The sequence below is a fragment of the Diospyros lotus genome, chromosome 4 (assembly GCF_014633365.1).
Source record: "Diospyros lotus cultivar Yz01 chromosome 4, ASM1463336v1, whole genome shotgun sequence".
Taxonomy (NCBI): domain Eukaryota; kingdom Viridiplantae; phylum Streptophyta; class Magnoliopsida; order Ericales; family Ebenaceae; genus Diospyros; species Diospyros lotus.
In genome coordinates, this window is record NC_068341.1 from 36,549,909 (window position 1) to 36,838,266 (window position 288,358).

At 38.6% G+C, this 288,358-nt stretch overlaps 9 protein-coding genes, 1 non-coding gene and 1 pseudogene across 11 annotated transcripts; 4 read left to right on the plus strand and 7 right to left on the minus strand.

The window, feature by feature from the left end:
* Nucleotides 1–2,177: 2,177 nt before the first annotated feature.
* On the minus strand, nt 2,178–76,644 carry LOC127799915 (probable E3 ubiquitin ligase complex SCF subunit sconB). The gene is made up of 8 exons (XM_052334201.1): nt 76,330–76,644; nt 59,580–59,766; nt 11,771–11,868; nt 5,686–5,791; nt 5,182–5,399; nt 4,937–4,979; nt 3,603–3,856; nt 2,178–3,493 (listed from the first exon to the last, which is right to left on the minus strand). The coding sequence occupies exons 1-8, from the start codon at nt 76,497–76,499 to the stop codon at nt 3,076–3,078; spliced, it is 1,494 nt and encodes a 497-aa protein (XP_052190161.1). The 5' UTR covers nt 76,500–76,644; the 3' UTR covers nt 2,178–3,075.
* Nucleotides 76,645–94,031: 17,387 nt separating this feature from the next.
* Nucleotides 94,032–187,557, plus strand: LOC127799962 (mediator of RNA polymerase II transcription subunit 13). 2 transcript variants are annotated; one of them, XM_052334276.1, is made up of 24 exons: nt 94,032–94,207; nt 94,542–95,200; nt 99,741–99,880; nt 110,866–110,939; nt 111,068–111,207; nt 111,290–111,376; nt 111,666–111,753; nt 128,022–128,105; nt 134,715–134,792; nt 134,896–134,975; nt 138,693–138,771; nt 138,891–139,208; nt 145,953–146,012; nt 146,140–146,401; nt 164,893–165,156; nt 166,404–167,750; nt 168,425–168,689; nt 168,766–168,898; nt 171,479–171,566; nt 171,732–171,810; nt 172,583–172,878; nt 183,614–184,724; nt 185,143–185,514; nt 186,539–187,557. In XM_052334276.1, exons 3-24 carry the CDS (start codon nt 99,857–99,859, stop codon nt 187,138–187,140), a joined length of 5,931 nt encoding a protein of 1,976 aa, XP_052190236.1. In that variant the 5' UTR covers nt 94,032–94,207; nt 94,542–95,200; nt 99,741–99,856; the 3' UTR covers nt 187,141–187,557. The 2 variants fall into 2 exon arrangements, with proteins under 2 accessions (XP_052190236.1, XP_052190235.1); XM_052334275.1 differs by lacking the exon at nt 94,542–95,200.
* A 2,066-nt stretch (nt 187,558–189,623) lies between these two features.
* On the minus strand, nt 189,624–195,391 carry LOC127799816 (AP2-like ethylene-responsive transcription factor At1g79700). The gene is made up of 9 exons (XM_052334035.1): nt 195,289–195,391; nt 192,258–192,370; nt 191,316–191,616; nt 191,174–191,182; nt 190,977–191,065; nt 190,825–190,898; nt 190,682–190,732; nt 190,514–190,590; nt 189,624–190,144 (listed from the first exon to the last, which is right to left on the minus strand). The coding sequence occupies exons 1-9, from the start codon at nt 195,389–195,391 to the stop codon at nt 189,624–189,626; spliced, it is 1,338 nt and encodes a 445-aa protein (XP_052189995.1).
* Nucleotides 195,392–196,866: 1,475 nt separating this feature from the next.
* LOC127799818 (AP2-like ethylene-responsive transcription factor At1g79700) lies at nt 196,867–198,724 on the minus strand. The gene is made up of 7 exons (XM_052334036.1): nt 198,397–198,724; nt 198,233–198,241; nt 198,042–198,130; nt 197,869–197,942; nt 197,723–197,773; nt 197,549–197,625; nt 196,867–197,453 (listed from the first exon to the last, which is right to left on the minus strand). Exons 1-7 carry the CDS (start codon nt 198,722–198,724, stop codon nt 196,867–196,869), a joined length of 1,215 nt encoding a protein of 404 aa, XP_052189996.1.
* Nucleotides 198,725–217,062: 18,338 nt separating this feature from the next.
* LOC127799819 (ethylene-responsive transcription factor WRI1-like) lies at nt 217,063–218,829 on the minus strand. The gene is made up of 6 exons (XM_052334037.1): nt 218,517–218,829; nt 218,376–218,384; nt 218,201–218,289; nt 218,039–218,112; nt 217,815–217,942; nt 217,063–217,661 (listed from the first exon to the last, which is right to left on the minus strand). The coding sequence occupies exons 1-6, from the start codon at nt 218,827–218,829 to the stop codon at nt 217,063–217,065; spliced, it is 1,212 nt and encodes a 403-aa protein (XP_052189997.1).
* Nucleotides 218,830–222,215: 3,386 nt separating this feature from the next.
* Nucleotides 222,216–232,046, plus strand: LOC127799820 (zinc finger BED domain-containing protein RICESLEEPER 2-like). The gene is made up of 3 exons (XM_052334038.1): nt 222,216–222,748; nt 222,858–223,779; nt 232,014–232,046. The coding sequence occupies exons 1-3, from the start codon at nt 222,318–222,320 to the stop codon at nt 232,044–232,046; spliced, it is 1,386 nt and encodes a 461-aa protein (XP_052189998.1). The 5' UTR covers nt 222,216–222,317.
* Nucleotides 232,047–237,903: 5,857 nt separating this feature from the next.
* LOC127800599 (FACT complex subunit SSRP1) lies at nt 237,904–244,896 on the plus strand. The gene is made up of 16 exons (XM_052335309.1): nt 237,904–238,070; nt 239,076–239,261; nt 240,250–240,355; nt 240,931–241,067; nt 241,193–241,276; nt 241,366–241,460; nt 241,562–241,670; nt 241,871–241,957; nt 242,045–242,137; nt 242,373–242,570; nt 242,682–242,827; nt 242,900–243,047; nt 243,280–243,378; nt 243,472–243,654; nt 244,365–244,443; nt 244,533–244,896. Exons 1-16 carry the CDS (start codon nt 238,017–238,019, stop codon nt 244,658–244,660), a joined length of 1,932 nt encoding a protein of 643 aa, XP_052191269.1. The 5' UTR covers nt 237,904–238,016; the 3' UTR covers nt 244,661–244,896.
* A 5,529-nt stretch (nt 244,897–250,425) lies between these two features.
* LOC127800601 (mitochondrial outer membrane protein porin of 34 kDa) lies at nt 250,426–254,287 on the plus strand. The gene is made up of 6 exons (XM_052335311.1): nt 250,426–250,628; nt 250,755–250,822; nt 251,549–251,659; nt 252,868–252,954; nt 253,162–253,370; nt 253,703–254,287. The coding sequence occupies exons 1-6, from the start codon at nt 250,580–250,582 to the stop codon at nt 254,007–254,009; spliced, it is 831 nt and encodes a 276-aa protein (XP_052191271.1). The 5' UTR covers nt 250,426–250,579; the 3' UTR covers nt 254,010–254,287.
* A 395-nt stretch (nt 254,288–254,682) lies between these two features.
* Nucleotides 254,683–258,301, minus strand: LOC127800600 (hypersensitive-induced response protein 1-like; annotated as a pseudogene).
* A 5,184-nt stretch (nt 258,302–263,485) lies between these two features.
* Nucleotides 263,486–263,558, minus strand: TRNAA-AGC (transfer RNA alanine (anticodon AGC)). The gene has a single exon. It is a non-coding gene; the product is annotated as a tRNA-Ala (tRNA).
* Nucleotides 263,559–274,008: 10,450 nt separating this feature from the next.
* LOC127800602 (plasma membrane ATPase 1-like) lies at nt 274,009–283,946 on the minus strand. Its single transcript, XM_052335312.1, has 22 exons — nt 283,735–283,946; nt 283,567–283,645; nt 283,320–283,439; nt 283,119–283,217; nt 282,458–282,595; nt 282,131–282,265; nt 281,850–282,029; nt 280,448–280,654; nt 280,241–280,360; nt 280,035–280,154; nt 279,731–279,853; nt 279,538–279,642; nt 279,279–279,423; nt 278,796–278,960; nt 278,446–278,684; nt 277,744–277,776; nt 277,507–277,588; nt 277,179–277,339; nt 275,730–275,915; nt 275,427–275,609; nt 275,161–275,342; nt 274,009–274,305 (listed from the first exon to the last, which is right to left on the minus strand). Exons 2-22 carry the CDS (start codon nt 283,618–283,620, stop codon nt 274,209–274,211), a joined length of 2,874 nt encoding a protein of 957 aa, XP_052191272.1. The 5' UTR covers nt 283,621–283,645; nt 283,735–283,946; the 3' UTR covers nt 274,009–274,208.
* Between the last annotated feature and the right edge of the window lie 4,412 nt (nt 283,947–288,358).

A 288,358-nucleotide genomic window follows, 5' to 3' on the forward strand; every position in this document is an offset into this window, starting at 1 on the left:
GAAGAATAAGTTTAATTTGCTGCTTATAGCATGTTTAACATATCTATGTTTATGTGCGAACCTTTGTAATTTTGGAAATGTTTAAGATGTTCAGTTATCATTTGCGAGAGATGATGTAATACATTTTGTAGACGTCTTGAACAATTTTATGATAAATAAAGTATTATGGTTGTGAACCATATCAGGTTCGATCTAGCTTCCGCACTTGAAATTTTAATGCCTGTCTTAGCTATTCGATTATTGGGTTTGTTAAGTTGAGAAGGTGTAAATTTGGATTTTTGGGATATTGTGTGATGTATGACAGCTATTGTGATATGAAAAGTGTTTATATTCCCAAAATCCTAAGTTATAACACACTCAAGAAATTTGGGGTGTTACACCTTGGAACTCTAAAACCTAGAATTCTTCTGGGAACTCGCCATGGAGGTTATGCGCTGCCAATGTTTTAAGGAAATAAAGTTGTGTCTCTGTTAACTTTATCAGAGTGAAGGTAAACGCTTGATCTTGGGTTTATCAAAGTGGTCAGGTTATAATTACACAATGTGAGAAAGTCCATCAAATAGAACCAGAAACATGTGAGATCCAAAAGAATAGTCTCCCAAAGAATACAAAGTGATTACTCTTTCTTTCAAGAGACCTAAAAGAAAGAATACAAAGCAATTGTTGTATCCAAGAAAATGGGCTCAATCCCAAAAAAAGAAGTCTGAAGGGTCACCAAGAGATTTTCCTAAGAAGGCACACCCTAGGAGATCCTTCAATTGATTTCCTGGGTGATTTTGGGTGACCCTCTGAGGGCCTTTTCGAGTGGCCCTAAGTGATCCTCTAAGTTCTTCTTTTGGCTAAACCCGAGAAATTCTCATGGAAATCCCTTGAAAACCCTGAGTGACCCTTCTCGAAAGCCTCTCTCAATACCATTGGGAGACCTTTCTAGGGGCCCTTCTCAAGTCACTCGATACCAAAAGCCTTTTTTGATACCATCGAGAGACTTTCAAGAGCCTTCTTCAAACCCAAAAGTCATGGTCTTCGAGGGATCATCCAAATTATGAATTTAAGAGAATGTGTCAAACCCGACATCTAATATCTTTGCCTAAAAATCTAGAATAGATAATCCGAAAAGATGTGAGTATTCTTCTACTTGTCAATTTCACCCTCTATAATATAAGAAGAAAACTCTCTTATTGAGGTAGGATTATAACTCTACTAAACTACACATTTACTATTCAATTATAGGACTCCCTAATTGTTTTATATCTTATGGGACTCCCAAGACTAAAAGTTTAAAATGAATACTCTTCCTCAATTACAAAATTATTATTGCATCAAGACAACACCACCCTCAAAAGATCATAAATTTATATAATATTTTAAATGCTTTATTATTTTTTAATTATTTGTGTTTGATTTACTGATAATTTTATCATAAGCATTAAGAACTTTATACATTTCCATATAGAATGATCACTGATTTATATTGTAATTAAAATTTCCCTGCTACATTTTTTAATTGTTGATGCCAAATAAAAATGGTTATTTTATTTTAATTTTTTACCTAGTAAATTAGATTTTTATTTTCACATAACTTTATTGTTTCTTAAATCTAAGTTTATAATTTTGCTCATTTTTATAATTAAAAAGTAATATTTATTCATGGAAACAAAAAACCTTAAAAGCATTTTTATTTGTATATTGATTTTATTTTAAGAGTATTTCTTAAGTAATTAACCAACCTCGTATCACAACATATAGGAAAGCACTTTTTAGATTATTTGATCAGATGCTTAAGCATAAGCCATCTTTCTTTGGAAGTTATTTTTATGAAATCATTTTTTATATAAGTGATTATGATGAAAAAAAGTTTAAACAATGTTGAATGCTAATACAAATGGATAAAAAGGATTAATGCAAAATCAAAATCAAACCCTATTTCCAGTTAGCAATGTCGAATTAAATGCAAGGGCAGAATTATTCTGTTATGTGATTTAAATTTTTAGTCTTCTATTAGTTTAGATTTTTTTTATTTGTCATATCATATGACCAATACGTGTTGCTATTTTATTTTATTTAGAGGGTTCATATTTTCTCTTAATTTAAATCGAAGCGAAAGATGTCTAAAGTCAAAACCCTAATACATATATATATATATATACATTATGTTGAAAGTTTTCTTTAGATGTGCATTTATTTTATAACAAAGGGACTATTTTATTATATACTCGGTCCTATACTTTGAATTACACTCAAGCACATAAATAATCAAAATACCCTCACAAAAATTACAAATTTATTTCCTTTACCCTTTGTTGCCTTCTCTCTTTCCCCTTCTTCTCACGGTTGCCCGCTGCAATCGTCGGTTGTCGCCTTCCTCTTGTTGCCTCATTTCATGCCGATCGTCGTGAATCCTCCCTCTCTGCAACGATCGACGCAAGGTGAGGGAAGGCGACAGTCAATGAGAAGAAGGCAACAACCAGCGATTACAGCAAGCGACCGTGGAAAGAAAATGAGAGAGGAGACACCCAAGGGCAGGAGAAACAAATTTGCAATTTTTGTGAGGTCATTTTGGTCATTTGAACACCTGTATGTAACCCAAGGTGTGACCCTCATTCTACAAAAGCATTTTCCATAACAAAAACCCTAACTCCTTGTTCTTCGCTATTGAAGCCTTTATTGGCTGTCAGATTGCATGTTTCTCTGAACATACTGCGTCACAGAATATCAGTCCAATTGTTTGTAACAAAACTAATTTCTCCAATAGCATCTGACATTAGGGGAGCTGCATGCTGAGTAGTGATTAGCAAAATTGCACTTTCTCCCTTTGCTTCTCATTTTCTGTCACTGGGAAATCAGCAAGAAACTGGCTTGAAGCTTTTCATTTCCACCGCCCCCAAAATCTTTGATGAACCCCACCTTATAATTCTTACTTTACTGTTGGAATCCTTTCAAGCCGTATGACCACCACCACTTACAAGACATGCCTATACTGGTTCCGGATTGATCCATAGGCTGGAATCAATGACACAAAATTTCAAAACAGCAACTTCCACACTGAAAAGAGCATAGTTATTACGCCAGAAAAATCTAAGGTCCATCATACTCGTTGCTATCGCTGTCGCTGTAAGGTTGTGGATCCCAAAACTTTGAGGCAGCCTCGGTGCAGCTGGAGGAAACGTGATGAGTAGCATTAGTGAAGTCCCTGTAGCGAATACCACCCAATTCTTCACCATGACTAGCAGTGACAATTCGACGGCCATTCACAGCCATCGCAGAGCAACCGGTGCCAGAGCCCAAAACATCCGGAAAGGAGCAGCTTAAAGAGTTTGTTTGCACGCCAGTGTTGGTCTCCCAAACATGAACATAAGGATCGTCTGGTCCTCCTGTAACTATTTTATATGGATCCATGTGCACATGCATCACTGCACCTGTATGCCCCTCTAACTCTGCTATCGATTCTGCCTTGGATGTCCCACAGCTTCTCCTTATATCCCAAAGCATTGCTCTGCAGGATTAACTCAGGATTTATTTCTCAATTCTCACATTTAGAATACCTCATTTATCACGGAACTTTCTACTAATATAACGGGAGATTAAAACATTTCAACTATTACCTGTCAATTCCACCTGTGCAGATTAGGGATTTTGAGGGCATAATCTCAAATGAGTGCAATTCTGATTGGCTGATGGCTGCCGTAATAACTTTCTGCATTGTCCTCAAATCAATGGCCTCAACAGAGGAACGGGAAGCTACATAAACTAATGATTCATGGCATTTCATAGCCACAGGCTGACCAGGTACTGATGTGACTCCCACACAGCAAGAAGAACGAACAGCGGATGATGCTGTTGTATCCCAAACTCTCACCTACATGATTTCAGAATGGTTAGAGAAAGAACCAATCAAAATACTGAGTGTGCACCTAAACAATTTTTTTTTACGAAAAGGGCACATCATGATGTGGCTATCAATCGCTCCAGGCAAGCATTTAGATTGGAAAGCCATGCTTCAATTTGTCATTTGAGAATTCAGACGCCAATGCAATGCACAATGTTTTCTAAGGTGCAACTGTGTGAGGTGTCACACTACTGCTGGTACTCCCGTCCATTTCAATGATTAGAGATACTAGCCACCCCTCAGTTAATCAGCTGTTATATCATGGAATTAATAAGCTCCATATTATGCATCTTCTGATGTTGGTTGTTCATTTGTTGAAGAAGCAACTGTTATTGTGATAGACTGTTAATACAACTCCTGTTAAACCCCTCTTCAAAATAAACAACAAAAACCAAGTTGTCAATATATGTTTCATTTTTCTCTTTTGTACATGAGTTATTGTCTGCTCTATTGCTGCACCCCTGTGCACTGCCAAATTACCATATTTTGCAGGACTCCAGCATCTACTTCCACTAAAAAGAGACCAGTTTGAGTACATGGATTTCCATTAGTATCTACTGCACGCATTACAACTGATATCATCAAGTTTCTATTTGAAAGCTAAGTAGACTGCAGATAAACAAAGGTTAGAAAAAAACTTGTATTTCTGGGCATGAATTGGTTGCTCTACTCATTTAATATTGGATCCCAGAATTTCAGACACGCCAGGTGGTTTCATTCTTGGATTGAATACTAAGGTAGCATTGGTGGAATTCAAGCAGATTTAAAAAAAACTACTTTGTTTCAAAAAGGGCTGCTAAGAAAACTACTTTTTTTAAATTTCTTAGTTTATCCTTATAAAATTTGATCTTGAGTGCATCTTGTTCCCTCAATATCTTATAATTACAAAATGGTCTCCCAGAACATCTTGGAATAACAAGTATCAAGTGTTCTATTACAACTGACAAATTCATGCTCTCTTGCACCTGAAGGGTGCAATAGAAAAATCTGAACATATGTTTAAGAATTAAATATTGATTGATACATATATAAAACTGAGGATAAATATACCTTAGAATTTTTCGATATGCTCACTAAAAGAGAAGTTTTGTGCCTGCAAGAGGAAATAAAGAGAAGGTGCATTAGAATGATAACAAGTGAACTCCTCCTTTGCAGAAAACTTAGATAATTAATTAATTTTTGAAGAGAGGAAACTAGAAAGAGATAACAATAATCAAGTGTGATTAACTGTCACCCCTTCTTCACCACCTTTAAAAAATAAGAGCTGCTTAAGATATCAAGCAACATATACATACCCGGCAACTGACATGAGCACTACAGGTTTTTCATGCCCAAATAGTGTAGCCTTTAAAGCTTGTTGGCCACGCTTTCCACTAGAGCTGAGGGACCACAGGCGAACAGTACCATCAACACCTCCACTAGCAAATATTTTTCCACTACCATCATCCAGCAACTTATCTGACAGGATGGAAACCGGGCCATTATGACCTCTGAAACATCTTTGGCAACTTCCCTACAACAGAAAATGGCCTCAAATGAAAAATAATGACCAGAAAGTTAGTGGCATATCCTATTTTCTTGGCAAATATGGAATAGCATGAACTACAAAAACCAACAAATATAATGCTACCACCACAGGTATAAATCGGTTTCTGCAGGAATGTATTACTTAATATATATGCTCCAACTGGTTTAAGTAATGTATTGCATGTGCAGACACTTCTAGATTCAAACAATCAGACACCTAAGAGAAAAGTTTGCTGTCACAATTCAAATTGATATTGTTCTTCTGACAATACCTTCCACCACAGACGGATAGAGTGATCATAGCTTGAGGTTACCAAAACATTTTCGTTTCTCTGTGTCTTGCTTCTAAATAAAGATGTTTCATCAATGGGAAACAATCTGCACATGGAATCAACATGGTCAATGATCAATTGATCACGAATCAGTGCACTAAACTGGAAACAAGCAAAATCAAATAGAATGAAAAAGGTTCAGCATTTTTTCACCAAATTTTCAGAAAATGGTTTCAGGTTGGCAAAGAAAAGGTAAAGGATGCCCTTAGTGCACAAGGCTCCCTCACTTTGCAAGAGTTAGGAGAGAGTCATATTTGCATGCAGCATTCCCCTTACTTTTGCAATGTTAAGTAGGTACTAAACGAATTTATGGTATAAATATAAATGACAGCTTCTTAAGCTTTGACTTTGCCAAAGGTTCAGACACCTCATGTTACCCCCCCCGAGAAAAGAAAAAAAAAAAAAAAAAAGGCAAAGTAAAGGTATGCCAATGAACTTTTTTATCCTCTTTCCAGTATTAGACTATCAGGTTATCATTTCCCTTGCAATGAATGCCTACTTCATCCCAACAGAGACATGCAATATGAAGTTCATGTACGTGAAAAAGAATGATTGTTCGTAGCTTACATGGGGTAATAGACCAGACCAGAGTGTTATGAAGAGAAGTGTGGAATAACTATATCTGCTATGTAGAAATAGAAAAAAGAGATTTTTCAAGAGACACTTGCGAGGGGAGAATGAACCACAAAAAAAGGAAAACCAGCTAAAGAACTCATATCGTATGAGTCACAGTAAAGCAAAATGCATGCAATGCAAGAACAGAAGTTTAAAATTTAAATGCCAACATTAAAAATAATCTGCTACAATATTACATACTCCCAAAAATAAACTACTAGCTGTTAGAAGATGGGGCTGATTCATATTGCTTCATATCCACGGGAGTCCATGGGAGATTTATTTAATTACTTTGCTTTCCTTATTTAAGTGATTTGATTGTATATCGTGTCTTGTATCTTTTTTGTATATTTCTTTCTATATTTGGTTGTTGTAGCCTTCCTTTGATTTCTTTCTAGATTTGGTATTTCCTAGATTTGGTAGTTTCCTAAATCTGCATAAAGCAGGTTGTGCCTATGCTGTATAAATTTACAGCTTGTGCTACATCTTAATTACAAGTCGAGTTTTTCCTTTTCTTGACATGGTATCAGAGCCCCAGGATTAGTCCTAAGCCTGTCGAGATTGTAAAGCCGAGAGGCTCTCTTGATCCAATTCCCTCTTGACCCATAGAATGGCAGCCAAAACTGAAAAATCAATAAGCACGACTGATGTTACAGAAAGTTCTAGTCAAGGCACTGGGAGAGAACTTCCGATTGTCCAAGCAACCTATAGGTTGAATGGCAAGAACTACCTCAAGTGGTCCCAACTTATCAAAACTTTCTTGAAAGGCAAGGGAAAATTGAGTCATTTGGAGGGATCTGGACCGTAAGAGAATGATCCTATGTATAGTGCATGGGATGAAGAAGATTCATTAGTCATGTCTTGGCTATAGAACTCCATGAATCCAGAGATTAGTGATACCATTATGTTCTTAACAACGACAAGGGAGATATGGGAGGCGGTGAAGATTACCTATTCAAAGGTATGTGATGCTGCTTAGATTTATGAACTTAGGACCAAGGTAGTAGCAACCAAGCAAGGGAATCAGTCTATCACCGAATATTCCAACTTGTTGCAGACCTTGTGGCAAGAATTGGATCACTATCAGTGCATCCAAATGAAATACAGTGAAGACGCAGTAGTCTAGAAGAGATTTGTAGAGAATGAGCGAATATATGACTTCTTGGTTGGACTAAATTTAGAATATGATGCTGTTAGAATTTAGATTCTTGGTAAGCCTGATCTACCCTCCTTAAATGAAGTAATTTCTATTGTACGTGCAGAGGAAGGCCGAAGAGGAGTTATGTTGGAGCATGGTCACTTGGAGAATTCGGCTCTATTGACTCTAAAAGGAGCTGGACGTGAAAGAGGGACTAAAGAAGATAAAAGATTCATGGATACAAGTTGGACCACAAACAAAGATAGTTTCTAGTGCACTTTCTGTAAGAAGCCGAGGCATACAGTTGATAAATGTTGGAGGCTTCGTGGGAAGCCAACAAAAGGAGGACAGCAACTTAAGGCTAAGGTACAGGCCTACACTACCAATGGTCAACAGCCATTTCATATGACCAACTACAGAGACCAAGAGCATACAGAAGGCAAAGGAATAGGATTGATGGGGCTCAAACAAGAGGAGATTGAGAAGTTAAGGAACCTATTAGGGTCTCTTGAAAAAGAGCAAGGTGTTAGTGCTTCAAATCTTGTCTTCACAAGTATTACTTTCAATTCTTGTTGCTTAAATGCTTCAAGTTTAGGTTTTAAATCACACTGGGTACTTGATTCCGGTGCAACCGACCCCATGACCCATTCTTCACACAAATTTCTAAACTACAAACCATGCCCCAGTACTAAAAAGATTGTGTTGGCTGATGGATCTCTAACTACTGTTGCTGGAATAGGGGATATCCTCGTTAACAATTATCTAATTCTAAAAGATGTTCTCCATGTCCCAAAACTCTACACCAATCTCATCTCTATTAAAAAACTGACCCAAGACACTAATTGTCATGCCATCTTCTATCCAAATCTTTGTGAATTTCAGGAAAAGGACACGAGAAAGAAGATTGGGCATGCTAAGGTGAAAGAGGGGTTGTACTACCTTGAAGAGTCTAGTGGGCTGAGTGATAGAAAACATTTTCTCCTATATCTTTTTTAGCTAAATCCAATAAGGATGTTTTATGGCTTCATCATTTTCGCCTAAGACATCCATCTTTTGTAGTTATTCAGTCTATGTATCCCTCTTTGTTCAAGGGATTAGATAATAGTGATTTTCACTGTGATGTTTGTCAATTTGCTAAGCATAAAAGAGTTTCATTTCCTCTTAATAATACTCGCTGTGCTCTTCCTTTCAACTTAATTCACAATAACATTTGGGGTCCTTCTCGTATTCCTAGTATTTCGGGTGCTTGATGGTTTGTGTTGTTTGTGGATGATTGTACCTGAGTTGTGTGGTTGTATCTTCTAAAGAACAAATCAAAAATATGCACCATTTTTTCCTAATTTCTATACCATGATTAAGAATCAATTTGGTATTGAAATTAAAAGAATGAGAACTGACAATGCCAAAGATTTTTTCAACCAAACTCTATCTCTTTTCTTTCAAGAGAATGGTATAATTCATGAGTCTTCTTGTGTTTATACCCCTCAGCAAAATGGAGTAGCTGAGAAGAAGAATGGTCATTTGTTGGCAGTTGCAAGATCCTTGTTATTCCACAATAATGTGCCTAAATGCTATTGGGGAGAAACTATCTTGACAGCTACTTATCTCACCAATAGGCTTCCTTCTAGGAATCTTGACCTTCAAAGTCCTCTTCAGCTTCTTACTAAGGCATTCCCAGAATTTATTCCAATAAATCTTTGCCCAAGAGTGTTTGGTTGTTTGGTTTTTGTTTATAATCATTCTCCTCATAGAGGGAAATTGGATCCTAGAGCCCTTAAGTATGTCTTTGTTGGATATTCCTCCTCTCAAAAAAGTTATAAGTGTTTCCATCCTCAATCTAAGAAGTTGTTTGTTTCAACTGATGTAAGCTTTGTGGAGGACCAACCATATTTTGATATGGCTGATATTAAGGGGGAGACCAATTCATTGGATGAACAGTCAAGGAAATTCTATTTATCAAATTTTTCAGTTTCTCCTTCTCCTTCAAATCACCCTCAAGATTTCTTAAATCCAGTTCCAAGAGAGAATGTTCACTCTTCTTCTCACCCACTGCAAGTTTACACAAGGAGAAAAGGTCTCGATTTTATCTCTAAGCATGTTGAATTATCTAATCCTTGTGTAGATCAGTGCAACCCTCAACCTAATTCACCCAAGAGTCCTAATTTACTTCAACCTGCAATTTCTACTGTTATACCAAAACCTATTCCAAGCAACACTCAGCCATCTACCCCACTTTTGGATGACCTGGAGATCCCAAAGGAAAGAAAACTGTTGGGATTTGGTCCAGCTACCTAAAGGAAAGAAAACTGTTGGGTGTAGATGGGTATTTACACTGAAATATAAATCAGATGGCTCTCTTGAAAGGTACAAAACTAGATTAGTGGCCAAGGGTTATACACAAACATATGGTGTGGACTACATTGAGACGTTTGCTCCCGTCGCAAAAATGAATATTGTCAGAATTTTGTTATCTTTAGCAACTATGTTAGACTGGCCGTTGTATCAATTTGATATTAAAAATGCCTTTTTTACATGGGGATTTAGAAGAAGAAATTTATATGGAAGTTCCTCCTGGGTTCGGATTGACTTATCATGGAGAAAATGTTGTACGCCGGTTGAAGAAAGCTCTATATGGGCTGAAACAGTCTCTCAGGGCTTGGTTTGGGAGGTTTACAATGGTGATGCTTGGTTTCGGCTATAAACAAAATCAAGGAGATCATACTCTTTTTATTCATCATTCTAAAACGGGTAAACTCACTGCTCTATTAGTATATGTTGATGATATCATTGTGACAGGAGATGATAAAGACAGTATTGATGCCTTGAAAAGATGCTTGATTCACGAGTTTGAAATAAAAGAGCTGGGCAATCTAAAATATTTTTTGGGTATTGAGGTGGCTCAATCTAAGGAGGGTATCTTTATTTTACAACAAAAATATGTGTTGGATCTTTTACAGAAAACTGGTATATTGGGCTATAGAGTAATTGATACTCCAATTGAACAAAATTATCGTATTGGTGCTGACCTCGAAGAAGGGGTTGTTGATCAAGCATCCTACCAATGATTAGTGGGGAGGCTCATATATCTTTCTCATATAAGGCCAGACATTGCCTATGCCGTGGGCGTGGCTAGTCAATTTATGCATGACCCCAAAGAAAGTCATCTTAAGGCTGTACATCGTATTCTTCATTATCTTAAAGGCAGTCCAGGTAAAGGCATTTTATTTAAAAAAGGTGGTCACATGTCTGGAAGCATACACTGATGCAGATTATGCTTGATCCCTTATTGATAGACGATCAACCTCAGGTTATTGTAAGTTTCTTGGTGATAATCTTATCACATGGAGAAGTAAGAAATAAAATGTGGTGGCTAGATCTAGTGCGGAGACAGAATTTAGATCTATGGCCCTAGGGATTTGTGAATTGTTGGGGCTCAAAATAATCTTGGCAAATTTACAGATCCGTTGGACAGCTCCTGTACGGTTATATTGTGACAACAAATCTGCTATCAATATTTCCCATAACCCTGCCCAACATGATAGACTAAACATATTGAAGTTGATCGACACTTTATTAAAGCGCAACTTGAAGGTGGCTTGATTTGTACTCCATTTGTTCCTACCGGCGAACAACTTACTGATCTATTTACTAAAGGGGTTTCGGGTAGCATATTTCACAAGCTTCTATGCAAGATGGGAATGTATGACATCCACTCTCCATCTTGAGGGGGAGTGTTAGAAGATGGGGTTGATTCATATTCCTTATGAGGCTGATTCATATGGCTTCATATCCATGGGAGTCCATGGGAGATTTATTTAATTACTTTGCTTTCCTTATTTAAGTGATTTGATTGTATATTGTGTCTTGTATCTTTTTTGTATATTTCTTTCTATATTCGGTTGTTGTAGCCTTCCTTTGATTTCTTTCTAGATTTGGTATTTCCTAGATTTGGTAGTTTCCTAAATCCGCATAAGGCAGGCTATGCCTATACTGTATAAATTTATAGCTTGTACTGCATCTTAATTACAAGTCGAGTTTTTCCTTCTTTTCTTACACTAACCAACAAAAATAATCTGCTACAATGCTCCCTCACAATATTACAAACTCCCTACAAGAGTTTGACACAGAAGTTTAAAATTTAAATGCAAACATTAACAAATGAAGACAGAAATTAGAAGATATATAGAGATGCTGATAACATCCTATCTGAATATTGATATAGTGAATGTAAATGTCTATCATGGAACAAGAGAATTAGCACCAACTACTTACCGCATACAAGTAATTCTTGCATTATGATCACTAAGTGTTACAAGGGAATCTCTTCCATTTAGAAAGCTGTCAATCCTCAACATGTGTACTAGTGAACCCTGTTCAGCAGTTACCAGCAAAACAGACATAGTGAATGTTAACGATGCTAGCAAAAAGACCATATCATTTGAAAGGGAACCAAAAGACCCTTACTTTTTAGCTTAATTTTAAAGAGTATACATTGATACTGATGCTTAGAAACAGCAACAGTTGCCATAATTTGCTTTACAGTCGTCCATAGCAAGTGAAAACAAAGGAAAACTAAGGGCAAACAAGATGCAATAGAAGCAACCAATAAAATTTTCAAGTGTCACCATACCTAGTATCCCTAAATTATATTTGCTAAACAGCAAGCAGGTAACCTAAGGACAACCATAAGGCAAGTCAACGGAGTTACCATGTCTATCCAAAAAGATGATTAGTAAACCAATCAGTTAAACATATTAAGTTAAGCATTTGTCCTGCATGTGGTTCTCAATTAGTAAAAAATGACAATCTTCACAAGGGACAAAAGGAAAAAAAAAATGATTATAAGCCAAAATCCTATCTAGAAATCGAGCTTTTGTTCAACCAAAATATACCATATAAAAAAAGAGGCATAACCTAAGCCTTTCTTTTGCTCTACTCCCTTAACAACAACCTTCCAGCTCCTCCCTGCCACTTCCTTTACTAACTATGTAGTAAATCCTGCATTGTGCTGGAATTCAGCCAAGAAACCCAGGATTCCTTGTTGGATTTCATTTAGTTACTTGAGTGCATAGGAGCATTGGCTTGGTCTTCAACTTGCTTGTATTTGTGGTACCCCTATGATGCTATGATCTGATGAATTATCTTACTTTTATCAAGAAAAAAAAAAAAGATTTCCTCTTCATGTTAAAATCCCGATTGCTATAGTTTATCTCAAGTTATGTAGTAATATACCTCATGATGATTATTTAATAATGGATATCACAAACATGCACATAAGCTAACATGTAATTTAGGGAATTGAGCAAGTTGAATCATGAATAGTCACCTTCTTTAAATTCCTTAGCCCTATGATGCAAATCAATAATAATTTTACGATTAGCATTACTTATTGCAATTACACATCTGACCTCAGGCATGTAAACTAGGGATGTGCTTGGAAAAAATTTCAGTAGGCTCAAAAATTTGGATCTCAGGAGTTAAAGACAAGATTTTTTGCAGGCTTGGAAATTTGGGTTTTAGGTGGAAAGGTTACCAGATCAAAGGAGTGAGTGGGGAATAGCCATGAACAATCTGAAGAGAACTTTTATTAGGAAGCGGATCGATAGAGTTTTTACAAACAAATTCGGTAGCTGGCAAGATCAAATCCTAATTACTAGATTGCTTTCTCACAAGACACCTAAGCAAATATCCAAAACTAAGGTTAACAACCTCTCAAAAGAATAGCTTAGCAACATCTGAAGTATTAGGTGTTTTATTGCAACGATGGAAACCCATAAGTGGCATGCCCAAAATATCTTTGGACCTTGGAATAATTTCATTGATGGCCTTGCTATCGGCCCACATTTTCTTAGATTCATTTGTCTTAAGGGTTAATTAAGGTAGGTACAAAAGGAAGAACACAAGAACAACTAAAACTAAACTCAAATCAATTCTCAAATTCAATATCCATAATCAAAGTCTGCTTAATAATACATCTCCATCAATTAGTATCAAAGTCGAAGGTCCTGAATTGTTCAAGGATTTTACAAAATGTTAGAAAATTATCAACCAGCACCAACATCCGTTCACTGCCATCATCGTCCATTCCAACACAACCCTCATCATGAGCATCATCCATCAACAACAACAATCTTCTTCTTCATCAAATGGAAAGACCGTCCAAATCCAGATGCTACATGAATTCTTGAGGATGAGTTTTTGTCAAGCCCTTCAATTAAGGGCTGGGCAATTAACAGAATTCTGAATGAAAGATAGACTTCTAGGGAGAGGAAGAATGTGTTGCCACTTATGGAAGAGGAATCTGAAGTTGTTGTGAAGGCCCAACTGTCTTCTTCAACAATGAAACATGGAATACAGGATGTACCTTCACTACAGTAGGTAGCTGCAACCAATAGGCTACCTCTCCCACTCTAGCAAGTATAGTATAAGGCCCGAAATACTTTGGGCTGAGCTTGGACACTAGGGTATGTTACGACCCAAAGATGGGCCAAGGGTGTGATTGTAATTAGTATGCTGGGGTAAAGCTGTCATTAGGCAAATACATGTAATAAAATACTGTAGTACTTTGCAGTTGTAGCTCTAAGCCACTTGTACTTGGGCAGTTATAACTGAGGCAGCCTATAAAAGGCAATAGGTGCCAAGGATGGGAATTATGCATGAATTGGACATAATTCTTTCCTTCTCTAATTATGTTCCCTCCAATCACTCAATTTCTCCCTCCAATTCTATTTCTCTTTCTCTCTCTCTCTCTCTCTCTCTCTCTCAATTCAAATTCCTACGGCTACTTAATTACTGAATCGTGCAAGCCTCAGATTCAAGGCCTAACATTCTAGTATCAGAGCCAGACGTCCTCGGGTATCAGAGCCAAAGACCATTCAATCGGGATCAATGGCGGAAGGCACACGCATGAAGCAGCTACGGACACGCTTAGAGGCGTTGGAGTTCGAGATGAACCAAACTCATGAAGCAATTGCGCAGGGACGAGAAGATAAAGCCGCTACCAAAGAAGTGATGCAGCGAGAGTTGGAGAAACAAAGGGAGACAATCGACCAATACGGGTTGAGGATCCACGGCATATTCAATATGCTCTCTGCTCTCCCACAATTCAGGCTTCCACCTGAGTGTCCACCACGGTCAACGACTGATCCCAGCCAATCTGCCCATGGGATACTTCCCCGACCAGGCGAATTGGGAGAGTCGAGTGAGTCGTCGAAGGCGGACGCGGGAGTACCGGTAAGGGGCTTAAATTCTCACTTTAGTAACCATACGCCTATGCCTCGTTTAGAGATTCCCCTGTTTGACAGATCAAAGCCTAGGTGGTGGATCCATAGATGCGAGAGATTCTTTCAATTATATAATGTGCCTGAGGTCCAAAGAGTAACCATGGCAGCGGCGTATCTCAATGATATTGCCAACTCCTAGTATCAAGGATGGGCCAAAGCAAGAGAAGTGGAGGTGGGATGGAACGATTTTGTGGAAGAGTTGCGCGTGAGATTTGGGGAGAAGAATATGTTAGATGTAATCGAGGAATTCGAGATGTTGAAACAGACAGGATCGGTGGTTGAATACTTAGATAAGTTTGAAGAGTTGAGAGCCTTATTGTGGGATGCACAACCACACCTCACAGAATAGTACTTCGTATCCAACTTCGTGAGTGGCTTGAAGGGAGAATTACGATCCATGGTTAAGATGATGATGCCTACCACCGTTAGACAGGCGGCGGAGAAGGCCAAATTACAAGAACTAACGTTAAAAGCCATTTTTGGCAAAGGCAAGGCGTGGCCTAGGAGTAGCATGAATCTCCCACAACCTATGGGGATGAATGTGAGGGGAATGAATGCTAGATTGACATTGGGACCTCCTAGAACAAATCATAACGGGGCAAGAGGGACTACAATGGAGCAAAGACGATAGTTGGGACTCTGTTACAAATGTGGTGATAAATATGGCCCCAATCACCAGTGCAAACGGCAGCTATTGAAGATGGAAGGCAAAGAAGAAGGGGAGGATGATGATGAAGGGGAAGATAACGAAGGAGTAGTAGAAATGGAGGAGGAAGCAAAAGTAGAAGATGAAGGAGGAGAGATATTCTTCCATGCTCTATAAGGGGAGCCCACGGGGAAAATCATTAAAGTAAGGGGACAAGTAGGGGAAAAGGAGGTTGATGATCCTTATAGACAGCAGCAGCACATATAGTTTCATAAATGAGGCCATCACTACTGACCTGAGGTGTGAATTGAGGGCCACTACCTCATTGTTTGTTACTATAGCCAATGGTAACCGAAAGTACAACCATTACAGGATTGCTAACTTCAGATGGCTCGTGCATGGGAAAGAGTTTGCAATGGATTTGAGGGTCCTAGAATTGGGAGGGTGTGATATGGTAATGGGGGTAGATTGGATGAGGCCAGTTAGTTCTCTGACATTTGACTTCAACAAACTAGAAGTCACAGTGGAGGTGGACGATGAAAAACTAACCTCGGTGAGGAGTTTGGAAACAGGGGAATGCAAACTCATCTCGAGAAAATGAATACAAAAATTATGGAAGAAGAGGAAAGTTCAAATCTCCCAATTATTCTCTATTCAAGCCAAGGAAATAGCCGAAGAAAAGGGCGAGGTCGAGAATGACCAGGGGAAGCTAACATTTGCAAATGCACTGCCCCAAGATGTAACTACACTAGACTCCCTCCAAATGCTCTTGACTGAATTTAAGGATCTATTTGCTGAACATACCTCACTTCCCCCTAACTGAAACCTAGACCATTTCATTCCCCTTAAACCCAACTCTGAGCCTATCAATGTCAGACCCTACCGTTATTCACCTGTGCAAAAATCGGAAATTGAAAAACAGGTGAAACAAATGCTCTCAGCCTCCCTAATTCAGCCCAACCAGGGCCCATTTGCCTCCCCAATCCTATTAGTCAAGAAAAAGGATGGGACTTGATGGTTTTGTGTAAATTACCGCCAGTTAAATGACCTCGCCATTAAGAACAAATTCCCTATACCGATCATTGAAGACCTGATGGATGAGCTACATGGCGCAACAATCTTCTCTAAACTAGACCTAAGATCGGGATACCACCAAATATACATGCACGCCAATGATATCCCGAAAATAGCCTTTTGAACCCACCAAGGCCTTTATGAATTTGTGGTAATGCTCTTCGGGCTTACTAATGCCCCTGCAACTTTTCAAGCCCTAATGAACCAACTATTTGCACTATACCTCAGGAAATTCATATTGGTGTTCTTTGATGACATCCTCATATATAGCCTTGACCTGAAGCTACATCTAAACCACTTAAGGACAGTCTTTCAGATCCTTAAATTCAATCAATTGTATGTTAAATTGTCTAAGTGTCTGTTTGCCAAGAAAGAAGTGGAATACCTAGGACACTTGATTTTGGGAGAAGGTGTTAGTACAGACCCGAAAGAGATATCTGCAATGACAGATTGGCCAAGGCCTTCCACGATGAGGGAATTAAGAGGCTTCCTAGGACTAACAGGGTATTACTAGAGGTTTGTCCATCATTATGGGGTAATTAGTAAACCCCTTATAGAGTTGCTTAAGAAGAATAAATTCCAGTGGAGCCCAAAGGCAGAAGCAGCATTCACAACACTAAAAAAGGCCATGACACAAGCACCGGTCCTAACCCTGTCAGACTTCTCAAAAACTTTCGTAGTAGAAACTGATGCTAGTGATTTGGGGGTGGGTGCCATGCTCATGCAAGAGGGAAGACCGTTGGCCTACATCAGTCAAGCCTTAGCCCAAAAGCATATGGGACTAAGTGTCTATGATAAGGAGTTATTAGCAGCTTTGGTGGCAGTAGATAAGTGGAAGCATTACTTAGAGGGTAACCGCTTCATAATAAAGACTAATCATGAGAGCCTTAAATACTTGTTATAGCAAAGGCTACACGCCCAGTTGCAGAAGAAAGGGGTATCCAACCTGCTTGGGTTGGGATTACACCATACACTACCGATATGGGAAGGAGAATAAGGTGGTTGATGCACTCTCGTGAAGGGAAGGTGGAGTTTGTTGTAATGCCATCACCACTGTGATAACGAATTAGGTGAAGGAGATCACGAATAGTTATCAACACACCGAATGGCTCAAGGAGTTATAGGAGCAACTAGTCGTGGAACCAATGGGGAGTAGGGGATACACACTGTCAAACGGGTTGATCAAATACAGGGGCCGAATAGTAGTGGGAAAGGATCAAGGGTTAAGAAGTAGAATACTACAATCCCTCCATGATTCGCCCCTGGGAGGCCATTCGGGGATTCAAGCTACTTATTACAAAGTAAGTCAACTTTTCTTTTAGCCAGGGCTAAAGAAGGAAGTGGTGGAGTTTGTATTATCCTGCCCTACCTGCCAGAGATGCAAGCATGAACATGTGGCCTTACCAAGCTTATTACAACCACTGATAATTCCAGAACAAGCTTGGGAAGGGATATCTATGGATTTCGTTGAAGAGTTACCTAAGTCGGAGGGCAAGGATGTAATAATGGTGATTGTGGACAGATTGACCAAATTTGCTCACTTTGTGAGCCTCAGTCACCCATTCACAGCCCAAGAGGTAGCGAGACAATTCTTAGATACGGTGGCAAAGATGCACGAGGTTCCAAAGACAATAGTGTATAACCGAGATAAGATTTTTACTAGCCACTTTTGGCAAGAGTTGTTTAAAGGATTGGGAGTAAAGTTACACATGTCCATAGCCTACCATCTAGAAACTGATGGACAAACGGAGAGAATTAATCAATGCTTAGAGTCTTATCTAAGGTGTATGTGTTTTGCCAAGCCGAGGAGTTGGAATCGATGGTTGTCTATGGCACAATGGTGGTACAATTCTAACTATCACAATACCCTAAAAATGTCTCCTTTTGAAGCATTATTTGGGTACAAGGCTCCCACCCCACCTACCCTGATGAATGCTCCCAGCACTGTATCTGCAGTGGAGGACTATCTACAGCAACGGGACAAGATGACACAGCTCTTGAAAAAGGAACTTATAATAGCTCAGAAGAGAATGAAGCAAGTAGTGGATAAGGGAAGAAGTGTCCGAGAATTTAGTGTGGGGGATAGGGTCTACTTAAATGTTAAGAGATTTCTCTAACATTCCTTCTCAACGACCTCGATATCTAAACTGAGCCCTAAGTATTTTGGGACCTATATAGTTCTGGCCAAAATAGGCAAGGTAGCTTACCGGCTACAATTACCTAAAGGAAACACTAATCATTCGGTGTTCCATGTATCGCTGCTTAAAAAGGCAGTAAAACCGGTAGCCACCACCAGCCCAAACCTCCCTATGATGGATGAGGATCAAGAAATGACTACGGAGCCCCAAGCAATAGTGGATAAGAGGATTACTTACAACGATACACTGCCCTTAACAGAGGTACTTGTCCAATGGAGCCACCTACATCTGGACAACACTACTTGGGAGTACCTTCCAGAATTGCTGAAACAGTACCCCAAAATAGCTCATCTCCTATCCTTTCTTAGGGACAAGAAAGACTTCAACCGGGGGGGGGGGAATTTGTTACGACCCAAAGACGGGCCAAGGGTGTGATTGTAATTAGTATGCTGGGTAAAGTTGTCATTAGGCAAATACATGTAATAAAATACTGTAGTACTTTGCGATTGTAGCTCTAAGATGCTTGTACTTAGGCGGTTATAATTGAGGTAGCCTATAAAAGGCAATAGGCACCGAGGATGGGAACTATGAATGAATTGGACATAATTCTTTCCCTTTCTAATTATGTTCCCTCCAATCTCTCTCAATTTCTCCCTCCAATTCTATTTCTCTCTCTCTCTCTCTCTCTCTCTCTCTCTCAATTCAAATTCCTACAGCTACTTAATTGCCGAATCGTGCAAGCCTCAAATCCGAGGCCTAACAGGGTATTTGAGAAAGTAGGCAGAAGGAAGCGTTTCACTGTCAAGAACACCCTATCACCCACAGCAAGGGTCCTGTCATTCCTTTTCTTATTGGCAGCCTACACCATCTGATTACGGGCCGTAGCTAACTCCCTTTTTAAATCTGTTAGGACCTCCAGCCTTTGCTGGAAATAGTGCTCCACTTCAGCCATGGTAGCTGAGGAACCAGAAACATCTGGTAGCAAGGGTCGACAGTAGCCAAAAAGGGCCTCAAAAGGAGTCCGCTTGATAGCACTATGGTAGGCTCAAATTGTACCACCATTGTGCTAGGGATAGTCACTTGTGCCAGCTCCTAGGCCTAGTAAAACACATGCACCGTAGGTATGCTCCAAGGCATTGATTCACCCTTTCCGTTTGGCTATCGGTTTCACGATGATAAGCGGTAGACATGTGCAACCCAACACCTAAACTTCTAAACAACTCCTGCCAAAAGGAACTCGTAAAAATTTTATCCCTATCTAACACAATAGTCTTAGGGATTCCATGAATCTTTCCTACTAAATCCAAAAACCACCGTGCTACCTCTAAAGTTGAGAAAGGATGGGTGAGGATGAGAAAGTGGGCAAATTTAGTTAATCTATCCACAACCACTAGGATTACATCTTTGTCCTCTAATTTTGGTAAACCCTCTATGAAATCCATAGAGATGCCTTCCCCTGCTTAATCTGATATGGGCAATGGTTGTAGCAACCCAGGGAAAGCAACCTGTTCATGTTTATAGCATTGACATATCTCACATTCCCAGTGTTCAAAAACGCGCTAAGCGCTAGTCGGGTGCCAGGCTGGGGCCTAGCGCCTAGGCGGGGCCTCGGCAGCGACTAAGAAAAATGATTTTTTTTTTTTTTATTTAAAAACCTTTTGATGTAATTTGATATTATTTTCAGGTAAATCAAAGTTGAAAAGACAAGTGAAATAATGGAATTAAGACTCAGAAAATAAGCTATTATATTAGTTATAAGTTCAAGAAGGTAGAAGTAGCAATAATACAACATAAACCATATCCAAAGAATCTAAGTCTAACTATCTAATTGATCTTCTTTCTCTCCATATTCTTCCAATACACGATCTTCATCGGACTCAAAATCAAATTCATTGATTTCTTGCTCATCTTCTTCTTCTGATTGAAAATCATCTTCACGAAGCTCTCTCATCCTAGAACTTCTTCGAACTTGAAGCATCTCGTTTGCGGTTTATCAAAGGTTCACGAGTTGCTGGCAGCAACAAGCAAGCTTGCTGTGCTGCTTGCTGCAGCAACGCAAGCTTGCTGCTTCAACAAGCAGCTTTGCGTTGCTGCTTGCTGCTACAACAAGCAGCAACTCAAGCTTGCGTTGGCGGAGGAAGATGGATAGTTCATAGTTGGATACATACCGCAGCAACACGTGATCGGCGACGAGAGAACAAACAACAGGTGAGGTCGGCAGCAACGAGAGAGCAGGACCAAGAGAAGAGATCAATGGCGGCGGCGAACGACCAAGAGGAGATTGAAGGCGAGAGAGAGAGAAAGGAGCCGCGATGAACACAACCAGAGAGAGAAAGGGAAAAGGGAAATAGAGAAAGGGAGGGGGAAATAAGGTCAGCCCAAGACGCGCACGACCTAGGTGGCCCAGGTCGTGCGCGACCCAGGCGGTTAGGTGCCGCCTGGTCCGCCTAGGCGGCGGCGCAACCCGATTAGTCAGCCATGGCGCATAGGGTTGCTGAGTAGCCCTAAATCGCTGCGGCCGGTTGCCGCTCAGCGCCTAGGCGGCCGCCTAGGCCGAATTTTCGAACACTGCACATTCCAATACATACTTCACCACCTCCCTCTTCAAACCAAGCCAGTAAAAAAGGTGTCTCACTCTGTGATAAGTTGCCCTCACCCCCAAATGCCCGCCTAAGGGTGAACCATGTAGTGCTTGATGAGTCTTCAACTGCTCATCATTCCCCACAACAATACTCCCTTTAAACCAGATCACTCCACTAGAAAGTGTATAGCCCTGGTGATCATTAGGGTGGATAGCCAACTGAGCCAATAACCTTTACAGCCACTCCGTATGAGCATAACTTCCGACAATATCCTTGACCCAACCTAGTGTTACTATCGTGATAGCCTAACAAGCCCCCTTTTCCTCCCTTCGAGATAGGGCATCCTCCACCAAATTCTCCTTTCCCTTCCTGTATTGGATTGTATAATCCAATCCCAAGAGCTTAGAAACCCCTGTCCACTGCAAATGAGTATGCAGTTGTTGTTAAAGCAAGAACTGCAAGCTTTCACGGTCTGTCTTAATTACAAAAGGATTGCTCTCTAGATAATGTCGCCACTTATCCACTGCCTCCAACACAGCAATCAACTCCTTATCATATACACTCAACCCTAAATGCTTAGGAGCCAAACCTTAGCTAATGTAAGCCAACGGCCTCCCCTCTTGCCTCAACACAGCCCCCACTCCACTATCACAAGCATCAATCTCTACAACGAAGGGCTTAGAAAAATCGGGCAGTGCCAAAACTAGAGCTTGGGTCATGGCCTTCTTAAGGGCCCCAAAAGTTGCCTCCACTTTGGAATTCCAATGGAAGTTATCCTTCCTAAGAAGCTCAATCAAAGGCCTACTTATCACTCCATAATGCTAAATAAATTTTCTATAGTACCCCGTTAATCCCAAAAATCCCCTCAATTCCTTAACTATTGCAAGTCTAGGCCAACTCACCATAGCTTCGATTTTCTTTAGGTTGATACTTACTCCCTTCCCTGAAGTAATATGGCCTTAGTAGTCCACTTCCCCCTTGGCAAAAGTACACTTAGACAACTTGACATGCAGTTGATTAAACCTAAGGACTTCAAACACTGTTCTAAGGTGGTATAAATAATGCTCAAGGTCTAGGTTGTACACAAGGATATCGTCAAAGAAAACAAGTATGAATTCCCACAAAATAGGGACTGAAAATTTGGTTCATTAAAGCCTTAAAAGTGGCTAGGGCATTAGTGAGTCCAAATGGCATAACAGTGAACTCATATAGGCCTTGATATGTTCGAAATGTTGTTTTTGGTATGTCAGAAGGTTTCATTCTTATTTGGTGATATCAAACTGGTGATATCAAACTCTAAGGTCCAGCTTAGAAAAAATAGTAGCACCAGATAGTTCATTAAGGAAGTCCTCAATAATAGGTATAGGAAATTTGTTTTTAATGGTGATAGAATTAAGATGTCTATAGTCCACACAAAATCACCAAGTGCCATCCTTTTTTTTTTACAAGGAGCCCTGGTAAGGCATAGGGGCTTTGTGTAAGTTGTATGATGGAATTGGCTAACATTTCCTTGACTTGGTTTTCAATTTCAGTTTTCTGTATAGGTGCATAGCAATAAGACCGGATGTTCACAGGTTCAATGTCAGGTTTAAGGTGTATCGAATGGTCAAAGGGTCTTTGAGGTGGTCATGATTTGGGTTCCAAAAATAAGTCCTTAAATTCAATAGGTGCAAGTTATCACAAGTGCTTACCTCAATTAGGAGTTGGATTATTGCTGGCCTGCTTCCATTTTTTAGTCCTCCCTCTCCACTCCGCCTTCCAATCCCTTTTTGTTATATCCTCGCAATGCAGTGTATTGTTATGAGCGTAATTTTCCGCTTTATTGTATTTCTCAATAAATTACTTCCGTATACCATTTATTATTGGCTTTTATTAACTAACAATTGACATGTTTTACATCTTAAATACATACTTCTCAATATTATTCAGAAAATTTTTTATAGACCTCATTATTTCAATATAGTCATATAATAGTATTTGGACTAAAGGAATTTTGGTCCACGATTCCACATAGTGCATCATGATCTGCCGATGCGTATCTTATTGATCAAGGATTAAACCGCAATTTTGGCCTCTCAAGAGAAGTCTCAAGGCTCAATTTCTTTAAATGGTTCTTCTATATGGTAACAGAGAAAAGTTTTTACGTGGAGCCTATGATAGGATTATCAACCTAATCTCACCACGATGCGTGATGACAAATAAAGTTTAGTGCGCAAATACAGAACAATTTGCCAGCCTACCAAGCACGATCAGTCAATCCCTTCTATCAAAAAATGCATAAACAAATATTCTGGCAGATACGGATCGATTTCCCTACCCCACCACTTGGCGCAATTATTCCCGTGAATGGTGTTCCTATGCATGCTTATATGGCAATAAGCCAATACGGCAAAAAATAATTACGCCACTAATATGGAGGCTAAGTCACGCCAGCACTCAAATGATACTATTTATACCCTTCCCCCTTAATTGGTGACTCAAAGCTAGTTCGAAGAAGCGCCTATGAAAACACAAGCCATTATCTAAGAAGATGGGGCTGACCAGCTCTCTCAGGCATATTGGCCCGATACTCCCCTAGCTAAAGCAGGCGTGCTGCTTATCCCCAACCCCATTGGAGCACTGGTGGGCTACTCTGTCAATTTCTTCACCGAGTCAGCCTCCATGAAGAAGATTGAGATATGGGAGCGGTCAGCCAACTTTTCGGTGGCCAGTCTTGCCAGCGTCGACATGGCAGTAACCGTCCGCGTCTATGAGACTCTTGCGCTTAAATTATCTTATATCTACTAAGAATACCGCAGTAAGACGAACCTGATTGGTGAGAAGCATCTCACCCTGGGAAAGTCAATCCTTTGACTCATTTAGATATTGTCTTCCGGTGCCATCTCTCCACCTGCGACAGTTTATGTATTTTAGTTATCTATGTATTTGAATCGTGCCGCGCTATCAGCGTTTAAATAAATTGTTCCATAGCTAATAAATATTGTTCTTATGTATTTTACATCTTTGCGACCGCAAGCCAGCAACATAAATCTCTTAAATACAGAAAGCAAAAAATAGTACACCTAAGCTAGCAAGCCCATCTATTAACACAATAATTGCCAAGTACAAACGCACTGACCATTTGGCACTCATTTTTTTATAAAGTCGTTCAGCCTTTGGGAGGCAATTGACCTAAACTACATCGGGTGCACTGAACAGGCACTTCCAGCAGATACGATTTCATATTTGAAGTAATTTGCATCCAGATCGTATGCTTGGCGCTACCAGGCAAAGACATCAAAAGCCAAAGGACTGTCGTCAACTACGAGAACTAATAACTCACCAACTTTCTTGAAATAATTGCTAGGTAACAACGCGACGAAGTAATTGTTCCAGGCCGGCTCCAAATATCTTATTGCAGAACCGCCATCACCAAGGGAATTGAGTTTGGTGCATACCTCGGCACCCGTCACGCTTGTCAAATAGGGTGGTAATGAAGTTACCCTTGCAGCAAAATTGTTGTTGTTACAAACAAGGCAACGTTTCTGCACACACCATTCAGCCGTAGATCTATCCATATACATGTACGTCAGCCTATTTCCTGACGCTATATGTTCAGCATCGGGTGCCGTTTGGTCACAGGATGCTGACCATGAAGCAAGGTCATCACAATAATCAAGCAAGTCCGCCTTAAGTTCGGCCTCCAACTCGTCCAGTCCCTGGGTTGTCGGGAGAGAGAGACTTGGGAATTGGGCATTCAACTCTTCCTCCATAGCGCTACTTCGACAAGCCTTTAACCTATAGAGCGTGATGTCAAGAGATCATGCTTCTCCGATTTAAGCATCTATCTTACAATCAGATGCTGGGGCTATCAGTTTCGTCGCAAATGGGCGCCACCATATTCGCTGGGAATATGGTACTAGAAGGTCTTGGTGGAATCAGCCTCGCCAGCCGCTAATAGCGTTAATTGAAAGCACACGTGGACAGAGAATATGCACGATGCCAATATTTATTTTAATGCGATGTGAAATTGAGACTGAGATATATTCGAACTAGTTACAGCGGTACGAATATTATTTTAATATGAATTCACCCTCTACCGTTTGTTTTGCTTTTATTTAGACGAATATTGCACTTTCGATTGAAAGGATCCAATGCCATTTGGATTTGAACGATCTGGGCCCACGAAGCCTCAATTCTGTCCTCACGTTCTAACGCTCTAGGTTCCTTTAATATCAGTTTTACCTTTTTTTCAATGGAGCAACAGGTTCTTACTTTATCTTTGACAAAGTGCACTGATACACTAAACGGGACTTGCTATAAAAGACACATTTGTAAAGCCGCTAGATCGCATTCACCAAAATGGCTGATCAACTGGGTGCGAGACGCTGGTCTGAAAAGGACTTGGACTTGAATGGGATATTCATCACGTCTGAATTCATCGCGGAGTCCCCTGGAGGGTTTCACGCACTTTTAGCCCCTAGCCGGGTAGAAAATTGAGAGTTGCACGTCCAGGTCAATCCACTCCAAAATAGGTTCAGGGAAAGCGTGAACGTTCAAAACTTCAGAATTAAGGACTATGCCGATCTCCTTGCCAAATTAAGGCTGCTGGAAAAAGCTAAAACTCTGGAGAAATCGGCCAGCCTAGACTCGGCAACGACCGGGCAAATCTATCAAAGTGTTGCTACGAATTTCCTCCTTCACCAGGAAAGGGGAACAGTTTAGATTCTGTCCTCACACGAGATTTGCTCCGGTGGAGGTCAGCAAGTCACTCAACTTAGCTCAAATATCCTACGTGCTCTCTCATGCTTCTGTCATGTTTAATATATTATAATATTCATCTTCTATAACGTCGATATGCAATGCAGTAATGTAATTATCGAGCGTTTAGCTCGCTACGTCTTGAATGCTAACAGTTATCTCAATCGTTTTTTTGTTTATTGAATTTAACCTACGACACATCTAAAATATAACCTCTACTCACTAAATTATTTTTCATGCGGCAGCTAAAAATTTACCAAAAACCAATAGGCAACATCTTCTCAAAATTTCGGCGCAGGTCTAGATCCAAGCCTGGTAGCCCTGTCAAACATTTATGTGAATCGCCTCTGAGGATCGACATCGGCCTTCGAAATCGCTGTTTAAATTTCAACTATCATGATTACTACTCTGTGTGATGGCTTTGGCCGAATCTAGCTTCCGGTAGGCTTAAAAAAATTCGGTCCATCGGCTCATTGATTCCGTGCATTGGTCGGTTTCAGGTGCTAACGTAAAACTTAAAGCGATCACGTATAGTTAGAAATTAAAAACTGTTGTTTTTCTTATAGAAATCAGAGCGCTCAAGCAGGTTGACTTCCATTTATTACACATAATTTGGCATACACTTTACTTTACGTTGACATCAACCCTTCTCATTTACACGCGATCAATTCCGTTTTAAATTAAGTGCGATATTTATTTCATGCATAAAGGGTACACTCTGGCTTTCGCAGCCATAATTAACATAGTACGCCCTAATAGGCTAACCAACATACTTAGGACGATAGACAACAAGGATCACTGTCAACGGTACTGGACTGATTAGGAAGCTCGAAACTGAAACGATCGCGCGGGGCGATAAGATAAAGGGGCTTGGCAACACGTGGGGACGCAGAGCCATCCGTTATCCGAATAACGCTTTTCCAATTGCCAGAATGTCATAAGGGAGAGGCCCGCTGATCTTTCTGCCGAACAGCTTGCAAAGCCCTTCATCGCCACTGCATGACAGGATCGGGAAACTCTCGTAGCATAAGTCTTCATTGGGAAACATCGCGATGAAGTACTCGATATCTGACTGTTGCTGGTACTCTCCGCCCGAACAAGAATTATGAATCTCCATCACGGCTTTCAACGCGACATGCGTTTGATACGGCGGGATCGTGCAGGCCAGCAGTTCTTTCGCATCCATCCCTTCTTCAAGCAAAAGCTGATGGCGGTTCTTGCAGGCTTTCGCCATCTCCTCTGATGTATAGATAAAGGCCAGAGGAAACTGGAAACCACTCGGCTTTAATTCTAGTTCCAAGCCATCGAGATGGGGGCCTTGCGAGAATTTCCCCCCTTCTCCTTTAACTCCCGAGGAAATCTTGCACCTTGAGAGAACATCCTCTCTGGCAACCGATATATAGTACTTTAACATCTCTGGGGCCAAAGGCTCATACGCCACAGCGACATCCTTCAACACGCTTTTCAATCGCTTAGGGTCCTTAATCCAATGCAGATCATTGGTATCAACCCGACGAAGACTACTGGATGAGAGGGCCATAATTCGAATAGTCACATTAGGTGAACCCGTTTGTTAAAGGCCATTTGCATGCATGGAGAAGAGGTGGTTAACTTATACTGAGTGAGTCTAACAGGACAACAACGTATTATATCTGGCACGTGCGACGTTTGATTATTGGCGTCATTATTGGCACAGAACTATTGCATAAGAGATAATTCACAGGTTTCGAGGCTTATCACAGAGAATGCGCACGATTGCCGGATAGATGTCCAAGCATGCCCGATGGCAGACACCTCGGCACTTGCACCTCCAGATCACCTCACTTCAGGCCAGCAGGACACTGTGCAGCCGAATTTATGCTCACACAAAAGCGTGCCTGATTTGATTGTTTATGCGTCTTTTGATGAGTACTCTTCTTAGTGTTGAATGCTGTTGCCGGTGGCCCTGATCTCAAAAAAACCGCTCTCCGCTCTCGATGTTAGTGAGGCTCGATAGACCGTCATCACAGTGCTGATGAAACAGACCGAAAATTTTATGCATGATATTGACTATTTGCGCGTTAGCAAAACATTTTTGACCGGTGTCGCAAACCGAAAGCATACGAGTTGACTTTGGCAAGCTATTATTGCGGAGAGTAAGACAACTATTGTCGTTTGCCTTATGAGTTCACAATTGCGGTTGTGGCCTTAGATAGGCTTCACGCAGCTTATCTCCTTTGCTATAATTAATGGAGTTTCAGTCACAAGAGCGCGCTTTTATAAAAAAAAATAGGAGTGCTGAAATACAGCATTTTGGTTTTTGCATTCTTATCAAAGAACATATCATTGATGGTCGTATTCGAAGGTGATTTTACGAAAAGAGCCACGCTGATCCCATTCCAAATAAATTATGAAAGTAATAGTAAACGCATCGCACAACAGAAATTTATTATTCAAACACACGCAGTCGAAGCGAGAAAAATGAAACATTCACTCAGTACTTTAAAATAAGACACTCTCATAAGAGAAAAGCAACAACTAAGGCATGGCATGCCCAACCATAGATTGACCACCCTCCCCAGTGCTGGGTGCAGCAAGTCCACATCCTATCCAGTCCTACAGAAGTAGGTTACACAGCCGTAGCCCCTCGTGAAAATAGGGCATATCCATGGGCTACAATATCATAGTGAAAACTGAAAGAGGTAATATCCTTTGGCTGGTATTCACGCTCATACACGTCGAACTTCAACAAGCCACCACTATGGGTTGACACAGTTAATTTGCCTGACTCTTGAAAGCGATTGCTCGGTACAATCGCAGCAAAGAAGGAACACCAGACGAGGTCGTTGTAGTTGATTAAAAGACCGTCGCCGAGAGCTCAGAGTTGCCTGCAAACCTCATAGTCGGTAACTTCTGTGAGATATGGCGGTAGGGAAGTTGCTCTTATGCCACCAGATCGATTTTTGGAGACAAGACACTTTTGCGCGAGACAACCAAACAAGGTGTGGGCATCCATATACACATAAACCAATCCACCTTTGCGATGGACACACTCCTCGCCTATATCCATCTCATCGGCGATCTCCGGAAGAGAACAGAGATATCTCTCCAAAGCCACGCCAAGTTCGGCATCCAACCTCGCGTGCTCCGTTATTTTCTCGAGGTTGCACGTTTCAAATAGAGTGTGCATAGTTCAGCTTCCATAGTTTGCGACAAGAAACTCTTTGTATGTAAGGACTTACTTCAAAGGGAAAATAGCCCCCTATTTAAGAAGGATTTCCCCTGTATCTATGCGTCATGTGGGAAAAAGATAGTAATATTCGTACAGACAGCTTGAAGATCGACACTCGTGGATATTACGCTCGCAATAATCGAAACTTATGCCAAAGGTGTGAGCCATCAGTGTTCCCACTTGCTTCACGAGCCAGCGAGGCATACTACTTAAGGCATCCGACGTCTCTTCAATAGAATTATTCTATTGTTTATTAGTTTCGTTCACGGTCTATATCCACAAATCGGTGATTTAATTCATGCATGGGTATAGATTACTAAAATATATATTTTAGAAATGCTATCCATGATAGATAGCACAATGTTAATTGAGAAGTAACAAACTAGCTTTGTGGTACCATTATTTTTATATTGCAGCACTGTACCTAGCTTTAGTGATGCTGCCTTAGAAAAGCTATGCATTTCAATCGCTTAAATAAATGTCAGTACGAACTATTCTACTTGTCAGCACTTAAGAAATGCATTTCCCCACATGGTGGGTGGCAAATGACCTTACTTCGAATATAGTATTCAGTTCATTGCATCTCTAAAAGGCATGCAAAAATTATATGCCTTCTCTGTAGGATCCCTTCAACATCATTTCCGTCCTTTTGTGATAATTGAAATATCACTGCACTTTCATAAAGATTATTCGTCACAGTAACAATGGAACGCTAATTATGAATATTGGCAAATAATTCAGATAAAATAAAATAAGTAACGAAAATCAAAGCATAGCATTTTTATATCGCACAACATAATATCCAACTCACATATGCAGCACACGTGAAAAATAGAGAATTATATTACATTAATTCGCAAAATGCGAAAAAAAATACTCATTTCTCATAGTCCAAATAACACTTAGGATCTGAAAATTGTCTCCTGTACTCCATTCGCAATTTTTTAAAATAGGTCGAGGGTTTTTTGCGGAATGGCCTTTTATATTTCGAATTTGATAAGCGAGGTTGGCCGCCGTCGTAGAATAGCGCCCTTCCAACCATTATAATTTCATAGGGAATATATTCTCCGCCTGGCCACCTCCATAATTGATAGGCTGTCTTCTTCCCATTTTTGTCAGTCGCTAGGTGATCGCTAACCCTGCAAAATTTGTTGCCGATAAAGATTGCCACAAAATAGCTTATTGCAGATCTTGTTTCATATTCCCCAGGCAAGGCACAGCAATGGACTCTTCTAACCTCTTCAAACTTCTAACCTCTTCAAATGAGAGTTTATAGTTGTCCGAACGGATGTTGGTGGCAAGGACCGCATTTTCGTTAGCTATAGCAATGCAACAGCGGCAAAACATTGTCCTCACTTGTCTCCTAGAACCGTAGATGAACGCGACGACATTATCCTGAGGCATAGCGGTCACGAGCTCCTTAACTACCTCCAATTTCTCAAGACGTAGTGGATGCAGACATGGCCAACAACAGAACTGGATCGCCCTTAGCCACTCGATTAGAGGACAATTTGAATCATCTTTTATTTGTTGGCCTCTTCTCCGTTGATACGGCATCAATTCGTTTTCGATGAAGCGCAGATACGATTCGCGAGCGTCCTGGTGCAATTTTCTAAACGCAACTACGCTTTTGACCTTCCAAGCATCAACGGCGTGGACCACTGGCCTTTCTAGGTAAAGATGTATCCCCATATTTTCTGCCAGAGCTAGAATGAACGAATTATCACCCTCAATGAAATTAAATCACGAGATAGTCAAACCCTCACAAATTTCTATAGTCCAATGGTAAGTCGCATCATGACCTGCCCACAATTGTTGACCCGTGATTAGAAGGTCAAAAAACATCGATGGGATCGATGCAGAGCCCAACTTGCATGCCAGCTGGCCCTGTCAAAAATGACGTGTGCATTGAAAAAAGAAGCCAATAGACGAATGTAAGCGCTTCACCCGTACCCTATAGAATTGGGCTTGATGTTTTTCGGAAGTTCCACGGCATGAGTTCTTCGATGCGGCTCTTCGAGTGACTGTTGATAATGGCGGTGAGTGTTTCGTCGAGGTAGGCGACGGGATCAACGTCATTGAGCTTGCAGGTGGCAACGATGGAGGCCAGAAGAGCCCAGTTTTCCGCACCGACTTCATGACCTGCGAACAATGCGTTTTTTCTCAACTGGGTTGGTATCCAACTCAAGACGCCCATCTTCAAGGAACCTAGTCAGCCCGTCCCAGTGGCTGAGTGTGTAGCGAATATTCACGGCAAGCTGGGAGCCTGAAGAGATCATCGACAACTGCTTTTCGAACCAGGGCTTGAGCGCCTCAATGATCGAGGCTGAGTATTGCTGACATGTGGTAAGTCTGATCTCTGGAGGCGATCCCCGCACCGTTGCCTCGATATCATAAAGGGCTGCAATCTATTGAACGGCCGTTTCAGCAATCGGCGATTTGTTGTTGCGCATCTGTTTGACGAAGCGACGACGTAGATGGCTCCAGCAATGCACGAGTGTCCATGGCCCCTCCGGTCGTTGAATATGCGTGAGCCGATCGTAACCGTCGTATCCGTCGCACTAGCATCGGTGGGGACCGCGAGTTCACTAATGCATGCAGTAGCTCACAGTTCGATGGCCAACATGCATAAGGAATTTGACCATCCTTTTATGTTTTACTATTGGTTTCTTCCTAAATTTTTCCAGCTTAATCCAGGTTTTTAGTGCTCCTTGTCACGATGATATCGATTTTTTGATGAGATTGCGACTGCTGCCAAACCATCTATGTCCTGCTCCCGACCAAATACTATTCCTGAATTTCACGGCTGTACATGCCTTGCTTTGCAGTTCTTAAAATGGCATGGCATTTCCATTCTTCAGCAAACTTTGCCGACCTACGCAATACTATGACTACACGATTGCTACATCGTCCACGTTTCGAACCACATGACCTTAGGCATTCCCTAGGTCAAATGAAGTTGTTCGGAGAGCTTCGAGCTGCTTTCGATAACTACCATCAATCCTTTGTCAAAACGCTGATGCAATTCCAGAAGGAGTGGGCTGAAGGAGTGTTTAAGCTAGATGGAAATAAACACCCTATCAAAGAACTCCAAATTATTACTGAATTTCTTAACTGCAAGATATGTTATCTGATAGAAACCCCGATAGAAATCCAAACAACAATCAAATATCAATAACTATCAATACTTTCCAGCAAGAAAAACAAGAATAAAACAGGGCATTTGAGAGGCCCTAACTCTCCCAATTCTCTATCAAAATTCAGCTGCCCTCTCCCTCTTCTTCTCAGCTCTTTATACTACTCCTCTGCCCCTCTCTAACCAAATTCCCTTGCATATGCAGATTATTCCCTCAGCCTATGAATTACAAAACTACCCCCCCATGCGCACATGCTGGTTGTAACAACCTGCATGTGCTAATTCCCTATTCTCCCCTTAATGCTTGCTGGTCTTTGGTAGGTCCGGTACACCAGTGGCCTATCATTACTCCCCTCCCGCACTTTCACCTTGTCCTCAAGGTGAAAAGTAGGAAATTGTTGCTGAATCGTAGGGCTCCCAGGTGGTCCAGGACCCACTTGGGCTTGGAGTATGTGAATCTTGTCTTCAATTCGCTGGGCGGTCTCCATGATTTGCAATAGACCTGATGGCCGTAACACCCTAACTTCTGTCCTGATTTTTGGCTTCAACCGATTAACAAATGTGCCCTCCAGTATGGCCACTGAAACTTCTCCCACCTAGGCCGCCACTTCCCGATCAACCTTAAGGAACTGCTTGGCAAGCTTATTCAGATCCGAATACTCTTGAGTATCACCTCAGCTCATCACAAGAAATGGGTGGTCGCAGCATTGGCGAAGACGCAACAGTAGTTCCAGAATAGAAGCATAATTATGGAGAACTCGTCCTTGCTCAACAAATTGGTCAAATTTCACCTTGGATCTTTTAAAGAAGGCCTTGTAGAAATCTTTTTCAGCCTCTGTGAGTTCACAATAAATCACCTTAATGTCTGCTGGCGAAAGAACTATAATTAGCCTTCCATCTCGGTCTATGCTAAACTTCGTTCTTCTTAACATAATTGGCCTTAAAATTGACTGCACCAACTTAAGTCCTCTCTCATCACCCTCCTCAAAAGGCCTTTGGACAAGTTTATTCCACCATGCCCACTTCCCCCATGGTTCCACTCTCAAAAAACGAAGGGGACCGTAAATGTCCTCCAGATTGTTCTCATCAAATGTGGTAGGAGATGGCTGGACCCCTGATGGCGCCCCAATCATCGGTACGATGCCCTCCTTGGACGTTACTAGATCCATCGTCCTTAACATCAAATTCCTGATCTTTTTCCTCGGCTGCTTCAATGCCTTGGCCGCTTCCAATCTCGTCTTGAACTGGACGAAGTTGTAGCCCTTGGTCTTGCCCATGACCTGATCGAAGATGACGTTGCAATCCTCAGTCTCGACGCATGACTCGAAGGCAGAGACTAAGGTTTCTCGCGCCGTGTCCCATGCGAGGCCGTAGACGACGAACTTGCGACGAGATATGTCGTGATCCGCGGCATCGCGGAGGCGAGTGAAGAGGAAAGTGTCAGGCACGGCGGCGCCAACAAGGAAGTTAATCCGCTGGTACCTGGTGTAGGGCTCAAGAAGTTTCTGGATCTTCTCGGGCTTGGTCTCACCGGAGGAGGAATCATTGTCGGCGTCCGAATCGGACTGAATTGGCATCACGATGTCTTTGGTTGGGACTGGAGCTTGGTATTTCTGAAGCTTCTTCTTCTTCCTACGTTTCTTCTTGACGCTTTTGCTGTCACCTTGTGGTGGTCTAGTCACCGGCTTTTTCTTCTTCGCCTTCCCCTTCTTCGCCATTGCTTGAGCAGAGATGCGATGGTGGCGCCCTATGGCTTCGTCTTTCAGGTTTGCTTTCTTACCCACACGAATCTCTCTTCGTCTCCTTCACTCCCACTAGGCCCATGGAAGTGCAACACCCTCAACACATAGTGTTGCTGTGTCCCTCTTCTCGTCAGCCAACATCGCAACTCTCAACTCACCCATCGCCTTAGCGAAGGCCGGAGGCCAGTGTGATGAGGCGGGGTGGACCTGACCTTTGTTTGGGCCGAGTCCAAAAATGCTTCCACGAATCACCAGATTCATCTCCTCAATTGGTTGGGCTGGGTCCATCATCTGCTCCAGCCCAATTAGCCTCGACACCCTCATCTCGGCTCGGATGACCGGCTCCATTCCGTTGATAAAGTGGCCCTCCAGCAACGCCTTTGGCATGCCTGTGAGCGGTGAGGTCAGAATCTTGAAGCCAAGGCGGTAGTCCTTGACGGACTGCCACTGTCAAAGTGCAAGGACCCTTTCTTCCACCGTGCCTTCCTGCACGGTCCTAAACCTATCCCTCAACATCGCCTTGAGCTCCGTCCAGCTCCTCACCCGTCGTCGTCTTTGCTCCCACTGGAACCACAACAGAGCCACTCCTTCAAAGCATGAGACCGCCGACTCCAACTTCTCCGCATCGGACAACTGGTTCACCAGGAAGTAGCGCTCAGCCCTAAAGACCCAGCCATCTGGATCATCTCCCTCTAAGATGGGTATTTCCAGGCGTCTCCCACGGTACTGCTGCCTTCCGACACCATCGACCCAGCCGCCCCCTTCGCCACTTCTCCCTCCAGCTACCGGCGTTCCCTCCCTTGACACGGGCGAGCCCGCAAGTTGGTCTTCCTCATCAAGCTCCCCCTTTCTCTCTCTCTCTTGCTCCTCCCGTCTCTCCTCGTTCTTCCTCTTGCTCTTGCTTGCCCGCTCCTGTTCTTCCCATCTCGCTCGCATCCTCGCGAACAGCTCTAGCAGGTTCGCTAGGTGTCTCTCCATCTTTTGAAACGCACTCCTCATGGTATCATCTCCCAGTGGAATGCCTTCCACCCTCATCTCCAAATCACCAACTGGATCAGTCAAGTTCACCATTAGGATCGAAACGCTCTGATACCAAAATGATAGGAACCCCGATAGAAATCCAAACAACAATCAAATATCAATAACTATCAATACTTTCCAGCAAGAAAAACAAGAATAAAACAGGGCATTCGAGAGGCCCTAACTCTCCCAATTCTCTATCAAAATTCAGCTGCCCTCTCCCTCTTCTTCTCAGCTCTTTATACTGCTCCTTTGCCCCTCTCTAACCGAATTTCCTAGCACATGCAGATTATTCCCTCAGCCTATGGATTACAAAACTACCCCCCCATGCGCACATGCTGGTTGTAACAACCTGCATGTGCTAATTCCCTATTCTCCCCTTCATGCTTGCTGGTCTTTGGTAGGTCCGGTACACCGATGGCCTATCATTATCATTATCCTATATATGCCCAATTGGATGTAGCTCGTGAGGAGGACGAACATGTATTCGTCTATCTTTCCCGTGAGAAGATGCAAAAAGTGTTGCTCAACCGCTACGTTACATTCGGAACGAAGGTGGTACTCGCGACAACTATTTAGCCATACCGTAGTGAGCTGTCACTCCAAGAGATGAGCCGATTACACAACCTTGCTTGGCCACGTAGCCAAACAAAAGAATCTGATATGGAATGCTTCATCGCGATCTTCGCAAGTACCCTGTTCTCTTCTTGGTGCGTGCAAAAGGCAACCAACCACTATCGCGAGGAGGTACTATGTCCCTTCCTTATCTGATGGGGAACTACGGACCGCGCCTATGATGTCGTGGCTTTCGGGTTCACACGGTTCACTGACAATGCCATCGCGATACCTCTGGGTTTGGTTTCTCATCTGCCCCTACGCAGCAAGCCCAACCAGCCACCTAACGCGACTCAATCGGCGTACCCCCAGTTTCGGAAATCGAGGCCGGAGGGCCAGTGTTCGGATGAGTTAGCCGGGGAAAGGGGGCCGGAGGACTCTCGTGCGACCGTGCTTGTTTAGCCTTGATCTTCCCAGCTTTTGACCGCCTTATGAACTTATAAAAGGAGATCGCTGCTTTGCCGAGAGTAAGAGACATTTCGGAGACATTCATTCCTCCTAGCTCCATCCTTGAGAGAAAAGTTATGCACATCAGGCAATTGCGAAGGAAATAGATACCAGAATATAAACAGTATAATTAAAGTGAGAACAGAGACTTACCGTGATGAAACTTTAATGCATGATCTGGATAGAGGTTCAGATCGTTTGCGACAAGTATTTAAATTACTGCTGGCCTTTCGCATTTCACAATCATGAACAATGCGAAAAGACCCCAGAATTGCCGTTGATTTGGGGATCTCCTTTCTAGCTGCCCAGATGCTAACATGAGCTACTTGCAATTATTTCAGGACGCGAATTCAAATCTTGAACACGATGACGATGGTGACATATTACTGTGTCATCATATGCACGCCTGATGACCCTTAGATTTCATGCACAACTAATATATACAGATGCTCAAATGAAAGTGATTGGTGGCCGATAGCGAAGCGCCACATTGCTCGAGGTAAGTGGGTGGCACGCTCTTTGACGCACGCAATGACGTCACATCCATAAACGGAAATCATCTTGATTTGCGTGCTAGCAAACGCTCTTCACATGATGGACATTTGGCCATCACTGTACAAAATACATGTGCAATGAACATGCGATTGCCACCATTCAAATGAATGGTTTAGCGAAACTTAAAACGGGACAAATTATACCAAGCGATGAGGCCCGTCTAGATGGCCCCTGAGCATTAGAGGAGGCGTATAATTTCGCAGAAGCTGGAAATAAAATAAGGAAAACACTCTATATACATCGCGTTCCAGCGCAATTATGTTTACTAATATTTTCGTGAGATAATCAATGGCCCGAATAATCTGAAAAATTCCTCTTATAATATTATTCAAAAGCAGAAATGTAAACGATATGCTTGTTATTACATCGATGGCTATCACAAAACCTAGAAGACTGATGCGCAAAAAGATGATAGAACAGGGGTGCAGTAACTGCTATTAATAATTGTATTTACTCATTAGGCAATCCAAAGGATTGAAGGATGGGAGCGTCCCACCGGTGCTGCGTACAACAGTGCAAGCTGCGTTAATCCCAGCCTATACAGCCCCCTCACCCCAGGCTCCGGCGAAGGAGTAGTCGCTCTTTGCCAAATAAATCCCCTTGTCCTTCTCTATGCAATTTGCATCCAAAAACTGATAGAGGAGGCGCTTGGTATATTCATCGTGGCCAGGATCATTCAGCTTGGAAGGAACGTCGGCGAAGCTGTCTGTAGGAGAATTGTGAAACATGTATCGACCATAGTCACCGTCAATCGGGACTAGGTGCATAGCAAACTCGGGAAGGATCGCAGCAAGTTCCTCAACAAGATCCAGGCATCGCTGCTTCTTGTCACAAGGCTAGATCAGCTGGTAGGAATAATCCTTTAAAGCGTAATAAAATAAAATAATGCCCACTCCCTGAGGCGATTCGATATCTAGGCAGTATAACTCTCAAACAAGCCCGTCACTTCAGATCGCGACTGGAAAATCAGTGTTGATCCAAAATTTATGCTTCGTGACCATTAGAAGCCCTGAAGTGAGACCGGCATGCGAGTTTCTGATGGCGTGTGAGATATCGTAACTGAAAAAGGTCTCATCGTCGGCCAAACCGGGCAAAATCCACGTGGTTTCGATATTGCCACTAATTATTACTCGGTCAAAAACATGAGATCGGTCGCCCTTTAAGCACACCCTGAGTTTTCCCTCCTTGCCTATGCAGCACATGGGATCGAAACACAATCGTGTTTGTGACCGGCTATTTTGAAATATCTCAGTTCGTAATCGTGCCTCTAAAAGCCGGACACCGCCGATGATGAGATGTTGATCCTCCTCGTGGCCATCAATTACCCACCGCAAGATCTCTGTAAAACCGGTGTGATAACAAGAGGAAACTTGCCCGAAACCAAATCTTAGTATCCCGAAAGCTTCAAAATCATCAGGTCTTCGCCACGCCTTGCCACCCGGAGGATCAACACCAGTAAAGATCTCCACTAATGCGGTATAGAATGTGAAATGACCAAAGTCTCCGAGCCAAGCCTGCCATGCTTCGCGGGCCTCATCAAAACGCCGCTCTTTCAACATGGAAGTGATTTCCATTGGAGGGGTAAGTTTCCTGCCATCCCGTGAACATCCTTCGCGCAGTAGCACCTTCCAGCCGACGTACGCACATTGAAATATAGGTGGTAGAGCTTGGTCGGCGCGCCACGTATAGCGTTTCCGGCGGTAATACAGAACAGCGTGATCCTTGCCTATGACGGGAAAACGTGCATCGGTCGCAATCCTGAGCTTGTTCAAATAGTGAGCCAGACATTTTTGGTTGGCAAGGAAAGGCATAACACCAAATGAGGCAACGAGGCAGTAGTTGTCACCATAAGGTATGGACAACGACGCATTATCATTGATCTTATCAAACGGGTCAAAAAAGGTAATATCTTCAATGCCAGCCCGTAGTAACTCTGTTGCAGCAACCAAGCCAGATAGCCCACCTCCGATAATGGCTACTTTAGGCGGCATTACGCATTTCGGATAACACCCTATACCGTCATGCGCTTCATTCTCTTGAAGAAAAATTTCATAGTCATACAATAGATCAACGCAACATGGTGAAGCTGCAAGGATCGTCTCTGAATTCTCATCATAGAAGAGCGCATGTCCAAGAGCCACGATGTCGTAACGGTTGCAAGATAAGTTGGAATCGCCAGTCTGATGAAAGAAGCGGCAAGTTCTCCTAGTGCCATCTCGCGCCTACACCTCATCAAGAGATTCCTCAACGAACCAGTCGCTGAGTTGGATGGCTATGAAGTATGCGACATCTTTTTTGCTCCTGTATCTACCTGGCCAGGCGCGATCATGTGCGCGAACCATTTCTTGCAACGAGATGTCATTGATGTAGGGCGGAATCATGCAGGCCAAAGCAATACCACCTCCTGAAGGCGTAATACGTTGCTTATTGAAGAATTAGTCCAAAAGTTTGCCCGACACATAAATGAAAACCGGACCGCTCTTGACAGCAAGCACTTCCAATTTGCGCTGCAGAGGATCGTGAAGACATGCAAAAGATGCGAACACCCGCGTTACATTTTGATGTCCTCAGTGAATCCGTGACGAAGGATCACCCCTGCCCAAGCTTTCTGTTCGTTTAACAGGACCTCACAGAATCGAGCATATCGAGCAAACGCAGAGAATACTGCGCGGCACAATTAGCCTAGGTTGTGGATAGTAATGCGAGAGGCAAGGAATTTGGGCCGCGAGTATCCCAGCATTATCACTACGAATTTTGGCTAAGCAAAAAGATAAATTAGATTATCCGGAAGAATTACTCAGTAGGAAATGTCAGAGATTAAATATTGTTGGCACCGAATCCAGCCATATGGCGCGCGGTTAAAGGAGCAAACATTATTGACTTTGTTATATGTTTGTCGTGCTTTAATGGGCCAAAAAACCCTGGAGAGGTCCCACTTCCCATGCAAAAGTCGAAAAAAAGCAAGGGATGGGAGACAGTTGGACACTGGAATTAATGTCTACACTGTTAGTTGATGGTCCAACAATATATATTGTAATTATGGGCTCTAAGCCCAATCCAATCGAAGAGACCTGTAAGATCTCCCGCTACAGCTATCATTTGGGCCTTTCTCCATAGTTTGGGTCTCATTAATAAAAGTGTGTTTTTCAACTAAGGCCTCTTGGCCCGCCTTATAAACTCCATTGAACGGGTTTGTCTTTCCTGAAACCGAAAATAATTAAGCATCAATATTGCAATGGCATTGACGTATTCCATTAATAAATATTGATTTTACTTGAAAATTATTGTGACATATCGAATGACATTTTCAGAGATTCATCATACAAACGATGTTAAACTAGGCTCAAGACTCATTGATTAGAGCCAAAAGATGAGAGTAGCTGCTATGCAGATGACGGAGAAGAATGTGTGCACATTGGTCGTAGCGAGTTGCGATGCGCTGCCAGTCTTTCAGCTTGGCGAAGAGGTTTTCGACCATGTGACGCTGGCGGTAGAGCGCCTTATCGTATGGATACGGGACTTTCCGGCTTCGACTTGACAGAATACAGGGTTCGATGCCCTTTTCCCCCAATGCCTCCCGAAATGGCGTGTTATCATAGCCGCGATCTGTAATGAGGGCCTTGGCTAACGGCAGGGCATCGAGAATAAGGCTTGCGCCCCTGTGATCGCTCATTTGGCCTTCGCTGAGCAGCATGATGATCGGTCGGCCCTGGCCATCACAGACGGTGTGTAGCTTGGAGTTCAGTCCACCTTTGGTTCGCCCGATACGACGGGGAACATCCTTTTTTTAAGTAGGCTTGCCGCCGTTCGATGAGCGTTCAAATGCGTGGCGTCGATCATGATGCGGTCTGGTTTTGGACCCTCTCCGGCCAAAGCCGCGAAGATGCGATCGAAGACGCTGAGACGGCTCCATCGAATGAAGCGGTTATAGAGCATCTTATGCGGCCCGTAATCTTTCAGGGCATCGTTCCATTGCAGGCCATGCTTGATGACGTACACGATACCGCTGATCACCCGCCAGTCGTCGACGCGTGGGACCCCGTGGACCAAAGGGAAATGAGGCTTGAGCCGCGCCATCTGGCGCTGGCTCAGCAGAAACAAATCACTCATCAGGGCCTCCTGTCGGAAACCATGAATCACAACTCAATGCAAATTAATAGGTCCTGAGCCTAGCGACCCATAGCAAGGCCTGTCTTATGAAATCTTGGTCAATAATGATTTCTTACTTCGTACCCAAATGCCACTTGAGACCACTGGTCGCTTATGCGGCTTACTCCTTGCACCTTGCATATAATTACCGGCAAGTAAGTCACATGCGGTCACGTGGCCTATCTGGCGGATGTGAAAAGTCTCATTGACCAAATCCTTGTTTGGAGTGGAGGCAAGAGTTTCCGATAAAGATCGGCACCACGATCGTTATTGCCCCCCTCTGGTAATACGATCAACAAAAGGGAGATCGGAAACTACGCACCTCAGTTGAGCTGAATAAAAGTTTTAATGAATATAATCGAGTGCATTACGACATTCTGTAGATAGTTTTTCACAGAAAAAATATAACTAAGAATATTATACATCCACATACGAACAAATATTCCACAATTAAAGAAACAACATAAATACTTCGAACTACCATAAAACATATCTCCCATAACATTCATGAATTAAGCTTGAGTTTTCCATCACCGAAGCCAAAGATATAACCAATTTGCGCCTTTGCGCTGTGATCCTTTACACCATCCTCGAGGAATTTAACGTAACGTTCGAGCATTTGGGCACCGGCACTGAGGATCAAAACACCGATTTCATTAAACTCTTCAGCGGGATGCGGCTCCCGGAAACAAATATATTGGCTGCAGAAACTGGCCCGCGTTGAATCGCAAGGAGCAACCATCATCGGCGCATCGAAAAGTCCGAGAACATACTCCTTGACGACCTAAGGCTCCACGAGTTCGAATTGATTAGTATTCGTGAGGGAGAAAGCGATCAGTGGAAGGCCCTTCTCTTTGGCGCTATAGGCGCAGGTTGCATGGTCACAAAAGAGGACAAAAACATCACTCAACGGAAGGGAACAGAGATCGGAGCGTTTGAAAAACGTGGCGAGTGCAGCAGCGGAAAGATTAGGGCAAGAAGAGAGGCCGGTGTGAAGGCCAAAACTAGTGCCACAGCCCACGCTATAAGCCTATTCCCCAAGGCGGTGAAGTACTTCCATCGCGCGATGCACCTGGACATCGACTTCTAAGCAGAGAACCTGGTCGCATTGATAAATGATTGTGCCAGTTTGTTAGCGGCAATGCCGAAAACCGTGTTTCCAAGCAGTTCGTTATCGCACTCGACAGGACCAAGATGGGTGAAATCGGTGACAACAAGTTTGTTGTTGTCTTAGATGGAGGCGAAGAGAAGCTCGAATTTGGAGGTTGGTGAGCGCGGACTTGGCCTCTCAATCCCGTGCTTCTTCCAATGGTCTTTCAATTCCCGTGCGGTCATTGTCCCATTGCCTTTCATGAAATTATAATTCTCGATCATACGGCTGCCAGACGTGGTCCTTGCTCCCACAAACTGAAGGGTGAAATGGACAGAAACGGGAGTGTCTCTGGAACTCATCCTTGGCTGGACAAAAACATAAACAGTGGCACCTTCTTTGACGTCTTTGGCGACTTCGTTCTCGATCCTTTTGCGGATAACGTGGCTAATCCCCTCAAAAGTGGCTATCATTGCATTGACAATGTCCGGATGGCAGATGACGCACTGGTAGCCAATCCCGAGATATCAAAGAGGAGTTTCGGCGACGACGACAGCAATATGTTAGTTGAAACCGGGCATGTGCTCGATGATCTCACCCAAGCCAACGACACTTTTGGGGTCCATTCCGACAACGACATTGCAGACACCACCAAGGCCATTGCTAGTGGCGATTTTGATCACTTCGACTGGATCAGATATGTCACTAAGGCAAGCAAGCTCGGTCTTCTAGTCGCCCTTTGGGAAGGTAGCTTCTGCAGCGCATGTGGCGTCACATGCAGGCATGATAGCCACGAGGCAAGCAACAAAAACGAACAAAGAAATTAAATGAGAGGGGTTGTGATCAATGAGGTCAACGAGGGAAAAAAGTTGTCCCCATTTATAGGCGCGCCAGAGCAGGGACCATGTGTCAGCATGCCAACGCTATAACAACCTCGCTCAGATCATATCGTTCCTTGCAAATGACATATTTCTTGCGACCAAAAGGCAGCACCACCCAGAACGCCACCTGCGTTGCTGGTTTTGAACGTCACTACGGTCCGTCGTTCCCTTGAACGCTTTCCCCATCATGTCGCTTTGCAACCTTATTCCCAACATCATGGGGCGGATCGGATGCACAGCCGCCGATTCCTCCCTGCGGGCTTTGGTCGCCTTCGACAGCGACGGCACCACCTTCAAGCAAGATCGTAGTTGTCAATCTTGGGAGATTAACCTTGCCAATAACATTATTAGCAACCTGACTACGATTGCTCGAAAGGGGCACTACCAATTGCTCACATCCGCATGCCAATGCAAAGAAATCGCTAACTCTCCTTTTAGGGCCATTCCAAATATCGGTTTCCAAGGCAATGACGAAACGGTGACAATCTTCAAAGGTCAACGCTTTGCCTCCGTTCCCTTACCCAATTGGTCGGCCATCCACGTGGTTGTGGAGAACAAACTCGGTGGTATCCCAGGGATCCAGAGCATCCCCATGGAACATTTCTACGGCTGTCAAATGTGGATGTCTCACGAACGTTACAATGAAGCGGGAGACCTACTCTCCTCCCTTATTTCGCTCATCGATGACCAGTCCCTCCGCAATTTCAAGGTGGTCGCCACGCTGGAGGGCCACTGCTTTATGTCGACAGAGACACCTGGCAAACGCAAGGGCTATTTCGCCTTCGTCGAATGTCTCTCTCATAAGATCGGCCTTCACATCGCGTGCGGAAACGGCAGAAACGATAGGGATATGCTGACTGCTGTCGACAACCTGGAAAACAGCATTGTTTTCTGGGTCGGTACCGCGAAGACGAAGCCCCCTGGATCGAACGTCTTCGTCATACCGGATGAGGATGCTCTCTCTGCAATTCTCAATGAACTCGGCAAGCTTCTTCTCGACCGCAGCAAGTGATTGCACCGGCCTACCGTTTTCTATCTAATGCATGAGCAACGATGATGGATAGTTGTGGGATTGAAAATCTGTTTTCCTTTGGTGTTTTGTGACGTTTCTCGTTGCCTTTTGTATTGGACGATAGTCCATTGATATCTTGAATAAACTAATTCACCTGCAATAGGTCTACTACACTGATGATTACACCTACGTAAATATTATTTCTAATATTTAATTGACAACGACATAATATAATTGAGTTATGAAATAGCGAATACATCAAAGTCAGCGCTGATTTGTTACGAGCTATCAGGCATGCGTCAATATATTCTTTTACATTTTGTTCTTATTCTATTGCGATAATAAAGTGGAAATTCTTTTATGCTTCACTTTAGATTTAGACCTCCCTGCTTTATTCCACACTTTAAGCGACCATCGGCTGATGGTTGGGTCTATGCCTTGGGGTTGTGTTCAACCATTATGTTCCTTCTCCAAACACTGATGCTATTCTAAATAAGGTGGACCCTAGCCCACATGCACTGGTGCTCGCCCAATTATACCCTTTTAGGGTGGTGATCCTTCCCCTGTTGTGAGATGGTTCAACAACGCAATCTCGCCTTATCAAGTAGGCCTTAGCGCGGTGCCTAACCGTTTGGTGATTCGTCTGTTAGGATGGATAATGATAAGGTCTCATGTAGCCGCAAGGTCCTTTGTCAGCGCCAAGCGATCCCAGTCAAGGGCAAGTTTTGGCCTAACTGGGAAATCCAATGGGATCTCCCAGACGATGTCACGCTGGAGCAAGTCCTGACGCAACACTCAGTACCAAACCTGCTTGATCGCCTGAAAGAAGATCTGCCACCTCAAGTCTTTGAACACCGAGGAATGTACAACTGGGGAAAAGGCTTGTAGGAATGCACGGAAACCTCATTGTTGACTGCTCTCAGAGAAGTGGGGAAACGAAATCTCTCGGAACTTAATGTCACGCAAACTAACAACAATATGCCCGCCGTTTTTCACGAATTCAACCCGTGGCGCGTCACCATGCTGTCGGACACCCTTCTTCGTGATCTACATTCAAGCCAGATCAAGAATGCGGCCGTGATCATTCGAGACGTTGAACTAGGTAAACACAGCCAAACATACACCGTCACGAAAGACGTTGTCCCATTCGTAGAACCCCTTCTCGACAAGGTTTTCGAGGTCAATCCAAACACGACCATTTTTTTGGATGATCGCGAATTCGAAGCTCATATTATCACTGCCTGGCTCAGCCATCGGCCGAAGTATCACCAACGCGTTATCCTTCTCTTCTACTCATTCCGGTATTCCGGCGGCTAAGCTTTTGTCGATGCCGTCGAGCAGGAAAACCACGTGCCAAATTGGCAGGACACGGTGGCTGTGACACCGGTTCTGTTCCCCGAAGAGTTGCCCAAGTTGGCTTCACAAATCGGTCTTGGCGACCTCAACGAGGACCACCTGTACCAAGGAAGAAGATCATGGATAGATTCTATGCTCACATAGCGAATGAGAATTGTTGCAGTTGAAATCATGATGGCCCGGGTAACGCCTTCCCAAATGAAAGGTTCGGAAGATTTCACCGTAATTCAGGCCTTCAACGCCAATCATGCCGTTGTTCGCCTCGCGCATTATGTAAAGAAGGACCCAGAGGTACGAGAGAAGCATCCTTACCTTAAGCTATCGACTGGAACGAGAGCCTATGTCTTCTCGTCCGAAATGGCGGATGGCAAAAGGGCCCATTTCGGCATCGACTTTGTGTCGAGCAGGGAAAGACCGTGGGAAACAGACCAACGGAAATATATTCGGCACGATTACGCAACACCGAGGAATGCAGCAGAGATCGCAGACTGGGTGATCTCAAATCGATTAGAGGATGACATGGCCATGTGGCAGTGGCGACCGTGCGGAGTCGAGCGCAAAGTCAATTTCCACTGCTCGCACCTCGACGCCAGCAAACGCTATGGAGAAACCAATAAGTCACCGCTTGAAGTCCAGTGTACTAAGAATATAAATGGTATTTTGTTGTTTTACTTTTAACTGTGCTTCGATGCACCATGTAGCGGACGCCAATAAAATACCTGGCCCAGCAATTAGGCTACATTTGCCGCAATTCTGTCATTTACTTCGATCAGCTGTTTTAAATTCTTTTCTGGGAGAACAAAATTAATTGAGAGCGTGAGTTTCAATCTTGACCAAAGATAAAAAAATCAATTATTTACATTTTAGTTCGGTTTCGTATCCGTCCTAAGAGGGATTTACATTCACTGCCGATAACGTGCTGGGACCTTTGAATGTGGAAGCCCGGCTACTAATTTTGATAACGAGCTCATTTGGTCAATGACTGTGCGTCTCGCGCACTTCTCAGCATAAAATTAAGAAGATAAATATATCCTGACTTTTATCTAATAAAATCGGCGGAAACCACGACACGACGCACAATAGAATTTATATATAATATATAACACTATAGGATTTAATTAAAATCACCTCCTATAAACGTCAGATCACAACAAGATACCAAAACAAACCTTTTATCGTCAATCAAAGTACCACTAGCGATAACGAGAGCAAGGCTTTGGCAGTAGGGGTTTACATCGCAATATATCCTGTTGTGAGTATGCCACATGTGTTTCCATTTTTAAAATATAGATGATGCGCCTTACATGTGAAGTGATATATTGTTCAACCATATCGAGACGTTAAGATGGAATTATACGTAGATGATATATAATCGTCCCCACGATGGTAGCTTTAATATTGTAGTGTGATGGCAGTATGTAACAAATTTTGTGAAATATTATAAAAGAATCAATAGTTATTATTTTATATGTAAATTATTTATCTTGACCCTATGCCAATCGTGGTTTGCATTGGCGATATAAATATTGACTAATTCTAATTTATGCGTCGTACATAGTGCATGTGTATTTCTGCAGTGCCAAAAAACATTATGTGCAGAATGCTTTCGTATACTAGGGAAAGACATAATCAATGAAATTATATTCCAAAGACGCAAAGATATATGTAATGAGCATATTCAAAATGTTGAAATAATAGCTGACAGTAAATCATAAGTAGGCGCATTTTACAGGACCTACATAATTATGCCAGGCCCATTTGTTACACAATTGTCTAAAGGTGATATGTCACCTCGGACTTTGGGCGTTGAATATGATGCTCACTTGCCTCCACAGTTTATTGTATTCAATTTTTGCACATGAGTCGGGCCTTGGCAAATTTTCCTATTTTGATCTCAAAATGTGCGGCAGAAGATTAATAAAGTCAACAATTGCTGGCTGTATTCAATAATGGATAGACTAAAAATATTCCTTTCAGAGATATTTAATTCAAAGCGTTTCTTTGCAAAGCTGCGCTGAGGCATCAGGTGGGGCATCCACTTGAATAATGGCGCATAAATTAACGTGAAAAGGCATCTGATATGCACATGGGTACTGTGGGAGATCAGTATAAATTGTTATTTTCAGTCTAAAATATATACAGTATGTGATACTGGTGTAGCTCAATTATATGAGCATCCATACGAAATAAAGATTACGAAACCTAGGTTCCGCCACAAGCCCCTTCGCCACTAGGTTCCGCCACAAGCCTTTTCGACACTAGGTTCCGCCACAAGCTTCTTTGCCACTGAGTTCCGCCACAAGCTTATTTGCCACTTGGTTCCGCCACAAGCCCTTGACACAAGCTTCTATCTCGCCGCAAGGTCTTGCCACAAGCCTGTGTCTCGCCGCAAGATCCTGCCACAAGCCTTTGTCTTGCCGCAAGGTCTTGCCACAAGTCTTTTATCTGGCCGTTAGGATATTACTCTGTTGATACTCAAAAAATGGGTTAGAAGGCTCACGGGAATCCTCGCCCGCGAGAACCCTCCGAAGCCTAAGTCAGTAACAAATCCGCGTAATGGTTCTGCAAAACAGTAAAAATGTGATCAAAATTGTACCGAAATTGGAGAGCCCCTTCCAATGTCCTGTAGTTGGGTATTTATAGGGCACGCTTCTCAAGGGTTCCGAGGGTCAACACGTGTCCTTTGCTGAATGGGCCATGCCCGAGGCGCGGCCAGGCCTCGCGGCACACTGCCGCAAGGTTGTGGCTGTAAGGCCGCATGGTCGCAAGGGAGTTGGGCTGCAAGGCTACGGCTACAAGGCCACAAGGGAGCTGGGCCGCAAGGTTGCGATTGCAAGGCCGCATGGCTGCGGCTGCGGCCACGAGAGAACTTGGCCACAAGGCCAGCAGGGCTTCTTGGCCGCAAGGAAGCTGGGCCGCAAGGCTGCAGCTGTAAGGCCGCATGACTGTGGCTGCTTGGTTGCAAGGCTGCAGCCACGAGAGAACGTGGCCGCAAGGCCAGCAGGGCTTGCGGTGCATTGCCACAAGCTCATGGCCACAAGGCCTTGGCCTTTAACTTTTTCCATTAAAAATGTTCAATAATTTTGATGGCACAACAATTGCCCCCCACTCTTCTTTTTTGCCTTTACGGCGAAGTGGAAGAGTAGGAAAATATCCTAAACCACCGCCAACCTCTCAAGACGGGAAGGTCCTTGCTGCTTAGCCGAGCAAATAAGTGGATCACAGGGCTGATCTTTTTGACGAAGGAATTGTGTGAACTGCGTTATCGGGCCGTTAAGCAGGACAACAGGTCCAATCATATTGATGATGAGATTGTGTGAACCGCGTTGCCGGGCTGTTAGGCGGGACAACGGGCCAATCGTATTAATGATGAGATTGTGCGAACCGTGTTGCCGAGTCGTTAGGCAGGACAACGGGCCAATCGTTTAGATGATGTGATTGTGCGAACCGCGTTGCGGCAACGGGCCAATTGTATTGATGATAAGATTGTGCAAACCGCATTACCGGGCCGTTATGCAGGAAAACGGGCCAATCGTATTGACGATGAGATTGCGCGAACCTCGTTGTCAGGCCATTAGGCAGGACAACAGGCCAATCGTTTAGATGATAAGATTTTTCCCGAGCCCTGGAAAATATATCAGAGAATGCACATAAAGTAGTGAGGTATTGCATTTAAGAGTATAAGCATCTCCTTTTTTGACATGGCCCGGTTATATATGTTTAAGTTCATAATGTCGTAGGTGGTTTACATTACTGTGTAAATTTAAGGCGTGTTCACTCAAAATGAAAGAAACATTACAATTTTTAAAGTCTGCCTATCAATCCTATGCGGTTGGTTCGGCAATGGCGGAAGTCTCTTCGCTCTTCTTTCTCTTTATGGACGACACGTAGCAGGCGCATGCCTGCTGCTGGTCTCCTCGAACCTGCCCTATGCCCGATGGGGTAAGAAACTTCATTAGCAGATAGCAGGAGGAGATTACGGCCCTAACGTCATTGAGTAGGGGGCAACCCAGGATCACATTGTATGCCGACGAGATGGTCTTGACCACCATGAAGTTAGCCTACCGTGTCACGTTCTGAGGTCCAGAGCCCATTGTGATTGACAGTCGAATCGATCCCACCACCGGAAGTGTCTCACCAGTGAAACTGCATAAAGGTGAGGAAACTAGCTTGAGTTGGTTATGGGCAATACTCATATGCTCGAAGCAATTCCAATAGATTAGGCTAACAGAACTGCCACTGTCTACTAGGACTCTTTCGATGGGACCCTGGGCGATGACAACTGAAATTACCATCGGATCATCATGTGAGAGAATCACATCCCCCCGGTCATTTGGCGTGAAGGTAATGTGGTCTTCATTTTCCTTAATCTTCCCCACGTAGTTGACTTGGTAGGCTAGGCAAGCATTGGCCTTCCGAGAAGAGGAGTTGTCTCCAACTAAAGTTTTGCCACCAGAGATGACGTCTATGGCATGTTGAGTCGGTTCGTTATCCAAGGGATTCTGCACATGGTCTCTCCTTCTCTCCTGCTGCCCATGGTTGCGTGTCTCTTATCCTTCGAGCCTGTCTCCCCTTCTCGGTGGTTCCCTATCCTTTTCTTCATCTTCTCGCACATACCTCTATAAGTGTCATTCTCGAATGAGTTTCTCAATTTTATCTTTTAACTAACGACATAGATTAGTGGCGTGACCATGAGCTCGATGGTATTGGCAGTATTCGTTCTACTTTCTTCCCATTGGTCGATCAACTCTTTTTGGAAGCCTGATCAGCCTTGTCCATTCAATGGCCGCTAAGATGGCTGATCTTGGTTGGAGTCGTTGAGCGTAATGATTGAATTGGGGCGCAGCTACGTCTAGCCTTCTGATCTTCTCCTGTCGTTGCCTAGGATCTTCTTTAGTGTCTCGATCTTTTCTCTTTCGCTCTCTATCCTCATCCATCCTCACAGTCTGCATGATCTCCGCATGAAGTATGTACTTATTGGCCCTGACGAACAGATCTGCCAAGGAGTTTGGCAGGTCTAGAGACAGTGACTCCTGCAAGGAAGTTAGGCGTGTCCCTTGTAACATTGCTAATACTGCCATTTCCACTGGCAAGTCACGGATTTCCAGTGTGGCATTGCGGAATCTGTCTACAAATTGGCGAAGGGTCTCTTTGCCCCCTTGCCGGATACTGAGGAGATGCATTGCATTCTTACCCTTTCGACTATTAATCATGAAGGCTTTGATGAATTCAATTCGCAACTGATCAAATAAGGAAACGAATGCTTCTGGTAGACTATTGAACCAAGTTCGGGCGTGTTTTGACAAGGTCAATGAAAATGCTCGGCACATAATCTCGTCATCCCCCCCATGTAGCATCATTATAGATTCGTAGTTTTGGATGTGATCATCAGAGTCATCCTTGCCGTCGTGGAGGGGAACCTGGGGCATTTTGAATTTTCTTGGTAGTGATTTTTCTAATATATTCTCAGTAAAAGGAGACTTCCTTCTAGACTGCTCCTTCACAACCGAGACCAACTTCTTCTGCTCTAGCACCTCTTCTACCAACATTTTCATTGTGTCACGTATATTCGTCGTTGTGTGGTTGTCAGCTTTTGCATTCCTCGGGGTGGGACTTTGCCTGCCTCTTTGATGACTCTGCTCTTGTGCTCGTCCTGGTGGTAGAGGCTTTGACTGATTTCCTTGGTGTGAAGAGAATTGAGACTGAGTGTCGGGTGTAGCTTCTCTATAGGAACTAAGTTTGTCACCCCTTGGCTGGGTCGTCCCTGGTGGAGCGATTTCTGGCACAAATCCTGCTAGTGTTGCAGGTAACGTTATACGGGGATTCATACTTTAGAGGATCGCCACCATGTCCCGTAATGCCTGCATTCCCTCCATACGTTGTTGTCGTAGGGCTTCATAAGCTTCCCAAGGAACAATGAGAGGAGCCGGCTGTGAAGTGTCTAGTTGTTCGGGATGCCTATGTCGATTAATTTCTTGCTGAGGGTCCAGAGGAGCTGGCTATGTACTCCATTGTTGATGAGAGCCTTGTGGGGGCAAACGTGCTCCCGTTGGATGCTGGCCATCTAGCGGGGGCGGGTGAGACTCCCCACCTTGAGAGCGAGCCTGGCGATTACTTCTCGTGTTGGCCATTAGTAACAATTCACAATTTTGGCTTTATGTTCGTTTTCCCACAGACGGCGCCAAATTGTTGTTGCCAAAATACAACAATTGAATTTTATGATGTGGGACCTACAAGAGCTCGATGTCTCGTAGAATAGGGTAGCCGTGAGGAAAGTCGCCACGAGAGAGTTTTGCCACAAGGGTCCGCCACAAGCTTCTTTGCCACTAGGTTCTGCCACAAGCCTCTTCACCACTAGGTTCTGCCACAAGCTTCTTTGCTACTAGGTTCCGCCACAAGCCCCTTCGCCACTAGGTTCCACCACTAGCTTCTTTGCCACTAGGTTCCGCCACAAGCCTTTTCGCCACTAGGTTCCGCCACAAGCTTCTTTGCCACTGGGTTCCACCACAAGCTTATTTGCCACTAGGTTCCACCACAAGCCCTTGCCACAAGCTTCTATCTCGCCGCAAGGTCTTGCCACAAGCCTGTGTCTCACCGCAAGATCCTATCACAAGCCTTTGTCTTGCTGCAAGGTCTTGCCACAAGCCTTTTATCTCGACACTAGGATATTACTTTGTTGATACTCAAAAAATGGGTTAGAAGGCTCGCGGGAATCCTCGCTCGCGAGAACCCTCCGAAGCCTAAGTCAGTAACCAATCCGCGTAATGGTTCCGCAAAACAATAAAAATGTGATCAAAATTGTACCGAAATTGGAGAGCCCCTTCCACTGTCCTATAGATGGGTATTTATAGGGCACGCTTCTCAAGGGTTCTGAGGGTTGACACGTGTCCTTTGTTGAATGGGCCAAGCCCGAGGCGTGGCCAGGCCTCGCAGCACACTGCCGCAAGGTTACGGCTGCAAGGCTGCGACTGCAAGGCCGCAAGGGAGCTAGGTCGCAAGGCTCCAGCCGTGAGAGAACTTGGCCGCAAGGCCAGTAGGGCTTGCGGCACACTGCCGTAAGCTCATGGCCGCAAAGCCGCATAGCCGTGGCTGCTTGGCCACAAGGAAGCTAGGCAGCAAGGCTGCGACTCCAAGGCCCCATGACTGCGGCTACTTGGTCGCAAGGCTACGGCCGCGAGAGAACTTGGCCGCAAGGCCAGCAGGGCTTGCGGCACACTGCAGCAAGCTCATGGCCGCAAGGCCTTGGCCATTAGGCCTTTAACTTTTTCCATTAAAAATTTCCAATAATTTTGATGGCACAACAGAAGTGATCACACAATATCCCCATAATACCACTTACAGAAACAATAAAATAATATAGGAAATATTTAAAAACACGGCACGCCCTTTTACAACTTTTATTCTAGGCATTATAAAAATACATAATAGCTAAAGTATCATATTGGATGAAGATAGATACTACTTAGCAATGGACGTGCACTTTGCTTTACCCATCTTCTCTCTAACTGCACTTTGCTTTACCCATTTTTGACTCATTAACCTTCCAATTCTCCCAACTCCAATTGCGCCTTCACGTAGCAACCCAACCTTTACCAGGAACGGCTCTTAACCTGCGTGCCCTTGGTTTCAAAGATCGAAAGCAGCACGCTCCCTTTCAAATGAGCTCTCGGACCAAGTCGCTTTGGAGGATCCGCAACCTTCTGCACCCCTTTGGCCCTTTTCTTATTGCGTTTGGTAGGCTTTATGAGCCCGCAGCCGCAAACCACCGCCTCACCGAGGCTAATCGCCATTGCAGGGGTATCAACTCCTCTCCAAAATGCCATCTTAATGAGAAGTGGACATCTATCAAGAAAAATAAAATAAAGCTTATATCATAGCAACGCATGAAAAAGAGAAGAAATACTCACAGAGAGATATGAAGCTTTCAAGCATGATCTATATGAAGATCAGAGTGTTACCACATATATTTAAAGTGCCATTGATCCCCGTTGCATCGCTTAATCAATCAAACGTGGGCCCGATCGGTAGAAAAGCAAATGATTTTATTCGAGATTTGCACAATAATTGAATAATTTGCTTTTTAGATGTCTTTTTGAATTTTGACCGCCACGTTTTTCGTAATCTTTATTTCGTATGGATGCTCATATAATTGAGCTGCACCAGTATCACATACTGCATATATTTTAGACTGAAAACAACAATTTATACCGATCTCCCATAGTACCCATGTGCATATCAAATGCCTTTTCACGTTAATTTATGCGCCATTATTCAAGTGGATGCCCCACCTGATGCCTCAGCCCAGCTTTGTAAAGAAATACTTTGAATTAAATATCTCTGAAAGGAATATTTTTAGTCTATCCATTACTGAATACAGCCAGCAATTGTTGACTTTATTAATCTTCTACCGCACATTTTGAGATCAAAATAGGAAAATTTGCCAAGGCCCCACTCACGTGCAAAAATTGAATACAGCAAACTTTGGAGGCAAGTGAGCACCATATTCAACGCCCAAAGTCCGAGGTGACATATCACCTTTAGACAATTGTGTAACAAATGGGCCTGGCATAATTATGTAGGTCCCGTAAAATGCACTCACTTATGATTTACTATCAGCTACTTATTTTAAGATTTTGAATATGCTCATTACATATATCTTCGCTTCTTTAGAATATAATTTCATTGATTATGTCTTTCCCTAGTATACGAAAGCATTCTGCACATAATATTTTTTCGCACTGCAGAAATACACATGCACTATGTACGGCGCATAAATTAGAATTAGTCAATATTTATATGGCCAATGCAAACCACGATTGGCATAGGGTCAAGATAAATAATTTACATATAAAATAATAACGATTGGCATAGGGTCAAGATAAAGCCAAAGTGTACCATTTATGCATGAAATAAATATCGCGCTTAATTTAAAACAGAATTAATCGCGTGTAAATGAAAAGGGTTGATGTCAACGTAAAGTAAAGTGTACGCCAAATTATGTGTAATAAATGGAAGTCAACCTGCTTGAGCACTCTGATTTCTATAAGAAAAACAACAGTTTTTAATTCTAACTATACGTGAACGTTTTAAGTTTTACGTTAGCACCTGAAACCGACCAATGCGCGGAATCAATGAGCCGATAGACCGAATTTTCTTAAGCCTACCGAAAGCTAGATTCGGCCAAAGCCATCGCACAGAGTAGTAATGATGATACTTGAAATTTAAACAGTGATTTCGAATGCAGATGTTGATCCTTAGAGGCGATTCACAAAAATGTTTGACAAGGCTACCAGGCTTGGATCTAGACCTGCACCGAAATTTTGAGAAGATGTTGCCTATTGGTTTTCGGTAATTTTTAGCCGCCACATGAAAAATAATTTAGTGAGTAGAGGTTATATTTTAGATGCGTCGTAGGTTAAATTCAATAAACAAAAAAACAATTGAGATAATTGTCAGCATTCAAGACATAACGAGCTAAACGCTCGATAATTACATTACTGCATCGCATATCGACGTTATAGAAGACAAATATTATAATATATTAAACATGACAAAAGCATAAGAGAGCACGTAGGATATTTGAGCCAAGTAGAGTGACTTGCCGGCCTCCACTGGAGCGAATCTTGTGTGAGGACAGAATCTAAACTGTTCCCCTTTCCTGGTGAAGGAGGAAATTCATAACAGCACTTTGATACATTTGTCCGGTCGCCGCCGAGTCTAGGCTGGCCGATTTCTCCAGAGTTCTAACTTTTTCCAGCAACCTTAATTTGGAAAGGAGATCGGCACAGTCCTTAATTCTGAAGTTTTGAACGTTCACGCTTTCCCTGAACCCATTTTGGAGTGAATCGACCTAGACGTGTAGCTCTCGATTTTCTACCCGGCTAGGGGCTAAAAGCGAGTGAAACCCTTCAGGGGCCTCCGCGATGAATTCAGACGTGATGAATATCCCATTCAAGTCCAAGTCCTCTTCAGACCAGCGTCCCGCACCCAGCTGATCAACCATTTTGGTGAATGCAATCTAGCGGCTTTACGAATGTGTCTTTTATAGCAAGTCCCGTTTAGTGTATCAGTGCACTTTGCCAAAGATAAAGTAAGAACTTGTTGCTCCACTGAAAGAAAGGTAAAGTTGATATTAAAGGAACCTAGAGCATTAGAATGTGAGGACAGAATTGAGACTTCGGGCGCCCAGATCATTCAAATCCAAATGGCATTGGATCCTTTCAATCGAAAGTGCAATATTCGTCTAAATAAAAGAAAGCGATAGATGGTGAATTCATATTAAAATAATATTCGTACCATTGTAACTAGTTCGAATATATCTCAGTCTCAACTTCACATCGCATTAAAATAAATATTGGTATCGTGCATATTCTCTGTCCACGCGTGCTTTCAATTAACGCTATTAGCGGCTGGCGAGGCTGATTCCACCGAGACCTTCCAGTACCATATTCCTAGCGAATATGGTGGCGCCCACTTGCGACGAAGCTGATAGCCCCAGCATCTGGTTGTAAGATAGATGCTTAAATCGGAGAATCATGATCTCTTAACATCCCCCTCTATAAGTTGAAGGCTTGTCGAAGCAGCGCTATGGAGGAAGAGTTGAATGCCCAATTCCCAAGTCTCTCTCTCCCGACAACCTAGGGACCGGACGAGTTGGAGGCCGAACTTAAGGCGGCCTTGCTTGATTATTGTGATGACTTTGCTTCGTGGTCAACATCCTGTGACCAAACGGCACCCGATGTTGAACAAATAGCGTCAGGAAATAGGCTAATGTACATGTATATGAATAGATCTACGGCTAAATGGTGTGTGCAGAAACGTTGCCTTGTTTGTAACAACAGTAATTTTGCTGCAAGGATAACTTCATTACCACCCTATCTGACAAGCGTGAAGGGTGCCGAGATATGCACCAAACTCAATTCCCTTGGTGATGGTGGTTCCGCAATAAGATATTTGGAGTCGGCCTGGAACGATTACTTCGTCGCGTTGCTGCCTAACAATTATTTCAAGAAAGTTGGTGAGTTATCAGTTCTCACAGTCGACAGTAGTCCTTTGGCTTTTGATGTCTTTGCCCGGCAGCGCCAAGCATACGATCTGGATGCAAATTACTTCAAATATGAAATCGTATCTACTAGAAAGTGCCTGTTCAGTGCACCCAATGTAGTTTAGGTCAATTGCCTCCTAGAGGCTGAACAACTTTATAAGAAAATGAGTGCCAAATGGTCAGCGCGTTTGTACTTGGCGATTATTGTGTTAATAGGCGGGCTTGCTACCTTAGGTGTATTATTTTTTGCTTTTAGTATTTAAGAGATTTATGTTGCTAGCTTGCGGTTACAAAGATGTAAAATACATAAGAACAATATTTATTAGCTATGGAACAATTTATTTAAACGCTGATAGCACGGCACGATTCAAATACATAGATAACTAAAATACATAGACTGTTGCAGATGGAGAGATGGCACCGGAAGACAATATCTAAATGAGCCAAAGGATTGACTTGCCTAGGGTGAGATGCTTCTCACCAATCAAGTCTGCCTTACTGCGGCATTCTTAGTAGATATAAGATAATTTAGGCATAAGAGTCTCATAAACGGGGACGGTTACTCCCATGTCGACGCTGGCAAGACTGGCCACCGAAAAGTTGGTTGACCGCTCCCATATCTCAATCTTCTCCATAGAGGCTGACTCGGTGAAGACGTTGACAGAGTAGCCCACGAGTGCTCTAACGATGGGGCTGGGGATAAGCAGCACGCCTGCTTTAGCTAGGGGAGTATCGGGCCAATATACCTAAGAGAGTTTGTTAGCCCCATCTTCTTAGATAATGGCTTGTGTTTTCACAGGCGCTTCTTCGAATCAGCTCTAAGTCACCAATCAAGGGGGAAGAGTATAAATAGTATCATCTGAGTGCTGGCGTGACTTAGCCTCCACATTAGTGGCGTAATTATTTTTTGCTGCATTGGCTTATTGCCATATAAGCGTGCATAGGAACACCATTCACGGGAGTAATTGCGCCAAGTGGTGAGGCAGGAAAATCGATCCGTATCTGCCAGAATATTTGTTTATGCATTTTTTGATAGAAGGGATTGGTTGATCGTGCTTGGCAGGCTAGCAAATTGTTCTGTATTTGCGCACTAAACATTATTTATCATCTCGCATTGTGGTGAGATTAGGTTGATATTCCTATCATAGGCCCCACGTAAAACCTTTTCTCTATTACACCATATAGAAGAACCATTTAAAGAAACTGGGTCATTGCAGTTTAATCCTTGATCAATAAGATACGCATCGGCAGATCATGATGCACTATGTCGAATCGTGGACCAAAATTCCTTTAGTTTGAATACTATTATATGACTATATTGAAATAATGAGGTCTATAAAAAAAATTTTGAATAATATTGAGAAGTATGTATTTAAGATGTAAAACATGTCAATTGTTATTTAATAAAAGGCAATAATAAATGGTATACGGAAGTAATTTATTGAGAAATACAATAAAACGGAAAATTATGCTCATAACAATACACTGCATTGCGAGGATATAACAAAAAGGGATTGAAAGTTCGATGTGATAGGCATTCCAAGCGCCTACGACATAACCTCCATCATTAACATAATTATTTCCTTAGTCTCCATAGTGCTCTTAAAACAGCGCGCCCAACCTTGGCGAGTTCACTGACGTATTCCGACAAAATCTCGCCCAGAACTGGGGTCTCGATATCTTTGGTGACTTCGTCGTACTGAACGATAATCTTCTGTCCGGTTCTCTGGGAGAAACGAATGCGGCCAATGGGAGCGTCGCATTGGCGTTCCTTGATATGAACCGGCGAGGTGCTGACCACGAGAGCCCGAGCATACATGGATTCACAACTGACTACAGCGTGATCCTGAACAACGGTGAATGGGAGAACCTTCAGAATGTCGTTGCAGAGTTCCGGATTTTCCTTGGTTGCCAGATAGGCAATGACGTTGATCCCCAGTGGCTGCCAGGTGAGGCTTACCTTCTGTCCGTCGGTGATTTTGACGCAACACGAAAGGTCAACCAGCGTCACGATAGATCCTTTAGGAAGGTCGTAGGTGAGATGCTTACCAACGCTCCACGGGAAGTAATGGAAAGACCAGGCGGCCAGCCAGTTTAGGTAGGCTAGAAACGCTCGTACCGCCTCGATTGCTTCCTGGCAGCTCGAAGCGATCGGAAGATACTTGGTCACCGCTGCAGCCAGAGCGGCCATTTCCTTCAAGCTGCTATATCGAAGGTAGTCATTGTATGCATAGTCAAAGCGGTGCACGAGTGCACAGCTCTGTTCCAGAGAAAATCGCTCATCTTTGAAGGTCTGCAAAAGAGGATACCAGGTGTACATGGACTGGTCTTGCAACATGCCATTCATGAAGTCCCAGTTCGTGAAATACTAATTGCTTGAACCGACAACAAAGGTACCGGTGCGGATGTCGTGAAATTCCTTGGGCTCGGTGCTCAGAATAGCCTGAGTGGCAGCGGTGATAGCAGCCACGAGTTCGGAGATGTTGAAATAGGAGTCGCACCTATTTTGGAAGGCCATGGATCTAAGACAAAACCCGAAAAACAAGAGCGATTTCACGCACAAGGCTATGTGATTGAGAATAGTTGTTTTTGAAAGGTGGAGCATGCTCTACGTCTGTAGTTATGTGATGGACTCTACTGTCACTGGGACCCCCACAATAAGAGAGCTAGCAAATACCAGCAATTTCACATGCCTTTTTTGTCTTGGCATAATAAATCACGTGTTGAGCCACGGATCACGGTTCGAGTAGATGTTTAGTCTCGACCGATGGGACAACCGAAGGTTTGTGAACAATTTCTGTTAGGGTTTAGGGTTTCAGTTTCTTGCTCCCTATTCTCCTCAGGATTTGAACATCTGTTTTGTCTTTAGGCATCACTTGGCGGTGTGAGGGATTTGTTCTGGATGAGCCAAACTGTTTACATTGTCCACGTTCTCATAAATTAATTAATAAATTTATATCTTTTTTCCAAAAGGATTCCTATATATATGATTTATGGATCAAAATATTCAGGAGTGCAGTAATATTCTGGAGTGCAGTAAATAGTATTAAGAATGAGAGACAAACCACATGATTTATGGATCAAAATATCCTGGAGTGCACTAAACAATAGAGAAAAAGAGAGAGAAACCATTAACATGCCTCTACAGTATTCTAAACATCATTAAATAAAGGATGGCTTAAAACTTATGGGGATAGTAGTCAACAAAACCAATCGTATCCCCATGGGCTCAACCAACTTCATCCTATAAGAATAAAAGATAAAGATTTATCTGATAACGTCCCATGCTTCTACCAACTTCCAAAAATACTTATGGCCGATGAAAGTAGTAAATACTATAAAGGATGGCAGATGTAATACCTGAGAAAAAATGATGTCATTTTTGTTCAAAAGTAAATGGTTGTAAGGTTTTGCTTCCATATAGAAGTCTGCCAAAAAGGGATCAACAAACTTAAACTGCTGCAAATCAGTGTGCCTAGCCAAGTATGTTTCCCTCATACTTGATGTTTTTGGAAATCCAGAATGTAATTCTTCTGGCCACTGCTCCCTATAAAATCCAATAAGCAACATTACATAACTACTTAGCTTCACTTAAGTATCGAGCAAGATATTCCAAATTTAAAGAACATAAAAATAGCCAAACATATGAAATAACAGTTTATAGTCCACCTTCCACAGGCATATGCAGATACCAGGAAATTAAATCTGGATAGGTCAAAATAATTCTAAACATTGCCTAGTTATTCAAATAACTAGACATGCGCGCACAGACAGATATAGAGCTTCTCCAAGGTTCTTTTGAGATTAAACATGCCATAACAATCTTACAGGAATTCTAAATTTGTTCCACCAGTGCATTGGTGTCAGGAGAGGGAGAGTGACTGGTGTTTTTTGAGATCTAGAAACCAGGGTTCCAACCATTATGGTTAAATATAATATTAAAATGGTAAATGGAAATATGGAAGAGAAAATTTTCATAGGAATGAATACCTACGTATCTGCTTTGCTTGCCTTTTGGTAGGTCCATATGGGAATTTGGGGTTCTGTAGAGGAGCTAACCAGTCTGTTGAGCCAACTTAGTGTACCTAAATTTATTTTGGTGTTTTGATGAACTACAAAAATGCTCAATTGTTGAATATGCAAATTAACGCCCCTAAATGTTTCTCAAAATATTTCTTATATATTTAGTATTATCAAAAATTAATGTTATTATTAAGTTCATCTTGAAAGGAGTTTTTAAATAAGTTAAAAATTATTTTTCACAAATTGGACCAATAAGTCGACTTAATCATAGATAAGTCGACTCGGCAAAGAGCATGTGTTACGCAGGTTTTGACTAAGTCGACTTGGCACAAAGATATTTTCAGCTAAGTCGACTTAATTGAAAATAAGTCGACTTATTCTACAATAAGTCGACTTAGGCCCTAAAATAAGTCTACTCGCCGTGAGAATAAGTCGACTTAATTTGTTCCACGGCCAAAATTTTTTAAACAATATGCAGGTCGCCCTAGTCCCTATATATTCATCATATGCACGTCAAGGAAAGCACTAATGCCATTTTGAAATCTCAAAGCAACTAGAAGAACTCTCTCAAACTTACAATTTCAATTCCGTATCAAATAAAGAGCCTACCGCTGTTGGAAATCGAAGTGCTAAATATTCATCTCTCTGTCTTCGGTTGATCTAAGGGTATATTTATCATATTTAATATTGTTTTGTAACTGCTAATATTCATTGTTTGTTTAGAGTCCAAGTGTGGACAAGTATTGTAACCTTTAAACTCGATTGTGACTTGTATCGGTTGCCTAGATCTGGATTTATATTTAGGCGTGTATGTGTGTTTGATCTAGTTTCTAAGGTAAATTAAGGGAAAACCTTGTCGTTGATTGGATTTAGTGGAACCCCAAAAGTGGTTAGACCTTGGGAGAGTGGATTAAGTGTTTGAGATACACCGAACCACTATATATCGTTGTGTTCATCTTCCTTTACTACTTTGTTATTTATTGTGTTGATTTCAATTTTGGAAGATTAATTAAATAAATCGATTGCAATATTTTAAGATTGATTAATTAATAACTCAATTGATCTAATCAATAAGGTGTAATAAAATAAGGTTTTTAATAAAAATCCTTCATTAATAATTCTCCTCAGAAATCAAATAAAATAAGCGAGAAGTTAAAAAAAGTTTTAACTACTCAATTCACTCCCTCTCTTGAGTGGCCGTTTATTAAGGGACCAACACAGTCATCCAAGAACTAGAGAAATTGAGATTGGTAAGATGAAACATCATCCAGCATAATCAGAGAATGACAACACAAAAATTATCTCAATTGGAGTTTTCTTCTCACTATATAAAGGATGATAGTTCTGTCCTCCTAAGATTTGGTACATCAACAATGAGAATAAGCCAAATAGTTAATGGGCCTTATCCAGTGAGCTAGAATTTGAACAAGATCATCCTTACAACTCATATTAATAAGGCCTCCCTTCCCAAAGCAAAATGCCAGGATATAACGGGTTTAAATTACTCAAATTTATGAATGCATTTGGTTGTTCAAACAAAACAATTAACTTGCAAATTATACTTTCTTTATTCATTTTGTTTAAATAAGACATTATATCCTAATATCTTGATATCTCTTTCTACTTGTTTCAAGCCTTTCTTATTGTACATTCTTTTCATCACACCAATGCAGAAGAGATTGTTGACTTAGTATAGCTGTTATTGCTTTACACTTTATGTAATCTCTTATGTTGTTATTGGTTGGTTGCATTTCTATGTCATGCTTGTAGCTGTAGAGGATTAGATTTATCTTAAATGTTGATGTGTAAGCTATGCAAGAAGCGATTAGGGCTAGTATATAATCTAGCCTTGTTTCTATTTGTAATAGAGGTTGAAGTCATTTAGTTGAATTTCTCAGAACTCTCTCTCTCTCTCTCTCTCTTTATTTTTGACTTTTACCTTCCGTTTCATGGTATCAAAGCCCACGACTAACGTCCATGGCTTCTTGTGATTCAACCTCGTCTTCTTCTTCATTGTCCTCTGCGTCCTTGTCTGATTTTTCATCAGTCGCTAAGAATCTCAATTTCGTTCCTACAAATCTAGATTCGAGCAATTATTTGTATTGGAAGGCACAAATTCTGGCCACAATTAGAGCTTTTGATCTGTTGTCTGTTGTCTTTTATTAACAAGATAGATCTTCCATCAAAATATGTCTCTTCTGAGAATGACAAGCCTGTGGTTAATTCGGAATACCTAAATTGGATCAGATTTGATCAACTCTTACTAGGATGGCTATTTTTAACTATAGATAAGGTGGTTCTCAGTCAGGTAATACATTGTGAATCGGCGGCTAAGGTATGGACTACTCTTGAAAGCCTTTATTTTCGACAAACAGTTGCTAGATCTTTTCAGTTGAAACAACAACTTAGATCTATTAAGAAAGATGACATGTCGGTGAATGATTACATTTTGAAGATCAAAACTATAAGTCATTCTCTAACAGCAATTGGAGAACCTATAAATGATAAGGATCTTTTGATGTCCATTTTACACGAATTAGGTGAGTATTATGATATTGTTGTCAGTTTAATCACATATCAAATGGATGATATAAACCTAGAAAAGGTTCAGTATCTACTTTTGATGCATGAGAAGAGATTAGCTACGAAAAATGTGGTTAATATGTTGCATGTTAATGCCTTTGATAATGTTGCTATGAATGTTGACTTAACTTTGCCTCACACGTAAATAGAGGTAATAATGGAAATACTGGTCGAGGAGGTTTTCTTGGAAGGAATGGTGGAAATTCTCGAGGTAACGGGTTTAAAGGAAGCAGAGGCAGAGGTAGATCTTATGGGAGAAGAATTTATTGTCAACTGTGTGGAAACCTAGACATCTTATTGACAAATGCTACCATAGGTATGACAAAAAATTTCAAAGACAATCTTCTGGTAGAGGTGGAAGTGATTTTCAATCTTAGGCTTTAATGGCTTCTCATGAGGCTAATGGAGCTTTCTTAACAAACTTAGGGTTTGCACCAGAGACTTGATATGGTTTCTCAACTCCATCTTTGGATAATGAGTCACAGCATTCTTCAGCATCTTATCAACCTTTATTCTATCAGCCTCCTTTGTCCTATCAACCTAGTGATAACTCTTGGTGTGTAGACTCTGGTGCTACAAACCATATCACCTCGAGTTTGAATAATCTTTCTCTTCATACTCCATATGGTGGCAGTGATAAAGTGGCAGTAGGCAATGGTAAGATGCTTCCTATTGCTAATGTCGGTCTCAGTAAAATGGTTACACAAACTTTTCCTCCCTCTGTAATTTATTTACCTGAAGTCCTTCATGTTCCTAACATGACAAAGAATTTAATTAGTGTGTCTCAACTCACTAATGATCATAATGTCATTGTTGAATTTCACTCCACTTTTTTCTTGATTAAGGACAAGGATTCGGGCAAGGTGCTGAACGAGGAACTCTTAAAAATGGCCTCTATCAGTTGGATCCAGCATTTGTGCATGTTGCATCATCAACTGTTCCTAACTCTTCCTCTATTGTTTCCTCACCAAATTTTTCTAAGTCATTTGTAACTAGCCTGAAAAATTGTAATAGACAAGCTTTGTCTTCATCTAATAAACCTAGCATGCAGTTAGCTTGTATTGATAGAGTTTGTCAACAGTGACATGCTAGGTTGAGACATCCTTCATTTCATGTATTACAACACATTCAAAATAAAATCAATGTTCCCTATTCTTCTACTGATATTTCCTTTTGTGACTCTTGTAAATTGAGAAAGATGCATCAGCTTCCCTTTTCAAACTGTAAAATCACAACTTCACACCCCTTGGAATTAGTATACTCAGATTTGTGGGGGGGCTACTCTTGTTCTTTCTAGTGAAGATTATAGATATTACATTGTGTTTGTGGATGCCTTTACTAGATATACGCGATCGTATCCAATGAAACTTAAATCTGAAGCCCTATCCATCCTTCAAACCTTTCATAAGTTTGTTGAGTTGCAATATCAGTTCAAACTTAAGGCTCTCCAAACTGACAATGGTGGAGAGTTTAAAGGCTTTCTACCCTATTTACACTCTTGTGGCATTCAACCTCGACTTACTTGTCCCTATACACTCCAACAAAATGGTGTTGTAGAAAAGAAACATCGACACATAGCTAAAATGGGACTTACTCTTTTAGCCCATGCCAATATGCCCTTAAAATTCTAGGCAGAGGCATTTCAAACAATTGTTTACGCTATAAATCTGTTACCAGCCACACCACTTAAATTTCTTTCTCCGTTTGAGAAACTTTATAATAGACAGCCCAGTTATATGCACTTACAGTCCTTTGGTTGTATTTATTTTCCCTATCTTAGACCTTATAACAAGCACAAGTTCAATTTTCATTCAACAAAGTGTGTGTTTCTTGGTTACAGCCATCTACAAGCTGGATACAAGTGTATGCATCCATCGGGTAGAGTTTATGTGTCAAGACATGTTAGTTTTAATCCTAAGGAATTTCCTTTTCCACATTTATTTTCACAAACTCATACTCCTCAGTAGTGTCTAGCATGGACCTGCCCACTGCTGTTTTGAATTCATTTCCTTTTTCAGTCAAATATGGTCATTCACCTCAAGTAGCACCAATTGATTCCTTAGTCTCTTCTGCCACCAGTTCAAGCTCTATTGTTCCTGAGCAGCCTACTTCAGTTCCTATTGAATCAGCTCCCTTGTCATTTCCTACATCTAACCCTACTTCAGTTCAAGCTACTCCAGCACCATCTGTTCATCCCATGCTCACTAGATCTAAAGCTCGACAGCTTTCCCTCACTTCTCCTCATGCCTTAGTGAGTTCTCTAGAGCTCAATTCTGTTCAAGAAGCTCTCTTAGACTTCAATTGGGTCAAAGCCATGGAGGAGGAATATTCAGCTCTAAAAAGAAATAACACTTGGGATCTTGTTCCTTTTTCTTCATATACGAATCTTATTGATTATAAGTGGGTATTTCGAGTGAAGTATAAATCTGATGGCTCTATCATAAAATACAAGGCTCGTTTAGTTGCAAAAGGATTTCTTCAAACACCAGGAATAGATTTCATTGAAACTTTTATCCCAATTATCAAAGCACCTATCAATCGGGTGTTATTTTCCTTAGCTATAACATTTGGTTGGGAAATTCAGCAAGTTGATGTGAATAATGCCTTCTTAAATGGAGATTTAAATGAGGTAATGTTTATGAAGCAACAAGAGGGATTTAGTGATCAGTCTTTTCCTTCTCACGTATGTCAGTTAAAGAAATCTCTCTATAGTCTAAAGCAAGCTCCAAGAGCTTGGTATACTAAGTTGCAGTCAGCCTTACAGGATTGGGGTTTTGTGAGGGTCGTTTCTGATGTTTCTTTATTCATCAAAAAAACTTCTAAATTGTGTTGTTTGTATTGATATATGTTGATGATATATTGATTATTGGGTCAGATTCTGGTGCTTTACATGATTGTGTTCACAAGTTGGATACTCAATTTTCTCTAAAAACACTTGGTGCAGTGAATTATTTCCTAGGGTTTGAGGCTTATCGTGACTCTATAGGCCTTTATTTGACTCAATTTAAATACACCCTAGATTTACTGAAAAAGGCTGCAATGTCTGAGTGTAAACCATGTGCTACTCATATGAGTGCAACCACTTCTCTAACTGATGATGGAAATATGTTCTTTAATCCTTCTCTTTATCGAACTATTGTGGGCTCTCTCCAATATCTAATCTAACATACACCAGACCTAATATATCATTTGTTGTGAACAAATTAAGTCAATTTTTGGCCTCTCCTAAGGATCAACATTGGCTAACTTGTAAGCGTCTATTACAGTATCTTAAAGGAACCATTGGTCTAGGTTTGGTTTTTACTCCATCTTCGTATGATCTACCATTACATGTGTATACTAATGCTAACCATGCCAGGTGCAAGGTCACAAGACGTTCTACTAGTGGTTTCTGTGTTTTCCTTGGAAATAATCTAATTGTTTGGAGTTCTAGGAAACAAACAGTTGTTGCACAGTCTGTGGGTGAGGCTAAGTATCGTGCTGTAGCTCAAGGTGTAGCAGAAATCTTATGGTTGAAATCGCTCTTTTATGAGCTTGGGTTTTCATGTCTCTATACTCCTATCCTTTGGTGTGACAACTTAGCAGCAAAATGTATAGCTGAAAATCCTATTTTTCACTCAAGGACCAAACTCATAGAGATTGATGTGCACTTTGTAAGAGAGAAGGTTGAAGGTGGTGCAGTTGATAATAGATATGTTCCTTCCTTACATCAAGTTGCTGATATATTCACAAAAGGATTGCCTAAAGATAGGTTCTTATTTCTATGTGATAAACTTGGTCTTAAAATTCCTCCCACACATCAGCAGTTAGCAGCTACAGCCCCTATCTCGGGGAAGTCCAAATTGAAGGGGCATGTAGAAGAGATTGTTGACTTAGTATAGTTGTTATTGCTTTACACTTTATGTAATCTCTTATGTTGTTATTGGTTTGTTGTATTTCTATGTTATGCTTGTAGCTATAGAGGATTAGATTTATCTTAAATGCTGATGTGTAAGTTGTGTAAGAACCAGTTAGGGCTAGTATATAATCTAACCTTGTTTCTGTTTGTAATAGAGGTTGAAGTCATTCAGTTGAATTTCTCAGAACTCTCTCTCTCTCTCTCTCTCTCTCTCTCTCTCTCTCTCTATGTTTGACTTTTACCTTCCATTTCAGTATTCACTTTGAAGCCCGCTTCTTCACAGCCTGGAGAAAGGGAATATCTATATCAACAAATAGAAGAGAAACAACCAAAATTCAATATTGGGATTGAAGGAACAGGGCTCCTTCGAAGCAAAAGTACCATCTAGAGAATCTTCCTGGTACTTCAATTGGAAAATTTGCCATGATCCTTTTCAGCATTCAGGTAGGTCGGTAATTAAAATGGAAAATTACTGAAACCACCTTTTCACAGCAACCATGCTTTCTACAAGTGAGGAAAATAATTTAAAAGGAAAAACTGACACACTGCGCTTTGACCCTGTTACTCCTATAGAAATGGTATTGGTATCAGACAAGTACCAGGGTCACCCAATGGCCCCAACCTATACAGAGCAGGAGGCTTAGAGGGAATTGGGGAAGGAAATTAATTGTCATTGTAACATAACATAACTCTGGACAGTCAGCATGCAGTGAAACTACTGCTTGTGCCACTTCCTCGTTTACCCTGTTATATGGAGTTTTTTTGGCCTGTCCTTGGGAAGTTCAATCTGCAAAAGAATCTTCCAACGACTTCATTTTTTAGGTGCTGCTAAAAATACTGGATAACAATCTACAGATGCACATTTCTGAATTTTAGTTCATTCCAAATGAAGTTAAATCCATTGGCACAACCAAATCAACGGAAATGCACAACCAGAGGCCCCTCTAGATATAGGCAGACAATTGTCCACAAAAATCTTTAAAAAATCTACAGAAGTACATGACTCTCAGAAATTACCACTTTGAGCAATTGAAAAAACCCCTCCAGCAAGTTGTCACGCATAGAACAAACTGGCACAGATCTTGGCTACTTATGATGGATATCACCCCCGGCTATAGAAATTTTAAGAAGAATGTAAAATTCAAGATATCTTGTGGAAATATTACACTGTACTGTGAATTTTATATTTTAGTTGTTTGTTATTTTGTTTGTTATATTTGTTGCTGTAAGTTATAACAAACAATAGGTGGTTAGTGTTAGTATAAAAATACTTGTATGAATACTTGTAAACTGTGACTGGAGATAATAAGCATTTTTCCTTTCTTTTCGTCCTTGCTCTATTTCTTTTCATCCTTGCTGTCTTTTATTTAAAGTTGCTCTCCAGATTTACGTGGTATCAGAGCAACAATTTGCTTCCAATCGCGACACCAACTGCTCCTAATCCTCTGTTGGCTGCCTTTCTTCCATTGTTTACCTGATTCACGCTGGAACTGATGGAAGAGATCATCGCCGATTTGAACAACAGAGGTAACTCTCGGAATCTCTCCGATGTGTCTAATGGAGATCCTCTGTATCTTCAAGGATCAGATCATCCAGGTATGATTCTTGTTTCTGCTCCTTTAACTGGACCGAATTATAGATCTTGGAGCCGAGCTATGCAAATTGCCCTAGGTGCCAAAAATAAATTAGGGTTTATAAATGGCTGAATACAGCCACCTGACAGGGAGTCGAAGCTGTTTGAAATTTGACACAATGTAACTACATGGTTACTTTGTGGATCTTGAACACTATTTCGAAAGAATTGGTAGAGGCTTTCCTTTATACTACCACTGCAAGAGAGTTATGGACAGAAATAGCTGAAAGGTTTGGTGAAAGTAATGGCCCATTGGTTTATCAAATTCAAAGGCAAAGTAATGGCCCATTGGTTTATCAAATTCAAAGGCAAATTGCCTCTATTTAGCAAGACAATGCGCTGGTCTCAACTTACCATACTAGATTGAAAAGGTTATGGGATGAACTAGCTTTGGTAGATCCGATTCCAACATGTGATTGTGGTGCGGGAAAGGCCATGACTGAAATAACTAATAGGAATAGGTTGACGCAGTGTTTGATGGGATTGAATGAAGGGTTTGATCAAGTCAGGAACCAAAGTTTACTTCTAGATCCACTTCCATCAGTCAATAAAGCCTATTCCATGGTCCTGCGAGTTGAATCTCAGAGGATGGTCTCTTCGACCTTTGCTGATATGGCCGAAGGTTCTGCATTTTTAACAAAGCCTTCTAATACAAAGAATGAACAGAAGAAAGATTGTGTGTATTGTAAATGAGAAGGACATACAAAGGAGCACTGTTTCAAACTGACTGGGTATCCTGAGATGTATAAAACCAATAAAAACAAGGATAAGGACAGCGTCCATAGTGCAGTAGCTCGCATGAATAATGCAATTGTAAATGTTCCTGAGACTCCTATAGAGGATAGAGCTATTGATCACGAGGACCTAGAAAGTCTTGCTACTGCCATTTTGAAGATTTTGAAGACCAGCAATCAATCTTTCAGTTTCAACATGCCAACTGTGGATAATTTTGCTGGTAAAGTAAAATCTGCGAAACTATGTCTATATGGTTCGGTAGGAGATAAATCTTGGATTATAGACAGTGGAGCAACTGGTCACATGTGTTTTGATCCAAACATGTTTGTTCATCTGCATAACTTGAAACATAATATCTCAATTTTCTTACACAATGGAACTGTCACTACAGTTACTCATCCATTAAGTTTTCTTCCAACCTTGTTATTCATGATATATTGTATATTCCTGTCATGACCCAAGGAATAATAGAAGGGTATTATTGTAATAGGATTGTAATGGGTTGTTAGGATATTTTTACAAGTTGTTAGAAGCACATGGGTGTTGTTAAGAGGTTGTTAGAAATTAGTTAACTAGCTACTATGCCTATATAAAGGCCCCATTGTAAGAGGAGAAGATATGCTTGAAATTGATTAATGAAACTCTCATTCTCTCTCTAAGAATTCTCTCAAATCTCCCTCTCATTTCTCTCTACTGCTCTCCCTCAATTCTCTCTAATTTCCCCCCATTTCTGTCCATTTCTTTCTCTCCAATATTCTGTTCTTGATTCTATTCCATCAGCTCCTCCGATTGTCATTCTATTCCTAGGCTAAACCCTAGGATCATGACAAATGGTATCAGAGCCGTCGTCCTCAGCTGTGATTCTATTGCAGCTCTGATTTGAAGGTGAATCCGATTGGGGCCTGCAGTGTGCTGCTCATTTGGATCGGAAGGTGATTCCAACTAGAGCATTCGTTCCTCGACTATGAGTTCAGTAGTTGTCCGATCCAATTTTAAAGTAAACAAGCCGATTTGAAGTAGAACATATAATTCTCAGCTGAAAGCGAGGAAGAATTCCAGAAACGATTTCATAGGCGATGTAATTCAAGCAATTATCAAGACGCTATTCAGAATCGATTACAGAAGCTGGTAGTACTCAGGCGAGTTCGAGAAGTGATCAGCAACTCTCGGAACCTATCTAGGTCGCTGCACGCGAGCGAGACGAGCGCGGGCAAGCAAGCTCTACGATCAGTGACGGTCATTGGTGAGACTAGTAGAAGATCCACGAACAAACAGACAATCGAAGATCCACCGGACTTGAGCCCATCATCAATCAGTACAGAGGAGAGTTCGCGATTGGAGTGGGTCGATAGGCGAGCATACTTGAAGCGTCGCGAAGATCCACCGAACTTGAGCCCATCATCGATCAGTACAGAGGAGAATTCGCGATTGGTGTGGGAGTCTGCTGAAGGAGATGAGGTGGACATCCAGGTGGGTCGTGACTGCAAATCTTGGTAATTCTCGGTTGCAAATTTTGGTAATTCTCGCTCGTAACTGACACGCAGCTGCAAATCTCGGTAATTCTCGCTCATAACTGACGTGCGAAGTGGGTCAAGCGATTTTCGACTTGAATTCGACAAAGTGTATCAACTGCATCGGAGTCGATTAGCATAGAAGATGGATTCTACTGGGCGATTGTGGCGGGCGATTCTGTCCAAAGCAAGAAAATGAGGCAGACCCAAAGAATTCCAGCCGAATTCTTCCGACCAAGAACTGGACAATCGCAATTGGGTCCAGCACAGTGAGATAAGCAAGGCCAATAGTGTTCTTGGCATTAAACGAGGTCCATGAACGGATCTGGGGGTGCAAGCGACTTGGTGTTGTGGGCAAGCAAAACCAAACAGTTTGGATTATTTTGCTGAATTAAGGCCGACATAGGTGAGCTTACAACAATTTCTTTGGTGACTGCTGACATAAGCATTGAATTGGAAGGCAAGTGGCTCATCTTGCTGAGAAATTGAAGACCGTTGAGAGTGAGAGGCAATCGTTTATCCTAGATGCTTGCTGTGAAGTAAATAACAAAAGGAGATGAGGTCTCAATTGCAGCAGACCAGTGCTACATTTTCAGTGGGGTATCCAACTCGTGAAGCTAGGGGAGGCAGTGCATACATGGGGCAGATGAGCCTTCAATTGCAGCAGAAGAAAGCTTCCTTTTCAGTAGGAATGGAGCCTCAATGGCAGCCAAAGAAGGCTGCATTTGCAGTTGGCAGCAACAAGGAATAGAAGAAGGGGATCAGCCAAGTTGACAAGGAAACAAGAAGTGTAATATATGAAGAGTGTAAGGAATTCGGTCGAATGTTCCGCGAGAAGATACAGGAGTTTGCAATGATACTGATTAAGAAGTATCATTACAATTTTCCAGCAGAATACTTTCATGATTATCATGGAAGTTTTAACAAAGAGGAATTCCTAAAAATGGAGCATCAGGAGGAGAAGCTGAAAGAAAGAGCAAACAAGGAAGCAAGGAGCATTGATCATTTTATGGAAGAGTTGGAGCATGAATCAGAAATGAAGGAAAGGCGGAACCAGAAGCAAAACTGCTATGAAGATGGCCTACTTGCAGCTGAAATATCTTCCAATGTTGTGAAGGTGTGTAGAACTGATCCTAAAATGTGCCACAATGTTGCTATAAATTTTGAGGTTGCGGAGCAACAACAATTGAAGGCTGAAGGACTACAAGTTTCAGCTGTTGCCTATGACCAGAAGCAGCTAAATTCAATGAAGGCACTAGATGAGGATATATTGACTGGATTTGGCATCATATTGGATCCTCAATCTTAAATTTGGTAGCCATCACCAACCCACGGGAAATGGTATGTCGCTCCTTGCAGGAAGATGCAGCTTTGATTGCACTGATTATCATTTTTGTTTCAGCTAAAGAGTATCCAAGAACAAAGAAGAAGCAGCCTAGAAAGGGAATGATAAAAGAAAAAACAACCAAGCTAGAGAGAGTTGGTACTGGTTGAGGAGCAATGGCTAAATTGTTGTAAGTTCTTGGGAACAAGAACTCTTTCAAGGAAGGGGGAATTGTCATGACCCAAGGAATAATAGAAGGGTATTATTGTAATGGGTTGTTGGGATATTTTTACAAGTTGTTAGAAGCACATGGGTGTTGTTAGGAGGTTGTTAGAAATTAGTTAACTAGCTACTATGCCTATATAAAGGCCCCATTGTAAGAGGAGAAGATATGCTTGAAATTAATTAATGAAACTCTCATTCTCTCTCTAAGAATTCTCTCAAATCTCCCTCTCATTTCTCTCTACTGCTCTCCCTCAATTCTCTCTAATTTCCCCCCATTTCTGTCCATTTCTTCCTCTCCAATATTCTGTTCTTGATTCTATTCCATCAGCTCCTCCGATTGTCATTCTATTCCTAGGCTAAACCCTAAGATCATGACAATTCCATCCTTTGAATTCAACCTGTTATCGGTGAGTAAGCTGCTCAATGACTTACATCTTATCATTGTTTTCTTTCCTTTTGGCTGCCTCATTCAGGACCTGAAGACTGCTGAGGTAGTAGCAGTTGGGAGGCTAGAAGGACGACTCTACAAACTGGACCAAACTGGTTTTCCCCCTTCCACTATTCAATCTTTCTTAATAGCAGTTCGTAGTAGTGCAACTCAATCTGTAAACTCTGTATTCCCTGTTTTTCCAAGCTTGAATAAAGAGAATAGTTGCATTTATTCTCTATTTCATACTCATTTGGATTATGCATTGTGGCATGCACGACTTGGTCATACTTCTAGTAAAATACAACATATACCTTTGCTAAGACACTTGGTTGATGTAAATTACAAGTGCTCAATTTGTCCACAAGCCAAACAGCCTCGATTACCTTTACCTTTACCTGCCATTCTTACTCAATTTCTATCCATGATCTCCACACAATTTCATGCTAAAGTTAAGATTATACGAACTGATAATGGCACTGAATTTTTAAACTCAAAGTGTCATCCTTTATGGACTTCAAATAGCATTATCCACCAAAAGTCTGTGTACAAATACACCACAGCAAAATGGAGTGGTGGAAAGGAAACAAAGACACCTTCTTGACCTTGATAGAGCTCTTCAAATTCAGTCTAATCTGATCCCTACAATTTTTTGGTCAGAGAGTATACTTGCTGCAACCTACATTGTACACCAATTACAGATTACCTACTCCTATACTTGATTGGCAAACCCCCATCATGCTCTTTATCAAAAGGAACCGGATTACACTTTGCTCAAGACATATGGCTGTCTTTGTTATGCCACAAACACTTTGTCTCACAAGGATAAATTCAGTCCTCAAGCTATACCTTCGGTATTCATTGGTTACTCTAGTACACGCAAAGGTTATAAACTGTACAACTTGCATCCTCATAAAACTTTTTACTAGCCGAGATGTTACATTCAATGAGACTCACTTTCCTTTCAAGTCCATCTCACATCATACATCTCCTTCTTAGATTTTACCTCATGTTTTTTTTTTAATTCACCAGACCTCACTTTTCCTTCCTCTTCTACTTCTACACCAACTGCTACATCACCCCCTGCTACCCTTTCACCTTCCCCTGATTCAACAGATGCAATGCCTATCTTGGTTGATACTCGGCCCGTTCCTTCTCCATCCCATATACAACCTATTAGACATAGCTCTCGGATTATCCATAAACCTGCTTGGCTCCATGATTTTGTAAGCTCGATCCAGACCAGTTCTCTTGATCCTATTCCCCCCTCAGGATGCAGGTATGTCTCTTCTTTCTTCCACTACACTTACTTTCACTTCTTCTTATTCTTCTTTTCTTAACAACATCTATTCTACTATCGAGCCTTCTTCTTTTCATATTGCTTGCAAAGACCCTAATTGGATCAAGAGCTTGCTACTCTTGAGCAAAATGGCACTTGGATTCTTACTACCTTGCCTAAAGGCTAAATGGGTTTACAGGATCAAATATAAACCGAGTGGTGAAGTTGATAGATATAAGGCTCACTTGGTAGCCAAGGGCTATCATCAAATACCAGGTTTGGATTTCAAGGAGTCATTCTCTCCTGAAGTTAAATTGGTTACTGTTCAATTGTTCCTTGCTGTAGCTACAGTTAAATCTTGGGCTATTTATCAGCTAGATGTGAATAATGGCTTCCTCCATGGTTATATGGATGAGGAAGTCTACATGACACCTCCTGAGGGTTACACAATGGCTGCTTCTGGATAGGTGTGTCTTCTTAAACGCTCTTTATATGGGCTTCGATAGGCTTCATGCCAACGGAATGTTGAGTTTACCTCCTTTCTGATAAGTCTCCAATCTGAGACTTATGTGATCTGATAGCCGTAGGGAATTTAGGAAGAAAGGGGGTAGAGAATTTGAAAGAAGGAGGGAGTATTAAGAGAGAATTGAAAGAATAGGAGGGAAAGAATTTGGAGGGGAAGAATTATGTTCTCATTCAATTCATAATTTCCGTCCTCAAGCGCCTGGATTCCTTTTATAAGCTGCCTTGAGCGGTAACCGAATGGTACAAGCGACTATAGCTACAATCGCTAGGTACACCCGCTACTTATTACATGTGTTAGCTAATTAAAGCCTTACCCCCCCTTATTTAATTACAATCAGGTCCTTGTTCCTCTTTGGGGTCGTGACACTTTCTTATTAGTATGGGATTCACTCAGTCACCACATGATCATTGACTATTCACTAAAAATCACAATGCTATTTTTACTGCTCTACTCGTTTATGTAGATGATGTTCTACAGAACCTACCTACATAGGGGAGGTTAAGACTGCTTTAAATCACAAGGTCACCATTAAAGATCTGGGCTTTGCTAAGTATTTCTTGGGTTTGGAAATTGCCCGTTCCCATATGGGCACCTTTCTCAGCCAACAAAAATTTATACAGGATGTTGTGAAGGACACTGGTTTGCAGGACGCAAAGAGTTCTCCATTTCCTTTGTCTAAGGGTTTTCGTCTTAACCTAGATCAAGGGGAAGTATTGTCCGATCCCAAACAATATAGGCAGCTGGTTGGACGACTATTATACATCAATCTCACTAGGCCTGATATTAGCTATGCTGTCCAACATTTGAGTCAGTTTATGTCATCTCCTCGTCAACCACATTTGGATGCAGCCCTCCAGGTGGTTTGTTATCTTAAAGGTTATGCTCATAAAGGGTTATTCCATCCAGCTGACTCACCACTATCTCTTAAGGATTACTGTGATGCTGATTGGGCATCATGTCCTTTTTCTAGAAAGTCTCTCATTGTATCTTCTTTGGGTCTGCCTTAATTTCCTGGAAAACAAAGAAGCAATCAACTGTGTCCCGTTTTTCTGCAGAAGCTGAATATTGCAGTATGGCAGCAATGGTTTGTGAATTATTATGGATTTCCTATTTGTTACGAGATTTCCAGCTGTCTATTTCTTTTCCTGTGCCTCTTTACTGCGATAGCCAGGCTGCTATTCATATTGCTTCTAACCCGGATTTTCAATAAGCATTTGGACGTTTGACTGTTATCTTGTCCGGGAACACTTGAAGAATGGTTTTATTCAACCTCTACATGTTTCTTCTCCATCTCAACTAGCGGATGTCTTCACGAAACCGCCGGGATCTTCCCAGCATCATTCTCTTGTTTCCAAGTTGGGACTGTTGGCACCACAGTCTCCAACTTGAAGGGGGGGGGGGGGGGGGTAATATTATTGTGTACTGTGAATTTTATATTTTAGTTGTTAGTTATTTTCTTTGTTATATTTGTCACTGTAAGTTATAACAAACAGTAGGTGGTTAGCGTTAGAATAAATAAGTGTATGAATACTTGTAAACTGTGACTGGAGATAATAAACATTTTTCCTTTCTTTTCGTCCTTGCTCTGTCTTTTCTTTAAAGTTGCTCTCCAGATTTACATATCTAGAGAATTCTACAAGCTTCCAGTTTCAGAGTATTTTTTAGTGCAACACAGAGAGACATTCTTATAATCTCTTTGCTTTACTCAAACACTAGGGTGCGAGGGAGTAAGACTGAACTTAGAATTTTCTCAGTTAAGGGAATTGGGAACGGAAAAGGTGCTTGGAGATTTTAAACCCTTGACGAAGTGATTGTGGTTTAACGAGAAGTTGTATCTCCTAAATTTAATCACAACCTTCACAGCGAGTATAGTTACTCTATTCAAATTGGAGTCAACTAATTCGAGCCAAATGAAAATCCGTCATTTCAGAGTTACAGAAACGAACCTGGAAAAGCGTTGCCAGATGGAATCGGAATAGGCGACTCGTCGAAGGTGCTTGCAGGACATGGCCATGTTAGAAACGTCTTGGAGGCTGAGAGAGCTCGCACAGTGCACCAGCGAGTCGTCATCGAGATCCGTAATGGCTGTGGTTGAAGGAGACGAAGGCTCCACCATCTTCTTCTAAAATTTCCGACAAATCCTTGATGCCACAATCAATACGGCGCCAAATAGCGATCGACTCGCGCGACACACCGACCTTCAGTCCCAGGAATTCAGTCGGCAGATTGAGATTGCACCGAGAGAAAATAAATTTCAAGATAAAACTATGGTACAGGTAGACAAATTAAAGTAGGATATGGATTATTGTTAATTGGTTAAATGGTTTGCAAGAAGAGATTGAAGAATTAAATATGATTTATGAGTGGAATATTTGTAAATTTAACATTAATTGGGGGTAATTTTGTCTGACAAAATTTTTACTTTTTGTTCCCTTTTTTTATATCACAATAGAACTAAGTTTCAAATTTATAGTTTGTTCTATAAGATTATTTCTAATTACATTTTCTATTCTATTTTTTATTATATTATAAATAATTTAATCTTTTTCCTTAAAAACTGTACACTCCATATTTTACTATTTATTTAATTTTTTATTTCATTTATTTATTAATAAATTTTAATTTTAATTTATTTTACTTTACTTATAATTTTTACTTATATAAAATTTTAATATTTATTTTATAATTTAATAATAAATGGTACTGTTCATCTCATCCGCTGCATATGTTTGTCTCCATCGTTCCATGGATTTCATTATCTATGTCGCGTTTGGTCATCTCCTATTTCACAAGAATTATTTGTCTTTTTTGATTGTGAGTCTCTTCTTTTTCATCGTGTCCGACAACCTTTAATAGTTGTCTTTAAAGTTGACGGCAAATCGATTGTAACATGTTTCGTCATGTTAGTCTTCTCTAACGAAGTTTCGTGCTTTGACGATGATGGTTATAATTGTAGTGATGGCAGCGATGGCAATGGCTCTGGTGATAATTGTTATTGGAATAGATGGCGATGATTGTGGTGGATGACAAGAATAGCCAAAAAAAAATAAGGGATTTAACATTCACTATTTGGATGAAAAGAAAATTTCAGAATGACAAGCTTCATTCAAGCTACTTTTAGTGTCCCCTCCACTAAAATTTTGGTTTAGCAAGGGAAAATTGGCAGCGTTAAAGGAAATTTTTTACTTTTGTTTTATAAATTTGACTAAAATTGTACTTTTATATAAATATTTTATTATTAACAAGTTAAATTTAACATTATCAACACCAATTATATAAACCTTATGAAAATATTTTCAAAATCATATATTCTCTCTCTTCTTATGTTGCGCAAACATGGAAATGAGATTTCGATTGTGTCCGACACGTAAATTAATTAAAAAAATTATGAATACATTTATTCGACACTCTAAACAAGTATGTCGAATACTTATAGACACGATGTAGTATTTTAAAATATATATATATAACAAAAAGTTTGAACAATTTTTTAAAATAATTTATATTTTATATTATCGTGTAGATTTGACCACGAACTTTTTTTGTAACTATTTTAACTGTTTGTATAATTGTGTGGAATTTGAATTTATGAATTAAATTTTATTATAATTATATAAAAATAATAATAACATAATGTGTGTATATATATTGTAATATTCTCGTGTCTTACTTTTTTTTTAATTTTTATTATTTCTCGTGTCTATCTCCACTTGTATCTGTGTCTATCTCCACTTGTATCTATGTCACCATATTGTATCTATTCAATTTTGTACCTGTGTCACTAGATTGTATCTATTCAATCTTCCTGTCTTGTTGTCTTGCCATCTTTCCTTTCTTATGGAATCCCAATTATATAAACCTACAAAAGCATCATTCTTTTAATTTGTTGGTGGTAATACTCACTTTTTTTTTTCTTTAATTCACCATTAATTGACCAAGTAGTCCAATTTAGTTACGTCCAAGTCCATGCATCTTCTTTTGATGTATAAATTCTTTATGGCAAAAGGCATAAATATGCCTAATAGTGTAACACCCCATTATTTGGGAATTTTATTTTTAATATACCAAGCCTTAATACCTTAAGTCATTTTATGTTAGGAATCCGGAGTCCGTGATGGATTGCGGCGAAATTGGCAAATTAATGTTAATAAGCTGGTTACGTAATTTTTATGGAATTATCTCTTTTAATTAATGTATGCAAATCAGTTATGTAAAGTAAGAGATAACAATTCTTGAAGTAGTATGGGTTTGGTTGAGAAGTTAAATTATGGGAATTAAGTGTTTTGGTTGAAAAGTTAAGGTCAAGGGTCCATGTGATGAGTTGGAGATATTGAAAAGTTAAAATAACCGATTGAAGCCAATTGAAATGAGCTTCTCAACAGATTAAGGAAAGGCTTAAGTGTAGTCTACTAAAAGCTTGAAGTTAAAAGACTTAAATTTTAAGTAAAAGGTGAGGATAAAGACTTTATAGAAACTTAAAGTTAAAGACTTAAGCTTTAAGTAAAGGGCGAAGATAAAGACCTTATAGAAGTTTAAAATCAATGACTTAAACCTTTAAGTAAAGGGTTGAATTGGGTGTAAAACATGCATATTAATTTGTTGATATGAGCAAATTTTGTGGTGGAGGTTTAAGTTAAAGTTTGTGCATAAATATGAAAGAGGAAAAACTAGGAAATGTGGGAAGGAAAAGAAACATCTAGCCGTGAGTCTCCATCTCCTTTCTGCTTAGCTTCAAGTTTTTCCAAACTTCGTGGGTCAAGTGATTTGGAAAGATTAAGGGAAAACAATCCATAAGAAGACAAGTTCCTTGGTCCTTTCTCTCATTTAAATTCAAGTTATCTCTCTCATTTCTTTCATTTATGATCAATAATTCTTCCCTTGAGTTTAAAGTTGTAAAATTGCCAAAATACATGTTTTTTTTTTTTTTTTAATCCAAGTGCAAGGAAAGCCTTGTAAGGCTCGATAAACTGAGTTTTAAATATGAAAATTGATTTTTTTTTTTTTTTTTGGGGTAAGGAAATGCAATTTCAAAACTTAGGAATACCCAAACTTTATTTTATCCTCCTTATTTCTTCCTTTGTGGGGTCTTGTTTCTAGCCAAAGTGGGGTTTGAACCACCCCATTATTGTAAATGAATGGTGCATTTCAGTTAGAGTTAGGGCACATAAAAAATTAGCCTTTTTGTGCCTGTATATCGGATGTGAGCATACTTCCAAAGGTCTCTTGATATCAATAGTGTTCAAGTTCTATGGCTTTTAAGTCTGTATTAGCTGGAAATGAATCGTTAGTAATGTTAAGAAATGAAAGTATTAATGGCTCCCAACGAAATTAAAGCATGTAATGACATGGCCAAGCTAATATGTGAAATGTGCATCATGGGCACGAGACTACATTAGCATATGCATTTTTAGATATATCCTGCATGTGTTATGAACGTGGCTTATTTTTGTGCACATGAACTGAAGTATGAGAACTATTAATTATGCATTGCATAACAATTGTACTCATTTTTCCACAAGTTGAAGTGCGCGACGAATTATTCCACAAGGTTTAGTTATGAGCTATGGTTTGCACCCATCTATGTTGCATGGAAACGACTCAGAAGAGACGTTTCCCCTTTTTTGAGACGTTTTCCATTTTCGTTTCGAACCCTATTTATACCTATTTTTTAAAATGTTCGTCTTTATGTTTCTTTTTCGTATCACCTTCTCGTGTTGCATCAACACACATCCTAACCCTATTCTCAAGGTATCTGTATATACCTCGTATCCCCCAGAACCTTCAGGTAACCCCAAAATCGGTGCTATTGTGAGTCTGAATTGTAGTTCCTGAAAGCTCATTTCATAATGCTCATCCCAGAAGAACTTGACCCCCTTCCGAGTCAGTTTAGTCAGCGAAGCAACAATGCTCGAGAATTTTTCGATGAACTTGAGATAATATCCTGCCAGTCCAAGGAAACTCCTTACCTTAGAAGTAATAGTGGGTTGCGACCACTCTTTTACTACCTTCACCTTTGCAGGATCCGCTAATATACCTTGGCCCAAGATTATATGCCCCAAAAAAGAAACATCCTTCAACCAGAAGTCACACTTACTAAATTTTGCATACAACTTACGGTCCCTTAGCATGGACAGAGTAATTCTCAAATGTTCCCGATGAGTCTCCTCGCTCGGTGAGTATACCAATATATCATCAATAAACACAATATTAAATTTGTCTTAATACGGTTGAAACGTCCAGTTCATCAAATCCATAAATGTCATCGGCGCATTGGTCAAACCAAATGACATTACCAGATACTCATAGTAACCATACCGTGACAGGAACGCCGTCTTAGGAATATCCTCTTCTTTTATCTTTAATGGGTAATATCCCCACCGCAAGTAAATTTTAGAGAATACTCGAGCCCCTTGCAATTGGTCAAACAAGTCATCTATCCTAAGTAGTTGATATTTGTTCTTAATAGTTACATTATTTATTGCACGATAATCAATACACATTCTCAAACTTCCATTCTTTTTGCGCATAAATAACACAGGCGCTCCCTAAGTTGACACACTAGGGCAAATAAAACATTTATCCAACAAGTCTTGTAATTGAATCTTGAGCTCTCATAGCTCGGCTGGGGCCATTCGAAAGGGCGGAATGGATATAGGGTTGAGATGCGCTTCGGGGAGTAAATCAATGGTAAATTCGATTTCTCTATCTGGAGGCAAACCAGGTAAGTTTTCTAGGAACACATCTTGGTATTCTCTTGCAACTTCTATAGCCCCCACCTTTTTTTGGGGCTTTTCACTGGCCAGCATTTGTATCGCATAACCTAGAGCTCCTTTATCCAAACATTTTCTAGCTCCCAAAATGAATATAATTTTTAAGGGTTGCCCCACTTGAGCTCCAATAAATTTTTCAGCCTGCTCATCAGGCCCTATCAATTTAGCTACCCATTTTCCACAGTCTAACTAAGCTTGATATCGGAACAAGAAGTCCATGCCCACTATGATATCAAAATGCCGAATTTCTAACAAGTTAAAATCCAATGGAAACACAGTTTCTCCTATTAAAACTGGGCATTCTAGCACCACCTAGTGCGAATAAGACCAAGTCCCCATCGGAGTTTTCACACTCATGGGAACACGTGATTCCCTTGTGCTTGAATTTGCATAATCTACTGCGATGTAGGATATGAACGAGTGTGTAGCCCCTGAGTCTACTAGGGCATGCATGCATATATTTTGAACTAGCAGCGTACCTTCAATCACTCGTGGGTCCGTTACTGTGTCTGTCTTCGTTAGGTTGAATACTCTCTCCATAGTCATTGGTGCCCTTTTCTCTTGTCTATTTCACCTGCTCAACTTTGTCACGGTGTAGGCATCGATAGGCCATGTGCCCTGGTGCATTGCAATTAAAGCATACCACTGACTTTCTCTGAGTGTTGTTGGTCAGCGGGATAGGCATAACCGCAGTCATTTCCGTCTTCTTTGGGCAATTCCTTGCTATGTGTCCTATTTTTCCACAATTGTAGCATACCTTCGCAGCTCTAGCGGCTTACACGGAGAATACCCTGGGCGGCTGAACTGGTATCTTTCTTTCGATTATGTCTTCTTTTGACTCTCTCTTGATGACTTCTTAGCTCAGGTAATTTCCCCTGTAATTCACCAGCTTCTTTTCGATGCTTACAACCTTGGCCATCGTCTCTCGAAAGGTATTTGTCTCTGCGTAGCTCATCCCCCGACGCACCTCAAGGCGTAACCATTGAATGAATCGTTCCATCTTTTCAACTCTAGTTAACATGTACTTTAGTAACTTCACGAACTCCTCCTAGTACTGGGACACTGTCAGATGGGATGGCTGCTTCAATTCCATAAAGTCTCGTTTCTTCTGGAGTTGCCAATCATGTGGATAATACTTTTCATGAAAAGCCCCATTGAACTGCTTCCAACTAATTGGACGTGCTTGCTCCCCGTCCACCTTTGACTGAACATTTTGTTCTTTTAGCATCTCGATTATTGATCGCCACCACAATCTAGCTTGCTCAGCTAGCACGAATGTGGCACATCTTACTCACTGGCCTTTAGGGCACTCCATGTAATCCAACAGTTGATGGATATCTTATATCCAATATTCTGCTACGCTTGGGTCGGTCTTAAGTTGTCATTTAAACGTTGGTGGTCGTAAATCCATGAATGCTTTCAGCCATCCAGCTGCTTCTGAGCCCGCCTGCCAGCCACTGGGTGGTTCTCTTTCCACTCGGTGGCTTTGAACCTCCTCCGAGTGTTCTAACACCCTTGCCGAAGACCCTGGAGCGGCATTTCCCGACCGGGAGGCATCTAACATCCAAGTACTTTGTAGCGTTACTAGTGCCATCTGCACACCATAATCGCCCCATTTTAAACACATATCACCAAAGTGTCACAACAAGGATTCATTAACCTTAAAAGGGAGTTACGGTTTATTTCACACAAGTACGCAAAGTTACATAATTAACTAAACTGGTATAAGCATACATAACTAGTGAGTCACCTGACATCACTACCACCCCCAAAACTAGGTTGGTACAACTCAAATAAAAACACTTTCTTCATCTCCCACGGCCAGAGAGGTAGTCTCGTCGGCTAAATACGAGAGACTATCATTGTCTCCCATAATTGAACGAGACCTAACTGACTTTTCCTTCTCATGCACTGGTCCCCACATCCCAGCCTCGAACGGAAGCGTAGAAGGGAACGCCCCAATCCCTGTCGGATCAATAGGTGGCACACATGGATCCCATTCATTTGCCTATAGCTCAATTGTGTGGATGAAATTACCGTAGTTGAATCTAAGGGTCATGTCCTACATTAAACCTTTGGTAAGCTGTTTCTATGCGTCATTCATGTATTTCCTAGCAAATAGGACTTATTTTTCTGACAATCCCCATAGGTCCGCTTGTATGGTATTTCGAAATACCTTGTTGACTTGACATAGGAAACTAATAATTCCTTCATCCTTATGCTGATTGCCCCCCATCAGGGTAAGCAGTTCCTGCTCCCACTGTAGGAAAAGCAGGTCCAGATGTGGGTTAAAAGATTCTGGGTTCGGCATTCTGATATCTGATCCTTCCGGTTCCATGAGGGTATTCTATTATCTGCATGCAAATCAAGGATCAAATCAATAATCAATATAAATCACTTTTCCCACAAGGCCCAAATTTAGGGATCCACACATCCCTCTGCTCGCTATCTGGGGAAAATACATTTCCTAAGCAAGCCCACATCACGCCCAACTGGGAAAGCATTTCAATCTCGGTTATGACCTACCCTATACCATGCGTGCGCGCATAATTTCATCACCCTCACCTCAAACTCTTGAACCTCCCCATCCCAGAGGCACCATCTATCGACTAAAAATCTTGCTCTGATACCACCTTGTGACGCCCCGTCCCCACTATCGAGTGTCACAGTAACCCAAGGTTACGTCAGTAGGTCTCATTCCAAAGGTCGGCTATGCCCTAACAACAAGGGGATAAAAATTAAGTGGGTGCCCTAGGTGGGGTCCAGGCTTCACCGCCTCCGGCCATCGAGGACTCGATGTCTAAGACTCATTTACAGCAGAAGGACACTCGAGTGTCGAATTTGACATGGCAAATACAAACAGCGTTCAACACAATCACAAAAAAATTACATGACAGACACAAGTTACTAGACCGCATTCCCATCATGGATTTCCACTCTTATCATTCAGCTGATCTTCGGAACACACCACATTTCCCTTATCGAACCCCGAGCTATCTGTGTGGTTAATGGGAATGAAGGGGGTTAGTCCTAAGACTCAGTAAAGATAATATGCAATGTAGAAAATTATTTAGCATAACATTACAGATAAATATGAAATGCAGCATGCATGCAAGCCCGTCCACCGCACCTATCTCAGGCTCTAGTTGGCCCCTAGTGGTTTTCTCCAATACCCTATCTCGAGACTCCCACGGTCAGAAATCCACTGCTTCATGCCTAAGCACTCCCTCAACATCTTATGCAAGCTATGACAAAAGAAATTTATGCACAGAACATATTAAACCCTTACCTCGAGATACGTGTCACTTGTTAATTTGTATCGTTGACATACCCAAATCCCTTAACAAAAATATTTTCAAAGTAAGGTCAAGAACTAATTTAGCAACCCATAATTAAATCCATTTGACTACTGAGTCCACTAAGTTATTAATGGACTATTTTCCTAAATTAAATAATTTAGGCATAATCCCCTATCTTACTAATTAATTTAAGTAACTACTAAGCTTATTAAATTAACTAAATAAAGTTCAGCTTTAACTACACTGCCTTAACTAATTCCAAACATTATCAATTCACTAATTGACTAATGGTAAAATAACTTTGAAATTGGCCATATCGTACTACCTCAGTTTCTCCTCAAATTCACAATCACTTCTTCTGCCTTCAATTGCACTCTCAACTCCCTAGTTATACTTACCTTTACTACGTATTCTCTTAAATTACTCATTTTAGAGCATCATTTGGTAGTCCACTCTTAAGTACAACATCATTCATATTATCCTCAAGTTCCAAGAGTATTTGCATCAAAATGTGAAGAGAATTTGGGTTGTGGCGGACAAAAGCAGAAGACAGCCCAGGGGCTGCCACATGGCTCGGCCAGGAAGGCCGCGGGGCGGCCTGGCTGCGCGCGCCTGTGCTGGGTGTCTCATAAGGCCCCGAAACGGCGCCGTTTGGCGCCTGGCTGGGAATAAAAATTCCCAGCTCTTCCTTTGCTCCTGCCAAGGCTCGATCTCCCACCCCTCACGTGCTCACGCGCACAGTCAGTCGCTCGATTTGACCACCCCCTTACTTCATATTGCACCTATTTTATATTTAAGGTGACTTTTGCTCCAGTTTCCATTATTTCCACAATTACTCCCAAGTAAAATAATTAATTACCTTAATTTTTCATTTCCTCGAAACACCATAAATAAATATTTTCTCCAAAATTTTCAAATATTCAATAATAACCTCAACCAACTATTATTTATTTCCAAAATTTTGGGATTTACAAGAATTCAGGACGTTACGTGCCTGAACATGCCTCATTCCCTAGTTTTTCGGAGACAATTTCTCTAATTCACCCCAGCGAAACTAGTGGTATCCAGTGGCCTCTTCATGACAACGTCAATGAGCTTGGACCTGACATTTTCAGCAGTCATCATCAGCATTGAGTATTGGCGACATTTTAGGGTTTAGCTCTTTTTTTTTTCTTTTTTCTTATTTTTGTAATTGTATGGCTTAATCTCTTGTAACTGTATTGAACATATGGAATGAATGTTATATTTTTTGGTACTTTAATATCTCATTCCTCTATCTTTACCCTTGATCGTATATCAATCATAAATATCTCAGCCTCTTGCAGCTATTTAGTAATTCATTAAATCGAGATAAAAATATCGACTCTTAATTATCATCTCTTTCGAAATCTGATAATTTACGTCCTCAGTCAAGCTACACATAATTGATCATCAGATAACCTCAAGTTATTAATAGCAGTTTTATTTGTTAAGAAACAATTTCAATACATCTTTCGAGAACACATCCTAGTATTTCTCTCATTAGCTCAATTTTCTTACGATTTTTCATCGACCGCAAGTGCCTATACCACATATTAACAGGTTCCTTATTTTCATAAATGATTGTCCTAAAGATTTCTCACAGTTATCGAAACGAAAATTCATAATTATATCACCAACTAGTGGCACACCTCGCACTCCAGTTCATTGGAACTTGGACCCCTTACAAGGTATAAACCCTATTGTTTTGTTCCAGATCTTCAGCATCAAATTGTCTCCAATGCCATCTATTATGACACATTGGTCAACGGGTCTCCCGTACCTTACCACAAGCCATCCATCAGCCCTTTGCAGTGGGTCCTAGATCTAGATCTGTTCACTGGAACACCAAACTAGTAGTGTTATCACGTTGCAAGGGTTCCTTGTCCCATCTCTGCGAGTCACATTGGTTGCACCAGTGTCACCTCATCAATTGACTCAACTCATGCGCCATTACTTAGCCATATTCGACCTCTCGTTTGACCCAATCCATTGAATCCTTATTCTACATATCTTATTTCTGAGACACTAAATTATCTTTAAAAATCCTTATCCTTCGATCCTTAACTTATCAGTTAGGCCCTGTCACATCGGACCAATTATCCATGATTCGATCATCCTCGATAACAACAGTTATCCTATTTTTCATTATAATAATTTTAACTAATGACCTCAAATCAACAATCTCTAAATCTCTCGGATCCATAATTATGGTTACCAAATCAACCTTACACTCGAATCACATCATCGAACCCTAACTTCAATACCTATATCATTTCAATCATATCAACTTTCATCAGGCTTCCACTATTTATTGAGAATAGTAGTCGTATACTGAAATCGTATCTGTTCATGAATAGTATACCAGGTAAGTTCCCAGAAAATAGAAGTGGGTCACAAACGGACACACTTAAATACCAAGTCTTTTCTTAGCCAGAACTTTCCTAGACATGCACTTTCACTATACCACACTTAAATCCAGTAACTTTTATGACTTCGATCATCCGTCTCCAAATCTCTAAATAGGGATTTCGAAATCTAAGTTTTTTCTAAACCTCGAGTTCATGGATTTCCTGATGATTTTTCCTAAGTTTTTATAGTTCGCTTTGATACCAACTGTAACACCTCATTTTTCGAGCGCGTTATAAATTAGGACAATTTTGGGATAATAATATTTTTTTCTTAAAAACTATTGCTAAACCATATCATTGCTCTTATCCACCCCAAAATTTCCATTCATTTATCTCCAAGAAGAATCACCATAAATATCAAATGTGGAAGCTATAATTCAACCTAACATCATCACATTAATCATAAATCAGTTCTTACATCACGGGAACATAAATTTCTCAACATGACTTAATACATAACATAAGTTCTCAACTAACATTAACCCTAAATAGAGTTCTACATCATTATTTCTCAAAACGTTCAGAATTCGAAGTAGCAGAATTAAATACATAAGTTACATAACATACATTCAACTTATCATACAACTCATCATGCACTTTGCTAAGTGCCATTTCATGACTCATTCATCATTGTTTCTGCTACAATCTCCATCTGCAACGTTTGAATATTCTAGGGGCATAGCCCAAGTTAGATGATGAATCATCTAAGTAAGGGGGATAAAACATTTAATGCTCATGTATGCAATACACATAACATCATAACTCTCATGTTTGATTCGACTGCACCTTAAGATTACCTATCATTTTGTCAGTCTCCCTGCCAGACTTGGGTGTATGGGTGCACCATTGGCAAAGCAACAACGCCAGTACTTAATCCCAAACTCATGCAACGTATAACCGTAAATCTCATCATGCTCATATGCATATTTCATAAATCAAACGTGTAAATGCAATTTACATGACATACTCATATCAAGGCATGACAACATGATAAAATCCTAAAACTAAATTCAGTTGGGAAGTACCACTTACTTTTAGCTCGAAGTTCGGGATATCTCGAAAACACGCATCGCTTCGATTTGGATGCCTGACCTTGATTTTCGTGCAAACCCTCAAAAGTTGCACCAATCACTTTAATCTCGAGCACAAAAATCCTATAAATCATATTTAATCATTAAATATCTCAAAACAATAATTTCCTCATTTTTTACGCATTTTCTTCCATTCTCTTCTATTTTCCCTTCTAAAAATCCAAATAAATACATTCGAGACTATTTTCTCCAATCTTTTCCCACAATAGTTCATTAAAGTCTAAGAATATCAAATAAAAATTACTGGACTTACCCGAATACTACGTTTTCATGCTAAACGAGACTGTTTGGTGCCGAAATTGAGACATCGGGAAGGTCAAATCCCAATCTTTTTACACAGACGTCGAGAACACATTTTTCTAGAAATTTAAAGATTTTATCCCAAATTTTCCAAGCTCGCACACGCCCACACGTGTTGGCGAGTGGCTCTGCGTGTGAAAGCAGCGCATGAAGGCCATGCGCTGGCCTTCTTCTCCCGCGCCGATACACCGGCATTCCTGGTTTTTGATGCCACCTTGATCTTCTTCCTTAGTCGATCACCATGGACTATATTTGGGCTCGAAAGGATTTTGGGAAGAGCTCCAAATTTTTAACCAAAAGCTCGGCGAGATCGCCCACCTCTTGCTTGCGACGAGCATCAAATCGCCATCAAAAGACCTCCAAAATGTATCAAAGTTTTCAGAATTCATCCTTAGGCTATGGGTAACAAAAGCCCTTTATTTTGGAGGCTCAATTCATTCGAAATCGTGAGAAATTTGAAGCTCTATTTCTTTGAAACTTTCAGGCAAGTCATTGTTATTTAAAACAAAACCCAAGCCTTGGAACCCCTTTTAGCCTCTCAATCTGACCCCTAAGGAGTCTCAACCTCACATAGATTGACCTTGAATGAGCCTTATCCGACCAATATCTCAAGTTGCTGGCCGCAACAAATCGACCGACTTTTCAATCGATTTTTCTTTGAATTCGGCCACCACGGTGGCTATTGTCGGCCATGACTTGACCCAAGAGCGTCCCCGACCAACCCATGTGGGTTCCAAGTTGCCAATTTTGGCAATGGAATGGGCTGGTCGGCTATGGTTGTTTTGGAGGTTTCTTTAAATTGCACTTTGGCCCCTCAAACTTTGGTTTTCTCACTTTGGCCAATTTTCACGAAGCCCCTCAACTTTTCATAATTGCATTTAAGACCCTTAAGTCCTCAAATATCCATTTCATTCTCGAAGATTCCAGAAAAACGTCATTTCGACCTCATTTAAGTAATTTGAGAAAATTCCACTTAGGCCCGAATCTTGGTTTTGGCCTCAAACCCTTTCATTTCTTCCTGAAACCACTGAAGGGTTGTTCTTTATAAAAAACTAAAGCCCCCTCAAGCTTCCGTTGACTTCCCGAAAGTCCCTTATAACGATTCAATTTTTTTGCAGCCTAAATGGCGGTTGTATTTTTAGCTGTACCGAAAATCATTCCCGATCCGATTTCTTTTGATATCATAAATCATGCCTCAAAATGTTCATTAAAATCATATCATTTTCCTTAGATATCTCGGCGCCAGGGCACTCCCTGTAGTTGATTCGGTACTTATAACTGTTATCAAGCCAATTTTTCGGTATTCTGAACTTATTTAAATCATGTGGTGACATCATGAAAATATGTGTTCTTACACTTTGTTTGCATTGCCCCCAGCAATGTGGCTCACATTTTCTAAGCCCACTTTCTTTTGGGGGTCTTTGCCCTCGAAGGGGTTTCTCTTGAAGGTCCTTCCATGCTTAACTTTGAGATAACACCGTAGACATGTGAGATTCACGACCCTTTATTAGGAAGGAGCATCGCATCCTTGCACACACGTGTCACGTGTCCCTATCCCCCATGCTGCTTATAAATAACCTTGAACTCTTTAGTTTTGGGGACAAGTCTAGACATTTAAAGTACAGATAAGCTAAGCACGCCAACACAAACAACCTTAAAGTAACACTCTTCTTCTCTATCACACATTCTCCATTCACAACATTTCTACACCTTGTCTCTGCATCTTGTGTTGCATGACAACCTCATCTGACTTAAGCATCAGATGGGATGTGCGAAAAAAAATTACTTGTGCCCCTAACTACTTTTTGTCTTGTGGACCTTTTTGGAAAACAAATGACCTTCTAACATCGCTCAACAACCTCGAGTCCTCAAGCTTCATAACTTTCCCTGCCAATTAAGTCTTTTCCAACCCAATGGATTAGGTTCATCCTAAACAATCCTCTCCTCTTGGGTCTTGTGGTTAGGGCGGGATGCCCAAATGGTGTCCCATGTTCTTCCAGCTACTTGTTGAATTTTTTTTTAACAAATAAATTTTAATTGTTATATTCTAATATCATCTATGTATGTAAAACTCAACCTATATATATTATATTTTAACAATAATATATATTATTTTAACAATTAATTACCCTCAAAAAAATATTAATTTAAAATTCAATCATCTCCCACCCCACTCACTTCCATTTGCATCACTGCCACTCTACATCAATTAATAATATTAAATTAATATTTATCCTTCATCCAATTAATGCAAAAATAGTAACATGAGTTTCCATTTTTGTGAAACGAAAGTAAGAATTAAATGGTAATTATGGAGAAACAAATTAAATGTTAACTTAGGTTTTGGTATGATTTGTGGTGGAATTTATGTGCAAATTTATGAATATTTTATAAAGTCAACTTATAAAAAGTTCTTACAGTATTTAGTTTATTAATGTAAAAAGCTATTATTTAAAAAGCTTAGAAATCAAAAGCCCAATAAAAAATAATGTTAGAAGCCTAAAAGGTTTGTTTATCTGTGAAAAATGTTTTTTGTTTTTATCTTTGTTTTCATATTTTCATTTCTACAAAAAATCCAAAAAAAATGAAAAATGTGTTCCTTTTTATCAAAAATGAAACTAATTTTAGACTTTAAAAAAAGATAATTATGTCCAAAATTATGCACACAAAAAAAAAAACATAGAAGTCAATGGCTAGGGAAAAGATAAATGGTTACGACGACTCAATGAAAATGTACCGTCAAAGTAATAGAGAGAGACACGATAGTGTTACTTGAGCGATGAAGACGATAAAAATAAAGAAGAGGGCAATTGGAAAAAGAGTGACGTTATAAAAGTAAAGATGAAGATATCTAGAAAAAACAGTGATCGTACTTGCAATTCTAGTGGTAGAGGGTGATAGGGAAGAGGAGAAAAAGATGTGGTGAGAATGAGTGGATGGATACGAATGAAACCCTAGAAAAATATATGCAAAAAGAAAAAAATATTGTTAATAGAATTTGAAATGGACCCAAATTAAAAAATATATATTTTTATAGATAATATCTTTAAGAGAAATTTTAAATTCTAATATAATGTTAGAAAATAGAAAATTTGTTTTCTATTCTCCAATTTAGAAAAAAATAATAATAAGCACAGTTTCTAGTTTTCTATATCGTATTTGAATAAAATGTACTTCAACCTATTAGTTATACAAATATTATTATATATTTGGTAAAAAAAAAATTAAGTTATCAATAATTACCAAAAAAAAAACCAATATGAGCATCTCTTGAATAAAATATGGAAATAATTCGCAAATCTAACAACAGATATTTGATGCTAGAGATCGTGGTGGAGCATGAGATAGATGGGGAAGATAAATTGGCATGGACAGTGACTCGGAAAGAATTAGGATAGGGAATAGGGGACTTTAGATTTGAATTTCTTAACTTCTTTGATGGTATAATCACATTTTTGGGGGGGCTAAATACAATGTTTTATTTAGCTAGTTTAAATGCTACATATAAAAAAATAATTAATAGGTCTTAGTTTTTTCAAAATGCCAATATAATAGTGTTTAAACTATTAATAAATAACTAAACGAGTAACAAAATTAAAAATGTTGCTACGTATATTAGAGGTTATATTTAACTTGCTTAAAATGGTAAATCAATCACCCTGTAAACTTATTGCACATTGAATGCACAAAACAAAAATTGTCATCTCATGAAATTCTATCAATTCAAATTATCATTTTCATGATCTTATGAACGCGAACACAATTGATTTCTAAGTTGTTTATTCTTCAATAATAATTGTTGACAATAAACTTATATTTTCATGATTTTATATTCGTTTGATAGGATTCTCGACGATTAAGGTCATTTGAGAAAGACAGGATGATTGAACGAATTTTCGAGTTTCTATTCTTACACTAATTCCATGGAATCCATGTTTTTTTTGGCATCTTATCTCTCTCACTCTAATTTATCTCTCAACATAAATTGATTAATTTCGACCTTGTATCTAAAGATATGTGTGATTTTTCAAGAAAATTTGCATAATGAATTCCTATATTCATGCTTGTTGGTAACATCTTATTATTTTAGGAGGAAAAAGGCAATTTAGATTTGAAGAAAATTTACACAAACATTTCCATGGTCTCAAAAAATTTCACTTCCAGATATTGATTGTTGAAATAAGATAAAAGTTACAAAAAAACATATATATATAATTTATTTAGGATAAATTTCACAAATTATTGCTGTGGTATCTCTAATGTACTAATCACCTTATTTTTTGAGTAAAATTTGCACAAATATTGCTATAATTTAAAAAATAACACTTTCAAATCTTAACTTCAATGAGTCTAAAAAGTATAAATTTCACAACAAAATTTATATAATTTATTTAGGATAAATTTCATATCACATCACGAAGGTATGGCAAATGCACTAACCACCATTGTCCTTTAAAAAATCACACTAACTTCCCTTCTTGCTAACATAGTAGGAAAAATAACCATTTTACTTTTGGTATTTCATGTGCCTCTCTATTTCTTTTTCTTTATTTTTTGTCAATCACTTTTAAATGATGTTGTTAGTGGCGATACAATTTGTCTATATATTTTTCACTCACACACATTCCATACTAGTAAGTTGATATGATTTTTTCCTTATTCCTAATAGTCAATGATAGGTAATAAATTTCATGGTGGTCTCTTTATCTCTCTTATTTCTCATTTTCGTTATATATATATTTATATTATTTGAACATCTTACTCTATACATCATTTTTATTATTCTATTTTTCTGGGTTAGTATGCAAGATAAGACAATGACAGCTCAATTATTGGTGAAGACAATGTCATTGCAAAAGTTCTATTGACAAGTTGCTTTCTCAATTTCTATTAGAGTTTGAAGTCCCTTGGAACATTATAAGTTTGATCGAAAATATTTCAACATGCAATGGTTTGATTAAACTTATTTATAGGTTAGAATTGAACCTAAATATGTTTTCAAATTTGATCTATACTTCAAACCCATTGCTATGTTCAATATTAGTGGTGTCGATTGTCACCTCCTATGTGTAACCATTACCTGTTATAAATTTTGTTTGTTTTACTTTTATGATTACATTAAAATTAAAAGAGATGGAGAGAGAATTTTAGGAATTAATTACAAAAAAATAACATTTGTTTATTAATTGTAAGGGACTAGATAATTCAGAGTCATAAAATTCATGGGAGGTGCATATAATTACAAAAATGTAGAAGTGACTGATACAATTTATGTAAATCTTAAGAACATTCATGAGATTTGCGTACTTATTTATGTTGGTATATTAAATAAGATCAATCTATAAAATTAAATAATAAATATAATTTAAATGTACAAAATGTGTATTAGATATTCTAAACTCACCCGTGTCCAGTGGAGTTTCAATACTTTATTAAATAATTATAATTAAAATTTAATTTAATTTAAATAATTTATTAAATATTTGTATGTGATTAAATTAATCTCATATAAAGGTTTTTATTAAATTCTCACCGCACCAAACTGTAGATGAATTCATTCCAATAAGGAGCACAAAATGAAAAATAATTTCATTAAATAAAAGTAGATTTTAAACATAAGATGGAAGTTCCGGCATGCAATTATGAAAAATAAAAAAAAAAACAGCCAAAGAGTAAGCAAAAGAAGGAAAAAAACAACGAAAGTATTAAGGAATAATAAATAGCAAAAATACTCCCATACCCCCTGCTTTTTGTAAGAAGCCAAGCCATCTCTCCAGTCTCCTATTCTCCATTCTCCTTCGATCGGGCGTTCCGTCGCCTGTCCCTCTCTCTCTGGAAGCTTCTTCTCCCGCGGGCAAAAATTCGAAGCGCTCTTCTCTCTTTGCTGTCTCGCTTCATTCTGGTGGGAAATCTCTTCAAGTTCTTCTTCGACAAGGTCTCTGTGGCAGCTATCTGTCTACTCTTCGACCTTTCGCTTGTTCAATCCGTGCTCTCTCTCTCTCTCTCTCTCCCCCCCCCCCCCCCCCCCCACCACCTCTTCCCCTCTCTCCCCCTAACTGTGAGTTCATCGTGCTAGGGTTTTGTAATTCATGTATTTTGTTGGTTGAATTAGTTTATATTTCTTGCTCCCTAACTGTGAGTTCATCGTGCTAGGGTTTTGTAATTCATGTATTTTGTTGGTTGAATTAGTTTATATTTCTTGCTCTCTCCTTTTTTTGTCCTCTCTTGTTATTGTCTTCCTTCTGTTTTGTTTTTTTGTTTTAAATTAGGGTTCACACCGATTACACACACATATCTCGATATGGAGCATGGAATTAAGCTTGTTGAGAAGTGGTGATTATGGATGTTGTCATCACAGCAATTGCTCCATTTGGACTGGGTATAATTCGCGTAATTGATACTAGTCCTGGCATAGGGCAAAAATGCCCACTAATCCGAACCGACCGACTCGGGTAGCGGCACTACCTCACTCCAACCAAGTCCATGTTCTATGACTTCTGTCCATTGCCTTTCTTCTTCGTTCTTGCGCAGGCGCAGCACACCCGAGAGACCGCCTCACTCGAGTGACCCCCCCACCCGTCGTCAACCTTCATCTCGTCGTTGACTCGTTGGCTTCTCCCTCACCCAACACCCAGCCCTCCTGCACCCGATAACCCGAGACCCAGCCCCCCTCCACCAGTGGTCGAAGCAACCCTAGCCCCAGGTCATCGGTGGCTAACCCTCACCTCGCCGTCGCCGTCAGACCCAAACGCCTTCACTGTCGGCGACGGCTTCTCCCCCACCCAACGCCCAGCCCCCCTGCACCTGATAGTCCGAGACCCAGCCCACCCCCCATCCCATCGAACGGGACAGCAAACCCTAAGCCATTTCACCCTCCTCACCTCACCGTTAACGATCTTGCGGGTATCATCGTCATCGATTTGAGAAGGTAATACAATTTTGGCAACTGAATCGTCGTGTGGTTTTGATTGTCATGTCTGATCTAGTTGGTTTCCCTTGCTGTTTGTTTAATCTTTCGATGCTTTGACTTGGCTTTGCGAATTCGTTGTTTAACTTGTTTCTGTTTTGTGATTTGGTTCGTTGTTTACTTGTTGCTGTTTTGTGTTTTGTGATTTGGTTCTGTTTCAGTGTTTTGTGATTTGCTGCTTGTTTAACCTATAGATACCTTCCATGTTTCTATTGGTTTTCTTCCATGTATTCTATGTTGGGATATCTGTGTACTGAATGTTGAATTGATCACAAAATTAAAAAAACACGAAGAGATTGCAATCTCAGGGGGCTGTGATGGGTGAATATGGCAATCAATTTTGGAACAGAAAGCTTTTTATTGGATGATGATGATGATGATGATAATGATGATGATGAGGCTGGGGATGATGCCCCCACACTTTTGTCTAACTTCGAGCAATTAAGTTTTCCTTAGCGTATGCTCTATGGAAAAGGAATTTGAATTTGGTTTCTCAGTGTAGTAGGAATTCAGTAATCCACTGTAATTGTCATGAGTCAAAATAAAAAATCATCCCATGTTTTCTTTTTTGTTAGTTTTCAGTGTTTGCTGTTGCTGATGATAGGGGGATAGGAACTTAGAAATCAAGATGTATTTGGAATTGACTTGGAGGTAAATTAAATTAATATATCAGGATGTTAAGGAATTGAATCAAGATGTATTCGGTTAAATTTTTGGGCTGTTTTTCGGTTTAGTTTTTGGTTCAATTAGTTTAAAGGTCAAATCGGTTAATTCGGTTCGGTTTTTGGGCTATTTTTCTGGTTTGGTTAGTTCAAAGTTCAAATCAGTTAATTTGGTTTCGGTTATTTCGGTTAGTGTATCAAGTTGGTTCGGTTCGGTTATTTTCAATGAGGCGGTTCTGTTTAGTTAGGTAAAATGGGGCGGTTCGGTTCGGTTATAACCGAATGCACACCCCTAGTCGCATATGTTCCTTGCTTTGTGGTTTTCTTTTAACTTACCTTGCAAGAAAATTTCGAAAACATCTCGCAAGGCTCCTTTAGAAAATGGTACGTTCTCATGTGGAGAACAAGTTGTGAGATTTCATGGAGGCTTCCTCGTGTTTTCTTGACCTTCGGAAACAATAGATAGTGCACTTGGTCTTTGCGAAAATCAAGTAGACATGTAGTCTGGAGGAAATGTTCTAAGCGTGCATTTTACCATTTTTGAACTTATATCTGTCGATTAGAGAAAATGGGATACTCAGTAGATCTGTCATTGAAAAATGTGGTTGAAAGAACAATTGCAGTAGGAAGTCTATTTGGGTATATTGAGGATTTCATGGCATGTTTGATGGATGAAGAGGGTGTCTAATATGTGGGTCAATGGCATTCCAGAACTAATCCAGGAGACGGAGTGAGAGCAATACGAGGCAATGAGCTTGACAGTTACTTGTTTGCATTAAGCATAGTGCTTATGTGTCAAAAGTGAAGCATATATGTAGAATGTAGATATTAACGACCCCTAGCTGACCCTTGATGGTAATATTTAGATTACTACATGTCGACCTGCAATTAGGAACCGGGCCAGGTTGTTTTTGTAAATATGTGGCAATCTGTTATGATTTTGAGACTTTGACTTTATAGTGAATGTCACTTTATGTTTATACGAATGGATGTTGCTTTGCTTATCTCTTTAATTTTTAACACTGTTCATGTATAGTTGAGCGGTATCATGTGAATATTATATGTATTTGTGTAATAGATTTAATATAATAAATTTAATGAACAACGGTGGATATTTTTTTGCATGTTAGCCAATGCAGTAGATATGGATGAATACATAGATAACAACACGCTAAAATCACCTTCTCAAGCAGGTGAATCCCTTGAAAAAGGGCCAAAGACATTACATACTGTGAGAGATCATCAAGAAAATAATATAAAACAAAAAAGATAGAGGCAAGACTCTGAGCCCCCCTGCCCTTTTATCTCCAGCCAAAGATGCCATTGTATTTGCAAGCAGGAATCATACTCCAAAATTCTCTCAGCCTTGATTCTCCTACTTGGACAACTGAGCCTATGAGTACAAAAAAAATCATCACAGAAGCTAGTATCAGTGTATCACTATTGCCTGCTAATTATCAAAAATGCAAACTAAAAGCCTGAAATATTACAAGCAAGTGCACAGTGGAGTAAATAATCCATCAACTTCGTATCGTTCTCTCACAAACATATTTATAGTTCAATGTAGAGCAAACCAGTCCTCGATTTCTCTCAAGTTGCTTGAACTCTGTACCAATCCATGATCAGTGATCACAATACAGTTTCTCCTTAACAACGACTGCTAACAATGAATGTCAATAAAGCCAACCTCCTAAACTCTGAAGAGCAATAAATTAGCTACTCAGTTTATATAAGTTATGCATATGCTTGCCTCAAAGTACCCTAAACACCAGAGCTATCAAACCTCTTAAATACCTCCAACAATTTCTGCAAGTAGAAGTTTGTGTTCAATCAATAATGGGCGGCCTTACAAAACATATAGCCATGGATAGAGATAATTACAGTGTTAGAATTCATTTAGCTGACCCCACCTAATGGGGTTAAGGTTGTGATGATGAAGTAGACTTCAATCTCTTTTTGGATATGAAATCCTGTGCACAGATCAAAGAAATTCTTACTCAACTGATAATTAGAAATTCAGAGCACTAGGAGTCCAATGCAGTAAGAGAAGGGGAAAGAGGGAGATGCAGGGTATGGGACAACATTGAAGGTGCTACCAGGCTTTCATATGCTATTTTCCAACTAACAAATATAACAGTGAGCCAAAATTGAAAAGGGAGCCCTAGGGAGAATAGATGATAAAATGATTGATCAGCGCATCAGTCCATTGATTCCCCAATTGGTCCACCAAGGAACAACTTGATTCAAGCGTTAACAGACAAACAATTCATATCTGTTCAGTTTCAATCGGGACTTGAATCAAGCAGCATTCTCTTTTTCACAGCTTCAAGTGCTACCATGGATAATGATTTTTCTTGAATGGTATGTTTCGCACTCATTAGGGCCTTGTAGACTTCACTTTTCTTCATTAATAGGATGGAAAATTTATTGATTTCGAGCAATCACAAGACATCACAAAGCATATCAATAAGTTAACGAGATCATAATACATTTGCTTTTGTTAGCCTTACATGTTTGTGTCTTACATTTCATTCATGGGAAAATCCAATCCACCATTGGTAACATCTTATCTCACAAAATTTTGAAGAAAACTTTTCAAAATAATGGCTATATTTTCTCCTCGTTATCTTTTATTTATAGCAAAAGTTGGCCGTTCATTTGTTCCAAGAGTTTGAATCTGGTCCGTGTAATAGATGTTGGTGATGGCACTAAGAACATCATTAACTTATGAAGCACCAACATGGACTTGGGGACGTCATGTTCCAAAGAAGTAGGGACATGACATGGTCGGGATATGTAATTAATAAAATAAATTTTTATTTCTCGAATGGTATAATAAAGTACTAACATGATAGTCCAAACTCATAAATATGCATTTAAAGTTCATAATCCAAGATTCCAAATGAATAAGTCTAATCTAATTAGCAACCAACTCGCAAGTCATTAGTCATTTCAAATTCAACGCCAAAACAAGTATTTAAGATTCACAGAAAAACTCAATATAAAGACAAATAATGTAAAGCAGTCTTTCAGTCCTTAAGCTTCATCATCTCCAACTTCAATAACATCATCAATATCATATGCAAAAACCACATCTTCTAAGTTGGTTCATCAAGAGAAAGATTAGCTACTTCAAACATCCCAAAAAGGTTTGCAAAGTGACCCCAGAGGGGACACACGTGTTCCCTCCTATGCCCATTAAGAATTTTTTTTTTTTCTTGACATGCCATGTGCATGTCCATATGTATTGCCAATGTGTCTGACACGCCTATGACATCGGCAAGACAGCCCTAGGGGCATGTTCATGCTATATAGCCATTAACAAGTGACTATTGGATTGGGCTTCTGGCTTCCTTAAAACCCTACAGCTGTGCAATTCTTGTGTGGCCCCCCTCCTCCTCCCAACACACACACCACCACAAGAGAGAGGGGGGGTGGGGGAGGGAAGGGGAGGGCCCCCCATCCCACCATGAGAGAAAACGGATGTTGACTGTTAGGTCCTTGAGGCATATGGAGATGTAGCATTAATACCTTGACAATGAAAAGTTTCTCTTTTGGGAGGTTAGGATCAATGTGTTTCATTTGCTAAAAGCAATTGATGTTGTAATGTGCAAATTTGATTACTAGTTGGGCCACTTTAACTGCATTCAACGTGAATTTATTGTCAATGAACATAATTTTATTTAATGTATATGGTGTGTTGTCCAGAATTTCTATTGCATTTTACTGTGAAGGAAAAATAAATTGATTTTAATTTCTGTAATTCTTTCTTCTTGATCATATCGTAGCTTGTTTCATCGAATAAAGTAATAATTAAGTTTTTTTCCCCTCCTGTTCAGCTGGTCTATTATTTTATCATTGTTCGGCTTGTTTTTTGGAGTGGAGATATTGCCAAGGCACTTAATGTAAGATTGACAGACATTTACTTCAGCGAGAGCTCCAAGGCATTTCAGGAATGTGGACAAATGTTTTCAAAATTGTATGATTCTCGCCTCTTATCGAAGTTGATTATGTTTTTTTTTTGCTTCTGAAAAGGAATCTATAGCTTCTTGTTCGTTGTTCCTTGGGTTTATGCCTTTTCTCTTTCCTTTCCTTCCTTTTTTGATATGCATAAAAGTATCTCTTGAGAGATGCCCCGTGGGCTTGACCCAAGTGCACTCATCGTGATGCAATTAACAATTGCAGCACAGGATTTGCTCATTGTTATATTTTTTGTTCTTAGACATTTGTCAAATTAGAAATGATACTGTAGAAGGTTCTGTTTATGATATTCTCCAATGCTATCATAACAAGTATTCATTAACATGGTTGTTTCTCTCTGCCTGTATATTTTATACATGTAGTTTGGAGGTTTTTATTGCTACAATGAGAGATGAACCTTGATGAAAGACAGATCAAGGTGGAAGTTACACATTTTTCAAAGAAAAAAGGTTGAAGTTACACTGCATAAATATTTTAGTCTTATTTGGGAGAGAGTTACTAGTAAAATGGAAATGAGTAGAATGGAGCGCGCAATATTTTCTTCTTGTTTGGGAGAGTAGGAGAAAATAATGTACAGTAATGTGAAATGCTTTCTCCTTTGGAATAGCAATGAAGTGGAAGAATATTATACAACAAATAACCATTATTACCCCCTTAATGGGAAGATAGCGTTTTGTTATGTCAGGGCAAATTTGAATATTTTAAAAACTATTAAAGTCAGTGCCATTAACACACAAAATTAAGTTTCTTTACATTTCCATTTTCTCCGCTGTCCCCCAATTTGGGAGAAACATAAAATAGAGCTTTGGAGGAGAATGGATGGGAAGTGTTTCCATCCATTTCCATTTTGTTCCATTATTTTTCCCAAACAAGGAGAACTCTCTTCTATCCATTTCGATTCCTTCTCCTTTTCCGAACACACTGTTTAGGACTGAATCCTATATTCAAGTAGCAGTACCTGAAATCCTTGAACTGTGAAATCAGAGCAGAGCACTGGAAGTAGATGAATCATGAATGTGTAAACTGACTTCCATGCATCTGCTCAATATTAAGTACGTGATAAGGGCCTTATGCCAATTAAACAATACTTGTTATGCCTTTGGACATATGAATGACTAATTGGTTGACGACTTGACATGCCTTCATCTAAATGACAATTTGGCTAGAAGTTGCTTAAGTAATCATCTCAAAGATAAGGGGTCATCTCAAAGATATGGAGTGTTTAGGCCGTGTTCCTTGGATGTTGGCCTTTTGGTCTAACAACATTGTCATAATTGTGGTGTTCAGACCTTTCTTGCTGATTGATCGCAAAATACACTCTCTGCTATGCTGACTCTCATGCTTCGCTCTTACATTTTATGGCTTATCCTTTTCTAGCTTCGACGGATTCCATTCTACCTTATCACCCATTGTTATCACGAGTAGGCCATCAAGCAACCTTAGCCTTTTAGAGACCTGGTTACATTGCTTCCTATGCCATTTCTTGCTTTTGCGCCCTATTGGTGCAAAAATGATCCAAGTGCTTGGAGATTTGGTTTCTATACGAAACTTGTAGAAATTGAGTTAATTTGATCTAAGAACCGGTTTCATATTTTAAAAGAACGATTTTGCATCAACTTGATATTATATGATAGCTTTAGGGAACTTGTGATAAAGCTGCCTACAGTTGGGTTCTATAGTTAGTAAATGAGTTTGTCAAAGTTTCTTGTGTTTTAGGCAAAAGGTTGGCATATTTAATTAGATTTCCAAATGGACATCTTGTAGGAGTTTCTGTAGAACAATGGCCCAACTATATTGACACACACTGCATTTGATGTTTTTGATGTTAAACCAAAGCCAAATGGGTTGAAAAGGATTTGGGATACTTTAGGTTTAATTGGAGTTTTTAGGCTAAATCTATATATGTTAATTTGAGAATAATCTGGTTATTGTAGTGAAGGGAAAGAGCAAGTAGAAGTTTACCCTTTTAAGAAGGTTGAGTCACCTCGTACTTTTAATCTAAGGTACTGTGACTCTTTTTCTCTCTTTCCATGTTTATCAATCATAACCAATTAGCATATGCAATCTATCTGTTGAGTTGTATATAGAGATAATTGTTATTATGTCATGGCTTATGTCGTGGTATGTGTATATATAGGTGTACACTTTTTAAGTTGATTAGAAGAGAAATTCCTAAAACTACGTCTCTTTCTCCCTCTCTCTAAATTCTCACACGGTATCAGAGCCATCGATGAGAAAACCCTAAGCTGTCGTTGTGTATCCTTTTCTAGTGGTATCCAAACCCTAGATCTATCCACCTCCGGCAACATCTCCCGAAGCATCTTCCATTCCACCTGTCGCGCCATCTCCTGCCTCAGTGCCACCACAACACCCAGATCCGGCCTCCACTGTCACTATCTCGTCCAACCAGATCTGGTTGCATCCACTCAGATTTGTGCCGTCTCAGGTTGCCATCACCCAAATCCGGCCACTACTGTCACCGTCATTGTCACCGTCGTTGCTGTCGCCCGCCAACGCCATCACCCAGATCCAATTGCCACCGATTAAATCTGACCATGCCTCGCTCAAATCTGGTCGCCACCGCTTAGACCTGGCTGCGCCTTGCTTAGATCCGGACACCATTGCTCAGAGCTGGTCGCAACCACTTAGATCTCCCGCAAATTTGAACTGTCAGCCTCTTTTTCGACCACTGATTGCTTGCGCCACTACTGTTGTTGTGTCCGCCGGCCTCAAATTGGCCCACCCCCAGAGCCCTGCCGCTGTTAGCCCTCCGCCCATCAAAACTGTGCCAGGATGTTTTTGCTCCGATCTCCTTCTCTGGTGCTCCAATCGCGACACCTGTCACCATTGACTCGTCTCCCTTAGTCCATTTCGATCCCAATGGTTTCGTCGCCATCCATTGCCGCCCGTCACCGCCTATCTTCGTTGGTGCTTCAGCAAGCCTCTGTCGCTGCTTCTTCCATCCCGTTTTAGATCTAATTTGCAGCCCTTGCCATGCCTGACCTTAGTAACGCCACCCCTACTCGTGGTGAGTTCACTTCAACATCTAATGCCTTTGCTGCCTATCAACCCTTTACTGTCTCTAATCTCAGGACAACCAACATTACCACCATCAAGTGATAGGGTATGCCAACTATCCCTCATGGGCAGCCTCGGTCAAAATGTGGTTCAAAGGTCAAGGCCAAGCTGATCATCTTTCCACAAAGGTTGAAAGTATGCCAATAGCCAATTGAGCTAGATGGGAACAAGTTGATGCCCAGTTATGCAGCATCCTAGGTAGTCCATTGATCCATCGATCTTGTAGCTCTTCCGCCCCTTTGAAATTTGTGTTAACGTATGGAAGGAAGCCAAAGAGTGCCATACAAATGATATCCAATACTTGTATACTGTGGTCTCCAATATCAAGAATCTCAAGCAGGAGACATTAATGGAATCATATCTAGTGCAAGTTTGTGCACTCGTGCAGGAATTTGATGCTCTTCTTCTTCTTACTACGACTTGCACCGAACAGATTTCCCAAAGAGAGAAGTTTTTCATGGTTATTGCTCTCTCTAGATTGAAACTAGAATTTGACGCCATTAAGCACCAAATCTTGACTAGCTCCACTAATCCTACCATGAAGGACTCTTCCAAAAGGTTGCTGAACATGTCAGGTGTGCTTGGTGTGTCCTCTTCCTCTACTATTGCCGAATCTTCAACTCTTGTATCTCAGGCTTCCAACTTAGGAGGAAACAAAGTCTCTACTGTTGTTCCTCCAGCTGGATTTTCAGCTCTTGTGTCTCAGGCTCCCAACTTAAGAGGAAATAGAGGACGTAATAATAATCGCCCATGATCATAGTACTTTTTGTTAGAAAATGGGTCATCTTGAGGAAAATTGTTGGAGGAAACATGGTCAACTAGCTGCCCTTCTTGCATCTTGGACATCCCGAGCGGCTCACATTGCACAAAGTCTCCTTAATCCAGCATTGGGCGTTCTGACAATGACCCTACTTGCTACTGACTATGAGGCTTTTTTGAAATTCCAAGCGTCTTAGCAATCTCCTAGTAATCCCATGGCTTGTGTTACTCAAAGCCCTTCTATTGGTCCTTGGATTTTGGACTTTGGTGCCACCAATCACATGTGTGGTAATAAAGATCTTTTCTCTACCCTTACCGTTTATGAACATTTACCAACAATCACTATTGCAGATGGTACCACAATGCTAGTTAAAGGAATAGGGAAAACCTCTCCTACCTCCGCTTTCTCTTTAAATTATGTCCTTTATGTCCCACATAGTCCTTTTAATTTGCTTAGTTAGCTTACTAGAGAACTAGACTATTCGATAACCTTTACCTTCACTTCTATTTGTGTGCAGGACTGGGGAATGGGGCAAACGATTGGTGTCGGGCATGAGTCATGGGACCACTATCATCTTGCTGTGCCCAGTTTGCCAATAGTCTGCACCAGTGCGGCTTCCCTAGACCTCTTCCATTCTCGTCTCGATCATCCCAGCCTCTCCAAACTAAAAAAATTAGTTCCTAGTTTGTTGTCATTATTCACTTTTAATTGGGAATCATGTTAGCGTGGTCAACACGTTCGTAGTTCGTTTTCTAGTTGCATCCATAATAGGGTTAAGGCTCTCTTTTTCGTTGTGCACTCTGATGTATGGGGGCCCAGTCAAGTCACCTTTACTCTAGGTTTTTCATATTTCGTTACTTTTATTGATGACTTTTCTCGTTACACTTGGTTGTTTCTTATGAAGAGTCGGTTCGAATTATTTTTTTCCTTTCAAACATTAACTGTTGAAATAAAAACACAGTTTGGAATTTTTATATGTGCTTTCCATAGTGATAATGCCCTTGAGTACTTTTCCTCTCAATTTACTACTTTCATGACTACTGTGAAGCTTAGGAAGTAAACCTAGCTTTTAATATGCATAAAACCACTTAATTAAATTCATAGACTATACATCTATATATATATATACAAATACAATGGGCCATGGGCCATGGGCTCTATCATAGGATTAACCCTAGACTATAACCATATAACTCAACAATCCCCCTCAAGCTGGAGCATATATATTATATGCACTAAGCTTGCTACAAATATACTCAATTCAAGGACCCCTGAGAGACTTAGTGAAGACATCTGCTAACTGGTCATTGGAATTGACAAAATCTGTAGTAATACAGCCAGATAAAATATTCTCTCAGATGAAGTGACAATCTATCTCGATATGTTTGGTCTTCTCATGAAAGACTGGATTGGAAGCAATATGTAATGCAGCTTGATTGTCGCAAATTAATCTCATCTGTGATATCTCTCCAAACTTGAGCTCCTGAAGCAATTGTTTTAACCAGATAAATTCACACGTTGCCAAGGCCATAGCACGATATTCTGCTTCGGCACTCGACCTAGCAACAACCTCCTGCTTCTTACTTTTCCAAGATACTAGGTTACCTCCAACTAGAACACAATATCCTGAAGTAGACCGTCTATCTGAAGGAGAACCTGCCTAATCAGCATCAGAATATTCGACTACTTGATTATGACCTCTGTCCTTCATACAATAGTCCTCTACCTGGAGCTCCCTTAATATATTTGAGAATTCGGACTACCGCATCCCAGTGATTATCTCAAGGAGACTGTAAAAACTGACTGAGAAAGAAATATCTGAGCGAGTGATAGTGAGATAATTACGTTTTCTGACTAGCCTGCGGTATCTTCTAGGATTAGCAAGAGGCTCCCCCTGTCCTGGTAAGAGCTTTACATTAGGGTCCATAGGAGAATTTATAAGTTTACAATCAAGCATCCCAGTTTCTTCCAGAATGTCTAACACATACTTCCGTTGAGAGATAACAGTACCAAAACTGGATTGAACAACTTCTATGCCAAGAAAGTATTTAAGTAACCCGAAGTCCTTAGTCTGAAAATGATGGAAAAGATGTTTTTTCAACTGAATAATACTATCCTGATCATCACCGGTAATAACAATATCATTCACATAGACAACCAAGTATATACACCTCCCATGTGATGTGTGTTTATAAAAAATTGAATGATCAAACTCACTACGAGTTATACCAAAGTCTTGAATGACAGCACTGAAACGACCAAACCAGGCTCGAGGAGACTATTTCAGCCCATATAGTGAGCGATGGAGTTTACAAACCTGCTCAGACTCCCCCTGAACAACAAACCCAGGAGGTTGCTCCATATAAATCTCATCATGAAGCTCACCATGTAAGAAGGCATTCTTAATGTCCAGTTGATACAACGGCCAGTGGCGCATAGCTGCTATAGAGAGAAACAAACGTACAGAGGACATCTTAGCAACAGGAGAAGAAGTGTCACCATAGTCAAGGCCATAAACCTGAGTATACTCTTTGGCAACCAAACAAGTCTTGAGGCGATCAACCTACCCATCAGGACCCACCTTGACAGTATAGATCCACCGACAACCGACAAGAGATTTCCCTGGGGGTAAAGGAAACAAATCCCAAGTACCATTGGAATGCAAAGCAGTCATCTCATCCACCATTGCTTGTCGCCACCCCGGATCACTATTGCTTGTGACAATAGTTACACTTGGGGCGTTTGCCCCGATTACCACGATCTCCTCCCTATTCGCCACTACTCTGAACGTGTGAAGCCATGACTGAATGATCACCTGCAGAAGAGGGAGGCACCGTAGGAACAGATGAAACCCGAAGAAGACGAGAATACACTTCATCCATAGTAGGTATAGTAGGATTAGCAAGAATCTGATCACGAACAGGAGAAAGCTCAGGACCAATGGCAGCAAGAGTACACACCATGAAGAACTTATCCCGTTGAGCTAGATCCTCTGCAACAGTCTTTCCAGCTGGTAACAAGGAGTTAAATTCAGCTTTAATAGAGGCCATCCGACCAAGAAAATAAGGAAGAGTCAAACCCTGTTGTCGTAAATTGAGCAGATTAGACACTACTGAATACAAGCGTTGAATGTCATTAGTGTATAACGCCTTGGCTTGAGCCCACAATTCATAGCACGTGGTATAGTTAGTATAGATCGGATGAAGAGAGGGATCAATTGACTGCCACAGGAGACTGCACAACAGAGCATCAACTCTCTGCCACTCAGGTTTGTTTGTGGTCACATTCTCGGCCTTGGTAGTTAGATGATCCCGTAAGCCTTGACCCATAAACCATAGTTCAACCGCCTTGGACCAAGAGATATAATTGGAACTATCCATCAACTTCTCAGTAGCAATGGCTGGAGAGGGAGACAAAATACCAGAAAAGGAGCCAGATTTACTAGTACTAGCCATGTTGGATAAAAGGGAGCCTTACAAGATCAACAGATCTGAAACAAAAGGATTAAATAAGCCAAAAATAAAGGCTGGATGATCCAGCATAGAGAACAGTCACGTTGGAGCAATGTCGGTGACCGGCGGTTGCGGATGGTGACGAAACCATTGGGGCTGGGATGGACTGAAGGAGGCGAGTCCAATGGTGACGACGGCGTTGCGATCGGAGCACTGGTGAGAGAGATCGGAGCAAAAATGTCTTCGTGAATAGTGCGAGAGAGGCGGTGTGTGGCGGCGAAAACGGCGACGATCCTCTGGGGGTCAACAGATCGGAGGCCGGCAAACGCAACGGCGGCGGCGGTGTGCGTGATCAGTGGCTGGACGGTGAAGACCTGCAGCTGACCAGTAGCGCGCACGCGGTGGAAACGTAGTGGGCAGCGATGGCGGTGGCACGATAGGCTGCGACGCTCAGTGGCGACGCGACCGACGGTGTTCGTCGGTGATGTGGGCGGCGACAACGGCGACAACGGCTAGGGTTTGTATGGTGGCTGCTAGGGTTTGTATTTTGGCTCTGATACCATGTGAAGCTTAGGAAGTAAACCTAGCTTTTAATATGTATAAAATCACTTAATTAAATTCATAGACTATACATCTATATATATATACAAATACAATGGATCTTGGGCTCTATCATAGGATTAACCCTAGATTATAGCCATATAACTCAACAACTACTAATGGCATCTTATACCAATCTTCATGTCCTTACACACCTCAACAAAATGGTGTTACTGAGCGTAAAAATCGCTATCTTATTGAAACTACACGAACACTACTTTTACATGCCAATCTTCCCACCAAATTTTTGGGAGATGTTCTTACTACATGCCAATCTTCAGTGTTACAAGTCAAAATTCCTCATTCTCTTTTGTTCTCTTCACAACCACTTTATTCTGTTCCCCTTCGTGTATTGGGATGTATTTGTTTTGTGCATTCTTTTTCAACAAGACATGATAAACTTACTGCCAAATCCCTTAAGTGTAGCTTTCTTGGCTACTCCCGATTGCAGAAAGGCTATAAGTGTTGCTCTCTTGAGTTGAACTGCTATCTTATGTCTGCTGATATCACATTCTTTGAACAACAGTCTTTCTTCTTGGTTGCTCAGCCCAATTCACATAGTCTTGACCAGGTATTGCCTATTCCTTTTTCTTCTCTTCCGCTACCCTCTTTGTGCCCGCTTGTCTCCTCCTCTATGGACCCCCCACTACTATCATTAGGTCCCCATTCCACGGATCCACCACTTCTTATATATCATCGTCGTCCTCAACCTGTTGTCGACACTAGCATTTCCTCAAAACAGGATTCTCCTGACTCACTCTCTTTGTTAGTGGTTCCTCTTGCCACGGATCCTGAGCCATATAGCCTTCTTGTTGCTCTCTGCAAAGGAACTAGATTTCCACGAGCATAAACTACAAGGTAGATGCATAAAGAAGATGAGTGTCGATAGAAAATCAAATAATTAGCTTCACTCAAGAAGTCTCTTTATGGTCTAAAACAATCTCCACCAGTGTGGTTCGACAGGTTCAGTACTGTGGTTCAAGCATTTGGTCTCACCTGGAGTGAATTTGATCATTCAGTTTTCTATCGACATTCCTTTTCTTTATGCATCTACCTTGTTGTTTATGTGGATGACATTATTATCACAGGGAGTGATCAAGTTAGCATACAGAAGCTGAAGGAACATCTACCTCAGCACTTTCAGACCAAAGACCTAGGCAGACTCTGGAATTTCTTGGGTATTGAGGTTGCACGATCAAGAGATGGTATCTCAATTTCTCAGAGAAAGTATGTACTTGACATCTTAGAAGAACATGGTATGGTGAACTGCAAACCGGTTGACAATCCAATGGACCCAAATGTCAAACTCTTGTTGAGACTGGGGGAGCTCTTTTCAGATCTTAGAAGGTATTGAAGATTGATAAGCAAGTTGAATTATCTCACAGTCACTCGTCTTGACATTGCTTTTACTGTGAGTGTAGTTAGTTAGTCTCTCAGTTCTCCATGTGATTCTCATTGGGATGCTGTTATTCGGATTTTAAGATTCATCAAAAGAGTACCAGGTAAAGGGCTACTCTATGAGGATAAGGGACACACATATATTTGTTGTTATGCAAATGCAGATTGGGCATGATCACTTTCTGATCGTAGGTCAACCTCTGGGTATTGTGTTCTTGTGGGAAGAAATCTAGTTTCTTGGAAAAGTAAGAAACAAAATGTAGTAGCTAGATCTAGTGCAGAGGCAGAGTATTTGGATATGACTAATGCAACTTGTGAACTTGTTTGGCTTAAGCAACTTCTGCAGGAAGTTAAGTTTTGTGACGTGGCCCCTATGAAGCTTGTTTGTGATAATTAGGCTGCCTTGCGCATTGCTTCCAATCTAGTGTTCCATGAACGGACCAAACATATTGAAATCGACTATCATTTTATTAGAGAGAAGTTGGTTGAAGGTGTTATCGTTACAGAATTTGTTAACTCTAATAATCAACTTACAGATGTCTTCACTAAGTCTCTAAAGGGTCCTTGGGGTAGAATATATTTGTAACAAACTTGGTGCATATGATATTTATGCTCCAGCTTGAGGGGGGAGTGTTGAGTTGTATATAGATATAATTGTTATTATGTCATAGCTTATGTCATGATTATGCCATGGTATGTGTGTATATAGGTGTACACTCTTTTAGTTGATTAGAAGAGAAATTCCAAATACTCTCTCTCTCTCTAAATTCTCACACTATCTATCCATTTCCTTGGGGTGAATGTTACTGTAACCAGCTATCCTGGCCGCAACTGGAGAGTGTATAAATTACTCCTCCTTAACACACTGTCAGGTTCCATGCATCCCTGTAGACAGAGTGCAATGCTTGAGGTGATGAACAACGGATTCTGTACTGTTCTTATACATATATCACCAATACTCTTATTTTGTGGGCATGTTCTGTATTGAGAGCATTAAGTTTTTTCTTCTTTGTTCATTCCTAGTGAAGGCCATCTAGTATGGCTCTCTAGGAGCCTGAACAACTTAAATGGAGAGTGAGCTTGGAGTTCTGTGGGGTATGGGATTAATGCTAGGGGAAGTTTGAGATATTTTAAATTTTGGCAAAAAAAGAAAAAAGAAATTTCAAGTAATCAAGAACTTTGAAAATTTCAAGGAATCAAGACCTTGACAAATTTATAGTCCCATGCACCTTAACTAATGCATGGAATTGATCATCATTATCTAAACCTTATCCCAACCCAGTTACAGTGTCAATTGACTTTTAAAAATTACATTGGCAATACAAAATAATGCAAAAGAACAATGTGGCAAAATTTTACATTGGATGCTCTTTCTGATGTAACCCTCTAGCGAGGGAATGATGAATTGCAACACCATGTTCATATGGAAAAGCTTTATGAGATACTGGTGAATGAAGATAATTGATATGATTATGTTCCATCATATTGTTGAAATTGTGAGACCAACCTGTACAACATGGAAACATGACATGCAGAGAAGCTGATAATCAACAAAAGAAAAAGAAAATTCAACTAATCCTCTTTACACGGTCTAATTTTCTGTTATTTTGGTTGGACTCTAATTTTGTTATGCTTGTTTCTCAATTTCTATAACATATTCATCGTTATCTCATCTTATACTAAGTGTTTCTACAGGGTGGCCATAGTCAGATATCGTGGTTTCAGTTTCTGCCTCATGAGTCTGATCTCAATCCTCTGCCTGATAAGAGGTTTTGTTTTTGTGCAGTTTGACTAATAATCCTATTACATTTCTTTTTTAATGTGACATCAGAAAAATACTATGTAATTCATATTCTAGCTCACTGCATGAACTGCACTTTTCTTTTTTTGTGGGTAGCATAAAACTGGAGCAGAAAGATGCTGCTACTCTATTGGTGCTTTCATCCCATCTGCAGTTGCAGAAGGAAGGATTTCTTAGCACATGGACCAATTCTTTTGTTGGACCCTGGGATCCATCGCAGGGTCTTCACAACCCTGGTAAATATTGCAGTGAGTGGTTTCAGACTTCTGTTGCAATTGCTAGTTCTGTAACTACTAAATGCCTCTGTGAAATGCACAGATGAGAAAATCAAGCTCTGGCTTTTCCTTCCTGGGCGTAATTCATCTGTTATAGAGTCAGCTCAGCATGCTGTATCTAGGCTAAGAGGTATCTTCGCCCTCATAATTCAATATTGTATTAAAAATTAGGGTTTCTGGTTGCCTAGAAATTGGTTCTCTTCTTTGCAGATTTGTTAAAAACATCTTGATATTTGATTGTAGAACTCTACCCACAGAAATGACTATAAAATTGTATATCCTTAACTCAAAACCTTCACATCTATTGAGAATATTTCATGGATCACTTTCTTTCAGCTTTAATTAGTGCCTTTTCTTTTCAGAAATTTGTGTAGGATAGTACTTACAAGATTTATTTGCTTTTATATTTGTGGTGGAAGTTCTTGCCTCTGGGATCTGGTCGGCTCCTGGTGACTCAGAAGAGGTTGCTGCTGCACTATCTCAGGCTTTAAGAAATCGTATAGAAAGGTACCTTTATGCTTTGAAGTTGTGTAGTGTATTGATTGAACTCCTAAATCAATAAAGCAACCATTTTTATGGTTTTGAATTTTATTCATTATAATGAAATAAAACAAGCATTAAAATAGATGAGTAATAGTAAAATAGTTGGACTGGATAATATACCTATAGAAATATGGAAGCATATGGGAGAAGAGGGCCTTTTTGGGTTAATGAAATTATCTTATGTGATCCTTAAATCAAAAAGAATGCTGGTCAAGTGGAGGAAGTAGACTTCAGTGTCTATTTGCAATGGAGATGTTCAAAGTTGTGGAAATTATAGAGGAATCAAGCTAATGAGCCACAATATGAAACTTTAGAGAGGGAATGTGAAAGAATAGGTTAGGGGAATGGTAAACTCTTCCACCGTGAATAATTCATTGATATGTAAGACTTATATATAAAAAACTCCTTAAAAATCTCCTAATTCTTCTCCCATTTTATAGGAGTAGATTACAACACTTTAGCTACCTATTTTATAGATTTTGATTAGCAAGAATCTGGATAGTCAAAGATTGATTTATCCTCATTCTTTCTTCTCCTTTTTTGTGGTTATCTTGATCTGCATAGTCATGCCCTCCATTCTTCTTTATCTCCTTCCAACACTCCCCCTTAAGCTGGTGAATAGATGTCAAATCATTCCAGCTTGCTTCTAAGTGATTCAAAATCTTGTTTTTGCATTGTTTTAGTCAAGATATCTGCTTCTTGATCTTTAGTAGGAACATAAGTGAGTCTTATGTCTCCTTCGTCCTTCTCTTGCTTAACAAAATGTCTATCAATTTTAACATGCTTCATCTTGTCATGTTGTACTGGGTTGTTTACAATGCTGATGGCTGACTTGCTGTCATTGTAAAAAGTTTAGGAGATGAAATAGTCAGATAAATCTTTCATCATCCTTTCTATCCATATTATTTCACAAATCCCTTGAGCAATGGCTTGATACTTAGCTTCTGCACTACTTTGAGCAACCACTTGCTGCTTCTTGCTTCTCCATGTCACTAGGTTTCCCCACAGTTTGGTACAATACCTTGATGTGGATCTACTATCATCAATATAACCTACCTAATCAGAATTTGCATAGCCAATAATTCTTCTATCTTGATTTTTCGTGAATAATAACCCCTTCCCAGGTGTTCTTTTGAGATACCTGAGAATATGGTAAGCTGCTTATAGATGTCTTTTAGTTGGTGAGTGCATGTATTGGTTAATAATACTTACAACATAGGTAATATCCGGCCTAGTGTGAGATAGGTAAATGAGCTTCCCTACTATGCGTTGAAATCTCCCTTTATCAACCTGATATCTTTCTCTCTCTTATTTATTTTTGCAATTGGGCTCTAGAGGAGTGCTTGCAGGCTTACACTCGAGCTTGCCTATTTCTTTTAGCAAGTCTAGGATGTGCTTCCTTTGTGATATGAAGATACCCTCCTTGTTTCTAGCAACTTCCAAGCCTAAGAAATATCTTACTTCTCCTAGTTCTTTTACTTCAAATACCTCCCTTAGTTGATGTTTCAAATTCTCAATCTCTTGTGTGTTATCTTCGGTGATGATTATATCATCTGCATAGACTATTAGGATAGTCCTTCTTCCATTAGCTTCCATCTTTGTAAAAAGATGTTAGATCCTCGATTTGACTTGTAGGTTCTTTCGTAATTGAAGAACAACCAAAGTAGGTGGGAAAGTCGAATAAGAAAAAGAGAGGGAAAGAAGAGAGAGAGAGAGAATAAGGAGGGAAAAGATTAGTGGTAATTTCCTCACATGACACCATCATCGGTGGTATTCTCTTATTTATAGGAGAGACAGTTATTTACATCTTCTAGAACAGCCAAGTGGCCATGTGCACATGGTTCTAATCCCCTGTATACAGCCTCTATACAATCGTAACTACCAAACTAACCATGTGTTCCCAATTACAAGATTACCCTCTTAGGCTGTGACAACTATTCTCCCCCCTTGAAGTATTTATTGTCCTCAAGAAATTAGAAAAGGCTGGCCACTCTAGGATACTTCTAGAGAAGGACTAGAAGGTACTCCCAAGTGGTGGTGTTGGGTTGCAGATGTGTCCACTGGACCAAGACCTGTGTGAGTGGCAGTGAGTCATGGTAAATCACTCTCCTTTCTAGGATTGCTTTGGGCTCCACTTCTATTATGGGAACTTCAATTAGTTTCGGTACCTCCTGGCTGATCTCTTTTGTTGTGCCCACGACTTTCTTTAAAAGGGAGACATGGAACACTTGATGTAGCCCTACTCCACTCCATCAGGAAACAACAACCTATAGGCCGCGGGAGCCACCTTCTCAATAATCTTGAAAGGCCCATAGTATTTGAGACTGATTTTAGATATAGGACCCTTAGTGAAAAGATGTTGTTGAAACCTCTTCACCTTTAGAAAAACCTACTCACCCACCTCAAAATTTCGATTTGTGCGGTGCTTATCTGCCATTTGTTTCATCCTTTGTTGAGCTAGGGTAAGCTCTCTCTTGATCACCTGAAGGGCCTCTTGTTTGGCTTGCAAATATTGATCTGCCGTGGTCTCGGCTGGGCTATAGTTCATGATAGTAGGGATGATAGGGGGTGGGTATTCGAACGAGACTTCAAAGGGAGTCCTCTTGTGGGCCGTGTGATAGTTGTTGTACCACCACTGTGCCAATGCCATCCATCTGTTTCAACTCCTTGGTTTGGTAAAACATAGGCACCTTAGGTATGTCTCTAAGCACTGATTTACTTATTTAGTTTGCCCATCAGTTTTCGGGTGGTAAGTAGATGACAAATGCAGTCCTATTCCCAACTCTTGGAATAATTTTTTTCAAAATTGGCTGGTAAATACCTTGTCTCTATTTGAAATCATGGATCATGGCAACCCGTGTAGCTTGAATGCATGGTCCATCAGTTTTCTGGCCACCTCTGTAGCAGTAAAGGGGTGTGCCAATGCAATGTAATGGCCGAACTTGGTTACTCGATCTACCACCACCAGAATAGTGTTAAAACCTTCTGACTTGGGCAACCCTTCAATGAAGTACATAGTAACCTGCTCCCACGCTTGGGATGGTATCTCTAAGGGTTGGAGGAGTCTCGGGTAAGACACTGCTCATGTTTACATCTTTGGCTGGTGCTGCACCTTAGAATATACTTTGTCACGTTCTTCTTGAGCCCTGGCCAGTAGAATAGCTGCCTAACTCGGTGGTAGGTTACATTTCATCCCCAAATGCCCTCCAATGGGGGAATCATGTAGAGATTGTAAAATTTGCTTCTTCATTTGCTCATCCTCCCCAATCATCACCCTACCATTGTATTTGAGCAGTCCTCCCTTTAGAGTATATCTCGAGTCCTCTTGGGGTTGCACAGATAATTGAGCTAGCACCTCCTAGATCCAATTAGTCTGTTCGTAGTTGCTGGTTATGCCCTACACCCAATTGGGTACCAGAGCTGGAATTGCATGGTCACTCCCCTTCGTTTCCTTTCTGGACAAGGCTGCCACCAAATTCTCTCGCCCTTTCTATATTGGATCACATAATCAAACCCCATGAGTTTAGAGATTCCTTTCCTTTGCAGTTGATTGTGAGCCCTTTGCTGTGACAGAAATTTTAGGCTCTCATGGTCTGTCCTGATGGTGAAAGGTCAGCCCTCCAAGTAATACCTCCACTTTTCTAGTGCCATGAGGACGACCAGCAGCTATTTGTCATAAATACTTAGGCCAATATGCCTTGGGGCAAGAGCTTGACTTAGATAAGCTATTGGCCTGCCCTCTTGAATTAAGACTGCCCCTAACCCTGTGTCACAGGCATCTGTCTCCAAGACGAATTCCTTAGAGAAGTCCAGTAATGCTAGGATGGGGGCTTGGGTCATGGCCTCCTTAAGGGACGCAAAAGCATCCTCAATCTCTACTCCGCACTGGAAGTTGTTCTTTTTGAGCAGGCCGGTGAAGGGCTTACTAATCAGACCATACTCTTTTATAAACCTTCGATAGTAGCCCGTGAGTCCTAGGAACCCCTTAAACTCCTTCAGGGTCTTAGGTTTGGGCCATTGCGTCATAGTTGCAATCTTTTGAGGGTCAATACTTACCCCCTGGTTGGATATGATATGGCTAAGGTATTCCACTCTAGTCTCTGCGAAAGTAAACTCGAACCTTTTCACATAGAGTTGATGGTGTTTGAGGATTTCAAAGGCCTTCCTCAGATGGATTAGGCACTGGTCTAGGTTAGGATTGTAGACTAGAATGTCATCGAAGAGGACCAACACAAATTTTTAGAGGTGGGGAGCAAAGATCTAATTCATGAGTGGTTGGAAGGTTGCAGGTGCGTTTGTGAGGCCAAAGGGCATGACCTAAAACTCATAGTGTCCTTGGTGGGTTTGTAAAGTTGTTTTAGGGTAATCTTCAGGGTTCATTCTAATTTAGTGGTATCCTGAAGTGAGGTCCATCTTGGAGACAGAGGCCCTAGATAGCTCGTCTAGGAGATCTTCAATGATGGGAATGGAAAACTTATTTTGATGGTTATGGAGTTGAGCTACTGGTAATCCACTTAGAACCTCCATGACCCATCCTTTTTCTTTACTAAGAGAACCGAGGATGCAAATGGTCTCTGGCTTGGTTGGATCAAGGATTTAGACAACATTTCCTTGATCAGTTTCTCTATTTTTGGACAGGGGAATATCATAGACCTTGTGGTTGATGGGTTCATTGTTTGGTTTGAGAAGGATGGAATGGTCAAGGAATCTAGGAAGGGGAAGTTTGGCAAATAAATTCCCAAACTCCATTAACAATGTGTGAATCGGGCCATTAGGGTGTACCTGAGTAGTTGTTGTTGATAAAGACTTGGCCATGTTCTATCCACCACTTCTTTTGTCTTCCTGTTGCATATTCCTCCTCTTCCTCCACCTCCATTTCTCGGGCATATAGGGAGTGTAGCTACCTTATTAATGTGCCTCCCTGCTCCGATAATCTTTGCAATCCATTTCCTATTGTCACCTTGCATTCCCTTGCTCCTTGGCACCCTACCAGGGTCACCTTATTGAAGTCAAATATGAGGGGACTTACAGTTTGCTTCCAATCGGCCCCTAGCACAATGTGGCATCCCCCCAACCTTAAGATTTGTAGATCAACAGAAAACTCGTGCCCATTCATCGTCCATTTGAACCCAATCCACTTAAATTGACTTGCTCTCTGACTCCCATTAGCTATCAATATCGATAGTGGGGCCGTCTCTTGTAAGTTGCATTGCAGAAGAGTGGTTGTTTCCTCATCAAGGAAACTATGGGCGTTGCCATTGTTAATGAGGACTACCAATGTCCTCTTTCCCGCTATCCCTTTCACCTTGAGCACCTTACTTGAGGCCTGGCCTTGCAATGCAACATGGATAATTCACCACCCTCTTCGCCCTCTACAGGTTCCTTTTGTTCTTCCTCATTTGCTTCTTCCTCTTCTTCTTCTCCCTGGCCCTCCATTGTCAACAACAACCTCTTACATTGATGCCCTGGGCCATACTTCTCTCTACACTTGAAGCAAAGCCCCAATTGCCTCTTTTGTTCTATAGGCAAAGCCTTCGCTGGGGTTGGGCCCGGTGGATTTCTTCCGGTTAACCCACTCCTTGGCCAGGGTTGGCTATTTCCTTTATTCATCCCATTGTAGGAAGTCTCCTCTCTATTGCCCTTGGCTGATAGCTGGTGCCTCTTAGCGAAGGTTTCCAATGATAGTTTGTGAAGGCGGGCTTGCTATGCTGCTTGTCCAACTGACGTCGAATAGAGCATCTTCACGATTGGTCGGATCAAGTCATCTAGCTCACTGCTGAAGTTGGACACAAAATAGCTTTCATCCATTGAGGGGTGTGCAAGGGATAATAAGGACCTTAGCTCTTCGAAACTCACCTGATACACCTCCATTGTTCCCCTTTGTTTCAACTTATTGAATTCCTCAATGACATCAGTCCTTGTCTTCTCTCCGAACCTGTTGTAGAGGCCATTAACGAACTCACCCACCCGATAAGCGGCCGCTGTCTTCTCCATTTCGTCCTCCCTTGGCTCCAATTTTGGAACCAGGCGCTCGCTACATCATCCAAGTAAGCGGCCGCTGTGTTAACCTTTTCCTTGTCAGCCACCCGATACTGGTAAAAGACTCTTTCACATCGCCGGATCCACCACTGGGGTCTATCCCTCTTAAACGAAGGAATGTCCATCTGTGGCCCCGGTATGGTGAAGTGATTCCCCCCAATTCCTCAGTTCCTCAGTTCGAATTGTCTTGCTCTGTCTCCCTTCTTTCTCCTGTCTCTCCTTGATTATTGGGTCTCTGCCTCTCCCTTGGTGTCATCAAAATTGGTGCCGATGAAGATCTGGGGGGAAAATCCGTGGGGAGGTTGGCATGAGGCTGTCGAGCAAAGATGCTCAAAGCAGCACTCAACTGTTGGTTGAATTGCAGACTTAGTCTAGCAGTCTCCTCTCAGAGCCCACTTACTGCTCGATCCACCGTTCGGTCTAGATTGGCTGCATACTCCAACCGGCTTAGGTTAATCTCCTCCTGCGTGTTCCTGATGCCCAATTCCAATACATCCAAACGATCTTCTACTTGCTCTGATACCAATTGTCAGATTTCCGATTTGATTGGTAGGTTCTTTCGTAATTGAAGAAGAATTGAAGTAGGCAGGAAAGTTGAATGTGTGTGTGTGTGAGAGAGAGAGAGAGAGAGAGAGAGAGAGAGGAGGGAAAATATTAGTTGTAATTTCCTCGCATGATCTCCATCCTCGATGGTATTCTCTTATTTATAGGAGAGATAGTTATTTACATCTTCTAAAACAACCAAGTGGCCATGTGTACTTGGTTCTAATCCCCTGCACACAACCTCTATACAATCGTGTAACTTCCCAACTAACCATGTGTTCCCAATTACAAGATTACCCTCTCGGGCTGTGACAAAAGAGTGTGATCAGCCAGCCTTGTTTGTATCCAAGCTGGTTTAGAGTATCACTAAACCTCTTAAACCATGCCCTAGGAGATTGCATAAGACCATATAAAAACTTTTTCAACCTGTATACCTTTCCTCTTGTGTTTTCTCTTTCAAATCCTGGTGGTATCCACATGTAAATTTCTTCCTCCAACTCTCCATTTAAGAAGGCATTCTTTATGTCTAATTGATGTAGTCTTCGGTCTAAGTTCACTGCACTCATGAACCATGCTCTAGCAGATTGCTTAAGGCCATATAAATAATTTATCAAGTTGCATACCTTTCCTCTTGTGTCTTCTATTTCAAATCTAGGTGGTGTCTGCATGTAAATTTCTTCCTCCAGCTCTCCATTTAAGAAGACATTCTTTATGTCTAATTGATGTAGTGTTCAGTCTAAGTTCACTGCATCGGTTAGATAGCCTAATTTTTCCTTTCCTTGAACTACTAATAAGATTGATTGGGACCATTATCTGAAATTGGTTCCATTCAGCTTGTATTGAGTGATCTGAAGAGAGTGGCTTTCAATGGCTGTTGGAACAATTGGAACTTGATTCTCCTTCATTGGAGGAGGATTAGTTGTAGAAGTCTCACCAGCTGTTTGTTTTTTAGCCATATCGTGGACTTTAAGACTCTATGCAGTAGGAAACAAAAGATCAAGTGCCACAAGGACATGGCTCTAATACCATGAAAGAATAGGTTAGGGGAATGGTAAACTCTTCCACCATGAATAATTCATTGATATGTAAGACTTATATACACAAAACTCCTAAAAAATATGCTAAAAAATCTCCTAATTCTTCATCTATTTTATAGGAGTAGACTACAACACTTTAGCTGCCTAATTTACAGATTTAGATTAGCAAGAATCGGGATAGTCAAAGACTGATTTATCCTCATTCTTTCTCATCCTTTTTTGTGTTTACCTTGATCTGTACAGCTGTGCTCTTCATTCTTCCTTATCTCCTTCCACCAGAATGATTAGCAAAGATTAAGAAGAGAAATCAAGGTGTGGGAAATTCACTTTGTTTTCATGGCTGGTAGGTCAATGGAAGCTATATATTTGTTGAGGTGCCTAATGGAAAGATATAGCGATAAAGAAACTGACTCGTGTTAGTGTATTGATCTAGAAAATTCTTATGACATAGTTCCTAGAGAAGTCTTATGGAGGGTCTTAGAGAAGAAAATAGATTACTTGTATACAAGTAATGATTACTAAATTATCCAAGTCTAGTGGATAGGATTTTATAGTGGGATTATATCAAGGATCTACATTGGGTTCTGTCATGATATAAGTCATGGCAGGGGAATATAACATGCAAGTGGCGGGGTTGTCGCATGAACGGTTAGGAAGTTGGGTAGTGGTAGTTATTTCTAGAAGGGGGTACTAGTGTAAATAAGACTTCCCCTTGGCGGGAATTGAAGTGTGAGATCCTCCCTATATAAAGGATTCGCTTGATTGTATTCGAGCATGCTGAAATTTGAATCAAATTTATTCTAAATTCTTCCTTAATTCTCTCTCTCTTTCGAATTCTACCATCCTCCCTAATTCTCCAAAATTCTCGCGAATTCTCTGGAGTTCCCTGTTAGATCTTTTAAGATATGACAAATTGGTATCCTTGTCCCGGGCCAAAGGAGTAAGTAGGAGAAGAGATGGAAATAGGGGGACTCGAATGAAGAATTTCGATTCACAAGTGCAGCAATTCCTTGTGACGATGACCGACCTGCAAGCTTGAGTGGAATTGCTGGAGATTAGATCCAATCGCAACCATGAATCGATCACGGCGATTGACCGAAAGGTGGATGCCTCACTTAGCAATTTGGAGAGGAGGTTGGATGGGATTCGAAACGAGGTAGGGAATCAGATTTGTGAGCAGGTGCAGAGCTTCATGGTAATGTTTACACGTCAAACTTAGGTAAGTTTATTACCTAATTTCCCCTCGAGAGAATGGATTGAACCGATCCTTACTCATGTTGGAGGAATGAATGGGAATGCTGGGCCCTTTGAAATTGAGGTAGCCCTGAGGGAGGAAGATGATATGGAAATGGAACTTAGGTGAGAGGGATCGGTTGTCCACAATCAACCGGGGTTCCCTATGCCTAAGCTAGAGATTTCCATGTTTGATGGGAGTAATTCGAGATGGTGGGTGAGAAGATGTGAAAGAATGTTTCGGTGGTACAATATACCGAAGGGACGTAGGGTAGCCCTGGCAGCCTCATACCTCAATGATGCGGGGGATGTATGATACCAAGGCTGGTCACATAATAAAGGAGTGTCCTTGGGGGGAATTTGTAGACAAATTGTGTGATAGATTTGGTGACAGAAATATGAAAGATGTAGTAGAAGAATTCAATAAATTGCGACAAGAAGGGGTGGGCAGGCTTATCAAGCACGTTTTGAAGAGTTTAGATTGATTATGGCCACCTTGAATTCCCATCTCTCAGAAGCATATTTTTGTCTCTAGCTTCTTGAGTGGCTTGAATGAAGAGCTCCAACCTATAGTCAAGATGCTCAGGCTGGAGATAGTGGAGGAAGTAGCCGAGAGTGCAAGGCTGCAAGAGATCATGGTAGAAGCAATCATGAAGAAACATAGGCAGTAGAACATGGGAACTAAGGGGGGAACTGTTGCGCCGATGATGAAAAGGTATGGAAGGGAGTTGGTAAGGGTAAACCCGGGGTGAGAGGAGTGGCAGTAATTGCACCTGGCAGCCATACGGTAGGCCAGGGTGGAAATTTGATAGATCAATGGAGACTAGGGTTGGCAATGGTTCGGTTTGGTTTTAGTTTTTGCCAAAACCAAAACCATAATCAAACTAAACTTAAACTACTAAAACCAAAACCAAACCATTACCTATTGGTTTTAAAAATTAAAAACCATAACCAAACCATTTGGTTTCGGTTTTAATCATGGTTTTTTTAGTTTGATCCATACCAACGGACAAAGACAAACTCTTGCAATAGCATTCATAAAATTTTTTGATAACTCCACAACAAACAAAGACAAACTCTAATAAAGTTACCTTCTTTTTGCATAAAGTTACAAATTAACTTCAAACTTCTTGGATATAATTGTTTGATTGATAAAAATAAAATAATTTAAGATTAGGTTTTATTTTTATTTGTTAATTACTTTATAAATGTTAAATATTTTATATATTTGTAATGCATTAGTTAAAATACTTGTAAAAAAATGCATTAGTCAATATATATATTATATGTATATATAATGTAGTATATTAAATAAATAAATATCTATTATATATATGTATATTTGGTTCAGTTTGGTTCGGTTACCCACACATTTGGTTCGAGTTTTGGTTTGGATTTAGTGAAAATCATAATTAAACCATACCCATTGAAACAGTGTTCGGTTTTTCCCTAAACCAAACCATTATCTAGTCAAATGGTTTTTAACCGCGTTGATTGGTTCGGTTTCGGTTCGGTTCCCTATGGTTTTGGTTGCAATTGCCATCCCTAATGGAGACAAACCTGGCTATGCTTCAAATGTGGTGACCGGTATCATCTGGGACACCAATGTAAGAGGCAATTACTCTTTCTTGGAAGGTGAAGAGGGAGCTGTGGAAGAAGAAGTGATAATGGAAGAAAATGAGTTAGAGGGCGAAGATAATGGAGAAATCTCGTTGCATGCACTCAAGGGGTTAACCAACGACAAAATTATCAAGGTGGAAGGTAAGGTGCAGGAGGGCAATCTGATGATTTTAATCGATTGTGGGGGTACCTATAGTTTCTTGGACAAGAGTACTGCCAAAAGACTTCATTGCAGGATGACAGGAACCCAACCCTTGTTGGTGACCGTTGCTAATGGACACAAGGTGCTAAGCAAATTAGCTTGTACTTGGTTTTGTTGGGAAATGCACGATGAGTTGTTTGAGGCGGATTTGAGGTTGCTTAAGCTAGGGGGTTGTGATGGGAGTGTTCAAAAAAGCCGCTAGACCGCGGTTTCCGGCCGAATCGAACCGGCCAGTTTTTTTTGAAGTGGCGGTCCGGTTTGGTTTGGAAAATTGCTAAATCGCGCGGTTCACAGTTTGGCAGACTGGCGGTTCGGTACAAAACCGAACCGCCCACATATATAATGTATAATTAAAAAAATATAATTTATATATTATAAATATAAAAAGGGGCAGGCAGTCTCTTCGGCTCTTCCTATTTTCTTTCTCTCCCTTTTCCCCCCAACCAAACCCTAACCCTAAGCCATTTGCACCCACCCACGCCCACCGCACCCTCTTTCTCACCCCTTTCCCTTGGACGATCGCCGATCGGCGCCAACCCCATTTCTCATTTCTTTCTCTTTCTCTCGCTTTCTGCTCCCACAGCCTCTCTTTGATCGCTGCCACTACCTCCCATCGTCGTGAGCTCCACCGTCCCCCACCGTCGCCATCCACAACGTTGTAGCCGATGGTCGCTGACTCGTTGCATCTTGCTCTCACTCTCGCTCTCTACTGATGGTCTGGTCGTTACGGCGCTCCCTCTGCCTCTTTGTCGCTCTTGGCTTTGGTTCATTGCACGTCGACCTCTCTCTCGCTTGCTCTCGGACCCTCCACTCTTGATCCGTTCAATGGCCATTGACTTTGAACAGCTCGGTGCCCTACAATCGCTATTGTGCGGTCTGCCTAGCGCCCTTGCCTCTCTCTGGCTCTCGCTCACTATCACTGTAAGTTCTCTCATTTATTGCTCTATTGGGTTCTGAGTTTCAGGCTTATAGGACTATTTTATGGGTTTGGTTGCTGGCATATTAGGGTTTCCTATTTCTCAAATCGTAGAAACAAATCGCTCGGTCTGTTAAGAGGTGCAAACTGCATATGCGGTTTGGTGCGTTTTTTGGCCAAAAGCTGGCCAAACCGAACTGTGAACACCCGTTTGTAAGGCAACTGGTATATCTTGGTTTAGATATGTGCTTGTTGCTCTGCTTTTGATCAATATTGTACAGACCGTGGAAACCGCACCAAACCGCGGTCTGGTTTAATGCCAAACCGCATGTGCAGTTTGGCGTGTTGAAAATAGCCTAAACCACCCAAACCGCACTATGAACACCCCTAGGCTGTAATGTGGTGTTGAGAGTGGATTGGATGGAACAAGTCAGCCTTATTAGCTTTGACTTTAACCGAATGGAAGTCACCTTTGAGAAGGAGGGCAAAAAGATGACTCTCATGGGCAATAGAGAAATTGGGGCTTGTAAGATGATCACGGGAAGGAGGCTATAGAAACTACTCAAAAACAAGTGGGCTCAAGTAACCCAGTTGTTTTCAATCCAAGCAGTAGAGGAGGCAGAGAAAGAAGTGAACTGGAAGGGGAATTCAACCTAACTGCGTTCAATCAAGACCAAAATCAATTAGAGGTACATCAACTTAACTGTCTGAATATGCTTTTGGCTGAATACGAGGAATTATTTACATAACCTAACTCCCTGCCACCCAAAAGATCATTCGATCACACAATCAACCTGAAACCCAATTCAGAACCCGTTAACATTAGATCTTACTGATACCCCTCTCACCAGAAAACTGAAATTGAAAAAAATGGTGAGGGAGATGCTACAACAATCCTAATCCGGCTAAGCCAAAGCCCATACGCATGCCCTATCCTACTTGTCAAGAAGAAGGATGGCTCGTGGCGCTTTTGCGTTGATTATCGTCAACTTAACGCCTTGACCATCAAAGATAAATTCTCAATCCCTATAATTAAAGATTTACTTGATGAACTGAAAGATGCTTCTATCTTCTCCAAATTGGACTTATGCTCGGGGTACCATCAGATTCGCATGAAACCTAATGATATCCATAAGATAGCCTTCCGAACCCACCATGGCCACTATGATTCCATTTACACCCAACACTTACATCACCTAAGGACTACATTCGATATCCTCAAGTCCAGCCAATTGTATATTAAAGGGTCTAAATGTGCCTTTGGTCAGAAGTAGGTGGAGTACTTGGGCCATGTTATTTCAGGGGTAGGGGTGAGTACTGATTCGTGGAAAGTAGCAGCCATGGTGAATTGGCTTAGGCCTACTAACCCAAAGGCTTTGAGGGGCTTCTTGGGGTTGACAGGGTATTACAGATGCTTTGTAAGAAATTATGGCCTCATAAGTCGGCCATTAATAGAACTTTTGGAGAAAGACGGGTTCAGATGGGGGTCGGAGGCAGAAAAGGCATTTGGACAATTGAAGGATGCCATGTCCAAGGCACCGATGTTGGGTTTACCTGACTTTAGTAAACCTTTCACCCTTGAGACATATGCTTGTGGTATAGGGATAAGAGCAGTGTTAATGCAAGAAGGGAGACCCCTGGCTTATCTCAGCTTGAGCTTATCTTCTAGGCGTGAAGGGCTGAGCATATATGAGAAGGAATTGTTGGCAGTGGTGATGGCTGTAGAAAGATGGAGACATTATTTAGGAGGAGGTTAGTTCATTATATGCACTAATCGCAAGAGTCTAAAATTTCTCCTCTAACAGAATTGCTAACACATCTCCAGAGGAAAGGGACTGCCAAACTCATGGGCTTGGACTATACCATACAATATAAGAAGGGAAGGGAGAATATGGTTGTTGATGCCTTTTCCAGGTGCTATGAGGAAGGGCAAACTGCAGCCCTCACAGTGGTGACCTCGGATTGGTACAAGGAGGTAGAGGAGAGATGACAAGATGAAGGAACTAAGGGAACAGTTGATCCTAAGCCCCAACAACAAGCTTGGATATACCCTGAATTAGGGAATGGTGAGATATAGAGGAAGACTAGTAATTGGGAATAGCGAGGTCTTAAAGAAGAAGATATTGAGCTCCCTACATGGGTCGCCCTTGGGAGGCCATTCAGGCATTCAGAACACCTACCACAAGGTGAGGCAAAACTTCTATTGGTCCCAATTAAAAAGGTATGTGATTGAATTTGTCATGGCCTATGACATATGCAGTCGTTGGAAATATGAAACAGTAGCCCCCACTAGGCTTATTACAACCCCTACTTATCCTTGCTCAAGCATGGGAGAGCATTGGCATGGACTTTATTGAGGGCTTGCCTAAATCGGAGGGAAAAGATTGTATTATGGTAGTAGTAGATAGGTTCACGAAGTTTGCACACTTTATTGGTTTGACTCACCCCTACTCTGTTCACGAAGTCATGAAGTTGCATGTAGTACCCCATTTAATAATTTCTAACCAAGACAAGATCTTCACCAGCCTATTATGGCAGGAGTTAATGAAGGCTTTAGGAGTGAAATTGAAGATGTCTATAGCCTACCATCCTCAAACGGATGGTCAGATTGAGCAGGTGAATCAATGTGTGGAGGGGTACTTGAGATGCCTCTGTTTTGTCCACCCTAAGGGATGGCACATATGGGTTTCCCTTGCTCTGTGGTGGTATAACTCTAGTCACCATGCTTCGATCAAGAGGTCACCCTTTGAAGTGCTGTTTGGCTATCAACCCCTACTCCTTCCAGCTATGGGGGAAGACACTGTTGGGGCCACTGTGGAGGCCTATTTGGAAAAAAAGGCAGAGTGTATTGCAACAACTCAAGGAAGAATTGGCAATGGCCCAAAACTACATGAAGCAGTATGCGGATAGAAGAAGAATTGAGAGGGAATTTGTTGTGGGGGAGAAGGTCTATTTGAAACTCCTGCCAACCCACCTCAAGAAGATTGCCCATGGACAAATAACCAAATTGAGCCTCAAGTACTATGGACCCTACCTAATTGAAGCCAAGGTGGGGAATGTGGCGTATAGGCTGAAACTATCGGAAGAGACCAGGATCCACCCGATTTTTCATGTCTCTTTACTCAAGAAATCAGTGGGAGAACAACAGGTGGCTTCCAACTTACCCCAGTTGTCGAGGGAGGCGGATGTGACAGCAGAGCCTAGCTCAATACTTGACAAAAGAGTCTTGTACAAGCATGGAGCTCCCATCATCCAAGTGTTGGTTAAATGGTAAAATCATCCCCATGATAGTAGTACTTGGGAATACTTGCTTGACTTGCTAAGGCAATTTTTGCAAGCAACTAGCTTACTCACTATTTCTTGAGGACAAGAAATGTCTCAAGCAAAGGGGGGAATTATGATATAAGTCACGGCAGGGGAATATAACATGCAAGTGGTGGGGCTGTCACATGAACGGTTAGGAAGTTGGGTAGTTATTTCTAGAAGGGGGTACTAGTGTAAATAAAACTTCCCCTTGGCGGGAATTGAAGTGCGGGATCCTCCCTATATAAAGGACCCGCTTGATTGGATTCGAGCATGCTGAAATTGGAATCAAATTCATTCTAAATTCTTCCTTAACTCTCTCTCTTCCGAATTCTACCACCCTCCCTAATTCTCCAGAATTCTCACGAATTCTCTGGAGTTCCCTGTCAAATCTTTCAAGATCTGATAGGTTCTAGCTTTTTGCCCTAGTAATGGATGAACTTACTAAACATGTCCAAGCAAAGGTGCCATCGTGTATTTTATTTGCAAATGATAATGTATTGGTGGACAAGACAAAAGAAGGCACGAATGCTGAGCTTGAGATGTGGAGAAACACATTAGAATCTAAAGGTTTTAAATTAAGTCAAGTGAAAATCGAGATTTGAAAAGTAAGTTTAGTAAAAATGTAAGTGTTGATGATGTTATAGTAAAACCATAAGATCAAGAAAAGATCAATTCATATATCTTGGATAATAATCCAAAAAGATGGAGAGATTAATGAAGATGTTATCCATAGAAGTAAGGCAAGATGGTTAAAATGGAAAAATACATCTAGTTTAGTGTTTTGTGTGCGATAGTAAGATTCCAATAAAGCTAAAAGGAAAATTTTGAAAGACAATAAGACTAGCTTTGTTGTGTGACATAGAATGTTGGGCAATGAAGCACTAACATTGCAAAATATGAATGTGAAGAAGATTTGGATGCTAAAATGGATGTGACGCCATGCAAGAAAAGATAAAATTATGGATGTGGTTGTTCGTTATAAGGTTAGAGTAGCTTCTATTGAAGATAAGTTACTTGAGACATAATTAAGATGGTTTAGTTATGTGAAATGATTAATAGAGGCTCCTTTGAGGAGAGTAGATGAGATGAAGTATATGTTCAGTAAAAGAGGTAGAGGAAGGCCAAGAAGAACATGGTGGAAGACACTTTGGTATGATATTAGTTGTAAGGGCTGTATAGAAGACAAGGTCATGGATAGAAATGATTGGAGATCTAAAATTTATGAAACCTGATCCCATGTAGTGGGATAAAGGCTTGGTATGCTGTTTTCATTCTTGTTAAATTTTAATTTGTTCTCTGTCATAACTTGCTGATGAGAACTTACTCGTATTTGCAGAGCCATGATGGGACTTTCCTATATGAGATTTGGTGATGTATTCTCAAAGTACCGACCATTTTCGCAAAGTGAAGAGCTTTTCAGGTTTGTTCTAGAAATTGCATTTTCTATCTAATGCTAACTGTTCTAAAACGATAATGATGCTTTCATTATTCAACATTCCAGTTTCTTATGTTATATGAGTTCTGCAACTTATTTTGTACTTTCATTCATGCTAATTAGAATGTTGTGCATTCACTGTGCTTATCTACCGAAAGAAGTTGGGACTTTTGTTTTTGGGTCAAGACTTAGATAAGCCATGTGAATCAAATAGGATGGTGACTGGTGGCATTTCTCTTGATTGTTATCACAGAAAGATTTATTTTCTAATGTTCTATTGAAATTACTGCATTTTCCAAAAGAGTTCTGAATCTGAAATTACTGCTGCAGAATCACTTTTGACTCCTTTATTGCAACTAGCACCTTTTCTTTTCTAAACCATCAGCAACTTGAGCCAATAATAGACCAGATTGATCTTGATCAATATTGATCTTTTGTTTGTTCTGGGCAGCCTCCCACATTGTCAATTGTAGTTGTTAGAGTATCTCACAGCTTTCCACCTGATTCTCTCAACTCAACCAGCTCCCGATTTAACCCAAGAATACACTGATAACAGAAAACATAAAGAAAATAACACAACCACAAGAAACAACAAGATTTATCCTGGTTCGGTCTTGAAATCCAAGACCTACATCCAGACTGCTAGGTATCACTGAAATCCACTATCTTGAAACACCTAAGGGATGATTACAACGAGAACTTAATTCCTCCCGCCCATATACACTGAAAGCTATAGGGAAAATAGGGAATATAAGCTAAGAACCAGCCACTCCCAACCTCTCGCACTCAACCCCAAATCAAGACAGTAAACCGGAAGCAACACTTCACGATTTCTGGCACACTAAGACTCCTTAACGCACTCCTAACCATGACCTCTATTTATAGGATATAGGGGAGCGGATTACTTGAACTTAAAGATAAAACTAACTAACAGCCGCCTAACAGAATAACAAACTTTAAAACCGGTTGCCACATTCTAGAAACAAACATTCTAGAAGAACAATTAAATCTAACTCTAAATCAGGAAATAAAATATGCAGCAATACAAAGTATATGATTACATTTAATCTAATCTAATACAAATGTTACAACAAATTCTCCACCCATTTGCACTTCAATTAAACTTTATCTTCAGCCTTGAAATGACCTTCACTTCTAGAATCAACACTGCCCCCCTGGATCTATCTGAAGGATCTTCATGCAGTGTTTTAACTTTGCTGAAGGAACTGGCTTTGTAAACATATCTGCTGCATTGTCTTCACCTGCAATCTTGGTTAGAAAAACAGTTTTATCTTCAATAATTTGCCTTATGAAATGATGTCTTACATCTATATGCTTAGTCCTTTCACGATGGGCTTGATTTTTGGACAAATGTATGGCACTTTGACTATCACACATCAAATTTGTTTTGACATCTACACCTAGGAGCTCACTAACTAGACTCCTAAGCCATATAGCTTCTTTTATAGCATCAGCTACAGTTATGTATTCAGCCTCTGTGGTGGATAGAGCTACCACATGCTGCAAGCCTGACTTCCAACTAATTGTAGAATTCCACAGCTGAAAGACATAGGCTGTTGTTGATCTCCTTTTGTCTAGGTCGGTAGCATAGTTGGCATCCGAGAATCCTAAGATGCTGGCTTTATCTCCTAATTTAGCTCCACCATATGTTAAAGCATTTCTTATAGACCCTTTAATATATCTAAACATCCATTTCACTGCCATCCAGTGAGATTTCCCTGGATTTGCCATAAATCTGCTAATGATACTCATTCCATGAGCTAAATTAGGGCGAGTACATACCATGCTATACATGATGCTGCCTACAGCACTAGCATATGGAATATGATCCATTTCCCTCTTCTCTTCCTCAAGATTAGGAGACTGATCCGAGGATAATTTGAAGTGGGCAGCAAAAGGCAAACTGACTGCCTTGACTTCAGCCATACCAAATCTAACTAGAAGCTTTTCTAAGTAGGATTTCTGAGAAAGATATATCTTCCTATGGAGCTTATCTCTTAGAATTTCCATTCCTAGGATTTTCCTAGCTTCCCCTAGCTCTTTCATTTCAAATTCATCCCTCAACTTTCCCTTGAGAAGCTAGATTTCTTGAGAAGATTGACTTGCAATAAGCATGTCATCTACATAGAGCAGTAAATATATGGAAATACTAGATGAGATATGTTTGAAGTAAATGCAACAATCATATGAACTCCTAAAATACCCTTGGCCTAACATAACCGAATCAAATTTTCGGTATCATTGCCTAGGGGATTGCTTAAGTCCATATAAGGACTTTTTAAGCAAGCATACTTTCTCCACCTCTCCCTTAGCTTCAAAACCTTTCGATTGACTCATAAAGATCCTTTCTTCTAAGTCCCCATGGAGGAAGGCTGTGGTGACATCCATTTGCTCAAGATATAAGTTCATTTGAGCAGTGATGGCTAGGAGAATTCTTATAGAAGTGTGCCTCACAACTGGGGAGAACACTTCATTAAAATCAACTCCCAAAACTTGAGTGAATCCCCTTGCCACTAGTCTAGCCTTAAACCTAGGCTTGGATTGATCTGCTGCTCCCTCTTTAATTTTATACAGCCATTTGCAGCCTACCACATGCTGCCCTTTTGGTTTTTCAACCAATTCCTAGGTGTGGTTCTTGTCTAGAGATGCAATTTCAGATCTCATGGCTTCCTGCCATTTTCCTACATCTTTAGAGGCCATTGCCTCTTCATAGGTAAGAGGCTCTTCTCCTATGGTTTCTGCTGCATTATTAAAGGCATAAGTTACCAGGTCTGAGAAGCCATACCTTTGAGGAGGTCTACGGGATCTAGATTGCCTATCTCGAGCCACATTGTATCTATCAGGATTTGTAGGTTCTCTAAGGCTTGAGTCTGCTTCACTGTCACCTTCTTCTTCTTCTTCTACTTGAGAGGATCATTGGTCTTGGTTATCTAAAGGTTCATGATCAAACTGCTCATAATCTATGGATTCTTGGGACAGATTTGGGATTTCACTTGGGATCTCCACCTGAATAGATTTATCAGGTTCTTTCTGATTTTGTTGAGGCTCATTACTTCCTAATTTTATGGTAGAATTTTCATCAAAGATTACATATCTTGTAACTATGGTTCTAGGTCCATCTAATTCTAGGTTCCATAGTTTGTAACCTTTAACACCTCATGGGTAACCAATAAAGATGCATTTCTTAGCCCTAGGTTCTAGCTTACCTTGCTTTACATGAGCATATGCTAGACAACCGAATACTCTAAGATGGGCTAAGCTAGGTTTATGGCCGGTCCACTTTTCATAAAGGAGTTTGAAGGCTGATAGCTTTTGAGGGTGTTCTATTAAGAACATGGGCAGCAGCAGCTACTGCTCCCCCCCAAAAGACTTGGGTAATTGGGCATGAAACAACATACACTTCACCCTTTCCAAAAGGGTCCTATTCATCCTCTCGGCAACCCCATTTTGCTTGAGATTTTCGGGAGCTGTAAGATGCCTAATTATACCACCTTCTTTACACATTTGATCAAACTCTTTATTACAAAATTCCAACCCATTATCGGTTCTAATTACCTTAACTGACCTGCCCTTTTGGTTTTCTACCATATTCTTCCATGATTTAAATGTATCAAAAGTGTTAGTCTTTTGATTTTAGAACATATACCCACAACATTCTAGAAAAATCATCTATAATGGATAGGAAATATCTAGAATCTCCATGGGATTCTGTTTGGGCTGGACCCCATAAATCAGAATGTATGTAATCTAGGGGTGCTTTTGAAGAATGGATAGCAGATTTGCTGAATTTGACTTTGGCTGACTTACCTAGAATGCAGGATTCACATTTAGATAATTCTAGAGACTGCCCAATATCTAAAATACCTTGGCTAGCAAGTTCCTTGAGCCCTTGCTCACTTATGTGTGACATTCTTAGATGCCACAAACTTGCTCTAGATCTAGAATTATTGCTAGCTGCTGAAACTTCACCACATAAAGTGGTGGCCTGCAATAGGTAAATTCCATTCTTTAAAACTGCCTTCATACAAATTAATGATCCCTTTGAAATCTGAAAAAATCCACCATCACCTTTAAACTTATAGCCATTTCTATCTAGCTCTCCAAGGGAAACCAAGTTTCTCTTTAAATCAGGGACATACCTCACTGAATTGAGGGTTTTTATGGAGCCATCATGAAGTTTTAATCTAATGTCTCCTACCCCTTGAACCTTACATTCATGGTCATTGCCGAGCAAGACCTTTCCACCATTAATTTCTTTGAAGTTTTGCAACCACAGCTTTCTAGGGGTCATGCGGAAAGAGTAGCTAGAGTCAAGAACCCACTCTAGGCTGTTTGAATGTTCACTAACTATTAGAGCTTCGGAACTATCATAACCAAAGTCACAATAGTTGGCTCCACCATCTCCTGATTTTTCTTTATCTGCTAAGTCTTTCTTTCTCTTTGGGCATAGCCGTTTTATATGTCCTTTTTGCTGGCAATAGTAACATTTTATCAGACCTTTCCCATTTCTAGACTTAGACCTAGATTTACCCCTCTTCTTATTTTCCTTTCTAGAGCTTCTGGACCTAACTGACAATGCATCCCCTGAAGAGGTTTTCTCATTCATTTTGAACCTAAGTTCTTTTGAATTTAAGGCACCTATGACATCTTCTAATGAGAGCTTATCTCTACCATGTTGAAGGATGTCTACAAAATTTTCGTAGGACTTAGGCAGAGAATATAGCAGAACTAGGGCCTTATCTTCCTCTTCATACTTAACTCTTATATTTTCTAAATCTAGGCTCAGTTTATTAAAGTCATCTATATGGTCATGCAATTTCTGGGATTCTTGCATTTTGAAATTAAAAAACTTGGCTTTTAAGAAAAGGCGATTGGACAACGATCTTTGGAGGTAGAGGTCTTCAAGCTTCTTCCAAATTTTTGCGGCTGACTTCCACTTAGAGACTTCCCTAAGGACTTTATCGCCTAGGCTTAGGATCAGGATGCTATAAGCCTTTTTGTTGATCTCCTTCTTGACCGTTTATTGTTCCTCAGTTAGCACTGGTACTTCTTTCCCAGTGGATGCGTCTGTTGCTTTAGCTTCTTGCTCCAGGGCTCCTTCGAGTCCTTGACTGCAAAGAAGCACCTCCATCTTTATCCTCCATATACTGAAGTCATTTGATCCATCGAATTTTTTGATGTCAAATCTGGAGGTAGATGGCGCCATATCAGTTTCTTGAAGGAAGCGAGATTCCTTGAGTTTCTTTAAAATCTTGATTGCCGAAGAACACTTCTTGGCTCTGATACCAAGTTGTTAGAGTATCTCACAGCTTTCCACCTGATTCTCTCAACTCAACCAGCTCCCGATTTAACCCAAGAATATACTGATAACAGAAAACATAAAGGAAATAACACAACCACAAGAAACAACAAGATTTATCTTGGTTCGGTCTTGAAATCCAAGACCTACATCCAGACTGCTAGGCACCACTAAAATCCACTATCTTGAAACACCCAAGGGATGATTACAACGAGAACTTAATCCCTCCCGCCCATATACACTGAAAGCTATAGGGAAAATAGGGAATATAAGCTAAGAACCAGCCACTCCCAACCTCTCGCACTCAACCCCAAATCAAGACAGTAAACCGGAAGCAACACTTCACGATTTCTGGCACACTAAGACTCCTTAACGCACTCCTAACCACGACCCCTATTTATAGGATATAGGGGAGCAGATTACTTGAACTTACAGATAAAGCTAACTAACAGCTGCCTAACAAAATAACAAACTTTAAAACCGGCTGCCACCTTCTAGAAACAAACCTTCTAGAAGAACAATTAAATCTAACTCTAAATCAGGAAATAAAATATGCTGCAATACAAAGTATATGATTACATTTAATCTAATCTAATACAAATGTTACAACAGTAGTTTTAGTTTTCTCCATTAGCCTTTGATAATTTCCTTCTGGTAGTCCTACTCTATTAAGACTGCCATATTTCTTACGTGGAAGGAAACAATACAAGTGTTTAAAATCTTGCTCCTTTGATGAATCAATCTATTGGAAGTGTTTGGACCTAATAATTCTATTTACATGCATGTTGCTGCAAATGTTTCCATCTGGTATGCTTGTTTTGCGTTTTCCAGTCTTGATTTTATGTGCACACAAGTATGAAGGATTTTGGTTTAGTAGTTTCATAATTTCTTCTTCATTGTTCTCGTCTTCTGGAAAACATGGTTGCCATAAATTCCTGTAAGCTATGAATGACATGAAATTGTTTTGGCTAATTTTGATTTTGATTGGCATTAAATTTGATTTGAGTTCAGGGTTGTCTTGATTTGACAGAATTTTTTCACCAATTTATTTCTAATGGTCTATTGAAAAGAGTGGATAGAAAATAATATGAAAATTTCCTTCATTATTTCACCTAATTTTAACTAGCATTAAATCTGGTTTGAGTTTTGGGCTGTCTTGTCTTGATTGAATTTTGATCCATTTGCTTTCTAATGTTTTATTAAAAAGCATGGTCTCTGTATATTAAGTCACTTTGGGTTGTGATTCTGGTACCTAATGATTGTTTATCTTGTAGGAGAGGCCAGCCTGTGGTTGAGTTCATCTTTGCTGCCACTGAAGAGGCAATATTTGTCCACGCTCTAATATCTGCAAAGTTCGTGCATTTTTCATTCATCTATTGGTCAAAGGTGCCGTAGCATTTTTTTATTTAAGGATAGTATTATCAATGTATTTGCATTTGGTCCATTTCTCTTCAGGCACGTGAGAGCTCTTTCAAGCAGTGATATGGAAAAAATATTGAATCATTCTTCTAATCACCCTGGTGACAGGCTTCCAGGTTGGTTTTTTCTCTGATTGGTTTGTATAAGATGACTGTTAGAAAAGCCAACTTGATAAAACATAGGTCGGTTGTTTTCGAGTATGGGATATATATGCACGAGAAACCACCTAAACTGTTTCTTTAAAATTAGGAACAGATTTGAATTAGGCTTAGAAGATAAAACATATCAATTGATATTTAAAGTTCTGGAGTTTTCTTTTTCTTTCAAGCTGCCTCACCCTTTAAATCTCAAAAACTTCTCTTATCTCCTATCAACAACCTTGTCCACTAATCCCGTGCATTCCTTCTATCTGTTCTAACACTCTTTCTCAAGCTGGTGAATAAATATTCGTCATTCCCAGCTTGACAATATGTGATTCAAAACCTAGTCTTGCCATAGCTTAGGTAAGCACATCAGCAATTGGGCTTTTTGTAGGAATGTAGAACAGATTAATTCCTCTCTTGAATTTCCCGCTTTATGAAACTTTGATCAATTCTCTCATGCGTCATTTGATCATGTTGTACGGACTATTGACAATACTAAATGCTAATTTACTATTCACGGTACATTCTTGTTTACTATTCACTGTACATTCTTGTTCATGGGCATTTCTAGGCGTCTCTCATGGTATTCTTGCCTTTTGACACCATCGATCCAATCGCCCCCTTTGCCACTTCTCCCTCTAGCCACCGGCGTTCCCTCCTTTGACAAGGAAGAACCCGTAGGCCGGTCTTCCCCATTTTGCTTCCCATCGTGCCATTAATAGGTTGAATTGATCCATCATCCCTGCCATGTTCTTTTCAATATTTTGCACCCTCATGACTTCAGCCTTCACCGATTCTAGACCCTCCTGCAAACCCGCCATACGTCCCTCCAACTTGCTCACTCTTTCAGAAACAGTTCTCCCCATGGATCGATTGCTTTGATACCAAATGATAGGATATTGATCATAGTCTAGCTTGAATTAATTGTATTACTGATAATTGAACGGAATTACAAGGCTGAAAATTAACAAAATGAAAGAAAATTAGACATTCGAGAGGTCTACGCGCTCCCTCTATATTCACCAAAATATTCCATGCCTTCTACTCCATTTGCTTCTCTATTTATAGGAATCTGTTGCTCGCACATGCCCCCCCCCCCCTCCCCCTTCGCTCTTCCCATTCTACCCCTTAACTGAATTTGTTGTCTGCACATGCATCAATTGGCCTTCTCCCATTTCAGTATCCCTATTCTGCCCTTATTTCTTACGTCTTTGGTAGTGGAATGTTTTTGGGTTGCCTAACAGAAAACACATTAAGGAGGGAAAAATGTTATAGTACAATTCATGTCTCTTGTCAGTTTGCTAACTGAGAGTAAGTTACACTTTAATCTGGGTACATGTAGAACAAATATCAGCTTTAGTTTCAATAAACTAATTGTTCCATACCCCAAAGTAGGAGATGTAGTGCCATCAGCCATAGAAATATTAATGGCAGTACTACAAGTTGTATAATCTGATATAGAATTAACCAAACTTGTCATATGATCGGATGCACATGTATTCACTATCCAAACATGTTCAAGAAGCTTTTGAGATATCAATGAGTATCGAAAAATACCTTGTTGAGCAATTGAGGCTGTTAGCTTAGAAGTAGCAGAACTTGTGAGTTTTGTACCTATGGTTTGATTTAACAATCTGTAAAAGGCTTCAATCTGCTCAACCAATAGGTTTGGGTTTGTGTTTTTTCTGATTTCAGTAGGAGCTTCTGTAACATAGGCTGAATGGGTTGTTTCTCATTTATTATGTGGCTTTCAATTTGCTGGCTTGCTATGAATCTTCCAGCACGTTTCTCTTGTGTGGTATGGTTTATTATAGTGGTTGCACCACTGCTTATCCTTTTCTTGATCCCTTGACAAAGTGCCTTCTTTTTTGATTGTAGCAAGAGCATAATTTTGGGGGCCTAAGTGTGAGTTTGTAGGTTGAGTGGGCATTACTTTTTGTTCTGCCCTGTTTTCCTCTCTCGTTATTTCAGCAAATACTTCTCTGAGTGTAGGCAAAGGTTTAGCACCTAACAATCTTCCAAGAACTTTATCCAAATCCGGGGTAAGACCATGGAGAAAATAAAAAAAATACGATCCTTCTCCAGCATTGTACTATATTTTATACTATCAGCTGGACAATCCCAGCTAATATTGTATAATAAGTCCATCTCATGTCATATTTCTGTCAAAATATTATAGTATTTAGTAATATTAAGGTTGCCTTGTCGAGTTGTATGAATGGCTGAGCTGATTTTAAAGCATTGAGAGGTATTTTCTAAATCTGAATGCATCTGTTGTACTGCATCCCAAATGTCCTTTACAATCTTGTAGAAGAGATAGGTTTTACCAATCCTCGGCTCCGTTGAGTTGAGAAGCTATGCCATAATAATTGCATTTTCTGTTTCTCTGGTGCCATAATTTGCTGCTGTATCTGGTGGGGTAGGAATAGTTCCTATCAGAGATCCGGCTCTTCCTTTCGCTTTGATTACTAGCAAAACTGATTGAAACCATTATCTAAAATTACTCCTATTTAGTTTATGTTTAAGTGATCTGTAGAGAATGGTTGTCAATAGGGTTTGTAGAAAAATTCGGCTGTGGATGAGGGTTAGAGGAACTAGTGGCCAAGGCATCGATTACTGTTGGGGTTGATTGGTTTCCAGCCATGCTTCACTGATTGAAGAGTCCGACGGTTAAAATCTAGGCTGCTTGGACTTTGGCTCTGATACCATGAAATAAGCTGAATCTTAGAAAAGCTTACTTGATATTTTATTGAATTCGAGTATGGGATATACATACATGAGAAACCACCTAAACTATCTCCTAAAATCAGGAACAAATTTGAATTAAGCTTAGAAGATAAAACAAATCAACTGATATTTAAATTTCTGGAGTTATCTTTTTCTTTCAAGCTACCTCATCCCTTTAATCTCGGGAACTTCTATTATCTCCTAACAACTATTTTATCCTCTAATCTCGGGTATTCCTTCTACCTGTTCCAACAGTTTGTTATGTTAAATTTCCTTTAAATACATTTTTTGTAGAATGATTTTAAAGAAGATTTTAGCTAATTTTTCTGATTAAACTACTCACTGCTCCAGAGAAAAAGGCAGCAATTTTATTTGCATGTAGCCGAAGGTCATAAAATGTCAGTTTGCACTGTTGGTCCTGCAGCTTTAATTGAAGTAAGACAATGACTTTGCATTTTTCTTCCTACAACTCCTATGTACTTGTAATCCATGGATACTTTCGCTTGCTCTAAGCCTTTAGTAATGCAAAGCTCAATGGAGAAATCCTTGAGTAGAATCATACCGGTCTCTACTCTCTGTCTCTCTCTCTCTATATATTTATAAAAATTAAGGGAAAGGTTGCGTATAAATATAACCTTTCCTTTACCCTTACAAAGTGGGGAGCTTTGTGCACCAGAGATGCCATTTTCTTATTTATACTTGTGAATGATTGTGGTGTTACCAATTTGTCTGGTGCACGTCACGAGGAAACCTTCTCTAGAGCTAGAATTTATGTAGTTGATTCCACATATATGTTGTTGTTTTTGTAAATTTATGTCACCACATCTTGAATTAATCTGGTTTTTACCTCCTTATTCATGCTGATTAGTCGCATTAATTTTAACAGTTCAATTGTGAATAGTCTGCTTGGGAAAGCTTTCCTTCCATTCTTTATCCTAGTGATTTGATTTTCCATTTCTGCAGTAATTGTTGCTCCTCATGGAATGCGTGGTAGCTTTACTGGATGTTGTCCAAGTGACCTTGTGAAGCAAGCATACTTAAGGTAGGATTAATCTGTATTTTTGTTTAATGCACTTCCTTTTATGTTCTTCTTAATGGGAAAAAAACTATTCTTCTTTAAATATTTACCATGTTTCTCTTCACATGCTTGTGTGGTTCCAGCAAGACTTCAAATGGAATTGTAGGTCTACCATCCCATGTTTCTCAAGTTTCAGTCTGCCAGTTCAGAGGGCAAAGTTGCTATGTTGAAGTTACCTTTGGTTGCCCTACTAATGGGAATGATAATGCACCACAAGAAAACTTGAATTCGAGAAAGAATTTCGCTAAGCAGTGCAGCAAAGAATCTTCTGCTGTGGGAATTGGCATTCAGAAGGGATTGCAAGATCAAATTTCAGTTTGTGAAAGGACATTCATCTATCCAGTAGAGGCGGTGCTTGTCCCAGTTTTGCAGATGTCATTTGCTAGATCTTCTCTGAAAAGGTAAATATATTATTCCATGTTCAATAGTGAATACTGTCAAAAGTAGCTGAAAAGATATTCAATGTTATTCCCCTTGAAGGGTTCCAATGAATATATATACAAGATATTCTGTCACAATAGGCAGCTTCCAAATCTAGATTAGGTAGTTTCCTAATTTAGATTTGGAAATATATACAATTTAGGATACAATCAAAACATACTCTTCTAGAAAATGTATCACACAACTATAGAAAGCAAGATCAATCAAGTCCAAGAATATGGACAAGGTATCTTAGGTAGTTTCTAACACTCTCCCTTAAGATTGTTAGTGAATGTTATGCATTTCAATCTTGTTGAGTAGTTTTTGGCATACAGCTCTCGGTATGCCTTTTGTCAAAATATCTACCAGTTGATCACTTGAAGGTACAAATGGGGTGCAAATTAGGCCACTGTTTAGTTTTTCTTTAATAAAATGTTTATCCACTTCAATATGTTTTATTCGGTCATGTTGTACTGGATTGTGTACAATGCTTATAACCAATTTATTGTCACAGTAGAGTTTCATAGGTGCTGTCCAATTGATCTTGAGGTCATCCAATAGTATCTTAAGCCATAGTAATTCGCAGATCCCTAGGGCCATTGATCTAAACTTTGCTTCAGCACTTGACCGAGCCACATCAATTTGCTTCTTATTTCTCTAAGTCATCAGATTACCCCCTAGGAATGTGCAATATCTATATGTAGACCTTCTATTCATCATAGAACCTGCATAATCAGCTTCTGTATATGCTTCAAGAGACATTGTTTCTCCTCTTTTGAATAAAATACCTTTTTCAGGAGTCCCCTTTAAGTAGCGCAAGATTCTATATACTACTTTTAGATGAGTCTCATTGGGATTGTGCATGAATTGATTGACCACACTCACTGCATTAGCAATGTTTGACAGAGTGTGTGTTAGGTAAATAAGCCTCCCTACTAGTCTTTGATAGGATCCATTGTCTACCACACCATTTTCTGGGACCTCTCCTAATCGGTGATTAGGCTCAATTGGGGTTTCAACAGCCTTGTTGCCTAACATTCCTATTTCCGTTAATAGATCAAATATGTATTTCTGTTGTGAGATAAAAATCCCCTTCTTAGAATGAGCCACTTCTATTCCCAAGAAATACTTTAATCTGTCCAACTCTTTGATTTCAAACTCTTTAACCAGACATCCTCTCAATGTTTTTTTTTCCTTATATATCATCACCAGTTACAATAATGTCATCCACTCATACCAATAATGTTGTCACTCCCATTGTAGCTGAGTGATGTACAAACAAGGTATAATCTCCTTGACTTTGTTTGTAGCCTATACTGAGTATAACCTTTGTAAAATGGCCAAACTAGACTCTTCGTAACTGTTTTAGTGCATACAAAACCTTTTTTAATCTGCACACCACTTTTTCCTTAGTTTTTGGCCCAAAACTTGATGGCAACTCCTTATAATCTCCTCCTTTAGGTCACCATGTAAAAAAGCAATCTTGACATCAAATTGTTACAGTGGCCAGCCTAAATTAGCAGCTAAGGATAATAGCACCTTTATTGTATTTAGTTTTGCAACAGGAGCAAAAGTATCCAGATAGTCTACCCCATAAGTCTTTGTATATCCTTTAGCCACTATCCTTGCTTTGTACCTATCTAAGGATCCATTTGACTTGTACTTTATAGTGTATACTCACTTCTCACCGGGTGTTTCCCTCTTGGTAAATTGACCAATTCCTTGGTTTGATTCTTCTCTAGGGCTGCCATCTCTACCTCCATGGCATTCTTCCAATTCTCATTACTTATTGCTTCAGAAAAGGTTTTGGGAATAGGAATTGTGTTCAGGCTAGTGGGAAAGGCTTTATGTCTAGGAGACCGTTTAGAATAGGTCGTGAATAAATGTGGTGAATGTTTTGTACAGGTCCTTGTTCCTTTCCTAAGGGCAATAGGAAGGTCAAGGTCACAAGTATGAGATAGATCATGCTCACTCAAATCAAATTCAGCATTAGGTATAATAGATGATGTTTTAGGTTTAGTAGGAGAAATATCTAGAGAAATGTCAAGAAGAGAAATGTTAGTAGCAGGACTTGAATCAGATGTTGTAACTTGCATAGGTTGAGGAATTGGTGCTCTTCTCCTTGAGTAGACTTGTAGTGGACAGGAAGTAAATGGTAGTCTTCCCTTGTATCATACTTAATGAGTCCTTTGAGGTGGTAGAAGGGAGGGAGGAAGAGGGTAGGTTAAGGAGGAACAAATCCCTATCCTCTTGTACTATAATCTCCCCCTGAGGATAGGTCTGAGCAAAGTAAGGTTTATCCTCGACATAGGTAACATCAACTAAAATAAAAAACTTCTTGATAGGAGGATGATAGCATTTATAACCTTTTTGAGTGGAGGAATACCCAATAAACAGACACTTGAGGGCACAAGGATCGAGTTTGCCTCTATTAGGAGTATGGACATGGACAAAAGTGAGACAACTAAACACTTTGGGTGTTAAACAGTTAGAGGCATTGAATTTCGGAAAGGCCTTGGTGAGAAGTTGAATTGGACTTTGGGAATCAAGACTCCTAGAGGGTAGCCGGTTAACAAGGAATGTGGTTGTTAAGGTTGCTTCTCCTCAATATTGTTTTGGAATATTATTGTGGAAGAGAAGAGCCCTAGCAACAAACAAAAGATGGCCGTTCTTTCTCTTAGCCACTCCATTTTGTTGAGGGATATGAATGCAAGAAGATTCATGGATTATGCTCATCTGTTGAAAGAAAATAGATAAAGATTGATTGAAGTAATCTTTAGTGTTGTCAGACATGAACCTTTTTATTTCAAGCCCAAACTATGTTTTAATCATGTTATAAAACATGGGAAAAACAGTGCCAACTTCAGATTTTTTCTTTAGTAGATACAACCAGACCACTCGAGTGTAATCATCAACAAAGTAAATGAACCAACGTGCCCTTGAGATGTTAGGCACAGTGGAAGGACCCCATGCATCATTGTGAATTAGTGTACATGGAAGACTACTACTTTTAGTAGAAAGGGAAAATGATACTCTCTTGTGTTTTCAAATTTACATACATCATAGTGAAATTCCCTAACATCTAGACTTTTGAATAAGGAAGGAAACAATAATTTAAGAACCATAAAAGAGGGATGATCAAGATGGGAGTGATGAAGCCACAACTTATATTTATTGGACCGAGCAAGGAATGATACAGGGGAAACTTTCCTCTTATTAGTCTGCTCACTTGGTTCTTCAAGGTAGTAGAGTTCAGCCCTTTCCCTAGCATGCTCAATCATCTTCATCATGTCTTTTTCCTGAAATTCACAGAAAGTTGGATAGAAAATGACACGACAATTAGCATCCGAAGTGAGTTTTTGAGTGGAGACAAGGTTAGTAAAGAGTTTAGGGACATGAAGAACATTCTTAAGGATGAGATGTCTGTTTATAAGGACATTCCCTTGGCCAACCATAGTGGTTAATGATCCATCAGCCATTGTTATTTTTGTGGAACTAAAACATGGTGTATAAGAGATGAATTGATGTGAGGAACATGTCATGTGGTCTGTGGCTCCAGAGTCGAGAATCCAGGTGTTAGGATGAGATATATTTGAAGCATGAAAGGTAAGAGAGGAAGAAGAGATACTTGTGAGGGCTAGAGAGCGGGTACCTATCTTAGTGTTTTTTTTTTTTTTTTCTAAAGATCCCAACAAACTCCTCAGCTTTTCAATCTCTTCTCAGTTAAGTTCCTTTGGATCTATTTGATCTGGAACTTTATGTTCAGGTTGCTGATGGCCACTGGCCACAAAAGACTTGTCCCTTGCCCTTTGGTTGTCCTCCCTTGGGTGGCTTGCCATGGAGTTTCCAACACTTCTCTATGGTGTGCCAGGGCTTCTTGCAGTAGGTGCACCACATTGAATCCTTGTTTATCATCTTGTATGAATCTAGCACTTTCTTTTCCTCTCTAGATCCCTTATCCTGATTAGAATCTTTCAAGGTTACAAGGGCAGAACCGTTTGTAGGAGAACCATCAAGCATTACTTCTTTCGTCCTTCCTCTGCATGCACAATGGAGATTGCCTCATTTTAGAGAGGGAAGGTCCTCTTTGCCGAGGATTTGTACTTGCACAACATCAAACTCCATGTTTAAGCTTGCAAGAAAGTCATAAATTCTTTCTTTTTCAACAAACCTCTTTTGTATGGCCGCATCTTCACTACACTTCATTTGAATGCATTGGTAGTGGTCTGACTCTTGCCATAGTGTTTGCAATAGATTTGCATACTCAGTGATGGATCAGGAGTCTTGCTTGGTGGTTGCTACTTTAGTCCCGATCTTATAGATCTGAGTAGCATCATGCACTTTGGAGTAGGTGAGCTTCATAGTGTCCCAAATGTCCTTGGCAATCCTTAGAAACATGATTGTGTCACTAATCTTTTGCATCATGGATTTCCAAAGCTAGGACATGACTAAAGAGTCCTCTTCATCCTAGGTTGCGTACATAAGATCACTCTCCTTTGGCTCAGTTTCAAGTAGGTGACTTAGCTTCCTTTTACCCTTCAAAAACGTCTGGATCAACTAAGACCACAACAACAACAACAACAACATATCCAACCTTTATCTCACTATATGGGGTTGGCTACATGAATTCTAGACTTCCATGTATTTCTGTCTTTTGTCATATCTTTATTTAGGCCTATACATTTCATATCAAACTTTAATGTCTCTCCCAAAGTCTTATTGGGTTTGCCTCTACCTCTTTTTTTTGACTAATTGTTCCATTTCATCAACTCTCCTCACATGAGCGTCTATTGGTCTTCTTCTCACATGACCAAACTATCTTAGTCTAGTCTTTCTTATCTTCTCCTCGATTGGCACTACTCCTACCTTATTACGAATAACTTCATTTCTAATTTTATCTTTTCTTGTATGGCCGCACATCCATCTTAGCATCCTCATCTTCGCTACGCTCGTCTTTTGCTCATGCTTGTATTTGATTGCCTAACATTCTGAGTCATACAACAAAACTGGTCTTATAACTGTTTTATAGAATTTTCTTTTTAGTTTTAATTTCATTTCTAATTTTATCTTTTCTTGTATGGCTGCACATCCATTTGAGCATCCTCATCTCCGCTACGCTCGTCTTTTGCTCCTGCTTGTATTTGACTGCTCAACATTTTAAGCCATATAAGAAAACTGTTCTTACAGCTATCCTATAGAATTTTTCTTTTAGTTTTAATGGGATTTTATTATCACATAACACCCCCGCATGCATTTCTCCATTTTAGCCAACCTGCATTAATTCTATGTGCGACATTCTCGTGAATTTCTCCATCTTTTTGGATCAACTGAGACCATTTCAAGTAATTCCTTACATTCAACCCATAGGCCGCCTAGATGTTTTGTAGCTCTTCTCTTGAGATTACACCATTACTTCCAACAAACGGGACCTCTGTTGTACTACTGGAATTAGCTGGATCCATCATGGTGTTGTGGGATTTTGGTAGCTATGTAAGAATGAATATTGATGAAGGCCACGATAGTCGAGAATCACAAAGACCGGTGATCGACGTCCTTCGGCTCTGATACCTTATCAAAAGTGGCTGGAAAGATATTCGATCTTATTCCCCTTGAAGGGTTCCAATGAATATATATACAAGATATTTTGTCACAATAGGCAGCTTCCAAGTCTAGATTAGGCAGTTTCCTAATCTAGATTTGGAAATAAATGCAATTTAGGATACAATCAAAGCATACTCTTCTAGAAGATGTACTACACAACTATAGAAAGCAAGATCAATCATATCAAGTCCAAGAATATGGACAAGGTATCTTGGGTAGTTTCTATCAAATACTATCTCATAGCTTGGCCTAGTGGTCCCAGGTGAATAAGCAGTAAATTCTTAGGTGTTTGGCCGGGCGGGGGAAGAGCTGGTATCCAGCCCAAATATGCTGACGATCTGATGATGCTATTGTTTCATAGTCAAATAGTGGTTATTCAATCTCCTTGTACAGAGATGAAATTAGGTTTGGAGGTCAGTTTACAGCTTTTTGAAACTTAACCAGTTGTCAGACCTTACTGGTAAATAAGCATTGAGCTGTGAAACTTACTTTCACTTCCTCATTCATGGTTTTCTCAAAGCACCAGTACTTGATCTGATGCTACGGCTTTGTTTGGTATGGCCTATGGTAGAGCTTAAGATTAAGCTTATAAATGTTTTTTAAAAGCCAGCTTATCAAAAGCCTTTAGAGTGTGGTTTCTTAATTTAAAAAGCTGCTTTTAAAAAGTTTATAAGCCAAAAGCTCAGTAAAAAGTGCTGCTAGAAGCCTAAAAAATGGGCTGAGTTTCTCACTAAAAAAGCAACTTTTGAAACTCGTACCAAATGCTTGAGGCTTTTTGTTGGCTGCCCAGGAGCAGAAGCTAACTAAAAAGCCCGTACCAAATGAAGCCTAATTATTGGTATTAGAAAACCAGCACAATATTAGCTTCATCAACTACTTACCTTTGGTGGGCCACCTTTACCCTTCCTCCTGGCAGGCTGAGGCTAGTCATTTAGTTGAGTTACTTGATGACTTCTGCTATTAATGGCAACTGCTGGATTTTGGCATAAATGCTATTTGATGTTCAATGTAAGCTGTTGAAGAAAGTTCTTTGACCTCTTATCAAACTGCCTGTTTCTTCATTCAGTTTCTAGAATGCCAGTTGTATCTCACCAACAATTTTTTTTTACATGTTGAACTTACAGATTCTGGTTGCAAAATTGGATAGGGCCCTCATTGTCTGGTTCATCCTTATTTATGAACTGGTTAGTACACTTGTATGCAAGGGTTTGTTAATTAGTCATTTATCTTTCCTTCTTTGTTTATGGAAGTGAATTATGCTGCTGCCAAGGGTTGGTTTCTGAAATTTCATCTGTTTGTCCCTCATTGCAGTTCTGATTTCAACAATGCTGCAGATTTAGACTCTGCAGGTGGTTCTTGGATTAAGTCCAATGGAATCCGTTCTGAACATGATTATCATAGCAGTAGCAATAGTAATAGTAGTAGCATCAGTGGCATTAGTAGCACATCTAGTGACAGTGATTACAAGATGGATACAGGAGCTGGCGAGCTTGAGGCAGATGCTGATTCTTTATCATGTAGACAATCAGGTTTATCTTCCAGTGGTCAGTTTCCAAATGAAGGCCTCAAATCGGTATTGTATTATTTTCTTGACATTTTTGAAAACTCTTTTCATTTTCACTATAGCTTACATGCATGCATCTTCTTTCTTATAAGATTATGCATGTTTGTCTGCATCTATGCATCTTTATAATTTGTTTTCATGGTTACTTTGGTTTGTTGTACTCTATGGTATGGGGTTGATCTGGGAAATTATTTACTTGTAGTAATCTTGGATATTTTATCCTTCTATTTATTGTTTATTTTTTGGGGCAAATTCACATTGAGAGGACTGTCTAGGAAGCATGATTGAATGGTATCTTCATATTGGATAAATAATATTTTTTGAATATTTTTTTGATCTTTTTGGTTGTTATGTTCATAAACAGTACCGTATAAAATATAAACCATATAGCAGAAAAATATTATTTTTGTCATTTTCTTCTTTTATCTATATTATTTTTGTTGGAAAATCAGATCCCATAATCTATGGGATTGATTATCAATCCCAATTATCTCATAATCTATGGGATTGATTATAATCAATCTTATCCTATAATCTATGTAATTGATTATAATTAGCCTTAATTGTTGTGATTGATTGATTGATTAGCAATTGATGTAATTAAGATTTTTTCTTTTTTCCTTAGTTGTAGGGATTTGATTGATTTCTTTCTCTTATATATATTGTAACCATTTATAGTGAAGATTAGAGAAATATATATCAAGTTTTCTCACAATTATTCATGGTATCAGAGCCTTGAAGTATCCTCCAGCCTGGAGTACCCACTGACCCAAACACCGAACCCTTGCCCCAGCAACGATGGTGGTGCTGACTGATCTAGTGACCACCATGGCCTCACCGACCAGCTCTCCACCGACAGAATCCGCCATGTTTTTGACTCCCGACTCCCACACTGAACAAAACATTGACCCAAACACTGTCCCGACGCCTCCTTCCCTCAATCCCGGCGTTGCCACTGTGCAGGTCTCCCATCTTGACTAGCACCCCATCCTCTTGATTGTTCGTCATCTCAATGGCACCAATTTTTCGGAATGGTACCAGTTTGTGAAGCTCGTGATGATTGGTAAAGGAAAAATGTGTTCCGCCAGCCGAAGCCCTCAATCTCCCAAATATAACACATAGGTAGCGGAAAATTCTCTTATCCAATCCATGGAACCCAAAATTGGAAGGCACTATTTGTTCTACAACACTCCTCAAGAAGTGTGGACTGTTGTCCACCAAATGTATTCCGACTTAGAGAACGTCTCTCGATTGTTTGAAGTCCGGACTACCTTACACTCCACAAAACAAGGAAGTATGTTGGTCATGGAATATTTTAATACCATTTATGAGTTGTGGCAGGAGCTTGATTTGTATCACACCGTTACTTGCATTGTAACAAGGATGATCAACTATTTCTAACCATGCAAGAGATGATCTATTGTTTGTAACTATGCAAGAGAAAGACCGTGTCTTTGATTTTTTTACAAGGACTCAATGCTGATTTAGTTGAGGTATGGGGCCGTATTTTGGGCAGCAAACCTCTGTCGACTGTCAATGAGGCCTTTCCAATTGTCCATTGCGAAGAAAGTCACAAATGTGTTATGATGCCTCATTCCAAAGATCCCAACATGGATTCTACTGCCCAAGGCTCCTCATTAGCAGCTCTTCGTCTTGAAAAATCCAAAGAACCTTCTTAGCAGCAGTCTCTCGAGCCTTAGAAAGATCGTTTATGTTGTGAACACTGCAGCAAACCATATCACACCAAGGAAACTTGTTGGGATCTTCTTGGGAAGCCTGTCGACTGGAAACCCAGAAGTCAAAGACACACAAAAAAACAACTATTGTTGTTGATGCCCCACCTGCCTCTCCCTCCTCTAGCATCTTATCGTTTACAACCGAACAAATGGCGGTGCCGAAAAAACTCCTCTATCCTACTAAGGGACTTGATTTTATTTCCACTGCACTTATGGCTCACAATGGTAAAATCAGCTTTTCTGCTTCCCTTTTATCCTACAAAGGTCCCCAAGACGTTTGGATTGTGAATTCCGGAGCGACTAACCATATGTGGGGCTTTTCAGTTGGACTCCTTAATTTTGGCCCTTGTATAGAGGACATTGGTATTATTATGGCAGATGAGTCCTTGTGTAAGGCCACGGGCTGGGGTGATCTCATGGTGTTTGGGTTGCCACTTAAGTTTGTTCTTTATGTGCCCAAATTACAGTGCAATTTAATCTTTGTTCATAAATTGACAATTGATTTACATTGCTCTATAACTTTTTTTTTCGTTCCTACTGTCAATTTTAGGATTTACCATTGGTGAGGATGATTGGCAATGCTAGAGAGCACAATGGCCTGTACTATCTGTCTAATGGTGGTCTATTTAGTCCTTTTGTTCTTGTGGGTCTTCACACTATCTTTGAATCCAATGTCCTTCTTTGGCACCAACGATTAGGGCATCATAGTTTTTCATATTTAAAGTTTTTGTTCCCCTAGTTATTCCCTAATAAAGATCCTACTTCCTTTCATTGTGATCATTGTGTACTAGCAAAACATTTGCGTTCTCCCATCCCTCTTGTCCGTATACACCATCACGCCCATTCCACCTTGTGCATAGTGATGTCTGGGGTCCATCTTGAGTTTCCACCATCACTGACAGATGGTGGTTTGTCACATTTATTGATGATCATACCCGGGTTTGTTGGGTTTACTTGATGAAAGATAAGTCTGAGGTTCTCATGATCTTCAAATAGTTTCACCAGTTTATCAAAAATATTTTTTAGTCTTCTATATAGATCTCCTCTACATTGACAATGGTAAAGAATACTTTTCTCATGCCTTTAATCACTACCTTTAATACCAGGGTATCTTCCACCAAAGTTCTTGCTCTTATACTTCTCAGCAAAATGGGGTAGCCGAGTGCAAAAGTTGTCACTTGCTAGAAGTTACCCAGTCCCTCATGATCGCTAGTCATGTCCCTCATTCTCTTTGGGGAGAGGCTCTTTTGACTTCAGCCTACCTTATCAGCCGGTTGCCATCCAAAGTTCTCAAGTTTAGCACTCCACTTAGTGCTTTACTTTCTGTCTTTCCTTCATCTCACATTCATAACTCTCTTCCACTTCGGGTTTTTGGGTGTCTTGCCTTTGTTCATAATAATCAACCCAGTCCAAATAAGCTTGACCCCAAAGCCTACAAGTGTATTTTCCTGGGCTACTCTGCTTCTTAGAAAGGGTACATGTGTTATCATCCTCCCTTTAAAAGATTTCTGATTTCCTGTGATGTTTCCTTTGTGGAACACCAATTCTTCTATCCCCAAGCTACTCTCTAGGGGGAGACTTCATCAGGAGATCATTGTCGGGATCCAATAGCTGTAGGAGAACTTGTTAGACCGAACCCTGAGAAACAAGCTTTTCCCTTGCATCCTGTAACCTTACCTGCCCTTGATTTTCCCAGCTCTTCCTCTCCAAACACTCAAACCGAACTGGTCCCAAATCTAGGGGGAGTGTCTCACAATCCTGGACCACCATTGAAACATGTTTACTCTTGCAGGCTACACTCTCTTGAATAGAACCATAAGTCTGAACCAGTGGTAGATCCTCCTGGGGAAAAGGAACCAAGTGTGGTTGAAGAAGATTTAAAAGAAAAAGATGATTTGGATCTCCCAATTGCTGTTAGAAAAGGGGTAAGAGCTTTGTACAAAGCACCCAATTTCTAACTATCTCACATATTCTCAATTATCAAGAAGTTACAGGGCCTTTATTTTCAAAGTAAATGAGATTCAAGTGCCCCGCACCATTCTTGAAGTATTACAAGATCCATAGTGGAAAATGGCAATAATGGAAGAAATGAAAGCTCTAAAAGAAAATGGAACATGGGAGATGGTGAAGTTGGTCGAAGGAAAAAAGACTGTTGGAAGCAAGTGAGTGTTTATAGTGAAGTACAAATCAAATGGGCTTGTAGAAAGATATAAGGCTCGATTGGTGGCTCAAGGGTACACCCAAAGTTATGGAGCTGACTATGAAGAGATCTTTGCTTCGGTGGAAAAACTAAATACAATTCAAGTATTGCTATCCCTAGTTGCGAACTTGGATTGGGAACTACACCAAATGGATATTAAGAATGCTTTTTTGAATGGCACTCTGGATGAGGTAGTTTACATGAGAGCTCTTCCAGGATTTGAGATGCATGCTGGATCAGGGAAGGTATGTAAATTGAAAAAAAATCCCTTTATGGTCTAAAATAATCTCCTAGAGCATGGTTTACTAGATTTAGCTCTGTTATGAAGAAACTTGGGTATAAACAAGGATAGACATATCACACTTTATTTGTCAAAAGAAGTGATAATGGGAAGCAAGCAGTTCTGATTGTCTATGTTTTGACAGGTGATGATACTATAGAGATTGTGAATTTAAAGAAAGAACTCTAGTCAAAATTGAAAGTGAAAGACCCCGGAACTCTGAAGTATTTCTTGGGAATGGAGTTTGCTAGGAGTAAACGGGGAATTTTCACCTCACAAAGCAAATAGGTTTTGGATTTGTTGAAGGAAACTGGAAAACTGGGATGTAGACCTGCATCTACATCTCTAGAGAGGAATTGGAAACAAAAGATTACAGTGATGATCCTCAGGGAGACCTATCAACACTTAGTTGGGAAATTGATCTATCTATCCTTAACTAGGCCAGACATCGCTTTTAGTGTGAGCTTGATCAGCTAATTCATGCATGCTCCCACGAAGAGGCATATGGATGCAACAATTCAGATCTTGAGATACTTAAAAAGAAGTTCAGGAAAAGGATTATTGTTCAGAAAAACGAGTACTAGGGATGCAGTGGGGTACTTAGATGCAGATTGGGCGTGAGCAATAGATGACAATAAATCTACTACTAGGTATTGCACTAAAGTTTGGGGAAATCTAGTCATTTGGAGAAGTAAAAAACAAACCGTTGTTGCAAGAAGCAGTGCAGAAGCCGAGTTTCGTGCATTAGCTCAAGGAACTTGTGAGCTTATTTGGATCCAAAAACTTATGACATATTTAAACATGCCTATCACCAGTCCCATGAAACTTTACAGTGGCAGTAAATCAGCTATAAGTGTAGTACACAACCCAGGTCAGCATGATAGGATGAATCGCGTTAGAATCAATGGACATTTCATTAAGTCTGAAATAGATAATGAAACTATATTCTTGTCCTATGTTCTCTCTATTTCTCAGGAAGCAGATGTTTTTATCAAAGCTCTATCCAAACCAAGCTTTGAGTCTTGTGTGGGTAAGCTGACAATGATTGACATCTATTCATCAGCTTAAGAGGGAGTGTTGGAAAATCAGATCCCACAATCTACGAGATTGATTATAATCAATCTTATCCCACAATCTATGGGATTGATTATAATCAATCTTAATTGTTGGGATTGATTGATTGATTAGTAACTGATGTAATTATGATTCCTTCTTTTTCCTTTAGTTATAGGGATTTGATTGATTTCTTTCTCCTATATATTGTAACCATTCTTACTTAGTGAAGATTAGAGAAATATATATCAAGTTTTCTTACAATTTTTCAATTTTATCATTAACTTTTTTTTTTAATTTTAAAATCATATCCTACATCTTTTTCTGTACTAGAGTGTTGCCCGTTTTGCACTATCAGTTTTCATCTTGTAATTCAATAAATTCAAAAAGACTTAACTCAACAACACGCCCCCCCCCCCCCCCCCCAAAAAAAAAAAAAAAAAAAAAAAAAAAACCCTAACCCAACCACCACCACAACACACACAAATGGAATATGGTATTGTAGATTGGCTAATTTGGAAGTTCTTCTTTAAGGTTATGCCCCACTAGTGTTAAAATTGACGTGTTCCTAGTTTTCCTTATTTTGTCACTTTCTTTTGTTAAAAAGAAAGAACAAGTAGAGTTTTGGCTTAAACGAATATTACAAAATGGAAATGTATGGCATATGGGCTCATCATAACCAATACTAGGTTCAAAAAACGGGACAAACACTTAATCACACATAAAAATATCACATCAAGCACCCAAATAGATTATTTCCTCATGAGACAAGATAATCGGTTATGTTGTAGGGATTGTAAGGTGATATCAGGAGAGTGTTTGACTACTCAACATAGACTTCTAGTACTTGACGTCCAAGTAAGAAATTGGAAGAGAAAAAATCATATAAAACAAAATCCAAGAATCAGGTGGTGGGATTTAAAAGGGGAAAAACAACTAATTTTCAAAGAGAAACTAAGGGGTAGAAGGGAATGGAATGGAGAAGGACAGACAAACCAAATGTGGAAAGAAATGGCTAACGCCCTGAGAAGCACGGCAAAGGTAGTCCTTGGAGAGACAAATGGTAGAGCCCCTAACCTTAAGGAGTCTTGGTGGTGGAATGAAGAGGTACAATTGAAAATTAAAAATAAGAAAACTTGCTATAAGGCTGTATTTCAATGCAATAATGAAGAAAATCAAAAAAATTATAAAGAAGCAAAAAATGCAGCAAAAAGAGCTGTTAGTGAAGCAAGGTCAAAAGCATATGAGAATCTATATAAACGACTTGATACAAAAGATGGAGAAAGGAATATATATATAAATTAGCTAAAGCAAGAGAAAGAAAAACATGGGATTTAAATCAAGTGAAATGCATAAAAGATGAAAATCAAAATGTATTAGTGAATAAAGGAGCGATTAAGGAGAGATGGAAGGAGTATTTCACAAAATTATTCAATGATGGTGGCGATACAAGAGTTAGGTTGGGACATCTTAGTAACTCCGAAGGGAACTTGAGCTATACATTTTATCGACGCATAAGTTTAAATGAAATAAGGCAAACATTAAAAAAGATGAAAAATTATAAGGCGGTGGGACCAGATAATATACCAATAGAAGCATGAAATGCATGGGAGAAAAGGGCATCTCCTAGCTAACGCAATTATTTAACGCGATCCTTAAATAAAAAAAGATGCCGATGAGTGGAGGAAGGGTACTTTAGTTCCTATATACAAGAATAAAGGAGATGTTCAAAATTGTGAAAATTACAGAGGAATTAAGCTAATGAGCCATACCATGAAACTCTGGGAAAGGGTGAGAGAGCAGAGGCTCAGAAAAGAAACAAAGGTCTCGGAAAATCAGTTTGGTTTCATGCCTGGTAGGTCAACAATCGAAACTATATACCTACTGAGGCGCCTAATGAAAAGGTATCGGGATCATCAGAAGGACCTACATATGGTGTTTATAGATTTAGAAAAGACCTATGATAGGGTTCCTAGAGAAGGATTATGGAGGGCTTTAGAGAAGAAAGGAGTTAGAATAGCCTATATACAAGCCCTTAAGGACATGTATCACAGTGTAGAGACAAGGGTCAGAACATGCGGAGGGGATATTGAACCGTTTACAACTACAATAGGATTGCATCAAGGTTCTGCACTAAGTCCATACTTATTTGCTCTAGTAATGGATGAACTCACCAAAGATATTCAGACAGAGGTGCTATGGTGTATGCTATTTGCAGACGACATAGTGTTGGTGGATGAAACAAAAGAAGGAGTGAACACTAAGCTTGAGTTGTGGAGAAGCAATTTAGAATTTAAGGGATTTAAATTAAGTAGAAAGAAAACAGAATATATGGAATGTAAATTTAGTAAGAAAGCAAGAGTGGATGATATTATAATAAAATTGGAAGAGCAAATCTTACAAAGAAAAGACCATTTTCGATATTTGGGATCAGTGATTCAAAAAGACGGAGAAATTCACGAGGATGTCACACATAGAATTAAGGCAGGTTGGCTAAAATGGAGAAATGCATCGGGGGTGTTATGTGATGGTAAAATCCCATTAAAATTGAAAGGAAAATTCTATAGGACAGCTATAAGACCAGTCTTGTTATATAGCTCAGAATGTTGGACAGTCAAATACCAGCATGAGCAAAAGACGAGTGTAGCGGAGATGAGGATGTTAAGATGGATGTGCGGCCATACAAGGAAGGATAAGATTAGAAATGTAGTTATTCGTAATAAGGTAGGAGTAGTGTCAATCGAGGAGAAGATGAGAGAAACTAGACTAAGATGATTTGGTTATGTGAGAAGAAGACTAATAGACGCTCCTGTGAGAAGAGTTGATGAAATGGAAAAATTAGTCAAAAAAAAAGGTAGGGACAATTCTAAGAAAACTTTGGGAGAGATATTAAAGTTTGATATGAAGTGTATGGATCTAAATGAAGATATGACAAAAGACAGAAATACATGGAAGTCTAAAATTCATATAGCCGACCCCACATAGTGGGATAAAGGCTTGATATGTTGTTGTTGTATTTTTACATATTACCTTAAAGATTTTTTTAAGAGGAAAGAAGAACAAATATAATGAACTACGTGCTAGGAAGGTGGAATTTTGGCAAGAAAAGTATCTAATACTTCAAAATTTTTCCCCTGATAAGTATTCAAATTACGGTTCTTTCTTTCAGGAAAAAGTATTTTGTGAGCAATTGTGTTTGTGTTCTAATAAATGTACATTCACATGATTAATTTGAGGAAAAATAGTAGTAGCAAACAGAAAATAAAAGGAATGTAAGTATCTAGTAGTTAAAAGAAAATTGCTTTAGAATTTTGTTAACAGTCTTGTATTAATCTATGCAAGGCTACTTGAATTGTCCCATATCTTAGACCATGTGGCATGCCAAGTTGCCTCTACTATTTCTTGTATCAAAATTATCTACTTTCATGCTAACATAAGTTTTCCACACAAGGGTGGAACCTCATTATCTTATTCCTTTGTGCTGTTGGTGCTGGCTACTTTTTGCTTCCTGCTGGGGTTGCCTGGCTGTCAGTTCAAATTTGCTTGTCAATATAGCTGATTCTTGCCACGTGGTTCACTGCCTTAATTATGATGCTTTAAGTAGGGGTGGGGAGGTGTATTGGCATGCTAGAATTCTCAAGTTTACTGCTCTTTGTTCCTTAATTTTGAGTAATTGGTCCATGAAATTTACTTATTTTTGATGCCATAAACGAAGCAGATAGTTCTCTCATTTGTTCTTCTGTTCTTCCTTCTCTACCCATTTCAGTTTTATTGCTGGCTCGTTTGTGAAAAAGAAAATAAAAAACAAACATGCCTTTTGTGGTTCTTCATACATATTCTTGGCAAAAATGCTGTCTGTTTTAGTAGCACAAATATTCTTCAATGTGTGATAGCAACAAAATAAATTTTCTTCTAGCCATGCAGTGAAGTTCCTGAGGTTATGCATCCCAAGTTAGTTTTCTTGATTTTACCATTTATTGTTTAAAAATAAGTAAAAGTATTGTTTACATTAAATTGCTTAGATATGTTTTCGATTTATTATCAAGGGTTTTGAGCAACGGTAGTAGCTGCTGGGGTATAATAGATGTAGCATAACTGCAGGAGAATCCTAAGGCATGAATTTTTGTTTTTGTTTTTTTTTTTCTGCATGATTCCAAAGTGTTACGGCTTAACACTCTTTTTATTGGGTGTGTGGCATATAATTTTCCTGCATCACATTGTGAATAACAAAAAATATATCTATTCTTTGATTTGCTTGGATTTTGCCCTTGCCTTTGTTGGAGCAATCCAATAGCTAGTCTCGTCAAAAAATATGCAGTCCATATTATCCTTTTTGCTTTTGTCTTGTGTGATGATTCTTTAATATGCGGTCACCATAATAGCCATAGTGGTGCTGGTGTGTCATTATGGCCATTACAGAGGCCTTAGTGGCTGTTCAATTCAATTGCTAAATTGGGATTGGGGTAATCCAGAATCGTTACTTAACATGACTAGCATTCTGTGATGATTTTTCTCAATTTTTAAACCGTTAGAGATACCTGAGAGATTACTGTCCATATTCAGAGATTGATATGAATTGAATTCAGTTGATCTATCATTCTATATTTCTATGCTGAATCTTCTTCCTAGGAAATTATATTTTGACTGTATTTTAAATTGTGTCCTAGATTGTAAATATTTCCAAATCTAGATTTGGAAGCTGTCTAATTAGGAAACTGCCTATATGGGAGAATAGGTTGTATATTGTTAAAGATTGTCTAGAGTTAGTGATAGGTTTATATGCAGTTTATATGTGGTTAAGGGTTAGTTAATAGGAGGGTGGCTCTCTTGTAATATTAATTATTAGGGGGGGCAAAATCGGAAATAACATAATCAGCCCTAGGAAATATCACCCTATTTTCTATAAATAGGGCAGGGGGGCTAAGAGATAGATGACCGCATGTTCTCTTCTGATTTTGCGAGAGCCTAAAGATTGACAAAGTTGTAATCTTGTACACTTTTGGGAAGGCTTGTATCGTGAGAGAGAGAAGAGGGAAGTTTTATACTGTTTTCATCAATAAAGAAGGTTGCTCGGTGGTGGTTTCAAGACTGGATGTAGTGCCAATTCAATTGGCATGAACCAGGATAAAATTCTATCTTCTCATGTGGTTTGAATGTTTCTTTCTTGTTCTGTTCTTGTTTAAATTTTGTTCTTTATTATTTGTTTGTGTTGTGGTGTGTTGACCGGTGAGTTGAGAGTGATTGAGAGTGTGTTGGGTGGTATTTGATTGGTTTCTTGAGAGGATTAAAGGTTGCTAGTGCTCCCAATTTTTAACATATATATATTTCTTGTAACCTTACAATGAAAGTGTGATTGGATTTTCTGCCATTTTGATAGGGTATCTGTGAAGCTTAGAAAGAGAGAGAGAAATTTCTATTGGTTAACATCAACTTGCTGAATATCCCACCCAAATGTAACTGCCAAAGAGAACAAAACCCGAAAAGTAGGAGCCTTAACTACCGGACTAAAGGTCTCACTATAATCAACACTAGGGTTTTGAAGGAAACCTTTTGCAACCAGTCAAGCCTTATGTTTCAAAACCGAACCATCAGAATTATATTTCACTCGAAACACCCATTTGCAATCAATTAGATTCATATAAGATGAAAATGGAACCAAATCCCATGTATGATTGCGTTGAAGAGCAGTATATTCGTCATTCATAGCTCTTAACCCATTTAGGATCTAAGAAGCCTCTTGAACTGAATTAGGCTTTGAGGTACTTACAAAAGCAGATGGAGAGGAAATTGAGAGATGTTTGGACTTGGACCGGGTGATCATAGGCTGAATGGATGGAGCAGGAGCAGGCTTAGAGGTAAAAGATTTAGGACAATTAGGTTGAGCAGATCTCAAATACTCTAGAGATCTAGAAGATGGTTGAGTAGAAGAATTAGTTGGAACGACAGAGGACAAGGGAGAGGAAGGTGCTGCTTGAGGAGATATTGAAGAGGAAGAACTGATCGGAAAAGAAGAGATGGAATGAAGAGTAGAAGCAGATTAACCATAACAAGTATTCGAAAGAGAGGATGCAGAGGTACAATTTGAGGAGGAATTCCACAATTCAAAATAAGGAAACTCCTCTGATTTAAACTTGACATGACGAGAAATATAGACTCTCCCTAAGGGGTGTAAACACTTGAAATCGGAACGCACATGACTATAACCTAGAGATACACATTTGGTTGATTGAAACTGAAATTTGTGCTTGTTATAGGATCGAAGGAAAAGAAAACATGCACAGCTAAATGGTTGTAATTGCATATAATCAGGCTCTTTATGATAAAGAACTGAGAATGGGGACTGAAAATTTAAGGTAGAAGTAGGCAAACGATTAATGATATGAACAGCAGTGGTAAAAGCTTCTACCCAAAATTTTAAGGGTATTTGAGTATGAGCTAATAAGGTAAGACCCATTTCAGCTATGTGGCGGTGTTTATGCTCAGCCACACCATTCTGTTGGTGTGTATGAGGACAAGTGAATCTTGGCTGAATGCCACAAGCGGTAAGATAAGGTATGAAGGCTTTGAATTCACCTCCATTGTTAGTTTGAGGAGCTTTGAGTTTGGCATTATATTGGAGTTCAGCAAGCTTGTGAAATGTTTTAAAAATGGCTTAAGGCATTAGATTTTAATTTCAAAGGATATAGCCATGTGTACCTAGTGTATGCATCAACAAAACAATATAGTATCTAAACCCCTCAGTGGAGAGCATTGGTGCTGGTCCCATAAATCGGAATAAACAAGTTCTAGGGGAGCTTTGGCTGTAATTATGCAATCATCAAAAGGAAGTTGATGGATTTTGCCAACCTTGCATGAATCACAAAAGAATATATTTGAACTTGAACAAGAAAGACCAATTTTATTCAATACAAGTCGAAGGACATTTAAAGACGAATGCCCTAATTTGGCATGCCACTGTTGACAAATTTTAGAAACATAGGAAGTAACAGGAAAAGAGGACTCAGTAGACAAAATTGGTCCATTACACTTATTTGAAAAAGAACTATCTAACGAAGCAGAAGCAGCTTGAAATCTTTTTAACAAGGAAGCCGCTAATGTTCTGGACTGAGAAACAAACTTTGGCACCAATTTGGGACCAGCAGAATCAAAAGCTGGAGCAAGACGATACAGTCCATCTCTAAGAATCCCTCGAAGCAGCACACGACCGGACGCCTTATCCTTACAAAGTTCTGATGGGCAGCGCATGGCGATAGTAACGACGATGGGGCTTTAGTGGTGGGCCGATCTGAGGCCGGTGGACGCAATGGTGGCGGTGGCGCGAGCATTCAGTGGCTGTTAAAGAGGTTGGTGGTTTAGATCTGCGAGAGATTTGGGGTCGACCAGGAAGGAGATGGCTGGATTCCAAGGCTGACGACTGGATTTGAGTGGTGGCATCCGAATCTGAGCAAGGCGCGGTCAAATCTAGGTGATGCGTTTGTGGGCGGTAGCGACGGCATTGGCAGGCGGCAACAACGACGGCGACGGCGACGGGGACGACGTGGCTGGATTTGGGTGATGACAACTGGAGACGACGCATATATGAGTGGATGCAGTTGGATCTGGCTAAACGAGATGGCTGTAATGGCGGTTGGATCTGGGTGCTACTATGGCGCTGTAGCAAGAGATGGCGTGGCTGGTGAAATAGACGATGCTTTAGGAGATATTGTCGGTGGTGGATAGATCTAGGGTTTGGATTTGAATGGTGGCTTTGATACCATGTGAAACTTAGAAAGAGAGAGAAATTTCTATTATATGTATTTCTTTCAAACTAATAGATTGTACACCTATATATATAAAAACACTAAATGGGCCATGACATAAGCCATGATATAAGCGTAAGGCTAACCCTTAGAGAAATACACACACACAACAATATTAGAGCCATAGGTTCATACCTTTAGGAGTAAGTTAATTTTTGGCTTTCGGTGGTCGTAGCCTACATCGATCCAATCTCCTTTCATAACCTTATAACCATATTAGACTCCATTGAATCTAGTAGCACAATAGAAGTTTCTTTTGCTGGAATTCCAGCAATGGTGCAACGTTTGGTGGAGAGTTATAGAACATCTAGGCAGCCTATAGGCTGAATGGAAAACACTTGAAGTGGTCCCAATTGATCAGGACATTCTAAAGGGCAAAGGGAAGTTGAGTCACTTACTTGGAACTGGGCCTATGGAGGACGATCTTATGTATGCAGCCTAGGCTGAAGAAGATTCGTTGGTTATGTCCTAGCTTTGGAATTCCATGTTGCCTGAGATTAGTGAGACTGTCATGTTCCTAAGACTGCTAAGGAGATTTGGGATGCTGTGAAACTCACTCACTCTAAAGTACATGATGTTGCTAAGATCTATGAGATTAGGACCAAAGTGTCAGCCACCTAGCAAAGATCTCGGTCAATCCTAGTATGCAAATCTCTTACAAATTTTGTGGCAAGAATTAGATCACTATCAATGCATTCAGATGAAGTGCAGTAAAAATGTCACTATACAGAAAAAGGTTTGTTGAAAAAGAGATTACTTATGGTTTTCTTGCAAGTCTAAACTTGGAGTTCGATGTAGTGAGAGTCCAAATACTTGGAAAAGCATATTTTCCTTCTCTAAATGAGGCAATATCAATTGTACGTGCAGAGGAAGGACGAAAATGGGTAATTCTTGAGACTACTCCTATAGATAGTTTAACACTCATAACCTTGAGGAGTTCTGGCTAGGAGAAACAACCTAGAGAGGTTAGGAAGGGTTTCTGATTCATCAAAAATAATGAACAGGGATATCTTGTGGTGCACATACTGCAAGAAGCCTCGACATACCATGGAGAAGTGCTGGAAACTCCATGGTAAACCAACCAAGGGTGGACAATAAAAAGGCCAAGGGCAAGTATTTGTGGCTAGTTGTTAGTAGTCTACTGAAGGAAAAGCTCCAGATCAAGTAGATACAATGGAGCTAAATCGGGAGGAGATTGAGAAGCTAAGGAATCTGTTTGGGTCGCTGGAAAAGAAACCTAGGACAGGTACTTGCACTCTAGCCTTCACATGTATATCTTCCTCTTCTCTTACCTTTCATGCTTCAGATGTAACCCTTCCAAATACCTGGATACTTGACTCTGAAGCCACATACCACATGACATGTTCTTCACATCGGTTTCTATCCTATACAACATGTTCTAGCACGGGGAAAATAACTACGACTAATGGATCATTAACAACTGTAGCTAGCCAAGGAGATATCCTTGTAAACAGTAACCTAATCCTAAGGAATGTTCTCCATGTCCCTAAACTTTTCACCAATCTTGTTTCCATTCGAAAACTTACCATTAATGCTAATTGTCGTGTCATCTTTTATCCCTTCTTTCGTGAATTTCAGGCACATGACACAAGGAGGATGATTGGGCGTGCTAGGGAAAGAGGTGGACTTTACTATCTTGAAGACCTTAGTGGACAGATTGATAATAGAAGAGTTTCCCCTCTATCAGTCCTAGTGAAGTCCAATAAAGATAGGCTTTAGCTTCCTGATTTTCGTCTTGGTCATCCATCTTTTAGGGTTATTAAATTGTTGTTTCTTTCATTATTCAAGGGATTAGATGTTAGGGAATTTCATTGTGATGTGTGTGAGCTTACAAAACATAGGAGTCTCGTTTCCTCTTAATAATAACATAAGTTCTCTTCCATTTACACTGATTCACAGTTATATGGGGTCCTCCTCCTATTCCTAATATCTCAGGGGCTCGATGGTTTGTCTCATTTGTAGATGATTGCACACGTGTAGCTTGGTTATACCTATTAAAGCCTAAATCTGAAGTGTGCACAATTTTTGCAATTCTCTATAACATGATTGAAACTCAGTTTGGGGTTGAAATAAAGAGAGTTCGGTTAGACAATGCTAGAGACTATTTTAATCAGTCTTTGTCTGTTTTCTTCCAAAAGAGGGGTATTATTCATGAGTCTTTTCGTGTTCATACTCCTTAGCAAAATAGAGTGGCTAAGAGAAAAAATGGTCACCTGTTAATTGTTACAAGAGCTCCTCTTTCACAATAATGTTCCAAAACAATATTGGGGAGAAGTAACCTTAACGACCACGTATCTTATTAACCGACTACCTTCTAAAAGTCTTGATTCCCATAGTTCGATATATCTCCTTGCAAAGGTCTTTCCTGGGTTCAATACTTCTAATGGTCTCTCCCAAAGTTTTTTCCTGCTAAGCTTTGTTCACATTCACACTGCCAATAGTGGCAAGCTTGACCCTCGGGCTGTCAAATGTATCTTTGTTGGGCATTTCTCCACTCAAAAGGGTTATAAATGCCTTCACTCTCCTTTCAAGAGGTTTTTTGTTTTAGCTGATGTAAGTTTTGTGGAGGACAGTTCCTACTTTAATCATCCTTACCCACAGGGGGAAACTACCTTCTTGGAAGATAGAGACAAAGACTTGTTCCTTCTTGATCTTCCTTCTTGTTCCTTACCTCCTCGGGTCTCTATCTCACAGGACTCACAAAACATGATACAAAGGGAAAATCTACAACCTTCTTCTAGTCCACTGCAGGTGTATTTAAGGAGAAAGGTACTAGCTCCTCCACCCATGTAGGTTACAATATTTGAACCAAGTCCTGAACCTTGCATTCCTATTTCTAAACGTAATTCATCCTCCATCAAACATACACCTACACTTGATCCTGACATGAGTGCGTGTGATTAACATGATCTCAGTGATCTTGATCTTCCTATTGCCATCAGAAAGGGGACAAGGACCTATACCAAACACCCTATCCACTTGTTCATTTCCTACTCAAATTTGTCTCTTGGGCATAAAGCTTTCCTCACTTTCCTAAACACCATCCCAATTCCAAAGACTTTTTCTGAAGCATTAGGTAATGAAAACTGGAAGAGTGCCATGGAGGTAGAGATGGGAGCGCTGGAGAAGAGCCAAACCTAGGACTTGGTTAGATTGCCAAAGGGGAAGAAACGGGTAGGGTGTAGGTAGGCATTCATCGCGAAATATAGACCTGATGGGTCCTTAGAAAGATGCAAATCGAGGTTGGTTACTAAAGGATATATCTAGACATATGAGGTCGATTATCTAGAGACTTTTGCTCCTGTAAGAAAGATGAATACATCAAGGGTGTTACTGTTCTTAGCTACTAATCTTGGCTGACAATTGCAACAATTTGATGTAAAAAATACTTTTCTACACAGGGACTTAGAGGAGGAGATCTATATGGAAGTTCCACCTGGTTTTGGTTTAAAAACTAAGGAAAATGTGGTATGCAAGTTAAAAAGGCTCTCTATGGACTGAAACAGTGACCAAGAGCATGGTTTGGGCGTTTCACAAAAGTTATGCTTGGTATGAGATACAAACAAAGTCAGGGTGATCATACCTTGTTTGTACATCATTCGGCCACAGGGGGAGTAATTGCATTACTAGTGTATGTGGATGATATCATTGTCACTGGTAATGATAAGGAAGGAATAGAAATGTTGAAAGGATGCCTGATAAAGGAATTTGAAATAAAAGAGTTGGGCAGATTGAAGTATGAAGTGGCTCGTTTTAAACTGGGCATTTTTATGTCTCAATAAAAATATATACTTGATTGTTGACTAACACTGTTATGTTGGGTAGCAAGGCTATTGACACCCCTGTTGAGTCTAATCATAGGCTAGGTGATGTTCTTAAAGATGGTGCAATGGACAAATAATCTTATCAAAGACTAGTGGGGAGACTTATTTACCTATCACATACACGGCCAGACATTGCTTATGCAATGGGTGTCGCTAGTCAGTTTATGAATAGTCCTACAAAGACTCACCTAAAGGCTGTGCATATGATCTTACATTATCTCAAAGGGACTCCTGGTAATAGTATATTATTTAGAAAGGGGGAAGAGTTGTTTCTTGAAGCATGCACAGATGCTGATTATGCATGGTTACTTATTGATAAAAGGTTTATTTTAGGATATTGCACATTTCTAGGAGGTAATCTTGTTACTTGGAGAAGTAAAAAGCAAAATGTTGTGGTTCAGTCTAGTGTTGAAGCAGAATTTAGGTCAATGGCCCTAGGAATATGTGAATTACTATGGATTAAGATACTATTGGATGACTTAAGGATCTAGTGGACAACTACTATAAGACTCTATTGTGACAACAAATCATCCATTAGCATTGTGCATAATTCAGTTTAGCATGATCGGACAAAACACATTAAAGTGGATGGGCATTTCATCAAAGAGAAACTAGACAGTGGATTGATTTGCACTCCCTTTGTACCTATGGGAGATAAGCTTGCAGACATCTTGACAAAAGGTTTGCTTGGCCATGTGTGTCAAAGATTACTAAGCAAGATGGGAATGCTTGACATTCACTCACCATCTTGAGGGGGAGTGTTAGATATAGTCGAGAGATTATTGTCCATATTCAGGGATTGATATGGATTGAATTCAGTTGATCTATGTTTCTATATTTCTATGCTGAATCTTTTTCCTAGGAGATTGTATCTTGACTGTATTTTCAATTGTATCCTAAATTGTAAATATTTCCAAATCTAGATTAGGAAATTGTCTAATTAGGAAACCGCCTAATGGGAGAATAAGTTGTATATATATTTCTTGTAACCTTACAGTGAAAGTGTGATTGGATTTTCTATCATTTTGACAAAAACTCTATTTGAGAAGTCAACCTTTTCATGTATTGTTGACGGTATTATTAGTCTTCATCTATAAGGAAGTGAATTGAGGAGACATAATTTGCTTCAATATGTTTTGTTGACAAAATACTTTTTGAGTTGTCCCATGCTTATCAGCTTTTTGTGTAGGGCTTGGATTCTCCTACTTTTAGATATATTTATTAGTTATTGACTTAATGTTGAAGTTTATTCTACTTTGTGTAATAAAATTAAAATCATATTAATGCTTCTCTTACATGGGTGGAGCAATAGATTCTTAAATATAATGTCTTCCCAGTACTTTTAGTGCTGGCATTTCATTTGTATGTGTAACAAAACTAATGACATTGTAGGAAGCTTGTTCTTCCTCCATCTTCTTTGTATTGCTTCTAGTACTCTGTTTACTGTGTTGGCAAGTGGTGGCTGACCATAAACTTGTTTGGGTTGCACGAGGATGGAATTTCTTTCTGATTGACAGATTCAGTATTTCAGTACTTTAATTGTAGTGATTTATGGGATTTAGCATGTAAAATAAGTTTTATATGCAGGGTTCCAAGCGTCCTAGACCAGGGGTGGTTGAATCATTTGGCCAAGCGGGTACAGTTACAAATGTTCATATGCAAGATGCATACAAGTCTGATTATGGCTCTGTTGAAGTTAACAATTCAGCCATTACTGGAGTTGGAAATGATGTTGGATCCCATTGGGATTGGGATGATGATGACCGAGGTGTTATGGATATCCAAGCACTTCTATCTGAGTTTGGTGATTTTGGTGACTTTTTTGAGAATGATGCTTTACCTTTTGGGGAGGTAATCTTCATCCTTCACAGATTCAATATTGACATCTTGTATTATATTCAAATATTTCTCCAAAATTGTGGATAATAGTTACTCAAAAAAAAAAAAAAAAAATGTTCTTGCAAGTTCCTCCTTTGTTCTTGATTTATGTTTCCCCAGTTGACCGATTATGATATCTGAAATTATAGACTTCCAGTGCTTTGATGCTCTATATTATCGTGCAACTTAACTTTATGAGCCTGCAACTGTGTGTGCGCGTGTGTGTGTCTGAGCGTGGTACTAGTTTCTTACATGATTGAGATAAAATGTCTGCTTCGCTTTGCTGGGACATAAAAATTGTTTTTTTTGTGGGATATGAACTTTTAAAAACATTATAAGATTTACTTTTTCATTATTGCATGGATATTTGTATTTTCCAAAAAAATTTGACTAAAAATAATTGAAATAAAGTGTCTGCTTCCCTTTGCTGGGGCATAAGTATTGTTTTTTTGTGGGATATAACCTTTTAAAAACATTAGGGGATTTGCTTTTTCATTTTTGCAATGATATTTGTATTTTCCAAAAATTGTGATTAAAATATTTTCCAACTTAATAGCAGTTGAATCAATTGAAGTTGTTGTATACGTGATGTGGGACAAGCAAGGATATTATATGGGAAATATTATTCTAGGTTAAAATGTAGAAAATAAACACAGTATATTTGATTTAGTATATTTCATTTCCTTCTTTGTTTATTTCTTTCCTAAGTAGTTTTAGGGAGATCATAGTTCCATTCTAGTTAGGATATGATTTTAGTCTTTGATATGTTTCCTAATTATGGAGGATTTACAGTCTATATAAACCCCATAGAGATGCATGTTAGACTTTCATTATTGAATTTGAATATTGAGAATTGATTTGAGTAATTGGGTTTGCTCGTGTTTTGGGTTCGGCATCAGTATGTCTGCCATAACTTTGTAACGTGCATTTATTCAACCCTTAAAATATTATTGCAATTTCTTTTTTCATTATTGCACTAATAATTTATGCTTTCCGTAAACTGTGATTTTATGTCATCTCAAGAGCACTTGGTGAATGAAAGAAATCCAGGTCTTGACTATTTCTCTCTTTGTTTCTTTTCTTTGTTGGTTTGCCTTCAGAAGCTGCAGTATATGCCCACCATTATATTTGTTGTTTGCTTTTCTGTTTTTTTTTTGGTTTGACTTAATAATAACATGGTTTATCCATAAGCAACTAATCATGAGCTTTATTTGGTGAAGCCTCCGGGAACTGCAGAGTCCCAGGCACTTATGTTTTCTGTACCAGACAGTGGGGATCTTGGTGGAAGTCCTTTAACTGGGATGATGGATGTTGCAGACCAGATGCTTTTGCCTGAAGGCTTTCCATCCTTTGATAGTTTTAACCCACCTCCAGTAACCACGGAGGAGTCTCTTAGCAAAAATCAAGAAGTCATGAAAAATGTTGTGTCTTCTGCTGCAGTTAGCAGTACTCTGGCATCTTCTACTGGTGAGTTCGTCCATTTAGTGAAAGCTGAAGCGCTGATGACATTTGCTCCAGAATATGGAGCTGTTGAAACAGCTACTAGCGAGTTGTCAACGTCAATTTTTAGGAATCCATATGTTCCAAAATCTCGGAAAGTTGACAGTGCAAATTCAAGCCCCAAAAGTTATGTATATAGTGCAACTCCACCATCCTCTCCTGGTTTAGATGGATCTGATGAGAAGCCTGGCGCTGCTGCAAATTCAGTAGCATGTCCCAATAGGCATGATTCAAGTGTCATTCTCCATCCAAAAAAATATTACACAATAGTTGGTAGTGGGAAACATGAAAACAGGTTGCCTTCTTGCAACAATGGTACGGATACACATGAGGTGGTTGCTCCATCTTCATTCTCTGACTTCAAGTCCATGTCAGTTATCAATTCTGTCCAGAAGAGTATGACTGAAGCAGCAATAGGAGCAGAAAACTTCCTCATGTCCATGAGAAATGTGCTTGCCACTGAAGTTGAGTGCCTTGTATTCCAAGCTTCTATGTGCAGAACTCGACATACCTTGTTGTCTTCTGGCAGCCGGCCGCCTATGGGAAGTATTCTTCTGAATCAGCTGCATGGTGAACCAAGCACTGTCACAGATAATGTTTTCAGAAAGTATGAGGGGAAAAAGAACGAATCTATACCAGTTAGAATAGCTGGTGATATTGATGGAGGGCTGCTAGATGGGCCACTTACACCTGTAGGTGTTTGGCGCCCTGTGGGAGTCCCCAAAATTGTAAAACCTACTGTCTCATCGAGCATGGAAATTACTCCCTCCTTACCTTCTCATACATCCAACGAGGAAGGTATGCTTTCTTATGGGCGGAGACAACCACTTCTGGAATTCCTTGATGGGTTGGCACTACTTGTCCAGCAAGCTACCTCATTGGTTGATGTGGCTCTTGATGCTGAATGTGGTGATGGTCCTTATGGTTGGCTTGCATTACAAGAGCAGTGGAGGCGTGGATTTGCTTGTGGACCTTCCATGGTCCATGCAGGTTGCGGAGGAAGTTTGGCTTCATGTCATTTGCTGGACATTGCTGGTGTGGAGCTTGTGGATCCACTGTTGGCTGATGTAAGCATGCCCTAATATCTCAATGAAATCCCCCATCCCTATGGACCAAGAACAAGAACACAAGAATAAACTAAAACTCACGATTTAAACTGAAATCAATATCAATAATCAAAATCTGCTTTCAATTACATTGTAAACAACTATATAGGCAATTAATAGATACAACCCACTCTAATTAGGATCCCAATATGCATAATCCCAATCTAATTAAGATTCTAATGGAACCAAATAACCAAAGAATTAACAAAAGGAGTTAGGAAACAAAAGAGAATAGGAAATAATCAAAAGAATTAAAATAAGTAATGCTAATCCCTATTTCTAAGCCGGGAATATTTTGTTTTCATAATATCTACTTCTCTTTCCTACATCACTAAGGTTCCAATTTTTGGGGCCCTTTGAATTATTTTATTCTTTTATTATTTGAATCCCTTTCTATTAGTTTTATGATTTTAAGTTGTTATAGTTGGTCTGAGAATGAATGATAAAGAAGTGATGCTAGCATTTTTCACTCATTAGTCTATATGAATAACTTACAGTCATCACTTTCATAGGGCAATTTGTTGGCTCGAGATGCTCATTTATTATAATATGTGTATAAAATAGAGTCTAGAACAAATGTTCTTGTTGGTGTTTTTATCATCTGATATTTCTTACGTTGCAATCTTGATTTTCAGGTTCATGCGTCGTCTGTGATTGGTTTACTGCAGTCGGACATCAAAACAGCCTTGAGATCTGCTTTTTGCACTTTGGATGGCCCACTATCTGTTACTGATTGGTGCAAAGGCCGCAGTCAATCAGGCGATGCAGGGAACATGGGTGATGGAATTTCCACTGAATTCATTGGAAGTGAATGTAGAGATCCAAGTAATGTAGCTTTATCAGTGGGAGAACCACTAAGCCCATCCCAGCCCTCTGCTGTTGGATCATTGGGCCTGAAAGGTATAAGCTTTATATTACATGTGTAATAAGATTCTAGATTTTGAGCACACTAAAAATTAGGCTATTGGCTCCACAGATGGAGCTAGACTGGATGATGCAAGCCAGAGGAGATCAAACCAAGAAGGCTCTGCATCAGAGTCAGAGCAGCAGCTGGGTCTCCGTCTCAGGCCATCCCTGTTTGTACTTCCATTGCCTGCTATACTTGTGGGGTGTGTTTTCTTATCAAAAAGTTAACTGTAGGATTATTTGCTGACTATCATTTTTTTTTTTATGCTTTTAGTTACCTATTTTTTGGAAGCTGTCAAGACTTCCTGTATGGTTTACTGAGCCATCATCTTAAGGATATTCATTGTGACATAAGATAATGGAAAGAGCAGAGTGACTTGTGGCTTCAGTTAGATGCGTTGCCATGGAATTTTTTCTCTGAATCCCAGTTGAAATGTTTTTTGGTATGAGTTACAAGTTAGGATGAGCTTGGATGCTGAATAAAATCACTTTGTGATCGAAGTAGGCAAGCTAGGATGAGCTTGGATGCTGAATAAAATCACTTTGTGATCGAAGTAGGCACCACTTCCATTGCCATCCTTGACATGAACACCACCATGCGGCACCAGTATCTATCAAGCTGCTACTATTACTTCTGTTCTCACCATGTGTTTTTTTACCCCTAACTGCCAATGATTGCTATTTTAGTGCCCTTGCTGCCATTTGTCATCTGTCTTTATGCTAACTGAATGCATTGCTTTATTCTGTTTGAAGATGTAAATGTTTTATGGAAAAGGTATTTTGACACTTGATGTATAAATATACAGATACACACACAAACACATATATATGTATGTATTTATATTTTTGCAATTAAGATCCAAATCATGGGCACTTGACCGTTTTTAGTGATGTGGGATAACCTGGCAGATTTGAAAATGGAATAAGATGATTCACTCATAGTAATGATTGTTATTCAGGATTAACAAATATAGCTTTTGAGTGCATGCAAATGGAGAGATTAGAGTAATCTGAATTTGCACCAAAATGCCCGCCACCTGCCTGCACCCTAAACTCAATTTAGAAAATTGCTAGAATTCACATAATGATTAATGATTTTTCATACAAACTACCACTTAGTTGGTAATGTTATTATAGAGGTGCTTCTATGATTGCTAGTTGAGAAACCCTTAAGGTAATGTTGTCAACTGCTGGATTTTGGAAAAAGCTTTAGCTTTGGTCTCTGTTAGGCGGCTGAACGCTTCCAGGTGATTTTAGATTGCAGAGGGTGAGAATTACTATGGTCTTTGAAGTTGCAGGCTGCCAGATTTGCATAATGATTGGAATTTTGTTGACAACAGATGACTTGGTTTTGAGTTTTAAATCAAATCCCTAATAGGCCTAGGTTTTTGAATAATATTGAGTAAATGGTGTGTACAGGATGTAGATTTTATTCTGATCCTTCTTTTATACTTGTATACTGCTGTTATCCCATTGTCACTGGGTTGGGCTACCCTTATGTTTAAGTTTTCTTCAAGTTGCTCAAGTCTTCACTTTGATTTTTGAGACTACAACAACAACAACAACAACAACAACATATCCAGCCTTTATCCCACTAATTATCTAATGGTGATTTTTGACACATCATTACAAAATTATCTAATGGTGAATAAAGTGCCAACTAATTAATATTCTTCCTAAATTATCTCCTAATCAAAAACTAACCTAATGACTAGTTGCTATGAATACAAAACATACACCTCAAAATTTTAGGAGCTAATCACCAAAACTTTTTCATGCCAAACGTTAAAAAAATGATCCAATGCCAGAAACATTTTTCTTATTCCTGCCAAATCATTTAAAAATGATCCAATAATCTTAACAGTGTCTAATGATTTATGGGTGAAAGCCCAATGAAAATATTTTATTTTTTCTTTTTGGTGATCAGCTTGTAAAATTTTAGGTGGTTGTTTTATATTCTTAACAATTAAAATATCAATTAAGTTAATATTTGGCTAGAAGATAATTCAGGAAGGGTCGTAATTAGTTAGCACTTTATTCACCGTTAGATCATTTTGAACTGATGTGTCAAAAATCAAAGACTTGAGCAATTTGAGGAAAACTTAAAACTTGAGGGGAGCATAACCCCCTTGTCACCCCCTTAATATTTATTGTGCTTGCCAAAAAGCTGTTTGGATGCTGTAATCTGGATCCCGTGAAGTATAATGTGACATTTTTGTGCTACAGAGGAGGAATTATCCTGGTATCACACTTAGAATTCTGCTTAGGTTACTCACAGATTTTCAACTCTTTGACTTCTCTATTGACTAGAACATTACTTAGATATTTCGTAGGATTGCTGGACTACTACTAATTATTCTAGGGTTAAGAGGCAATGGAGAATGCTACAAATTCTAAATTCTAGAACCCTTTGGGCTAATGTAAAGTGACATTAAATATAAATGACTTGACAGCATTATTTGACCCTTAACCACATCCTTAGGTGATTACTGTAGAACTTCTCTAGAAAATTCAGTTATCAACTTTGTTTGACTAATAAATCTGTCCTGCAGCATACTAATGTAAGGAAGGATAAAATTTATGACTTGTTGACTGTTGACTGTAAACTTCATTAGAGAATGTGCTATCTATACGTGCTTCGTGTGGAATTTCAGGTGTTTCTTTTTCTGTACATCTTTCTGGTTTGATCATCTGTTGTTTGCACCTTGATGGTGTGGTAATATTTAGCTTAAGAGTTTACTGCCATTGCACTTGGATAAGGAAATAAGTGGTATGTATAATAGGTACCAGGATGACTGGCTCAAGACATCAGCAAACTCTCTGCTACTCTGGGAAAAGGCCCCTCTTGAACCCTACGCTCTACAAAAGCCAGTAAGATATATGAACAGTTAGAACCCAAAATTTTCTGACCAAAATTTCATTTTTTGTAGTCATTAGTTGATGTGAAAATCCTACGAACTGCTCTTATGCATTTTTCCTTAAAAAGTTATTCTATAATCATTATATTTCTTTCTTATTTTGTGTTAAATGTTGCAGATGACTTACTATGTTGTATGTCCAGACATTGATCCCCTCACTACTGCTGCTGCTGACTTTTTTCAACAGCTTGGTACTGGTAAGTCTAATAAATTTGTTTTACTCATATTTAATTCACAAGTACTTAAGGTTGAATGTATTACAGAGGATCCAGTTAACATTTTGGCCATTTTTCCATTAACTGAGAGTGGCTGGTATACATAATTTGCTTGTGATATTGTCCCACTATCCAAGTCTTGTTCAAGTAGAGGAACAAATACAAGTCGTATTTTTTTGTTATATGGTACTTTGAACATTGTAATCCTCTTGGGCAAATCTGACAGAAACTTCTCTTGAGAGGAAAAAAGAGCCCCCCTTTTGTGTGTGTGTGTGGGGGCGGGGGGGATGAAATAGACTTTTTAGGTTTATTTCCCCCTTGTGTGTGTGGCCATGTGTTGGACCAAATTATAGACATTTTCTACTAATTAAATCTTCTCACACAATGGTGTTTTCCACAGACAGATGATTTTTGATGAATATATGCGATTGTTGCTTGAGCTTTATCACTTGCATATGATGCTGCCAATTGTTGAATGGTTATGGATTTAGGTCCTTATTTATCAGGTGCAAGCTAGTAATCTAATGTTCAGGGTGCACGGCAAAACTTCTGTCAACTTTCCTTTAAATTGCATCACATCTAATTCATGTTACATGCATGAGTTGTGTGCTTTGATATATCCTATCTTCCATCTAAATGGTAAAATTTCCATGTCTTGTAATCTGCCGGAATCTTAATGCATGCAGTCATATTTGTGTATTTTTTATGCATATTGTCTGTTTTCTTAAGTTTTATGGATGGTATTTTTTCACAGTTTATGAGACATGCAAACTTGGAACTCATTCACCTCAAAGTTTCGGAAGCCAAATGGATATGGACAATGGAAAATGGTCATCATCTGGTTTTGTTCTACTTGACTGCCCTCAATCAATGAAACTAGAAAGCAGCAACGCATCCCTTGTTGGATCAATTAGTGATTATTTTCTGTCCCTGTCCAACGGTTGGGATTTGACGAGTTTTCTTAAATCTCTCTCAAAGGTTCTTAAAGCTTTAAAACTTGGTACATGCTTTATGTCAAACCCAAAAGAGGGAAACAGTGGTCCCTGTATGGTAAGTAGCAACAACCCTTCATCTTCATTTAACTATTGATAGAATTCAATATTCATGGTAAAATTGTGCATCATGATGTTAGATGCCAGTGCATCGTTTGAATACTTGATTTATTCTAGTTATCAATTTCAAACATAAATGCTTATTTCTTTTTTCCTTGTTTTTATTCTCTTCTGGTGAGATTTATATGTATCTCAAGAGACTTAGTTTTTGCTTTCTCTATAATTACTTTGATATTTGTGCTTGTAGTAAGTGACTGCATCTGTTGCTCTGCCTATGGTCACAGAGATTTTATCTCGTGAATGTGGTGGTTATTGAGTTCCGTTTCTATTGTGATGCTCCAAACAATATTCCATGTCAGTCTCTTTTCTTTATTCCTTCTTCTTTATGTGTATCTTTTTTGTTCATTTTAAGTGTCACTTAGGCACTTGTTTTTATGTTTCTCTTTCTTGATCATTGCTCTCCTGAAAATGTCCAATGCTTATTCAGCTTTTTATATGGTTTGTTAGAGGAAAAATTCACTAATATTGATAAAAATTGTCAGGACCCAATCCTGCCTTCAATCATAGTCCTGGGCGATGATTGCTCACCTAGCCCATAAAAGGTCACCAATCCTCTTAATCAGGGAAGAAAACTGAATTACAGAGGACACGGGACTCAAACTATTAAGTCAATTAGTATCCCTTAAATAACTCACTAGGGATTAAGCATATACACAGCAGAAGAAATTAAACCATAACTTAATGCTACTGCTTATCCCTGGTGAGGCTTGCCCTCATGCTTATTTATATAATAAGTAAATGTGAAATGAGAGGCAAGCTTTTTGGCATTGTGTGTAGGGATTAGTATCAACCTGTATCCGTGATCATCTGGCAACTTGTAGAGATACAATACATGACTAACCCACGTTGAATAGCCTCAGGTTATATTCAACATCAATAAAAAATCTTGGCAAGATAAGCCATTTTATAAACCAAGCCTCAGGCTTGGATTTAATGGCTCTGAATACATCAATCTTCAATATAAATTAACTAGCCTCTGGCTAGTACACTTAACACTCGTCTGATAAAAGAATATTTACAATAAGCAGAAGTGTTTGCCATTGAAATTATAATAAGATGATGTAAAGAAGACAATTTGAAACTTTATCAATGTTAAAGCACAAACTAATCCTCGGCAACTCCCTTACCTTTATCCTTGGATGAATTTGCTGAAAGTGAAGCAAGATCGCTGTGGAGCAACCAGCGTAGTTCAAAAATTTTGAACCTTACCTCGATCCCGACGATTAAATCAACGTCGAAATTAAATCATTCACATGCAAATATATAAATCTAACCTTTAGATTATTGAGTCGTTCATGGATTCGAGTCGTCCAAGCGTCCGACCTTTAACTCGTAATACGTGGTGCGCGTCCGTTGGCGAGGAGAGCAGAATAAGAGTGTTAGCTCCTTCTCCTAACAAGGCTTATGAATGGACGAGAAAAGAATTGATTTTCAACTTTTGAAAACCAACAAAATAAAAGGCTTAATTTGGGCATCCCATAAAGGGCTATTTATAGAGAAGCAACTTTCTAGGGTTTTCCAAACCCTAATGGACATGGATTGGGCTAGCCCATTAATCCTAGTCCAACTAGAAATTAAAGTGGCCCAAATCCATTTATAAAATATTTGGCCCAAATCTAATTTAATCCCAAATATTTAATATTTAATATTTGGCCCAAATCTAATTTAGCCCAAATATAATATTTATTATTTAATATTTGACTCAAATTTAATTTAGTCCAAATATTTAATTTAATTTAATATTTGGCCCAAATACTTTATTTAGCCCAAGTATTAAATTAAGCCCAAATTATTAAATTAGAAACTTCTTTCTAATTTAATCAATTGTTATTTTAGGAAACTCTTTCCTTTATGACGACCCCTCGTCATATCGACGTCATTACGTTTGTTTGTTCTTTTCTCGTGAGAACCTACGACGGCACAACTTCTTGCCGAAGTGTACCACTTAACCATATGTCCGTTTTCCTGGTTTAAGCTAGGGACCATGCCTAGTGCGTATGACTCATTAGACTCTCGAATATGTTGGCAATGTGTCGATACGAACACATAAGACAAGATTAGCCTCTAGCAAGGTATCATGCCTACCCAATTATTCAGAAGGATTCATAATCCGCAAATAACCTTTCACGAGTATGGTTACCGTGTAATTCGATCATCTCGTCAATGTATCCTATGTGATCTCAAGTTGGCAATGTGCTGCTTGATTATGATCACATAAGTCTTTTTTCGGTCATCTGGATATCTTCACTTAATAGAAAATGAATCAATAACTCCTTATTGATCTATTTTACCATGGCCATGAATTTAAAGTGAATATCCATCGAAGACGCCTTAGATACATCATCCTCTATCAAGGGATAGACGAGTCCCATCTTGGTTACGCACCCATCTCCATAAGCCTCACGATATGCCCAACGATCGCCCACGTGCAGTCTTTATCTAGGCCCATCGAAATGATGTCAAAGCATATCGGTCTTCTTATGAGATAACCGTGACAACCTCAGGTCCAAGGATTAGTTACACCTATCTCGTATGAGAATTCCATTAACATATAACCAAAATGGATTCTCATGATGAGTCATGTCTAGTGACACGTTCTCCAACATTGGTCACCTATGTACTTGTCCAGGTATCCCCATGCCTATGGGTGTGAGACCCCCATTGCTATCACATAGCAAAAATATAGCACATACAAGTTTTATCGCAATTGTCATTGTCCATTCTTGACATTGTTACGACTTGAGACATTTAATGATATCGAGAAACTGTGATGTATCATCTCACATCTTTATAGATTAATCATAGTATACATCATATGGACTTCTATCTAGTTTCATCCGATCATTACATTAATAACAAGAAACTAATAGAACAACTTCTTGTAGAATTAAATAACTCTTTATTCAATATAAAATATGATTACAAATGTTAGTCTACAATTTGCCCAATCTGATTGGGTCTAGAGCACCTACACTAACACCTGCAATGTCTAAAATGTTGAAAGGAAGGCTCTGAGTGCTTGCACTCAATAAGGCATACCTATAGAGAAAACATGCAAACTGTGTAGTGCAATGCAATGATTAGAAGAAAATCAATCATTTTCATGACATGGGCTTTAAGCAAGGAATAGGAAGCTCCTCAAACAATGGTATCAACCACTATGACACACTGTGCATAGAATGAGGACTGCTATCTAGCAAGCCACCCAACTTGACACAGGCCTCAAGCCAAGCCTCAGGATGCTCCTAGTACCAATCAAACATTGTACACATTGGGAATTAATTGAGGATTGCCATTTGGCTAGCTTCCCAACATGATATGGGTTTTCATCAAAACCTTCAAAAGTTCCCTGAACCCTAGCACCAATTGAACACGGCACACATTGGGAACTGAAATGGGGACTAATTATCTGACTAGCCACCCAGACAGGTTGTGCAATGTCCATGGATTCAACATCATCGTAATGGATGCAAACGTTGACTCACACTACATGCATAGTCCCCACTCAGGACTATCACCTTAGATTCCCTTTACCTTGTCTTTCTCAGTTGTCACTTCCTTAGGCTTATTGTCTTGCACTTGATGTCAACACCTATTTAAGAGCATATACAAGCATGTTAGCCATCCTTTTAGCCATTTAGAAATGCAATCTAGAAATCCACCTAGACTTCACATTATTTCTAAACCAATTACTTAGGCTCATTTTGTTTCCAAGGTACTTCTAAATCACTCTTATGTTCCAATTATGCTAGAAACATCCTTAAAGGCATACTTTGTCTCTCTAAAGCAATCAATTTCTATGAGGGTCAAGATCTTACCCTTATAGCCCAAGGCTTGCTTTGCCATTCATATCTTGTATCCCTTGTTTGGTTCACACCTCTCTGGCCACACAAGCAACCTAATTCAAGTATCAAGCCTCATATATTGACTTAACCACTTTCAAGCATCAAAACCATAAATTTAACTCCAGGGTCATTGGCTTTCAAGCACATGCAAACACAGATATAACTTCCTAGTGCCATGAGAGCCCTAAACAAGCATAAACCTCAACATTTTAAGAAGTTATATGTTTAAGGGTAGCTGAGACTAGGGTCTCCTTTGATTGTTTTCTTGTCTCGTTTTCTTGCTTCCTTTGCTTGATTTGAACTGTTAACAAACCTTACAACATAGTCTAAGTAAGTTAGGCTCCATTCACTTCAAACCCCTCTCTTGCATGTGACTTTAAACTCTCCATAAATTTAAATCCGAACATGATGCTGCAAGCATAGTTTTAGCTTCTAAGGACTTAAACTAGGTTAGATAAGCTAGGATTTACCAAAAATGTAAAGATCTTACCTTGCGTGAAGCCTCCTAGCTTCAGTTTCTCCTTGGCCAAGAATAACTCTATTTAAATCTGTTAAGAAAGGAGATACGACAATACTTGCTGTTTGTAGCAAAGATAGGATGATAAGAAGAGGTTTGGAAGATTTGAAATTAAAGCAAGTTGAGCTAGTAAAGAAGGGATAAGAAGTTAAGAGATAAAGTAGCCCCATAAAGATAGGTTCTTAAGTTTAAATCCTATCTTATTGTCAGATCCTAAGAAATTTGGCAATTGATCAACAATTGATCTCTACCTGTAGGACAGAGATCAAGGAGTCGAGAGAATTTTCTAGAGAATGAGAGAATGAGGGAGGGAAATATATATATATATATATATATAAAGAGAGAGAGAGAGATGAAATTTCATTAAGCTTTCGGGTGCCTCCATTAGTTGGATCGACACCATTTTATACCCTTCCCCAATTACATGGACTTCTCGCCAAAAGTGTAATTGCCTCCGTACAACATGTCATTGCTAGCCCCCCAGTACAACTTCTCACAACACTAACTTTTTTTATCACTAGTATAATCGATAATTGCATGACAATACCCTCCCTGTAAGACGTTTTTTGTCCTTAGGAAATGGTCAATAGGCTAGCTACTATAGGGAATTGGTTAAGAAAGTCCAGGAGGTACTCCCAAGAATTGTTGTTTGCATGCTTGGTGGACCACTTTACTAGCACTTCAATGATTGGAGCCCCTTGCTTGTAGATCACATGTTTGTCTAAGAGGGTAGAGGGTTCTGGGGAAGGGCTTGAGCCAAGGGCTTTCGCGGGTAACACAGAACTCATCAATTGTTCTCCTACAACTTTCTTCAACAATGACATGGAATACCGGATGGATTTGGGATCTCTCTGGTAGTTGAAGTCTATAAGTCACACTTCCCACCTTGGCTATAATAGGGAAATGACCATAATACTTGGGACTTAGCTAGGAAATAGGGTTGTTGATAGTGATCTGAGGTGGGGTCCCCTTAGTTTAAGATAAACTTCTTCTCCAACACTGAACTCCCTCTCACTTCTCCCTCTATCCACTAGTTGTTTCATACAATTTTGGGCCTTGGCTAGATCCCTCTTTAGCTGTTGTAGGATCTATTGTCTCTGTTGTAGATGTTCATCCACAGTTGCCACACTTGTCGAACTTGGGAGGGCTAGCAAGAGGGGCAGTTTGTACCCAAATAGAGCTTCAAAGGGGACATTTTAATGGAGCTATGGTGGCTAGAATTATACCACCATTGGACCAAAGATAGCCACTTGTGCCATCCTTTGGGATGTAGAAAACATAAACACCTAAGGTATGTCTCCAAGCATTGATTGACCCTCTCGGTTTGTCCATTAGTTTGGGGGTTGTAAGCGGATGACATACTTAGTTTAACTCCCAAGGATTTCATCAGTGATTGCCACGGTAAGCTGGTGAACACCTTATCCCTGTCGAACACTATGGTCTTTGGAATATCATGTAGCTTAACCACTTGGTCTAAAAAGGTTCTAACCACTTCTTGAGTTGTGTATGGATGGGTGAGACCTAGGAAGTGAGCAAATTTTGTGAATCGATCCACTACTACCAAAATATAGTCCTTACCCTTAGATTTTGGTAGCCCTTCTATAAAAGCCATTGAAACACTCTCCCATGCTTGTCCTGGGATGGTTAATGGTTGTAACAATCCCCTCGGGTAGGCTACATTCTCATGTTTGCACCTTTTGCACACATTACGTGCCAAAACAAACCTGATCGCCTCCTCTTTGAGTTTAGGCCAATAGAATAGTTGCTTAACCTTATGATAAGTGTTTTGTATACACGAATGCCCCCCAAGAGGAGACTCATGTAGGGCTTGTATGATTTTCTTCTTCAGTGATGCACAATCCCCAATAACCAACCTTCCCTTATATTGGATCAATCCATTCACAAGGGAATACCCTTTCTTGCTCATAGGGTCTACAATCAGCTGCTCCAAGAGGGCCTTGGCCTGATCATCTAACTCATAACTCACTGCCACCTCATGACACCAATTTGGAACTAATATTGTAATGGCTACTGCTGTTCCTTCTTCCTGACATTGGGAAAGGGCATCAACTGCAATGTTCTCCTGACATTGGGAAAGGGCATCAACTGCAATGTTCTCCTTCGCTTTCTTGTACTGAATGACATAATCTAGGCCCATTAACTTGGTCATCCTCTTCTTCTATAAGTGAGTGTGAAGTTTCTGCTGTGACAGGAACTTCAAGCTTTCATGGTCCGTCTTAATGATGAATCCCCCCCCCCCCCCTCAAGGTAGTGTCTCCATTTTTCCACCGAAAAAATCACTGCCAATAGCTCATTCTCATAGATGCCTAGGCCTGCATGTTTGGGGGCTAAAGCCTGACTTATTAATGCTAGGGGTTTCTTTTCTTGCATAAGGACAACTCCAATTCCCAACCCACTTGCATCTGTCTCCACTACGAATGTTTTGTTGAAATTTGGTAGGCCTAACACCGGGGCCTCATACATGGATTTCTTCGGTTGCTCAAAGGTCGCCTTAGCCTTTTGATCTCACACAAAGTTGTCCTTTTTCAACAAATCCGTTAGTGGCTTGGTAATTCCCTCATATCCCCTCACAAACCTCCTATAATAGCCCGTCAGCCCTAGAAAACCTCTCAGGGCCTTAATGGTTGTAGGCCTTGGCTAATTGGCCATAACTGCTATCTTTCTTGGATTAGTACTCACCCCCTGGCCAGATCTACTCTAGCAATATCCCTGGGTGACAAGGCTTCTTTGATTTCTTGGGGGAGAAGAAATAGTTCAAAGGGAGGGGGGTTGTTACGACCCAAGGGCACAACTGTAATTAGTAGCATGGCATGATTGTAATTAGAACCCAAGCTGCACATGGCCACTTGTGGTACTAACAACAGAGTTAGTTACTTAGAACTCTCTAGATTGTAAGCAACCTATAAATAAAAGCTATTTCGGGAGGATGGGGATCATGTGGGGATTATTCCACTGGTCTTTTCCCCTCCCTCTCTCTCCCTCTCGATTCTTCTTTTCCGCCAATTCTTCTTTTCTCTTCCTTAATTCTGGAAGAGTCCTTTGATTAGATCTCGGATTTGACATTACCTAACTTACCTACACCACCTATACCAGAGTCTTTGGCTTTAGGGGGGTCATCATCACCACCAAGGGCATTCCCTCACCTAAGTTCTCCTCTTCCCGTACAACGTTTGATGCCATTCCTTGTCAGGTTTAAGGGTTCTCCTTATGTATTCAAAAGAAGGGTTCAACCTATTACATGTCCTAAGAAAGGATCAACATTTGTTCCAAGGCCAAGTATTGAACCACCTCAGTCATCTACTCATTCTAACCCTATTCACAATGATTTGGATTTACCTATTGTTGTTAGAAAAGGGGTTAGAAGCTGAACAGAATTAGTTCCTATGGAATGGAACTTGAAACCAACAATTGAGTTTGTGGAAATCAAACTCCTTACTTGAATTTTCGAGAAAGGAATAATATATACAGCATTACTATACTATCTTCTCCTAAATTCTAGCTGATAATGTTATCTCTTCCTATCATCTAGCAAATAGAATACACAATTATTTGAAGTTTATTTACAAGATAATGTACAAAATCCTATTCCTACAATTTCTCCTAATTTTAGGAGGTTTATCCCTTTTGTTCTTCTTCTCTATCTTGATGCAACAACCCATATCTTCATAACCGAGTCCCATATCTTCATTAGACTCCTCTTTTGTTTCATGCTCTTTCTCACGGAAAGACTCCTTAGAGTCTTAGGACTCTCCAACAGAAGCTGCTCACAACATCCCTTGCCAACTATATCTCCTATTGTCGTCTTTCATCCAAACATAAGAGTTTCTTGTCTTCCCTTGATTCCTTAACCATTCCTCAAAGAGAAGAGGAGGCATTACAAGACCAAAATTGGACACATGTCATGAAGGAAGAGATGTGAGCCTTGGAGAAGAACTAGACATGGGAGATGGTACCTAGACCAAAGGGGGTTCAATCTGTAGGCTGCAGGTGGGTGTTTAATTTGAAGTATAATGCATATGGTACCTTGGAAGGGTATAAGGCTCGGCTAGTTGCTAAAGGATATACGCAAACTTATGGCATTGGTTATTTAGAAACATTTGCACCTGTGGCAAAAATGACCACTGTCCGGATACTTCTATCCCTGGCTAGCTGTTGTGGTCGGGAGTTACTGCAATTTGATTTGAAAAATACCTTCCTCCATGGTGATTTAGAGGAAGAGGTCTTTATGGAGCCACCTCTAAGGTTCACTAGAGAAGTGTCGGATAAGGTATGTAGGTTGAAAAAGGCTCTCTATGGGCTAAAGCAATCTCCAAGAGCCTGGTTTGATAGATTTTCCAAGACTATGAGGCAGATGTGATATCGACAAGGTGGGGGGGGGGGGGGGGGGATCATACACTTTTTATTGAAATTTCGAGATGGATAAGTTGATAGCTTTACTTGTGTATGTAAATGATATTATATTCACTGGTAATGATGTTAAGGAGCAATAATAGCTGAAGGAAAATTTGGTCATAGCCTTTGAAATTAAAGATTTTGGTAAGCTCAAGTATTTTTTGGGCATAGAAATAGCCTATTTTAAAGAGGGTATCTTTCTTTCTCAAAGAAAGTATATCATGGATTTGTTGAAAGAACCAAGGTTGCTAGGAGGAAGAGCAGTTGGTACACCAATGGAACCAAACCTCAAAATAGGGGAGGGGTCTAACTACCAACCGGTAGACAAAGGCAGGTACCAAAGGTTGGTGGGCCGTTTGATCTACCTATTCCATACAAGACCAGACATTGCATTTGCCATCAACTTGGTGAGCCAATGTATGCACAGTCCAACTAAAGAACACATGCAGGTGGTGAGAAGGATCTTGTGCTATCTAAAGGCAACACATGTAAAAGGACTTCTATTCAAATCAAGAGAGAACTTGGCTATTACTGGATACACATATGGTGACTATGGGGGTTCTCTTGTGGATAGGAGGTCTACAACAAGTTATTGTGTGTTCTTAGGAGGAAATTTAATGTCATGAAGAAGCAAAAAACAAAGTATAGTGGCTAGATCTAGTGTAGATGTTGAATTTTGGGCTATGGCTCTTGGTCTATGTGAATTGTTGTGACTAAAGATTGTCTTGAATGATCTATAGATTCCTAGTGATGGTCCAATCAAGTTATTTTATGACAATCAATCAGATATCAATATTGCACATAATCAAGTGCAGCATGACTGCACAAAACATGTTGAAATAGATCGGCATTTCATAAAGGTAAAATTGGAGGCTGGGTTGATTTTTATACCCTTTGTGTCTTCTGAAAACCAGTTGGCTGATATATTGACTGAGGGTCTGCCTACCAAGATATTCGAAGAGCTTATAGGCAAGTAGAAAATGATAGATATTCATTCATCAGTTTGAGGGGGAGTCTGAGAATGATAGATATTCATTCACCAGCTTGAGGGAGAGTGTTGGATCACATGATAATTGGCTAGGATCAATTAGTCAATTCTTGATCCTTTGTATCTTTGATCTTTTGTATCTTGTACAACTTAGCTTTCCTTATTGTTTGTATATGTGATCTTTCCTATGTTGTACTCTAGTTCTCTATTAATAGGGGCTGTATCATTCATAAGATTTTAGGAAAAGAATTTCAGTCTGTTTTTTATAACACCCTAACTTTACTTTTGTACATCCAAGCCACAGGTTGTTCCCTGTAGGTGATTTCCCATTCTTACCAGCCACTAACTTCCCGAAACCAAGCTTTTGACCTCCGTGAGCTGAAGTCATTCATCGAATCATTCAAAACCTGTTTAAATGTAATCTTAAAACATTATGTAATACTGGGTTTACAAAAATCTTTTGGAACAGAAAAATAAATGGCAAAACGAAGCTTTCCTGGTGATGCTAATACTGCTTTGGGAGAAAAATGAGGTGAGGAAGATAGAAGAAATTGGAAACATAGAAGATAACATGTTGGCTTGGCCAAATAGTAAAAGGAAGGGGGCCCTCGTGAATGGAATGTTTTCAACTGCAGACGTTTACAACCAGGAGAGGTTCTATTTAGGTACATGCAGCTTTGGATGTTCTAATGTCTTGAGGATGGCAGCCAGTACTTAAAATTCCCATTTTACATTAAAAACTGTCGTTAATTGATTGTGTAAGCCTTTTTCCTATTTACATGTTCGTGGTCTCATAAATTCTGGGGTTTATGTAGTGTGCGATATATAATGTTCACACTCATTTTATTTAAGTGGTTTTGTTATTTTTCTAGTGATCTTGTATCACAACATTGCTGTTTTCTGGAATTAGGTCATCTATGTGGTGTGCCCCTTTCCTGAGCCTGTTGCAGTTCTGCAGACTGTCATCGAATCATCTGTTGCTATTGGATCAAATATTTTTTCTTCTGATAAAGAGAGGAGATGTATAATACATAATCAGGTTGGGAAGGCATTAAGCTGCTCTGCTGCTGGGGATGAAGCATCAATCTCAAATGTCATAACACTTTCAGGATTTAGTATGCCTAAATTAGTACTCCAGATTGTAACCGTCGATGCCATTTTCAGGGTTACAACACCAGCTCTCAGTGAGCCTGTGATTCTCAAGGAGATTGCTTTTACTGTTTATAATAAAGCTCGGAGAATATCTCGGGGAGTCTCCAATGAAGTGGTCCAGTCTTCCTCTATGTCAAATAGATCTCATTCAAATCTGATGCAAATTTCTTCCCCGATCCCAGGGATGTGGAAGGATATTGGTCCTCGAATAACAGGATCTTCCCTTCCAAGAGAGGGTGAGCTTGATCCAAACTTGAGGCCTGGTGCTTGGGACACTTGGCAGCAATCATCAAGAGCTGGAGGCTTAGGCTGTGATCCACACAGAACTGGAGATATTATTCTTCAAGATGAAATCCATTACATGTTTGAACCGCTATTTATTCTTGCGGAACCTGGTTCCCTGGATCATGGCATCTCAGCTGCAGCTTTCCCTAATCTAGCATCAGAGTCATTAAAACCTCAGTCTGATGATGGTACTAGTGGAGGTTTTTTGCAGACCACAGTTTCATCAGGAAGTGTAGATGCCACACCAGGCTCCCAACCAGATGGAGCAGAGCCAGATGGCTCTATGTCTGGCCATCAAAAGACACTTCCTAGCATTCATTGTTGCTATGGATGGACTGAGGATTGGCGGTGGCTAGTATGCGTGTGGACTGACTCTAGAGGAGAATTACTCGACAGCCAAGTATTCCCCTTTGGAGGAATTAGTAGTAGGCAGGACACAAAAGGTCTACAATCCCTCTTTGTCCAAATGCTGCACCAAGGTTGTCAGATACTTCAGTCGTGCTCCTCTACTGATACTGGTGTCAGCAAGCCAAGAGATTTTGTGATTACACGCATTGGATGTTTTTATGAGCTTGAATGCCAAGGTACGTGATTTTCTCCATCATTTATTCACCATTTTTTACATGTTATTTTATGGTTAGGAGTATATTTACTGAATTCATGTTTTTTACATGTCATATTGTTCAAGTTTTGGCAAGCATAGGTGGCTGCCTGATTCCAATGTTGCTACTGCTGCAGTATTTTTGTGATATTGCCCAGGCAGTGTTTCTAGAATGATTAACAACATTTAAACATTTTCCCCATCTGAAATGTTTGCTGAAGGCAGTTTTTTCTAAAACGCTTTGTGAGCAATTTGAAATTATGCAGCCATTCCTAGTTACTAGTTAATGAACAGTTTGGAAAAGCATTAAAGATACAGTTTGGTAGTCGTTTTCTTCTTTAGCTTGGCACTTTATGGATGCTGGCAATTGTTGCTAGGCTTGACCATTTGGTTTTAAACAGAATGGCAGAAAGCACTCTATTCAGTTGGGGGGTCAGAAGTTAAAAAATGGCCTTTACAGTTGCGTCGTTTGGCACCTGATGGGATGTTGGCAAGCAGTTCTGGGGCTTCCTTGCAGGAACAGGAGATGAGCTTAATTCCAGAGAGAACCCTTCCTTCATCCCCTAGCCCTTTATACAGCCCTCACTCAAAAGCTTCTGGTTTCATCAAAGGTGCTTTGGGACAACCCCCTGCTAGAAAGCAACTAATTGGTGGAGCTTCAGTTGCAGACCACACTAGGGGTTTGCTTCAGTGGGTTCAGAGCATCAGTTTCATCTCAGTTTCAGTTGATCATTCCTTACATCTAATTTTTCAAGCTGATTCAACTTCTCCAGGTACTTATTATATCCCTTATTACACGTAGAACTTCCACATCCTTCAATTCAATATATTACTGTTAGATCTTTATAATTTCAGAGTATTTCGAGGAGCTAAAATACTGCCTAAAAATATGCAGACAACTGTCAATTATCATTGACACGGTTGTTTTTTATTGTCCTGGATGTGAATCTAGTGATACCAGCTTCATCATTTCCCAACTACAAGACATTAGTAAACTTTAGTGTTGCTAGTTACTCAGGCAAATTTATAGCAAAGAGTTCTTGAAATGACTACCGTACTTATTTGAAAATTTCAATTGAGGTAATTAAAGTATTTTTGGTTTAGATTTTAGTTGAATAACAGATGTGTATATTTTTCATTGATAACCTGCATACTACATTGACTCCTAAAATGTGTCGTTGCTGTACTGTTCTGATGTTACATGGATAGTATGGCATGTGTCCAACAATCTGAAATCTACTTCAAGGGGGCCATCCCTGGATCCGTTAGTTACCATCAAAATCGCTGATGTCATTTTGTGCTAATCTGTTAGTGCCTTGTGGCCCTCAACAATTTGTTTCTTGGTGATCAAAATTTAGACATATTTACCTTCTTTGTTCCCTCTTTTCCCAATAGTCCAAGTGCACTTGCCAGAATCTTTATATTCCATATGCATACCTTTTGATTCCGTCAATTAAAAGAAGATTGTTGAATTTTTGGATATTCAATTTGTTTGAATGTGAACTAGGGTTATGGATCTGACAAGATCAGCTCCACAGTTTCACACTTGCCCATTGTTCTGGCAAAACATAGTTGATGATAGCCCATTCAGACATTTCTTGCTGCAATACCCACATGTCTTATTCAGTTGTGACATGCACTTCCATAATGTTCCTGGTCTTTCCCCATAAAAAAGATGTAAAAAAATTGCAGAAAAATTGTTGTTGGTACATCACTTGCTATATTTGCACCCTCCTTTCTCAAACTCTTACCAGAGTTAAGTTACTTATGTGGCCCACTACACGTGATCATTTGCAGGGGGTTCTCAAGGTAGCAGCACGATGAATTTGCCGGGTTATCTTGAAGGCTTCACTCCAGTGAGATCTCTGGGTACTGCATCTGCGTCTTATATTCTCATCCCTTCGCCCAGCATGCGCTTCCTTCCCCCGAGTCCGTTGCAACTTCCAACATGCCTCACTGCTGAATCCCCGCCGCTTGCACATCTCCTTCACAGCAAAGGCTCTGCAGTTCCCGTTTCCACAGGGTTTGTGGTATCCAAAGCTGCATCTTCTATGAGGCAAGGGTCTAGGAGCAACTCCAAAGAAGAATGGCCATCAGTTCTCGCTGTCAGTCTTGTTGATTATTATGGAGGTAATAATATAACCCAAGAAAAAATAATCAAGGGGATTGCGAAGCAGGGAGGAAGGGGTTTCAGCTCGGATGCTAGAGATTTTGAAATAGAAACCCATTTGATCCTCGAATCTTTAGCAGCCGAACTTCATGCTCTGTCGTGGATGACTGTTAGCCCTGCGTACTTGGAAAGGCGTAGTGCGCTTCCTTGTCACTGCGACATGGTGTTGAGATTGAGAAGGCTTCTTCATTTTGCTGATAAAGAGCTGTCAAGGCGGACAGAGAAGTAACAAGTTGTAGGTTAACATGGAACTCTCACAGGGAACTAGAGAGGAGCATCTCTCTTTTATTTGATTCATGGTGAAATTGAAAATGCTGCTTCAGATTTGATGGGCGGCGGCGGCGGCGGCGAGAATGGAATCAACATTATTACATCTTAAAACTCCCTGTGAGGGGGAGGCCCAATGGGCTCCCCTGTAGAATTTCTCATAACATGTAATTTAAACTTCCTGAGTAGCAGCTAGGATTTTTCATTTTCCAGTGCAGTAACAGTCAGGGAATGAAATATAGAGATTTAGGAGTAGGAACAGGAGAGCAGATCTAAAAAAAAAAAAGGGTGTATATATATATTTATTTATAAAACCTTGTGTTTTATTATTATTATTATTATAAGATATATATAATATTGTAGGAAGCTTTTAACTCTAGATTGTTTTGAGTTTGATATACTGTAAAAGAAGGTGATGAGATTGCCCTTAAATCGGTTGGAAATCACTTTGATGTAAATTAGACTCGGAGGAATCAAAAGGAAGTAAGAGAGTTTAAAATCATTATTTAAAATGTTTACTTTAGATGAGAAATCCTTCTCTCTTTATAGTAATTTAGAAATAATCATTTACTTAGGATTAAATATCATTTAAATAGTGCTTAAGAATAACTATGCTAGACAAATTTGGGGGGAATTGGGATTATTCCCACAAACTGCTTTCCTAAGATTTTACGAAAAAGGGTTGATCTCAAGTTTATCGATCTAAAATTCGAAAGCAGTTTGTGATTATAACTTTTATCCATTAATTTTGAAAGTGAATTCTAGTAGTCAAATTAGGTAACTCAATTCCAAATAAAATTTGTTTGCACCAAGTCTTGTAGAAGACCTATTTTCTTGTACTGAGCCAAAACCAAATAGAGTACTGAGGCCAAGTGTGGTTCGATTTAGTGGGCCAAGATTGAGCATAATGTAGCTAAGTTAGTCGAACTTGATTGTGGCTTAAGTAAAATATATACGTGTTAATTGAGTTAGATCTTAAGGATTATCAATATTGGTGATTTTCTATTCAGAGTTTTTTTTCTTACAGGATTTTCGTTTTAGTTTTAGTATTGAAATTTCAATTTCTAACTAAATAAACAAAATTGACTAAAATATATGATTATTTTACACAAATTCATTAAGTTTGAAGCTATAAATGAAATTACCCCTTCTATAAACTTTAAATTGATTCCTATCACAATAATTACACTCATTAAAATGTCTTAAATTCATACTAAACTTTTATAAACATTAAATATTTTGAATAAATTTTGTTATTTTTTCAAAATTTTGATTCAGTTCAGATTTATTATATACAGAGTTTGATTAATTCATAAATCAATCCATAAAAGAATGCTTGCCCTTGCATGACAATACCCCACTCCAGATGAAAGAGTGCTCCAAAGCCCAAATAGTCCCAAGTTTTGTAGAGCTCGTTTGAGTGAGTGTTTTTGTCATGGCAAGAGGGGTAAATTATCAAAGTAGTCATTGAACTTAGGTCAGGATATAAAAGGGTTATTAATTTTTAATTTTTTGTAAATCGATTATTGTATTTTGATTTTGTTATATTTTTAGTCACTCAAACTAACTATTGTTAAATCAACAAAGATAGATTGCCAAAAATGTCATCGACTTTTAATTTATTACAAATTAATTATTATATTTTCAATTACTCACACTAACTATCGCTAAATTTCGCTAACTGAATACTAACATGATAGAATATTCTTAAAATATTCTGTCACGTTAGAAGTTTTATCAGCAAAACTTGATTTTTTTTTTTTTTTTTCCCACCTCATCACCCGACCCATCCAAACCTGACCCACCCATTAAAAACACAGTTTAACTTAAATGAAAACATTGTTTATTGTTTTGCCTTTGACCTCTCTTTTTTAACAAACCTTCTAAACCTAAAATTGAAAGTAGGAAGAGATCGAAGAAGAAGAGATTGGACAAACAAACCTGACCCAATCAACATTTCTTTGTTCAATCTCTCCTTCGATTTCTTCTTAATTTCAATTTTAGGTTTGTGTACAAAGAAGGGTTAGAGGCAAAGCATTAAATAGTTTTATTTCGGGCTATACAATATTTTTAATGGGTGGGTCAGTAGGTGAGGTAGAAAAAAAAATAAATTTTGTTGATTGGGCTTTTGACATGATATCTATCAGTATTCTGTTAGTAAAATTTAATGGTAGTTAGTGTGAGTGACTGAAAATATAACAAAATTAAAATATAGTGAATGATTTATAACAAATTAAAAGTCAATAACTCTTTGTTCTTGACCCAAGTTCACTGACCATTTTAATAACTTACCCCGTCAAAATCGTTAAATTTGGTTGGAGGGACAATGTTTTTCACCTCACAACAGGACCTTCACAAGCTTCTCTGCTTCTAACAGATCAAAGAAGACGACATGAACTTCCAATTTACTGTGATTTTCTAATAGATGAAATGCTATACAGAGAGCTATGGTTGCTTTAGGCACAAATAGAAGTCTCCCTCCAACTCAACATCATGAAAACTGGAAGAGAACACAAACGGGATACCACCATTTCCATCACAAAATATGCCTGCATACCCATTATTACTGCTAATCATCTCACCTTGCCGTTCGGTGTCTCTTTCATCATCTTCATCTTCAGAGACAGTGGAATTCTTCTCCACCAATTCTCTGTACATGGAGGACCGGAGGAGGAGGCCGAGTGCAGTTGGAGAAGAAGCTTTTGTGCTTGAGCTAACCGGGAATTTTCTTTCGGGTATTTCCTGCCTTTGAGTAGAGCTAATTTGATCTCCAACACTTGATGGATATTCCTCTCCAGAGCTGAAGTTCAAAGATAACACTTCTTGAGTTTCTTCAATATTCACGTTTGCAGCAGCTGGCTTCAACCATCTGATGTAAGAACTCAAGTCGAAGTTCGTCACAGCGTTCAGGCCTCTGTACTCTATTGCTGCAATGTCATAAGCCCGAGCAGCCTCCTCTTGAGTATCTGTAAAGAAAGATGAGCGATGAAGGTAAGAATAGAAGCTTGATACCATTCCAATACTTGTTAATCTGTATATTTTGGATAGCTTTCATTGTAACATTAGTACTAGAAAACTTGGTCTTTATCAGATATGCTACCGTATTATGCTAGTTCAGGCACTGACAAAACTATGAGTACGTGTAGAGATATATTTAGCTCACAAAAATCTTCCTCTAGCTTTCCATTTTCCTATTATGATGATAGAAAATGCGAAAGTAAGCATGGATTTCTAGTTTAAGTTTGGTTCTTAAATTTTCTGCTACTTGGTCAGATCTGTTGTTGCATGCATCAAATTCTTTCCATACAATCTCTGAAACTTTGGGTGTAACTCACCGTACGTGCCTAGGTAGAGGTATTTGTTCCCAAAAACTCTTCCTATCCTCGCTTCCCATTTCCCGTTGTGATGGTGCCTGCAATTTCCCCGAACACAGTTAATAGAATAACCGGTTTCCTTATGCAATAACAAGATGTTGGTTCATCACAGTGTGGAGCAAATTATACCTGGCAACACCTCTATATTTCGATTTACCCCTTGAAAAGCCACTGCTCCTTCTGCAACAAAAGATAAGGGGATAAAAGCTTAGCTTGTTAAGCAAAAATATCCACCAACTTCATTAAATCAGATGAGATTTTTGAGTTAGTACCTTCTCAAGGAGGCTAGGTACTGCTCTTTTGTTACGGTTTGCATTATTCCAATCTCCTTGGCATAGTCAGACACCTGAGTAGAATTTCAGAGGCGGTTAAAGACAGATAAACTGTAAAAGATCTCGTATTTGTTTGCAACTAAATATTGTACCGGGAAATTGGTGAAAGTGGAAGTCCCCCAATACTTAAGTGCCGCTAAATCATATGCTCTTGCTGCAGATTCTTCTTCATCATAAGCTCCTGAGATATTGGGATAGAAGATGTTGTCAACTTTTGTGTAATGAAAAAGAAATTAAAGATAATCAATTGAAACAAAGAAGACGTCTCGATGGCAAAGAGGAGACTCACCAAGGTAAACTGACGGTGCCAAAGTTCCATTTCAAAGCAGAGAGGGGGAAAGAAATAAACAGTCTCAATTTAGCCACAGAAATTTCAATTAAGAAGCGACAAAGTGTAGTGTGGGGACAAAGGAACGATCAACGCTGTCTACCTTGTTTCCCTTTCTTCTTTTGCGTTGCATTCCAGGAGAGTTTATCCCACAAGTGAGCTTCAAATCGTCCCGTCAATCTGTGCCTGCTGACACCACGAAATCTTGAGCTTCTCTTCACAGCGGTAGGTGGAGAAGCTTGATCAACTTGCTGTTGTGGCGCCAACTGCTGCTCGATGCAGCCAAGTGCGGCTGCAGTTTCATCCCTTCTCCTTCTCTTGATGCACCTTCTTTCCCTGGCCTCTCCATCTACCATGATTACGCAGCGCTTTCCCGGTTTTTCCTCGTTCTTCACCATTGTCGTCTATATTTCGAGGCTTTCTTTCTCTGTTCGCTGTTGTATTCCTTTGATTCTTTCTTCCTATTGTTGCTTATCCTTCGAAGAAGAAATGTTTAGATAATGCATATTTAAACTGGCAGGGTTTTTGGTCTTATCATGTCTTGTCTCTTACTTGTTTCAGACCGAATTAGGAGAAGACAAGGGAAATGATAATTACAAAGCAACTAAAGACATCCTTTATATGTCCATACTCTGTTTATTTTCCAAGGAAATTAAAAGTAATTGTTTCATGTTCCGTAAATGGTTCATAAGCAGCTTTCATGTGACGAGTTTTTACTCGGCATATGGTTGATCCAGCAGTTCTACCATTTTAAAAGAGAGTATTAATCAGACAACATTATCATTCTTCGTCTGCACCACTTATATAACACTCATTTTACTATTTTACCTTGAATAAATTTTCTTACTTGGTTCTATTAGTCCTAGATAAAAAAGGGTCAGCTCTCAGACTTACATCGATCATAATGAGTCATCGGTAATTAGTAATTTAGAGCTCTTGTATATTTACCGAGCACCTTATTATTCCTTCCTTTGAATCTGTATATGGGAAGTCCATGAGTTTGTTCGAAGCTGTGCTAATCAATCATGGATGTAAACCAGCTTACCAAGTTGTCTATCATTTTAGTTCTAGGATGATTTTTAGCCATTTGGGGCAACTCTCCGATGGCTATAGTCCAAAACAGGGCACTTCTTTGCTCATTGGCATGAGCAAAACACCCTGAGTAAAACAAATAGATAAGAAAGAAGAAAACAAAAAAGGAAACGAGAAGTTTGAAATGTGCAGCAGAATGAAGGAGAAGCCTTTGTGCGAACCAAACAATTTTTGTCGTCATACAATAGAGAATATACTGGAGTGCTCTTGATCTTTGTTTTCTGCTCCGAGATGCTTGGTTGAAGAACCGTTTAAGTGTCCTATTTGCAGTGGCAAGTTATTGTATATAAGTCATAGCTAAGCAATCAGCATAGCCTTGGATTCTTCACCGAGGCAAGCAGAATTTGGGCAGTTGTTGAACTAGAGTTTATTTCCTCCAGAGATCTCCAAGAGGGTGATATTTTCTATGGAATCTGTTATTATATTCTTTAAACTGTTCAAAAATTGCCACTTCATATATATTTTAGAAATTGTTTCTGGCAACTTATAGGTGGTTAAATATGGGTTCTTGGATCTACCTTAGTTAGGATAAGTACAATTGTTTGTTGTTGAGTGAGATGACTTTTTCAAGCTAGCTGGTTAGAATGGAGTTTGTTTCCTCCACAAATCTCTTTAAGGAGTGTCTTCTATGGAGGCAAATGAAAATTTTTACTCTTCTTAATCTTCCAAAAATTCTACATCATCTTGTAATGGTCTATGGTAACTTACAAAATCCTTTGAAGTACATGCAGATGTGAAGGCCAGTAATAGAATAAATGCCATGATATTTATGCATATTATTTCTTATCAAAACATGGACAAAGAGAAAACTGTACCTAGCTTTGCACAAGTATGGGAAAATATGAAGGTTCTATGTCACTGTGTCGTGGCCAACCCTTATTTCTAATGCTAGATCATCCTCACACTTTTTGAGCTTCTGATTTTGGATTATTGTCACGTTTTTTGCTTTTTTGATTTTAGATCCTTCTCATGCTTTTTGCGTTTTTGATTCTAGATCATTGTCATGCTTTTTATGTTTTCTATTTCAGATCATTCTCACACTTTTTGCGTTTTGATTTTTAAATCATTCTCACGCCTTTGTGTTTCGGTTGTTAAACTGTTTTCACACATTCACGCTTCGATTTTTTGAATCGTTCTCATGCCTTCATGCGTTGGTTTTTAAATTGTCTCGCATGTTTGTGCTTTGGTTTTTTAACATCTGCGTGTATTTGGGGCAAGCCCTTTGTTCATCAACGCAAGTGACCCCTAAACATCTTAACGATCTTCAACATTCGTGTGTGTTTTGGGGCTAGTCCTTTGTCCGTCGACGCAAGTGACCCTCGAACATCTTAATGATTTTTTCATGAATAGTTTTGCTGCGTGTCTGAGACGAGTCTTTCGTTTGTCGACATTATTGATCCTTGGACATCTTAACTGTCTTTTCATCATTCGCGTGTTTGGGGCCAGTCATTCGTTCGTCGACACAAGTGACCCCCAAACATCTTAATGGTCTTCGACACTCGCGTGTGTTTGGGGAGAGTCCTTCGTCCGTCGACACAAGTGACCATCTTAACGGTCTTTAACATCCGTGTGTGTTCGGGGTGAGTCCTTTGTCCGTCGAGGCAAGTGACTCCCGAATATCTTAACGGTCTTCAACATTTGTGTGTTTTTAGGGTGAGTTCTTTATCTGTCGACACAAGTGACCCCAAACATCTTAATGATTTTTTCATGAGTAGTTTTGCTAAGTGTGTTCTAGGCGAGACTTTTGTCCATCGATGTTATTGACCCCCAAACATGTTAACGGTCTTTTTATCATCCGCGTGTGTTCAAGGTGACTCATTCGTTTGTCAATGCAAGTGACCCCTGAACATCTTAACGTTCTTCAACATTAGCGTGTGTTTGGGGCCAGTCTTTCATCTGTTGACACAAGTGACCCCCAAGCATCTTAACGGTCTTCAATATCTGCATGTGTTCGGGGTGAGTCCTTCGTTCATCGACGCAAGTAACCCTTGAACATATTAACGATTTTCAACAATTGTGTGTGTTCCGAACGAGTCCTTCTTTCGTTGACGCGAGTGACCCTTGAACATCTTAACGGTTTTCAACATCTGCATGTGTTTAGGGAGAGTCATTCGTCCATCGAAGCAAGTGACGCCCGAACATCTTAACGATCTTTCCATGAGCCACGCATGTTTGGCCTGAGTTCTTCATCCATTGATGCAAGTGACCCCCAAATATCTTAGTGGTTTTCAACATCCACGTGTGTTTAGGCGAGTCCTTGGTTTGGTGACGCAAATAACCCCTGAACATCTTAACAGTCTTTCTTATCATAATATTGCAGCTCCTCAATTTCGTGTATACATTCTTGCCGAAACTATGGGCGATGGCTTTTTCCTGCACTTATCGTCATGTATCATATTCAAAGATTTTGATTTCTTTTGAGGGCTTGAGGCATTGAAACGTGCTTCTTAGATCCTCATTTCTTTATATTAGTAAGAACTTTTGTTCTCTTCTTATGCTCCTTGGAAAGGGACTAGACCAGACACAAATTTCTTTAAAGTTGATGGCAGTGTTATTTGCAGGGCTATATTTTGCAATAAGCCGTTAACTTTTTCCAATGCCTACATTCTTTCCTCATATTGGCGTCATAAGGCTTTATACTCCACTTGTGGTACCATGGAAAAATATGCCCGAATAGATCCACGGATTCCGTGGGACGAACGTCCTATTGGTTCCAAAGGTGGAGTCTTGGTTGGCCCTGGGAATGAAATCCTAGTGAGCCTTGGGGGTGGGATATTGTTGTCCCTGAGGTGAGCCCCTAGCTAGTCTTGGGGCTTCTCAGTTGGCCCTGGGGATGGACTCCTAGCGGGCCCTGGGGGTGAGCCCCTGGTTGGCCTTGAGGTTGTGCCCTCAGCTAGTCCCGGGGATAAACACCTAGTTGGCCTTGAGGCTGTGCCCTCAATTGGCCCTAGGGATGGACTCTTAGTTAGCCCTGGGGTAAACACCTGGCTGGACTTGAGGTTGTGCCCTTAGCTGGCCCTGGGGATGGACTTCTAGCTCGCCTTGAGGAAGAGCCCTCTGAGCCCACTGGGATTGGACCTCCACCATTTCTTGATGTTGTTAATTGGTGGTATTCTTGATTCTGGCCATTGCAGGCTGGTTTATTGGCTTTTCATACGCTTCTCACAGCCAACGCAAATTATTGTTGCCAAGATACAACAATCAATTTATTTGATGAGAAATATTGTTGACAACAATCAATTTATTCATCTTCAAGGAAAGAAATAGTCAAAGGATGCAAGAGGGTTCATGCGCAAACACTCCGATACTTAAATCAGATAATGTAGATACTAAAAGCACAAAAGCAGTATTTACACTAGTATCAGAGATGTACCTTTTCTGAAATGAGTGTCTGCTTATTTATAGAGGGATATAGAGTATTCCAAAGTAGTCCACAATTAAGATTCTTTCAGATAACTTTTATCTTGACTTTTCCTAATCTACTAAGAATAAAATTATTACAGATAACATCTATCTTTACTTTTTCTAATTCTATTAGTATTATGATTTTTTTAGATAATGTTTATCTCTTATAGATGATGTTTATTCTCCCAAAAGAAATTTTTGGATGTCAGAGTTATGCATTTCGCGTGTTGCGTGGGACCTTTGCGTAAGCGAACATTTACATCTTTTAGCCTAAAAAGTTATTTTGGGCTCTTAGACGTTTTTTTTTTTTTTTTTTTTTATCTTTTAATGGGTTTTTGCTTATGACATAATAATTTCTTATTAAAACATGGACTAAGGGAGAAATGTACCTAGCTCTGCACAAGTGTGGGTAAATATGAAGGTTCTACATCACTGCTTATTCTTGCTCAACTTATTACAATATTTCATACATTAGAAACGTCTGTTATGCATCGAGGCTTGGCTGGATAGAAGTCGCTCAAGTCATGTCCTACTCGGGAGTTAGCTCGATAACCCCCTCCTCTCCCCTTCTTACCTTCAAAAAAAAAAAAGAATAAAGAAACATAGCAATATTTCCAACTTTTTTAGCTTCAAATGCTGAAATCCATTTACACCTGCATCAGAATTTGGGGATCAGGGGATATTGCCCTGTAATTATTAAGAATGCCAGTGGCTGTAATCAACAAGGAACCCTGGTGATAGTCATGCTTCTTATTAGATAAGAAAACCTTCAAGATGGATTGTTGATGGGAAACCCTCTTAGGTAATGTTAATTATTTCTTATTCCAACATGGAAATTACGATTGTGCTGCATTTTGGGTGAAGAAGAAGAAGAAAGGAAAACGTCCGGAAAGAAACAAAGTTGAATCTTAGTTCATTCTTTTCCCTTTAGGCTAGAAAATATGAAAAAAAGTATTGATATTTGTCAAAAAAAAGAAAGAAAGAAACTTGTTGCATTTGACTGCCATAGATAAGATTTATTTTTCTAACTCGCGAATCATCTCTATATACACGGTCATATGACTCATATCTAATTGCTTGAATCAACAAGAAAATGCTTCGTTCACAGATATCTACAGAAAAGAAAATAAGATTGCTCAAGGCGGTAGGCTATTGTGTCAGTAATCAAATTGAAGGCGTGTTTCTGAGGCACCTCCCAGCAGATTACTTGGATGATTATAGTTGAAATGGAACTCTTCTTGCAACTGAGCACTGTGATTGTTGAAAGAGAGAACAAATGGGATATCATCTGTTCCATCATAGAATATCCCCGAATACTCATCATCTTGCTGGTTCTTGTTTCCTCTATCTTCATCTTCATATTCAGATGCCCTGAAATTCTTCTCCACCAATTCTCTATACAAGGAAGAACGGAGGAGGAGGCCCAGTGCAGTGGGAGAAGATGATCTTGTGTGTGAGTTAACCGGGAATTTACTTTCAACTACTTGTTGCCTATGAGGAGATGCCAAGCTGTTGGTGCTAAAGGCATTACCACAAAGCGAGGACTGGTATTCATCTTGTGAACTGAAGCTCGAGGAGGGGAGTGCATCAGATTCTGTACTTTTCATCTGTTGTTCTTGTGCAGCGTTTGCTCCCGGCTTCAACCAATCAATATAAGTACTCAAGTCAAAGTTGGTCACGGCTTTGATGCCTCTGTACTCAATGGCAGCCAAGTCATAAGCCCGAGCAGCGTCCTCTTCTGTGTCTGTGAACAGAAATAGGGCAAGTGGGTAAAATTAAAAATGGACGGATAGATTCATTCCGGAGAATGTATCACAAAAACTCTGCTTGTAGACTTACAGTAAGTGCCAAGGTAGAGATATTTATTCCCCAAAACTCGTCCTATTCTGGCTTCCCATTTCCCATTGCGGTTGTGCCTGCAACTTCGGGACACAATTGCTTGAATAAACTGCTTGCTTCCTAATTAGTAATAAATTCGTTGGTTCATCACTTCATATAAGAGAACATACGTACCTAGCAACTCCTCTGTATTTTGATACACCTCTTGAGAAGCCACTGCTCTTTCTACAATAAAGGAAATGAACAGAAAGGGAAGAGTTAGTTTAGCAAAATACCCACAAGAAAATTTATTAAATTAGATGAGGTATTTGAATTCAAACCTTCTTAAAGAGGCTAAATGCTCCTCTTTTGTTAATTTTTGCATAATCTCTATCTCCTTTGCGTAATCAGACACCTGATGAATAAAAATTCAGTGTTCATCTAGAAGTCAGTTCTCTTATAGATGGAACGATTACATAAAACGATCTCATGCTTATGCAGAACCAAATTATACCTGGAAATTGGTAGAAGTTGATGTACCCCAGTACTTCAGTGCAGCTAGATCATATGCTCTTGCTGCAGATTCTTCTTCAATGAAAGCTCCTGAAAGAGTTTGACAGAAAAAGGTGTCATTTTTCTGTAAAATATGAAAACAAGGACCAATATAAAAATGAATTCCAAGTCACAAAGGAAAATCGAACTCACCAAGGTAAACTGAAAGTCTCAAAGTTCCATTCCAAAGTGAAGTCAGATGGAAGGAAGAAAATCCAACAACAAAAAGAAAACTCAAATCAGGCACAAGATTTCATTTTAAAAAAAAAAAAAGCAGTATGGGGACTATGGAACATTTGACAGTATTTAGTATCTACCTTGTTTCCCTTTCTTCTTCTGTGTAGGATTCCAGGAAAGCTTATCCCACAGATGAGCTTCGAATCTTCCTGTCCATCGATGCCTGCTGACACCACGAAATCTCGAGCTCCTCTTCACAGTGGTATGGGCAGAAGCTCGATCACCTTGTTGGCATGACGGCTGCTGCTGCAGGCTGGTCTCTTGCACATCACAAGCACATGCAGCTGCAGCTGCAGCCAGGTCCCTTCTTCTTCTCTTGACACACCTTGCCTCAGAGGCCTCTCCATCTACAGCAAATCTGTGAAGCCTTCCAGGTTTTTCCTCGTTCTTCACCATCTTCATCTCCATTCTTCTCTTTGAGGCTTGCTTGCTTTAATCTGCTTCTATTTTACTCTCTTTTGAACTGTATTCTTAATTCTTGACTTATGAAGAATGTCTTGATGGTATAGATTTATAGTCTTCATGATTTCTTGGTCTTATTATGCCTTGTCTTATTAAATTAGGAGAAGGCCAGAAAAACGATGATCACAAAGCAGCTATAGACAGATTTTCTGTGTCCACACTCAGGTTTGCCCTTGCTAGAGACACAAAATCTTTAATATTTCATGGTCTTGGAGTATGTAAAGACTAACTGCTTTGATATAATAAAATTTATAATATGTGGGCTTAAGCAGATGCTTCTGTGCAACTTGACAAGTGAGCATTGATCATTCAGTCAATACAAATGACAATTTTGTCACATCTTTGACAAGCAACCAAACGGCCAGTGTCTGCACCATATACTGACACAATCACTCGGATAATCTTATCATGGAGTTTAACTCAGTTAAACCACTCCCACTAACCTAAACACAGGTGATGCGGTCAAAGTATGGTCAGGTCTGTTAGAGGTATTGCTCAGTTTTGGTTTAGAGGTGATTCCATTTAGGCATGGCCTGCAGAGTTTTGTCCTGAAAAGGGCCCTCGTGGGAAGGGAAGTGGATCTTTACTCATAACCCACAATTAATTCTTGGTTCACAATGACATGGGATTATCCCTCCCCAACACGATGCCCCATAAGTGAGATAATGGGGGATTTTCACATATGGCACCAGATCATGCTACATCCCACACGAGGTAGTGTCCGTTTTGGCTTAAAGCCATCATTTGGCATGGTGCCAACAATTTTGTCCAGAAAAGGGCTCATGTGGAACAGAGAGTGAATCCTTATTTATAAGCTACGGCCCATCCTTGACTCACAGGACGTGGGATTGTGTCCCTCCCAGCAACAGGTATGAAGAAGACAAGAATACTCAACCTGAAACCAGTATGAGAATGAAACCAAAATAAAAATTAGCTGAAGCAAGTATAAAGGACAATTTACAAATTTGGAATATGCAGCACAAGATCAAGGTAGTGTTCAACTGAATCACCTAATCCTCCAGAATGCTTCCAGGTTTTGTTTTCTGTGAAGAGGATTGGCAGAAGCACCATTTGCGTTGTCCTATTATGCAACTGCAAAGTAATTAGTTAATTAATTAATATGCTATAACTCAACAATCAGCATTCCTTGGATTCTTCATCAAGCTAAGTACAATCTTCTTTGTTGTGGAGGTGGGTTAATTACTTGAGTGATGTGGATGAGATGGTTTTAGCATTTTATGAAAGGTAGGAGGAGAATTAATGCAAGGAAAATTTGAAGAGAAGTGGTTCTAGGCAATTTTTATGGCATTTTTAAATTTTGTCAAGTTTGAAGTGTGCAATTCAGGTGATTTCAGAGGCTAATCTAAATGAAATCAGGCTGAGGATTCAAAATCACTAGTCTTACTAGTGAGATCCGTGTCTTTCAGGCAAATTCCTTTGTTTAGGCCTTGAAATTAGCATTTTTGGCTATTTTAGGAAATAATTGATTTGGTAATAACTTCCATTAGGAAGTGAATTTTAATATGTCGTTTTGGAGAATTTTCTTTATTTCAATATATTTTTAATTTTGTAGTGAAAACCCAATTTTGCCTTTTTTGGTAAAATTCGGGTTTTAGGGTTTTGGGGTGTTTTCTAGTTTCTTTGTCATATTGGGAGTTGTAGCCTATAAATACTATGTTTATAAGACGTTATGTAGTTAATTTCAGAATTCTAAATAAAATTTCTGTTGAAAATTTTTTCATATTTCTCTTCATTTTTTTAGTATTTTTTAGAATCAACGAATTATTAATTGAGTCATATAACCCGGCATTTGTGAGTGAATCAACGAGTTATTAGAAGGCTTCCACTACATCAATTGGTATCAGAGCCAAGTTTGTTCCTTGACAGCCACCATGCCGCCAAGACGAGCAGTTCGTAACCAAGTCGTAGAAGAAGTATATGCCCAAGATAACGCAAGAGAAATCCAGCGTTTGAATGGGCTCGTGAATACTATGATGGAGCAGATTACGCAAATGAATTAGGCCATGCAAGAGTTCATGATTGGATAGGGAGGTGAATGAAGGAGGCATGAGGATGTCAATCTGTTGGTCCTCTTAACTAGGGAGAGGGTGATGAGAACGATGGTGATAGTGAAGGAGACTTCAAAGAGGAACCTCGCAGGCGTCGTAGAGGTGGCGTGGACAAAGACAATAGACGTTGAGAATTTGGAATACAAACTGAAATTCCAAAATTCTATGGTGAAATTAAAGCCGAAGAATTTTTAGATTGGTTGGAAACGACATAAGAGATTTTGGAATTTAAGGAGGTGCTAGGGAATAAACGTGTGCCATTAGTAATAACGCGATTCAGAGGTAGGGAAATAGCGTGGTGGAAACAGGTGAAATTAACTAGGGCCAGAATGAAAAAACCTAAAATTTCCACGTGGGAAAAGCTGAAAAAGAAGATGAGGAAGGAGTTTCTGCCCTATAATTACCAGAGGTTAATGTACTAGAGGTTACAAAATTTGAGGTGGGGAAATAGGATTGTTGATGAATATACCACATAATTTTACCACTCCCACTAACCTAAACACAGGTGATGCAATCAAAGTATGGTTAGGTCTGTTAGAGGTATTGCTCAGTTTTGGTTTAGAGGTGATTCTATTTAGGCATGGCCTGCAGAGTTTTGTCCTGAAAAGGGCCTTCGTGGGAAGGGAAGTGGATCTTTACTCATAATACACAATTAATTCTTGGTTCACAATGACATGCGATTATCCCTCCCCAACACAATGCCCCATAAGTGAGACAATGGGGGATTTTCACATATGGCACCATATCATGCTACATCCCACACGAGGTAGTGTCCATTTTGGCTTAAAGCCATCATTTGGCATGGTGAGCACAATTTTGTCTAGAAAAGGGCTCATGTGGAACAGAGAGTGAATCCTTATTTATAAGCTACAACCCATCCTTGACTCACAGGATGTGGGATTGTGTCCCACCCAACAATAGGTATAAAGAAGACAAGAATACTCAACCTAAAACTAGTATAAGAATGAAACCAAAATAAAAATTAGTTGAAGTAAGTATAAAGGACAATTTACAAATTTGGAATATGCAGCACAAGATCAAGGTAGTGTTCAACTGAATCTTTTGATGTTTTGAGACTTTCTGTAAAGAGGACTAGCTGTTACTCTCCACAGAGAATCAATTGTCATTTTATGTTTTTAATACTTTTTATGTTTTTACTTAGTCAATTTAGTTATTGTGTAGTTGCTTGATTTTAGGATCGTGGTTAAGGTCATGTTAGGTAGTTAGAAGTAGTGGAGGTAGTTATTTCACACTTTCTCTCATGGAATCAATAGTATATAAGTTTCTCATGTAATCAATAGAATGGTTCTCCTCTCATTCAATTTATTTTTTGTGCTGCAGTTTTTCACAAGTGGTATCAGAGCATTTTTCTTAAGGAACTGTGATTATTGAGTGAATCAGTGTGCTGCTTATTTTTTTCTCCAATGGCATCCAACAATTTTTCTACTCCTAAACCTCTGATCTTCATTGGAGAAAATTATTAGGTATGGGCTATCAAAATGAGAGCTTATATAAGGGCCTTGAGTTTGTGGGAAGTTGTTGAGAGTGACTTTGATCCTGCTCCTCTTAGACAAAACCCAACATTGGCACAAATTAAGAAGTATGAAGATGATTTAGCAAAGAAACCCAAGGCATTGACTGTCATACACTCGACTATTTCAGATGTAATCTTCACAAGGATAATGGCTTGTGAATCACCAAAAGAAGCATGGGATAAACTGAAAAAAGAGTTTGAAGGCAGTGATCGGGTAAAGACAGTCAAGTTGTTAGCTCTCAAATGAAAATATGAAATGTTGAGAATGAAAGATGGGGAGATAGTCAAGAAGTACTCTTCAAAACTCTTACAACTTGTGAATCAAATTTGACTTTATGGAGAAGCATTTGAAGATTCAAAAGTGGTAGAGAAAATGTCGATTAGCTTGCCAAACAGGTTTGAGTCCAAGATTTTAGCAATTGAGAAATCTTGTGACTCGAAACATTTGTTAGTTATAGAGCTTATTAGCAAATTGCATGTGCAATAGCATAGGACCTCTATGAGGTTAGAAGAAACGATTGAAGGAGCATTGGTCTTGAAGCATAAATACAAGAAAAATGGTGGCAAGAAATCTACTCGTGATAAGGAAAGTAAAGAGAAGGCTTCTATAGAACCTCAAAAGAAGGGTAAGTTCCCACCATGTGGAACTTGCAAAAGAACCAATCATCAAGAGAAAGATTGCTTTTACAAGGGTAAACCTCAGTACTAGTGTAGATTTTGCAACAAATATGGACATATTGAAAGATATTGCAGATTGAAGATGGATCAGTATAAACAACAGCCTGTAGAACAAGCCAATATGGCCGAGAGCATTTGTTCATGACTATTTCATCTCCTCATTCATTTGGCAGAAATCTATAGCTTACTGATAGTGGTTGTACTAGCCACATGGCATGTGATGTTTCTATGTTTGCTTCACTTGACAAGTCATACAAAATCAAGGTGAAGTTGGGAAATAGAGATTTTGTGCAAACTAAGGGCAGAGGAACTATTGCTGTAGAGATTAAAAAAGGTATAAAGTTCATTTCTGATGTCCTTTATGTTCCTAGCCTAGATCAAACTCTATTGAGTATGGAAAAAATGTTGAAGAAAGGCTATGAATTAAATTTTAAAGGTGAATTTTGTATTATTTTTTATGGTGATGGCTGTGAAATTGTAAGAGAAAAAATGGTTGATGATATCTTTCCGCTTGATTTTAACTCAGCTACCCAACATGTTTATAGTGCTAAAACTGATGAAACTTGGTTGTGGCATAGACGTTTTGGGCACTATTATCAGAAGTCTTTAAAGTTTATGGAGGAGAATGATTTTGTGAGGGATATGCCTGTAGTTATTATAAGTGATGAGGTCTGTGAATCTTGTTAAAAGGGCAAGATGACTAGAAAAGCCTTTCCTCTCAACAAGGCTTGGCGGGCAACAAACAAACTTGAGCTAGTGCATATTGATATTTGTGGTCCAGTAAGCATTATGTCTTTCAATGGGAGCAAGTTTTTTATCTTGTTCATTAATGATCTTACAAGAATGGTGTGGGTTTATTTTATGGCTAATAAGTATGAGGTTTTCTCTATTTTCAAAAAATTCAGAGTTTTTGTCAAAAAGCAAAGTAACTGTAACATCAAGACCTTGAGATTAGATAATGGCATGGAATACCAGTCTAGTGAATTTTAAATTTTTTGTGAAGCTGCAGGCATCAATCATCAATTAACAGTAGTCTATACTCCACAGTAGAATGGGGTGTCAAAAAGGAAAAATCAAACTGTGGTGGAGATGGCTAGGTGCATGATGGTTGAGAATAATTTGCCTAAAATTTGTTGGGCTGAAGCTGTTAATACAACTGTCTATCTTCTCAACAGGCTCATAACAAGGTCTGTAGAGAGGATGACACCATATGAAGCATGGTTTGGCTCAAAGCCATCTGTTCAACATTTGAAGATCTTTGGTTTGATCTGTTATGTACATGTCCTAGCTGTGCGAAGAAGTAAATTGGATGAAAAGGCTGAATTGGGTATTTTTTTGGGTTATGCAGCACAATCCAAAGGATACCAAATTTACAATTTGGAGAAACAAAAAATCTTGATTTCTAGAGATGTTGAAGTTGATGAATCTGCTTTTTGGAATTGGGATAAAAATACAGTGGAGAAACAAACTATATTTTTTTTTCTCAAAATTCCAACTCAAGAGGAGCACCTGATTCCAAATCTTTTGCTACAAATGACAATGGTGTGGATGTTGATGGGGATGACGATTTAGACCTGGATTCACCACCTCTAAAGACTAAATCTCTCTATGAGATTTATGAAAGTTGTAATATGCTGCTTTAGAACGAGTTGATTTTCTTGAAGCTTCCAAAGATGAAGAATGGAAGAAAGCAATGGTGGAGGAGATTGCCATGATTGAAAAGAATAAAACTTGGGAGCTCACCAGCAAACCAAAGGGAAAGAATGTGATTGGTGTCAAATGGGTCTTTAGATCAAAGTTGAATCCTGATGGTTTTATTTTCAAGTACAAAGCTAAGCTAGTGGTGAAAGGGTATGCACAAATGGCTGGAGTGGATTATGGCGCAACGTTTGCACTAGTGGCTAGGCATGATACCATTAGATTATTGCTTGCCCTTGCTACAAAAAATGGTTGGAATGTGTATCATTTGGACGTCAAGTCTACTTTTTTCAATGGCATTCTTGAGGAAGAGATTGATCTGCATCAGTCTCAAGGATTTGAAGTCACAGGTCATGAAGACAAAGTTTACAAATTAAAGAAGGCATTGTATGGTCTGAAACGAGCCCCTCGGGTTTGGTATTCAAGAATTGACTCTCACTTGATCCGTCAAGGATTTAAGAGGAGTGAAAATAAGGCTACTTTATATGTCAAAGACTAGGAAGGTGGTGAATGATTGATTCTATCTTTGTATGTCGATGATATGTTGGTAACAAGAAGTGATTTTCAGCAGTTGAAAATTTTTAAAAAAGAGATGCAACAAGAGTTTGAGATGTCTAACTTGGGGTTAATGAATTACTTCTTGGGAATAGAGGTTTATCAAATGGAAAGAGGCATTTTTTCTTACTCAAAGGAAATATGCCTAGGATGTGCTTAAAAAATTTAAGATGGAGCAAAGGAAATTAGTTGCGACACCACTTGTTCAAAATGAAAAATTCAATTTAGATGATGAAGAGGACAAAGTTATTGCAACTATTTTTAGAAGTTTAGTTGGTAGTTTGTTGTATTTGACAACTATAAGACCTGATCTTATGTTTCCATCCAATTTGTTATCTAGGTTTATGCATACACCAAGTCAAGCTCATCTGAATGTTGTAAGAAGGGTGTTGAGATACATTAAAGGTACAATTGATTTTGTTGTGTGGTATGAGAAGGAAACTGGTAGCAATTTACAGGGATATGTTGATAGTGATTGGGCTGGCAGTATGGAAGATTGCAAAAGCACCTCAGGCTATGTTTTCTCATTTGGCTCAGGCCCTTTTTCATGGAACTCTAAGAAGCAAGAGATGGTAGCTCAGTCAACTGCTGAGGCAGAGTATATTTCTATTGTTGGTACTGCTAACCAAGCCATCTGGCTTAGAAAGTTATTGATTGATCTGGGAGAAGAGCAAGATGGACCTACTATCATTTTGTGTGATAACAAATCTACCATTACTATTGCCAATAATCCTGTGTAACATGGTAGGACCAAGCATATTAAAGTCAAATTTCATGTCATAAGAGAGGCAGAGAAGAATCAAGAAGTTAAGTTGTTGCATTGCAAATTTGAAGTACAAGTTGCAGATATGCTCACCAAGGCACTTTCCAAAAACAAGTTTGAAGAGCTGAGAAACAAACTTGTGATCTCAAAAAAAAGTCTCAAGGAGGAGTGTTGATGTTTTGAGACTTTTTGCAGAGAGGACCAGTTGTTACTCTCCACAGAGAATCAATTGTTATTTTATGTTTTTAATATTTTTTATGTTTTTACTTAGTCAATTTAGTTATTGTGTACGTAGTTGCTTGATTTTAGGATCGTGGTTAAGGTTATGTTAGGTAGTTAGAAGTAGTGGAGGTAGTTATTTCACACTTTCTCTCATGTAATCTGTTGCAGAAGACAACTAATCAAAACAAAAAAAGTTAAAGTAAAATATATTGAAAAGCAAAACAGATATCGAAACAACCAAGGTCACAGAAGAGTAAACAAGAAAACTCCCTGTAAAAGATTTTGTCAAGGCTCAAATCTAGGTCTATCCAGTATGTACCACCCAGGTAACTCCAGAAAATAGGGACACCAAGCCTCAAGGAAGCACACAAGGAACAAACCACGAAAACCCCCAAATAGGAGCCCAGAACCCTCTCGGCCAGAACACCAAAACTTCCCCCCAAAACCACACAGGTTACATTCACAGCAAGATCCACCAAGGAACAAGAACGATCACTAAGATATCGAGCGAAGAACGGTTCAGAAAAGCTTACCTCAAAAGGATCTGCTGAACCAAATAAATATAAGCTACTCACCGATCGACCAGGGGCTTCCAAAGGAAAGGAATACCCACTGCCATGAGAAGTAGATCTGGCAGAAAAAAAGGAAGAACCAGCTCATGAAGATTGGCCATCAAAGGAAAGTATCAGGAAAGCAAAGAGAGAAGGAGAGAGAGAGTTTGGCCATCAAATGAGGGTAAAAAAGGCAAAAAATAAGTCTTAAATATGACGGTGCTAGGGCAAGGCTGATGGGCCATTTAGCTTGGGTTTGGGCTTCCTTAAGCCTTGAGCAAATGGGCTCAGCCCATTTCTCCTCCAAAGACTTAATTAAGGGCTTATGGCCCGACTTTTTAATGGGCTGCCAATGGGTGGTATATTTTTTATGGTACTTCAATCCCGGGCCAAAGCCTATGAAGATAAACCCGACTATTCGTCATAGCCTTGGGCCTCATTGGGAAACAAAACAACAAATCTCCACCTAATTCCCAATGAGGCCAGCAAACACAAACAGAAAGCATATGCAACAGGATGCAACAGAATGCAGATGATGCATAAGCAACTATCAAGTAACCTTACCAATGTTAAGTAGATCTAGGCAACTCTTAAATTTAGCCACAAGCAAAATTTTTGTTCCCATATCAGCAGGATTAAATTCAGAAAGCACTTTTTCCAATCTAATAATGTTTTGAGATACAATATCATGAATAAAATGCAATCTCACATCTATATGTTTAGTGCATTCGTGAAAAATAGGATTTTTACATAAGTGAATTGCAGATTGACTATCAGAGGAAACAGTCACATTTTCATTAAGAACACATAGTTCATTTAGCAATCCTTTAAACCATAAGGCTTCCTTAATAGCCTCTGTAGCAGCAATGTATTCAGATTCGGTGGTAGAGAGGGCAACAATATGTTGAAGTTGAGACTTCCAACTAATGCATGATTCACACAAAGTAAATACATAGGATGATGTGAACTTCCTATTATCTCTATCACCAGCATACTTTGAATCAGTAAATCCTTTTAATCTCACATTATCGGACTTATGCTTATATATTAATCCTACATTATAGGTGCCTCTTAAATACTTTAATAACCATTTCACTGCCTCCCAATGATAAGGACCTGGGTTTGTCATAAATCTGCTGAGAGTACTAACTGCATAAGCTAAATCTGGCCTAGTACATACCATAAGATACATGACAGAACCTATAGCATTTGAATAAGGGATTTTATTCATATATTCCTTTTCTTCCTCATTATCAGGAGATTTATCTTTAGATAATATGAAATGGTTTCCTAAAGGTAAAGATACTGACTTACTATCATGCATACCAAATCTTTTTAGAATTTTTAACACATATGTTGTTTGATGCAAAAATAACATAGAATTTGACCTATCCCTTTCAATTTCCATACTTAGGATCCTCTTGGCCATTCCTAGGTCTTTCATGTCAAATTCTCCACCTAATGCAGATTTTATGCTATTTATCTTTTTGACATTAGGACCAATAAGAAGCATATCATTAACATAAAGTAAAAAAAACACAGTCATTTTTATTTTTATGCTGAAAATACAAGCAATGATCAAACTCACTTCTTTTAAAACCAATTAATTTAACAAATGAGTCAAAACGTTTATACCACTATCTTGGGGACTGTTTTAAACCATATAAGGATTTTTTTAAGAAACACACAAAATCTGGTTTTCTTTTGTCTTCAAAACCTTTGGGTTGATACATAAAGATTTTTTTTTCTAAATCACCATGTAAGAAGGCTGTTTTTACATCTAGTTGTTCAAGTTCCCAGTCAAAATATGCAACTAATGCAAGCATGACACGAATGGTAGTGTACTTAACAACCGGTGAAAAAATCTCATTATAATCTACCCCTTCCTTTTGTGTGAATCCCTTGGCTACTAACCTAGCCTTAAATCTTATTGATTCTCTATCAGTTGTACCCTCTTTAACCCTATAAATCCACTTGCAATCTACAATGGATTTATCCTTAGGTCCAGGGACTAATTCCCAAGTTTGGTTCTTGTTGAGGGAACTCATCTCCTCTTTCATTGCTTCTATCCATTCTTTTGAATATTTATTTCTTATGGCTTCCTCATATGTGTTAGGCTCATTTTTAGCTAGGTCTTGATAGCTTGCATAAGCTAATTCGAAATCTAATGCTAATCTTTGAGGTAACCTATGAGACCTTCTTTCCCTATCCCTAGCTAGCTAGTAATCTGGAACTAATGGCTAGTCATTAGGGAATTCTTCTACTGTTTCTCTCTCCTCATTTATTTTAGGCTGATTTTGACTCTCCACTTCACTAGAGGTTGAAGAAGTGTTCTCCACCTCATCTGAATTTATAGGAGCTTGGGTGCTTGAGTTTTTCAACTCTTCTTGAGGACTCTTGTCCTCACTAATTTTGTCACCACTAGGCTTTGTACAAGGCATTTCTGATCCATTAAATATGACATCTTTACTAACAATAATTCTTATTCCTTTTTGGTTTCTATCCCATAGCCTATACCCTTTGACTCCCTTAGGATATCCTAAGAAAACACATTTCCTAGCTCTAGGCTCTAATTTTCCCTCATTTTGATGAGTGAAGGCAGCACAACCAAAGGTTCTAAGAATTGAATAGTTAGCACATTTTCCATGCCATTTTTCATAAGGAGTATCACCATTCAAGGCAGCTGAAGGAGTAAGATTAACTAGGTAACATGCAGTCATAACTGCTTCTCCACATAATGACTTAGGTATATTTGAACTAATCATCATACACCTAACCTTGTCTAAGAGGGTCCTATTCATCCTCTCAGCTACTCCATTCTGTTGAGGAGTATAGGGGACTGTTTTATGCCTAGTAACTCCATATTCCTTGCACAAATTATCAAAATTAAAATTACAGAATTCTAAATCATTATCAGTCCTAAGGTATTTTATCTTCTTGTCAGTTTGATTCTCTATTTGAGTTTTCCAGTTTTTAAAACTTTTAAAAGTTTCAGACTTATCTTTTAAGAGAATAACCCAAACTCTCCTAGAGTAATCATCAATTATAGACAGAAAATACCTATTACCCCCTGATGTGGGATTAGATGCTGGCCCCCAAAGATCTGAGTGAATGTATTCTAAGGCTCTAGAGGCTCTATGAACATTGGAGGAGAAAGACAACCTATGATGTTTTCCAAGAACACAATGATCACAGAAAGGGATATCAGACACAAAATCTTTACCAAAAGCACCTTTATCACTTAGCAACTTAAGCCCTTTGACACTCACCTGTGCTAACCTGTTGTGCCACTTGATAGTGGCATCAGGATTGATTGATGTAATATGGGATCCTAGATTATTAATTACCTCAGAATTTAATACATAAATCCCATTTCTCCTTACCCCCTTACAGACTACCATTGATCCTTTAAACATTTTTAACACTCAATTTTCAATTTTTCCAGTAAGGCCATTTTTTTCTAATTCTCCCATTGAAATTAAATTCCTAACCATTTTGGGTATATATCTAACATCTTTTAATTTTAAGACATAACCATTGTCTAACTTAATAGAGATGTTTCCTACCCCAATGATTTTATATGCTAGGTTACTACACACTATGGCATGCCCACCTTCAAATTCATGCATATTTTCAAACCAGTATTTTTGTGATGTAACATGAAATGCTGCACCTAAATCTAAGATCCATTCATGCATGTTTGATTTAGCAGCAACATTTATTTCAGTGGAATCAGAATCTAAGAGCATGTATACTTCACTAGGATCATATGAAGTTACCACATTAGCTTTTTCTTGATCCTTACCCTTTTCTTTAATTTTATTTTTCTCTGCATAACAATCTTTAATAAAGTGCCCAGTTTTACCACACACATAACACTTTTTACCCTTCTCTCAATTTTTGGATTTGGACCTACTTCTATTCTTTTTCTTACCACTTCTCTCTTGATTTTTAAATTGGGACCTACCTCTCATCATATGGACCTCACCATGCCTTTTCTCATGTTTAAGTTCCATTTCTTTACTTCTTAAGGAATCTATATCAATTTCAGGTCTTAAGGTATCCCTACCATACTTAATGGCATTTTTTTACCTCTTTATAGATATCTGGAATAGCATTTAATAAGATCACAGCCTTATATTCTTCAGATACTGTTTCACCACAATTAGTGATATCTTAAATTAATTTGTTAAAGACATCTAAATTGTCATCTAGATCCTTAGAGGGGTCAATATTAAAACTGAAAAAATTCTCTAACAAATAGAGTTTTTTTGGTGTGGACTTCTTCACATATAATTTTTCCAGTTTTTCCCATAGCTCTTTAGTTGTGTCAAGTTTTCCTACCTTCCTTAACATTGAATTAGAGAGATGTAAGATTATTGATGTAATACCCAAAAATGATTTGAGGATAAAAATGATATTTAATCAAGGGCATAAATGGAATTTTGAAAAAAATAAGACTATAGGGTGCACTGACACAACCTTGGACGACCGAATTTATCAGAGGGAGTACCCCGAACCCTAGATAGCCAAGAAAAATGGTGTAGTATCGACGAGTGATTTAAATTATGATTTTTAGTGATAAAAGAAATGAGATCAGGAACAGTTTTCGGTATAGCAAAAATACAGCTGCCAATTAGGTCATATTACCGAATTGTTATAGACGATGCCTGAAAAATTAACGGAGTGTGTTTAGGACTAATATTTGATGTATAGAACAACCCTTAAGTGGTTTCAGGTTGAATCAAGTGGATTTGAGGTCAAAACGATCAATCGGGCCTAAGTGTAATTTTCTAAAAATGCCCGAGGGAGGTCAAGACGGTAATTTTTTGGAAGTTTCGAGGGGGGAATGAGAAGTAATAATCTTGAGGGTCTTAGTGGTGGTGCTAGAAAGATCAGGGGCTTGAGGATAAGGGCCAAAATGCAAAAGAAAAATTTTAAGGGGCTAAAATGCAATTTTTGAAAATCTGCCAAAGCATGGCAGATCTGGCCTGAAAATCTGGCGATTTGGCAGCCTATTTTCGTCAGGGCATGGGCAACGACGGTCTAGGAGGCGTGTGGGAAGAGTTTTGGCCGAAAATCGACCACGTGGGGATGGGTTTTGGCCTATAAATAGCCAAGGGTTTCGGCCGAATTTGAGGCATCAAATCGCTCAAGTTTGAGGGAAAATCGAGGAAAGCCAATAAGGGGCTTTTGATCCTTGAGGCGAGGGGAGAATTTCTGGTAAGTTTGGAGAATTTTCGAGGTGTTTTAAGGGTATTTCGAGGGCTGATCGGAAATGGGAGACGGATCGTCGCGCCGCGCCCGTAAATGCCCGATCGGAGGCTTTTCCGGTGGCCTTTCAGCCTGAAACCGGTAGATTTGGGATCGACTCTTCGTGGGCTTTCAGGGGGTACCAGTTTTGGGGGCATCGGAGCATCGCCGACGACCGGAGAAAGGAAGAAGATGACCGGCGCGTGACTGCCATGCGCCAGCCCAAACCCTCCAACCACTCGCCCGTGCGTGGGGGCGCGTGCCACATAGGTAATTTCTGATTTTTTTTTCAAAATTCTTGAAAAAATATTTTATGAATTATTATGTAAAAATATTTGAGAAAATAGTTGTGTAGATATTTATTTTGGATTATTAGAGAAGAAAAATGGGAGAAAAATAGGAAAATGTGAGAAAATTAAGGAAAAATTATAATTATTGGATAAATATGATGATTAGCGTGCCTTGAAGGTTGAGACGAAGTGACTCGTGCAAATTTCGAGGTGGGCACGTAAATCAAGGCATACTACGCTTTTTAAGAAAAAATTCGAATTGCGCCTAAAGGTGAGTGGTTCTACCCGAAAAGACTTATAGTAGCATGTGAATGGTTTACTGTGAGTGTTCATCCCTATGGCTTGGTTTATTGTGATGGTCTGTCCAAACGGTTATTTACACATGCATTAAATTTCGTACGATAAATTGCATACATCGAAATGTTGATTTTAAGTTATGCACGTTATGATTTTTCGGCATTGGCATGTTGTGTTGCCTATGTGGGACATGGGTTGTTAACCTGTGACGTAGCTCTCGAGTGTCAGCACTCGGAATGCGTGCCAAGGGTTAATGCTATGTGACCCACTTGGGACGGGGCTGAGACGGGCTTCACCCTACGGTACTCAAGTAGCGGGGCTGAGAGTGGACACCACCCCGGTTGTTAGCTTAAGTGGCGGGGCTGAGAGTGGACACCACCCCAGGTTCCTTTGAGCAATAGCATTAAGGCCAAGGTGTCGTGGATTTCAGAGATAGTGCTGATGTGACACTCTTGGGGCTAGGGTGCGTTGGGTTTTGGAATGCTTTTGAGTAGGAACTTAAAGCCTAACAATGACAATGGGGTGATTCCCGGGTTCACATGTTGAGGTTGTCCCTCTTAAGCATGATTGGTTTGCCAATGGTCTGAAGTGGTCGTGTCGCCTTTAGAGAGATTGCATTTTCCCTAGTTAGGGTTAAGTGCTATGTGGGATTCTTTTAGGCTGGGGCATGTCGGGATTTATCGATTTTACATATGGTTTTGCATATCTGCATGAAAATATTTTTGAACTCTCACGTAGATGATTCAGCATCTAATTTGGACTATGTCCCTGGAATATTCAAACGTTCCAGGTGATTACAGTGGCGCCAAGGGAAAGAATGTCATCGAGATGTAGCTGCTATGTTTAGTTTTCGTAGGTTTTTGTCTATGATTACGATGTTCAGAGGTTATGTAATATTTTGATATTTTCATGTGAAACATCGATTTAGTTATTGTAAAAGGAATTGTCGGTTATATATCATTGAGGTTTCGATCTTGCTTCCGCTAATGTGATTGATAATACCTGTCTTAGTCTATTAATTATTAAATTTTGATATGCTAAGAAGGTACAATCGGGATTGTTGGGAAATGATTATGATGAAGGTAGGTGTATCGAGAGACTTATGTTGTGTGTATGATGTTAAAAAAAAAAAAAAATTTCCCGAAATCTCAAGGTAATGCTCGTTCTGAGAAAACGGGGCGTTACAATTGAAGTGTATGTCAATTCATCAGCTTCTAGTTTTTGTTCTTCTTTAGTACCTTTAGGGTATTTATCATCTATGGGCTTAGATACTTTCTGTTGTACTAAAATTCCTTTTATTTTTTGTTGCCAAATAGAAAAGTCCCCCTTCCCATTCCCCCAATTCGAAGTGTGTAGTTATATTCACTAAGTATATGAATTTCACACTGAATATGCAGCCTAATTAAATTAATGCAAACACATAGTTTTAAAGATTTAATTCAGGTAACATATTCACAAAATGATAACAAACAGAACTAGAACAGGACTAAAACAGGGTAGAGAAAACTAATTTACAAAGTAAACAGTATTCTATACCTGTTTTGCACACAGCCAAATAACTGATATCACACATAGTAGATTATCAGGATTTACACAACAAGGTATATATTGGCAAACAAAAAAATTGAAGAACAGTAACTGCAGAACAAAACAACTCAATTAAGCTTATATAAAATTTACCGAGCTAGATTTCAAAAGTGAGATCTAGAATGAAATCGAGTCGGATCTCGCGGGCCTGCCGACCTCCAATGCGCCAAAGTCTGCCACAACACACGCCGTCACCGGCCGGAGAGTAGACTGGCACGCGCCGGTCAGGGCAAAGCTACTCAGACTAATGATCACGGATCTGGGGTTGGCTCACCCCGAATCACTCGCGTGAAAAAATCGATCGAGAAAACCATAGGGGTTTTTCGATTATGGTTTGATTTTGCACAACCCAGGAGCCACACGAGGCTCTGATACCATTTGTTGCGGAAGACAACTAATCAAAACATAAAAAGTTAGAGCAAAATATATTGAAAAGCAAAACAGATATCGAAACAACCAAGGTCACAGAAGAGTAAACAAGAAAACTCCCTTTAAAAGATTTTGTTAAGGCTCAAATCTGGGTCTATCCAGTGTGTACCACCCAGGTAACTCCAGAAAATAGGGACACCAAGTCTCAAGGAAGCATACAAGGAACAAACCATGAAAACCCCCAAATAGGAGCCCAGAACCCTCTCGGCCAGAACACCAAAACTTCCCCCCAAAACCACACAGGTTATGTTCACAGCAAAATCCACCAAGGAACAAGAATGATCACTAAGATATCGGGCGAAGAACAGTCTAGAAAAGCTTACCTCAAAAGGATCTGCCGAACCAAATAAATACAAGCTACTCATCGATCGACCAGGGGCTTCCAAAGGAAAGGAAGACCCACTGCCATGAGAAGTAGATCTGGCAGAAAAAAGGGAAGAACCAGCTCACGAAGATCGGCCATCAAAGGAAAGTATCAGGAAAGCAAAGAGAGAAGGAGAGAGAGAGTTCGGTCGTCAAATAAGGGTAAAGAAGGTAGAAAATGAGGCTTAAATATGACGATGCTAGGGCACGGTTGATGGGCCATTTGGCTTGGGCTTGGGCTTGGGCTTGGGTTTGGGCTTTCTTAAGTCTTGAGCAAATGGGCTCAGCCCATTTCTCCTCCAAATGCTTAATTAAGGACTTATGGCCCGACTTTTTAATGGGCTGTCAATAGGTGGTATATTTTTTACGATACTTCAATCCCAGGCCGAAGCCTATGAAGATAAACCCGACTATTCGTCATAACCTTGGGTCTCATTGGGAAACAAAACAACATAATCAATGGTATATAAGTTTCTCATGTAATCAATAGAATGGTTCTCCTCCCGTTCAATTTAACTTATTTTTTGTGCTGCAGTTTTTCACAGAATCACCTACATTACAAATGAGAAGCCTCCAGAATGCTTCCAGGTTTTGTTTTCTGTGAAGAGGATTGGCAGAAGCACCATTTGCGTTGTCCTATTAAGCAACTGCAAAGTAATTAGTTAATTAATTAATATGCTATAACTCAACAATCAGCATTTCCTTGGATTCTTCATCAAGCTAAGTACAATCTTGTTTGTTGTCGAGGTGGGTTAATTACTTGAACCTGTTGGCTTCCTTCAGAGATCTCTAATCTAATGGCGGTTTCTTCTATGGAGTCAACTGACAATTTATTCTTCAAACTGGTTTAAAAAATTGCTACTCCATTAGTGGAACACACAAGGGTTAAATTTACATTCATGTAGATGATGGGAGGAAAAGTATTAGAAAACTGTGAACTGGTGTAAAGCAATCTCAGACAACCACAGGTTCTAGCATATTCTTCTTTATTCTATTTTTCAAAGGAAAAAAAAAACAATTTGGCCTCTGAACTTTTTAATTTTATTCAGGCTAGTCCATGAATTTCTTTTCATCTTAAATTCACCCCTAAGCTTTTCAAATTGTTTAATTCAAGGGTAAATTTGAGTCAAAGACTAGTATTTTAGGGGCAAAAGAACTATTTAAAAAAATTTAGGGATAATTTGAGCTCAAAATAAAAAATAAAAAAGAAGGTGAAGGACTAAACTGATTAAAAGTAAAAAAATTAAGAGACCAATTTGGCGTTATTTCCATTTTTCAAATGATTGGACCAAATTAACAATTTCTTTTTCTTGGAAATGGATAGATGTTAACATATTTCCCTGAGCTATATATATGTATATATGTACTTATGTATAGAACCAAATCATACTAAATGAAGTGCAATTTTTCTATAACAAAAACATACCAAACATTTATTTTAGTATAGGGAATCAAATATATGATTCTAACTTGTCAGTTATTTTTTTTTCATATGATCAAATTATTTTTATCATATTATATGCATCATATTTTTAATAAGAATCACTCTAACCTTATATGCCATTCCTCACTGTTACACTCATATTTTACACCTATTAGTTCTTTATAATTGCCTAACTTTCAATGTCATTGCAAGAAATTTCTTGTATGGGCCAGATGTTGAACGTGAAATCAAAGAAATTTAGCTGCTATGACCCATCAAGAAATTTGGTTGGAGGTGATTTTTTCATCTTCTGATTTTCAAATTAACAAACTTTGCTCCTTGATCATGGTTGAGATTAGACATAATGCAGTGCATGCACATGGAAAAATAACAATGTGAGAAACTTCCCCTTTACTATGATTCACAGGTTGAGATATCAATATCAACAAAGATAAGCTGAATTCACTAGCATCTACAAGAAAGCCACTAAAATGGCATATTAACAAAGAGAAACTCAATTCACAAGCATCTATAAGAAAGCATTCCAGATTGCTAAAGCCATCTGGGGATTACTAGTTATCGGATAGAAGCCATGTGTATGAAACTGCTCCAAGTGGATGATCACCCTGATGATTATACGTGAAGTTGAACTCTTCTTGGAGCTCGGAACCTTTAGTGTCGAAAGAGAGAACATACGGGATGCCGTCGTGAAAGATCCCTGCATACTCATGGTCTCCATCTATTTGAGGTTGGTGCTTACCATCTTCTCCATCATCTTCAGCTTCAGAGAAACTGGAGTTCTTCTGTACCAGTTCTCGATATATTGAAGACTGCAGGAGGAGGCCAACTGCACTGGGAGAAGACAGTTTTGTGCTCGAGCTAGCCGGAAATTTTGTTTCGAGTACCTCTTGCCTGCGAGGAGAATTCAGGCCCCTCATGCTAAATGCATTAGCATGAAAAGGGAATTGGGATTCCTCTCTTGAAGTGCAGTTAAATGATGTCGCTGCTTGAGACTCTATGTTTGCTTCTTGTTCTTTCACTGCAGTTGGAGTGTTTGCTCCTGGATTCAACCATCTGACATAAGAACTCAAGTCGAAGTTGGTCACAGCATTAAGTCCTCTGTATTCAATCGCTGCAATGTCGTAAGCACGAGCAGCCTCCTCTTGGGTGTCTGTAAAGAGAAATGAGCCGTGCGGGTAAGCATTGACATCTTGGATCGAGTCCAGTAGTTGTCAATCTATGTTGGAATTGCAGTCATCTGGTACTTCACTAAGTGTTCTTCTCAGATATGCTAACAATCACAATAACATAAGGTAGAACTTACTATAAGTGCCAAGATAGAGATATTTATTTCCGAAAACTCTTCCTATCCTAGCTTCCCATTTCCCATTGTGATGGTGCCTAGCAACTCCTCTGTACTTCGACACGCCTCTTGAAAAGCCACTGCTCTTTCTATAACAAAGGAAAGGAAAATATGCTCAGATAATGATCAAAATATCCATGAAGACTTAAAGTTTACTAGATTAGAAGAGATATTTGAGTTAATACCTTCTTAGAGAGGCCAGGTACTCCTCTTTTGTTAGAGTCTGCATGATTTCAATCTCCTTGGCATAATCAGAAACCTGAGCAAAATCTCAAGGACAGTCAAAGTTCGGTCTTGAACAAGTGGAATGTAAACGATCTCCTAGCAGTTTGGAATTGAGGTTATACCGGGAAATTAGTGAAAGTCGATGTCCCCCAATACTTAAGTGCAGCCAAATCGTATGCTCTTGCTGCAGATTCTTCCTCATCATAAGCTCCTGAGAGATCAGGAAGAAAAGGGTGTCATTTTATACAAAAAGATCAAATAATGTGAAACTAAATCCCAACAGAAAATAGCACTCACCGAGGTAAACTGCTAGTCCGAAAGTTCCATTTCAAAGTGCAGTCCCAAGGAGAAGTCAAAAAACTCATATTAGGCACAGGCATTTCAATGAAGAAAATGAAGTGTGAGGAGGAATAGGGAACAGTCTCACTCTATGTCTACCTTGTTTGCCTTTCTTCTTCTGTGTAGCATTCCAGGAAAATTTATCCCACAAGTGAGCTTCAAATCGCCCGGTCCATCTATGCCTGCTGACACCACGAAATCTCGAGCTCCTCTTCACAGTGACAGGAGCAGAAGCGTGATCGAGTTTCTGCTGTGGCTGCTTTATTTCTTGCATGCCACACGCAAGTGCAGCTGCAGCCGGTTCCCCTCGTCTCCTTCTCTTAATCCGACTTGCTTCCAAGCCATCTCCATCTACTCTGCATCTCCGGCGCCTTACTGACCTTTCCTCCTCCTTCAGCATTATCATTTCCATCCTTTCCTATCTTCCTCTTGAGGCTTTTTTCCCTCCTCCTAGAACACCTTATAAGAATATCCAGCTCACAGCATCTGCTTATATAACTTGTGTGCTTTTTTTGGTCTCATTATGTAATGTTTTGGGCGTTAGAACCAGAACTAGGATTAGACGGAGAAGACGATGAATTCGGGGCAACTAAAGACAGATTTGACATGTCCATATTCTGTTGCCTCGCTAGGAATCAGTAGCCATTTGTCACCTTCAAACAGTACAGCTGCATAGATGTTATAAATCTATTCCATGTAAGGTTAAGCAGGCAGTTCTACATTTCACAAGTGAACATCGATAACTCAGTCACTCAAAACAACAGAATTCTTACAACTTTTTGACTCACAATTCAAAATCACACCAAGGCACTGGAAACAACAGATCGGTAAAATTCCAAAAAATGATAAAGTTGGGAACTTGCAGCTTAGGTGCAAGAGGAGATTTTCGTGGGAAACAAACAATATTTGGCTCATTACCAATTAGAAAGCTCCAAATTCTCTGGGACTTTTTTGTTTTCTGCAGTAAGAACAGTTCGTAAAAGAACTATTATTATTATTAGTTGCAGTGTGTTCTCCTGTAGTTACATGATAACGTACCACTTAGAAACTACATTTAGAAATCATACCTCGACGAAGAATCCAAGGAGCTACCCTATTGCTCCCTTTTTTGAAATTATACCATTTTCTGCCGCCCAGTTAATCTCTCGTGCAATGTCTGGGAAGATAGAGAAAAGCAAAACGTATAACTGGTAATAACAGCGGCCTGCTTTGCAACAACAATAAAAATTAGATCCTATCATAAGTAGCATTAACAAATTACTAGTGTTATCTGATAATGATTTATTTAAAAAAGTGGCCCACTCTCTCACATCCTATCATAAACCTTAATTTCAGTACGTAGATGAAGTGAATTACGCAATTTTTATCTCTTTAATCATCTTTACATATGGTCATGTCTTATGCCAGGCCGTTATATTCTGCATCATGTTAAGGAATTTTTTACCAAATTTTCTTTGGTCTTCTTCTAACTCTTTTGCTTCAAACTTCTTTCATTCCATCTATTATTCTCACAAGTGCATCTTTTCATTTTTTTTATCTTACTTGTGCAAATCATCTTAATTATATCTCATGCATCAATACAAAATTCCAACTTTATTACAAATTCTCTCATTTTTAATTGTCTTCCCTTGTATATATAGCCATACCCACCATATATTCTCATTTTAATTATACTCGTAATTTGCACTTATTGATACTTAAACATTTTATATTGTACAACAAATATGGTCTTATATTCATTAGATATTTTGTTTTTTTAGTTTTAAAGAAATTTTACAATCATATAAAATGTTGAATGTAATCTCGAATTTAACTATTCTACTTTATTATGTGAATAACATTTGTAATGACCGCCTCTTTTTTTATCTAAGATATCTAAAAGTTGATATTTTTGAAAAATAACTTGATCTTCGAATCTCAATTGAACACCATTTTATTTTACTAAACTAACATTCCATCTATTTTGTTTTAGATCCACTCAAGTTGAAACCTTTAAATTCTAAGATGTCCCCTGATCATCCCCACTTCTACATTCTAAAGTCTTTTTCTCAACTTGTCAAGCATCCTCTTCAATTTAAAAACAAGTTAAAAATTTTCTTTAATCAAATTACACCCAAAATGCTTACATGGTTAATAAAATTTTCTCATAGAGACCTCTCATGTACCTAAAATATTGCATGAGTGAACCATTTTGCCCATCTTTTTGAAATCTCCCCTCCCCCCTCCTCACTCATGGCGATTGTTTGACAATGTATAAATACTTGGCCCTATTGAGTCAACCTAACTAGCTAATTGCTCCACCTAGATCCATTTTTCTTCCATTTCTATACTTAAATTTATTTTTTTCCTTTTCTAAGTCCTTAAATTTCCTTTTATATAAGATGAAAATAATTAAATAATTACATGAAAATTTTTAAAAGAATTTCCAAAAATAATTTGTGAGTTTTACATGTTGCAATTTACTCTTTTTAAAATATTAACTATTTAAAATATATAAATTACACTAACGACCCCTAAGGTAAGGCCTAATTATAGGGACCAACCCTTTGTTTTAGAAATTATAGAGATGTGCATGACTTATAAAGTAGTCTGCGATCGACATCAACCCCAATGATATATAGAATGATCCTACCTAGAGATGGCAATTGCAATCGAAATCGTGGGGAACCGAATCGAAACCGAACCGATCAACGCGGTTAAAAACTGTTTGACTGGGTAATGGTTTGGTTTGGGAAAAAATCGAACACTGTTTTAATGGGTATGCTTTGATTATGGTTTTCACTAAAACCAAACCAAAACCCGAACTATTGTGTGGGTAACCGAACCAAATCGAACCAAACCGAATCGAATATATAATAATATATAAAATATTAGAGGGGCGGTGGGAAACCCACCCCAGCCCACGAACCTGCGAACCCACCCCAGCCCTTCTCTTCTCATTCCCCGCACAAATCCTTCTCTTCTCCTTTCTCGCTCTCGCTCTCTCTCATCCTCACTACCTCTCGCTCTCTGCCTCGTCCGATCATGCTCACCCTTGTTCTCTACTCTTACAGTCTCGCTCTCGCTCGCCCTCTCTTTCTCTTGCTAGGGCTCGGCCCCTTTTGCTTACGCTCGCCCTCCCTCTTTCCTTCTCTTCCCCTCGCTCGTCCTCACTTGCCCTCCGACCCTTGCTACCTTTACTCTTGCTCGACCCCTCTCGCTCTCGCCGGCCTTTGCTTCCTATTAGCTCGTGCTAGGGCTCGGCCACTCTTGCTCTTGCTCGCCCTCGCTTACCCTCGCTGCCTCTCGACTCTGGCTCTTGCTCGACCCATCTCGTTCTCGCTGGCCTTCGCTGCCTCTCGGCTCTTGCCCTCTTGCTCGCCCTCGCTACCTATCGACTTGTACTAGGGCTCGGCCCCTCTTGCTCCCGCTCGCTCTCGCACTCTGCCTCTCTTGCTCTCGCTTGCCCTCGCTTGCCCTCCGGCCCTCACTGCCTCTCGACTCTCACCATCTTGCTCGCATTCGCTCGCCCTCTTGCTTACCTTTTGCCTCTCGGCTCTCATATAACTAGTATGGTTTTTTTTTATTTTTCGATCATATTTTTTTTACTTATTTATTCTTGATTTGTTGTTGAGGTTGTTGTATTTTTTGTGCAAATTTTTACAGAATATGGCATGTTCACAAAGTGGCAGCACACAACAATGTTTTGTGAGCGGATCTTTGTTCGGTGAACAAACTCATCAATCAATACCAGTGGAGAGTTCTCAAGAGGTAAATGTTTCTGATAAGGAAATTGGTGGTAGGACTTGAAGTGATGTATGGAAACATTTTCAAAGAGTGGTCATTAATAAAGAAATTAAGTCTCAATGCAACTATTGTAAGAAATTACTTGCGGGTAAATCAACAAATGGTACATCAACTATGAAGCAACATCTCAATAGGTGTCCTAAGAGAAGATTGGTAGGAGATATAACGCAAATGTTTATAAAATCTGATTTGAAAGGAGAGATCTCTTCCGGTCCATATGATGAAAAAAAAAGAAGAGAGAAATTAGGAAAGATGATCATTATGCATGATTATCCTCTTTCGATGGTGGAGCATAGTGGATTCAAAGATTTCACAAGTACCATTCAACCTCTTTTCAAGTGTCATTCTCGTAATACTTTGAAGAATGATATCATGAGGATTTACAGTGAAGAAAGAGATAAAGTGATGAGTTTGATTGAAAACATTGACAGTAGGGTGGCTATTACAACAGATATGTGGACTTCTAGTAACCAAAAAAGGGGTTTTATGGCTGTTATAAGACATTTCATTGATAAGTCTTGGACATTGCATAGCAAAATTTTGAGGTATGACAAATATTTTTTAACTTAGTATATTGTTTTATTGTTGTTAAATTTGATAATTGTAGTTCTAAACTTTAAGTTTACTAATAATTTATAATTGTATGTCATTTAGGTTTATCTATGTCCCTTGCCCTCATACAAGTGATGTGTTGACCGATGTGTTAATTGATGTTATGCTTGGGTGGAATGTGGACTCAAGATTATCCACAATTATAGTGGATAATTGCTCTACCAATGATAGTATGATTGGTAAGATTAAAGCAAAATTGAATGTTGGATGTCTTTTGAATGGTGGATCCTTATTGCATATGCGTTGTTTTGCCCATATCTTAAATCTTATTGTTAAGATTGGTTTAGATGTGATTAAACATGCCATTGATAATGTGAGGGAAAGTGTAGTTTTTTGGACAGCATCTCCAAAAAGAATAGAAAAGTTTGAGGATGTTTGTCGACAAATGAAAGTGCCTTATGCTAAAAGGTTGGGTTTGGATTGTCCTACTAGATGGAACCCTACTTATTTGATGCTTAAAACTGCTTTGGTTTATAAGTCTGTATTTCCTCGACTTAAATTGTTTGAATCCCAGTATAAGAATGTGCCAAGTGACAAGGATTGGGAAACTGCAAAGAATGTTTGTGATAGATTAGAGTTGTTTTATAATGTAACTGAGTTGTTTTCTGGGACAAAATATCCAACTGCTAATATGTACTTTCCAATAATTTGTAAGGTTAAGTTGACATTGAATGAGTGGGTCAAGTCTCCTAATGAAGTGATTAGTACAATGGCAAAAAGCATGTCAGATAAGTTTAATGCATATTGGAATGTGATACATAAGTTGATGGGTGTTGCTGCAGTGTTAGATCCTAGGTATAAGATGACTTTTCTTGACTTTAACTCTCCTAAGGTCTATCCTTATGACTATGATGAACAAATTAGCAACATCAAGTATCTTTGTTATGATTTGATGGAGGAATATTACATTAAAAAGAACAAAGTGAATGATGTGAATAACCAAGAATGTACATTGGATGGGAGTGTCAGTGTCACTCCAAGAGAGAATTTCATTTCTTTTGATGATGAATATCAATCTTTTTTGAAAAAGAGAAAAACTACTAAAGATACTAGTTTCAAAACTAAATTGGACCTTTACTTGGATGAAGATGTTATAGTTAATAATGGTCAGTTTGATATTTTACTTTGGTGGAAAGTGAATGGGGTGAAGTATCATACCTTGCAAACTATTGCAAGAGATATATTAGTTATTCCTATATCTACTGTTGCTTCGGAGTCGGCATTCAGTTCTAGTGGGAGACTAGTGAGTCCTCATCGTAATCGACTTCATCCAAAGACAATAGAAGCATTGATGTGTGCCCAAAGTTGGTTGTCAAGTGAAGTGGAAAAAGGTGAATTTATTTCATTTACTAGTTATTTTTTTATTGTTAAGACTTTAACATTTTTATATTAATTTATTTTTTATATTTATATTTTTGTTAGATGGAATTGGCTCATTTATTTCAGATGAATATACATCAATTTACGAAGAAGATATTAATGTTGTTGATAAAGGTATTAACTTTCGTAGCTAAATTTTTTTAGCTTAAATTACAATTTAATTATGCAGATATTAATTTATTGATCTTAACGATTGTAGGTTTGGAGATGTGATTTTATATCCAAGAAGTTTTATAACATTATGCAAGAATAAGGTAACTTTATTAGAATTTATCTTTGTTTGTTGTAAAATTATCAAAAAAAAATTTGAATACTATTTGTCTTTATTTGTTGGTATGGATTAAATTAAAAAAAACCATGGTTAAAACCAAAACCGAATGGTTTGGTTATGGTTTTTAATTTTCAAAACCAAATGGGTAATGGTTTGGTTTTAGTTTTAGTAGTTTAAGTTTGGTTTGGTTATGATTTTGGCAAAAACCGAAACCAAACCGAACCATTGCCAACCCTAATCCTACCATTAGGACTGATAAGCCTCAAATTACATAGTTGGACAATGAATCACATATTTACAAAGAGTTGTAAACTTGTTAATTAAATGATATTATTCATCAAAGTTGGTTATCCAATAAATCAACAAAAAAAAATAGGAATGTTCAAAAAAATCGGTGCATCATGAAAATTGGCCAAACCAAATTGATCAATTTTTTATTTTTGTGGTCGAAAATAATTTGGACGTTATACAAACCGTGCGGTTCGCAATTTGCGCAGTTGGCGGTTCGATAAAAAATATAAAAAAAATATTATTATAAAAGCCACCCCCAACAGCCCCATTCCCCACCCGCGCAACCCTAACAAGTTAATTTAATAATTTATTTATTTTCTAAATAGATTAATTGCATAATTCATTGATAAATAGGTTATTTTTTGTTTTCAATGTTGAAACGTTGTATATTGAATTATACTGTTTTGTCTTTATTTTCTACTCCTATTTATTTACTTTTGATTTTCTTTATTTACCAATATTTGTGTCTTTATTTACCATTTGTAAATAGTATTTTTAGTAGTTTTAAGACTCACTTCTACCAGATTTTCAAACATCGATATAAACTGCACCAAACTAGACCTGTCTGGTTTGGTCGAAAAATCGTACAAACGATTTGGCGTGCTAAAAATGATTTAGATCAATCAAACCACACCGCGCACACCCCTACAACCCTAGAAAAAATCATGTAATGATAGGACCCTCTCAATGGTGAAAGGATAATTCATATTTTGTACATTCATCAGAAAATGAAAAAACTTGTCTCTAATATCAAATGCAAAAGTGTTTAGCCAACAAATAAAAATAGATGTACATATGTTGGTTTGAAAGAAATAAGGAGTTAATCCTACGTGTGTGCATCCCCAAAGATCCAAACTAAAGAAGGAAATACCAAGGTTCATGATGTTCGAGCATTGTAGCCATTACTCAACAACACCTAAGTTTTAAAAAATTTAGAGATAATATAAGCAGTGAAGGACCCACAAGCATCAAAAGTAAACTATATACGATCACTAGGAGAAGATATAAATTCTTATGCATGCATGCATCATGTGAAAGATAATAACATTTTATACATAATTCAATATATCATGAGTTGATACAAGTCCTCTAAACCATATATTATCATGTCAAACAATCACATTCAAATGGAAATATATAAAGCTATGATCTTATATAACAAGAGAGCAAATGTACAGCTATGTTGCACGAAAACGAAAACGGGAAACGTGGAAATTGACGTTTTTCTAAAAAAAATAAACATAAATAGGGTCCGAAACGAGAATAAGAAATATTTTTGAAATATTTCGAAAAAGGGAAAACAACACCTATGAGGTGTTTCCATGCAACATAGGTGTATAGTACTATATATCATCTCACATAACACATACATGCATGGTGCCATGATCTATATGTCTTTGTTATAATTGTCTAAGGTACTCACTAACTAGACCTAAATGCAAAGTAGAAAACATGATGCACACTAGGTCATGCCAAAACCTTTTCATGTAACTCGTAATTCATATTTTTGCGAATAACACATAACGGACATCTTGCACAGATATCAAACTTTTCTCTTCTGTTTTTTTTTCCTTTCCTAGTGGATTTAAAATAGTTTATAACAGAATCATTAGTTTTGTTGGTAGAGAGCATCTATGAAAATAAAATCATTTGATAATATTACAATAATACAATTTTCAAAACATGTATGGAACACACTACAAAAAAAATTGGATTTTAGCAACGATTTTTTTTTTTGTGTGGTCATTTTGTAATCGTTTTAAATGCCGTAAAGTGATTTAACCGTCGCAGATACAACCGTCGAGAGGCATTTTGCGAAGATTTTAAAACTGTCGCTAAATTTCAATATAAATCAATAAAATTGTCGCTAAACTTGAATCTTACTATTGATTTTAGCGACAGTTTCAAAACCATCGCTAAATTTAAACATAAATTAATAGTGACTTTAGCGGCGGTTTTAAAATCGTTGCTAAATTTCAATATAAATTTCTATAAACCAATGACTTTAGCGATGATTTTTAAAACCGTCGCAAGATTTAATTTTTGTAATTATTAAATTTTTAAGTTTTTGTTATAATTTTTAAAAATCACCGCAAAATACCATGTTTTGTCATGGTTTTAAAAACCATCACAAAAAAATCACCACAAAATACATCTTTATTTATAGTGACATAAGTTTTTCATATCATAATGAAAGAACTTACCTATCAACTCAGACATAGATCTTAGTCTACTCTTTGTTAAGTTGCGTCTCAAATACTACAATCAAAAGATATAGATTTAAACATGTTCCGATGAGTTAAAACTCTAGTTTTTCACCCCTAATTAAGATTTTAAAATAAATTATGATATTTCAATATAAATTAGAGGTGAGACTCTCTAGTGTTAACTTACTTAACCCAGACAAAGAGGCCGTCCAAGTAACTTACTACATGAGCCAAGGGAGAGGAACATTATTTAAATCTTTAATTGGTTTTCATGGGACATGCCATAACTATTGTAAGAAAAGCTAACTCTACCTTGATTGCTATAGATGGTTTGCACGTATTAGAACTTTAATTGTATGCCCTGCTCCAAATGGAAACAAATGCGATAATAGTAACAATAGCTATTGTAACACCTCGACTTTCAAGGCATTAAAATATATGTTAGGATTTTTATTTTTATTTTTTTTATATACATCAAATATAAATCGACAATAAATCCTCAACATAACCTTTATTTAATAACATTTCCAAACATAGTAAATGAATGATACAGTTTAAACATAAGGGGAAGTAAGATCAAAACCTGCACAAAATTTCGAAAACATAATATGGGCTCATAACATCATTTACCTAACACATTTATTTAAAATCTAAATAATACAGCCGAATGAAATATATGGTCCTAGCCCCACATGGGACCCACAAAATTTTTGTCTCAATCACCTTTTTGCCCTTCCGACCGCTTGCCTCGCATAGAATGTGGAATATTCCAAGGACATAGTCTAATATTAGAAGATGAAATCTTCTAAGTGAGGGTTACACAAGTATGAATGAATGAATGATGCATGGACGTTTATAAACAGAAACCTTTATAATAACTTCCCTGACCTACCAGCCCGGCATGAAACCCTAGGCAAAATCCCGAACCTCTGCAGGATAAGCCTAACATTGTTCCATTAATTGCCCTAGGGGAATTGCTGCTACACTTTTAGGGGATGTTTGGTAAAGGAGAAATTTTAAGATTCCTGAGAATTTTAGGTTGGGAATCTGTATTCCCATGTTTGGTACAATTTTTTTATAAAAAGAATCCTGGGAAATAAGATTCCCGGGAATGATTTTTAAACAACTTTCCCACAAAAAGATTTCCACGAGGGGGGTTGGGAATCCAAGTTTCCCATGAACTTGAGAATGTTTTTAACAAATAAAAAGACTAAAATACCCCTTACCCTTTTATAACCCTATACAAACATATTATATATATGTAATATATTGATATTAAATATATTATATATACATATATGTATATATATTTATATCTTATATATTATATATTAAAGTAGATATTCATACAAACATATATTATATAAATATATATACACATGCATATATATACATAATGTGTAAAAAAATAACATTTTTTTTATTTTCTAAAGATATTGTGGGTCCCAATATTTTATATAATAGAAGAAATTTATTATTTTTAAATAAAAAATTAAATAAGGGTAATTTTGGAAAAAGAACATGAATTCCCAATAATGTTACATTTAAACCAAATAAAGAAATGTAAGATTCTTAGAAAAGAATACTCAACATTCCTAAGAATGCTTAAATCTATCCAAACATAGAATTGCATAAATCTTGGAAATCAAAGATTTCCAAGAGCATTCCCAAAAATCATGAATCTCAGGAATTTAAAAACTTCTTCAGTACCAAATGCTCCCTTAGGGTAACATCCCAACCCCATGCACGAGTTTCAATATGTCAAGATATCGTGTCATGCATATATTACGACTTCTCATACAACAGTATATAAACAAATATGACAAAATTGATCATAACATATGTAAATATCATGCATAGAAAGGTAATCATATTGAATATGGGTTATAAGGACAAAATCACTCACCTTACACGAAAATCGGGATACCTAGAAAAGCGTGCAAACTGCCTCGATTTACGTGTCAACTTTGAAACTCGCACCAAATGTTTTACCTCAAGTCCAAAAGCACCCTACGAAAGATATTTATTTAAATAATCAATAAACCTATTTTTCTTTAATTTTCTTGCCTTTTTCCCTATTTTTCTTCAATTATTTCTCTCTAATAAACCAAAATAAATACCTACATAACTGTTTTTCAAAATATTTTTAGATAGAAAATTCTAAAATAATTTTTCAAGAATATTAAAAAAATTTCAGAAAATCCCAAGCCCGCACACGCCGACGCGTGGTAGGGCGTGTGAGATTGGCACGTGAGGCCCACGCGTCGGTCATCTTCTCTGGTGACGGCTTGCCAAAAAATCTGGCTTTTTACACCACGACAAAGCCTATGCTGAATCGATCCTAATGGCATAGGTTTCAGCCCAAAAGAACCACTACAAGGCCCTCAACGGGCCGGCCAAACTCTCGGCTAGCGGTCCACCACCCACCTCCGGCGAGCTTCGAAACCCCTTCATTTCTTATTCAAAATGCACATAAATAATCCTTACCTTATGGGCAACAAAAGCCCCTTATTTTGGTCGGCCAATTTGTTCAAAAAAACCTTCGATTTGAGCCTCCCATTTTTTAAATTTTCAGCCATCAATGTGTTCTATTTATAAGTGATATTGAATCTCCAAATGGCCTTGGCCGCCTTTCCCATTGCCTTAAGCATCTTCACCGCCCCTAGATCAACCTAAAAGTATCAATAATCGACTACAAAAGCAAGTTGCAAGTCTCACCATTTTCGGTAAGCTTTCTTGGCCTATTTTTTTGACAATCCGGCCATTCCAGTGGCCATTGTCTGCTCATCATCACTCATTGGCCCTCCCTGACCACTGCCCATGCAACCCCAGAAGCTTTCGGCGACCCCTCATGGCTTGGTCGGATTCCATGGCCAAGATTTTCATTGTTTTGCACTTTGGCCCAAACTGTTTTGGTTTTCTCAATTTGCCCATTTTTCTCACAACCCTTGGACTTTTTCTTAATTGTTATTGAGTCCCTCAAGTTCAAATATTTCAATTTTCCTTTTGAAACTTTTGGAAAAAATGACATTTTGACCCTTCGGGCAACTTTGAAAAATTACAATTAAGCCCGTTTCTTCGTTTTGACCCTAAACCTATTTGTTTCTTCCTCAAACTTTTGAAGGGTTGTTCTGCTCGATAAACCGAAGCTTCCTGAGGCTTCCGTCATCTTTTTCGGGAGTCTCCTACGAGAATTTAATTTTTCAGCTTGATTCCTAATTGTAACGAAAATAGTTCCTGATTCTATTTCTTTTGGTCCTAAAAATCATGCCTCGATATGCTCGTTAGATGTGTTCCTATTTCCTTAGACATTGAAGCTTTAGGGGTCCTCCATTCGACTGATTCGGTAAATTTTTTAAGCTTTTCAAATACCATTTTTCTCCGAATTTCTATTTTTCCCTTAAAATAATAACCCAAAGTTCTTGGGTATTACAGCTATGGCAATGATAGTGGGTACCACAACAACAATAGTAACAATGGCAGTGACCATTGATTGGGGGTAATAGAGGACATATATTTGGATCAAACGGAGCAGTTGATGAAAAACATGATTAAGTATATTAAGGGCACCCAAATGACGAACCAAGATTCAAACAAAGTGGATAGAAACTATAAAAAATCTACTTGTGTTTAAAGGGAAGGCTAGTGAAGACCCCTATGTGGGTGAGTTTTGCTTGAACCAACAAAGAAACTGATCAAGCATATTAGGTGTACTGAAGATGAAAAGGTCAATTGTGCAAGCTTAATGTTACAATATGATGCATGACAAAGGTGAAAAACCATGAAGAAGAAAATGGATGCCCTGGTAACAAATCAAGAACAAGTGATTATGGTTGGCTAAGGACAAGTACAAATGATAAACCAAACCATCACATGGGGTTAGTTCAAGAAACTTTTTAATGCCAAATACTTTCCCACATGCTAGAAAGTGGTAAATGCCAGGGAGTTTATGATTTTACAAATAGAGGGGTGACATGATTGTAGCCTAGTATGAGGTTGAATTTATAAGGTTAATCAAGTATATGCCTCTATACAACATGGATAAAGTTGAAAAATATAGTTAAAAGTTCATGAAAGGCTTGAGAATAGAGGTACAACAGGTACATAACACTATGGATGTGCAAACATATGTAGATGTCCTATTCAAAGCCTTAACAATTAAGACAAACTCAACTTCGATAGGGTTGATTAAGGTTGGGTCTCGAAAGTCAACGGAGGACAAAATGTTGTGTTTTGTAGAGTGTAAATGTGAGTATGGGTGGTTGTCCCACATTGGTTGTATAAAGAGATGAGAGTGGGTATGTATACTCCTCCTTCTCACTTGGATTTGGGCCCTAAGGGGCACCCAAATTTTGTAAGAGGGCAAATCCCTTGGCCCTTGCGTGCGATGCCGCCACCGTCCGTCCGATCAGGTCGGGTCGAGTTGATTTAGAAATATAGATATATTTTTATATAAAGAAAGTTAAAAACTATTTTCCTTTCTTTCTTTTTTTTTTTTTTTATTTCTATCTGTCTTCTTCTTGTGACTCTACTAGTTTCCAACGCATCCATTAAAGCTTGCATGTTCGGTTACCCCAAGCGTCGGGCATTCACACCGACGTTCAATGTTGGTTTGATTGCAAAGTCGCTTCGGTGCCCTCAACCTAGCTATAAAAGACAAGTCGTGCCTTGGGTTTGATCATTGCTTTCTAGAGTCTTCGTCTTCCCCGAAGTCAATCACAGAGAGCAAATACCTTTTAGCGTTTTGCTAGATCCATTCGATCGAGGTCGTCGTTCGCTGAAGCAAGACCGTCGTATCCTGCATTGACAGTAGTCGATGTCTGTAGTGGCTGAAGTAGGGCTTTACTGTCTTCAAGATAACATTACCAGTGTACGCTACCAGCGTGCCTCGATCCTCGGTTATCTTCTGCCTCTCGTCATGTGCGTTTTCGGTCTTGTACCCAGCAAGCTTGTTTTCTCCAGTTGCTGTTGTCCATGTCAGAAACTGGGTTTGCCTTTCCTCTTTGTTATGCTTGCTAACAGTTAAATTTATGATATATGTTGTTGCAGGTTTTTTCTTATACTGTTGTGGTCATTTGTTAAGTTCACCGGAACCGGTTGAAATTATTTGTTGTTGTTGCACATTCACATTCTGTTCATACTGTTGTTGTTGGGTGTTTTGGGGCTTTGGCTAATTGTGTAATTTTCCTACTAAGTTTGTATTGTTGTTCCAACAATTTGAAGACAATAAGTAAAAGGAAAAATAATCCAAAATTTTTTTCCTAAGTGAATATGGTTACCCCTAACACCAATGTCACTGCTATTGCTACTATTTCGGTCGTTACCGTTGGATCGGTTGTCACCAAAGCAACATCACATGTCAAGAAGCCACAAAAATTTAACAGTGAGGATTTTAAGAGGTGGCAACAGAAGATGATCTTCTATCTGACCACCCTGAATCTGGTCCACATCCTCAATGAGGATTGTCCAGTTACTCCCGAATGAGATGTAACGGTGGAAACTCAGGCCACCAAGGAGGCATGGCAACATTCAAATTTCCTCAGCCAAAAATACATATTGAACGGGCTGGCAGACTCACTTTACAATGTCTACTGCACAGCCTACCCAACATCCAAGCAGCTCTAAGAGGCACTAGATAAGACGTACAAGTTAGAAGATACGAGTACCAAGAAGTTCCTGGTCGGGAAGTTTCTCGACTATAAGATGGTCGACACCAAGTTGGTGGTCAATTAGTTGGAGGAACTGCAAGTCCTTTTTAGTGATTTGCTGAGTAAGGGATTGGTCATAAATAAGTCATTCTAAGTTGTCGTTGTGATCGAGAAGTTACTACCTTCGTGGAAAGATTTCAAGAACTACCCGAAGCACAAGCGAAAAGAGTTGTCCATGAAGGATTTGGTAGTTAAAATCTGCATCGAAGATGATAATAGGAAGGGAGACAAAGTCCCACTCAGGCTAGCTAGAAGCTAGGGCCAACGTGGTAGAAGGGTTAAAGCCTCAACCCAAGAAACAGTAAGGCAAGAAGAAGAACAGGAACATGGGTCCCAAGAACAAGACCCTCACCAAGCGCATCTAGGAGAGCTGCTAGGTGCATGGCAAGATGGGTCATAAAGCTATTGACTGTCATCAGAAAAAGTAACAGAGCTCTGGTAACAACCAGCGCGAGAACAATTAGGCCAACATGATGGAAGAGGATGTCGACCTGATTGCAATTGTCATAGATGTTTGCATGGTGTCCAACGCAAAGGGCTAGTGGGTAGACACTGGGGCTACGAGACATATTTATGCGGATGGGGGTTTGTTCGCCACATATCAATGCCAACCTCTTGTTATTAGATAATGGGGCTAGCACGTGCGAGAGCGCATGTGTCCGAAGGGGGGACAGACTCGGTGCTTAGTAGTCGGTGAGTGACCTTAGCGAATCCCACATTGGTTGAGCATAAAGGGATGTTGGGCTTATATATACTTGTGTGACAACAACCTTTTAGAAGATGGTTGCCTAAGCTATTATAGTTATAACAAAAGAGGTGCGTGTGCAAAAAATCAAAATTAAAAGAACTTTCAAGGTCCATTTTGAAGTACATGGGATATCATTCCAAATGGGTTAAACCAGAGGTGTCTATATAATAGAACTAGTAGTTGGTTTTATAAAACTACTAGTTCTAAGGTTTAGTAATGAGGCCACAAAAATCAATTGAACCAAATTGTGATTTCTCTCAAGCAGCAGCAGTGGATTATGGTTTAGGATTTTCATAAATCAACTAAGTTGGTTAAATGGTAGATTCATGTGTCAATAAACTTAAAACAAAACTAGTTGATTACTAGGATGTTTCCTTAAGTTATATTGGATGAAAAATAATAGTTAATTTGCTTTTAGTGCACAAATCTATTAATTACACTAGATACTTTTTTCTATAGATCCTTCTTTAAAATTGTAGTGTTCCTTACTTTTTTACATTTTGGTAACTTTTTAGACAATATACAATTTCACTCTTTTTATATGATAATACATTTCTTTTTGGCATGAGAGAGTGGAGAGAGGGTGAGTGCTCCACTTTATTGCATGCCATTGTCGTTGCTAAAGAATGAAGAAAGGGGAAAAAGTGAAATAGAGATGCGGGAGAGAATGAGATATAAACAAGGTAAAAAGTTTGTGTGTGAGGATAATTTTCAAAATTTATCAATAATTTATTAATAATAAAATAAAAGTGTTGCAATTTTTTAAATTTCAAGATACCAAGTGTAATTTTTAAAAATTGAGTGGTCCTTTTAAATTATGACATACTTTTTAACAATAAGTTAATGTAATTTACCCTTAAAAAATTAAAAAGACTTGTTAACCCAAATTATTTAAAAAACTATTACAATATTTCTCATGTCAAATCCATACCCTTCCTCAAATTAAAATTGTTGTCACTTGGCAGAGTATTTACACAGGGAATGACACTTTTTACAACATTTGATCAATCAAGATTTGTTGTCACTTTTTGCTCATTCAAAAGTTCTGCAACTTTCTTTGATTTCGATAAATCTAAGTTAAACATCTAAGGATTTATATAGAGAATGACCTATATCTTTTGATAATTTTCTTTTTTATAGAGTGTTTGAAATTTTAAGATAGCCCTTTCTTAGTAGATTCCTGAAGTCAGAAGACATAGCAATGCTCTTTAATGAGTCAAAGTGACTTAAGTATCAGAGTGTTTACATGAGGAATATCTTACGTTTTCTGACAATTTTTTTCTTGTAGAGTCTTGAAAACTTGAAGAGGAATCTTTCAACATAAATCATATCATTGTATTCGACCAACAATAATAACCATAACTAACATACCAGTTATTCACTAGGAAATACAATACTAGTTTTGCAAACTATAGTGGTTAGTTGACATGGTCTACAATTTATATAGATAAATTAACCAAAAACTTCTTCACTAAAAAGCTCCAAAAAAACTAAAAATAACCATCTTATTATTTAATGTACTCCTCTTATTACATATTTATTAGGTAAAAAATGTATCAATGATCCTTATATTTTTAAAAATAATACCAACCCTACTGGCAACACTTCTTCCTGTCATTTGTTTACTATAATTAAAATTGTTAAAATAACCAAATTATCCCGAATTTTTTCTTGTCCCTTCTTCCTCTCTTCTCTTTACCTCATTGTTGCAAAGTCATCAATATTTTTTAAATTTAACTCATTCATGGGGTAGTACACATTCTCTCTCTCTCTCTCTCACATACACACACACCACCTTTCAAACTTAGCAACCGTGCAAAGTATCAATTTGAAATCAAATGACAATGTTAGGCCGCATTCTCTTCGCGTTTTTAATTTTTAGTTTTAAATTTTAAATTTATTTTTAATTTTCTATTTTGATAGTCTATTTTCAAAAAATTGAAAACGTATTCTTTTTATCATTTTAAAAAATATTTTTTAAAACAAAAAATTAAAAAACACGTTTACTTTAAAATTTTGAGAAAAAATATTTTATAATATTTTATTTAATGAGTTTGATTATTAAATGATAAAATTAACTCTTTTTAATAAAATTTTACTATTAAAATAAAATAATAAATTTAAATAAATAAATGGTTGACATTGAGTGATAATTTATATTAAATATTATTATACATAATATGTGTAATATACTTAATAATATATTATATGTTATTTTATATTTTTAATTATTATATAGATATATTATATTTTAAATATATATATAATTTTATATTTTAAATTTAATAATATTTTTCTTTCTTTCTTCTTTTTTGTTTTTCCCTTTTCTTTTTTAGAGTCAAAACATAGTAAATGGATTGTGTTTTTCATGTTTTGGATTTAGAGATTGTTTTAATTGAAAATAACCAAAACAACATTTTGTTATTTTGGATTTTCTTTTTAAAAAATTTTCTTGTGTTTCGAAAATGCATTTTTTAAAATGACAAAGTAAACGCATTTTCATAATTTTAAAAAATTAAAAATTAAAAATGATCTAAAAATAACAAAGAGAATGCAGTCGTAGATTTTTAATTAAGGCTCAAATTAAACTCGTTGATGGCAATGACTAGTATTATACGATGAAAGAATACCCAAATGATGAAATTACTAAACTATCGTTAAATAATAACAAATCTTAGCATAATATATGTCCTCATTGCTAAGTAATAAGACATAACACGTGTTATTTCATCCTACATAAATCTAAGAAATAAGTCAATAAATTTAACTCTTAGATCTCAATCGATCTAAAACATATTTGGTAAATTCACCATTATCAGAGTCTAATTTAGCAAATCTTTGGATACCTTATAATTACAAATCTCGAGAATCTTGAAGGTAAAATTAAATATCTCATGCTTCTGACTTTACATGAAAAGTAAGATCTCAAATCAGGGGCGGAGCCACAAAAGGACCAGTGGGGGCAACCCACTGAGGCAAATTTTTTTTTTTTAATTTTTTTTACAATAATTTGACTACTAGAAATAAAAAAAATTATATTATATTTTACTACTAAAAATAAAAAAAAATAAGTATTAAAGAAAACAAGTATATAATAGCGTAGTAGTAACCATCACAGTATTTTTTATAATTTGCTCATAATTTTTTTTTTTTTTACAATGATGATGCAAATAAAGTTAGGTATTGAAGAAAATTGTAAAGCAAAGAAAGCAAGTATGGAGGAAATTTATATTGAAAAAAATGAACAAATTAACAAAGCAAATATTGAGCAAATTGATGTTGCACAACTTCTTATAGATTCTGAGTTAATAACTATAATAATGGATTATAATGTTAATTTCAATATCAAATTAGAAAAACATATTTGCAAAGAGATCCGTGTCAGTCTCGAAATCAAGATGATTCATTTCAGTTTGGTTAAATGAATTTGGTGATTAATTGGATATAGTATAAGCAAAGATGTTGTATTTTACTTATACTGTTATCTTTTTAAAACAAATAACGTGGAATAAGGATATAGTAATTCTTTTGTGAAAAAATGGTTCAGTAATTTAAAAAAAAAAAAAAAAGATAGACTTTAAGCTTGTATTAGAGATATTAATAGTGCACACAATTAAGTTCGAAATAATTATGAAACTTTAATGAATGAAGAGTAAAATATTAAAATAATTTTTTTTAGACAATTAGAACAAATATTGTGTAATTATCGAATTCGTTTAAATGCAACAATTGATTGAGTTCAACTTCTTTTACGACAAGAAATAGCCTTTCGTGGTCATGACGATTCTAAATATTTAAATAATCAAGATAAATTTCTCGAACAATTACAATTTCTAGTATGAAAAATTATAAGGAATAATTATATTTTTTTATTTTAATATTAATATTAATATTTTATTTTTAAAATTATATTTTTTTATATTTAAATTCTCCCAAATCAAAATTCTACCCCTACCCCAGCCCCTACCCCAGATATAAACAAATGTGATTCAATTTGATTGATTTTGCACACTAGATACGTTCTGTCAATTTAAGTGTCAAAAACTTGCCCGTATGGGTAGCTCAGCTGGTCACAGCTAGGGGCACAAAGTGTCTCCAAGGTGAAATTGAGGACAAGGACCAAGGATTGAGTCTCGTCAGCGATATTGTGGGAGTAATCTCTCAAAATAAGGGGACTCCTTATACGTAGTGAGCACTGATCTAACCATTGTGATCGACTGAATCACCATAATTAATCCCCTCATATTATATCGGACCAGATATAGGAGCACATGAGACGAGCGATTCACCTTCTAGAACAAGTGTCAAACTAAACCAAAAAACTCAAATCTTACCTCTTAAAATGAAAAAAGACTGATAATCGACCATCATCGTCGTACAACTTGGGTCGGTAACCACTCCTCCAATAAGGCTTTGCCACATCAGAACGAAAATTCTATGACGAAACTGCCCCCGTCTGAGGCGGTGAAGCGATCAGACGGCGGATTACTGCCCCAGGCCATCATCTCTTTCGCGCCATTCTATTGTTCACATTTCAGTATATAAAAGCTCTCGCAAGGTTCACAGACTTGCCTGATCGATTCGAAGCTCGCAACGATGACGGACGGTCACCTATTCAACAATATTTCTCTTGGTGGTCGCGGTGGCACTGTAAGTTCTTTCTTTTTCTCTTTCTCTCACTGTTTTCGTTTTAGGTGTTGGAAAACCTAACCCTAATTTATTTCCAAATCTCCAAATTTTCCAGTCTTGAGATTGTGAAATACGGAAAGAAATGTGAGTTCCAAAGCACCAAAAAATCACATCTACGCATATATCGATAGTTAAGAAACAGGAAACCATTATATTGCTCGACGAGAAGAGAGATTACTACAAGAGAGAAATTTCCAAGAGCCAATTAACCAGAAGAAAAACTATACTCGTAACTGCAAAAGCGCAAAATGATCTGGATAGACAAAATAAATAGAGCTAGGGTTTGGGTCCTCATTTCATATAGGATTGGGAAATAAATTAGCTCTATTTCGTACAAAAATATTTCAATCTCGTATTTTATTTCCCAGTCTGGTATGAAATGAGGCCTCAAACCCTAGCTTTATTTATTTTGTCTATCCAAATCATTTTGCGCTTTCGTGCTGTTTTGTAGTTACAATTATAGCTTTTCTGCTGGTTAATTGGCTATTGGAAATTTCTCTCTTGTAGTTCTCTCTCTTCTCGTCAAACAAGATGATGGTTTCCTGTTTCTTAACTATTGATATATGCGTAGATATGGTTTTTTGGTGCTTTGGAACTTACATTTCTTTTCGTATTTCATTATCTCAAGACTGGAAGATTTGGAGATTTTGAACTTTACACAGATCTTGGGTCCTTCATTTTCCATACCTGTATGTATGGCGTCTGTTTTTTCGTTTTTTTTCCCAAGTATATAGAGTCTTTGTTTGTTTGTTTGTGTTTTTTTCTTCGTCCCTGAATTTAGTAATCTAATATAAGCGTGTGAATTTTTGGGGTTTCGGAGTTAAGTTCCCCTGTCTCCCTGATTATGGTTGTGTATCAGGGAATTTTGTGTAGGTTTTCTAACTTGAATGTATAAGCATTTGACTTTGATGGATTATTGTGACCCTGAAAATTGCAACCTTAACTTGCATGTGTTGGGAAATGCAGAATCCAGGTCAACTCAGGGTTCATTCAGGAGGCATATTGTGGAAAAAACTAGGAGGTGGGAAAGCTGTTGAAGTAGATAAGACTGATATCGTTGGCCTCACCTGGATGAAGGTACCCCGTACTAATCAGCTGGGGGTCAGAATTAAAGATGGTTTATACTACAAATTCACTGGGTTCCGTGACCAGGTAAGTTATAAGCTATTTCTTCTCTATAGAGCTTTGTTTTTGCTAATATGCAATTCCTTTTAATTTATGATCGTGTAGAAAGATTGTTATAGTTTTGTGCACTTAAGAAACTTTTAACTTTATTTATTACAAAATTGTCTACTCCTAGTGTTACTAAATACCATTAATATTGTGGGTAATTGCATCACTTTGAGCTGCCAATCTCCATCAGTGTGTGTTTGTGTAGGGAACATGAGCAGCTTCATAGGCTCTTCCTCCAAGGATTGAGCATGTCTTCATAACAATCTCAAATTACTACCTCCTTGAATTGGCAATGGTCATGGTGTGTTGTGTCTTACTGGTTGGACCCATTCTTCATAAGGAAGCTTGTAACCCCTTAAGTGGGCTGTAGGATTTTAAATATGAATCTCTACATGCAGCTCCATAAACTGCCCCCACATGGCCACTCCATAGGCCATTCTACAAGACTATGCTATAGGTTTGTTCCATGCTTCATTGGCTGCTTTCTAGGCTTCCCCATTCATTGCTCCTATATGCATGTTAAAAGCATCCCTATTTGTTCCTATTTTGTCGCAACTCCAACAACCCCAAGAGTTTCTACAACCTAGGCTGAGACAAGGCTAGGATCTCTTTCAGGTAGGACCTCTAGGTTTTGTGGTATGAAACTGGAGTTTCTATGACCTCTAGGTTTAATTCCCTCCACTGGCTTAATAGTAACCGATATCTCTCTTTATTTGTAAATTGGTTACTATTGTGGTTTGAGTGATATAATTTCTTGGGCCTAGAGATGTTTACTTGATTCTAATGAGTCTTTGGACCCTCTTCCCCGTGTTGTGAAAGGGAACAAAAAAGGAGCCCTTTTTGAAACTATAGCCAATGGATTTATGCTTATCCTGTGTGTGTTTTTTTTTTTTCAAAATCATGAACGTGTTGTAATCATCAATTTTCCTTTAATTTTAATCTTATGCTGCATATCTGTACCCTGCAGGATGTGGCTACCCTTAGCAGTTTTTTTCAGAATGCTTGTGGGATAACACCTGAAGAGAAACAGCTTTCTGTCAGTGGGAAAAACTGGGGTGAAGTTGATCTAAATGGTAAGTGGGTTTTGTTGGAGCATGATGTTGTACAGCATTTGCTGTTTTGGTGACAATTTATATGATGAAGCTGGTGAAATCAATTATTTTCATAAAATGTCGTTTTCTTAGATTTCCTTGTTGGTTTTCCTTCTCTACTTGGTGCCGAACTGTTTATGAGGCCTTGAAATTCTTCTTATGTTAGGTTTGCAAATTTTAGACTCATCATCGGTAGAGTCCAGCAATCATCTTAGGTTTACCATTGCTTGTTTTTTCTTTTTGTATCATGGGCCACGTGTTTTAGCTAATAAAGGGCACAGTGGCTTGTACATAGCTATGTGATTGTCTCCTTAATTCTTTTTTAGCAGTCTTATATTGTTTGTAGGCTTGGGCAACGGCATAATTCTTTTCTTTACCATATTTGTCCTTGGCCTTGGAATAATGTAGATAACCTTTTTCTCATTCATGTCGATCTTTAATAGTTAGGGTGTATTTAAGCTATTTAACCACATTGTATGGTTTACTGCTTTATTTACATTTATTTTGTTTCAAAACAACTCCCGTGCTTTTTTTTTTACTTGGGTTTAAAATTGCAGGGAATATGCTGACTTTTCTGGTTGGTTCAAAGCAAGCATTTGAGGTGTCTTTAGCAGATGTCTCCCAAACACAACTTCAAGGGAAAAATGATGTCCTTTTGGAGTTTCATGTGGATGACACAACTGGAGCTAATGAGGTTGCTTTCAGTTTCTAATTATGTTTTTTGAATGGCTCATTCTGTCTTTGTGCCATTTGATGCTGTCTAGATTTTTTTTTTTTTGGCAATTTCAGTATTCTGATGCTTTAGGGTTTTGACTGCAGAAAGATTCACTGATGGAGATAAGTTTCCACATACCTAATTCCAACACTCAGTTTGTTGGTGATGAAAATCATCCTCCTGCTCAGGTGGCCCCTCCCCTCCTCTCTGGGCCAGTCTAAATTGTACGGCTGGAAGTCTAACAATTGTTTACTTACAATTATTTCTTGTTGGTTAGGTCTTCCGTGACAGAATCATGTCAATGGCAGATGTTGGTGCAGGCGGTGAAGAAGCTGTTGTTATGTTTGATGGAATTGCAATTCTCACTCCCAGGTAAGTGTTATTCTATCTGGCATTTTTCTAGTTTCATGATCCTTTGTGTCTTTTATGCTTGCTTGGAAAATCTAATTGAAATAGTTTAATTTATTGTGAAGGGGCCGATACAATGTTGAACTTCATCTTTCATTTTTACGGCTTCAAGGGCAAGCAAATGACTTTAAAATCCAGTATAGCAGTGTTGTTCGTCTCTTTTTACTGCCCAAGGTTCTCATTTTTAACAAGTTCAGAAGGCTTTATTTATCTTTTTATTGTTTTTGCGCACAAGTTCATTTTCCTTAATAGGATTGATATGCAAAGGGTCATCTGTACTACTTAGTTCTATCTTTGTAATTTGTTGGCCTGTTGTGTTTTTTGGAGTTTGCAACAGAAAGCTTTGCTGACACATTCTTGTGCATTTTTTGCAGTCCAACCAACCACATACCTTCGTTATTGTTACTCTTGACCCACCCATCCGTAAAGGCCAAACTCTCTATCCGCATATTGTATTACAGGTATGGTTATTTGTCTTCCATTGGGTGCTACTATTTCAGTTTTCTTAGAGGTCATATGCCCATGTGTTTGTTTGTGTCTTTATGCAGTTTGAGACAGACTATGTAGTGGAAAGCACCCTATCCATGAATGATGATCTTTTGCATACCAAATATAAGGACAAGCTGGAACCATCTTATAAGGTATGATTTGTTGTTTTAACAACAATCATAAGGCTTAATCCCAATGGGTGAAGGCTGTTCTTTTTTTTTTGGGTCTGCATTTCTGATTCATTGGTACTATATATCTGCAATAGAACCTGTCATTATACTTCCGTATTTGATCGCTTGATTGTTTATCTGTAGATTTTGTGATATTTAAGAGTTATAAAAATGATCTATGTGCTTCAATATAATTTCTTCGTATATAATGCATTAGGGCCTGATTCATGAAGTTTTCACATTGATATTGCGTGGCTTGTCTGGCGCCAAAGTTACTAGACCAGGAAAGTTCCGCAGCTGTCAAGATGGCTATGCAGTAAAGTCTTCATTGAAAGCTGAAGACGGTCTCTTGTATCCACTTGAAAAAAGCTTCTTCTTTTTACCCAAGCCTCCAACCCTAATTCTTCACGAAGAGGTAACAATTTGCAAGCATTTATCTCTGTTAAATATTTATAGGTAATGGATATATTGTTTTCATTATGCCTGGATTTGAGGTGGATATGACTTGCTGCATGTCTGATTTCAGATTGACTATGTGGAATTTGAGAGGCATGCTGCTGGAGGCTCAAACATGCATTACTTTGATCTTCTTATCAGATTGAAGACTGAGCAAGAGCATCTCTTCAGGAACATTCAGAGAAATGAATATCACAATCTTTTTGACTTCATCAGGTTGCTATAATATCTCATCTTATGAATAAATGAAAGTTACAGAACTTCTAATGCTATCTCCTTGCAATGCAGTGGGAAAGGTTTGAAAATCATGAATCTGGGAGGTGTCCAAACTGCAGATGGTGTTGCTGCTGTTTTGCAGAATGACGACGACGATGCGGTTGATCCCCATCTTGAGCGGATTAAGAATCAAGCAGGTGACGATGAGAGTGATGAGGAGGTAAGGTGTCTTTATCTTTTTTTGTACTTGCCACAAATATGTTTTAGCTGGGGGTATACCAAGTTTCTGTTGCCAATGATATCAAGAATATCAAATTCATTTAGCTTTATTCATTAGATTCCTCATAATGGAGGCAATTGGAAGTTTGATGTGTTTGTTGTGAAACTGGATTATTATTATTATTGATATTGTTATTAGTAGTGGTAGTAGTAGTAAACCTGGGTTTCTGCAGGATGAAGATTTTGTTCTTGACAAGGATGACGAAGGCTCACCTACGGATGATTCTGGGGGAGAGGAATCTGATGTGAGCGAGAGTGGAGATGTGAAAGAGGTAAACAATTAGATTCTTTCTTCTTGTTCTGCCTTTGTGAGACCCTCATAAACTTGTAGATTAGTCTCACATTGATTGAATGGATGGAATCAGAAACCTGCCAAAAAGGAGTCCAAGAAGGAGCCTTCTTCGAAGGCTTCCTCTAGTAAGGGCAAGTCTAAAGATGGTGATGAAGATGGTTCAAAGAAGAGGAAACAGAAGAAGAAGAAGAAGGATCCCAATGCACCAAAGAGGGCCATGTCTGGTTTCATGTTCTTCTCACAGAGTGAAAGGGAGGTTAGTAAATCGGATTATTTTAATACTCATATCAGTTTATGTGTTGCTAGAATTGATTCTGATTTACATGCTATCTTATAGAATTGATTCCGATGTTGCCTAGTAAATTTAACACGAAAGGAGCAAACATTAATTTGCCTCCTGCTAAATCCAAAAAGTTCTACCTGATATTTCTTCACTGGACTTCTTTTTTCTGCGTCAATAGTTTAGGATAGACCATAATGAGTGGGTGCTTCTGTCATGCTGATGACTGGTAGCATGTGTAATCTATGTCATAGTTTAAATCTTGGGTGATACTGGTTTGGCTGCTTTAAGCAATTAGGACAAGCAGTCACATTTCTTGAATAAATGAAGCTGGCTGCCATGTTGTTTTCAACTATCTAATTGATGTTTGGTGGGCTGATGCTATCTGCCATTCATGGAGTTTATTACAGAATTAGAGATCTAAAATAATTGAGTTTCAAAATATGCCAGGGATTGTAACCAGATGTTGTGGTTGTTTTCTTTGTATCTGAATGTCTCATCTGCAATCTTTGAACAGATCTTATTTTCATGAGAACATACTAGTTACTCGTGTTAACTCTGTTTGTCAGTGTAATATCTCGTGTTATAAACCAAACCTTTTTGACTCCTTGATATTAACAATATATCTCTTGTTATAAACCAGACCTTTGGACTCCTTGATAATAACCACCTTACTTCAATTGCAGAACATCAAGAAAAGTAATCCTGGAATTTCATTCACTGATGTGGGGAGGGTTCTCGGAGATAAATGGAAAAAGATGTCAGGTTTGCCCCAGTTGACATTTAATCCTGTTCAAAGAACAATTAACAATAATGACTACATGATCTTATTTTGGCGGAAATGGCTTTTGCAGCTGAGGAGAAAGAACCATATGAAGTGAAGGCCCGTGCGGATAAAAAGCGCTACAAGGATGAGATCAGTGGTTACAACAACCCTCAGCCTATGAACATAGATTCGGGAAATGAATCTGACAGTGCATAGTTTTAGAGATTGTTTCTTGTCATGCCAAGAGCGGGTGCTATAGCTTGGGGGGTATTCAGAGGAGGTTAATGATGTTTTCTGCAATTCTTATGTTGTACCAGCTTTCCCCTGGTTGATATACCTTTGCCTTAAATTGCTCCTTTTAGAGTATAGAATGCCTAATTGTCTGGTTGGTACCCGGAGCTATATTAAGGTAAAAATGAAGAAAGGGGCAATTCAGAAATTTTACTAGTTCAGCCTGAATATCGATCCTTGTTTTATCTTTCTTGTTACCGACTACCAAGCTGGATTATTTATGTGGGTTGTGATCATGTCCTGATTACCAACTACCTGACATCAGGCACGATTCAACTGGTAACCTAAAGGAATTCACAAGGTAGGAGGAGGGTTTAACAATATGTTGTTAGATTTTTGTGCCAGTGTTATTAGTCTCCCCAACTTTTAGAACTTTATAAGGTGTGATTAGGATTAATTGTTATGCTATTAGTCTGAGTGGGAACTATGTGACGCGAGTTGGTGATTCTATCTGGGTTGGAAAAATCATAATCTCTTTCTTCTACCCCTTGTTTGTCTCTTGATTGAGAGAAGCCGGCGATTTGGGTTGAAATTTGAGTGAGTACACTCCAAGGAATAGTAAAGATGCTTTGAATCTAACTCTCAAATTAACCACCAGAGAATTGTTAGGAACAGGAGATCTAAATAAATATAAAATTTGGATGAATTGGGTGGGAATTAGAAGAAAGGCACCCACGCCCGCAAACTAGCAAGGTTCTGCAGGGCCCTTTTTTCCGCCGAACAAACATCATTTTCGCAGCTCTTCACTGTGAGTGTGAGGATTAAGAATGAAGGAATGAATGAAATGAGTAACAAGGCTTCCCGAGCAAGCAAAGCAGCCGACGGGCAAAGAGCTGCCCCAAATGGCATCACCTGCAATTACTAACTAATGAGCTTAATCTTTCAAAATCCCACCAAAAAAAAAAAAAAGGACAGAAAAAATGTTAACCAAACAATAATTATATTAAAAATACTGTAATTATTATTCAAAAATATAATTATAATAATGTTTATAATACTATATTTAAACTAATAGTATGGTAATATTGAAATAATATAATATTGTGTAAGGAAAAATAAAAGTACATCAATATATAAAGGGATGATAAACCATATAATTGTGTAATACATAGTTATTTTAAAATAGATTTGCTGCCTCATTGGAAGTTCTAGAGATTAATTGACGTTTATTTTTCAAGATATAACAATTTATATATTGATAAATTAGTACAAATTTTAGAGTTTAATAACGAATTGGAACACTAATTAAATACTATTAAAACTAGAAAAGTATGAGAATTTTTTAAAAATAATTATGTTATTATTTTGTAAAATAAGAAATCTCTATTTATATAGGAGAAAGAAGAAGAACAAAGGAAAAAAAAAATGAGAAAGAAAAAGAAAGAAGAGGGGGAGGCAGCTATTGAGGGAGGTGGCTCCTTCCCTTTTAAAAATATAATATGATATTTTATATTATATTAATTAAATAATAACTACGTAGTACCTTATAATTGAAATCACATCATGCATACAGTGCGCTTTCATAGTTTATCCACATAATTCACGCATAGTAAATTTATTGCTTTTTTTTTTTATCCTTCTTTTACTCTTATAATAATAGTATAAATTATACCTTATATTACATATACCTAAAATAATTTTCTAATCAATTTCCCATTCACCGATTTATAAATTTAGACATATGAACATACTAATTTTTTTAAAAAAATATTCATTTAGATATTGTTAGCTCGTTGTGATTGGTGAAATGGTGATGGCATAGGAACCTCTTCAATGGCGTCAATGAGGTCGTTTTTAGGATTGATAATGATTTAGTTTAATTTTAATTTTTGTCAAAACTATAATCAAATCAAACCTAAACTATTAAAACCAAAACTAAACTATTACCCATTAATTTTAATAATTAAAAATCATAACCAAACCATTCAATTTTAGTTTAATCTATACCAATAAATAAAGACAAACTTTTACAAATAGCATTCAAAAAATGTTTGATAACTCTACAACAAATAAAAACAAACTCTAAGAGCAACTCTAAGAAATACACTATTTCTAACGCAAACTTCAATTTCGCGCTAAAGTGCTCTTCAATGAATACACTATTTTGGTGTTTGGCATAATTTTCAATCAGCAAATTTAGTGTTGAGTGAGTTATACTATTCACCAACACCAAATTTTTTTTTTATTTTATTTTCAATTTTACTATTTTTTGTATAATTTTAAAACAACTTATTCCCTTTATATCTTTTATCACTTTTATTATATTTGTATATTTTAATTAATAATTAAAAATATAAATTAAATTGTTATAAAAAATATATGCCAATATAAATATTTTATTAAGATCTATAAAATGAGTATAATATTGAATATATTTTAAAATATTTAATATATTTTATAAATATCATGTTAATATAAAATGAACTATTTTTGTTTATATATATGAAAGTTTTTTATTTTAATAATTACTTAATAGGAAGAAAATATTCTTAATGCAAAAACTCAATAATATAATAAAAAGCAATAATATTTTCATTAACTTAAATTAAAAATACATGATGAAAATAGAAAAAAAGTTTAAAATAAAAACAACAACATGGCTTAAAAATAAAATGCTTTCTATTCTTATATTATGCTAAGTTAAATAAATAAATTAATATTTATTTATAAAATATTCTTTAAAGATTCCCTTTTACACTAATTTGATATTACACATCGGAGACAACACTAATTTGGTGTTAAAAATTTTGGTGTAAAACACTGTTGGACACCAAATTAGCGCTAGATTTGATGTCCAACGTTGAAGTTACTCTAATAAAGTTACATCTTTCTTTTATAAAGTTACAAATTAACTTCAAACTTCTTTAATATAATTATTTGATTGATAAAAATAAAATAATTTAAGATTAAGTTTTATTTTTATTTATTAATTATTTTATAAATATTAAATATTTTATATATTTGTAATGCATTAGTTAAAATACTTGTAAAAAAATGTATTAGTCAATATATATATATATTATGTGTATATATAATATATTAAATAAATAAATATCTATTATATATATATTCGGTTTGATTTAGTTCGGTTACCCACACATTCGGTTCGACTTTTGGTTTGGATTTAGTGAAAATCATAATTAAACCATACCCATTTAAACAGTATTCGATTTTTTCCCAAATTAAACCATTACCCAGTCAAACAATTTTTAACTGCATTGACCAATTCGATTTCGATTCGATTCCCTGTGATTTCGATTGCGATTGCCATCCCTAACCGTCCCTGCAATGTCGATCACCACCCCGCCATTGGCTGAAACAAGGTTCCTGATTCGAAAGTTATGGATGATGATGTTTTGCACAAACTCAATTGTGATTCCTGCACCGTTGATGATGTTCACCATGGCGCCACGGCGGTCGATTGTCTTGTCACTTTGCATGATCAACTCCCTTGCTCAGCCTGATATCCATGCTATTTGAAATTTCAGAAATGATCCATAGTGGTTCCAGGTTTAAGGTTTGTGCTATCATCAAGAGTTATCAGTGTTGTGACGAGCAAGGCACGGCCAATTCTAACACTTTGAATCTAAATGGCCAATTCTAACACTTTGAATCCAAATAGAATCTGAAATGATTATTCAAAAAATAGAAGCACAAATATACACAGACATAAACAATAATGAAAATGAAAAGATAACGAACGCAATAAGATTTAACGTGATTCACTCTCTAAATTAGAGCTACGTTCACGTCAAGTTATAACGAAAAGAGGTCATTGTACTAGTCATTTACACTCTCATTGCACAAATAATAATTCTCACTCTATATTCACTGGTTTCCTAACAAAATTTGTCCAAAGATTACGTACAAATTAGAAAGTAGCCTATGAAACCAGAAAAGAAAATGAAAAATATGTATAAATAAGAAAAAACCCTAGAAGACAAATGACCCGACTAAACCTCTTGTTTATCTTTTCGTTCCTTGCACAAATCTCGAGGAATCGATGGACATAAATAGACAAAAATAGCGATAGAGATATGATTTGAAAATGAGATCGAAAACCTATAGAGCAGCAGACTAAACAACAAGATGGTACAAGAGAAATCAACGAGCCATTAAACGACGGGGGTTGCCATTTGACCTTCCAAACTCATGGGCTCCAAAATGCCATCCTTTTAGAGCAATCATTGAGCAGTTGCCGCCTCCTCCCTTTATCCAAATGGCATCGTTTATGAAGATGAAGGTTCACCATATTTCAAGAGTAACAAACATAGATCTAATCAGTAACAACATAGATCTTGCCTTCCGTGCCGCCAGTGGTCTTGTAGCCAAAATTCAGTACACAATCCGCCAGTCATTTTGGGTTGCGGTGCCCAATCAGGCTGGCCTGGCATGGGTCGTGGTATCCTTTCATGAACAAGCCTCTCCTGGTGCTATTTTCCGTTGAAAGATTGCTGAAAGCAAACAAATCAGTGGCATTGGCGCTCTAATTGTCTTCTAAGAGTCCTGCACCATAGAAAATCACCCATAAGAACAAATTAAGAAACACTCTTTGCCAGTGGTCAAATAATAACGACACGAACAACTGTAATAAAAAAAGGTTATATACAGTTTCTGATTTATATAGTAGTTCAAATTTTTGTAAAGCAAATTCACGTCAATGAGTAGCGCTTGCATCAGGGGGCAAGTCATTTGAAATTTTTTCTATAGACTCTCACATAATTCTTATAATAATTTCTGTGAAGGTGGCCTCCTCCTCTTGTAACAGGGCTGAAGGAGAAAAATTGCCCAATCCACCCCATTGTTCTTTGATCCCCAAGGACAAATGAATGCTTGTCAAAGAACAACAGGAGCAAAACGGGCATTTTGGCTGTTGGACCCTGTGACCCTGTTGTTTGGCTGATTTATTATCAATTCACCATTCACGACACCACCAGCACTGCAAAGAGCCAACCGGGGTTTTGGATGGAAGTCGCCGATGTGGGCAAAAGCGAAAACTAAGCCGAGGATGAGGAGGCAACTGAGTTTAGCAGCCTCCATTTCAGGCATCAAGGAAAGATGTTTTGAAGAAGCGAATAAACAGGTCGAATCAGCCAGCCATAAATTGGGGGATTCTGATTTGTGAAGTTGCATTCTGAATCCGATTCCCTCTGCTCTCACTCACTGTTGGTGAATCGGGAATGCCATCCTTCACGCACACGCACACGCACACGCACACAAGGGAGGGCCCGCTGTGCACTGTGCAGGTGACACCCCCAGGGCCCAGGCCCCAGCTAAGCAATCTAAAAGAGGGACTTTGGATGTAATAGACGCACATCAAATTGGGTTTTGTATCTGTGTTTTGGCAATCTCCCTGATTTTGTTCTTTTAAGGACCTTCACAAAATTTTGATTGGCTTTGATATTCTGAACATCGGGTCTCCCACGTTTTAAGCGGGTCGACCCGACCCATTAGACTTTCCATTCAAAAAAGAAAAAAAGAAAAAGAATATAAAAATATCTGTGTTGCTCATACAGCTTAGCCGCGGCTAGAAGTTTAAAACCGGGCCAGAACAACGAGCCATGTGTCTTCTAAATTCCCAAAATACCCTCGCTCGAAAAGACATCTGTGTCCCTCATGATACCAATCCACGGCCCACATAAAGCCGAAGCCGAATTGCCCCATTCAACGGTCTAGATTCTCCGGGGGACACGCAGCCTTAGCTCCCCGTTCAAGAAAAGAGTGGAGAATTAGGGCTTTTCGGTTCGCATATATACGGAATAGCCCTGAGGCGTACCTCTTCGCTGCGACCCAGATTTCTCTCGTCGATTACATCCCATTTCGTCTCCATTTCTGCACGAAATCATGGGCAAGGGTCCCGGTCTTTACACTGACATCGGAAAGAAGGCCCGAGGTATATGAAATGAATTGATGCATATCAATTGAACAGCGCAAATGTGGATTTTGAGCCCTTGTTTTAGTTATTTCAGGGCTGATTATTGGTTTAATTGGTTTTTTTCTCTTCTCCTGTTTGTGGTAGATCTTCTCTACAAGGACTATCAGAGCGACCACAAGTTCACCATCACCACCTACTCTCCCACTGGAGTTGTGAGATTCTATTTTCTTTTTCTCATTCTGTCCTTCAGATTTTCTGTTACCTGACTAGGATGGGTTTATGTTTGTGTGTGTGTGTGTGTGTGTGTGTGCGTGCTAATTTTCAAAGTTTTGGTGCATGTGTTTGTATTCAGTGATGGAGTAATTCTTGGTGCATGTTTCAGAAAGTTCAGAAATCAGTTTGCGATGTTTATGATTTAGGTGGTTATTTATGTTAATTTTTGCATTTAGCCATAGTTCATTCAAGGTGACAATGGGAGCACTTAAGGACTATCTGATTCTGCTACTTTCAATTATGTCTGCTGTATTGCATAAGACCCAGTACTTTTTTGGCTTAAAGTAGGATTTGGTTTCTTTTGGCCTTTTCTTTTTCCTTTATTTATCTATATCCTTGTGTCTGATGTCAGATTACCCAATTTGACGGATTTTAGGAAAGCTTGCGCCCAAATATGTTCCTAATATAGGATTACTTATCAAAAGTATGTGCAAATAGTTTGACTCTGTTGGTATGGGTTTATTGAAGCTTTTGAAAATTCCTCTGGTGCTGGTTTCATGTTTCTTTCTCAGCTTGGTAATAGGGTGTGTTTATTTGTATTTTCTGTATCAGCTTACATGCTTTTGAAGGCTTTTGCAAGCTATGTATTAGTGCTCCTTGTATGTCTTCCATAGTCTAACAATTGTATAAGAAATGTTACTAACGTTCCTATTCCCGCATTTTAGGCTATTACATCATCTGGAACAAAGAAAGGAGACCTGTTTCTTGCTGATGTAAATACTCAGTTGAAGAACAAGAATGTCACGACTGACATCAAAGTGGATACAAACTCAAATGTGAGTTACATCTTGTAATTCCCTTGGTCATCTGTTCTGATTGCCTTAAGATTTTGTACTTGACCATCATCTACAGCTTATGAAACATGAAGTAAAATAAGTTAAATGGATGCACCCCTGCAACTTGCACTAAATTTCGACAGCTGTTCTCTAGGTCCTACACGCTCATTGATGATTGAATGCTAGGCTTAGGCCTATGAGTGTTTCATTATGAACTCTGACGTTTGATTTTCTTGATACTTCTGTTGCATATGTATTGGCCTTGCAAATGTTTGTATTTTGGTACTGTCTGCTGGCACTTTGTTCAAATTTTTGTGTCTAGCCCATTATGCTTATTCACCTGTTACTTGAATGAAATTCTGATAGCCGCTCTCTAGGTTGTTTAGGTTCTGCCCATGGATGAGTATATGCTAAGCCTAGGCCTAAGCATGCTTCAGTATGAACTCCTAGGTGTTGATTACCTGGATACATCTTTTGGGATGATATTGGCCTTTCCAAGTGTTTACGTCTTGATACTTTCTGTGCAGACTTGGGTTAATTTTGTTTTTGATATCATTTTGCATATTTAAATAGTAGTGGTATCTGAACTTACCAATGTGTGGTAGTTGCGTTTCCATGTGTTCTGAGGTATTTGGCAAAGTGAACTGAATGTTTTTATTATTACATCATGTGGACTCATAATTAACCTGAAAGCCATGTAGTAGCTTGCACAATCCATATGTCCAATTTGTTTTACTTTCAGTACTTTTCTGCGGGTCTGGGGTTTCTTACAAATTTTAGCTGTGTTATTTGGATTAGATTGCTTGGAGCTGGTGGCTTAAAAGTTTGTGCTTAGAATAGAATGTAACTAAACCTGTATTTTCTGGAATATGATGGATAAGGTAATGAGTTTTGGATGGCTCACTGTAGGCTGGTGTGACTTCTGAATGGAGTGGTTTAAAAGCTGTGATCATGGTTTTTCAATGCTGTTCTGGAATAATGGATTAATTGCAACACAAATATTGGTGATTGATAAACTTGTTCTTGTTTTTTGACGGCCTTCTTGATGGGTTTGTAAACTAGCTTTATAACCTTTTTCTAACTAGTTTATAGTTAACTTGTACGTGTTTGGGAATGGTGCATTTTTTGCATTTATGGGAATCACATTCTTTTTCTTCCCTGCTTTGTAATATTTCGTCCAACTTACTGATATTTTGGTCGTGTACCAGCTTTTTACCACTATTACGGTTGATGAAGCTGCCCCTGGATTGAAAACAATCCTTAGCTTCAAAGTTCCCGATCAAAGGTCTGGCAAGGTAAGAATCATTTTGTGATTTGTGGAAAAAAAAAATTTCTACTGTCTGGTAGGACGAATTTTCTATAATTTTGTGGCATCACATTTGTGTGGGATTTTGTTTTTTTGTAGTTCATCACTTTGAGCTATTGTTGCACATCTTGTTTTTATTTTGTACTAAAGTTTAATGGAGTAGTACTTTCACTGACCTGTCAGTGGCTTATGGCAGTTGGAAGTTCAATACCTGCATGACTATGCTGGGATTAGCGCAAGCATTGGGTTGACAGCAAATCCTGCTGTCAACGTCTCAGGTGTTGTGGGCAGTAATATTCTTGCCCTTGGAACTGATGTCTCCTTTGACTCCAAGACGGGGAATTTCACCAAGTGCAATGCTGGAATAAGCTTCACCAATGCTGACCTTATTGCAGCCTTGAATTTGTGAGTATTTCTCCTGCAAGATAATTATTCAAATGTTTCAACTTCACCTTAAGCTTGTTGCTTCCTTAATGACTTGCATGCTGGTTTTTGGTCCATGATGAGTTTGTATTGCAAATTTTCTGCTTGATGTCCTATCCTGAGCAACTTTTGTCGACAAGAATTAAATTGAATTTGGTTTATCCTTTGAATGAATAGGTTCAGAGATTTAAGCTCTGAAGCTTATTATTTCTTTTAGCTTTGTATGGCCAACATCTCGGTGCCTCTCTTACTGGCATTCTATGTATATTTCGTTTGGGCTATAATGTGGCAAATAACATGTTTGTTTCATTCAGGAATGACAAAGGTGACACCTTGAGTGCATCTTACTATCATACAGTGAGGCCCATGACTAACACAGCTGTTGGGGTGGAGGTAAATCACAGCTTCTCAACCAACGTGAACACCATTACTTTCGGCACCCAGCACGCATTGGATCCATTGACCACGGTGAAGGCAAGGATTAACAACTTTGGCAAGGCAAGTGCCCTAATCCAGAATGAGTGGCGACCAAGATCGCTTTTCACCATTTCTGGAGAGGTAGACGCCAATGCTATCGACAAAAGCGCAAAGTTTGGGTTGGCCTTGGCTCTCAAACCTTAGTTGGGCCTTTCGGCTTGCTAGGGTCAGGAGCAACAAAGTTAGCGGTGACAAGCTGGTATAGTTGTCTGTCTCAAACTTTGTTGTGATCAGAGCGGTTGATTATCATCCTTCTGGCAGTTTTTGGACCTGTAAAAATAATGCAGGATGGTCTCATAGAGATTCGTTTCACTACCATATTCTGTTGTTCCCTTTATCCCTGGGTAACACCCAAACTAAACTGGGATGAGTACCTGATAATTTGAAGAGGTGAGAGCCATGGACTTTGAAATTTTGTTCCAGCCCTGCTTGCAATTTGCATGTCTGCCTGTTTGTTGTGTTTGTGTGTTCCAACTCTCCTGGTGGTTTTTACTTGCTTCAGCTTTCTAATTGTATGATAGGAGCCTGGAGCTAGCAGAGCAGCAATTGCCAATTGGCTTTTATCATTTCTAGTGCTTCGGCCCGTCTTATCTGCTTATGGAAATTAGAATGCAGATAATAACTGATTTTAGGTTTTTCAAGTCTACTAGTTATGGTTACTCAAATTTTAAAATAAATACGATCATAATCCTGTCCCTATTAACAACCGTAAACGTGTCTTTTTAGGAATACTTTGGAATTAAGATCTGAGACTGTATTTTCGACTATTTATTTTGTGCCTAATGAAGCCTCCTCTTAAAAAATATGTGGATTTATATTTAGTTTTTACTTCTTTGTTTTTTTTTAAAAAAGGGTTTATCTTGTAAAAAGATAAATTAAATTTGCTTAATAATGAATTAGGATAGGAGTTTGGACGAAATTTTCAAATAAAGTTACTTTGGAATATCAAAACATCGTTATTGATTATTTCAAGTAACTTTATAACCGTACACCAGTGGACGGTCGTCGTCGTCGGCCGACACACTAGAAAGTTGAAATGCAGCAACCAATCCCATATTCATTCATTCATTGCCTTTGGAAAGAAGGGAAATCCCAATCTCTCAATCAAATCATATGGGGGATGAAGACGGTGGGTGAAGAAGGCCCTCTCGGATCTGGGAGGCGACGTCTCTGACGGCGCATGGCCCATGGGGAATGAAGACGGCGGAGGACTTTGAGGCGGCCCCGATCTCCTTCATGGTGTCGAAGTAGTGTGTGACGAGCACCATGTCCATGACGTCCTTGGCCGTGGTTCCGGGCACGTTCTCCGAGAAGGACACCACGCTGTCCCTGAGGCCGTCGACAATGGCTTGGCGATGCCCAGCCCCGACAGGTACTTGGACTCCGCCTCCCCTTCCGCTCTCTTTACTTGCAGTGTTTTCTCGGCTTCTGCCTTCTCATTCGCCGCCACCCTCATCCTCGCAGCTGCGCCACCCAACCCACTACAAATTAATTACTGATGCGATGACTACTAAAAATCATGATCTGATCAGCATACTATGTTACCTGCATTGATCTCATTCATTGCCCTCTTTACATGGGCGTCTGGCTCAATATCCACAATTAGAGTTTGGACTATTTCGAACCCATACGTAGACATGGCCTGAACACATTGGCATTGCAAATAGACTTCCAAGTGAGAAAAACACCGTGAACTTATGCATACCCCTGATTCTCAAATGTAATATAACACATCAATTGTCACCTTCTCAAGTTCTTCCTCCACAGCTTTTGCTATATCGTTCTTCTGATCAAAAGCAGAATCCAAGTCCAACTTGGGCAGGCTTGCCCTGATGACTGATAGATTGACAAATAAAGGGTGGTGGTCAGCCATTATATACCTTGCTATAAAAACACAGAAATGAGTGCAAAGAAAGTAAAAACCACAAAACAAAATGAAACAACATTTATTTATATATATCTTGCTATCAACGAGAACACAAGCATAGTCACTATTTTCACACCATTAAAGGCCAACCACCCTCTCAGGGATAAGTAAAGTGAATATGCACTTTCATTCACTGTAACAACCAAGAAACGAGTGCAAACCCATATACCATCAAAAACGTAGGCTTGGATCTGCTCCTTGGTGTTGGAAAGCTTATAGAAAGCATCGGCGGCTTTCTCTGACAAGGCCCGGTATTGGATGGAAGCAACCACATTGACAAAAACATTATCCTGACAGAGAAACAAACAAGAAGATAATCACATCACGACAATCCCCTCCATCATCCATGAAGTCAAAGCAAACTTCTCGAATTAAAACCTTGGTTTTGGTTTCACAGCGAACGTCAAGCTGTTGAACGCGCAATGATAATTCCCCGGCCAAATTGTAACCTAAGCACCAGGGCAGGCAATGGCAGCCAGGATCAAGAACGTCGTTAAACTTGCCAAAATGCTCCCTGATTGCGGCTGTGGACTGACCCACTTGAATGCAACCCAACGACTGGCCCATTCTTCTTCAATCTTCAGGAAATGGGAGGGGATTGATTGAGAAATTTCATCAACAGAATTGCCCCACAAATAGATGGGTTGGATATGCAGAGTTCAAGAGAGAGAATGAGCTTACCTTGAAGATCAGTGGAATGAAGACGGAGAGAGAGAGAGAGAGAGATTTTGTAGGATTTTGTTGTGATAGAGGAAGAACAAGAAGATATCTGCTAACAACCACCACTTTCTCCACTCCTTAATTTACTTTTGTCTTTCAGTTTCAACTTTCAGCTTTGAATTTTAGAAATACACTCACAATTAATAAAAATGTTTCTCACTTTTCGAATAATTATTTATTTTTACCAAATGTAAATTTAACCCATTTAAAATATTATTTTTAATATCATTATATGTGTGTAAAAAATACTTTAACAATTAAATTATCCAAAGGGGCATTAATAGAATTATTTTTTATAACTAATAGTGTTTCCACATAAAATTGCTTTCATTTTTTTTCTTTTTGAGTAAACATTATCTTAAATTGCAATCAAACTCTTATGATTTGGATCATTTGCAAAAAGATTTCTTGTCTTTTAAAAATAATTCTAAAGGTTCTTTTTCTTTTTGTAAATAAGAAGAACATAAAAAAAAAAAACAGCGCAAAACATCTACACTGAGAAGTAAAGGCATACCCCCACATAAAAACAAACAAAACAAAGGAGAAATACAACCGAACACTGCTAAAACAAGGAACAATGAACAACCAATAAACAGGCCTCAAATAGGCGAGGCGTAAAACAAGAAACTAAGATGAATACATAAGACAAAAGAAGCAGCAAAACACCTCGACAAGGATAGGGACCAAAAAGAACCGCATCAAATCCTTGAAGGGGGGAGGGGAACCAGCAAAACTAGAAGCCTATATCAGCCCCCACCACATCCCAAGCTTTGTGAAAAAATTGAACTATAAACCCATCAGGCCCGGGAGCCTTATCATCGCTCATATCAAACAATGAATGCTTGACCTCATCTGGGGACACAACATCGATAAGCCCTATCCATTGGTACTGAGTTAGCTGCATATCCACAAAGGGGGCAACATCATCAGGATGAAGGCTACGAATCCGAGCACTAATCCCCAAGAGCTACTGGTAGTAGGACTCCATAATGCCCACCACATCCTCGCTAGAATCAACCAACGAACCATCTTCTCATCGCATACAAAACACATGATAGCTATTGCGACAAGACATCATGGTCTGGAAGAAAAATCGAAAACACTGATCCCCTTCTGCAAACCACTTAACTCGCACCCTGAGCTGGAAAAATTTTGACTCCTGGGCTAAAGCAGTCGAATATTCCCTCGTCAACTCTTAACTCTTTGTGATGGAGAGAAGGGTCTTGAAGGGCATCAAGGATACCCTGCTGCGCGAGAGCTAAATGAGCTCAAAGATCCAAAACTCAATTAGTAACATGGCCTCTTGAATAATTGAGCCGTTCCATAGCAATTTTCACAGCCTTAAGCTTCTTCACCAATCTATACATTAGAACCCCATTCACCCTCAAATTCCAACTGGCAGCCACTTTGTTTAAAAACAAATGATGATCAGGCAGATGATCTAAAAAGAAAAAAAAAAAAAAAAAGACCCTCACTATCTCGATCCCACTCAAAAAGACTAACCACAACAAGGCTATGGTCAGAAATTCCAAGAGGAAGAAATAAAACCTTATTACAAGGGTACCTAGCAAGACAACCATCATTAACCAAGGCTCAATCAAGCGAATGAAAAATATAACCCCCTCCCCAATTTCTTATTATTCCACATTAAAGTGGGTCCTCTAAAAGCCAAATTCTAAATAGGGACAAAGGATAAGAAAAGATGAAATATGCGCATACCCAAAGAAAAAGAGGTGTTGCCACCCCCATATCTCCGAGACTAAAATCACTCAAGAGAAGCCATGGATCATCAAAGACCATCAGACCCATATTCTTAAGGGACGACCAAAGCCTCTCCTGAGTTGCCTTCTCATTCCTAGCATATAAATATGTCAAGAAGAAAGAGCTAGGAAAAAAGGGACTCAAAACTAAGAAATGAAAAACTGATTCGCACGTTGTAAATAGACTAAACTAACTACAGAAGGGTCATGTCCAATCCAAATACAACCATTCTCACAATAATCATAATCCCAAAACCACTCCCAAAATGGCATAATCGAACAAAAAATATCTTTCGCGCTTAGGGACTTGATTGAGCCCCTGTACATTCCACGATGCAACCTGCATCATGGGACATCTAGCATCTCTAGGTCCAAGTGCACTGGACCCTTATTACTCCACTCTTGATCCCTCTTTTTCTTCTGTTCACACTTAAGTCGAGATTTGGATTTGAGGTTAGGAGGCACATTACCCTTTCCATTAGTTTTAAGCAAAGACGGTGTTAATTAATTATATTTTTATCTAATTTTTTGTTAATCTATGTCTGATTAGAAAAAATAAAATAAAAGAAAGCAGTTGCAACTATCGATAGAGGGCACCGTTGTGAAGAAGAGGCAAAGAGAGAGAGAGCGCGCACTTTAATGACCATGGAAAACATCCTCAATTACCTCTCCATCGAATCATGCAAAAGGAAAATAGGTAACAACGATGCTCCAATTCAACACTATGTCCTTTGGCCCCTACCAACATTCGCTAGGGGGAGTTCACCACTATTAACGTCACTGTTGAGGCAACCCGATGAGTTTACCTCAATCAAGGTCAAGATTGGCAAATTTACCGTTGTCCTTTAGTTTCGATTGGAGAAGATAATTGTAATAACCCATATTTCGTAGTGTTAAGTAAATTTATGGAACTAGAAATTAGTTTGAGAATTTAATTAAGTAATTACTGAATCGATGGAAGAGAGTACCCCAGAATGTAAATATCTAAAGAAAAAAGATATGTCATTGACAAGTGATGAGGAGAATGCCCTCGGTCCCATAATTACGCCAATGTCCCAGACGGATACCCAGTGGCGGTCAAGAGATACGTTTCCTAATAGGGAGTTTAGTCTGTGATCTTCTTGTTTAAATCTAGAAGATACATGGTAGACAAGCATCGCCACGTCAATCGGATAGGCACTCAGTAAAGAAATCTCTAAGGCCGTAGGAACAGGCTAACTCGCCGAAGGTCACGGAGGCAGCAGCTATCTCGAACTCCTCGGAGACGGATACTATTGCAAAATCCTTATCAGGAAGGTTCCGAAGAAGACGGAGGGGAGATCCCGAAGATCCCTCCATGATCCCTATCCCGAGAAGAGGTTAAAAGGGGAGGCGAGGTAAGAGAAAGGGGATTCCCTTTCTTTTCTGGAGCATATAGTTTGAGTAAATACACTTAATTCTCGATTGAGAGATATCTGACTTGATCATCGGAGGTTAACCGGGGGAACAAGTCACCGTCTCCATTGCAGGTACCTCTGAAGAGGCAAGAAGGGAACGTGCAGCTACCACTTCATAAAATTAATCATTAACAAGTATTTTGAGACAGAATTTATGACACTAAAAGCGATCGGAATAGAGACAATTTCTCGGTACGGTTAATTTTAGCTTGAAAAATCGAATGATCATAAGAAATGTAATACTCAAAATTTTTAGATTCAAACACTTGAAGAAATATGATATTTCAAGAGATTGGGAAAGTCTGAAGACAAAAGTTCAATTTCTGAGCTAGGGGTAAAATTGTAATTTTTGAAATTCGGGTAAAAGTGTAATTTACCTAAAAATCAGGGATATTAGTGTAATTAATCCTTTCTCCAAGGACTAAAATCTAATTAAAAATGGGTAAGGGACTAAGTTGCAAAGGCTTTAAGTGCAATTACCCAAAATTTTGAGTCAAAGTGTAATTCTTGAAACATTTTTCCTATGGCTATTTAGGAGATTAAGGATAAAGACTCATGATGACTTTAGTAATAAGGATGAAGTTTCATGATGACTTTGGAGATAAGATAAAGGCTCATGATAACGTTAGAGATAAGATGAATGCTAATGATGACTTTGGAGATAAGATAAAGACTCATGATGACTTTAGAGATAAGATGAAAGCTCATGATGACTTTGGAGATAAGATAAAGGCTCATGATGACTTTAGAGATAAAGATGAAGTCTGATAATAACTTTAAGGATAAAATTTGGATAAGATTTGATTGGATATGATAAGATTTGGATAAGATTTCATTAGATATGATTTGATTTGGATAAAGATTTGATAAGATTTGATTTGAATAAGATTTTATTCGGATAAAAATGATTGCAGAAAATCTTAGAAGATTTAAAATGATTAGAAAATATCTTAAAAGATCTGGAATGATTAGAGAATATCTTAAAAGATTTGGAATAATTATAAAAAATCTTAGAAGATTTAGAATAATTGCAAAAGATTTTAGAAAATTTGAAATGATTTGGAAAAGATTTGAAATGATTAAAAAATATTGTAATATAATGTAACTTACTTGGTGGCCAAGTTTCAAAGCCTATAAATAGGGTGTTCATGGCCAAGGGTTTTCTCATTCAAAGTTGTGATAAATTTGTACTAAATAAGAGTGCTTTGGGTTTAGTGGATAGAGGGCTTTTAAAGCATATATGAGGTATCACATGCACAGAGCACTTGGGCAACGCGTAAGGGCGTGTAAGGAGGTGATTTGGTCAAAAGACTTGAGGAGTTACACGAAAATCGAGGTTGGACACAAGATTTGAGGTGTTCTGAGTTTCGTTCAAGGTAAGTGGTTCTAGCCTAAAACTTGGTTTTGTTTCTAACTAAACTTGATTTAATTACATGCAAAAAGGGGTTTTATTGCATATGAATGGTTTAACCTGTGATGGTTGTTTTCATAAGAGAGGTTCGTCCCTAGATGTTTTATGCATGTGCATTGAATTTTGTGCGATAAATTATGTACATTAAATGTTGTTTTAAATGATGCATCAAATCATGTTGGCATGTTTTTGTGTTTGTCCATATGGGATGTCAACTTGTGATGTGACACTTGAGTGATAGCACTAGAGAAGCGTGCCAAGGATTAATGCCCACTTGTGATTAGGCCTAAGAATGGACACCACCCTTGCGAGTCGACAAGTGGCAGGGCTGAAAGTGTACACAACCCTAGATCGACTTAAGTGGTGGGGATACGAGTGGACACCACCCCGGGCCTTTGAGTGGTAGTATTGTTTTCGAGGTGGATGTAGATTACCAGGGATAGTGTTGATCATCTTGTGGTCAGGGTTTGTGTTGACGTGGTCTGGAATACTTTTGAGTGGGAACGTAATGATGATGGGGTGATTCCTGAGTTCATTATTGATGTTCCCCCTCTTAAATGACGGTGTTATGCCAATGTGTCAATGTTGTTATGTTGTCTTTAGAGAGATTGCTCTTTTCCCGCGGTAGGGTTAAGCGTTGTATGGGATTCTCTTGGGCTGGGGCTTGTCGGGATTTGTCGGTTTGTTTCATGTCTTGCATACATTTATGAAAATATTTTTGAACTCTCACTTAAATGATTTAGCATCTTATTTGGACTTTGTTCTTGGAATATTCAAACATTCCAGGTGAAGGCAGTGGCACTAAGAGGAAAGGAATTACCGAGGATTGATGGCGATTAGTGAATATTTCATAGCATGTCTTTCAATTATGATATATATTTTGATGATGTCATGTTAAACGATAAATACAACTTTTCATGTTATGAATAAGATGAGTTTGGTTATTTATCGTTTGAGGTTACGATCCAGCTTCCGCATTTATGATGAGTTACCTATCTTAGTTTATTCATTATTAAGTTTGATTTATTGAGAAGATGTAACTAGATTGTTGGGGAATGACTTATGTGTGGAGTTTATGTTGGAAAAAATATATCTCTGAAATCTTATGTTATCTAACGTCATGAGAAAAGTGAAGTGTTATAATAATCAATTAAGGTTATAGATTGACGTAAAATAAAAGCCTAAGGTTATCTAAGGAAGAAGTGGAAGAAAAGTTTTAGTGGCCATAGCACGATTGTTCTTGATAATGGTTTATTGTTTCGCCATGCACAATTGTAAACCAACTTTCTTGCATCACCATGATGCATTCTTCTTCTTTTTCTTTCTCTATACCACTAATGAGTTCTCCATTTAGAACCTATTAGAAAGGCCGATGAGGGTTGAATCACTAGAACCTATCATCGATTGGCCAATGACAGTGGCGAAGCCAAGAAAGATTTTTAGTCCGGGCCAAATTATAATTTTAACCCTGATCAAATTATAATTATCTATAATAATATATATATATAATCTAAAAAATAAAAAAGTCGCCTGGGGCGCCCCAGCTAGCCATAACGTGGCTCCACCACTGCCAATGATAGGTTCCAACTACTAGACTATCACCGGTCAAGAAGTCTTTTTCTTTAACCTTTTTTGTTTTTATTATATATTTTTGATTAATTTTAACATGAATTATAGCTTAATTAGCCTAATTTTGATTTAATTAGTTTAGTATTTATTAACACAGTCTCTACTTAATACAAACAACAAACCCAACTTAGGGAGACTTCTAAAATTATTTTTAAATTACATAACCTCTTCATGCAAATGAACCAAATCATAAGAATTTTGAATACAATTTACCTAATTTTAATGATAAAAATTTAGTATAATTTTTAATAAAAAATCATTTTATATTACATATATTTTATGTATATATATATATAAAGTAACAGTAAAACCTGTACCTACGCAATCAAACCCCATTACTGAAGCAATGGGGATAAACCCCATGGCTGGCGAAAGAACCCCTAAGCATGGGGGTGTTGCCCGGCGGGGGTCAACACCACCCCCCGGGCGGGGGGCAGAGGCGCGCGACGGACGACCTTATTCCTTAGTCGTCGTACTCTACTTTATATACAGTTATGTTTTTTTTTTAAAAAAAAAATAAAAGAGTTGTAAATTTAAATGTTGGTTGAGATTAATTTTGTTTAATAATTAATTAAACTTTTTTCTCTGCAATTTGCGACCAAAAAATAACTTTTGTCGCCATTTAAAATATTTTTAAATTTTAACTAAGTAACACAGATTTTTTTTATTAAGAAAGTGATCCCCTGGGTGGCTAGCACAAATCGAAAAGCGGCTAAAGACCCCATCCATGCAAAAACTGGAGATGCGGGGTATCGATCCCCGTACCTCTCGCATGCTAAGCGAGCGCTCTACCATCTGAGCTACATCCCCCCGGCCGTCACCGTTAACCATTGACATCTATATATTTTAATAATTTTATAAAACAGTTCTGCCAATGCTTTGCAAATAAAGAAATTATTCAATTAATTTATGATGTTACATAAAATAATAATAATAATAATAATTACACAGATGAATTAGTGAGATCGAGATAGTTTGATTAAGTAAAATATAGTATTTTAAACTTACCCCTTTTATAAACTATTAAGAACGATGGAAAAGAGTCATGAATTTGAGAAATCAATTACTACGAGATATAAGTTTAAATTCTTTTAAGCAAAACTCATGAATGGTATTTTTAAAAAATATTTTATCAATAAAATTTCATAACACAAAACACACGCATGATGTTTATTTATATATAATTATAATATATAAAATACGGTGGTTCATGCTATACACATGTAAGAAAAAAAATTAAATATAACGGGCAAGAAAAGTGTAATTAATCTCAAAGGAAAATGGGAAGATGGGTTGCATTAACAAGGAGAGAAAAGAGTGAAAAGTTTACATGCAATGTACTTAAAATCGTGATTTTAAATGGAATCGAAAAGGGATTTATAAAATCGAATCGTAAAATCATAAGATTTTAGAGATAATTAAAAATATATTTTAATTTTTATAAATATATGTTTATAATAACATAATTTTATAAAAAATAAATTAATATCATTTAATAATCTGATTATTCCTTATTATAATTCAAAAGATAATATAACTCAAAACTAACATGTTGGTATAAGCAATTTAGAGGCAAATATATAGTTTAAAATTCTTTAGAGGATGATTCTAATATTCTCCATTAGATTTAAGTTGTAATTTATACTTGAAGCATAAAATCGTTTGGGGTCTTTAAAGCGTAAAATTGTAAAATTATACACCTAAAATTGGGATTTTATAGGATTTTACCCCAAATAAGATTTTACATGAGATTTGAATCGTTTGGGAGTCTCCAAAATGTAAAATCGTACGAGTAAAATCAGAATCTTAATAACAATATTTACATGGATCTTAGGGAAGGGCACTTAAAATTGGGATTTTATAAGATTTTACCCAAGTAAGATTTTACATGAGATTTGAATATGTTAGAACGGGAAATGCTATGGCACACATCAAGAGGGGGGGTGAATTGGTTATTTTAAAAAAACTTAATTGATAGAACTTTGAAATCCTTTTGATTGACAATAAAAAACTCAATGCACGTGAGGATAATGAAATGCTAGCAGTGATAAACAAATAAAAAGAAACATAAGCAAGAGAGAACACAAAGATTTATAGTGGTTCGGCTTAACCCAAGCCTAATCCACTACCTTAGCTCCTCACTAAGGATTTTTCAAACCATCCACTATCAACCCCTACTCAACCCGAGTAGGTCCTCTAGTCCGAGACTAGGAATTACAACCTCCCACTCAAATGGGCCCTCTAGCTACACAAGCTAGGAAAATAACAACGATACAAATGAAAGAGAGAAGCTAAGAGTTAACACTCTTAGTTACAAGTTCTCTCACAATGAAAACTAGGCTTAAGAATAGATTTACAATGATAGAACAAAGCCTTGCATAAAAAAATATAACAATGAAAGCACAGAGAACACTGTAAGCACGAATAAAATGATTTGTAATATTTAGATCATCTCGTTTCCGTCCATTGGCCTCTCCTTGATCATCCATGAGTTGTATATATAAGCATCCATAAAGATTGAAGAAGAAACTAGCCGTTTTTGTGACCGTTGGAGTTGAAAAACTAGCCGTTATAAATTTCTGTGAAACACAATAGTCGACAGAGAAAATGATTAGTTGACTATTTTTACATGTAAAACAAGAAATAGTCGACAGACAAAACAAATAGTCGACTATCTTATAACACAAATTTTCAATAGTCGACAGACACATTCCAATAGTCGACAGATGCAAAAATGTGAAGAAAATTTTGAAACTTATGAACAAAAATAGTCGACAGATGAAAAGCCATAGTCGACTATCCTTACTCGATAGTCGACAGGTGCAAAAATAGTCAACAGATGCCTTGAATAGTCGACAGATCAAACAGAAAAGTCGACTATTTTCAGGCATAGTCAACAGATTGAAAAACATAGTTGACTATCCTTTTGAAAAGATTGAAAATTTATCAAATCCTCATTTGATTCTTTTGAATCCTCATTTTTATTATTTTGAAAGAAAGTTGAGATTATCAAAAGTATATTTTGAAACAAATCACTCTCAACAAGCAAGTTGAGATTATCAAAAGTATATTTTGAAACAAATCACTCTCAACCATACTCAATATTTCTTCTATAAGTTTTCATATCTTGCTTCAAAACTTATATACTAAAAATTCATTTTCTCATTCACATAGTAGAAATTGATTTTCATATCTTGCTTCAAAACTTATATACTAACAATTCATTTTCTCATTCACATAGTAGAAATTAATTTTCATATAGTCATTTATCAAAACCATTCATTACCAAGAGATATTAGATATCAAAATACTAGGAGATAGTTTTCTAAAATGAACATACTTTCAAAAACATGTTCTAGTTGGTCTTTTGCCTTAAAATTATTTTGACCAACGATTTCAAGGAGATTCTTTTTAGATCTTAAAACTTGTTTATGCTAATCTCCAACTAATATAAAAGATCATAGATCATTTTAACAAAGCACTTTGAAATTGATTTTTATTTCCAAACCATATGCTTTGATTGAGAAAAAAATACATTTGCAATTTTTCATCATCAAAACTAAACACAAGAGTAAAATATCAGAATCGTTTGGGAGTTTTCGAAACGTAAAATCGTACGAGTAAAATCGAGATCATAATAACAATATTTACATCAGTCTTAGGGAGGGGCACTTTTGTTGAAGATTGATTGGATTATGATTCATCCAAATGGGCAGGTGGGATAGTTTTATACTATTTTTATGGAATAAGTTATTCTCAGGCTTACCTAATTCCTGCCTTCTTATTTGAACCAAACCTTATTTTATATGCAAAAAAAGATAATATCTGTAAGGCCCGTTTCCGAATACTCGAAAGAAGGTTGTTACAGAGATGATATAGAACAAAACTGAACTCAACTCATTTCATTTCTAGCAGCAGAAATTTAAATAAGATTTAATTACATTCCCAACATCTCATAACTCTAGGCTCAAAGGCCATACAAAATAATAAGAGGCTCAAATGCTCATAACATAACAAATTCTCATTGTTACAAACCTCACCAAATCACTAACTAGGATCTTTAAAGTTAGGACGTGTCTCCGTACACCACTATCCCTTGGCTGCAGTCCTATTGGACTCACCTCCAATAACCGCCTTTCCTTTACCTGGAATGGCAAAGAAGATCAAGTGAGCCACAAGGCTCAGCAAGTTCGAGGAACAAGGAACAATATATAGGATCCAATAACACGATGACACCAAAAAGAGTAATCAAGAACTCCACAATTATATACAAGATTCATAATTCGTGAATTTATCAATTCAACTCAATATATCATGTCACTATGTATCACTATGCAATTATGTATAAAATTCCAATATCATTATCAATTCTCACAAGCCATCATTCAATACATGCAAGAGTGCATCATTTCATTACCAATATTAATTTTCCTGGCTCTCAAGCCATAAATCAATGCATGCGAAAGTGCATAAGTTTCATAAAATCTCACAAATAAATATGGATCCAACCTGCCGGGCTATGGCCACCTCGTCCCATGCCAGGTGCTCTAGGGTACCCTTTCCTTCCGCGCAAAATAATAGGTGCGCAAAGATAAGTAATACGAAACGTCATAACATGAACATACTAAGTATGTATAAACGTGACATGCATTCATTCCCATGTAAATATCATGAAATTTCAACTCACAACTATTGCTATACTTATATATATTTTTCTGTCTATCTCACACTACTTGATAGTTTCCCACTCACATCAATTATGCACACGAGACACAATGATTTACCCAAGAATTTATTTAATCAATTTCCAAGAAGCTCATGAATTCTTTACAATTTATTTAAATGAGCCCAAGTTTTATATATATATATATTTGATATATGATTTACGTTATTTATGGAATAACAATAACAAAAGGATAATATATATATATATATAATATAATTAAGTGGGTAAGGATGGCGTGTACTCAGAAAAGAGGCATGGATGTTTAAAGACTTAAGCGTATAAATATATCTATATATAAGTGGGTTGCTTGGAACAGAGCATCCATGGCTTTGGCTTGAATGTGAATACATATATAATATATATATATATATAAATGAATGTAAATAAGTTTGCATCCAGTGACATGTGCTTATATATACATATATATAAATGAAATTGGGTTGCTTAAAGCAGAGCAGCGTGGCCGTGTACACACACACACACACACATATATATATATATATACATACATATAAATATAAATGGGTTTCTTAGAGCAGGGCATTAGCTTGGATGTGTATATATATATATATATAATTATAAGTGGGTTTGTGGAGCTGGTGCATGAATGGGTATACATATATATATATATTTTTATTTCCTTGGATTTTAATGCCCTCACTTTCTCTCTCTACTGGTGCGCATATATACATATATATATATATAGACAAGTGGTTTGGGCAGAGAGAGGGAAGGCTTCCAGTAAACACCTGATACACAGCTGCACTTTCAGCTACACTTTCAGCGTATAAGATTATATATATGTATGGGTAGAGGCAGAGGGAGAGCTCCCATTCAACTGGCTGCTCTGATGCATATAATTATATAAGTATATATATGTGGATGTGGGTAGGCTAGAACAAGGGAGCATTCAGATTTGCTTATGTATATATGTATATATGAATATATGGGTGGCCGAATAGAAACAAGGCATTGGAATGGCAAGTGTAACAAAGTGTATACATGTGTATAAATATATAAATGGGTCAAGTGGTTGATTGAAATAGGGGGCATTTTAGTGGAGGTGTGCATGTACGTATACCAATGGTGATCCGCATGAAGCATATATCTATACGGCTATATATCCAAGTAAGAGGCTACTCATCTGGTGTGAATATACATATATGTATATGGGTGTATATATACATGTAGCCAATTTTTTTGATACAGAGATGAACAAGGCTGCTGTATCGACTAAAACAAAGGTAGCCATTCGCAGAAAGTAAACAGTAAGTGATGCTATATAGCAAGAGGAGGAAGGAGGAGAAGTTAGTAGGGATATAGAATTTTACATTCATCTAGGCAACAGACAATAACCCAAGAAGAGATCAAATACACAGAATTTACATAATATAACTGAGAAGGTAGGAAGAACTTGCAACAAGGCATCAACAGAGAGATTAGAGAGAAACTTGCCTGAAGAAGATGCTAGCGAGAGAACTCCACCAATGTAATGAAGAGCAGCGCACAATGAATTGAACAGAAACATAAGGAGAAGGTGAAGTATAAGATGATGCTGAGGGGATGAGGAAAGAAATGGAAAAGTGAAGAAAAGAGAGAGATGATATGCACTAAAATTAGAAGATTTGTACACAGAGAAGGCTGCAAATTTCTGTGTACAGATCGCATGCCAATATTGAGGAAATTTTCCCAAAATGACATTTTTATCATATAATAGGCAAAAATTGTTAGGGATTTTATTGACAATTGCTAATTTAATTTATTTTCTTCTTTTCTTCTTTTTTTTTATTTATTTATATATATATATATATATTTTTACATAACACAATTTAAATCCCCTCTACCATTGGGCCCAAGCCCAAGCTCAAACCCAACAATTTATTTAACCTACTTGGTAAACCCATGAACTCATTTAACTATTCAAATGGAGTCCAAAACATTTATTTCCCAAATTTTAAAAATAGGCCCATACCCTTAAATTCATGATCACATGAATCAAGAAAATTTCATATTAATCCATAATCATGTTATGCCATCAAAACAATACATCATAAATTGTTAAAATACTTCGACCCACATTTAGAATGCCCTTGAGCTAAAATTAAATATTAAAAAAAAACACCTAGACCCAATTTAGGGTCATTACAATATCATCCCTTTATTATTGACCCAAATTGATGACTAATGAGTCAACTCTACATTTTTATTGATTTAGTTCATCTCATCTCAACTAATTTAACTCGCCTTAATCCCAAAGGGGTTTAATTTGTAAAGAGAATAGAAAAAAAAAAATAGTCATTTCTAGAGATTGTAAGAGAAAAAGGGAAAAAAAACGTTGGTCAAAAAGATATTGATATTTATGGCAAAGAGGAAAAAAGATATTATTGTTGTCGTTGTCGTCGTCATTGTTAGCCGATTAAAAAAAGAATAAGAAATACAATAGAAAGAGAAATATAGAAAATTGTCACTCATAACTTAAAGTTCAGTGACTAACAAATAACGGATGATAAACAGTTTTGAAATATTAGTGACTAATAGGTAACATTTTTAAATTCAGTGACTAAGCAGTAACAGTTTTGAAATATTAGTGACTAATAAGTAATATTTCAAAATTCAGTGATCAAACAATAACAGAATGTAAAGTTGAGTGATTATAGTATAATTAACTCAAAAAAATTAACATATTATTATTTTAGTTATTTTAAAATATTTAACTATGATTAAGTAACTCCAAAGAGAATATCAAAACATAATATTAATCTTAAAAGTAGTTGTAATATTTTTTTACACATAATCTGAGAGTATCACATATTTTTTTTTTTAAAAAAAAAAAATTGTCCCTAATAAGTAGACCCAGGGGGGCCCACCATTTCTAATTCTTCAAGGCAATTAAAAGTGAGATAGAAAGGAACTGTGGCTTCATAACACAGCAGCTATTTTGCAGTTTCATTCGGCTGTCCCCCAACCCACCGCTGCTTTCATAGAAACTTGGTCGAAACAAAGGAGAAAAAGTACAAAAAATAAAGGAAACCTCAACGAACATAAAGCTAAACAAAACCACCTCTGTTTTTCTTTCTTTCATCTTCTGATTGATCATTTTCCAGGCCAAAGCAATTTCCATTCAGCTTCCCTGAAACTGCAACTGAAGACCCTCTTCTTCTTCTTCTTCTTCTTCTTCTCCTATAAAAACCCATCCAAATAAGGTACCAAGAGCAATCAAAAAGCATTTATCTTTAACCAGATAAATGTGAATCCACTTAACCCATAACGACGCAATAACGATCAAGAGCAGCCTCCAAAATCAATTTTGCGACAAGGGCTTGGTTCCAAGCATATTAATGGCTTGAGCCCCCAATCCTCCTCCCTGCTCCTTTTGGGGGCATTATACATCACGCCAAGTCACTTTCACCCAGTAGGAATTACATAGATGAATTAGTGAGATGGAGATAGTTTGATCAAGTGAAATATAGTATTTTAAACTTACCCGTTCTATAAATTATTAAGGATGATGGAAAAGAATTATGAATTTGAAAAATCAATTACTATTTACGTGTTATTTAAGCAAAACCCATGAATGGTATTTTAAAAAATATTTTATCCATAAAGTTTCATAACACAAAACACACACATGATGTTTGTTTATATATAATTATAATATATAAAATACGGTGATCCATGCTATACACGTGTAAAAAAAATTAAATATAAATATAATGAGAGAGAAAAGTGTAATTAATCTCAAAGGAAAATGGGAAGATGGGTTACATTAACGAGGTGAGAAAAGAGTGCAAAGTTTACATGGGTTTTGGGTTGGGGCATTCTTGTTGAAGATTGATTGGATTATGACTCATCCAGATGGGCAGGTGGGATAGTTTTATACTATATTTATGGAATAAGTTAATCTCAGGCTTACCTAATTTCTGTCTTCTTATTTGAACCAAACCTTATTTTATATGCAAAAAAAAGATAATACCATCCCTTTATTATTCACCCAAATTGAGGACTTATCAATCCACTCTACACTTTATGATTTAGTTCACCTCATCTCAACTTATTTAGCTCACCATAATCCAAAGGGATTTAATTTACAAGGAGAGTGGAAAAATAATAGTTATTTCTAGAGATTGTAAATGAGGGAGAAAAAATGGGTTCGTTAAAAAGATATTGAAGTCTATGTCGAAGAGGAGAAAAAAAGACTCTTGTTGTTATTGTCGTCATTGATCGACCAAAAGAGATGAGGAAATACAATAAAGAGAAACAAACATAAGAATAAAACATAATATTAATTTTAAAAGTAGGTGTAATATTTTTTTACACATAATATGAGAGTATCACATATAATTTTTTTTTTTTTTTTTGAAAAATTTGACCCTAATAAGTAGACTGAGAGAGGGGCCCTCTACTTCTAATTCTTCAAAGCAATTAAGTGACAGATAGAAAGGAATTGTGGCTTCATAACAAAGCAGCTATTTTGCAGTTTCATTGGGCTGCCCCCCAACCCACCGCTGCCTTCATAGAAACTTCGTCGAAACTAAGGAGAAAAAGTACACAAAATAAAGGAAACCTCAACGAACATAAAGCTAAACAAAGTCGCCTCTTTTTTTTTTTTTTTCCTTTCTTTCATTCTCTGATTGATCATTTTCCACGCCAAAGCAATTTCCATTCAGCTTCCCTGAAACTGCAACTGAAGACCCTCTTCTTCTTCTTCTTCTTCTCCTCCTCCTCCTCCTTATAAAAACTCATCCAGATAAACCCTAAACCCACGTCCATACAAATCATCACAACCCAAAAAACGACACACACACACACACATACATATATATACATATATATATATACATCACTCTCATGGCTAGCGTTAGGAGAGGTACTACTGCAGCAGAGTGCCGGCACGGAAACGCTGCCGGCGCCCTGTTGCCGCCTATCACCTACTTGATCTTGGCCTCCAACAGCCTCAGCGCCTCCCACCGGGCGTACTCCCAAGGGGACACCTCCTCCCTGGCGTTCGTCGTCTTCATTTACGGGTCTTTTCTGCTAATGGAGTTCTGTCATTCCCAGTACCAAAAAATAGAGGACCAGAAACGATCCTTGAAGAAAGTTTTGCTGAGGCTCGCCATTTGGGCCTTGTTCTCCTCCATCATGTTCGCCTTTTCTTGCCAGTTCTTCCCGCTGCTCCACTGGGTAGGCGGCCTCTCCATATATTTCATCTCGGCGGCGTCGAGTGCCTTCCATTTCTACATGTTCGTGATTGACGACGACGACGACGACCCAACTAATTTGTCTCCGGCTACTGGGAAGAAGGTTCAGACTGTGATTCCCTAGTGAAGGTGTAGTTTGGGCAATTAATAGTACGAGGAAGTAATTTGGGTGAGTGAAGGATGGAGACATGAAGAAATATGTAAATTTATAATAAATTTGAATAAAAAACTATTAAAATAATACAAATTTATAATAATAAATTTGTATTTTTAATTATAGTTTTGTATAACTCTATTAGAGCAACTCCACCTGTGTCATTTTAGGATGTTAAATCATTTATTTACAACTTTGAACAATGTTATGTCATCTTTAAATTATAAATAAATTTGTTTCAATGACAACTGTCAAAATAGGGATATTATTTTAATATTTTTTATTAAATTAAACTAAAAAATTCAAATTAAATTACAAAAATTGAAATAAAAATATTTAAATTCTAACAATTAACTAAAATAAAAATATTTATTTTAAATTAAAATCAATTATATATATATATCCCTACCCCTTCCTTTTCTGTGCCTTTATCTATATTTTTCTTCTTTTCTACGGCTTGCCCCTCTCACCCTTGATCAGTCGTTGCTCGCGGCTCGCCCTCGCTGGTCGCTGCCTCGCCCTCGTCAATCATCGCCTCACCTTCCAAAGCTCTCCCTTCAATCACTTACCTTGCTCTCGCTTATTGCCTCTCTTGCTCCGTCGCTCATCGACACTGTCGCCTCAGCCTTGCCAGCTCGCCTCTCCAGCCTTCCGTTGCTCGCTAATCGATTGTTGCCTCTCTCTCGCTCCATCGCACATCTCACCTACAAACCCCTACTTTAGGTAATTTATATTGGTTATAGAAACCAAAATAAAACCGTTGAAAATGACATTAAGAGATGGTGCCTCTCTTTTTTTCTCTCTCCAGAGATTAAAAAAATAACACTCCAAGAACATAATTATTATTTTACAACCCTAAATGTCACCCGAACATAGATTCAAATTTTTAATTTAAAATGTCTTTTTTTTTATGATTATCATTAAAAATGTTTATCATTAAAAATAATTTAAAATAACACTCCAAGAATATGATTATCATTAAAAATTGCATTTCATACAAACACTTTTATATCTTTTTTTTATCTTTTATATATACAAGTATGTGATCACTTGTGCAACTTTATCCATAAATAATTAATTTCATGTGACAAGAACATAATTAATTTATCCAAAATAATACAACATTCATTACTTTAAATCCTAGTAAGTTTGGAAAGACACTAAGGAATCACAAGTATGATATCTCATCTCAACTAAGTATATCTATATATAATCATACCAAGTTACATATATATTTAACTTACTAATAACAAAAAAAAAAAAAAATGAGGCACATATATATGTATATATGCGCAAGTGAAAGTATTCCTATATGTATATGATGCAGATGTTTTGTGTGCAAAACAGAAAATTAAAAACATGTATGATTCAATCGTTGCCCCTCAAACGGTGTATGATTGCTGAATTGTGGCGATGTCAAGCCCCTTCAACTTGAAAACTGATTCCATATGGCCTTTCAAGGTGGTCAGTTCCCTCAACCTGCTCACAGAGAGAGAGAGCATATCAATTCCTATATCTTATTTAGACCAAACATCATCTCAAAAAGGCGAGGATTAATGAAAATGTAAGTTATATATAATATTAAGACATGATGGGTTAGAATAAAAAAGTAATAGTGAGATTTCATGAAGACTAAAAAATCATTTGTTGTGCGACACAGAATATTGGACAATAAAACACGAATATGTGCAGAATACTTGTAATCTATACAAAAATATTAAAATAAATGTGTATGCAACTATATAAGAAAAGGTAAAATCAAAAATTAAATTTATATGTTAATCGTAATAGGTTAGAAGTGACTCCTATTGAAGATAAGATGTACGGCAAATAAGATAATTTAGTTATGTAAGAAAGAAAACTAATAGAGGATCCTATGAACATAGTGGATTGGATGGAACCTATTGGGGACAGCAGGCCATACCAGCTGAGGCAAGTTTACAGCTTTTGCCTGTTGATTTATCCTACGGAAAATATCAGTGTCATGTAGCTAATCCCGCCTAGTGAGTGAGATTAAGGCTTGCGATTGTGATTGTTGTTGTGACCGTAAACTACCTGCATGGTCTAACAATCTGCGATAGATGACTCGACTGGCCCGTCAAGCGGGTCAGTTCCAACGGAAACAGAATACATAATTCCAACCTACAGTTTTAGACTCCCAAGTTGGGAAGTCCTAAACAACCCAAAAATGGTGGAATTATTGATAGTTCCCTTGGTATACTTAAAGCCAGACAAGATGGATTAAGCAAAGTAATACCATAAGGAAGTTCCTCTGCCTGGGCTAGGAGATCTCGAATTGATTAGTTGATTTAGAAGTGTAATGTGTTGAATTACCTTGCAATCTCAGCTCGTCTTCTTGCATCTTCGGCCATCTGATTAAGCTCTGTATGAGTACTGCGATCGCCAAACAGGGGCTTCGTCTCAGGAGGTTGCAGCCCATGCAGGGTCCTCTGTGCATGAGCCCATTTGAGTTCACGTTCTTCCTTTCCAAAATCCTTTTTCCTCGTGAAAGCAATCTGCAGCACAAAAAAATTTTAACGCATAATGGTCAACCCAGAGAGGCATCTATGGAACCTTTCGATAACAAATATCTTTCGTACCCTTTGCTCGATAACCAGATCCCAAGCTCTTCCACTTAAGGCGTAGCGAATAAAGAACTTGATAAAATCAAGGGGGATGTAGAATATGATGTTGTAGAGCCAAATCACCCCGGCCCAGCCCCATCCAATCCCTTCAATAGCAGCAAAGCTCCAGTTTGCATAAACAGCAATCAGTGTGGCAATCTGCTCGCGAAAAGGAAAAGTATAACTTCAAACATGCTTGTTCGAATAATTAAGGGGCAGATGCATGGACGGGAGGACCAAAATTTAAAAGAAAAGAAAAGAAATCGGAAGTTCACTAACCAGCTGAGCAATTACAAAAGCTACCATTAGCAAAAGGCCTGGACGTTCACAAAAGGACCAACTCCTAGAACGAGTCACAAATATTAGGGCCTGACTGATGATGCTCACTTGAAGGTACACTGCCGATGCAAGCTTCTTGATATCATCAGGAGCTGTTCCTTGGAGAGTTGAGACCTTGAATACACGCTGGAAATAATACATAAGCAGAACAAAAGACATTAACACCGAGCAGTGGAGCATAAAACTCAATCATTTGCTTACTATCAGGACACTCAAAGATCGGTAGAAAGCACAAACATGGACACAGAATAGTTAAGACACCTAAAAACAAACCACATTAACATAACATAAAGAGACCACGCCCACTTTTGTATTTATAAACAGCATAGAGCAATACTCCAAAATTAAATAAATAAAGTGCAGATTACAAGCATATAAACATGACAAATTCTTGAAAGAAAAAAAAAATATCAATAAAAGTCAAATAACAATATTTAACAAAGTAAGCTAGACTAGGTTCAGTCTCCATCTTGGTCTTGAACTGACAATACATACTCAAAAATTAGCAGAGCCCGAAATAGGAAGGTCAATGAAGTAATCTTATCCAGACACGAGGATGAGATGTTAGCTCCTTTCTGCTTTCTACATTCTCCCCCTCCCTCGTTCTCTCTTCATCCTCATTCAAGAATTTCCCTTCTCCACCAGATTCTTTACCTCAATCTGAAACACAATTATATGCATCGTGTACTCAACAGCTTCCTAGTTGAAATACTGGAGAGCCCAGCTAAAACTGATACCAAATTGCACCTCAAAGTAATCATGACTATAGTTTACAAAGAGATGGCAAGATCACAAGCAAACTGCCAACTCATTTTAAGCATGAGACCTAAAGAGATGCATGATTAGGATAATTGGTATTTAGCATAAAGTAACAGAAGGATATTTAACTTACCACCATTTAAGGAGCATAACTATGAAGAATCAAGTAAATTTTCATGATGAATGAGGCAAAATCAACTTTTGTAGATATGAAAATGCTATAATAGCTATGCTGACAATAGCTACAAAGTTTTTCACTCTGTGGAATAGCTCATACCAACACGGTGATAATTAAACAAGACACGGTTTAACAATGAGTGGTCCCTGCAGCTACTCTAGTACAAATCCGAGTTTTTGAAGGATAAGAAGGATCACAAGGACATAAAAGAACTTAAGCTATCATGGTTCTATAGACCCTAGCAAAACAATTCTGGAAATATTAAATTTACTGATCCCACAATCATGGATGAAAAAGCCATTCTTATAATAATGACATGCGTAAAGGAACCAGAAATGGCTTTCTTACTATAATTTTATGGCAAAAGATAATGAAATTCTTAGGCAATCTATCAGTTGTATTTACTATGTACAAGCCACTATTAGAGACCATTAAATCGTAAGTTTTCTTACAGGAAAAAAGCGTGTGTCATGTGCTGCCCAGAAGAAAATAACTGTCATCATAGCCAAGTAACCACCAAGAATGACTCCAGTTGCAAAAATCTCTGCCAGCTTCCAGCTGTCTGGCAGAGGAGATGGTTTCACCCTATCCTTTGATATTGTCATAATTGTACCTAGCATGCCAAACAGAAAATAGGTATTTAGAACCAGAGGAACAAAAAAATGCAGCTCTTGATGCTAATGACAAGAAAAATAAGTGAAATATGCATGTAATTACATGTGTGTGGTTTGTTCATATGGTAACTGGAAAAGAAAGGGAAAGTGTGCAACAAATACAAACCATCATTGAGGATAGCGATGATTAGCACCATGAAGGGTGGGAAATCAAACTTCCATATGAGGGCCAGTAACATAAAACCCAGCTGTCATAATACCGAAAAAAGACAATTACATACAAGTAAGGCTAAGAGCCATGACAAGAGGACACTGTAAAATAAACCAGAATAATAACAATGAAACCGCAAACAAAATTTTTGGTAAAAGAATTTTGTCAATCTTCCAAAACCAGAACACTTACCACAATACGAATTGTAATAGAAACTGCATATATCTGCACCATGAACAACCAAAATGTAAAAATAGTACTCAAAATAGTCATAGCAACATTTGTAAAGAGCATGATGCTTCTAATGTCCCACAAGATTGCTTGTGTACAACACTTTTTTCTAGGGTCCACAAAGGCCCTTTCATGAGGCCCACAGAAGAGAGATTCTGGAAGGTGCAACTGCTATATGCCACACACAACGATGAAGAAATGGTGAATAACAATGAAGTAATGACATCAGTTGCAGATTCAGGGCACCATTTTTGGCATATTGAAAGAAACTCAAAATGTTGTAAGGTGGTTGGAAAATACAACCCATGTGCAAACAACTGATCCTGTCACTGAGCACCAGTGTGGGCACCACCTTTTTATTTCAGCAGGCAAATTTGATAGGCATTATCATTTCTTTGTTTAGAAGAAATTACCTGGGGGAAAATAGTCATTTTTTCTTGGTTTGAAAGAAATTACTCAAGGAAAAAATGTAGGGAGTTATATCCTCTCTTGGAGGAAGCTCTATGGAATCCATGCAAAAATGTTAGGGATACATAGTGATGAGTCCAACCTTTATTGCCTGCATATATACTTTACAGTGGACAGAATCTAAGTCCACAAGAATAACCTATCTCCAGTCAAATTTAAGTTTCAAAACACTTCATGATGAGAAATCAAACTTACAGTGTAATTTTTCATCCTCTGGAAGATTGCCCGACTAGTTAATACTGCACTAATGATAACACTAAGACCAGGTTCTGTCAGGACTATGTCAGAAGCACTACGAGCAGCGTCAGTTGCATCAGCAACAGCTATGCCAATGTCAGCCTTTTTGAGGGCAGGAGCATCATTAACTCCATCACCAGTCATTCCACATATATGTTTTCTAGCTTGAAGACGTTTTACAATCTCATATTTGTGCTCTGTACCAACAGACAGCACAGGGTAATCAAACAAGAACCAAAGAAGAGCTCAATGAATATTCAATACTGGTAAGTCAGCTTCTCCAATCAAAAAAGAAAAATAAACCTTACCAGGGAAAACGCCTGCAAAACCATCAGCTTTTTCAATCAACTCATCAACTGGCAAAGCAACAATTGATTCATCCTTGTTCTGTCCTAACAAGGCAGATGAAGGATACATATTTGTTCCCATTCCCAAACGTCTTCCTGTTTCCTTTCCTATTGCCAATTGATCCCCTAATAGAGGTTGAAAAGATTTTATGCAGATGGAACAGGAAATAATCAATAAAAAAACAACCAACTTCTGATAGATGGAAATGCACAGGAAATGATGAAATTTTCATTGAACAGAAGAGATGCTTTTAACTTTATTCTTATCCAATTTCTAATAAAAAAATAAGAAGGGAATACAGTCTAGGAAAATAATAATTATATTTTAATCCTCAGAAGTTATCTCTGGCATCGACATAATGATGGGCCCTACTAAAAGCATCAACCAGGGTACTCACTGCGCAGAAGTAAAACAGAAAGATATTTATATCAAAATATACGCACCAGTAATCATTTTCACATTTACCCCCAGATTTAAAGCTCTTGTTATCGTCTCTGCACTGTCATGCCGAGGTGGATCAAACAGAGGCATGAGGCCAATGAATTGCCATGGACCTCCAGGGCTCTCCTTCCGTGCATCAGGAACTTCCTGTATGGGGATGTAAAAATAGCTCATTCTACCATAAACTAATAGATCACTCAGAAACATATGCAATGAGTAGTAGAGGGAAATGATCATCAAATAATGGCAATAAAGTGATACCTGGTAAGCTACAGCAAGGGACCGTAACCCTCGCTCTGCGTACTTATCAATCACAGCATGAACTCTGTGCTCTATTTCTGACTTATTATGTGCTAGATTCAATATCTAGTAACAAAATTACATGCATGAATGAGACAAAATAGTAGGCAAATTCATATGCAAGATTTAATGGGAAAGTTACTATTTGATATACCTGTTCTGGTGCACCTTTGCTGACTCGATGCATTTTACCGTCATTGTCAATATATGTCAAAGCTGTTCGCTTATCAGTGGGGTTAAAAGGAAGGAAATGAACCTCTTGAATGCCAGACCTTGCCTATTTATATAAGTTAGAAAGAAAAATAGGGGAGTACACAAGAAAAGTCAGTCAGACAAAAAATCTCATTCCCTATTTTGGTGCATAGTCTCAGCAATAGGGAATCAGAAGCCTAGATATTGATCTGCAGACTCTGCACTTCTATCTAATGCACTAGAGAGCTTATATATAGTGATAATACCTCTTTGGGATCACCTAACATTCCCACAATAGCAGCATCTATGGCATCTTGGTTCTCCACTCGAGAGGCTCTGGCAGCCATCAAAACAACAGTATCTACTTCTACTCCTCTAGCAAATACCTATAAAGTTACACCCAGACAAAGGGTCAGTCAGGAACAAGAGCACGGAAATAAGAACTTTAATCTGAAGCAAACTCTAAGACAACCTCAATAAGACTTTTGTCAACAGTTAGTTTATTCAATGTCAGAGTTCCAGTTTTGTCGCTGCAAAGTACATCCATGCCAGCCATTTCTTCGATAGCAGTCATTCTTTTTGTGATGGCTCCCTAAAAGAAAAACAAATAAAGATGGATTATACATGCTAAGAAACCATAAAATATCCAACTGTTGCATGAGAATGGCCTTCCATAGACCTGTTGAGATAAACGATGGGAACCAATTGCCATCGTCACAGATAGAACCGTAGGCATTGCGATGGGAATTCCTCCAATAAGAAGTACCAACAAATTGTCAATTCCTGGACGATAGGGCCGATGCTGAATAGGATACATTACAACGATCTCTACTATCATCCCCACAGCAATAGAGCATATACAGAAATTCCCAATGGCAGTTAGCACCTATCAAGAAATAGATAGCACATCTTGTGAATGAAAAATCAATCGTGACCAATACAATCAGGGACGTGATTGATCAGAACATTTATAAAAAACAAAAAAAATTACTTTACCTATGGCGGACCCACATTACTTGGGCGGGGGCAATTGACCCCCATCCCTCTCAAGTTTCAAAAAGTGACACTATAGGTAGAGTTTTTTAATATTTTTTTAAATGCCCCCGCTCACATATATGAAATGTGGGTCAATTTAAAAAGAAAAAAAGCAAGGAGAAGTCCTAATATAACTAGAAATAAAAATAATGAATTATTTTAAGATTTTTAAAATTGTTTAGTGTTACACAAAAGAAAATAAGGTATATTTTCTAACTCTAAAAAATTTTATAGGTAAGAAAGATATAAATGAGTATTTTCATAAATATAAAAAAATTAAAAATGTTATCATTAGCAATTTTTTAATCTTCTTTAGGATAAATATTTTTCTTGTACATAGAGGTTTTTTGAATATTTGAAATTAACTAAAAAAGAAAAACGAGAGAGGATTTGAAAAAGATAAACAAAAAGAGAGAAAAGTAATGCAATAAATTACTAAAGCATGAAGAAAGTTGAATGAATAAGAATTTCTTTTTTCAAAAATTTCATCACTTGAATATTCGTAGAATTTACATAGAAAATAAAGTTTGTCAACTTTGAGATTATAATTTTATTAGAAAAATTTGTAAAGTATTTTATAAAGTTTGTACCTCTGATTTTAATGAGTTTGACAATTTGTTAGAGTGTAATATAGAATAATGCTACGTTTTGCTAATGTAGATAATTTTTCAAACTTAACTTTAAAAAGTAAGGATTTCTCTTTTAGCATTAATTTATATACTTTATTTACAAAATTAAATATATGATATGCTATAATACTACATTGTAAACACCTGTCCCCACTGGGTGCAAGTACTAGCTCCACTGCTGTACTTTACCATGTGGTGTGGATTTTGTATGTAGCAATAGTCAACCAACTTGGACCCATTATTTCAATTTGAAGCAACGAAACAAGGATGCTTATGAATTGTGTTAGACAAGTTTCCGTTATCGTCTATTGTATTCCTTAACTTCTTTTTCTTTCCTTCTTTTTTTTTCCTTTGTTTCCTTTTCTGTTTCCAGTAACTATGTTTAGACACAAATTTCAAACTTTATATTCACATTACCTTTTGAAAATGTCCAACTTGGTTTGTGCTGTCCACAAGGTGAGCGGCCTTGCCAAAGAAGGTGTGGACACCAGTGGCAATGACGACTGATTCAATCTCTCCCTGTTTGCAAGTGGAACCTGAATAAACCTCATCTCCAGGCCCTTTTGTTACTGGAAGGGACTCACCCGTTAATGCAGACTGCAAAAAGCCCAAATATAGATACTCAAGTAAGATAGCTTGACTACTAGAAGATGAAATCAGCCTTACTTTTACACACAGAACAACAAAGGTGTGAACACCTGGTCTATTTTCAATGGGTCGCCATCAAGGAGGCGGGCATCAGCAGGGACTATGTCACCAAGTTTAATACTAATTATGTCACCGGGAACAAGAACAGCTGCATCTTCCTCACTCCACTTCCCATCTCGAAGAACCTATTATTTTCATTTGGATTAATTGATTCAGAATTTTAGATACAAATGCACATCAGCCTAATAAACCGGTAAAGCAAGTTATACATAAATGCAAAGGTTGAACTTCTGAATCCCTCTAAATATCATATCAAACATTAGATAGAAAGTAATAGCAAAGTGCAAAATCAACTATTGCTACCCAAATTCCAATACCTTTGCTTTTGGTGCAAGACGGGCCATGAGAGCCGCAGCAGCATTGCCAGCATTGTTTTCCTCAATAAAACTTATAGTAGAATTTATAAACAACAGCGTAATAATCCCAACAAAATCTTGCCAATCAGGTGCTTTCCCCTGCACATCATGGGGGTAATCTGAAATTCTATAACAAAATCCTCCACAAATAATGTAAACTATTGGGAACAGTAAAAGCATAAATATGTGGTCTGGTTCATGAGCACTTGCGCCAACATGAAAGAAATCTACTATAAAAAAAGGCCAACCCAATCTGAAGGTCTAAGGAGAGGATCATATGATGGACCAGCCATGCCCCTAATTCAAAATTGTTTCCACAAGTTTAACAGGTGACACTAAGGTCAGAACAAAGCAAAAACCAGGCATTTGAGAAATTCAAGAAATTCTCACCACCAGTTCCACAAATGGGTAGGACCATCATCACCTAGATACTACTGCTACTCAAAAACCAGGCAATTGAGAAATTCAAGAATAAATATTAAAATTCTCACCACCAATTCCACAAAAAAAATAATAATAATAAAATAACCTCCACCCTCCCTTCATCTGATCCTTACAGAGCTTAAAATGTCCACAAGAAGTTTTTAAACAAACCGAGGCACAACAAATAAATAGTGCTTACTCCTCCATTGGCTAATGCAATGGCCATAATGGCAGCAGCTTCCATCACCCATGAAAGAGGGTTCCACATAAACCCCAGGAACTTCAAAATCTTATTCTCCTGCAAATGGGTAGGACCATCATCACCTAGATACTACTAACATCAACCACAAATAAAGGTAGAAAAATAAATAGTGGCAGTGGCGTGTGTAATAGCCCCTACTTCCTTCTCCTCAAGCTTGTTGAACCCAAAAATGGCCAGCCTCTGCTCAGCAGCCTCAGTGGAGAGCCCCTCTTTGTTACACCGCAGATTCTCGAAAACCTCCTCAATCGGTATGTTCTCCTGCAAATCAAACCCATATGCGAATTCACCATCATCACAACTATCACTATTACCCAACAACCAAAAAAAAAACAAAAAAGAACCCTCTGTGAACACAAATAACAGTTCATAGTCACACAATCAGTACCAAATCCACAGCTTCCTTCTTCAGAGCCTCCATGACATCATCATTCGGATCCATCTCGATATCTTCCACCAATCCACCACTACAGTCAAAATTACAGAGAAATTACGCATGAAACTCCACATATAGATATACAAACACGAGTCTATACTCATCTACTCGTAATCTTACCAGGATCAACGTAAAGCAAAGCTTTACAGAAGCAAAAACTCGAGAAAGCAGCCGAATTCGAAGACTGCCTAAAAGATAAACACAATCCGAGAGAAATGGACAGAAAAGGAGGAATCGGCTCCTCTCTCTCTCCCTCTGCCTGCTAGCCCCGAGTCCAAGCAGATCATGTCCTTGAAGGTACACTGTTGTTTATTCATTGCACAAATTCCCTCTTTTCTTTCTAAATTTATATTTTGGCTCCCATCAGAATTTGTAAATTGGCTGCCGTACCAACTCATCCAGCCCTGGTGAGTGCCTGAGTGGTGACCACGTGCCCAAAACCCCCCCCCCCCCCCCCCCCCCCCCAAAAAAAAATAAATAAATAAATAAATAATTACCTATTCTAACAATCAGTTTTTCTACTTTACTTCCACCTCATTATAAATAAACATTTATTTTAATATATATAATTATTATTATTATTATGAGTTTAATTTGTGTTAAATATTATTGAATAATCTCACGTCATATAATTTATGAGTTTAATTAAAAAAGATTAAAGGAATTCAAAATGACCAAATGTGTTTAGAAATTATATTTATTATCATAACATACGTCCTAAATAGTATTAGTAAAGAATGAAATGTGCCCGTATGGGCAGTCTAGTTGGTCAAGAAGGGGGCACAAAGTATCTTTCGTGGTGAATTTTAGATCAAGATCAAGAATCGCGTCTCGCAAGTGACAGTGTAAGGGTATCTCTCTCCAAAGTGAGGGAGGCTCTTTGTGCGCGGTGAACCTGGGTCTAGTCACTGCGTCCGATTGGGTCACCATGATTAACCTCTTCCCACGTCCTATCGAGTCGGGTGTGGGGGCGCCTGAGGTGAGCGATTTCACCTTTTGAACCAAAGAATGAAATGTCAAACCTAATGACAAAATCGAGATTGGGATCAATATCTCATGAATATCAAATAAAATAATAATAATGATTTTTTTAAAATAAGATTTTTAATATATAAATATAATATCATAATTATTCATGACAAGTTCTTATTTTTTTATTGGGCTTGATTAACTTTTTTTTTACATATATTATTAAAAATAAATTTTCAATGAAATACAATATAATATATTAGTCCCTAGTTAAACTAATCTTATTTATAAAAGGTATTAGGGTTGAGCATAAATTCGGTTTAACCGATTAAACCGAACAGAATCGATCGGTTCGATTTGGTTAGCCAATGTGAGCGGTTTGGGTTCGGTTAATATTTTATAAAGATTTTGGTTAATCGGTTCGGTTCGATTATTTAGGCAAAAATGCTCACAAAAACGGAATCGACCGACGCGGGTAACGGCACTACCTCACTCCAACCAAGTTTATGTTCTATGACTTTTGTCCATTACCTTTCTTCTTCGTTTCTTCTTCATTATTGCGTAGGCGCAGCACACCCAAGAAACTACCTCACTCGAGTCACCTCTCACTCATCGTCAACCTTCATCTCGTCTTCGACTCGTGTCGACTTCTCCTTTACCCAGCCCTTCTGCACCCGATAACCCGAGACCCAGCCCCCTTCCACTCGTGGTCGAAGCATCGACCTAGCCCCAGGTCATCGATGGCTAACCCTCATCTCGTCGCCTTCAGACACGCCTTCACCATCAACAACGGCTTCTCCCTCACCCAACACCCAACCCCCGTGCACCTGCTCTGCACTTGATAGTCCGAGACCCAGCCCACCCCGTCGAATGCAACAGCAAACCCTAAGTCATTTCACCCTCCTCACTTCACCATTAACGATCTTGCGGGTATCACCGTCATCGATTTGAGAAGGTAATACAATTTCAGCAACTAAATCGTCGTGTGGTTTTGATTGTCATGTTCGATCTAGTTGGTTTCCCTTGCTGTTTGTTTAATCTTTCAATGCGCTTTGTTAATTCGTTGTTTAACTTGTTTCTGTTTTGTGATTTGGTTCGTTGTTTACTTGTTATTGTTTTGTGTTTTTTGATTTGGTTCTGTTTCAGTGTTTTGTGATTTACTATTTCTTTAACCTATAGATACCTTCGATGTTTCTATTGGCTTTCTTCCATGATTTGTTGTTGTTGTTTTGTTTAACTTTGAGCAATTAAGTTTTTCTTAGCGTATGCTCTATGAAAAAGGAATTTGAATTTGGTTTCTTAGTGTAGTAGGAACTCAATAATCCACTGTAATTGTCATGAGTCAAAATCAAAAATCATCCCTTGTTTTCTGTTTTGTTAATTTTTAGTGTTTGTTGTTGCTGATAATAGGGGGTTAAGAACTTAGAAATCAAGATGTATTTGGAATTGACTTGGAGGTAAATTAAATTAATATATCAGGATGTCAAGGAATTGAATCAAGATGTATTCGGTTAAATCTTTGGGCTGTTTTTCGATTTAATTTTTGGTTTGGTTAGTTTAAAGGTCAAATCGGTTAATTCGGTTTGGTTTTTAGGTTATTTTTTCGGCTCGGTTCTCAATTCGGTTAGTTCAAAGTTCAAATCGATTATTTCGATTTCGGTTATTTTGATTAATGTATCAAGTCGGTTCGGTTCGATTATTTTTTATGGGGCGGTTCGGTTCGGTTATAACCGAATGCACACCCCTAAAAGGTAGCATTCATGTGAGAGCCGAGATCTGTTGTCTCATTTTTCAGTCCCTTTGGTTGTCCCTCTAATCAAATTAAGTCATTTCACTAAATTAATATATAATAATATGCATTAATAATTCTAGAAAACTTAATGTTCTTTTTTCAAAATTCATTCTACAATTAATAAAAAAAATTCATCTTTTCATATCAAAAGATGGATTTTTTTCAAACAGAATACTTCTAGCTAGACAAAGATAAGAGTATTCTATCCGAAAAAAAATTATTTCTTTAAAATAAATAAATGAGTTTTTTTCTATTAATTGTAGAATAAATTTTAGAAAAAAGACATTGAGTTTTCTAATATTATTAATACACATAACTATATATTAATTTAATGAAGTAACTTAATTTAATTGGAGAGATAAACAAAAGGACAGCAGATCTTAGATCGTAAGTCTTATTTTACATTTTGCATATGGAATTTTATTAATAATAATTTAATTTTTTTCATTGAAAGAATACTCAATTCTTATAAAAAAAAAAAAGATGAATATTTTGATAAAGATATATGGGACACGAGGCATTTAAATTTTGATCCACCTATTTTGTATGGGGCATGGTGAACTCCTTGACAAAGAACAAGGTCTACGAGACATTAAAGCAAACTTTAGGGAAGAAAGTGTAATAAGAGAAAATAGGGACGAGCCGCGGCCGAATTGTCAACACGAATAGCCATTGGATGGAAGAGTTGGTGATAGCCTTTGCTTTGCCCCTCAGTTTGACGCTTCATTTGATTTTTTTTCTTCCTTTTCTTTTTCTATTTTACTACTGACAGAATATTTTTGGCTTTTGGCTTCACCGAAGTGACGTACGGATACGACGGCCTGACGCTGACAATTCCGTTAACGTCAAGCCATCGGAGAACTAGTCGCCGCCACGTCGTCTTGCTATTGGCAGAATATTTAATGGACACTTAATTAGTTTTCAAATTGGCTATTATAATAACCTAAAATATCTTTTATATTTTGCTATAAAACAAGCCTGAAAACGAGATTTGGTGTGACCATAAAATATCATTTTCATTTGTTTGTTATGCAAATATAATATATTGTGTTTGATTTGACATATTTATTATAAAAATATATATAATTATTACATATATTTTTTATAAAAATAATCAAATATTCTTAATTTTTTTATAAAAAATATGTGTATAGTGCAAGTATTTAAAAATTATTTTTCTGAAATTTATTTTTCAAATGGGGAGGTGATTTTTATTTTTTAGATAATTATTACTTAAAATTAAATTTTAAATAATATAATCAAGCATACCCTAATATTAATATTAACACGTGTCCTATTAACCATTTTTTGAGGTGAAGAGGAACAAAGCGTCCTTTTACCAACACCTAGATGATGACAAACGAGAAAAGAGAAAAAAAAGGATCCAATAATGGAGTCAAGAAGTCAATGGCCTATCCTCCTAACTAATTCCACTGAGGTTAGGTATAAATTGATTTAACCACTTAATTAAATTGTATTAATTATCTTAGTAGTTTTGAAAATGATATAAATTTTTATTAAGTTTCATTATTATGCAGTATATATCTTTTTATTATTAATTAACTGTAGTTAGTTTTATTAAAAATTTTAAAATATTTTTTCTCTTCTTAAAATTATAAAAAATAATTAATTAATTAATTAATTGGTGTATTCTCTAGTCAAAAGTGTGGGATTCTAACAACCAAATCTACAATACAATAGTGGGTTTTGATTTGGTGAACCTATTATTGTGTGTGAGAGAGAAAAACTCTAAATTGTTGAGTATTTTCAAATGTATTGCTATTATTTGTCATTATAGATCTATCGTCCACCTCTAAATCAGAGATGACCTTGTTGGACCGTCACTTTGAACCTTTCTAGATAACGAACAATCATCGTCTTTTATGACTCAACTTTTACTCTCTTTGTCTTCGCTTTTGGTATATTATCACAAATTGTTTATCACCTTTATTACATTTTAACATACTGTAATTACCTTTATTT

Excerpts from the sequence above, each read along its gene's own strand:
- LOC127799816 (XM_052334035.1), bottom strand. The coding sequence starts at position 195,391 with ATGGTGGAGGTCCAATCCCAGTGGGCTCAGAGGGCTCTTCCTCAAGGC. Across the intron at positions 190,591-190,681 it reads AAATATAGAGGTGTTGCCAG|GCACCATCACAACGGGAAAT; the intron begins GTATAATTTGCT and ends GGGAAATTGCAG. Across the intron at positions 190,145-190,513 it reads CCTCTACCTAGGCACGTACG|ATACTCAAGAGGAGGCTGCT; the intron begins GTGAGTTACACC and ends CTTTCTTTACAG.
- LOC127799962 (XM_052334276.1), top strand. The coding sequence starts at position 99,857 with ATGTGGACAAATGTTTTCAAAATT. Across the intron at positions 138,772-138,890 it reads GTGAAGCAAGCATACTTAAG|CAAGACTTCAAATGGAATTG; the intron begins GTAGGATTAATC and ends GTGTGGTTCCAG. Across the intron at positions 171,567-171,731 it reads CCTACGCTCTACAAAAGCCA|ATGACTTACTATGTTGTATG; the intron begins GTAAGATATATG and ends TAAATGTTGCAG.
- LOC127800599 (XM_052335309.1), top strand. The coding sequence starts at position 238,017 with ATGACGGACGGTCACCTATTCAACAATATTTCTCTTGGTGGTCGCGGT. Across the intron at positions 242,138-242,372 it reads AGCTGGAACCATCTTATAAG|GGCCTGATTCATGAAGTTTT; the intron begins GTATGATTTGTT and ends ATAATGCATTAG. Across the intron at positions 243,048-243,279 it reads ACGATGAGAGTGATGAGGAG|GATGAAGATTTTGTTCTTGA; the intron begins GTAAGGTGTCTT and ends GGGTTTCTGCAG.
- LOC127799818 (XM_052334036.1), bottom strand. The coding sequence starts at position 198,724 with ATGGAGATGAAGATGGTGAAGAACGAGGAAAAACCTGGAAGGCTTCAC. Across the intron at positions 197,943-198,041 it reads CAACTTCTACCAATTTCCAG|GTGTCTGATTACGCAAAGGA; the intron begins GTATAATTTGGT and ends TTTATTCATCAG. Across the intron at positions 197,774-197,868 it reads CATTTAGCCTCTTTAAGAAG|AAAGAGCAGTGGCTTCTCAA; the intron begins GTTTGAATTCAA and ends CCTTTATTGTAG.
- LOC127800602 (XM_052335312.1), bottom strand. The coding sequence starts at position 283,620 with ATGGATCCGAATGATGATGTCATGGAGGCTCTGAAGAAGGAAGCTGTG. Across the intron at positions 283,218-283,319 it reads ACAAGCTTGAGGAGAAGGAA|GAGAATAAGATTTTGAAGTT; the intron begins GTAGGGGCTATT and ends ACCCATTTGCAG. Across the intron at positions 274,306-275,160 it reads AGACGAGCTGAGATTGCAAG|GTTGAGGGAACTGACCACCT; the intron begins GTAATTCAACAC and ends CTCTGTGAGCAG.
- LOC127799820 (XM_052334038.1), top strand. The coding sequence starts at position 222,318 with ATGAAGCAACATCTCAATAGGTGTCCTAAGAGAAGATTGGTAGGAGAT. Across the intron at positions 222,749-222,857 it reads TTGCATAGCAAAATTTTGAG|GTTTATCTATGTCCCTTGCC; the intron begins GTATGACAAATA and ends TATGTCATTTAG. Across the intron at positions 223,780-232,013 it reads AATGTACATTGGATGGGAGT|GTTTTTTCTTATACTGTTGT; the intron begins GTCAGTGTCACT and ends ATGTTGTTGCAG.
- LOC127800601 (XM_052335311.1), top strand. The coding sequence starts at position 250,580 with ATGGGCAAGGGTCCCGGTCTTTACACTGACATCGGAAAGAAGGCCCGA. Across the intron at positions 250,629-250,754 it reads CATCGGAAAGAAGGCCCGAG|ATCTTCTCTACAAGGACTAT; the intron begins GTATATGAAATG and ends TGTTTGTGGTAG. Across the intron at positions 252,955-253,161 it reads CCGATCAAAGGTCTGGCAAG|TTGGAAGTTCAATACCTGCA; the intron begins GTAAGAATCATT and ends GGCTTATGGCAG.
- LOC127799915 (XM_052334201.1), bottom strand. The coding sequence starts at position 76,499 with ATGGTGGAGCCTTCGTCTCCTTCAACCACAGCCATTACGGATCTCGAT. Across the intron at positions 5,792-11,770 it reads GCAAGAATTACTTGTATGCG|ATTGTTTCCCATTGATGAAA; the intron begins GTAAGTAGTTGG and ends TTCCATGTGCAG. Across the intron at positions 5,400-5,685 it reads CTATCCGTCTGTGGTGGAAG|GGAAGTTGCCAAAGATGTTT; the intron begins GTATTGTCAGAA and ends TTTCTGTTGTAG.
- LOC127799819 (XM_052334037.1), bottom strand. The coding sequence starts at position 218,829 with ATGGAAATGATAATGCTGAAGGAGGAGGAAAGGTCAGTAAGGCGCCGG. Across the intron at positions 217,943-218,038 it reads TACCTGGCCTCTCTAAGAAG|AAAGAGCAGTGGCTTTTCAA; the intron begins GTATTAACTCAA and ends CCTTTGTTATAG. Across the intron at positions 217,662-217,814 it reads TCTCTATCTTGGCACTTATA|ACACCCAAGAGGAGGCTGCT; the intron begins GTAAGTTCTACC and ends TTCTCTTTACAG.